The sequence below is a fragment of the Haematobia irritans genome, chromosome 1 (assembly GCF_050003625.1).
Source record: "Haematobia irritans isolate KBUSLIRL chromosome 1, ASM5000362v1, whole genome shotgun sequence".
Taxonomy (NCBI): Eukaryota; Metazoa; Arthropoda; class Insecta; order Diptera; family Muscidae; genus Haematobia; species Haematobia irritans.
The window spans coordinates 162,158,884-162,447,241 of record NC_134397.1 but is presented as its reverse complement, the minus strand read 5'-3'; the positions used below and the strand labels follow the sequence as shown (position 1 = coordinate 162,447,241).

Below are 288,358 nucleotides of genomic sequence, written 5' to 3'. Positions count from 1 at the left end.
CAGTTAAATATGATTTAGACTTGCATTTCGACCTCATGCGCCATCGATAAATAAACCCAAACACTCTTTGCAATTTGGGAAAATTATTACAATATTTGCAGGAAGAAACCAGATCAGTTATAGTGTTCCCCACATTACCAACTATCAGACTGAATTCTCCTTTACGTTCCTCCAATTCCTCAATATTACCGTATATCTCTTTTCGAAGCCTTGGCCAATTATCCTCGGGGTCTAATAAAAATTTGGGTCCATTCAACCAGAGTTGAGACGACCCTAGCTCAGACGGATACATCCCACGGGATACAATATCGGCAGGATTCTGTTTCCCGTCTACCTTATACCAATTAGTGACTCGAGATAAACCATGAATTTTAGCGGTTCGATTCGCTATAAAAGTTGACCATCTGGAAGGATGAGAAGCTAGCCATTGAAGGACTAGTGTTGAATCGGTCCAATAATAGGTGTCAGCAACATCTAACTGTATACTTTCCATTACCCGATTCATTACTCTGGCCAATAACAAAGCTCCCTCTAGCTCCAACCGGGGTAGTGATACGGATTTAAGAGGAGCGACACGAGATTTTGCCGTAAGTAACTGCACATGAGCATTTCCATCCCTATCGATGATGCGGGTATATATGACCGCTCCATATGCCCTCATGGAGGCATCCGAGAAGCCATGTAGTTCCAAGGAAACAAAATCATGTTCTGTCCAGAAAGTTCTGGGAAATTTCAGATCTCTCAATAACACAAGTTCATGTCTAAATTTTGCCCACTGAGTCGCCAGCTCCTGGGGCAAAGACTCATCCCAACTCAACTTCAATAGCCATAGTTGTTGTAAGAAGATCTTACCTAAAACTACCACAGGGTTAATTAGACCCAGAGGATCAAAAAGACGTGCAACCTCAGATAGAACTGTTCGCTTTGTACATTTTGTCCCCTTCAAATCGACATATGAAAAACCGAAAACGTCATCTCTGGAATCCCACAAAATACCCAGGGTCTTAGCACAATCTTCGGTTTTTATCGAGAGCGTATCTCGGGTTGAGTTAAATTCCGAACAATTCGATCTCCATTTATGCAGTTCGAATTCACCATAATTGAGTATTTTCAACACTTCCAATTTCAGGCGACGCAACTCATCTTTGGAATTAGCCCCAGCTAACATATCATCCATATAAAAGTTATTATGAATAGCTCTACTTCCGAGCTCATACGTTTCGGAATACATGTCGGCCAAATATTTCATGCATCGGACGGATAGAAATGGAGCACAACTAGTACCATAAGTAACGGTCTTTAATTTCAAAACTCTAACAGTTTCCGCCTTGTTAGAACGCCATAATATGCACTGGTAGAGACAATCGTCGTCATGAACTCGAATTTGTCTGAACATTTTTGCAATATCTGCCGTTAAGGCATATCTATAAGAACGAAAACGTAGTAAGATATCAAACAAGTCAGGTTGCAAACGAGAACCAACGAGCAGCTGATCATTCAGCGAGAAACCGTTATCCGTCTTACAAGAGGCATCAAATACAACGCGTAATTTAGTAGTTGTACTATCAAGCCGAATAACAGGATGATGTGGCATAAAATACCTCACAGACCCTATATCGCAATTTACATTTATAACTTCCAAATGACCCATTGACTTATATTCCTCAATGAATTTAATATATTCATCTTGTAGAACAGGGTTGCCATACAGTTTTCGTTCCAAATTTAGAAACCTTTTCAGGGCGATATTGTAGGAACTACCGAGTGTGCAATGTTCACTCCGAAAAGGCAACCGAACAATGAACCGACCACTATCCGAGCGTGTGACAGTAGCAGTAAAAATATTTTCACATCTCTGTTCGTCGGGTGTTAGTGAATGTTCGGTGCCCAGGGCAACATCTTCACATTTCCAAAATCGTTCTACTAAATCCTTAAGCTTGCATTCATTGTCATATTTCGAATTGGAAGCCACAATCAACGAGTTCATTGATTGGCCACTGCACTCCCCAACAACTATCCAGCCCAATAAAGACTTTTGAAGGAGCGGAAGATTTTCAGCCAATCTAATCTGGCCTACAGACAATAACTTGAAAAACAGTCCAATTCCTACTAATATTTCTATTTTACGATTTTTATTGAAAAAGGGATCGGCAAGTTTGATGTTCCTTGGTAAATTCCATGAACTGATATCAACTAAACTATTTCCAGAGTAATTCGTTATTTCTGGAATTACGTGCATTTCCAAATTACAAGTGAACTCTGAAGTCCTAGATTTTATTTGCGTAGAGACCTTTTTACTGATTTCACTGCTCAAATTTCCTATACCACTTATTTTGGCAAACGACTCAATGCATGGTAGTCCTAATCGATCTGCAAGGCCCGCAGTTATAAAATTCAATTGGCTCCCAGAATCTAAAACGCATCTGGTTTCATGAAAACCTCCAGAAGCGTCTTTGACCAAAACCAAAGCGGTGGCCAAAAAGTTCGCAGTAGACACTTGTAACATGGAACTGTATAAAGCTGCATTATTACTACCTTTGCCAACCTCTCCCCTATTATCGACCGGAGTTCTAGGAACTGATACCTTGGAATTTTCTCTGTGCAGCATAGTGTGATGCGGCTTTGAACACTTTTCGCATTTTTCAGCCTTGCAATCACGAACTGGGTGCCTATGGCATAGGCACAAAATACACAGAGAATATTTTTTGGCTTCAAAATATTTCTGACTCGGTGATAGGTTCAGAAATATGGGACATTGCATAATTGAATGGCCTTTACTACAACTTGGACACATAGTATCAGAAACACTCATTGAGGCAGTCAAAACCTTGGCTCTAACCTTTCGTCCATTCCGTCTGTCATCGTTACGCTTAAATGAATTCTCCACCACTCTTCCGGAATTTACCTCACTATTTTCCAAAGACAAACATCTAGACGTGAGGAATGCCTCAAGACGGCCCCATGAAGGCAATTCCCCCACGTTCGTATATTCATGCCATTTCATTAGGGTATCTTCATCAAGTTTCAGTCGAGCTAAATAAAATATCATTACCTCCTTTAACTCCTCGACGGAGCCTAAGCTTTCTAGCGAGTGTAAATGAGAATTTATTACATCTATTAAACGACGGAGAGATTCAGAAGATGGCCGAGAGATACGTTCTAATTCAAACAATTCTTTAACATGAGATTGAAATATAACCGACTTATTTTCGAATCTCTTTTTTAGTAAATTCATGGCCCTGGAATAATTTGCTCCAGTAAGTTCTAAGAACTCAATCGTTCCTAATGGAACAGAACCCAGGCACGACCTAAGGTGGACGAATTTTGATAAATCATCTAAGTCGGTATCTGAATCGACTATCGAATTGAACGTGTTGAACCAATTGGTCCATTCAGTGTATTTTCCTGAAAATACCGGTAATTTAAGTTTAGGAAGATTTGACGATGGCTTGGTAACTGAACCCGACGAGTTTAGTGTTTGGTTAAATACCGATGACTCCTGAGTGCCTGAACTTTTTTGCTTTTGTGATATAGTCGATAAAATTTTAGATTTTATTTCGCAATACAGGTCTTCAAAGCGCTGTCGCTTATCGAACTCACTTTCGTCACCCGTTTCCTGTTCAATTGATGCCTGGATATTACATAATTGAGTAAAGACGGATTCTATCAACCCTAGGCGTGTCTCTAGTTCCGACACTGTCATAGACGCATTATTTTTAAAAACATAAGTTCCGTTGCGACTTAAAGAATTAAATAAACTATCTCGCGATTTAGAAAGTTCTTTTGAACTTTTGACCATTTTTAACAATTATATTATGCGAATTCGATACAAATGTAAATTTCCTTTTTCGGCTATAGATCGGAGCACTTGACAGCTATTACACAACTCTAGACTCTTTTGCCGACGGCAATTACTCACTGCATATAATGGTTATGAAACGGCAGTCAGCAGCAACAACCTCAATGGTTCGATTAATATGATGATGGGCAACAACGAGCAGAGTGGCTAATATTATAGCGAGTTTTTTCCGGATCGAATTTATTTTTTTTTTTTTTAATTAATTATTGATTATTAGGTTTAAACGTAATAGTCCCTGCTCGGGCGCCAATGTTTACGCTGAGAATCTTTTTTCCCAACGGAGCTTGTACACTTCAGCCTTTTTCTAAAAACTCGATTTCTTTATAAAAAGAAGTTAAAGACTTGAGTTGGTATATACTGAGCTGTTCAATGTAAGACTGACTTTATTTCAATTTCTTCGCTATCAAATAAGTTACATTCATTTCATTTTACTTTATGATGTGTACCGTTTCTTTTTATGATGGTAAGCAATCCTTTGTATATTCAATTCTTTGTATATTCAAACCATGTCAATCCAAAAACAAATGTTCAATGCAGTAATGCGCGCAAAAAACCAGTATTTTATTCGCATTTCTTTTCGTCTATTGGTTTTGCTCTCATTAGTTCATATATCCCTAGTTATTATTGCGTTTGCATTTGCTTTTGATCGTTGATAACTTTATGTTTTTAATGAGAATAAATGTATGCAAAGACAGTGTAGACAATTCATTTAAATACAGAGAATTCAATAGTTACAATAATGAAAAATTAATAAAAAGGCCGCAACAGGTCCACCGTTTTAAAAAATGAATACTTAAGCTTTATTGATGGATCTTCCAAACAAGTGAGCACCGACACACTTATTGGAGTGGACATACGAGGATCCTAAAAATGTTATGGAACACATTGTTCAAGCCAAAAGAACCAAAATGGCTTTATTTTTATACCCACCACCATAGAATGGTGACGGGGGTATAATAAGTTTGTCATTCCGTTTGTAACACATCGAAATATCGATTTCCGACTATATAAAATATATATATATATATATATATATATATATATATATATATATATATATATATATATATATATATATATATATATATATATATATATATATATATATATATATATATATATATATATATATATATATATATATATATATATATATATATATATATATATATATATATATATATATATATATATATATATATATTCTTGATCAGGGAGAAATTCTAAGACGATATAACGATGTCCGTCTGTCTGTCTGTTGTAATCACGCCACAGTCTTCAATAATGAGGCAATCGTGCTGAAATTTTGCACAAACTCGCACAAAACCGCAGTTTTTATTCAATTTACCTGAAATTGGAAATCTAGAGTTACTGTAGGACCACAAATACGGGTGCCAAAAATTGTGAGTATCGGTCCATTTTTTGGTATAGCCCTTGGGCTTATAGAAACCGCAGTTTTTATCCAATTTACCTGAAATTGGAAATCGAGAGGCACTTTAGAACCGTAAAGAGGTGTGCCAAAAATGGTGAGCATCGGTCCATGTTTTGGTATGGTCCCCATATAAACCGACCTTCCGATTTGGGGTCTTGGGCTTATAGAAACCGCAGTTTTTACCAAATTTACCTGAAATTGGAAATCGAGAGGCACGTTAGAACCGTAAAGAGGTGTGCCAAAATGGTGAGCATCGGTCCATGGTTTGGTATGGTCCCCATATAAACCGACCTCCCGATTCGGGGTCTTGGGCTTATAGAAACCGCAGTTTTTATCAAATTTACCTGAAATTGGAAATCGAGAGGTATTTTAGAACCGTAAAGAGGTGTGCGAAAAATGGTGAGCATCGGTCCATGTTTTGGAATGGTCCCCATATAAACCGACCTCCCGATTTGGGGTCTTGGGCTTATAGAAACCGTAGTTTTTATCCAATTTGCCTGAAATTGGAAATCGAGAGGCACATTAGAACCGTAAAGAGGTGTGCCAAAATGGTGAGCATCGGTCCATGGTTTGGTATGGTCCCCATATAAACCGACCTCCCGATTCGGGGTCTTGGGCTTATAGAAACCGCAGTTTTTATCAAATTTACCTGAAATTGGAAATCGAGAGGTACTTTAGAACCGTAAAGAGGTGTGCGAAAAATGGTGAGCATCGGTCCATGTTTTGGTATGGTCCCCATATAAACCGACCTTCCGATTTGGGGTCTTGGGCTTATAGAAACCGTAGTTTTTATCCAATTTACCTGAAATTGGTAATCGAGAGGTACTGTAGAACCGTAAAGAGGTGTGCCAAAAATGGTGAGCATCGGTCCATATTTTGGTATGGTCCCCATATAAACCGACATTCCGATTGGGGGTCTTGGGCTTATAGAAACCGTAGTTTTTATCCAATTTACCTGAAATTGGAAATTGAGAGGTACTTTAGAACCGTAAAGAGGTGCGCCAAAAATGGTGAGCATCGGTCCATGTTTTGGAATGGTCCCCATATAAACCGACCTCCCGATTTGGGGTCTTGGGCTTATAGAAACCGTAGTTTTTATCCAATTTGCCTGAAATTGGAAATCGAGAGGTACTTTAGAACCGTAAAGAGATGTGCCAAAAATGGTGAGCATCGGTCCATGTTTTGGTATGGTCCCCATATAAACCGACCTCCCGATTTGGGGTCTTGGGCTTATAGAAACCGTAGTTTTTATCCAATTTGCCTGAAATTGAAAATCTAGAAGTACTTGAGGACCATCAAAAGGTGTGCCGAAACTGGTCCGTATCGTTCCATGTTTTGGTATAGCCCATATAGACCGATATCCCGATTCTAAACCTTAGGTTTATAGAATCTGTAGTTTATATACAATTTGCTGAAATTGGAAATTTATAGGTATTTTAGGACCATAAAGAGGTGTGCCACAAATGGTGAGTATCGGTCCATGTTTTGGTATAGCCCACATATAGACCGATATCCCGATTTTACTTCTTGGGCTTCAGAAGCCGAAGTTTTCATCCAATTTGCCTGAAATTGGAAATCGAGAGGCACTTTAGAACCGTAAAGAGGTGTGCCAAAAATGGTGAGCATCGGTCCATGTTTTGGTATGGTCCCCATATAAACCGACCTCCCGATTCGGGGTCTTGGGCTTATAGAAACCGCAGTTTTTATCCAATTTACCTGAAATTGGAAGTCGAGAGGCACTTTAGAACCGTAAAGAGGTGTGCCAAAAATAGTGAGCATCGGTCCATGTTTTGGTATGGTCCCCATATAAACCGACCTTCCGATTTGGGGTCTTGGGCTTATAGAAACCCTAGTTTTTATCCAATTTACCTGAAATTGGAAATCGAGAGGTACTTTAGAACCGTAAAGAGGTGTGCCAAAAATGGTGACCATCGGTCCATGTTTTGGTATGGTCCCCATATAAACCGACCTTCCGATTTGGGGTCTTGGGCTTATAGAAACCGTAGTTTTTATCCAATTTACCTGAAATTGGAAATCGAGAGACACTTTAGAACTGTAAAGAGGTGTGCCAAAAATGGTGAGCATCGGTCTATGTTTTGGTATGGTCCCCATATAAACCGACCTCCCGATTTGGGGTCTTGGGCTTATAGAAACCGTAGTTTTTATCCAATTTACCTGAAATTGGAAATCGAGAGGTACTTTAGAACCGTAAAGAGGTGCGCCAAAAATGGTGAGCATCGGTCCATGTTTTGGTATGGTCCCCATATAAACCGACCTCCCGATTTGGGGTCTTGGGCTTGTAGAAACCGTAGTTTTTATCCAATTTACCTGAAATTGGAAATCGAGAGGTACTGTAGAACCGTAAAGAGGTGTGCCAAAAATGGTGAGCATCGGTCCATGTTTTGGTATGGTCCCCATATAAACCGACCTCCCGATTTGGGGTCTTGGGCTTATAGAAACCGTAGTTTTTATCCAATTTGCCTGAAATTGAAAATCTAGAAGTACTTGAGGACCATCAAAAGGTGTGCCGAAACTGGTCCGTATCGTTCCATGTTTTGGTATAGCCCATATAGACCGATATCCCGATTCTACATCTTAGGTTTATAGAATCTGTAGTTTATATACAATTTGCTGAAATTGGAAATTTATAGGTATTTTAGGACCATAAAGAGGTGTGCCACAAATGGTGAGTATCGGTCCATGTTTTGGTATAGCCCCCATATAGACCGATCTCCCGATTTTACTTCTTGGGCTTCAGAAGCCGAAGTTTTCATCCAATTTGCCTGAAATTGGAAATCTAGGGGTATTTTCGGGCCATAAAGAGGTGTGCCGAAAACGGTGAGTTCGGTCCATATTTTAGTATAGCCCCAAAAAAAAAAACGATCTACCGATTTATCTCCTTGGGTTTCTAGAAACCGTAGTTTTTATCCGATTTGCCTGAAATTGTAAATATTCTGGCAATTTTAGGCTCACAAAAACGTGTATCGGATTAAGTTTTTATCGGTTCATTTGGTAATGCCTCCATATAGACCGATTTCACTTTTTGAGGGTATAGAAGTCGCACTGATCATGAAAATTGCTTGAGACGCAATGTAAAATTTCCAGATTTTACTTCTCGAGTGAAAATCTACAGATTTAAGAGATGTTAATGATTCCTCTAAAACTCAAACAAAAATGGTTCTTATAAATCCAGAATCTGATATAGTCCTCATAGGTGAAATCTTTAAATTTATCTTCGAGAAGTGTCCTCAAGCCCTCCTGAAATTTCAAAGGAAACCCTAATAATTGGGTCATGGTAGTGGGTATTTAAGATTCGTCCCAGCCGAACTTACTGCTGTATATACTTGTTTGTGTATATAAATCTTGTACAAAATTAAATGCTGTAACACGCAACTCATTCTAACATACCAACCTACATATCGCATTTAGGCAAACTATTGGATTATTAATGACCATCTCAGCGCAGCGAAATAATGTTCCATAAGCGTTAATCGTTTTAGAATAATTAATCACATTTCACACCACAAAATGCCCAATAAACGAAATTAATGTCTAAATGGTCATTAACGTTAAATCTCGTTCTACTTCTAGTGTCACTCAAAAAGTCGTTAAGTGAATTTTGATTTGCTTACCAATTCAATTACGTTAGAGATTTAAATCTACATATACACTGAAATAAATTAGAAACATGTGCTCTTTATTTGCCATCCAACACAGTATCGGCCTTAAATCATAACCGAACTATATAGTATCCAAATATATAATTTGTCTGAACTAAAAGGTCAATAAAATCCCAGCAAAAAAAGCGTCGCCAAAAAAGTAATGAAAATGTTCTTTTTGGATCCGGAAGTGGTGCAAAATTGACGCAGACGCGATGAATTTAACATGGGCTTGTCATAGGACGGAAGTCCTCCATTTCAACAGCCGTTGCACTAAATTTGCATCACTTCTTTAGGTGTTATCCGAATTCAATGTTTTGGATGTAAATTAAACAAGTAAGGAAGTCGGGGCTGCACCACTTTGTAGATCTAAATTTTCGATACCATATCACACCTGTCAAATGTGTTGGGGGGCTATATATAAAGGTTTGTTCCAACTACATACATATAAATATCACTCGATTTGGACAGAATTTGATAGACTTTTACAAAATAGACTCAAAATTTAAGTTGGCTAATGCACTAGGGTGGAACACAATTTTAGTAAAAAACAAGTAAGGAAAGTCTAAAGTCGGGCGGGGCCGACTATATTATACCCTGCACCACTTTATAGATCTAAATTTTCGATACCATATCACATCCGTCAAATGTGTTGGGTGCTATATTTAAAGGTTTGTCCCAAATACATACATTTAAATATCACTCGATTTGGACAGAATTTGATAGACTTTTACAAAATCTATAGTCTCAAAATTTAAGTTGGTTAATGCACTAGGGTGGAACACAATTTTAGTAAAAAAATATGGGAAACATTTAAATCTGAAGCAATTTTAAGGAAACTTCGCAAAAGTTTATTTATGATTTATCGCTCGATATATATGTATTAGAAGTTTAGGAAAATTAGAGTCATTTTTAAAACTTTTCGACTAAGCAGTGGCGATTTAACAAGGAAAATTTTGGTATTTTGACCATTTTTGTCGAAATCAGAAAAACATATATATGGGAGCTATATCTAAATCTGAACCGATTTCAATCAAATTTGGCACACATGACTATATTACTAATTGCACTCCTAGTGCAAAATTTCTACCTAATTGGGCCAAAACTCTGGCTTTTGGGGCCATATAAGTCCATATCGGGCGAAAAATATATATGGAAGCTATATCTAAATCTGAACCGATTTCAATCAAATTTGGCACACATGACTATACTACCAATTGTACTCCTAGTGCAAAATTTCAAGCTAATCGGGATAAAACTCTGGCTTCTGGGTCCATATAAGTGTATATCGGACGAAAGATATATATGGGAGCTATATCTAAATCTGAATCGATTTCAACCAAATTTGGCACGCATAGCTACAATGCTAAATCTACTCCCAAAATTTCAACCAAATTGGGCCAAAACTCTGGCTTTTAGGACCATATTAGTCCATATCGGGCGAAAGATATATATGTGAGCTATATCTAAATCTGAACCGATTTCAATAAAATTTTCCACACATGACTATACGACTAAGTGTTATGTTTGTCCAAAATTTTAAGCAAATCGGTATAAAACTCTGGCTGCTGGGTCCAATTTAGTGCAAATCAGGCGAAAGATATATATGGGAGCTATATCTAAATCTGAACCGATTTCTTCCAAAATCAATAGGGTTATATTCTGACCCAAATTAGGAACATGTGCCAAATTTGAAGGCGATTGGACTTAAATTGCGACCTAGACTGTGATCACAAAAATGTGTTCACAGACAGACGGACGGACAGACGGACATGGTTATATCGACTCAGGGACCCATCCTGAGCATTATTGCCAAAGACACCATGTGTCTATCTCGTCTCCTTCTGGATGTTACAAACATATGCACTAACTTATAATACCCTGTTCCACAGTGTGGCGCAGGGTATAAATATGGGAAACATTTAAATCTGAAGCAATTTTAAGGAAACTTAGCAAAAGTTTCTTTATGATTCATTGGTCGATAAATATGTTTTAGAAGTTTAGGAAAATTAGAGTCATTTTTCGACTAAGCAGTGGCGATTTTACAAGGAAAATTTTGGTATTTTGACCATTTTTGTCGAAATCAGAAAAACATATATATGGGAGCTATATCTAAATCTGAACCGATTTCAACCAAATTTGGTACGCATAGCTACAATGCTAAATCTACTCCCTCTGCAAAATTTCAACTAAATCGGAGCAAAAAATTGGCCTCTGTGGTTATATGAGTGCAAATCGGGCGAAAGCTATATATGGGAGCTATATCTAAATCTGAACCGATTTCATCCAAATTTGGAACGCATAGCTACAAAGCTAATTCTACTCCTTGTGCAAAATTTCAATTAAATAGGAGTAAAAGATTGGACACTGTGGTCATATGAGTGTAAATCGGTCGAACGATATATATGGGAGCTATACCTAAATCTGAACCGATTTCAATAAAATTTGGCACACTTGACTACACTACTAATTGTACTTCTAGTGCAAAAGTTCAACCAAATGGGGGTAAAACTCTGGCTTCTGGGACCGTATTAGTCCATATCGGGCGAAAGATATATATGGGAGCTATATCTAAATCTGGACCGATTTCAATCAAATTTGACTTGACTATAGTACTAATTGTTCTTCTTGTGCAAAATTTTAAGCAAATTAAGGTAAAACTCTGGCTGTTGGGGCCATATAAGTCCATATCGGGCGAAATATATATATGGGAGCTATATCTAAATCTGAACCGATTTCTTCCAAAATCTATTCTGAGCCAAAACACATACTTGTGCCAAATATGAAGTCGATTGGACTAAAACTGCGACCTAGACTTTGATCACATCAAACATGTTTCAAGAGCACCATGTTACTTTTTCATAGCAACCATGTAGCATTTTTATCGCAAAAATATTCTTTTCTCGTCAAATATAACATGCTTACCGAAATCAAATACATAATCTCCGAGAAAAGAACATGGTTTCGACAAACATGCTACATGTTTTCCGTGAAAAAGTAACATTGTGCTCTTGGAACATGGTTGGGGTGATCATATTCCTTCTCTGCGTGTACTAGAAGTAAAATCTGGAAATTTTACATTTAACATAGTTTCGATAAATTTGCATGACCAGTGCAATCAATCTAAAGGGTGATACGGTCAAAATTTGGTCAAGGGAAAACACGTGTAAATCGGTGAAATCGTTTATTTAAAAAATCAAATTAAATTTCTTTTTCAAGTTCAATTAGTATAAAATTCAGGAAAAATATTCAGTTAGGCTTTCGCTTTCCCAAATCCGAATTGCCGGGCCTCACGCTTGACACCTGCCATCAGATTTTGTACTTCGCCGCAGAAAGCCAGTTTGCCTTGAACTGCTGCTCGTCCTTAGCAGTTTTTTGGTCTCCTTTAGGTTCCGCTTGACAATAGCCCAGTATTTCTCAATCTGGCGTGTTGGGAGGGTTCTTGTCCTTGGGAACCACCTGCACGTTGTTGGCGGCGTACCACTCCATGGCCTTTTTACCGTAATGGCAAGATGCCAAATCCGGCCAAAACAGTACGGAACAACCGTGTTTCTTCAGGAAAGGCAGCAGACGTTTATTCAAACACTCTTTCACGTAAATTTTTTGGTTGACAGTCCCGGAAGCTATGAAAATGCTGCTTTTCAAGCCACAGGTACAGATGGCTTGCCAAACCAGATATTTCTTTGCGAACTTTGACAGTTTTAGGTGCTTGAAAATATCTGCTACCTTTCCCCTTCCTTTTGCCGTATAAAACTCCTGTCCCGGAAGCTGCTTGTAGTCGGCTTTGACATAGGTTTCGCCGTCCATTACCACGCAGTCAAACTTCGTCAGCATCGTCGTGTACAGCCTCCGGGACCGCGCTTTGGCCGTCGTATTTTGTTTATCATCGCGATTTGGAGTCACTACCTTCTTGTAAGTCGATAGTCCGGCTCGTTTTTTGGCTCGATGCACGGTTGTAGACGATACACCCAGCTTATTTGCGGCATCTCGGAGAGAGAGGTTAGGGTTTCGCTTGAAACTACCGGCAACTCTCTTTGTCGTCTCAGCGGCTTCCGGTTTTCGATTTCCCCCCGATCCAGACTTCCTGGCTGTCGATAAACGTTCCCCAAACACTTTAATTACATTTGTAACGGTTGATTTGGCAACTTTTAGCGATTTTGCCAGCTTTGCGTGCGAGTAGCTCGGATTTTCGCGATGCGCGAGCAAAATTTTGATACGCTGCTCTTCTTGCTTGGACGGCATTTTGACAACTGAAGAGTGAATTCCAAAACCAAAATAGGAGCAACATTCTACACACATACCTTCAAAATGAGGGGTGTTCAGGTTTTTTAAATGCAAAATTGAAAGAAATACCTCAAGTTTATATTGACCAAATTTTGACCGTATCACCCTTTAAGAGGAACAAAAGATTTACGCACATTTAAATGCAGGAAGGCTCTAACGATAACCACAGGCAAATATAAAGCAGTCACATTATCATTTTATCATTTTTTTCACCCCTCTTCTGTGAATGGCGGATAAATATTTTTAAATTCAAATAAAATTCATAATAAAATTTCATTATAAAATAACTTTTATAAATTTATAATTTCTTATAAAATTTTATAAAATTAAAAATTGTATAAAAATTAAAAATTTTGTAATATTAAATTGGTTAAATTTACTTTTCTTATTTATATTCGTAACAAAATTGGGAATTTTTAAAAATTTCCATCAATTTGTGGATTTTTAATGTTTAACGGGAACACTTGGCAACACTGAATATAAACATCTTCTGGCCTAACCTAACCTACACAATATGGTCATGGTATAAATATCTCTACGCAATTATATTTCTAGTGTCTTTAAACCCCTGCGTTCTGAGAACACAAATTTGCAAAAACTCATCTTCACATCTAATCGCACATCACCAAACCGCAATTTTGTTTATGCAACGAGCAAAGTTATGTCCACTTAACATGCAGATAACTTAACTGTTGACCACTAACCATTCCACCAAAATGACTTTGGAAAATATGGTAAATGATAATGACCACAATGGCTATATTGCTTCTCACTCACAAGCTATTAGACAACAGAATAGAAGCTAAAAAGTGCAAACTTCATAAACACCCATAGAACAAGAGTAGCAAAAAAACACATAAAATAGGAAGTTATGGCAAACTAGAGTTTTAGTTAATTTTGCAGCATCAAATTGCTGCATGTTGTGTCCTGGATAATATTTACGCTTAGATGCACTCTATGACATCCACTCAAAAGTCAGTCATTGTGGTGGTGGGCGATGTTCATCATCATAAATGTTTGAGAGAAAAGTTTGAAGCGGAAAGTTATATCCGATTTTTGTGAAAGCCAACAGCAAATCCCAATGAGGCAATGAAGTATAAAAAAAGCTTTAATACATTTGTAAGAGGATATTTGAAAATATTGACTATGTTGAATATTACAAGAGATAACTGAAGTGTTATCTATGCAAGCAGAAGAACATAAAATAAAAAGTGAATAAAAACTGATTACATTTCAATATTGGGCTAGATGCCTGTGATACAATTATATCATATTTAGCTTTACACCCAAAAAACTACACCAAAAAATTTAAAATTTATTTTAGAAAATTGTAACTAAAATATTTTTCTAATTCTTATATAAAACAAAAAAGTTAATACTTTTTGTCAGATTGAAAAAAAAATAATAATGTACTAAATTCTTTCCTGTTGCTTAAGAACATTTCATAGTTTGATATAAAAAATTGGAGTTAAAATATCTTTAGCGATATACGAAGTTCAGGACAGTTACAATTTAACTAAAATTTACTCATTTTAGAAAAAAAAGAAAAGCATAAACTAATATGTGCGAATTTCGAATTTAGTGCAATTTTGTACTTCACGTGTATACATTTTTTTTCTCATTTTTGGTTAATACAAAATAAAACAAGGAAAATGTTCTCACTTTAAGGAAAATTTAACAAAGCCAGACAAATTTTGATGAACTAAAGACACTTTTCTTCACTTATTTTTTTTTTTTATCAAAAATAAGTTTTTTTAGTTTTCAGCTTAAAATCACACAAAATGGTTGGATGGAAGGCCGTTTCGGAACTACCACATTCCTCATCAGCATTCTCTATTTGCAGCGAAACTATCTACCAATAATCAGAATTTATAATTTGTCAGTATTTGGATGGAATTTCCGACATTCAGGGTGTTGTCACGAATCAAGCTCCATTACCCTCCACGACGCATAGTTTAGCAGATATGAGTAACATAAGTTTTTCATATGAAAATTTCGACTTTTGTTTGGAATTTTTTCGAGTTGGTCAACTCCGTTCACGGTTGCCACAGTTATTAGAATTTTATCAAAAGAGGTTGATTTGTTTACTGTTTGGTAGATTTCGCAGAATTTTCTTCCTCAACTAAGAGGTACTTCACAAATTTTCTATAGAAATAAAAATTTTACTAAATGTTCTATAGAAATAACATTTTGACAAAAATTTTCTATAGAAATAACATTTTGACAAAATTTTCTATAGAAATAGAATTTTGACATAATTTTCTATAGAAAAAGAATTTTGACATAATTTTCTATAGAAATAAAATTTTCTATAAAATAAAATTTTGACAAAATTGTCTATAGAAATAAAATTTTGAGAAAATTGTCTATAAAATAAAATTTTGATAAAATTGTCTATAGAAATAAAATTTTGTCAAAATTTCCCATAGAAATAATATTTTTACAAAATTTTCTATCAAAATAAAATTTGGAAAACATTTTCTAAAGACAAATTTGGACAAAATTTTCTATGGAAATAAAATTTGGACAATATTTTCTATAGAAATAAAATTTTGACAAAATTTTCTATAGAAATAAAATTTTTACAAAATTTCCCATAGAAATAAAATTTTTACAAAATTTTCTATCGAAATAAAATTTGGACAAAATTTTCTATGGAAATAAAATTTGGAAAACATTTTCTATCGAAATAAAATTTGGAAAAAATTTTCTATAGAAATAAAATTTTGACAAACATTTTCTATAGAAATAAAATTTTGACAAAATTTTCTATAGAAACAAAATTTTGATCAAATTTTCTATAGAAATAAAATTTTGACAAACTTTTCTATAGAAATAAAATTTTAACAAAATTTTCTATAGAAATAAATTTTGACAAATTTTTCTATAAAATTACAATTATGACAAAATTTTCTATAGAAATAAAATTTTGACAAAATTTCCCATAGAAATAAATTTTTTACAAAATGTTCTATAAAAATAAAATTTGGAAAACATTTTCTAAAGACAAATTTGGACAAAATTTTCTATGGAAATAAAATTTGGACAACATTTTCTATAGAAATAAAATTTTGACAAAATTTTCTGTAGAAATAAAATTTTGACAAAATTTTCTATAGAAATACAATTTTGACAACATTTTCTATAAAAATAAAATTTTGACAAATTTTTCTATAGAAATAAAATTTTGACAAAATTTTCAATAGAAATAAAATTTTGACAAAATTTTCCATAGAAATAAAATTTTGAAAAAATTTTCTATAGAAACAAAATTTTGATCAAATTTTCTATAGAAATAAAATTTTGACAAAATTTTCTATAGAAATAAATTTTGACAACATTTTCTATAGAAATAAATTTTGTCAAAATTTTCTATAGAACTAAAATTTTGACAAAATTTTCTATAGAAATAAAATTTTGACAAAATTTTCTATAGAAATAAAATTTTAACAAAATTTTCTATAGAAATAAATTTTGTCAAAATTTTCTATAGAACTAAAATTTTGACAAAATTTTCTATAGAAATAAAATTTTGACAAAATTTTCTATAGAAATAAAATTTTGATAAAAATTGCCTATAGAAATAAAATTTTGACAAAATTGTCTATAGAAATAAAATTTTAACAAAATTTTCTATAGAAATAAAATTTTAACAAAATTTTCTATAGAAAAAAATTTTTACAAAATTTTCTATAGAACTAAAATGTCGACAAAATTTTCTATAGAAATAACATTTTGACAAAATTTCCCATAGAAATAAAATTTTGACAAAATTTCCCATAGAAATAAAATTTTGATAAAAATTGTCTATAGAAATAAAATTTTCGTTTTGTTTTGTTAGTCATTGTTTATTGTTCAATCATTTTGTTGTTTTTGATTTTAGCTTAAAACCATGCATTCTTTTCCTCTGTTGGTTAAACTACACTTGTAGTTTAGTCAATGCATGGTTTTAAGCTGAAATCAAAAACAACAAAATGAAATAAAATTTTGACAAAATTTTCTATAGAAATAAAATTTTGACAAAATTTTTTATAGAAATAAATTTTGACAAAATTGTCTATAGAAAGTAGAGGTGTGTACGTGAGTAATATTTTGCCCACGCTTACGCATACTCACGACGGAAAAATCTTATTCACGCACACTCACTCACGATATTTTTTGGTAGGACTCACGCTCACGAAAAGAAAATTTATACTCACGCACGAAAATCTTTTAAATGCCGTGACTCACGAAAAATATCGTGACTCACGAATAATTTTATGAGTGATTTACCTACAGAACCTGATTGAAAACATGAGTATGGTTAAAATCGAGTGCGTTATAAAACTCTTACCACCTACACACAAAAAAATTTTTTCTGATTCAATCACGAAATTAATTGATCCAATTAATTTTTAATTGAAATGTCTTCACAGAAATGATAGTATCAATTAAAAAATTAATTGAAGGTCAATTAAAAAGTTAATTGATCCAATTAAAAAATTAATTGATACTATTATTTTTGTGATTGATTTTTGCTTCAATTAAAAAATTTGTTGAATCAATTAAATTTTTAATTGAATATTTTTTAAAACTCAATTAAAATTTTAATTGGAAAATTTTTCGTGAAATTTTTTTCTGTGTAGTTTAGCCAATACATGGTTTTAAGCTGAAATCAAAAACAACAAAATGAAATAAAATTTTGACAAAATTTTCTATAGAAATAAAATTTCGACAAAATTGTCTATAGAAATAAAATTTTAACAAAATTTTCTATAGAAATAAATTTTGACAAAATTGTCTATAGAAAGTAGAGGTGTGTACGTGAGTAATAGTTTGCCCACACTCATGCACTCTCACGACGGAAAAATCTTATTCACGCACACTCACTCACGATACTTTTTGGTAGGACTCACGCTCACGAAAAGAAAATTTATACTCACGCACGAAAATCTTTTAAATGTCGTGACTCACGAAAAATATCGTGACTCACGAAAAACCTCGTGACACACGAATAATTTTATGAGTGATTTACCTAAAGAACCTGATTGAAAACATGAGTATGGTTAAAATCGAGTGCGTTATAAAACTCTTACCACCTACACACAAAAAAGTTTTTTTCTGATTCAATCACGAAATTAATTGATCCAATTAATTTTTAATTGAAATGTCTTCAATCACAGAAATGATAGTATCAATTAAAAAATTAATTGAAGGTCAATTAAAAAGTTAATTGATCCAATTAAAAAATTAATTGATACTATTATTTTTGTGATTGATTTTTGTTTCAATTAAAAAATTTGAGGAATGAGGAATGTGGTAATTCCGAAACGTGCGTCCATCCAACCATCTTGCAGTCTATAGGGCTTTGCCCAAATAAATTTGACAAACATTCTTTTCCTCTGTTGGTTAAGCTACTCTTGTAGTTTAGTCAATGTATGGTTTTAAGCTGAAATAAAAAAACGACAACAATGCTTAAAGAACAAAACCAACAATAACAAAACAAAACGAATCAATTATATTTTTAATTGAATATTTTTTAAAACTCAATTAAAATTTTAATTGGAAAATTTTTTTCTGTGTAGTTTAGCCAATACATGGATTTAAGCTGAAATCAAAAACAACAAAATGAGATAAAATTTTGACAAAATTTTCTATAGAAATAAAATTTCGACAAAATTGTCTATAGAAATAAAATTTTAACAAAATTTTCTATAGAAATAAATTTTGACAAAATTGTCTATAGAAAGTAGAGGTGTGTACGTGAGTAATAGTTTGCCCACACTCATGCATTCTCACGACGGAAAAATCTTATTCACGCACACTCACTCACGATACTTTTTGGTAGGACTCACGCTCACGAAAAGAAAATTTATACTCACGCACGAAAATCTTTTAAATGTCGTGACTCACGAAAAATATCGTGACTCACGGATAATTTTATGAGTGATTTACCTAAAGAACCTGATTGAAAACATGAGTATGGTTAAAATCGAGTGCGACGTGACGTGAGTCACGCACGACATTTGGTTGGTTAATCACGCTCACGCATACTCATGCCGTCAGAGTGACCCATGCGTGAGTCACGAAAATTTTCGTAAGTTACGACAATTTCGTGTCACGTGTACACCTCTAATAGAAAGAAATTGTTGCAAGATAAGATTTTGTTGTTTGCTAAAATTTTCTTCAAATATTGATAGATAATTTATGGCTGGAGTGGCAACCGTAACTCCGTTTTGCTCTACAACGCTTAATTTAGGAGTTATGGGCAAAATAAATTTTCTATATAAAATTTTCGATTTTGTAAGGCTTTCGATGGAATTCTCGATTTTTGGTGTAGTTACGAGTCTATCTTCTTTTCGATCAACAACGCTTAGTTTAGGAGATATAAGCAAAATAAGTTACCTCTTTTTTGCCCTCACAGAAAAAATTTCACGAACATTTTTCCAATTAAAATCTTAATAGAGTAAAAAAAAATATTCAATTAAAAATTTAATTGATTCAACAAATTTTTTAATTGAAATAAAAATCAATCACACAAATTAATAATATCAATTAAATATTTAATTGGATCAATTAATTTTTTAATTGATACTATCATTTCTGTGGGTGAAGACATTTCAATTAAAAAATTAATTGGATCAATTAATTTCGTGATTGAATCAGAAATTTTTTTTGTGAGCTACGATGCTTAGTTTAGGAGCAGCGTTGCCAATTTAGCTTTTTTCCCGCTAGATTTAGATTTTTTTGAAGACGTTTAGCGGAAAAAAATGCATTTAGCTTTTAGCCTTTTTTCTGGCTTTTTTTCATGATCCTTTTAGCTATTTTTGGCTTTTTTATTTTCGACATGTTCCTATTGAAATATTGATAAAACTTCGTTTTTATCTAAGCCTTGCTGCCAGAATAAGGTTTTCCACATATTTCAAAGCTCAATTGAAACATTAATAATTATTCCAGCCATTATGCGGGCATTTTGGCAGCAAATACACCTTGTTGTAAAGTTTTTTCCTCGTATTCATAAAAGTTATCGTAAACTTAAATCTAATATTACCATTCAGCATTTGACTCGTTTATCCTTTTTATGTTATTATAATATTCTAAAGTTATTATGATATTACTAAATAAAAATAGTAGATGTGAATTGCTTTTGTACACTGAAAAAATATTGTTGTGAGGCCAAAGATTTCATGTCCTTAAAATACGAACGCAAATTTTTTTCAACTTAAAAATGGGTATCTTTTCATGAAAGAAGGCTAGGGTCAATTCTAAAAAATTCTTAAAAACATATACATAGAATAATTTCTACTTAAAGTCGAGTCTGAATTTGGAAATTTAAGTTGTCGTTAGCACGTTTTTAAAGCACTGTGATAGCTCATGAAGAAAAAGCTGAAAAAACGAATAAATTCAAATTTGACTCGGAATCAATACCAAAATCATTAGTGTGCAAAATCTTTGGAACCGAACATAGAAATAATATAATAATAATAAATAAAATAATAATAATAAAGTTTTGATGTGGTATTATTTTTTTAATATAAAAAAATGCAATAAAAAAATTCGTAGTGATAGGATCAAAACAAATCTACTATTTATTAATGGAATGGATTTACAATTACGAAAATTGGACAACAATAGGTTTGTATGGGAAATTTTCGAATAAAAGTTATTCAGTATAAACTTGCAAGACAGTTAGAATGGGTTTTATTCTCTTGGGTAATATTAGGAGAAGTGTACACGTTCACGAATTTATCATTAATTCAGTTAAAACGAAATATATTGATATTTTCTAATGCAGTTCTATGTGACATTGTGCAATATATCGCACATTGGACTTGTTGATGATTAACCAGCTGATAATTGCAAGTTTACTGGGAAAAATGTTTTTACTAGGAAATATAAACGAAGGACTTCCAGTAAAAATTTGTGATAGTAATCAAAATGTATCGAGTACGCAAACATAGCTAATATGACTTAGATTTTCTTACAGAAATGGAAATAAAATGAATACAATTAAAATAATATGCATTTTAAGTGAAAAAAGCGTTTTAGTTTGTTAAATTTCAATCAAAAATGTGACTTTTGATACAAAAAATTTAGCTTTTTTTCTAGCTATTTTTTAACATTTTTTAGCTTTTTTTGGCTAGTTTTTTGGACAAATCTAGCGGTTTTTGGTGAAACAATTCTGGCAACGCTGTTTAGGAGATATAAGCAAAAAAGGTTTTTCATATGAAAATTTCCGCTTTTTGTGGGATGGTCACTATTTAAGCTTCGTTTCGGGCTAAAACTCTTAATTTGTGTAGATTTCAACAAAATAAGTCTTTCATATACACGTATACGGTTATTGTGTAACATAACGATAATAATTGCTTCACTGAAAAAAAGCATGTCCGGTTCCAAAGATTTCGTATTTACACTAATAAGTTTGTTATTGATTCCAAGCCAAAGAAGCAGGGAATTGAAGTAAAGATACCTTTGAGTCACAACTCTCTTTCAAATTTGAGGTTTGCGTACTTGAATCTAGGAAACAAATTTTAAAAATTTTGTTTATCATTTGCTCTCAAATTTCTTTGAAACGACAACTTAAACTTCTGCATTCGGACTCGACTTCCAGTAGCATTTAAATTTTGTATCAAGAAAACCAGCCAAGAAAACGATAATAAATTTAAAGTCGATCTCATTAATTTTAAAGAATTTTTCAGAATTATTATAGCCTAGTTGACCATAGTCGAACAAAATTTTCTTTCATGTAAAAGAAACTAGTTTTAAGTTGAAATTCGTCTTCTATGCAATATTCGCATTCATAATTTGGTCTCACCACAATATGTTTTCAGTGTTATTTTTGATTTAAAAACAATTTTACTCAATCTATGTGAAATATCTGACCGTCTTTAAAGACTTACTGAAGTTTACGGAAGCATCATTAGTATATGCAATGATGATTTTTCCCTTCGAACTATTGCATCCTATGACTGACTGATTGCTAATCTTCATACTTTTATTCTCCATCTCGTAGTAGTCTACTTGATGTAATTTTCCTCTACCTCATTCGAAAGTTTACTTTTTCAGTGATTTAAGAGTGAGAAGAAAAAACTCGAATCGTAAAGCCATTTCTCATTCATTTATTCATCCTTCCTTATAAATTGCATAAAATATGTAGAAAACTCCCTCTGTATTCGTTGAATTGTATATCCTTTTCGATGGCTAAGCAAGCATCATCACTACTCAAGTTATCGAGTATCCCGGGTTCAAGGGCTAAGGGGCAAGTCATCCAAAGATGGTAGGGAGAGGGGGTACGTAATATGGTCCCTGACAGCTGCAGGACATTACAAATATGTAATCACAACTTAAGATCTGGTTGTTGGGTTTCTCGTCATGCTTGGTCATCAGCCTCATCGTCGTCGTCATCGCCATCATCATCAACTTTGCCATTACTATTGCTCTGGGTACTGCTATGGTAATTGGATATTTCTGTGGTGCATTTTGTGGAAAAATACTCTAGAAGTGCTGGAATATTTTTTCACCAGTTCTTCATTTTCCTTTGCAGTTTTCATTTGACGAGAGTGCATTTTAAATTTTATTTAAATTAAGATTTCATTATTAAGGGGAAATCACAGAAGATTAAGGAGTAGACGGAAGTAAAAATCCTTTGAGGCTTTCGGTTTGTGGCAAAACACAACCAAGCATGAGAAACAAAAATGCTTTATAATGGTGACCGGAGTTATTTCCTCTGGCAAAGCGAAGTTAAATTAAATGTGAAAGAAATGTACAAAAACTTTTCTCATAGTAATTAAGTCCAATACGGGAGAAATTGAAAATAATAGAAATAATTGTTTTTAAGTTTCTCTTTTTGGAGTCTATCCGCTACTGTATAATGGGGGCTATATTCAGTTTTGAAACTTATGCAACAGCAGGCAAAATGGAAATGGATCACTTTAAACATATTTCAAGAGCAAAATGTTATTTTTAGAAGGAGAACTTGGGACATTTTTGTCGCCAAAATGGTTTTATCGCCAAAAATGTTCATGGTTGCCGAAATCAGATAAAAACAAATATATAAAGGGTGATACGGTCAAAATTTGGTCAATATAAATTTGACGTATTTCTTTCAATTTTGCATTTAAAAAACCTGAACATCCCTCATTTTGAAGGTGTGTGTGTGTAGAATGTTGTTCCTATTTTGATTTTGGAATTCACTCTTCAGTTGTCAAAATGCCGTCCAAGCAAGAAGAGCAGCGTATCAAAATTTTGCTCGCGCATTGCGAAAATCCGAGCTACTCGCACGCAAAGCTGGCAAAATCGCTAAAAGTTGCCAAATCAACCGTTACAAATGTAATTAAAGTGTTTGATGAACGTTTGATGAACGTTTGATGAACGACAGCCAGGAAGTCTGGATCGGGGGGAAATCGAAAACCGGAAGCCGCTGAGACGACAAAGAGAGTTGCCGGTAGTTTCAAGCGAAACCCTAACCTCTCTCTCCGAGATGCCGCAAATAAGCTGGGTGTATCGTCTACAACCGTGCATCGAGCCAAAAAACGAGCCGGACTATCGACTTACAAGAAGGTAGTGACTCCAAATCGCGATGATAAACAAAATACGACGGCCAAAGCGCGATCCCGGAGGCTGTACACGACGATGCTGACGAAGTTTGACTGCGTGGTAATGGACGACGAAACCTACGCCAAAGCCGACTACAAGCAGCTTCCGGAACGGCAAAAGGAAGGGGAAAGGTAGCAGATATTTTCAAGCACATAAAACTGTCAAAGTTCGCAAAGAAATATCTGGTTTGGCAAGCCATCTGTACCTGTGGCTTGAAAAGTAGCATTTTCATAGCTTCCGGGACTGTCAACCAAGAAATTTACGTGAAAGAGTGTTTGAATAAACGTCTGCTGTCTTTCCTGAAGAAACACGGTTGTTCCGTACTGTTTTGGCCGGATTTGGCATCTTGTCATTACGGTAAAAAGGCCATGGAGTGGTACGCCGCCAACAACGTGCAGGTGGTTCCCAAGGACAAGAACCCTCCCAACACACCAGAGCTCCGCCCAATTGAGAAATACTGGGCTATTGTCAAGCGGAACATAAGAAGACCAAAAAAAACTGCTAAGTTCAAGGCAAACTGGCTTTCTGCGGCGAAGAAGGTGGACAAGGTGGCTGTACAAAATCTGATGGCAGGTGTCAAGCGTGATGCTCGGCAATTCGGATTTGGAAAAGCGAAAGCCTAACTGAATATTTTTCATGAATTTTACACTAATTGAACTTGAAACAGAAATTTAATTTGATTTTTTAAATAAACGATTTCACCGATTTACACGCGTTTTCCCTTGACCAAATTTTGACCGCATCACTCTTTACGGCCGTAAGTTCGGCCAGGCCGAAGCTTATGTACCCTCCACCATGGATTGCGTAGAAACTTCTACTGAAGAATGTCATCCACAATCGAATTATTTGGGTTGCGGTAACACTTGCCGATGGTAAGGTATCTTAAAACTTCCTAACACCGTAATATATACCACATAGTCCATAGGTGGTATATATTAAACTAAAAAAGGCCGATTAAATACGTATATAAATAAAGTTTAAAGTTTCTATAGAAATAAAATTTTGACAAAATACAATTTTGACAACATTTTCTATAGAAGTAAAATTTGGAAAAAAATTTTCTATAGAAATAAAATTTGGAAAAAAAATTCTATGGAAATAAAATTTTGACAAAATTTTCTATAGAAATAAAATTTTGACATAATTTTCTATAGAAATAAAATGTTGACAAAATTTTCTATAGAAATAAAATTTTGACAAAATTTTCTACAGAAATAACATTTTGGCAATGTTTTCTATAAAAATAAAATTTTGGTAGATTATTTTTGGCTCGAGTGGCAACCATGAAATAAAATTTTAACAAAATTTTCTACAGAAATAACATTTTGACAATGTTTTCTATAAAAATAAAATTTTGGTAGATTATTTTTTGGCTCGAGTGGCAACCATGATTATGAACCGATATGGACCAATTTTTGTGTGATTGGGGATCGGCTATATATAACTATAGACCGATATGGACCAATTTTGGTATGGTTATTAGCGGCCTTATAGTAACACCACGTTGCAAATTTCAACCGGATCGGATGAATTTTGCTTCTCCAAGAGGCTCCGGAGATCAAATCTGGGGAACGGTTTATATGGGGGCTATATATAATTATGGACTGATATGGACCAATTCTTGTGTGTGTGTTAGAGACCACATTCTAACACCATGTTCCAAATTTCAACCGGATCGGATGAATTTTGCTCCTCCAAGAGGCTCCGGAGGACAAATCGGGGGATCGATTTATATGGGGGCAATATATAATTATGGACCGATATGGACCAATTTTTGTATGGTCATTAGAGAACATATACTACCACCACGTACCAAATTTCAACCGAATGGGATGGATTTTGCTCCTCTAAGAGGCTCCGGAGGTCAAATCTGGGTATCGGCTTATATAGGGGCTAGATATAATTATGGGCCGATGTGGACCAATTTTTGCATGGTCATTAGAGAACAAATACCAACACCAACTACCAAATTTCAGCCGAATCGAATGAAATTTGCTTCTCTTAGAGGCTCCGCAAGCCAAATCGGGGGATCGGTTTATATGGGGGCTATATATAATTATGGACAAATATATACCAATTTTTGCAAGGTTATTAGAGACCATATACTAACACCATGTACCAAATTTCAGCCGGATCGGATGAAATTTGCTTCGCTTAGAGCAATCGCAAACCAAATTTGGGGGTCCGTTTATATGGGGACTATACGTAAAAGTAGACCGATATGGACCAATTTTTGCATGATTGTTAGAGACCATATACTAACACCATGTACCAAATTTCAGCCGGATCGGATGATATTTGCTTCGCTTAGAGCAATCGCAAACCAAATTTGGGGGTCCGTTTATATGGGGGCTATACGTAAATGTAGACCGATATGGACCAATTTTTGCATGATTGTTAGAGACCATATACTAACACCATGTACCAAATTTCAGCCGGATCGGATGAAATTTGCTTCGCTTAGAGCAATCGCAAACCAAATTTGGGGGTCCGTTTATATGGGGGCTATACGTAAAAGTGGACCGATATGGACCAATTTTTGCATGGTTATTAGATACCATATGCTAAAACCATGTACTAAATTTCAGCCGGATCGGATGAAATTTGCTTCTCTTAGAGCAATCGCAAGCCAAATTTGGGGGTCCGTTTATATGGGGGCTATACGTAAAAGTGGACCTATATGGCCCATTTGCAATACCATCCGACCTACATCAACAACAACTACTTGTGCCAAGTTTCAAGTCGATAGCTTGTTTCGTTCGGAAGTTAGCGTGATTTCAACAGACGGACGGACGGACGGACTTGCTCAGATCGACTCAGAATTTCACCACGACCCAGAATATATATACTTTATGGGGTCTTAGAGCAATATTTCGATGTGTTACAAACGAAATGTTTGTAACACGGAAAGTTATATACCCCCATCCTATGGTGGAGGGTATAAAAATGAATATGTCACAATCGTACCACTAGAGAAATGCAGGACTGTCAATTCTGAGTGGTACGCAACCTTTTGTTTGGCAGTTGTCTTCTTCAGGAAAACCAACCGCCGGTTTCCGATCACTCGGATCAATCGAATGCATTTTTGAGCACTCAAAACATCTTTTCGATGGGCAATCCGCTGTATGGTTTTGACTTGGCGCCGTGTGACTTCTTTTTATTGTTTCTTACGTAGAATATAAAACGAGAGGATAATGTTTTTCGACACCTGAAGAAGAGGTTAATGGCTTCAGAATTCATGTTTTTAAAATAACTCTATCAGAATGGCATTGGCAAGTGCTTCGACAATTGGTTCAAACACAAGCAAAAGTGTATACAGTGAAACCTCTGAAAGGTGGACACCCACGGTCGCTTAAATTGTGTCCACATTTGGGAGGTGTCCAGTTATGAGAGGTTAATTTTGATATGTTAATATAGCAAACGTCCCCAGACAACTGTCCACATTTGGGAGGTGTCCGGTTTTCAGAGTGTCCAGGTTTGAGAGGTTTCACTGTAGATCCTATTGGAAAATATTTTGAAAAGCAATAAAGGGATTCTCTGATCCCGAAATATAAAAGACAATCCTCGTAACCAGGCTGTGAGCTATTGTTATAATAAGAATGCTATCCATGGCGAAGCACACAAGAGATTCGACCTGGTAGCGTTTTTGCTAACATTTCCGTTTTTGTTTTCCTTTAATTGTTATTAGAGCAAAACTTACTGCAATATAATAGCAGTCGGTGTGACTTCTATTATTTGAAAACTTTTTATATGGGGGTATGAATGAAATTTGTGGTGCATTCTGTATTCTTCTCCTTGGGACATGTATCTGTATGTCCGTGATCATATGCGTGCATGGAATCTAAAGATGAGTGAACACAAGAGCACACAGAAACACACACACACACACGCACTACTGCAGGCAGTGAATAAAAGTTGAATGTTGTGATCATGACCTAATCCACTTGCTACAATGAAATTACATGTCCACAATATTCTAAGGATATGGAAGTAAAATCTCCTCTTGCCATGGCATTCATCTTAGACAATGTTGCCTCAATGTGCAGAGGCATTGAATTGCTGAATTAATAGCACACATGGATTCAATCCATGTAGGATTTTGTATTTCCAACAACAATAAAGGCAGAGAGGGGAGAGGGTGGGTGTTTCCTTCTTATATTCTGTTGCACACTCGTTGGTGGTATGGTCATTGTTTTAATGAATGTAAGAATTTGCCTTCAATTTAGATTTCCATGGATTTTTATGTGTCTGTGACCTTAATCCAAAAAAAAGACAAAGCTAACAAAGCAGCTTTGAAATCGACACTGTAGGTCACGGGTGTACTGTACTGATATGACATGTAGGTTTTTATTTCCCAATGGTGACCTAGAGGAAAATTTTGATAACGAAATCTTGAGTTAATTAAATTGATCTCAGATAGAGTGCTTTTGGTTGAAGTTGACATGAGAGTCATGCCAGTTGCAAGCAAGATAGTGCGTGAACTAAATATGCAGAATTGCATGTTTTGAGATAGGACAGACAATGAGATGGATGGCAAGCGCTGACTTGCTTCTATATGATTAGTCGGAAAAAGATACACTATTAGCCGGTATAAGTGAGGTAAAATTATTACCTTTTTTATACCCTCCACCATAGAATGGGGGGTATATTAACTTTGTCATTCCGTTTCGAAATATTGCTCTAAGACCCCATAGAGTAGTATATATATTCTGGATCCTGGTGGAATTCTAAGTCGATCTAAGCATGTCAGTCCGTCCGTCTGTTGAAATCACGCTAACTTCCGAACGAAACAAGCTATCGACTTGAAACTTGGCATAAGTAGTTGTTATTGATGTAGGTCGGATGGTAGTGCAAATAGGCCATATCGGACTACTTTTACATATAGCCCCCATATAAACCGACCCCCAGATTTGACCTCTGGAGCCTCTTGGAGGAGCAAAAATTCTCCGGTTGAAATTTACGTGGTGTAAGTGTATGATCTCTAACAACCATGCAAAAATTGGTCCATATCGGTCCATAATTATATATAGCTCCCATAAAAACCGATCCCCAGATTTGACCTCCGAAGCCTATTGGGGGAGCAAAATTCATCAGATCCGGTTGAAACTTGGTTCGTGGTGTTAGTATATGGTCTCTAACAACCGTGCAAAAATTGGTACATATAAGTCCATAATTATATATAGCTCCCATATAAACAGATCCTCAGATTTGGCCTCCGGAGCCTCTTGGAGGAGCAAAATTCATCCGATCCGGTTGATACTTGGTACGTTGTGTTATATTGTCACTAACAACCATGCAAAAATTGGTCCATATCGGTCCTTAATTATATATAGCCCTCATATGAACCGGTCCCCAGATTTGGCCAACGGGGCCTCTTGAGGACCAAAATTCATCCGATCCGTTTGAAATTTGGCACGTCGAGTTCGTATATGGTCTCTAACAACCATGCAAAAATTGGTCCATATCGGTCCATAATTATATACTCGTATAGCCCTCATATAAACCGGTCCCCAGATTTGTCCTCCGAATATGGCTACCACTCGAACCAAAAATAATCTATCAAAATTTGGAGTAAATTCTGTTAAAAAAACTACCGAACAAAAAAAATTTGTACAGAAAATTTTTGTTAATTTTTTTTCTATAGAAAATTTTGTCAAATTTTTATTTCTGTAGAAAATTTCATTTGTATAGAAAATTTTGCCAAAATTTTATTTCTATAGGAAATTTTGCCAAACTTTTGTTTCTATAGAAAATATTGCCTAATTTTAATTACATTAGAAACTGTTGTCAACATTTTATTTTTATAGAAAATTTTGACAAAATTTTATTTCTGTAGAAAATTTTATTAAAATTTTGTTTGTTTGTAGAAATTGTGTCAAAATTTTATTTCTGTAGAAAATTTTGTTAAAATTTTATTTCGATATTAAATTTTGGCAAGCTTTTATTTCTATAGACAATTTTGCCAAACTTGTATTTGTATAGAAAATTTTGTCAAAATTTTATTTCCATAGAAAAATTTGCCAAAATTTTATTTCTATAGAAAATTTTGTCATTTTATTTCTATAGAAAATTTGTCTATATAACATTTTTAGAGAGATATATTCTGCCAAATCTACCAAAACACCAAGAATTCTTCCAATTTTCCAAACGTTAATAAATCTACCATATTGTTAATTTAAAAAAAAAAATTTCCTATTGAAATTTTTGTCAAATTTTTATTTCTGTAGAAATTTTTATTTCTATAGAAAATTTTGCCAAAATTTTATTTCCATAGAAAATTTTGCCAAAATTTTATTTATATAGAAAATTTTGCCAAAATTTTATTTATATAGAAAATTTTGCCAAAACTTTATTTCCATAGAAAATTTTGCCAAAATTTTATTTATATAGAAAATTTTGCCAAATTTTTTTTTTATTAGAAAATGTTGTCAACATTTTTTTTATAGAAAATTTTGCCAAATTTTTATTTCTATAGAAAAGTTTGCAAAATTTTATTTCTGTAGACAATTTTATTGAAATTTTATTTCTGTAGAAAATTTTGTCAAAATTTTATTTCTATAGAAAATTTTGTTAAAATTTTATTTCTATAGAAAATTTTGTTAAAATATTATCTCTATATAAAATTTTGCCAGGCTTTTATTTTCATAGAAAATTTCAATAGAAAATTTTGCCAATATTTTATTTCTATAGAAAATTTTGTCAAAATTTTATTTCTATATAACATTTTTAGATAGATATATTCTGCCAAATCTACCAAAACATCAAGAATTCTACCAATTTTCCAAACGTTGATAAATCTACCATTTTGTTAATTTTTTATCTATAGATATTTTTTGTCAAATTTTTATTTCTATAGAAAATTTTGCCAAAATTTTGTTTATATAGAAAATTTTGCCAAAATTTTATTTCATTAGAAAATGTTGTCAACATTTTATTTTTATAGAAAATTTTGCCAAATTTTTATTTCTATAGAAAAGTTTGCCAAAATTTTATTTCTGTCGAAAATTTTATTAAAATTTTATTTCTGTAGAAAATTGTGTAAAAATTTTATTTCTATAGAAAATTTTGTTAAAATTTTATTTCTATAGAAAATTTTGCCAAGCTTTTATTTCTATAAACAATTTTGCCCGACTTTTATTTCTATAGAAAATTTTATCAACATTTTTATTTCCATAGAAATTTTTTTTAAAATTTTATTTCCATAGAAAATTTTGCCAACATTTTATTTCTATAGAAAATTTTGTTAAAATTTTATTTCTATATAACATTTTCAGAGAGATATATTATGCCAAATCTACCAAAACATCAAGAGTTCTACCAATTTTCCAAACGTTAAAAAATCTACCATTTTTGGTAGAATTCTACCAACTGTGGTAACCGTGCCTACGAAACTTTTTGGAGGAGTAATATTCATCCGATTCTGTTGAAATTTGGTACATTGTGCTAGTATGGACCATGCCAGAATTGGTCCATATCGGACTATAGTTACATATAGCCCCCAGATAAATCAATCCCCAATCGCACAAAAATTTGTCTATATCGGTTCATAAGTATATAGCCCCCATATTTCAATTCTGGATCTCTAATTACCGCGCAAAAGTTTATATCGGTTCGTAATTATTTGAAGACTTTTCCTATATATACCGATCAAGAACTGAAGTATTAATCGGCATTTTTTTGTCTAATATATACCCCGTAATGACTAACATACAATTTAGAAGACGATGTGAAGAAGGTTTAAGATACCTCGGCAAATGTTACCGAAACCCAAGTAATTCGATTGTGGATAACAGTCTTTAATAGATGTTTCTACGCAATCCATGGTGGAAGGTACATAAGATTCAGCCTGGCCGAACTTACGGCCGTATATACTTGTTTTGTATTAAATTCCACTGTGATACCCAGTGTTGCCAGTATTGCCCTAAGATGAGGATATTTTTTCGTGGATGGGGATTATTTATAGACTCTTCTATATAAACCGATCAAGAACTTAATTGTCTTATATAGGTAATTAATCTGCCTCCATATGATTTGAGACAACACAAATTACTTGCGATTTCTACACAATCCTTATTTACTTGTTAATATTTATCAACTCTCACAATCTAAACCAGTTTGTCGGCATCATAAGAGAACGCTTTAGCACAATCGGCCACGAACGCGAACTTATAGAAGTTTGTGCATCAACAACGCCCAGTACTAAAGCAGGGTAAAAGAACCCTTTGTGATTGGTTAAAATATGAGTCCTTCTTAAAAATTTACCAGCATACTTTTTTTTAACGAAAAATGATTATATAATAAGATGAACATATATAATAAGATCCCACAAAACTGCTTCGATGTATATATACGTAAGAAAAAAAATTTATTATTAATTGCCTTTGGCTTGCTTACATTTAAAATTGAATGATGCATAGAGAAAGTTTCCTATCCAAGTACTTACACTCTATCCTTCCCCAGTTTATCTTGAAAATGTAAATTTGTATTTTTCCTTCTTCCTAGATCAAAGCGCAATTACCACAAGTGCACAATTTCTTAAAAAGTTTGAGAATAATTTGCCATGAGGAGATAAATAATATTGAGTTACAATGTATTTTTAAATACACAGTGAAGAATTTTATATTTGCATAGGAACCCCATGGGAAATTGGAGGAAATTGCCACTGACTCGCTCCATGACCGATGCTCCAATTCATCTCCATTTTCAAATTTTCGGAGCTATTACTCAATTCTATACTCGTTTGATATTAAAATTTTATTTGGACTACACAATTTCCTTTATGGCGACGTTAAATTTATTAGATATAATTGTGCATGTTGCCAATCACACATCTGAAACAGGTCCTGAAGAGCGGTTTAGGGGACTTGTCTAAGGACTGGACCTACTAAGCAGTTCCAGGACTGATAGTTTGGAATGAGTCCAAGTAAGTGTAAATTTACCTCGTCAATGACAAATCCTTGTCAAAGTGGATGCCCCCTTTCATACTTTGTGACCAGAACTGGAACATATTTTCCTTCAGTGTAGAGTAAAGTTTAAAAACTGCCATAGGAGATATTTCTTCTATAAAACTGTGCTGAAGAATTATCTACAACAACCCATGGGTTGCTAACTGAATGCGACCAGAAAGTTCAAGTTTGTTGAAATTGTCAATGTACGTGCTCTCACTATCAGTTTCCAGAACTCACATAATAGTGACAAATACGTGCAATTTGTTTTGCGAATGAGCATCACTAACAGCAGAAAAAATTGGTAAAATATCATCGTCATGAGACACTGCGGAATGTTGAAGTGACTTTTCACATTCACAAATCCCTCAGTAGACGACAGAAGTAAAATTTTGAGAGCCATAGATTTCGACCTAGTTTTAGCACCTGCCCAGAAGCCAATCCATGTCATAAATGTTAGGTGATGCGACAGGGACTATAACAAAAGAATCAAATATTTAAATTTTTGAAGAATAACATTTACATGGAACAGTTTGTCATAGCCTAATTCTATGACATTGATGATAATGGCAATACGTGATTTGTGGAATACTATTATGATACTTTAAAATTGTGGCATAAAATGAGGGATTTAATGTTAATATTCAGTGACTGTGAAGAGGATAATAGCATTGTCATTGAGTGACACATAAAATCAGGCAGCATTCTTTGAAAGAATATAAATTGTGGTATTAAAATGGACTGAACAGTGTAGGGAAACATAACGTATACTCTCCTTCAAAAGGCTCGGAAGCCAATTCCATGAGGTTTCCAAGAAGCTCCGGAAGCTTCTTGGGATTGGTTTATATTGGGGTTATATATAATTATGGAACGCTATGAAAAAAATTTGAAATGGTAGTTAGAGAGCGTATACTTACATCATTTCAACCAGATCGGATGAAATTTATGGAATAAAATGAGGAATTTAATGTTAATATTAAGTGACTGAAGTGATAATAGCATTATCATTGAGGGACACATCGGGCAGCATTCATTGAAGGTTAGGTTAGGTGGCAGCCCGATGTATCAGGCTCACTTAGACTATTCAGTCCATTGTGATACCACATTGGTGAACTTCTCTCTCTTATCACTGAGTGCTGTCCGATTTCATATTAAGCTCAATAGCCGAGTCCAAACGGCGTTCTACATTGCAGTGAAACCACTTATAGAAGCTCTGAAACCCACAGAAATGTCACCAGCATTACTGAGGTGGGATAATCCACCGCTGAAAAACTTTTTGGTTGGTCGGTCGAAGCAGGAATCGAACTTACGACCTTGTGTATGCAAGGCGGGTGGTGGTGGTGACTCCGTCATTGAAAGAATAGAAGTTATCCAATTGAATGGGCTGAACAGTAAGGAAACATAAAGTATGCGCTCCTTCAAGAGGCTTGGAAATGAAATCTGGGCATCGGTTTATAAGGGGGCTATATATAATTATGGATTGATGTCGAGGTTATTAGAGGGCATATACTAACATCACATACCAAATTTAAATCTGATCGGATGAAAATTGATCTTCTAAGAGGCTCCGAAAGTCAAATCTGGGGATTGGTTTTATTTTGGGGCTATATATAATTATAGACCGATATGAAAAAATTTTGGAATTTGGAAATACGACTCCGACCCCGAAAACATGGAAGGATACACACAGTACACTGGTAGAAAAAGTTTCGTTATATTAATGAAATGTGTCATTAAAATTGAGCCAATGAAACAAATTCATTGATATAACGAAATTTTTCGTTATTATAACGAATTTTCTATTAGTCAATGAAACGTTTCGTACTATTAACGAACATTTTCATTGCCTTAATGAAAATGTTTCGTTATATCAATGAAAAATTTTCGTTGGCTCAATTTTAATGAAATTTTCTTTGTGTGTATTCAGAATCTAGACACCAAATCGGAGGGCCGGTTTATTAGGGTCCTAAAATACCTCTAGATTTCCAATTTCAAGCAAATATGATAAAAACTACGGATTCTAGAAGCCAAGAAGTAAAATCGGGAGATCGGTCTATATGGGGGCTATATCAAAACATGGTCCGATACTCACCATTTTCGGCACACCTCTTTATGGATTTCTAGAAGCCAAGAAGTAAAATCGGGAGATCGGTCTCTATGGGGCTATAATAAAACATGGACCGATACTAACCATTTTTTGGCACACCTCTTTATGGCCCTAGAATACCTCTAGATTTCCAATTTCAGGCAAATTGGATAAAAACTACGGATTCTAGAAGCCCAAGAAGTAAAATCGGGAGATTGGTCTATGTGGGGGCTATATCAGAACAGGGTCCGATAATCAACATTTTCGGCATACCTCTTTATGGCCAAAGAATACCTCTAGATTTCCAATTTCAGGCAAATTGGATAAAAACTACTGATTCTAGAAGCCCAAGAAGTAAAACCGGGAGATCGGTCGATATGGGAGCCCGATAATCATAATTTTCGGCACACCTCTTTATGGTCCCAGAATACCTCTAGATTTTCAATTTCAAACTGGGAAAAAAATTATATAAGCCCAAGATCCCAAATTGGGTGATCAGTTTAAATGGGAGCTATATCAAAACCTAGACCGATATAGTCCATCTTCGAACTTGGCCTGCGTGCAGACAAAAGACGATTCTGTGCCAAATTTCAGGACGATATCTCCTTTATTGAAGACTGTAGCGTGATTACAACAGACAGACAGACGGCCAGACGGACATGCTTATATCGTCTTACAATTTCTCCCTGATCAAGAATATATATACTTTATATAGTCCGAAATCGATATTCCGATGTGTTACAAATGGAATGACAAGAAATGCATCTTCTACGCTAAGCAAAATTCGCATTCGTTTTTTAAGGACAAGAAATCTTTGTAATCAGTATTACTGTCACGGTTGCCACATTTTGTAAAATTCTAGCAAAAATTGTAGATTTTTTACTGTTCGGTAGATTGGTAGAATTCTTGATGTTTTGGTAGATTTTGCTGAATATTTCCCCCCCAACTAAGAGGTACTTCACAAATTGCCTATAGAAATAAAATGTTGACAAAATTATCTATAGATATAAAATGTTGACAACATTATCTATAGAAATAAAATGTTGAAAAAATTGTTTATAGAAATACAATTTTGACAAAATTTTTATAGAAATAAAATTTTGACAAAAATTTTTATAGAAATATTTTTCCGAAATTTTCTATAGAAATATTTTTTTCCGAAATTTTCTATAGAAATATTTTTTCCGAAATTTTCTATAGAAATATTTTTTCCGAAATCTTCTATAGAAATAAAATTTTGATAACATTTCTGTAGAAATAAATTTTGAATTTTTTGTAGAAACAAAATTTAAAAAAAAAAATTTATAAAAATTATGTTATACGCTTTGGTACTTCAGCTTGTGGCCAGATCGAGGAACTCTGCGACTAAGGTGGGGTGCGTCCAGAGTGACCTGGCGGTATGTCGGATTGGTTTAGCTGGGCAAGAGAAAAGATGACGTGTGTCGTGTGGCCCTTGGTTGCAAATTGGACATACGTCAGCTACGCTTCAGCTACAGTATCCTCATGAATCCTGTTCAAACCTGCCTGGTACGCTGCTTGATCTAGAGGTTCTCTTTTGTAGCGCTGGCTCTCGTGCTCTAGATTATGTATATCAACTCTTACGTTCCTGAGTGGTGGTTGAGCATCCATGAGATGGTGGTTTGTCTTCGCACAGGGATGATCTTTGTCTCCACATAAAGGTGATCTAGGGGTGTGCTGCGGAGACACCCAGTCGCAGTTCTAAGGGCAGCGTTCTGACAGGTTTGAATGTTATTCCACTGCGTACCACTAGTCTGCGGTGTCCACACTGGCGCTGCATAGTTTACCACTGACCGGTCAATTGCCTTATAGGTAGTTAACAAGGTTTCTTTGTCCGCACCCCAAGTACTGCCGGCAAGTGACTTGAGGACCTTGTTTCTACCACGGAGCTTATTACAAATTGCAGTGGCATGGGCAGACGACCTGAAAAGGCTGTCGAATGTGACCCCAAGAATCTTGGGGTAATTTGTGGTCGGAATTATTTCGCCATCGACACTAATATTCAACTGCCTGCGCACTTCTACCGTCCATGTAGTGAATAGTGTGGCTGAGGATTTGGTGGGGGATATCCTCAAGTTTCTCGCAGTAAAATAACTGCAAGATTAGCTAAGTAGACATTTAAACGATCGCAGATGTCATTAACATTGGGCCCAGATGCCCAGATTGTACAGTCATCCGCATATGATACAATCTCGACGCCGTCAGGTGGGCGTGGCATCGAGGACAGGTAGAGGTTAAACAGTGCCGGAGATATCACCCCACCCTGGGGAACTCCCTGTTTAACTCTACGGGGTTTTGAATTTTTGTCCCTGAATTCCACGTACGACTGGCGTCCACACATATAATTCAGCACCCAACGTTTCACTCCTGCCGGTAGGGACGTATTCTCGATGTCCCCAAATAATGTGGCATGGTTGACCGTATCGAATGCTTTCGATAGGTCAAGTGCCACGAGGACCGTCCTATGACACGGCCTGGGCTGATTAAGTCCCTTATTGATATGTGTCGAAATGGCATGTAAGGCTGTGTACCTTACGGAATCCATGTTGATGGTGGGCAGCTGGAAAATTCTCCACAAGGCTAGGGAGGAGTAGTGCCTCAAGTGTCTTGGCTACTGGCGAGAGAGGGGATATCGGATTACTCGAATTTTTGCCTGGTTTCAGTAGTGGAATCACCCTTCCCATCTTCCAGACATTGGGTATAATGAGTGATTCTAAGGACAAATTGAGGAGTCTGGTCAGGTACTCAACTCCCAGTATTCCCAGATGATTCAACATTAGCATTGAAATTCCGTCGGGGCCCAGCGCCTTAGATGGTTTCGCGGTGTTGATGACACTGGTAACTTCGGCTTCAGTAAATTGTGGTGTGTCGTCGGCTCGGAGACCACGTATGTGACGTGTGGCTCTCCTTTTCGCTCTATCACTTTCGGGATGCTCGACAAACTGTCGGTTGAAGTATTTGGCGCATCTCTTCGGATCAGTCACAGTCACGTCGCCAAAGGTGACTGAAATCCCATCATCCCTTGTAGCGGGGTTCGAGAGGACTCTAACTGTTGACCATTAAAAATTTTAATTAAATTTTGACTAAATTTCCTGTAAAATCAATATCTTTAAAAATTTGGATTTTTGTTTTAGGCCATGCTATCAAACTTTCTGGTGCAAAATAAAAATTGTTTAAAACTTCGATACATTTACAATTCAATGGCTGAAAAAAAAAATAAAACATTTCTTTTGAAAAAAAAAAACTTTTTTCGTAACAACCACAAAAATTTAATCAAACACTGCAAAATAATATTTTTTTATTTGGTAGTTTTTCGGTAAACTTTTCTTCAAATTTTTGGTAAATTATTTTTGGATCGAGTTGTAACCATGATTACCGTTTTTATCATTCTCCAATCTGGCAACACTCGAAACCGATATTTGTGTCCACCATTTAAATACCTACATAAAATTCCAATAAAATAACTTTTTCTACAAATCCTTGAAATGACTTATTTAAGACGTTTCATTTTCACATAGACTTTTGTCATTAAAACACATACAAATATCAATTCAGTATGGCACTCAGAGTACCTAACGGATACCTTAAATATCTAACTGCAAGTGTAGTTCTTTACTTTGTCTTCTTCAATAAATGCCATAAAATGTTGATAATCCTCATACCAGTCACTTATTTGAAATTAAATCCTGATGATAGCACCTGTGCAGTGTGAATCAGATGAAATCAAGCGTAAACTGAGACGATATCAAATGAACTCAATTGAAGAGTGGCGACATTTAGAACTGTTGTGTTGGCAATGTGACTTTCAATTGTTAACTTTTTTCCAATGGCGAAAAACGATACGTTCAACGAATTTTTAAATTTCCTTGAAATTGCAGTGAATACCACAAATTAAGTGATTGTTTTAAAGAAAATATCATATGGTTTTTGAGAACATTTAATATCTTTAGGTATACAAATATTGACCTAATGTGAACAACTATGCAATCTTAATTTTAGAAAATCGAAGATAAGAAATATTGTTGTTGGTGCGTAATGTTTATGAATACATATTTATACCCTCCACCATAGGATGGGGGTATATTAACTTTTTGACACAATTTTCAAGAATGACATGTTTTGTTTAATTTTATAAAATAATTGCATTTACAAGCAAACTGTAAACAACGTTTGCAAAACACCTGCATTTGCAAGCATATTGTCAACGACGTTCGCAAAAGTCTTATTTATGCAAGCTTGCTGCAATCTCAATTTACAATTTATGCTTGCTGGGTTTGTCTTTCATCCGATTCGGTTGAAATTTTCTATGTTGTGTAAGTATATAGCCGCTAACAAACACTAGCAAAAATTTATCCATATTACATATATATAGACTCCATTATATTGGCAGCGCAAGTAAAAAATGTGTTTTTATACCCTCCATCATAGGATGGGGGTATATTAACTTTGTCATTCCGTTTGTAACACATCGAAATATTGCTGTAAGACCCCATAAAGTATATATATTCTGGGTCGTGGTGAAATTCTGAGTCGATCTAAGCATGTCCGTCCGTCCGTCCGTCCGTCCGTCTGTTGAAATCACGCTAACTTCCGAACGAAACAAGCTATCGACTTGAAACTTGGCACAAGTAGTTGTTATCGATGTAGGTCGGATGGTATTGAAAATGGGCCATATCGGTCCACTTTTACGTATAGCCCCCATATAAAGGGACCCTCAGATTTGGCTTGTGGAGCCTCTAACAGAAGCCCCCATATAAACCGATCCCCAGATTTGGCTTGCGAAGTCTCCAAGATAAGCAAATTTCATCCAATCCGGTTGTAATTTGGAACAGGGTGTTAGTATATGATCTTTAACAACCGTGCCAGAATTGGTCCATATCGGTCCATAATTATATATAGCCCCATATAAAACGTTCTCCAGATTTGACCTCCGGAGCCTCTTGGAGGAGCAAAATTCATCCGATCCGGTTCAAATTAGGAACGTGGTGTTAGTATATGGTCGCTAACAACCATACCACAATTGGTCCAATCACACAAAAATTGGTCCATATCGGTTCATAATCATGGTTGCCACTAGAGCCAAAAATAATCTACCAAAATTTTATTTCTATTGAAAATTTTGTCAAAATTTTATTTCTAGAGAAAATTTTGTTAAAATTTTATTCGGTTCATTATAACATTTTCATCATTGTCAAAATTTTATTTCTATAGAAAATTTTGTCAAAATTTTATGTCTATAGAAAATTTTGTTCAAATTTTATTCGGTTCATAATCATGGTTGCCACTCGAGCCAAAAATAATCTACCAAGATTTTATTTCTATAGAAAATTTTGTTAAAATTTTATTTCTGTAGAAATTTTTGTCAAAATTTTCTTTCTATAGAAAATTTTGTCAAAATTTTTATTTCTATAGAAAATTTTGTGAAAGTTTTATTTCTATAGAAAATTTTGTTAAAATTTTATTTCTGTAGAAAATTTTGTCAAAATGTTATGTCTACTTTGATTTAATATATACCACGTATGGACTTACATACAATTTAGAAGATGATGTTAGGAGGTTTTAAGATAACTTGCCATCGGCAAGCGTTACCGCAACTTAAGTAATTCGATTCTGGATGGCAGTGTTTAGAAGAAGTGTCTACGCAATCCATGATGGAGGGTACATAAGCTTCGGCCTGGCCGAACTTACGGCCGTATATACTTGTTTTTTTTTTCAAATGTTAGCAATTTGTTTCGGAAAAATTGTCAATCGAAATATTGTCCATTGCTAAAAAAAAAACAAGTAAGTAAAGTCTAAAGTCGGGCAGGGCCGACTATATTATACCCTTCACCCCTATGTAGGCCAAAATTCGGGTTACCATCTCAACTACTTCACATTTGCTGGACGCTATATGCTCGGAGACAATTTCTTTACTTCTACAAAATCCCTAGAATTAAAATTTAAATCAGCTAACGCTATCCAGTTAATTGGAGGAAACTTCCATTGAAAATGTGTAACATTCTACCATATTTCCCCAACTCTGGTGTACGTATATATGGGAGCTATATATATAATCTAAACCGATTTTGACTAAATTTGACATGTATAGTGTCAAATGTATAGCGAAATTTCACGTAAATGGGAGTGTAACTTTGGCCCCCCTGGTCATATGAGTGCAAATCGGACGGAAGATATATGTGGGAGCCATATCTAAATCTGGACCGATTTCAACCAAATTTGGCACAATTACCGATACTACTAAACGTACTCTTTGTGCGAAATTTGAAGCAAATCACGGCAAAACCCTTGATTTTGAGGCCATATTAGTCGAAATCGGATGAAAGGTATATATGGGAGCTATATCTAAATCTGAACCGATTTCAACCAAATTTAGCACAATTAACAATACTATTAAACGTACTTCTTGTGCAAAATTTGAAGCAAATCAGGACAAAACTCTGGCTTTTGAGGCCATATAAGTGAAAATCGGACAAAAAATATATATGGGAGCTATATCTAAATCTGAACCGATTCCAGCGAAATTTAGTACACTTAATGATACTATTTAGTGTACTCCTTGTGCAAAATTTGAAGCGAATCAGGGCAAAACTCTGGCTTTTGAGACCATATAAGTTCAAATCGGACGAAAGATATATATGGGAGCTATATCTAAATCTGAACCGATTTGGCTGATGTTTTGCACATCTTACGAAAGCCCCAAAATATTTGGCCGACCGAAATTTTGAAAAAAATACGTTGATAAATACACTGAAAAAACAGTGAACCCACCAGGAAGAAAACTTTCCGTAATTTCAGAAAATTTTGAATATTTGTAGAAAATTTTAACTAAACAGTATTACAAACGTTGGCATCACGCCGATGTCATAAAAATAAGTAAATATTTTTCAACAAATTCAAGAAAATTTATTAGACATAACTAGGTTTTTTCACTTGTTAAAGAAAATTTTGTAGTTTGAAGGAAAAACTTGGAGTTCAAAATTGCAAGAATGTCTTTACCCAGCGAACAATTACTTCCGAATTCGGTCCGAATTCTGAAAGAACGTCTGCTAAATGATTCGAGTCTGATTCCGAATTCGACCCGAAATCGTTCGGAAAGCGTAATGAGCGGTTGACAAGAATTCGGACCGAAATGTCTGAGGGAAATCGGAAGATTGTCAAGACATTCCGAGAGAATTCGGTCCGAATTCGGATGGGCAATTCTGAGGGAAATCTGATAGTTTGACCGACATTATGCAGAGAAGTTCGGACAATTCTCGGACATTTTTCCGACATTTAGCAGAGCATCTCGGAACTTTCTCGGACACTTTTACCGACATTTTGCAGACAATTTCGGACATTATGTCCGATTTTGTTCGGAGAAATTCGGACGATTGTCGGACACTTTGTCCGACTTTCTACTGAGAAGCTCGGACTTTTGTCGGACAATTAAAAATATGATTCAAAGTTATTTAAAAAGATTTAAAACTAATATTTTATTTCAAAGTTATTTAAAAAGATTTTAAACTAAAATTATATTTCAAAGTTATTAAAAATCTATGTTATGCTAAGAGATCAATGTTTGTTTTGAAACGTATTACAATTCATTTTTATACCCTCCATCATAGGATGGGGGTATATTAACTTTGTCATTCCGTTTGTAACACATCGAAATATTGCTCTAAGACCCCATAAAGTATATATATTCTGGGTCGTGGTGAAATTCTGAGTCGATCTAAGCATGTCCGTCCGTCCGTCCGTCCGTCCGTCCGTCCGTCTGTTGAAATCACGCTAACTTCCGAACGAAACAAGTTATCGACTTGTAACTTGGCACAAGTAGTTGTTATCGATGTAGGTCGGATGGTATTGAAAATGGGCCATATCGGTCCACTTTTACGTATAGCCCCCATATAAAGGGACCCTCAGATTTGGCTTGTGGAGCCTCTAACAGAAGCATATTTCATCCGATCCGGCTGAAATTTGGTAAATGGTGTTGGTATATGGTCTCTAACAACCGTGCAAAAATTGGTCCACATCGGTTCATAATTATATATAGCCCCCATCATTGGCGGAGCTAGAAATTTTCTCTGGGGGGGGGCTATGCCCCCCCCAGACACCCTTCAAAATTTTGTCGAAATTTCCGAAGCGATAAATTACGCCTATTGATAAAACTATACATCCACAATTTTATTGCGGTGTTAAAGGCAATATGCAGCAAAATCAATCAAAAACAAAAAAAAAAAACTCAATCACAAAAATTAGTTGTATCAATTAATTTTTTAATTGGCTTTGATGATTGATACTATCATTTTTTTTATTGAATACATTTCAATTAAAAACAAGTAAGTAAAGTCTAAAGTCGGGCGGAACCGACTATATTATACCCTTCAACACTATGTAGACAAACATTTGTGTTACCATCTCAACTACTTAAAATTTGCTGGGAGCTATACAAGGTTTGCATTTCCAGATACAAATACTTTTAATGGAAACAATTTTTTGTACTTCTACAAAAACTCTAGAATTAAAATTTAAATCGGCTAACGCCCTGGGATGAAACACAATGTTAGTAAAAAATATGGGAAATATGAAGCGAGAGAAATTTTAATGCAATTGTACAAAAGAGATTTATGATTTTTCAGGCGATACATATGTATTCGAGATATAGGACAATTAGAGTAATATTTACAATTTTTGCTACTCAGCAGTGGCGATTTTACAAGGATATTGGTTAGATCTCGCCAAGATATGTGTAGGGCGACTTGGAGCCTTATTTAAAACTCATCCGTTCTGTGGAAATTTTGGCATTGCAGTGTGTAGGATATGGCTAAGATATGGGGAAATCATCACCGAATTTTGTGTAAACTGTGAGAATTTTGGCCATATTTGTATTCTCTGTGGAAACTATCCAGTCAATTGGAGGAAAATCCCATTGCAAATGGGTCTAAAATATGAAACAGTCGACCATATTTCCCCAACTCTGTTGTACGTATATATGGGAGCTATATACAACCTGAACCAATTTTGACTTAATTTGGCATGCATAGTTAGAATAATAATTCTGCTATCTATGCGAAATTTCACGTAAATGGGAGTATAACTTTGGGCCCCCTGGTCATATGAGTGCAAATCGGACGGGAGATATATATGGGAGCCATATCTAAATCTGAATCGATTTCAACCAAATTTGGCACAATTACCTATACTACTAAACGTACTCCTTGTGCGAAGTTTGAAGCAAATCACGGCAAAACCCTGGATTTTGAGGCCATATAAGTTCAAATCGGACGAAAGATATATATAGGAGCTATATCTAAATGTGAACCGATTTCAATCAAGTGTACCAAGCATTGGTAGAATGCCAATTCTACCCTCTGTGCAAAATTTCATGAAGATCGGTAGTAAACTTTGGGCTCTGTGGTCATATGAGTCTAAATCGGACGAAAGATATATATGGTAGCTATATCTAAATCTGAACCGATTTGGCTGATATTTTGCAAGATTTGCGAGATTCATTAAATATTTGGATGTACAGTATTTCAAGAAAATCGGTTGATAAACACGCTAACTATGACCACATCGTAGATAATTATATATGGCAGCTATATCTAAATCTGAACCGATTTTTTTCCAAAACCAATAGCAATTGTCTCTGTCTCAAGAAACGGCCCTATGCCAAATTTGAGGACGATCGGACTTAAATTGCGAGCTGTACTTTGTGCACAAAATAACATATACAGACAGACGGACGGACAGACAGACAGACGGACATCGCTAAATCGACTCAGATTTTAATTCTTACCCGATCGGTATACTAAAAGATGGGTTTATGACCACTATTTCTTGGCGTTATATACAAATGCACAAACTTATTATACCCTGTACCACAGTAGTGGTGAAGGGTATAATTAATTAGATCAATTAATTTCATGGTTGAAGACAAAAAATATTTTATTGTGTGTGGGAGCCGGTTCCACGACACCGCTATAAATAATCAAATAGCAACTTACCATTATTTAATATAACAAAAAATAAAAGCATTGCTTTAAGTATGTGTTTGAAAAATATTTTATTTAAAATGTGTGTTTTAAAACAGGACTAGAAATCATAAAGCAAAACATCACTTAACATATTCATCGTGTATAAAAAATACTAAGAATAAAAAATTAAATAAAAGGCAAAAAATAAATTGAATACTATAAAACGTCTATCTTCGATTAGTTTTTAAAAATTCTGTGAGAACAGAATACAACGAAGCAACTGTTGAGAGCAGCGGTGCCAACTCTGTGGATTTTTCGTGATTTTGACGATTTTAGATGGTAAATTGGGCATGTGACGATTCATGATTTTAATCAACGTAGTTATAAATTGACTATTTTTGAAAATGTGCGTCTCAAGTTTCCTTTTAGTGTTTTTATTACGTGTTTTTAGTTGTAATGTAAATATCAATACTAACAAGTATATACGGCCGTAAGTTCGGCCAGGCCGAATCTTATGTACCCTCCACCATGGATTGCGTAGAAACTTCTACTAAAGGCTGTCATCCACAATCGAATTACTTGGGTTGCGATAACACTTGCCGATGGCAAGGTATCGTAAAACTTTTTAACACTGTCTTCTAAATTGTAAGTTAGTCCATATTGTCCGTATATAATTCAGTTTGACAAAATTTTTAATAGAAATAAAATTTTGACAAAATTTTCTATAGAAATAAAAACTTGACAAAATTTTCTATAGAAATAAAAACTTGACAAAATTTTCTATGGAAGTAAAATGTTGACAAAATTTTCTATAGCAATAAAATTTTGACAAAATTTTCTATAGAAATAAAATGTTGACAAAATTTTCTATAGAAATAAAATGTTGACAAAATTTTCTATAGAAATAAAATTTTGATAGAAATAAACTTTTTACAAAACTTTCTATAGAAATGAAATTTTGACAAAACTTTCTATAGTAATAAAATTTGACAATTTTTACATGGCTGTTAGAGGCCATATACTAACGAAATGTACCAAATTTCAACCGCATCGGATGACTTTTGCTCCTCCAAGAGGCTCCGGAGGTCAAATCTGGGGATCGGTTTATATGGGAGCTATATATAATTATGGACCGATATGGACCAATTTTTGCATGCTTGTTAGAGACCGTATACTAACATCAGGTACCCAATTTCAAACGGATCGGATGAATTTTGCCCCTCCAAGAGGCTCCGGAGGTCAAATCTGGGGATCGGTTTATATGGGAGCTATATATAATTATGGACCGATATGGACCAGTTTTTGCATGGTTGTTAAAGACCATATACTAACACCACGTACCAAATTTCAATCGGGTAGGATGAAGTTTGCTCCTCCAAGAGGCTCCGGAGGTCAAATCTGGGGATCGGTTTATATGGGAGCTATATATATTTATGGACCGATATGGACCAATTTTTGCATGGTTGTTAGAGATCATATACTAACATCAGGTACCAAATTTCAACCGGATCGGATGAATTTTGCCCCTCCAAGAGGCTCCGGAGGTCAAATCTGGGGATCGGTTTATATGGGGGCTATATATAATTATGGACCGATATAGACCAATTTTTGCATGGTTGTTAGAGACCGTATACTTAGACCACGTACCAAATTTCAACCGGATCGGATGAATTTTGCTGCTCCGGAAGGCTCCGCAAGCCAAATTTGGGGATCGGTTTATATGGGGGCTATACGTAAACGTGGGCCGATATGGCCCATTTTCAATACCATCCGACCTACATCAATAACAACTACTTGTGCCAAGTTTCAAGTCGATAGCTAGTTTCGTTCGGAAGTTAGAGTGATTTCCACAGACGGACGGACAGCCGGACAGACGGACAGACGGACAGACGGACGGACGGACGGACGGACGGACATGCTTAGATCGACTCAGAATTTCACCACGACCCAGAATATATATACTTTATGGGGTCTTAGAGCAATATTTCGATGTGTTACAAACGGAATGACAAAGTTAATATACCCCCATCCTATGGTGGAGGGTATAAAAAATATGCTTAACATACTCTCTCTGCCACAATCTTAATTGGATTAAACTCATCGCAAAGCTTGAATTAAAATATAAAACAACTGTAGCTTTGATTATTCTGGGGGGGGCAAGAACTATTCTGGGGGGGGGGGGGGGGTGGGCATAGCCCGTGGCAGAATTGGTCCATATCGGTCCATAATTATATATAGCCCCCATATAAAACGTTCTCCAGATTTGACATCCGGAGCCTCTTGGAGGAGCAAAATTCATCCGATCCGATTCAAATTAGGAACGTGGTATATGGTCGCTAACAACCATACCAAAATTGGTCCAATCACACAAAAATTGGTCCATATCGGTTCATAATCATGGTTGCCACTAGAGCCAAAAATAATCTACCAAAATTTTATTTCTAGAAAAATTTTGTCAAAATTTTATTTCTAGAGAAAGTTTTGTTAAAATTTTATTCGGTTCATAATAAAATTTTCATCATTGTCAAAATTTTATTTCTATAGAAAATTTTGTCAAAATTTTATTTCTATAGAAGATTTTGTTCAAATTTTATTCGGTTCATAATCATGGTTGCCACTCGAGCCAAAAATAATCTACCAAGATTTTATTTCTATAGAAAATTTTGTCAAAAGTTTATTTCTATAGAAAATTTTGTTAAAATTTTATTTCTGTAGAAAATTTTGTCAAAATTTTATGTCTACTTTGTCAAACTGAATTATATACGTATTGGATCGATATTTTTGATTTAATATATACCACGTATGGACTTACATCAATTTAGAAGATGGTGTTAGGAGGATTTAAGATACCTTGCCATCGGAAAGCGTTGCCGCAACTTAAGTAATTCGATTCTGGATGGCAGTGTTTAGAGGAAGTTTCTACGCAATCCATGATGGAGGGTACATAAGCTTCGGCCTGGCCGAACTTACGGCCGTATATACTTGTTTAAAGTCAATTTAATACGCATAAATAGCGGTTAAATATAATGTAACCTAATATTGTTAAAAAATATATACATTATAGTTCGGCAATCCTTCTCTTATTTCTTTTATTCAGTCGATCTTTTGCTGCATTGAAAAAAAGCCTTCATATTTAATTCAATAGTAGAGTTTGACGTTTGAGGAATTCTTTCAAATGTGGCATCTTAAAAATAAATTTATAATCATTAAAATAATAATAATAACAATAGCGCTATTTTAAATACCTTTAAGCAACTTTATAAAATAGAAATCCTTGACAGGTATGTTGTTTTTCGTATTTGGCCAAGAAAATTTTGAAGCAATGTTGTCGTCTTTAAATATAAGTTTTTTATTTTTTTTAGAACACCGTTATGATATTGTTATTTACTATTTTAACACTTCACTTTGCCACTATTTTGTTTATCACTCACCGTTTTATTTGTACGATCTGTTCCGCGCGATATTACAATAGAAACTGACAATGGAATGCGAAAATAATAACAAAATGCAAAAACAAAAATTCCCTCCGAACTTTGGCAGAGGTTTTCGGTCAAATCTCGGTTGACAAAATTCCTTTCAGAGATTCTGCCGACTACGTCGGTTAGTTCTCGAACAAAACTTCAGAGATTGTGCAGACATCGTCTGAAAAAATATCAGAGAATGTGCAGACAAAGTCGGATAAACCTCGGAAGAAATAACAGATTTTCGGCTAAATATCTGATATAATACCAGAGATTTAGCAGACATTTTCGGACGTCCGACACGTCGGATATAATTGCTCGCTGGGTAGTGACATACGAAGCTCATGATGGACGCATTTTTGGTAAAATTTACAAATTTAAAGAAATTCTGAACTATTTTGTGGAAGACACACGCAAAGAAAAAAAACGTTTGGAAAACGTGTACCGAAAACGTTTTTCTTTTGTTAGAGTTTTTTGAATTTCTTCGAAAATTTTAAACTTTTATCACCAAAAAAAATTCGTTTGTTACAAAGTTTTTATTTTTTCAATAAAAAAAGTTAGTTTTGAAGCAACAACAGAGTCCATTTCGTTTATATCAAACACTGTTATTTTCTGACTTTTGGTCTTTAATAAAACACATTTTACAGTTCAAAATTTAATATAGTACAATGTAATGTTGAACATTTTTTCGGAATCTTCCGAACATATGTGGAATGTATGTAAAAAAAAAAAAAACTTTGGTCGAAGCAGGGATCGAACCCACGACCCTTGGCATGAGAGTCAGACGTAGCAACCACTGCTCCACGGTGCCAAACTAAATGTTTGTTTCTGTTAAATAAACTTTGTTTATTCGGTTCGTGGGCGCCGCAAGCTATGCTATATAAATATAACTTATATGGATATTTATCTATTGATGACCATAACAGGTACATAGCTCAGTGGTTAGTGTGTTGGCTTACTAAGTGCATGGTCCGCGGTTCGATTCTCCGTCCAGGCGAAAGGTAAAAAAATTTTAAAAAGTTATAATTTCGTATAATTTCTTCTACATTGTTGGTATTACATGAAAAGGTGTTAAGAACTAAAAAAACTCGTGGATGTGAGAAAGATGTGAAAAAAATGCAATTAGCAAGAAAAAAATTTTTTTAGTTAGTCTTTATGAAATTGTTGTTACATCCTGGAAAAGATTAAATGTTTATCACAAAAAGTATATACTTTTCTTCCAAATACACTTCCTTACAGCGAAAAGCAAATAAGAAACGAACTTTGTTTGTCTAAAATTTCGTTTGGGAGGAAAGAATTATTTTTTTGCGTGCACGAATTTAGTTTATCTTTATGCTTCATTTGAGTATATTTTTTTCCTCGGTTTTAGTTAATTTAACTAACGTAAACAAAAAATTATTAGAGTAAAGGGAACTTTCTTCAAACATAATAAATCCATGAACTAAAATAAAGTTAAATTGGCTTTAGTGAAATAGAGAGTTCACTTTTTTTTGAGTGTACGTCAATTATGACCAGATCGGTGATAAATATATATGGCAGCTATATCTAAATCTGAACCGATTTTTTCCAAAATCAATAGCGATTGTCTTTGAGCCAATGTAAAACTCTGTGCCAAATTTGAGGACGATCGGACTTAAACTGCGAGCTGTACTTTGCACACAAAATTACATATACAGACAGACAGACAGACGGACATCGCTAAATCGACTCAGAATTTAATTCTAACACGATCGGTATACTAAACGATGGGTCCCAGACTTTTCCTTCTTGGCGTTACATACAAATGCACAAACTTATTATACCCTGTACCACAATAGTGGTGAAGGGTATAAATATTACTTGGATCCAAAGAGTTTGACCTTCATTTAAGGATTTTTGTAATGATTCTGGGCCAAGGATGCGGCTTCCTTAATAAAAAATATTTTTTTAGCGACCTGACTTTAAATGTAGGATCAATAAAATTAAAATTTTAAAACAGTTCTCATTTACCGAATTTTCATTCTCTATTTGCGGTATATTAGTAAAGCTTTTCAACTACAAAAATCCAAATTATAACGGATACTACAGAGTACAAAATGCTTTCTTAATTAAAAAAAAAAAAAAAACAAAAACGAAAACTTTAAACCACAGATGTCTTAGACTATATTGAAGAGGCTTTTATCATAAATTGAAAGGTTCAATATTTCAATTAAATTAAGGACGATTTCTTTAAATCAACAATGTGTTTCTTTGCTGTAAGGAAAATTTTCTTTAGTTCAAAAACATACGGCTTTAACGGAGGGGCGCAAATTCACACAATTTGTGTCCTAAATGTAATAACAAATTTTAATTTTTAATTTTATTTTAATTAAAATTTCTTTATTTTAAATAAACGACCTGAATATTTTGTAAATTACGCATCCTAAAATTTAGGTTGCGTTATCTTTAATATCACGTAAATATTTTTCTTCAATGTATGTTATGATCACCAAAAATATGTTTCTTTTTACTATTAAATATTCGTTGAATTTATTTATTGCTGCCCATTATTTGTGGGTTTTCTAAATAACCTCTGGGAATACAATTTTATTTAGTACAACTTTTCGTGTTCATTTAAATAAAGGCTTGTAATTATTAAACTATTCAAATTGCCATTTAACTACACCCCCACAAATTACCACCAGATATATTAGTGTTTGGGTGGTTAGCATATTTACAACGAAAAACTTAAGAGAATTGCCTTGTTATGGAATATGGGCAAAATTGCATAATTTGTACTTGCTGCCAATTTATTTCCTTGATAACACTTCAATGAGCTGAGTACACAATTTACAATTTCCCCTTGAGGTTAATTGAGTTACATTTTCTTTATTATTATTAGTTGCTGTTTATGTGACACACACTCACATACACATACAAACAGTTTCGACCTCACAATAGCCCTGGGAAAATTAAAGCCTCCTACTACAAATTAAATATCACAATGTCCTGATTAGATTTAATGGAGAGCGTAAACAAGGCAATGAGACAACCCACAAACAAGCAAAACTGCCATGTTGTCGCAACACCACAAAGCAAAAGATAAGTGAATAAATAACAAGCAGGCACGAATTGGATGGGTAGACCGACTTAATTATACCCTTAGTTAAAAATAATTTTAATTGATTTAATTTAAATTAAGGTCCAATTATAAGACTTCTTTTTTATAGCTTTGTCTTTCTTAATTTTGTAACCCATCTTAAGAACACACTTCGCTAAAGTAGAGAAAGTTTAATTAAAAACAAGTACGGAAAGTCTAAAGTCGGGCGGGGCCGACTATATTATACCCTGCACAACTGTGTAGATCTAAGTTTTCGATACCATATCACATCCGTCAAATGTGTTGGGTGCTATATATAAACGTTTGTCCCAAATACATAGATTTAAATATCACTCAATTTGGACAGAATTTGATAGACTTCTACAACATCTATAGACTCAAAATTTAAGTTGGCTAATGCACCAGGGTGGAACACAATTTTAGTAAAAATTTATACCCTGTACACAGAAAAAAAAGTGTCTCGTAAATTTAAGAAGATTTTTAATTTATTACAAGAATTTTCCAGAATTTTAGTTCATTTTTCGTATCTTCAACGAAAATTAACTACTCGAAAGGAAATTTTACAAATTCTAAGTAGCAATCGTTTAGTTCATGGCCTACAAAATACGATGGAAATTTCCTTAAAAATTTTCTTAACTGGTAGTTAAAAATTCGTTTGCCATGCTATAAAACTACTTGTGAAATGTAAAGTACTTTCTAAATAATAAGTGCAATTTACTATAAGATTTTTTTGTATGAGAAAATATTTTTTTACGAAAACTGAACTTGAAAGTGGATAGCAATTTCTTACTGACAATTCCTATAGTTAATAATTGTTAGTAAAAAATTACCCAATGAAATATTTTTAGTTCACATGTAATTAAATTTATTGACATTTTCGTCAAAAATGGTAGATAACATTTCATGAAAATTTTGCAAATTTTAAGTTAAATGTTTCATCGTTCATAAACTGGTGTGCCTTTACGAATATTATTCTTAGAGTAAATTGTCCGCAGATGCAATGAACTAATGCATGGTACAGAGATTTTTATCGGCATAGTGGAATGTGATTAATGTAAAGATGATGTTACTTGAGTTTTGTTGTGTATACATGAGCGTGGGGTTGTTTTTATTTTTGTTTATTTAGTGGTTTGTGTGTGTGTTTGTTATTCGCGGATGGTTTATTTGGCTGGATGAGGTGTTGTTTTCAATAAAGGCACATGTGTTTTTGTTGTTGTAGGAATGTTTTGGTTTTGCTTGGTTTTGTTTGGCATGCTTCAGTTGTATAGTTGGCGTTGGCGTGGGCTGTTGCATATTTTAAGCAAGTATGCAACAAGGGAATATAAAGGCATGGAATATTTTGGATTTTTGAAACATATATTGGTGTTTGTTTATTTAACCTTTTAAATGAAAGTTATTAATATTTTATCGGTAGTTTATATTTATATATTTAGGAAAATATATTGAAATTGAAAGTGTATTGAAATTTTTATTATTCAATGTAAAAAAGTAATATTCAATTCCAGATGAATTTGGAAAATTTTTGTTATATAGTTTAGTTTAGCCATAAATTGGTAAGTATTTTTTTAATATGGCTTTCTTTTAAAAATAATATTTTTTATGTATATTATATTTGTTAATTAATTTTTTTGGATACCAGTTTAATGTTTTTCTTTGTTGTAAAAGCAATATTTAATTTCAGAGCAACTCCAGATGGATTCCAACAAATTTAAAAAATAGAGAATTGGTAAGTTTTCTTTTACAAATTGGCTTTCTTTCAACTAGAATATTAACATTTTTATCATCAAAATTACAGGTTTTTAATACCTTATTTTAGTATTTCTTTAATCAATTTTTTGAAACCAATGTAATATTTTTAATGTAAAAAACAAATATTTAATTTCAGAATAACCCCTTAAAAATTTTTAAAAAATTTTAGTACTCCTTTGCTTGTAATTTAATAGTGAATTGGTAAGGATTATTTGATTTTCTTTTAACCCTGGACAGTCATCCTTATTTTTTGTACATTAACGTCATCCTTCGTCATTTTGACTACGGCTCATTTCAAGACGCTATAATTTTCATCGTGAGCGAAACTTGAATTTTCTTATTCAATTTGGTTTTAATTAGTATAAAACAAAAAAAATCATAAAACGGTCGAATTAGTATAATTTAAATTTACCATTTCCCAATAGACTAAAATGCATTTTAAATCGAAAATGAAATTACGTGTCGTCATTTTGACGAATGATGACTGTCTAGGGTTAACCAGAATATTTGTTTTTTATCCATATTATTATTTTTTCCATTAGATTTTTTAGAAACCTATTTAATAATTGTATTTAATGTAAAAAATAAATATTTAATTTCAGAGTAACCCAAATAAATTTGGACAACTTTTTATATTTCCCCCAGCGTACAATTTAATAGAGAATTGGTAAGTTTTATATTAAAACTTTGGCTTTTTTCAACTAGAATATTTATTTTATTATATCCTTCACATCGATAACAACACAGTTTTATGAGTTTATATAGAATACTTCATTATTTCTCTAATTTTTTCAGGTACAAATTTTATGAGATACGTTTTCCAAAGAAAAGTTGAATTCCTTACACCATTTGATAAAATGCCCCCAAATATGGTAAGTTATAAGATAAAATGATGAATTAAAAAACTATATTTCATTACATGGTGCTAATTTTTAACAATTTTCATTATTGCTTCCATTTTTTCCAGCAAGATATGTGAAAAAATTACCTAAGATGAATAAAACAAGGATAAGTCAAAATGTCCAAACAGCGAGTTCAAATGAACTACTCTCCGTTCCACGAGGTCATCATTTTTATTCACAAAAAACATTGTATTAAGAACTTTCATCATAAGTTTTTATAATAAAGTACTTTTGCTTAAAGAAAGTTTAATTTTAATGTATGAAAATGTTCATAATAGTAAAACGGTTTGTTGTTCCTTTAATTATTTAATTTCTCTGTACTGTGGAATGAGTGATTTAAAAATAGTTTAGTCGTCGACATTTTAAAGAGACTGTTAACCAATTTTTATTATCGGGTTTCCCAAAAAATAAGCAAGGAAACCAAAATAATACTGACTTTTTAACTTGGTAGGGGTATATAAATATTATGGCGTTGTATAAATGAACTAAAATACAATGTTATAGATGAACTGAAATTTACGAGAATTATAAACTAGACAAGTTGAAAAAATCTTAAGGGCTAAATCAGGGTCAATATTACTACAGTTTAGTTCATTTTGCAATGGAAAAGGGTTCACTGTTTTTTCAGTGTACCACAGTAGTGGTGAAGGGTATAAATATGGGAAACATTTAAATCTGAAGCAATTTTAAGGAAACTTCGCAAAAGTTTATTTATGATTTATCGCTCGATATATATGTATTAGAAGTTTAGGAAAATTATAGTCATTTTTACAACTTTTCGACTAAGCAGTAGCGATTTTACAAGGAAAATGTTGGTATTTTGACCATTTTTGTCGAAATCAGAAAAACATATATATGGGAGCTATATCTAAATCTGAACGGATGTCAACCAAATTTGGCACGCATAGCTACAATGCTAATTCTACTCCCTGTGCAAAATTTCAACTAAATCGGAGTTAAAAGTTGGCCTCTGTGGTCATATGAGTGTAAGTCGGGCGAAAGCTATATATGGGAGATATATCAAAATCTGAACCGATTTCAACCAAATTTGGCACGCATAGCTACAATGCTAATTCTACTCCCTGTGCAAAATTTCAACTAAATCGGAGTTAAAAATTGGCCTATATATGGGAGCTATATCTAAATCTGAACCGATTTGGCTGATATTTTGCAAGTTTTTCGAGACTCATAAAATATTAGGATGTACGGAATTTGAGGAAGATCGGTTGATGTACAGGTCAATTATGACCAGATCGGTGAAAAATATATATGGCAGCTATATCTAAATCTGAACCGATTTTCCAAAATCAATAGGGATCGTCTTTGAGCCGAAACAGGACCCTATACCAAATTTTAGGACAATCGGACTAAAACTGCGAGCTGTACTTTGCACACAAAAATACACCAACAGACAGACAGACGGACAGACAGAAAGACAGACGGACATCGCTAAATCGACTCAGAATTCAATTCTAAGACGATCGGTATACTAAACGATGGGTCTCAGACTTTTCCTTCTTGGCGTTACATACAAATGCACAAACTTATTATACCCTGTACCACAGTAGTGTTGAAGGGTATAAAAAAGTTCGTAACCTTTCATTTATTTTTGTATACCCTCCACCATAGGATGGGGGGTATATTAACTTTGTCATTCCGTTTGTAATACATCGAAATATTGCTCTAAGACCCCATAAAGTATATATATTCTGGGTCGTAGTGAAATTCTGAGTCGATCTGAGTGTGTCCGTCCGTCCGTCTGTTAAAATCACGCTAACTTCCGAACGAAACAAGCTATCGACTTGAAACTTGGCACAAGTAGTTGTTATTGATGTCGGTCGATTGGTATTGCAAATGGGCCATATAGGTCCACTTTTACGTATAGCCCCCATATAAACGAACCCCCAAATTTGGCTTGCGAGGCTTCTAAGAGAAGCAAATTTCATCCGATCCGGCTGAAATTTGGTACATGGTGTTAGTATAGGGTATCTAACAACTATGCAAAAATTGGTTCACATCGGTCCATATTTATATATAGCCCCCATATAAACCGATCCCCCGATTTGGCTTGCAGAGCCCCTAAGGGAAACTAATTTCATTCGATCCGGCTGAAATTTGGTACATGATGTTAGTATATGGTCTCTAATGACCATGCAAAAATTGGTCCACATCGGACCATAATTATATATAGCCGCCATATAAACCGATCCCTAGATTTGATCTCCGGAGCCCCTTGGAAGAGCAAAATTCTTCCCATTCGGTTGAAATTTGGTACGTGATGTTAGTATATGGTATCCAACAACCATACAAGAATTGGTTCCTATCAGTCCATAAGTATATATAGCTCCAATATAAACCGATCCCCAGATTTGACCTCCGGTGCCTTTTGGAGAAGCAAAATTCATCCGATCTGGTTGAAATTTGGTACGTGGTGGTAGTATATGATATTTAACAACCATACCAAAAGTGGTCCATATCGGTCCATAATCATATATAGCCCCCATATAAACCGATCCCGAGATTTGGTTTTGGAGCCTCTTGGAGGAGCAAATTTCATCCAAGTGAGTTGAAATTTGGTACATTGTGCTAGTATATGGCCGTTAACAACCATGCCTAACTAGGTCCATATCGGTCTATAGTTATATATAGCCCTCACATAAATCTATCCCCCATCACACAAAAATTGGTCCATATCAAATTCATAATTGTATATAGCCCCCATATAAGCGACCCCCATATTTCAATTCTGGCTCTCTACGTACCGTGCAAAAAGTCCATATCGGTTCGTAATTATTTGTAGACTTAACTGTACATAACCTTTTTGTCTAATATATACCACGTATGGACTAACTCACAATTTAGAAAACGATGTTAAAAAGTTTTAAGATACCACAACCCAAGTAATTCGATTGTGGATGACATTCTTTCGTAGAAGTTTCTACGCAATCCATGGTGGAGGGTACATAAGATTCGGCCTGGCCGAACTTACGGCCGTATATTTTTCATTGAATTTAGGACACCATTGTTTGAAATTTGCGTCCCTCCGTTAAAGTCGTAAGTCTTTCCAAAAAAAAAACGCCCTAACATTGTCTTCGAAATTATACGTAGACTATATGAAGGCTAAACATGTTAGACAAAAAAGACTGACTAAATATATATATAGGACAATTTCTTTAATTATAAACCAACATGAACCAATTTTCGAACGATAATTATAGAGCCCAATTTCAAGCGCATTGGATAAAATTTGTTCCTCCATGAGGCTCTAGAAGTCGGTTTAAATGGGACCAACCGATATGGATCAATTTTTGCATGATTTTTAGAGGCGATAGATATACCAACAACACTTACTAAATTTCAACTGGATTAGATGAAGTTTGCTCCTCCAAGAGGTCGGTTTATGTGGGGCCTATGGGCGATAGGTAAAATGACACGATATGGCCGATTTGCAATCACGGTTGCCACCCGTGCCAAAAATAATCTACCAAAATTTGAAGAAAATTTTACAAAAACCCTACCAAATAAAAAAAAATCTGTATAAATTTCCCTTGGATAGTAAATGTGTACGATTTCAAGAATGTTACCATTTCTGCAAAAAACCACCATGGGACTTTGATACTTTGCCCTAGCACGAACATTAAAATACTGAAGTTAAAGAAAAATTTCTCAAAATGTTATTTCTATAGAAAAATTTATTTCTATAGAAAATTTTGCCAAAATTTTATTTTTATAGAAAATTTTGTCAAAATTTTATTTCATTATTGTTGTTTTTGATTTCAGCTTAAAACCATGCATTGACTAAACTACAAGAGTAGCTTAACCAACAGAGGAAAATTATGCGTATCAAATTTATTTGGGCAAAGTCCTATAGACTGTAAGATGGCTTTTAGCTGAAATCAGAAACGGTAATAATGATTGAAGAGTAAACCAATAATAACAAACAAATAAAAATATTTCTATAGAAAATGTTTTCAATATTTTAATTCTATAGAAAATTTTGAACCAATTTTCGAACGAAAATTATAGAGCCCAATTTCAAGCGCATTGGATGAAATTTGTTCCTCCATGAGGCTCTAGAAGTCGGTTTAAATGGAACCAACCGATATGGACCAATTTTTGCATGATTTTTAGAGGCGATATACCAACAATACTTACCAAATTTCAACTGGATTGGATGAAGTTTGCTCCTCCAAGAGGTCGGTTTATGTGGGGCCTATGGGCGATAGGTAAAATGGCACGATATGGCCGATTTGCAATCACGGTTGCCACCCGTGCCAAAAATAATCTACCAAAATTTGAAGGAAATTTTACCAAAACCCTACCAAATATAAAAAAATCTGTATGAATTTCCCTTGGATAGTAAATGTGTACGATTTCAAAAATGTTACCATTTCTGCAAAAAACCACCATGGGACTTTGATACTATGCCCTAGCACAAAAATTAAAATACTGAAGTTAAAGAAAAATTTCTCAAAATTTTATTTCTATAGAAAAATTTATTTCTATAGAAAATTTTGTCAAAATTTTATTTTTATAGAAAATGTTGTCAAAATTTTTTTTCATTATTGTCGTTTTTGATTTCAGCTTAAAACCATGCATTGACTAAACTACAAGATTAGCTTAACCAACAGAGGAAAAGTATGCGTATCAAATTTATTTGGGCCAAGTCCTATAGACTGTAAGATGGCTTTAAGCTGAAATCAGAAACGATAATATTGATTGAAGGGTAAACCAACAATAACAAACAAATAAAAATATTTCTATAGAAAATGTTGTCAATATTTTATTTCTATAGAAAATTTTGGCAAATTTTATTTCTATTGAAAATTTTGTCAAAATTTTATTTCTAATTTTTTTTTTCAAAATTTTATTTATAAAAAATTTTATTTCTATATAAAATTTTGTCAAAATTTTATTTCATCATTGTTGTTGTTTTTTTGATTTCAGCTTAAAACCATACATTGACTAAACTACAAGTGTACTGCGGGCGAAACAAGGAAAGAACACTTTAGCGACAGTATTATTTCGAGAAATAGAGCGGTGAATTGGCTTCCGTGTTCGAGTGATTTGACGCCACTCGATTATTCTTTGTGGGGATACGCGTTGTCATTGGTTTACGTGGATAAACCAGCAACGATTGACGCTCTTCATTCATCGCTGAAATACACTCTCAAATGCTTGATAAAGTGGTAAAAAATTGGACCCAAGAACGACCTTTGTGCAAGAAAATTGTATTTATATAGAAAAATTTGTCAAAATTTTATTTCTGAAACAAATTTTATTTCTATAGAAAATTTTGTCAAAATTTTATTTCTAAAATGTTGTCAAAATTTTATTTCTATAGTAAATTTTCCCAAAATTTTGTTTCTATAAAAAATTGTGTCAAAACCTTGTTTCTATAAAAAAAAATATCAAAATTTTAATTCCAATTTTTTTTTTCAAAATTTTATTCCTATAGAAAAAATTTTCAAATTTGTATTCTATATAAAATTTTGTCAAAATTTTATTTCTATAGAAAGTTTTGTCAAAATTTTATTTCTATAGAAGATTTTGTCAAAATTCTATTTCTAAAAAAAATGTTCTCAAAATTTTATTTCTATAGTAAATTTTCCCAAAATTTTGTTTCTATAAAAAAAATTATCAAAATTTTATTTCCAATTTTTTTTTCAACATTTTATTCCTATAGACAAATTTTTCAAAATTTTATTCTATAGAAAATTTTGTCAAAATTTTATTTCTATAGAAAATTTTTATTTCATTAAAAATTTGGAAGGACGACTCGTTACTGTGAATGGAAATCGATACAGAATCATGATGAATGAATTTTTGTTATCAAAACTTCAAGATATGGATGTAAACGAAATGTGGTTTCAATGGGATGGTGCCACTTGTCATACTGCGGGCGAAACAATGAACGACAATACATTTATACATTTCAACGACAATATTATTTCAAAAACTGGACCACGTTAGTATGATTTGATTATTTTCATAATTTGGCATGTGTTTTATTTAAATTTCAAATCAGCAAGCTCTTAGAAAAAGATCTTTTTTATTTTATATTAGTCGAATCTTTTTTGGCCAAAAACAAAATCGAGAAGTCGAATAAAATCGAATAGTCGACGATTTTGAAAAGAAAAGTTATGTGATTTTGATCTTTTTAGGCTTAAAATTTATAAAAACTTGACAAAAATTGCAAGAATTGGAGCTCGATTTTTTCAAGAACTTTAAAAGCTAAAAAAATCGACTTTCTCCAATGTCGCCCAATCGAATGTCGACTTTTGTAAATTTTTAAAATGTCACAAAAAAAATTATTTGTCTAAGTTTTGAAAATATCGACTTTTTACTTATCATTACAACCCTACATTACACATGCATATACAAATATCAGTTCAAACAAAAGTCAAACAATTGCAATAATTAAATACAATTATCACAAATTAAGAGAAAATCGATATCAGCTTAGCTGTATTTTCTTTCGGAGCAATGATTTTGTGCGGTTTTTGTGCTTTGTGTACTTTCAACAGTCTCTGTGGAATACTTGGTGACTACATACAAATGAATGGATGAAACCTTAGTTCAAAGAGATACCACAGAAATGGAATCAATACTAGAGCTGTGTAACTAATGCTCATTCATGTAGTATTAATTACAAAGTCCCAATACTCTTAGACACAAACACATACACACATGCACAAACCATATTTGCAGACACAATTGAAACATTGACAGGTGATTTGTCGCCCACTCAAAGAACCAATGTCCTTTGACTTTATGGCTATACGAAAGGCACAGTGTATGAGTGTGGGTGGGTAAGTGTGAAACAAAGAGAGTGCAATGTGGTGAGCATGGTGACGACAAATGCAACCACATCCCTGTACGATATCGTGTTCATGTGGTTGAAGAAGAAGGTGCGTTTAGTAACTACATCTCCTTAAGGATTTCGAGAAAGGCTAAAGAAGATTCCCTTATTGTTGAGATAGAACATATTTGCAAAATAAGAGGCAATTAAGGGAAGATACTCTACACAAGAGTCAGCGTGAAAACCTACAGAGATGTTAGTAAAATATAACTTGGACCAATCGCCAAGTTAAGCTAGGCCGTAACTTACTATTGTGGGCACAAAATAGTAAAACTTTAAAATTTAAATTTCGTCTAGTAATCCATTAGTCGTAATATTGATTGATACGAGTGATAGTTATATCTGTGGCTAGAGATGGTCTTTCGAAAACAATGACGCATTTGACATATGCTACATTTTGACGTATTTTCTGAAACGTCATAAAGGTCTTAAAGGTGGCAAAATTACTTAGTTTTTGCAAAAGCAGAAATAGTTGTGTAAAGAAATATAATACTCATTACACGATTGAGTGGTTGTAAGTCACTAATTTATTCTAAAAACAAGTAAGGAAAGTCTAAAGTCGGGCGGGGCCGACTATTTTATACCCTGCACCACTTTGTAGATCTAAATTTTCGATATCATATCACATCCGTCAAATGTGTTGGGGGCTATATATAAAGGTTTGTCCCAAATACATACATTTAAATATCACTCGATCTGGATAGAATTTGATAGACTTCTACAAAATCTATAGACTCAAAATTTAAGTCGGCTAATGCACTAGGATGGACCACAATGTTAGTAAAAAAAATATGGGAAACATTTAAATCTGAAGCAATTTTAAGGAAACTTCGCAAAAGTTTATTTATGATTTATCGCTCGATATATATGTATTAGAAGCTTAGGAAAATTAGAGTCATTTTTACAACTTTTCGACTAAGCAGTGACGATTTAACAATGAAAATGTTGGTATTTTGACTATTTTTGTCGAAATCAGAAAAACATATATATGGGAGCTATATCTAAATCTGAACAGATTTCAACCAAATTTGGCACGCATAGCTACAATGCTAATTCTACTCCCTGTGCAAAATTTCAACTAAATCGGAGCAACCAATTGGCCTCTGAGGTCATATGAGTGTAAATCGGTCGAAAGCTATATATGGGAGCTATATCTAAATCTGAACCGATTTCAACCAAATTTGGCACGCATAGCTACAATGCTAATTCTACTCCCTGTGCAAAATTTCTATTAAATCGGAGTAAAAGATTGGCTACTGTGGTCATATGAGTGTAAATCGGGCGAAAGCTATATATGGGAGCTATATCTAAATCTGAACCGATTTTAACCAAATTTGGCACACATTGCTACAATGCTAATTCTACTCCCTGTGTAAAATTTCAACTAAATCGGAGCAAAAAATTGGCCTCTGTTTGCAAATGAGTGTAAATCGGGCGAAAGCTATATATGGGAGCAATATCTAAATCTGAACCGATTTGGCTGATATTTTGCAAGTTTTTCGAGACTCATAAAATATTCGGATGTACGGAATTTGATGAAGATCGGTTGATATGCACGCCAATTATGACCAGATCGGTGAAAAATATATATGGCAGCTATATCTAAATCTGAACCGATTTTTTCCAAAATCAATAGGGATCGTCTTTGAGCCGAAACAGAACCCTATACCGAATTTTAGGACAATCGGACTAAAACTGCGAGCTGTACTTTGCACACAAAAATACACCAACGACAGACAGACAGACGGATATCGCTAAATCGACTCAGAATTTAATTCTATGACGATCGGTATACTAAACGATGGGTCTCAGACTTTTCCTTCTTGGCGTTACATACAAATGCACAAACTTATTATACCCTGTACCACAGTAGTGGTGAAGGGTATAAATATGGGAAACATTTAAAACTGAAGCAATTTTAAGGAAACTTCGCAAAAGTTTATTTATGATTTATCGCTCGATATATATGTATTAGAAGCTTAGGAAAATTAGAGTCATTTTTATAAATTTTCGACTAAGCAGTGTCTATTTAACAATGAAAATGTTGGTATTTTGACCATTTTTGTCGAAATCAGAAAAACATATATATGGGAGCTATATCTAAATCTGAACCGATTTCAGTCAAATTTGCCACACATGACTATATTACTAATTGTACTCCTAGTGCAAAATTTCAACCACATTGGGCCAAAACTCTGGCTTCTGGGGCCATATAAGTCTATATCGGGCGAAAAATATATATGGAAGCTATATCTAAATTTGAACCGATTTCAATCAAATTTGGCGCACATGACTATACTACCTATGTACTCCTTGTGCAAAATTTCAAGCTAATCGGGATAAAACTCTGGCTTCTGGGTCCATATAAATGCATATCGGGCGAAAGATATATATGGGAGCTATATCTAAATCAGAATCGATTTCAACCAAATTTGGCACTCATAGCTACAATGCTAAATCTACTCCCTGTGCAAAATTTCAACCAAATTTGGCCAAAACTCTGGCTTTTAGGACCATATTAGTTCATATCGGGCGAAAGATATATATGGGAGCTATATCTAAATCTGAACCGATTTCAGTCAAATTTGCCACACATGACTATATTACTAATTGTACTCCTAGTGCAAAATTTCAACCACATTGGGCCAAAACTCTGGCTTCTGGGGCCATATTAGTCCATATCGGGCGAAAAATATATATGGAAGCTATATCTGAATGTGAACCGATTTCAATCGAATTTGGCGCACATGACTATACTAACTATTCTACTCCTTGTGCAAAATTTCAAGCTAATCGGGACAAAACTCTGGCTTCCATATAAATGCATATCGGGCGAAAGATATATATGGGAGCGATATCTAAATCTGAACCGATTTCTTGCAAAATCAATAGGGTTCTATTCTGACCCAAATTAGGAACATGTGCCAAATTTGAAGGCGATTGGACTTAAATTGCGACCTAGACTTTGATCACAAAAATGTGTTCACAGACAGACGGACATGGTTATATCGACTCAGGGACCCACCCTGAGCATTATTGCCAAAGACACCATGTGTCTATCTCGTCTCCTTCTGGGTGTTACAAACATATGCACTAACTCAAGGCCGAATTCAGGGGGAGGGGGGGATGAGGGGGTTCAAACCCCCCCCCCCCCGAAATGAATGAATATTTTTATATAAATATATATTTTTAGCTGCATAGAAAAATCTTATCGAAGATGTTGAAGAAAAGCTGGAGGTTTTATTTTGAAAAACGCTTACCTATAAAACTTGCACAAATCATAGTATACGTCAAACGACGGTCGAAAAAAACAAATTGTTTTTGTTCTCGCACCACAAATTTCATTTTTGGAAAATGTCTTTCTGCTTTTTATTTGTGTTTGTTGTTCTTTTTGTGAACATGACTCGCTTTGTTTGGTTATAGAAACAACAACGAAGCAGCCAAACACACATGTGTAAATGAAATGGCGCAAAACCTGCGAAAAGAACCTGCCTAATTCAGCGATGGAAGCACTTGGAGAGTGCAATAAGGAGATATTTCCAAACGTGCATATTCTTTTAAAAATTTTGGTCACTTTGCCAGTTACTCAGGGGTGGAAAATACAATTTTTAAGAAAGTACAAAAAAGGTATTTTTTGAGCGGAAAGGTACTTTTTACTAAATTTCAACAAAAATTTCACTGGAAAATTATTGTCAAGAGACTAAATTTTAAAGAAAATAAAATTTTGACAAAATTTTCTATAGAAATAAAATTTTGCAAAAAAATCTGTGAAAAAAATGTTGCAAAATTTTTTCTATAGAAATAAAATTTTGCAAAAATTTCCTATAGAAATAAAATTAGTACAAAATTTTCAATTGAAATAAAATTTTGACAAAATTTTCTATAAAAATAAAATTTTGCAAAAATTCTATATAGAAATAAAACTTTGACAACATTTTCTACCGAAATAAAAAATCGATAATATAGAATCGCATTCTTTTTTCGACTAAAACATTCTTGAAGTTCAATAAAATCCTGTTTTTGACTATGTCTTTTACAAAATCGAGATTTTCTTCCCACATGAACATGTCTGTTTTGCCATATTGGTAAAAGACTATTAGCAAATAAGGTTGATAAAGACTTTCTCAAAATATTAAAATATTTTGTCAAAGCTATTGTACCATAAATCTGATATCGACTCAAAAATGTCTACACAAAAGGCACTAAATCATTCGCGGGGGTACTACGGTACTGACCGGGGTGAAAAAGTATTGAAAAAAGTACTATAGTACTGCATTTTCCATCCCTGCAGTTACTACGTACTCATCCGAACTTTCATTTTCAACAATGAAGACGTATCTTAGAAATTCGACTAGCGAGAGTACACTCAATGGATTGGCATTAATGTCGGTTCATCGCCGAATAAATGTGCCGACTGAAGAAGTAATTGATTTGTTTGCTGCCCAAAAAGCCCGTCGGCTCAATTTAATATTATAAAAATATTGTATACATAAATAAAATTTTCTACACATGAGATTATATGAATATTTTTGTTTAAGTTGAACCCCCCCCCCCCCCCCCCAATTTAAAATCCTGGCTACGGCCTTGCACTAACTTATAATACCCTGTTCCACAGTGTGGTGCAGGGTATAAATATTCAACCTTATACACTAAATCTTAAACTAGCTACAATCTAAATATTAAAAACAAGTAAGGAAAGTCTAAAGTCGGGCGGGGCCGACTATATTATACCCTTCACCCCTATGTAGGCCAAAATTTGTGTTACCATCTCAACTACTTCACATTTGCTGGAAGCTATATAAAGGAGACAATTTTTTACTTCTACAAAATCTCTAGAATTAAAATTTAAATCGGCAGTTAATTGGAGGAAACTTCCATTGAAAATGGGTCTAAAATGTGTAACAGTTTACCATATTTCCCCAACTCTGGTGTACGTATATATGGGAGCTATATATAATCTGAACCGATTTTGGCTAAATTTGACATGTATAGTTAGAATAATAATTCTGCTATCTATGCGAAATTTCACGTAAATGGGAGTATAACGTTGGCCCCCCTGGTCATATGAGTGCAAATCGGACGGAAGATATATATGGGAGCCATATCTAAATCTGAACCGATTTCAACCAAATTTGGCACAATTACCGATACTACTAAACGTACTCCTTTTGCGAAATTTGAAGCAAATCACGGCAAAACCCTGGATTTTGAAGCCATATGAGTTCAAATCGGATGAAAGATATATATGGGAGCTATATCTAAATCTGAATCGATTTTGACCATATTTGGCACATACATAAAAAGTACCGCTTGTGCAAAGTTTGAAGTAAACCAGGGCAAAACTCTGGCTTTTGAGACCATATAAGTCCAAATCGGGCGAAAGATACATATGTGAGCTATATCTAAATCTGAACCGATTTTAACAAAATTTGACACACTAAACGATACTATTAAACGTACCCCTTGTGCAAAATTTGAAGCAAATCACGGCAAAACTCTGGCGTTTGTGGCCATATAAGTTCAAATCGGACGAAAGATATATATGGGAGCTATATCTAAATTTGAACCGATTTCAATCAAATTTACCAAGCATTGGTAGAATGTCAATTCTACCCCCTGTGCAAAATTTTACGAAGATCGGTAGAAAACTTTGGGCTCTGTGGTCATATGAGTCTAAATCGGACGAAAGATATATATGGGAGCTATATCTAAATCTGAACCGATTTGGCTGATATTTTGCAAGATTTACGAGATTCATAACATATTTGGATGTACGGTATTTCAAGAAAATCGGCTGATAAACACGCTAACTATGACCAAATCGGGGATAAATATATATGGCAGCTATATGTAAATCTGAACCGATTTCAACCAAATTGGGCACAATTACCGATACTACTAAACGTACTCCTTGTGCGAAATTTGAAGCAAATCACGGCAAAAACCTGGATTTTGAGGCCATATAAGTTCAAATCGGATGAAAGATATATATGGGAGCTATATCTAAATCTGAATCGATTTTGACCATATTTGGCACATACAACACACAAAGAAAATTTCATTAAAACTCAGCCAACGAAAAATGTTCATTGATATAACGAATCATTTTCATTAATACAATGAAAATATTCGTTAATGGTACGAAACGTTACGTTAATTAATAGAAAATTCGTTATAATAACGAAATATTTCGTTATATTAACGAATTTATTTCGTTGGCTGACTTTTAACGACACATTTCGTTAATATAACGAAACTTTTTCTATTAGTGAATAGTATCGTTAAAAGTACCGCTTGTGCAAAGTTTGAAGTAAACCAGGGCAAAACTCTGGCTTTTGAGACCATATAAGTCCAAATCGGGCGAAAGATACATATGTGAGCTATATCTAAATCTGAACCGATTTTAACAAAATTTGACACACTTAACGATACTATTAAACGTACCCCTTGTGCAAAATTTGAAGCAAATCACGGCAAACCATGTAACGCCAAGAAATAGTGGTCATAGACCCATCTTTTAGTATACCTATCGGCTTAGAATTAAATTCTGAGTCGATTTAGCGATGTCCGTCTGTCTGTCTGTCTGTCCGTCCGTCTGTCTGTATATGTAATTTTGTGCACAAAGTACAGCTCGCAATTTAAGTCCGATCGTCCTCAAATTTGGCATAGGGCCGTTTCTTGGGGCAAAGACAATCGCTATTGGTTTTGGAAAAAATCGGTTCAGATTTAGATATAGCTGCCATATATATTTATCCCCGATTTGGTCATAGTTAGCGTGTTTATCAGCCGATTTTCTTGAAATACCGTACATCCAAATCTCGAAAATCTTGCAAAATATCAGGCAAATCGGTTCAGCTTTAGATATAGCTCCCATATATATCTTTCGTCCGATTTAGACTCATATGACCACAGAGCCCAAAGTTTTCTACCAGTCTTTGTAAAATTTTGCACAGGGGGTAGAATTGACATTCTACCAATGCTTGGTAAATTTGATTGAAATCGGTTCAAATTTAGATATAGCTCCCATATATATCTTTCGTCCGATTTGAACTTATATGGCCACAAAAGCCAGAGTTTTGCCGTGATTTGCTTCAAATTTTGCACAAGGGGTACGTTTAATAGTATCGTTTAGTGTGTCAAATTTTGTTAAAATCGGTTCAGATTTAGATATAGCTCACATATGTATCTTTCGCCCGATTTGGACTTATATGGTCTCAAAAGCCAGAGTTTTGCCCTGGTTTACTTCAAACTTTGCACAAGCGGTACTGTTAACGATACTATTGTATGTGCCAAATATGGTCAAAATCGATTCAGATTTAGATATAGCTCCCTATATATCTTTCGTCCGATTTGAACTTATATGACCTCAAAGTCAAGGGTTTTGCCGTGATTTGCTTCAAATTTCACACAAGGAGTACGTTTAGTAGTATCAGTAATTGTGCCAAATTTGGTTGAAATCGGTTCAGATTTAGATATGGCTCCCATATATATCTTCCGTCCGATTTGCACTCATATGACCAGGGGGGCCAAAGTAATACTCCCATTTACGTGAAATTTCGCATAGATAGCTGAATTATACCAAAATCAAATTGACATGTCAAATTTAGCCAAAATCGGTTCAGATTATATATAGCTCCCATATATACGTACACCAGAGTTGGGGAAATATGGTAAACTGTTACACATTTTAGACCCATTTTCAATGGAAGTTTCCTCCAATTAACTGGATAGCGTTAGCCGATTTAAATTTTAATTCTAGAGATTTTGTAGAAGTAAAAATATTGTCTCCTTTATATAGCTTCCAGCAAATGTGAAGTAGTTGAGATGGTAACATAAATTTTGGCCTACATAGGGGTGAAGGGTATAATATAGTCGGCCCCGCCCGACTTTAGACTTTCCTTACTTGTTTTTACTAACATTGTGTTCCACCCTAGTGCATTACCCGACTTTAATTTTTAGTCTATAGATTTTGTAGAAGTCTATCAAATTCTGTTCAGATCAAGTGATATTTAAACGTGTGTATTTGGGGCAAACCTTTATATATAGCCCCCAACACATTTGATGGATGTGATATGGTATCGAAAATTTAGATTTACAAAGGGTGCAGGGTATAATATAGTCGGCCCCGCCCGACTTAAGACTTTCCTTACTTGTTTTAAATTACCTAATATATATGCGAAAAGTTTTCTTATTTTATTTAGTAATTTATGAAATGGCCTTATAAACTTTGCCGCATACTGTTTTAAAAACAACCGTAATGCCACTTAACACTCTTCTAACATTGTCTACACTAGCAACTCTATCCTGGTAATTAGTAATGCTGTGTTATTACAAGTGAATAGGATGATGTCTACCTTTTGCAGATAAATATTGGCTTACAACTTTAGCTTCATGTTCAACTCGATGCGTTTATTGGAATTTTTCTCTTTGTCGGACATACTATACTCGACTGTAGTACTCGATGTACTACAATGCAATCATGGTCGAGGCTAATTTTGTCAAACATATATTTGGTTTCTGATTTCAATGGTCAAATGGTGGAGGACATTCATTCACAGATGTTACAAAACACATGAAAAATCAAATGATAAGCTTGAATTGTGATAAGTGCAAATAACTATATACAGAAATTAAGGAGACCAATTATATGATTTTCAAACCATATAAATGGGACAGTTGGTATACGAATTTTGTTCTCTATGTTCTTGACACATACAAAAGGTCATGGGTTCAATCCTAGTTTCGACCAAACACCAAAACGTTTTTGCAGCGGTGGATTATCCCCTTATGAAAAGGGAATCCCTCATTGAGCTAAGCATAGAATCGGTTAGCACTCATTGATAAAAGAGAAGTTCACCACATGTTGTATCACAAATGGACTGAAAAGTCTAAGAGAACCTAATCAGATAAGTAAAGTAAAAAGTCGGGCTGGGCCGACTGTATTATACTCTAAACCACCCCTATTATTTAGTAAACATAAGCATTTGTGGGGTACCATTGGTATAGGTTTTGGAGCTAAACCGCATTTCCATATTTAAGAACATTAAGGGGTACATGTTTATGGGAGTCTTGTCACAATCTGAGCAGAAACGTCTGACATTAGGAGCTATACTCGTAGTTTATTTTTGCACCTAAACACAAAAAAAAAATTCTGATTCAATCACGAAATTAATTGATCCAATTACTGTTTAATTGAAATGTCTTCAATCACGGAAATGGTAGTATCAATTGAAAACTTAATTGAAGGTCAATTAAAAAGCAAATTGTTACTATTAATTTTGTGATTTATTAAAAAATTATAAATTAAAAAATTTGTTGAATCAATTAAAGTTTTAATTGAATATTTTTTAAAACTCAATTAAAATTTAATTGGAAAAATTTAGATGAAATTTATTTGAAGTCGCTTCAAAAACGTTACAAGTGGAAAGCGCCACAATGTAATATAAAGAAGGGTGATTTAGTAGTAGTGATTGGTGAATGGCGGCTTGGTCGAATCGAAGAGACTCAACCCGGTTTAGATGGAAAAACTCGTGTTGTTCAAGTGCGTACTGCTATGGGTCTCATAAAACGGCCAGTTGTCAAGTTATGCTTACTACCGTACTTAAACGTAGCCGAATCAAATTAACATTAATTCAAAATCTCCAACTAATTGGAGAGTTATTTTCCATTTAACCGCACTTTACTTTTTATCCTTACAGATCAGCTAACTCCAACGAATCACGCAATTCAGAGATTTATCGCTGCATTTTGTGCAAGCGGTTTCACAGTATACGAACCTGTCCAAAATTTATAAGGATGAAGCCAATAGACAGATGCCGAACAGTGCGCCAACTTAAATATTGCGTAAATTGCTTAGCGAAGAGTCACACAGTTGCCAAATGCCACTCAAAAAATAAATGTCGTCAATGCCGTAATTACCACCATACCATGTTACATCCGAATGAGCACATGGTTTATGCTTCTGACAACCGTCAACAGCCACCAAATTCTCATACGCCTCTAGCACAACACAAAAAACGGACGCAACAAAATCGTGTAAAGACGGGTTCAAATCAACGAAAGGTCAACAAGAAATCCCCACAATCCAATACCAACTCTCCCCCACAATCATCTATCAATCAGTATCTTTTATCAGATGCAATTCGCTCATTAGCTTCAGTTCTTTGTGCCACAAACCAAACTGATCATTCTTAAGTCCGGCGCCATGTCTAAACAAGACTGTTTAGACTTAATTTAACTATAACCCATTTGTGAATTTACTATGTATAGAAATTAATCATTCTGAATTTTGAATTGTATTGAATTGTAACGGAAAAATATTATGGTTTAAGAATCACTTGAAATGTATGAAATTGTTCGATTTACACTAAAGATAGTAATATCGATAAATGTCAAAAGATAATTTCTGTTTTCAACTAGTTCTAAAAATTAGTTAAATCGAAAATCGATAGGTTTCCTGGCTGGTAGGAAACATTCAATAAAACACTTTTAATTTTCCCGCAGCCACGAATAGAACTACTTGGTGAGATCATTCTCGAATAAAGACTTAACTCAAAATTTAACCCACTTGTGTTTATGTCTCATTTCTCTTTCATGAATTATTTTTGGATTGGGCTATGATTTCCCATTGCTCGAGGAACCATTCCCAACCCAAAATAACAATACTATCTCGTCTAGCAACTTCAACCATCGAACCTTCTGTAAAGTTTTGGGATTCTGTCTTCTCTGCATATCCAATATCCACATACAGTCCACAATAAACACAACCTCTGGAGTCGTATACTCATTTAGCGCTATTGGTGTCAGTTGGTGCATTTGACATCCTCTCCTGAAGCCCCATTTTTGTTCAAAATTTTTTTCTGTGCACAGAGTTAGTATGCCACAAATATTGAGTCCAAGATGAAATCGCTCAATTAGTTGTGGCTAATAAATCCAAATTTGTAAAAATCGGCAATATTATTATGTAAGAGTTACATGTAAGTCTAAATACGATCATCTAGTGCAACAAAATTTGAAATTTGAGTAACATTGGTTAATAAATAAGAATATTATTGTCAAATTTGGGAAAATCTGGCGATGCATAAATATGGGAGCTATATCTAAATCCGAACAAATTTATATAATATTTTGCAGGTATTATTGATAACACAGAAGGTTACCTTGTGCAAAATTTGAGTACGATGAATTAATAAATAAGAAATTTTCACGACTTTTTTGGCGACGCTTTTTTTGCTGCACTGTTAGAAAAATATGTTTTTCATATGTTCAGATATAAACAAAATGTGTTTCGGGCACAATTTTTAAACACAATATATTTAAGTGCAAACATGTAATATTCCTAAACTAACACTAAATGTTTGGGACACATATGTTAATATGTTAGGATATATTATGTTTGGGGCATGAATGTTTCATAAAAATAATATGTGTGAATGTAAACATATATAAATTTACAAATTTCGAGTAAACATATATATGTTGTGATATTTTATTCAGAGAGCGACAGAGATGGTAACCGGGAGGGTTTACGAAAGATATCAACATAACACAGCGAGATAATCAAAAGAGAGCAATTTCTGTGAAACTGCTTGTATGTTGTTTCGGAAAACTGTTTTATAATAAGGCCAAAAATTTGATATGCTTAAGTCTAAATACTATTTAATTTGAATACTCATGTAAAGAGAATAGACATTCGGAAGCGGGCATTAAGTTCGAGTTTGAAGAAGTTTATTTTCTTTAAAATGAATTATTAAAGAAAAGTAAAAGGCAAAACAGGGCCATTTTAGAACAATAATACCAACTTAATACCGGCCTTAACATAAGGGTAAAAATGAAATTAAGTACAAAACACGAAAAGTTTTAAATGCATTTAAAATAGTGTTAAATGCTAGTAAAAAGCTGTTCACGCCTAGCTAAATTTATGTGTATATTATAAAATTATTTATGTATGTTTATACTCGACTCCACGTTCTTCTTTTGTTAGAGTTTTTGAATTCCTTTCAAAATTTCAAGCTTTTATACAAAAAACAGTTTTTTGTTACAAAATTGTTATTTTTTCAATAAAAAATAATATTTTATCTCAGTCCAGGCGAAAGGTAAAATTAAAAAAAAAAATATATAAAATTGAATAATTTCTTCAACATTATTTGTATTACAGAAAAAGGTGCCAAGAAATAAAAAAATCGTGGAAGTGAAAATTATGTGAGGGAATGAGCACAATCTTCTTTGGGGAAAATTCTTCCAAGCATATAATATTTTTGGGCTCAAAATGCTTCCAAACATATAATATGTTCGCATAAAACAAACATATTAATGTTTCGGCAGTATCCAATAATATATGTGCTTCCTGCAAAATATGTTTGGAACATATGTTAGAGAAGCCATTTTTTCTGAGGGTGTGGGTATAGCATACATGTTTTAGAAAATTACTTAGAAAATAAACTCCACCATATAATTTGGAAAAAGGGGACGAAAAAAATGATAATAACACAAGAAATGATCCGAAAATTGAAGGTCATAGTTGATCGAAATCCATGCCATGTATGTATAAACTTGCATGTGAGCTGAACATATCGCGAGATCGCATGTAACATATGTTGACAAATGAGCTGGGACTATGTTAAAGCCATTGAAGTTTCAGAGTGTGCAAGAATCATCGGTGCACAAAAAAGTTAGTCTGGAAAGAGCCAAAGAGTTGATTCATGTGCAAAAATGCTCCAAGTTACCGAATTTGGTTTTTTTTCCGATGAGAAGCTATTTCAATTTGAGCAATTTGTGAACAAATAATATGATCGGGTTACTTGCCATTTGAAAATGTACACCTTCGATTGACAAGAAATCAAGCACAGCCCATTGAAGTGCTGAACAGACAAACATTTCGGCCGTGGACCATGGGCATTCCAACAGGACTCAGTAACATCGCACTCAATACGCGTCAACCAAGAATGTCTTAAAAATCTCGATTAAATTCAACCGCACAGTGGCCACCAAAGTCTGCGGATCTCAAGGAGTCGATCATCTCAAGACAGCGCTTCGCCGCGAATGGGCCACTATGTTATACCGCATAACCATTTTCGACAAGAGTGTGATGGCTTTATTAGCCGTTTGAGGCCCATAACTTGGTAGTTAATTCTAAGCCAGTTTAGGTTTGAAAAATGATTCTGATTTTTCCGACATTTTTTTATTTTTGAGCAATAAAATTGAGTAAAAAGAAAAACTAGTATATACGGCCGTAAGTTCGGCCAGTCCGAATCTTATGTACCCACCATCATGGATTGCATAGAAAGACTGTCATCCACAATCACAAATACAGCCAAATTTCAACCGGAAGGAAGATCTGGGGATCGGTTTATATGGGGGCTATATAGGTTAGGTTAGGTTAGGTGGCAGCCCGATGTATCAGGCTCACTTAGACTATTCAGTCCATTGTGATACCACATTGGTGAACTTCTCTCTTATCACTGAGTGCTGCCCGATTCCATGTTATAGCCGAGTCCGAACGGCGTTCCACATTGCAGTGAAACCACTTAGAGAAGTCTTGAAACCCTCAGAAATGTCACCAGCATTACTGAGGAGGGATAATCCACCGCTGAAAAACTTTTTGGTGTTTGGTCGAAGCAGGAATCGAACCCACGACCTTGTGTATGCAAGGCGGGCATGCTAACCATTGCACCACGGTGGCTATATATAATTATGGACCGATATGGGCCAATTTTTTCATGGTTAGCGGATGCGATACCAGCCTGAGACCAGCCTTTTAGATGTATACCAGTTATACCGGGTTGAAGTGAGCGTTAAGATACAAATGTCTCGATGGGGAGCCGTTATTATTTTTTGTTTGGTGTTCGGTCGAAGCAGGAATCGAACCCACGACCTTGTGTATGCAAGGCGGGCATGCTAACCATTGCACCAAGGTGGCTCCCGGGGACTATATATAATTATGGACCGATATGGGCCAATTTTTCCATGGTTAGCGGATGCGATAGACTGAGACCACGTACTAACTTTCAACTGGATCGGATGAAATTTGCATCTTCAGGAAACTCCGGAAATCAAATCTAGGGATCGGCTTATGTGGTGGCTATATAATAATGAAACGGTATGAACGAATTTTAACCAGTTCGAACAAAAATTTGCTCCTCCAAGGGGTTCTGCAAGCCAAATCTGGACGTCGGTTTATATGGAGGCTATACCTAAAAGTGGTGCGATATTGCCCATTTGTTATACTATCTAACTTACATCGATATCAACTACTTGTTCCAAGTTTCAATTGGCTGACTAGTTTCATTTGGATGTTACTGTGATTTCAATGAACGGATATCGGCTAGATCTACCCAGAATTTCACCAGGATCTAGAATATATATATACTTTGTGGGGTCTTAGACCAATATTTATATGTGTTACAAACAGAATGATAAAGTTAGTATACCTTCTATTTTATGCTGGAGAGTATAAAAATATAAGGCTTTAATTTGTTTCATTACATATTTGCTACCCTGTACATATTTGCCCAGGTATCCTTTAAAGGATGATAAAGAACATTATTCTTATAGCCGAATCCCTTTACAAGGACAAATAGTTCAGAAATGTTGGATTACTGAGGCAGCATGAAAACCATGTTCAATGGTTTGTCAAAGACCGGGGTTGAATCCAGAACCTTCTACATATACATCAAACATGCTAACAATTGTACAACGATCGCCAGCTACACATTCATTCCAAATGTTTCATATTGCCAAGGGAAAACGGAATACAGTACAATGTAACCATAAATTCTATTCACTATACACAGGAGGAACCTTCGGCTACCAATGTACACTGTGTATTTCCTTGTTAGCTATAAAGCTGTTACACATTCTCATTCCCATTCACATAAATTCATCCGGTATGCTGGGCATTGTGTGAAATATAAGAAAAATATTGCACTACACATGCATGCATATATTCGTGGTATTGCCAGGGAGAGAGAGAGAGAGAGACTGAACACCATTGTTAGACTTGAATAGGACTGAGGAAGGTCACGTATGAGCTGAACAAATTTTGGTTTAGATTAATGGTCCTTTATGCTTCGAACTTGTTATGGTCCGATACCAGAAGTGTAGGAGTACATTGATATCAGGAGAATTTGGTAGGATGCTTGAGATTCATGGCACAAACTATGCAGTCGCTGGTATATAGAATTTTTAACATATGATTTTAAAGTGGAATGATTAAATTTTAATATCGTAAATCACCATGTGCTCGTAGTATAATAACATTGATTTCTGTAGAAATGGGCCAAATTTGTTCTACATTCGGATTTGAAATTAGAGATCCAAAACAATTTTTTGGAAGCTTTTATTTATTAGACAGTTGTAACATAGGTGCAGGTTGACATTTCGGATTCGCTAAACGAATGGTCAACATCCGAAATATATCAAATCATATATCTATATTCCTATAATATATCAAATCATATATAGAAAATTAATTATTTAGAAATGCAAATGGAAACGGTACACAATAAGTCTGGATAATGTCATAGCCTTTTAGATGTCTACCAGTTATACCGGGATGAAGTGAGCGTTAAGATACAAATGTCTCGATAGGGAACATTTGTTGTGATCGAGCCGTTATTATATTTTGTTTGCTTGCTATGACATCTGTGAAAAATATTTAGTATACATCAATCAATCAAACAGACATCATATTTTTTCATGTCGAATTTTGTACCAGAAAGTGATGATTTGCGTAAAGCATTAATTTTTTGTTTTATTTGAAGAGAAGTGCAGCAGTGTCGCATCAAATGCTTGTCGAGGCATATGTTGATCATGGTCTATCAGAAGCAACATGGTTTCAACGGTTCAGAAAAAAAAAAATAATTTTGATGTGAGAAATGAAGAACGTGGAAGACTGTCAAAAAAGTTTGAAGATGTCGAATTACAAACGATGGCATCAAAAGGCAGCAATGCTAAATTTCATACAACAAACAATTTCTGACCATTTAAAAGCTATGGAAAGATCCAAAAGTGTGGAAAATGGATGCCACATAAATTGAATGAAAGGCAGACAGATGGAAAACCAAAAAAAAAAAACAACACTTGTGAAATTTTGCTTCAAAGACACGAAAGAAAATCGGGTTTGCATCGGATTGTTAGGTTAGGTTAGGTGGCTGCCCGATGTATCAGGCTCACTTTGACTATTCAGTCCATTGTGATACCACATTGGTGAACTTCTCTCTTATCACTGAGTGCTGCCCGATTCCATGTTAAGCTCAATGACAAGGGACCTTCTTTTTATAGCCGAGTCCGAACGGTGTTCCACATTGCAGTCAAACTACTTACAGAAGCTTTGAAACACTCAGAGATGTCATCAGCATTACTGAGGTCGGATAATCCATCGCTGAAAAACTTTTTGGTGCTCGGTCGAAGCAGGAATCGAACCCACGACCTTGTGTATGCATGGCGGGTATGCTAACCATTGCACCACGGTGGTCACTGATGATGAAAAATGGATTTATTTTAAGAATCCTAAATGGAAACAAGTATATACGGCCGTAAGTTCGGCCAGGCCGAATCTTATGTACCCTCCACCATGGATTGCGTAGAAACTTCTACTAAAGACGGTCATCCACAATTAAATTACTTGGGTTGCGGCCGATGGCAATGCATCTTAAACTTCTTAATATCATCTTCTAAATTGTAAGTTAGTACTTGCAGGATATATAGTAGACAAAAGAAAGGTCGATTAAATACGTATATATTCAGTTCTTGAAGGGAAGAAATAATTACGAATCTATATGAACTTTTGTGCTGTAATTATAGAGCCAGAATTGAAATATGGTTGTCGCTTTATATGGGGCTATATACAATTATGAACACCAAAAATGAAAGATTTTTTTACTAATTGGTGGATGGCTAGAATTCTTGTGTTTTGGAAGATTTTGCAAAATATTCCTCTTCAACTTTGAAATGCTTCATAAATTTTCTATGATTTTTTTGTGATTGGGGATCGGTTCATTTGGAGGCTATATATAATATAGATCGATACGGACCAATTTTGACATGGTTGTTATCGGCCATACATTAGCGAAATGTACCAAATTTCAACCGGATCGGATGAATTTTGCTCTTCCAAGAGGCTCCGGAGGTCAAATCTGGGGATCGGTTTATATGGGGGCTATATATAATTATGGACCAATATGGACCAATTCTGACATGGTTGTTAGAGACCATATAAATTTCATCCGGATCGGATGAAATTTGCTTCTCTTAGAGGCTCAGAAAGCGATCGGTTTATATGGCGGCTATATATAATTATGGACCGATGTGAACCAATTTTTGCATGGTTCTTATAGATTATATACCAACTCCATGTATGTTACCAAATTTCAGCCGGATCGGATGAAATTTGCTTCCCTTAGAGGCTCCGCAAGCCAAATCTGGGGATCGGTTTATATAGGGGCTATATATAACTATTGACCGATGTGAGCCAAATTTTGTATAGTTTTTAGAGACCATATACTAACACCATGTAACAAATTTCAGCCGGATCCGATGAAATTTGCTTCTCTTAGTGGCTCCGCAAGCAAAATCTGGGGATCGGTTTATATGGAGGCTATATATAATTATGGACCGATGTGGAACAATTTTTGCATGATTGATACAGACCATATACTAACACCATGTACCAAATTTCAGCCGGATCGGATGAAATTTGCCTCTCTTAGAGGGTCCGCAAGCCATATACTACGGCTATATACTAGCACAATGTACCAAATTTCAGCTGTCTCGGATGAAATTTGCTCCTCCAAGAGGCTCCAAAACCAAATCTCGGGATCGGTTTATATAGGGGCTATATATGATTATGGACTGATATGGACCACTTTTGGCATGATTGTTAAATATCATATACTACCACCACGTACCAAATTTCAACCAGATCGGATGAATTTTGCTTCTCCAAAAGGCACCGGAGGTCAAATTTGGGGATCGGTTTATATGGGGGCTATATATAATTATGAACTGATATGAACCAATTCCTGCATGGTTGTTGGATACCATATACTAACATCACGTACCAAATTTCAATCGAATCGGATGAATTTTGCTCTTCCAAGGGGCTCCGGAAATCAAATCTGGGGATCGGTTTATATGGGGGCTATATATAATTATGGACCGATTTCGACCAATTTTTGCATGGGTGTTTGAGGTCATATACTAACACCATGTACCAAATTTCAGCCGGATCGGATCAAATTTGCTTCTCTTAGAGGCTCCGCAAGCCAAATCTGGTGATCGGTTTATATGGGGGCTATATATAATAAGGACCGATGTGGACCAAATTTTGCATAGTTGTTAGAGACCATATACTAACACCATGTACCAAATTTCAGCTGGATCGGATGAAATTTTCTTCTCTTAGAGGCTCCGCAAGCCAAATCTGGAGATCGGTTTATATGGGTGCTATATATAATTATTGACCGATGTGGACCAATTTTTGCATGGTTGTTAAAGACCATATACTAACACCACGTACTAAGTTTCAACCGGATCGGATGAATTTTGCTCTTCGAAGAGGCTCCGGAGGTCAAATCTGGGGATCGGTTTATATGGGGGCTATATATTATTATGGACCGATATGGACCAATTCTGACATGGATGTTAGAGACCATATACCAACACCATGTTCCAAATTTCATCCGGATCGGATGAAATTTGCTTCTCTTAGAGGCTCAGAAAGCGATCGCTTTATATGGGGGCTATTATTATGGACCGATGTGAACCAATTTTTGCATGGTTGTTATGGACCATGTACTAACACCATGTACCAAATTTCAGTGGGATCGGATGAAATTTGCTTCTCTTAGAGGGTCCGCAAGCCAAATTTGGGGGTCCATTTATATGGAGGCTATACGTAAAAGTGAACCGATATGGCCCATTTGCAATACCATTCGACCTACATCAATAACAACTACTTGCGCCAAGTTTCAACTCGATAGCTTGTTTCGTTGGGAAGTTAGCGTGATTTCAACAGACGGACGGACGGACATGCTCAGTTCGACTCAGAATTTCACCACGACCCAGAATATATATACTTTATGGGGTCTTAGAGCAATATTTCGATGTGTTACAAACGGAATGACAAAGTTAATATACCCCCATCCTATGGTGGAAGGTATAAAAATTGTCCGATGAGGGATTCAAACCTGGATCCTCATTGCTCTTGTTTGGCCTTAAAAGATAGATCGTGCATGATTGCTTATAAATTCGTTACCATTTCGTTTTCATATCAAGAGCGCTGGTTTTTGTTTTGACAACGCATGGTGTCATTTTATCGTTGTCAGATTGACACCATCTGATCTCCGTTTGACACCACATGTGTGTTGATTCACTTTCATGAGCGGATCGTTTTCGAACGTGCACACCGTTTTTTCTATGATAGCATTGTTGATATATACCTCTAACCAGGGCTGTGGAGCCGGAGTCGGAGTCTGAAGATTTTGCTGGAGTCGGAGTCGTAAAAATTTTGCTCGACTCCGACTCCGGCTAAACCAAATTTTTTAAAACACTTCACATTTTTGTAACTAAACAAGTTTTTACGCAAATTAGTTTCCATTGCGTTATTCATTCGATCAATGTACAGCATGATTGTAAATGAAAATCAACTTCCAATTACGGCTATCTTATTACGTTTCCTAGAATGTTAGACTAGCAAATGGGCAGGATCGATCCATTTTAATGCCCATATCAATTTATTTGAAATATTTCGAACAATCGAAATTATTTTTTTTTATTTTATTTTAAGGCCATATACATATGTGGAATATTGTCAGAAAATTTTTTCAAAGTTGTTTTCTATAGAAAATTTTGTCAAAATGTTATTTCTATAAAAAGTTTTGTCAAAATATTATTTCTATAGAAAATTTTGTCAAAATTTTATTTCTATAAAAAATTTATTCAAAATTTTATTACTATAGAAATATTTTTTTCTATAGAAAATTTAGTCAAAATTTTATTTCTATAGAAAATTGAGTCAAAGTTTTGTTTCTATAGAATATTTTGCAAAATTTTGTTTGTTACACAATTTTTTTTTCAAAATTTTATTTCTATTGATAATTTTATTTCTATAAAAATTTAAGTCAAAATTTTATTTCTATAGAAAATTTTGCCAAAATTTTATAGCAATAGATTTTTTTATTAGAAAATTTGGTCAAAATTTTATTTCTATAGAAAATTTTGCCAAAATTTTATAGTAATAGATTTTTTTATTAGAAAATTTGGTCAAAATTTTATTTCTATAGGAAATTTAGTCAAAATTTTGTTTCTGTAGAATATTTTGCAGAATTTTATTTACTACACAAAATTTTTTTTTAAATTGTGTTTTTATTGATAATTTTTTCAAAATTTTATTTCTAGAAGAAAAAATTGTCAAATTTTATTTCTATAGCAAATTTTCTCAAAATTTTTTTTCTTACTGATGCTCACTGATACTCACTGCTATTAAAAATGTGTTCAAAATTTTATTACTATAGAAACTTTTTTTCTGTATAAAATTTAGTCAAAATTTTATTTCTATAGAAAATTTAGTCAAAATTTTATTTCTATAGAATATTTTGCAAAATTTTACTTCTATACAAAATTTTGTTTGCTACACAATTTTTGTTTTAAATTCTATTTCTATTGATAATTTTTTCAAACTTTAATTTCAATAAATAATTTCGTCAAATTTTATTTCTATAAAAATTTTATTCAAAATTTTATTTCTATAAAAATTTTATTCAAAATTTTATTTCTGTATATTTGGTCAAAATTTGATTTCTATAGAAAATTTTGCCAAAATTTTATTTCTATAGAAAATGTAGTCAAAATTTTGGTTCTGTAGAAAATTTTGCAAAATTTTATTTCTATATAAAATTTTGCAAAATTTTATTTACTAAACAAAATTTTTTCCAAAATTGTATGCTCACTGATACTCACTGCTAAGTCGAAAACTTGTAGAAATGACTCAAATTTTCAAATTTTTCAATGAATGAATCATAAATGCATTTTTGCGAAATTGTCTAAACAATTATAAATATTTCCCAAATATTGCCCGAGATTTTGTAGAAGTCTGATTTGAGATTTTATCAAAATGTAGATCTAAATACAAAGTTGTGCAGAGTATATTATAATCGGTCCGCCCGACTTTAGACTTTCCTTGCATTTTTATTTTTTGTTAAAATTGTGTTACGTCCCATAACGTTAGATTTAAATTTTAAGTACATAGATTTTGTAGAAGTATATACAATTTTGTCTAAATCGATTCAGATTCAAATTCATGCATATGGGAATGTAAACCTTTATATAACTCGCAACAAATTTAAAGGATTTGAGATAGTATCAATAATTTTGGTCCACAAATACATGGCATATACTGTTGGTATCTTCTCATATTATGATGGGTATTTATATCATTATTTTATTTATTAAACATCGCCCTAAATTTGAAATATAGAGTTCAATTGGCATCTAATGTGAAATTAAGACCTTTTTTTGCACACATAAATAAATACGATACTTTATATCGATCCACTTACGGTACCCCCACAATAGAACCACAAATTAGTGGTATTAAAACGAGATTTAGTTATATTACCCGGAGTCGGAGTCGAGCTGATGAAAAATGCTGGAGTCGGAGTCGAGCAAAATTGGCTCGACTCCACAGCCCTGCCTCTAAGCCAAACCTACAATAAAACAGAAAGTTCAAAACATCATAGTTTCCCTCAGCGAAATGGAGCCACGGTGGTGCAATGGTTTGCATGTTCGCCTTGCATATAAAGGGTCGTGGGTTGACTGGCTGAACCCGGCCTGCTTCGCTATGCCATGCAAACATATGTATCAATATGTATATTCAATTTGAGTAATCACTGTTTTTTTGTTTGAGGTAAAAGAAGAAGATAATGTCACCCATAGCCTTATTACACGTTGGGGAGCACTTATTTTTAAGAGAGGGTACACTGATGGAAGAGCTTCGAGTAGTGCGAGTGATATTTAATAAATTTTAATTAAATTGGTGAAGTTTAGTGTTTTCACTGTATTTAAACAAAGTCGGGCAAAGGAGAAGTCCCCCTCCCAGACCAAATATCGAACAATAAAGTAGCTCATGTTAGTCTAGATGCTTCGACGAGCTTATTTTGGGCCAACAAGAGAAAATTACTACTTTTACGAAAAAATGAAATGTTACCATGTTTCATGACAATGAACTTTGATATTCGGCGTTTGTCTGAAATGAAGAGCTAAAATTAAGATTTTAGAAGATGACGACAAAATATGGCTATAATTTAGAAGCACCAAATTGCGTAAATACAACGCAACCTGGGTACGGTATAAATACAAACTGAATTATCTTTATCATCCTAATTTCTCTGTATGGAACTTTGTTAAAAATAGATGTTATAGTAGAGTTATTGAAGTTGGTGGAGAATACTTTGAAAAATCTACCAATACGTTAAGTCTGTCATTTTTTTGTAGTCATACTTCAATTTCAGTATATATACAGAAAACTGTTAGAAAAATTCCAATACGGTCAATGAGGCAAATACCTTCAATTTGCGTCTACACAATTGTGTCATTGCATAAGAAACTTCATAATATAAAAACTTAATAAAAGAAGTTGAAAATCCATGAAAAAACTCAGTGTTATTGCTATCACTTCTTCATAGGGAGTACGCCATTTTATAGAAAATCACTATAGCAAAATTCGATTGTATAATGACGACTTCCTCATTTCCCCATATATGTATAAAACATATATTGCTGACAATTTTCTACCAAATTTAATATTTCTAGTGCAGTCATCATGCCAAAATATGCACGTTTCTTTTTTGCTGAACGTTTATTTTTTTGGGGGGATTTCCACCAAGTGGAATTATTTTGGTTCATTTTTGTTTCGTTGGTTCTTATGTTCCAGGCTTATGGGTATTTTTTCCACTATCCTTCACTTCCTGTTCAATCTATCTTCCATTATTCCATTTGCTTGGTCTATCTCAATGGCTGGAGCAACAAAAGCTCATGCAAGCAGTGTTATCACAAATGCTTGGTATCACTCACGTTAACAACGCGCAGAAGAACATCGTTTCGTTTCAGCCATGAGTGGAAAACTAATGGTATGTTTGGTTAACAGGGATATATAGAAGTCTGCAACTGTATGCATTAGCTTCCTCAAGAGTTATGGGATTTAAAGTGGAAATAGAAAGTGCTACCCATACAAGCAATTTTGTTTAAAGACGTTTGCATTTTGATCGTGGTAGTATAACGATTTGAAGTTATGGTTGTGCTTTTTAAGCTAAGACTTGAGGTACATTTATTTAATGTGGTATTACAATGAACTGAATGAGCATGAAATAACGAGCTTCAATAATAACCCAAGCTACCATTGAGAAATGGTAAGTTCTCCCAAGCCATTACTTTTAATATACAATCTAAACAGTCTTAATTATGCCCTACATTACTCTATGAAACGGGATATTCTAAATTAGTACATATTTTTGAAACAGAAGGAGATCAGATAGTCTATTTTGTCCTGTAAATCGACCGTCCTTTAAATCAAATTAGCGATGTCCGTCCACTGTCTCTGAACACATCTTAGCAAAATTTTCTGTAGACATGAAATTTGACAAAATATCGTATAGAAATGAAATTTTGAAAAAAAAAATCCTAAAGAAATTAAATTTTTCACAAAATTTCTATGTGAAAAGAAAATTTCTTATGATAAAATTTTCTATAAAAATTCAATTTTTACAGAAAACTCGCACAGAAATGAAATGTTGATAAAATTTCCTATAGATATTAAGTTTTGACCAAATTTCTTATAGAAATGAAATTTGGATAAAATTTCCAATAGAAATGAAGGTATCACAAAATTTCCTATAGAAATAAAATTTTTACAAAATTTCCTATAGAAATAAAATTTTTACAAAATTTCCAATAAAAATTAAATTTTGGCAAAATGTCATGTAGAAATGAAATTTTGCCAAAATTTCCTATAGAAATTAAATTTTGAAAAAAAAAAAATTCATAAAGAAATTAAATTGTTCACAAAATTTCTTATAGAAATGAAATTTCTACAAAGTTTCCTATAGAAATTAAATTTTGACAAAATTTCCTAAAGAAATTAAATTTTGATAAAATTTCCTATGAAAATGAAATTTTGACAAAATCTCCTATAGAAATGAAATTTTGACAATTTTTTTTTGTAGAAATAAAATTTTGACAAAATTGTCTATAAAAATGAAATTTTTCTCAAAATTTCGTTTAGAAATGAAATGTTGAAAAAATTCCTAAAGAAATTAAATTTTGATAAAATTTCCTATAAAAATGAAATTTTGACAAAATTTCTTAGAGAAATGAAATTTTGACACAATTTCTTACAGAAATGAAATTTTGATAAAATTTCGGATAGGAATAAAATTTTGACATAATTTCCTATAGTAATGAGATTTTGACAAAATATCCTATAAAATTGAAAAAGTCCTAAAGAAATTAAATTTTGACAAAATTTCCTATAGAAATGAAATTTTGACAAAATTTCCTATAGAAATTAACTTTTGACAAAATTTCCTATAGAATTTAAATTTTGACAAAATTTCCTATAGAAACGAAATTTTGACAAAATTTCTTATAGAAATGAAATTTTGACAAAATTTCCTTAAGAAATTCAATTTTAACAAAATTTCCTATAGAAATTTAATTTTGACAAAATTTCCTATACAAATTAAACTTTGATAAAATGTCCTATAGAAATGAAATTTTTAGAAAATTTCGTATAATAATGAAATTTTGACTAAATTTCGTATAGAAATGAAATTTTGACAAAATCTTCTATAGAAATAAAATTTTGACAAAATTTCCTGTAAAAATTAAATTTTGTCAAATTAAAAATTCAATTTTTACAGAAAACTCGCACAGAAATGAAATTTTGACAAAATTTCCAATAAAAATTAAATTTTGGCAAAATGTCATGTAGAAATGAAATTTTGACAAAATTTCCTTTAGAAATGAAATTTTGACAAAATTTCCTATAGAAATGAAATTTTGACAAAATTTCCTATAGAAATGAAATTTTGACAAAATCTTCTATAGAAATAAAATTTTGCCAAAATTTCCTATAAAAATGAAATTTTGTCAATTTTTTTATAGAAATAAAATTTTTACAAAATTGTCCATAAAAATGAAATTTTTCACAAAATTTCCAATAGAAATGAAATTTTGAAAAAAAAAATTCTAAAGAAATTAAATTTTTCACAAAATTTCCTATAGAAATGAAATTTCTACAAAGTTTCCTATAGAAATTAAATTTAGACAAAATTTCCTAAAGAAATTTCATTTTGATAAAATTTCCTATAAAAATGAAATTTTGACAAAATCTCCTATATTTAGAAATGAAATTTTGACACAATTTCCTATAAAAATGAAATGCTGGCAATTTTTTTTTTGTAGAAATAAAATTTTGACGAAATTGTCTATAAAAATGAAAATTTTCACAAAATTTCCTATAGAAATGAAATTTTGAAAAAAAAATCCTAAAGAAATTAAATTTTGATAAAATTTCCTATAAAAATGAAATTTTGACAAAATCTATATCTATATATATATATATAAAATTCAAATTATGTTTGTTTATTTGTTTGTTTGTTTGTTTGTTTATTTGTATGTTCCGGGTTGGCGCGAAAACGGCTGAACCGATTTACTTGAAACTTTCAGAGATCGTGGGGGGCACTCATGTGCTGAAAATAGGGTACCTAATTTTTTGACATATGGTCGCGGAGAGGAACCTCCCCTATGTCCGACTTTTTGAAAATTAGACCAAAGTTGACCGATTTGCTTGAAATTTTCATTGAAGATTGGGGTTGGCATCTAGACAAAGATCCGCTACTTTTTATTTCGATATTTGGTGGCGGAGGGGGGCCTCCCCTTTGTTCGACTTTTTTTTTAAGTACAGTGAAAAAACTAAAATTCTCTAAATTATCAGAGATTTACAGAGAACATGTGGTGAGGTTATGGAATTAATATGGGGTACCCGATGATTTCATATGTGGATGGGGAGGGGGACCTCCCCGTTGCCCTACTTTTTGAAACTTGGAACAAAATTATGCGATTTGCTTGAAATTTTCATTGAATGTTGGGGTTGGCATCTAGACAAAAATCCGCTACATTATTTTTCGATATTTGGTCGGGGAGGGGGACCACCCCTTTGCCCGATTTTTTTTTGTTTGAAAGTACAAACAAAACTAAACTCCTCCGACTGAAATTTTACGGAAAAAATGGGTTAATAAAAATAAAAGGGCATAGGGAGACATCCGCTTCTCTTAAGTACATACAGAGAAACAATTAAACTTTTACCGAGTTACTTGAAATTTACAGAGGACTGGGGAGAGGTTACGATATTAATAGTTGATACCAGATTTTGTGATATTTGGACGGAAGAGAGGCCGCCCCTTTAGGCTTATAATTTGCTTGACATTTTCTGGGACGTTTACAAAAGATACGCTACATCACTTTTCGATATTTAGTCGGGGAGGAGGTCCTCCTCCAAAACTGCAAAAAAAAAACAACAATTCTTAAGTTTTCTTGAAATTTACATAGGCAGTGGGGGAAGGTTATGAACGAAGAGGCAACCTTCCTTGCCCCACACTTGAAGGAAAGTTTCAAGAATTTTCAGGGAAGGTTAGGGGTGCTCTTCACTACGGTGTTTGTCGATATTTTATCGGGGAAAGTTACGTCCCTTTAAAACAATAGAGCAAAATTTAAACATCGCCGATCTACTTGAAATTTACAGGGAACGTGGGAGGAGGTGATTAAATTTATACATGATTTTTAAATTAGTATATGATTTTTCGATATCTGGTTGGGGAAGGGGAAAATTGAAATAAACTTTGTCGATTTACTTCGATAGAATTTATAGGGACCATTGAGTAGTTGCGAAATTAATATAGGGTACGTGGTAGTCCGATATCAGGTCGGAGTGGAGCGAATGTGGGGGGAGGGTTCCCTTTTGTCCGTTTTTTTTTTCTTAAATTGAAAGTAGAGGGTTGTCCGTAAATGGGAACTCGGTACATAATTTTATGATTTTTGCACAGGCTTCTGCCAGACTTCTTTTTAGTAAAGAACTTACATTTACATGAAATTGGCAGCCAACGTAGAGGGTGCATCATTTTCCAACATTTTAGCAAATGTTAATGTGGTAAAATTTGTTACTATTTTTGCTTTTTCCGATTTATTGGATGGGAAACAGTAATTCTTTGTATGTTATTATAATATAGAGCATAATTTTCAGATATGTTGAGGAGAAGGATACCTTTCCTTGACAAACCACACTTAAAATTCACAAGAAATATAGAAGAAGGTACACCCTCTCCCGCCGTATGTGCACCTATAAACGAAAAATCAAGTAGTCCGATTTGTTTAAAAGAATTCAAATCTTTTCGATTTTTTTTTCAGCACGAAGGATATAGTTGACTAAGTTAACGCAAAATATTCCTCCAAATATGCTTCGGAAGGCGCAGCGAAGCGGGCCGGGTTACGCTAGTTTCTTATAGAAATGAAATTTTGACAAAATTTCTTACAGAAATGAAATTTTGATAAAATTTCCGATAGGAATAAAATTTTGACGTAATTTCCTATAGTAATGAGATTTTGACAAAATTTCCTATAAAAATGAAAAAGTCCTAAAGAAATTAAATTATGACAAAATTTCCTATAGAAATAAAATTTTTGACAAAATTTCCTATAGAAATGAACTTTTGACAAAATTTCCTATAGAATTGAAATATCATATAGAAACGAAATTTTGACAAAATTTCTTATAGAAATGAGATTTTGACAAAATTTCCTTAAGAAATTAAATTTTAATAAAATTTCCTATAAAAATTAAATTTTGACAAAATGTCCTATACAAATTAAACTTTGATAAAATGTCCTATAGAAATGAAATTTTTAGAAAATTTCGTATAAAAATGAAATTTTGACTAAATTTCGTATAGAAATGAAATTTTGACAAAATTTCCTATACAAATGAAATTTTGACAAAATTTCCTATACAAATGAAACTTTGATAAAATGTCCTATAGAAATGAAATTTTGACAAAATTTCCTTTACAAATGAAACTTTAATAAAATGTCCTACAGAAATGAAATTTTTAGAAAATTTCGTATAAAAATGAAATTTTGACTAAATTTCGTATAGAAGTGGAATTTTGACAAAATTAGTAGTAATGAAATTTTGAGAAAATTTCTTATAGAAATGAAATTTTGACAAAATTTGCTATAGGAATGAAATTTTTATAAAATTTTCTATAGAAATGAAATTAGAAATTTTCTACAGAAATGAAATTTTGACAAAATTTACTATAGTAATGAAATTTTTATAAAATTTTCTATAGAAATGAAATTTTTAGAAAATTTCTTATAGAAATTAAATTTTGACAAAATTTGCTATAGGAATGAAATTTTTATAAAATTTTCTATAGAAATGAAACTTTGACAAAATTTCCTGTGGAAATGAAATTTTGACAAAAGTAGTAGTAATGAGATTTTGAGAAAATTTCTTATAGAAATGAAATTTTGACAAAATTTTCTATAGAAATGAAATTTTGACGAAATTCTATAGGAATTTTGGAAATTTGGAATGGAATTTTGACAAAATTTCCTATAGAAATGAAATTTTGACAAAATTTCTTATAGAAATGAAATTTTGAGACAACTTTCTATACAAAGTTTCATGTAGAAATAAAATTTGACAAAATTTCATATAGAAATGAAATTTGACCAAATTTCCTATAGAAATGAAATCTTAACAAAATTCTCTATAGAAATGAAATTTGACCAAATTTCCTGTAGAAATGAAATTTTGACAAAATTCCCTGTAGAAATGAAATGTTGACAAAATTCCCTATAGAAATGAAATATTGACAAAATTTCCTATAGAAATCAAAATTTGAGAAAATTTGCTATAGAAATGAAATTTTGAGATATTATTATTGTTAAAATTGTTATTGGTTTGATGTCAGCATAAAACTATACGTTAACTAAACTAACTTGACACACGTAGTGGTTATTGATGCAGGTCGGGTGTTATTGTTGGTATTGTCCAGATTTAACATCCGAAGCCTATAGATGGTCAAATTTTTTTCGCTCTAATTTACAATCACGCAGAGAAGGAATATGATCACCTCAAACATGTTTCAAGAACAAAATGTTATTTTTGTATGGTGACCATGTAACATGTTTGTCACTAAAATGTTATTTTATCGTCAAATATAAACTGCTTGCCGAAATCAGATACATGATTTCCGAGAAAATAACATGGTTGCGAAAACCATGTTACATGGTCACCTCCCAAAAATAACATTTTGCTCTTAAAACATGTTTGAGGTGATCATATTCCTTCTCTGGGTGATTGAGAAGCCAATATTAGGAAGTTTTAATTCGATTTTGGATGACAGTCTTTAGTATAACTTTCTATATAACTCATGATGGATAATATTTGGCCTGGTCGAACATTCGTTCATAAATACTTTTTTTCTATCAAATTTTTCTGATAAGTAAATATTTGTCCATGATTGATTGATTTTCTTATATTAAATTTATTTTGTTTTTCATTTGAGCTCATTATTCCATTTCGCTGTATTTTTCCTTAAAAATATAATTAGAATTATTACAGCAAGATGTTCATTAAAGATTCGTTTCTTGATTTTGACAAATAGCTTCCCAATAACTGCCTCATCAATAGAATGAATGGTCTCTGCTCAGTGACCATTTTTCATTTTCAATTTTTAATTAACAATAGCAAAAAATCGAGAAGGGTGGAAAGGTTGTTTTATTATTTCTGTTTATTTATGAAATGTGTTTATTTTCCTCGAAATCATCCTTTTTTTTTTTTTGCTATCGTTTAAAAATTTATTTATTCCTTCAACTATTTGGCCTTTAAGAGTACAGAAACATCAACGAAAAACCTGTTACAGCACAGAACAGAATTTTTTAATTAATATTGTACAGCAGATTCTGAGCTGTGATGATGTTGAGCGAGAAAGATGTAAAGGGGAGAAAGTGAAAAATACCAGGCGTTAAAAAAATGAAGTAAAAACTTTATTAAAAAATAAACTTTTGCCATAAATTTTGTTTGCTTAGGTAAACAAATAATAATAACACTGTTGAAGGATATTAATGGAGGAGCTTGGCATCAGGACATATAAAAGCAGGAAGGGAGAAATGAAATACAAGTCATGATCCGGTCAAGCGTTTACATCAGCAATAGGGATTATAGGAATGGTATTACCTAATAGGATTATGGTAAGATAGCAAATTTTTATAAATTAAAAATATCTATTTTGATGCCCAACATTATTTGTAGAATGGGTTGTTCGTTGTTTGTTTGGTGTAGACATTTATAAAAGAATCCAAATTAAGTTGGAGGTCCATCTGATCATATAAATATTTGTGCAAAATGTTTCTTACTTTTTTTATAAGGAATATTTATATTTCGCTGAAGGTTGAACTTGTAATGGTGTATCGATGAACCTAATTAATTTTTTGGTAATGAAGCTCCCAACAAGGACCAGTGTTTATCGATGGTATGGTGAATTCGTGTCGATTGGTCGAAAAAAGACTCCAAAGCCACGGTATCGGTGCATCGAAACACATCTATGACATCGTAACATGTGACAAATCGTTGGATTTATGCGTATGGGGCCGATAGTAAATAGCTAACGCCTGTTCGCATATATTTAATAGAAGATATTGTCAAATTTTTTTTTTTATAAAAACTTTAAACAAAATTTTATTTCTATCGAAAAATTTGTTAAAATTTTATTTCTATTGAAAAATTTGTCAAGATTTTATTTCTATAGAAAAAATTGTCAACATTTTATTTCTATAGAAAATTTTGTCAACATTTTATTTCTGTAGAAAATTTTGCTAAAATTTATATTTCTATAGAAAATTTTGTCAAAATTATAGTTTGATAGAAAATTTTGTATGTATTTCTATAGAAAAATTTGTCAAAATTTTATTTCTACAGAAAAATTTGTTAAAATTTTCTTTCTATAGAAAAATTTGTCAAAATTTTATATCTATAGAAAAATTTATCAAAATTTTATTTCCATAGAAAAATTTGGTAAAATTTTTTTTCTATAGAAAATTTTGTCAACATTTTATTTCTACAGAAAATTTTGTCAAAATTTTATTTCTATAGAAAATTTTGTTAAAATTTTATTTCTATAGAAGTTTTTGTCAAAATTTTATTTTTATATAAAATTCTATAAGAAATTCTATATAATTCTATAGAAATAGAAAAATTTGACACAATTTTATTTCTATACAAAAAATTGTCAAAATTTTATTTCTATGGAAAATTTTGTAAAATTTTATTTCTATAGAAAAATTTGTCAAAATTTTATTTCTATAGAAAAATTTGTCAAAATTTTATTTCTATAGAAAAAATTATCAAAATTTTATTTCCATAGAAAAATTTGGTAAAATTTTATTTCTATAGGAAATTTTGTCAAAATATTCTTTCTATAGGAATTTTTGTCAAAATTTTATTGTTGTGGAAAATTCTATATAATTCGATAGAAATAGAAAAATTTGTCAAATTTTTTTTTCTACAGAAGATTTTATCAAAAACTTTATTTCTACAGAAAATTTTGTCAAAGTTTTATTCTTCTCAAAAAGTTTTTCTAAAGAAAATTTTATCAAAATATTTATTCTATTGAAATTTTTGTAAAAAATTTCTTTTTATAGAAAATGTTGTCAAAATTGTATTTTGATAGAAAATTTTGTAAGTATTTCTATAGAAACATTTGTCAAAATTTTATCAAAAATTTTATTTCTATAGAAATAGAAAAATTTGCCAAATTTTTTTTCTATAGAAAATTTTATCAAAAATTTTATTTATATAGAAAAATTTGTCAAAATTTTATTTCTATAGAAAATTTTGTCACAATTTTATTTCCATAGAAAAATTTGTCAAAATTTTATTTCTATAGAAAAATTTGTCAAAATTTTATTTCTATAGAACATTTTGTCAAAATTTTATTTCTATAGAAAATTTTGTTAAACTTTTATTTTTAAAGAAAATGTTATCAAAATTTTATTTTTATAGAAAATTTTGTAAGTATTTCTATAGAAAAATTTGTCAAAATTTTATTGCTATAGAAAATTTTATCAAAATTTTATTTCGTTTTGTTTGTTATTGTTGGTTTCTCTTCAATCATTATTGTTGTTTTTGATCTCAGCTTAAAACTAGCTTATACGTGCAAATTTGTTTAGGCAGTAGCCGACTATCAAACCTTTTTTGGAAGGTTTAAGTGTAGTTCACTTTGGGTTGAGTGAATTACCCGAATTTATTCTGATAATTGGTTGATAGTTTTGCTGCAAGTAGAGGATGCTGATGAGGAATGTGGTAATTCCGAAACAGCTGGACATCCAACCCTCTTGTAGTCTATAGGGCTTTGCCCAAATAAATTTGACAAGCATACTTTTCCTCTGTTGGTTAAGCTACACTTGTAGTTTAGTCAATGCATGGTTTTAAGCTGAGATCAAAAACAACAATAATTATTGAAGAGAAACCAACAATAACAAACAGAACGAATGAAGATAGAGGAAACACGCTCAAAAACAAACCCAGCCAACTACATTCAAATCGATGATTTGAGTTTGGCAAAGGAAAAGAGATATGCTTGCAAATTTGTTTAGGCAGTAGCCGACTATCAAACCTTTTTTCGGAAGGTTTATGTTAAGTGTGGTTCATTGTAGGGTTTAATGAATTGCCTGAATTTATTCTTATAATTGGTTGATAGTTTTGCTGCAAGTAGAGGATGCTGGTGAGGAATGTGGTAATTTCGAAACGTGCGTCCATCCAATCATCTTGCAGTCTATAGGGCTTTGCCCAAATAAATTTGACAAACATTATTTTCCTCTGTTGGTTAAGTTACACTTGTAGTTTAATCAATGCATGGTTTTTTAATTCTATTGAATTTTTTGTAAAAATTTTATTTTTATAGAAAATGTTGTCAAAATTTTATTTTGATAGAAAATTTTTTAAGTATTTCTATTGAAAAATTTGTCAAAATTTTATTTCTATAGAACATTTTGTCAAAATATTATTTCTACAGAAAATTTAGTCAAAATATTATTTCTATAGAAATTTTTGTCAAAATATTATTTTTATAGAAATTGGTGTCAAAATTTTATTTTGATAGAAAATTTTATAAGTATTTCTATTAAACAAAAATTTATCGAAATTTTATGTCTATAGAAAATTTTGTCAAAATTTTATTTCTACAGAAAAATTTGTCAAATTTTTTTTTCTATAGAAAATTTTGTTAAAATTGTGTTTCTATAGAATATTTTGGCAACATTTTATTTTTATAGAAATTTTTGTCAACCTTTTATTTTTATAGAAATTGTTGCAAAATTTTTTTTATAGAATATTTTGTAAATATTTCTATAGAAAAATTTTTCAAAATTTAATTTCTATAGAAAATTTTATCAAAATTTTATTTCTATAGAAAATTTTGTTAACATTTTATGTCTATAGAAAATTTTATCAAAAATTTTATTTCAATAGAAAATTTTGTGAAAATTTTATTTTTATAGAAAATTTTGTAAGTTCGTCTTAGTTGCAGAGGAATATATTGCAAAATCTACCCAATCATCAAGAATTCTACCAATCTATCATATAGTAAAAAATCTACCTTTTTTGGTAGAATTCTCTCAACTGTGGCAACCGTCATATGGAGGCAGTATCAAAATTTGATCCGATTTTTTAATAGCGTTTATCCATGTACTACAAATCCGTAACATTAACAATAAATGAAATAAATGTGGAAAGAGTTCAGACCATTATATATCGTAGAGTTATAGTCAATGTCGAATGGTCAACTCTAAACAAATAACAGGCAGACTAGAAATGGAAAGGGATTCCTTCCTTAAATATAAAAAAAAGTTTTTACCAATCATCAAAATAAAAACTTTTGTTTTATGAAGACATATGTATTTGTAGTCTGTCTTATTATAAGACTGGAAACGTAGACCATGAAGTCTGTAGATATGAAAAACCTAGAAGTCTTCGAGATGTGGACATACCGACGTGTTCTTCAAACATATTATGTTTCACCTTAGGCATACACTGGTGGAAAAAACTGAGTCAATTGGTATAAATTTAATTGGGTCTTAGGTCAATATTTCTGATAGACATTTCTTGGCAGATCAAAGTTATTATACCTTGAACAATATGTGGTTTAGAGTATAAAAAATTAAAAACTTTAGCGCTTGAGTTTGTTGCGTTGAATATCAGCTTTGTATATGTTACCCGATTTGTGTATATACGTTATTTCTTATATTACATCATTAAAGGGTGCGGTGCACTAATTCATAAGGATTGGTTTAAGCTATCATATAGCTCTTTCTTATTTTGATATCATTCAAGGGAAATGTATCATGTTATCTTCTTAGCCGAGGCAATTTATGAACCTTTAAATAAAAAAAGCAAACACCAGCTTAAGTATTCTTAAAAAAAGTATAGATCTGGTCCACACAATCTCACTTTATATTTAAGTCTACTTTGATGTTCCCCAGGAAACTTTAGCCAAATGTTCGTCTTTCTCTAAAAAAGAAAATTCCCCTAAATAAATTTTTGGGAAAATAACTTTCTCACAGATATAATTTTCATTTTGTTTTTATGTAAGCCATGCCGGTTTTATGCTTTTCACCTTCCATAAAATGCTTAAAATATCTACTCAATGTGTTTTCGTTTTATTTGTGCTTTGTGCTTCTTGCTAAACTTAAGTTTTTCTCTTAAGTTGTACAGTGTTTTATGTTTTGACTCTTTGCCAAAAAAAAAAAAAAAAATGTCTAATATGTGTAGTGGTGATGTTGTCGTTTTCCGGCAACGGAAACGGAAAAGGATGAGGAGAACAAGTTGCTGGCATTCAGCGCCACAAGCCAAAATAAATTCTTGTGTTGAGTGAGTGTAGTAGTAGTAGTAGTTTGGGTTCTTTTAAAGTTAATGCTCATGTTGAGAAGCGAGCGATTGCTAACTGCACTCGGCACATCCGCAAGTACTTATTTGAATTTACTGTCAACGTTTTTTTGTTTGTTCTGTTCTGTTCCTGTTTTTGTCAAATCTCCATTTGTGCGAAAAGATATAAGGACTAAATTTTCAGGGCGTGCTCTTGATGTTTATGACATGTGGTGTGTTTCTTTTAATTTTATGTCAAGTGAGGCTGAATAAATTCAATTTTTATACTTTGCCATAAGACTTATGGAGGAAAGTGTAACATTTTTTTTTATTATTTTGGAAAACTTCAATAGTACAGCAAGAGAAATAGAGGGAGATGATGCATAACAATTCTTATTCCAATGATATACGAAGCCTGTTTTACATGTACAAAATGATTCAATTTTGTGTAGAGGATACATTATGGATACAGTAAACTGAATACATAAGGAGTTTCTAAATTAGTGATTATTATGAGCTGGGTCGACTACTGATTTCCTACACCAAATTTCGTGAAAACAAATATAAATGACATTGGACCCATATACCCTCTATTTAGCATTAGAAGAAAAATTTTAAACGACACGAATCGTAGGGATCTCTTTGTACCCTTCATCATAGGATGGGGGGTGTACTAACTTTGTCATGTAGTCATATCGAAATACATATTGGTCTCAGACCCCCCAAAGTATATAGTTTCTGGTTTTCGGTGAAATTCTGAGTCGATCTAGCGTTGTCCGTCCGTCTGATGAAATCACGCTAATATCCAAATGAAACAAGCTAATAGGTTGGCTGATAATTCCCCGGTCTAACAAAGAAAAACACATTTTTTTGACAAAATTCGTTTTTATTATTCAACATAGTTCCCTTCAAGAGCGATACAACGATTGTAACGACCTTCCAATTTTTTGATACCATTTTGGTAGTACTCCTTCGATTTTGCCTCAAAATAGGCCTCAGTTTCGGCGATCACCTCTTCATTGCAGCCAAATGTTTTCGAGCATCCTTTTGAGGTCTGAGAACAAGAAAAAATCACTGGGGCCAGATCTGGAGAATACGGCGGGTGGGGAAGCAATTCGAAGCCCAATTCATGAATTTTTGCCATCGTTCTTAATGACTTGTGGTACGGTGCGTTGTCTTGGTGGAACAACATATGGGGCCGTTTTGCCGCGATTTCTACCTTCAAACGCTCCAATAACGCCATATAATAGTCACTGTTGATGGTTTTTCCCTTCTCAAGATAATCGATAAAAATTATTCCATGCGCTTCCCAAAAAACAGAGGCCATTACTTTGCCAGCGGACTTTTGAGTCTTTCCACGCTTCGGAGACAGTTCACCGGTCGCTGTCCACTCAGCCGACTGCCGATTGGACTCAGGAGTGTAGTGATGAGGCCATGTTTCATCCATTGTCACATATCGACGGAACGTGTTAACAGCTGCAAACACCGCTCAGAATTATCAACACGTTGTTGTTTTTGGTCAAATGTGAGCTCGCGCGGCACCCATTTTACACAGAGCTTCCGCATATCCAAATATTGATGAATGATATGACCAACATGTTCCTTTGATATCTTTAAGGCCACTGCTATCTCGATCAACTTCATTTTACGGTAATTCAAAATCATTTTGTGGATTTTTGATGTTTTCGTCGGTAACCACCTCTTTCGGGCGTCCACTGCGTTCACCGTCCTCCGTGCTCATTTCACCACGCTTGAATTATTGTTGATTTCCCTGGGGCAGAGTCCGGAAACTCATTATCAAGCCGAATAATTTGAAGGTTGGTACTATATAAAAATCATATGCATTTAATACTAGCGACGCCATCTATGTGTCAGACCGGGGACTTATCAGCCAACCTGTTATCGAACTGAAGTTTGGTACGAGTAGTTATTATTGATGTACGTCGGATGGTATTGCAAATGGGTTATATCGGACTACTTTTAGTTATAGGTCCCACTTGAACCGACCTCCAGATTTGGATCGAGGACCTCATTGGAGGGGCAAATTTCCCAATGAAATTTTAGTATGCCATGTTAACATATGCCCTCCAACAATCATGCCAAAAGTGGTCTATGTCGGTCCAAAGTTACACATAGGTTAGGTTAGGTTAGGTGGCAGCCCGTTGGATCAGGCTCACTTAGACTATTCAGTCCATTGTGATACCACATTGGTGAACTTCTCTCTTATCACTGAGTGCTAGCCCGATTCCATGTTAAGCTCAATGACAAGGAACCTACTTTTTATAGCCGAGTCCGAACGGCGTTCCACATTGCAGTGAAACCACTTTGAAACCCTCAGAAATGTCACCAGCATTACTGAGGTGGGATAATCCACCGCTGAAAAACTTTTTGGTGTTCGGTCGAAGCAGGAATCGAACCCACGACCTTGTGTATGCAAGGCGGGCATACTAACCATTGCACCATGGTGGCTCCCAAAAGTTGTACATATATCGGCCCAATTTAAATCGATCCCCATATTTAGCTTCCGGAGCACTTTAGAGGATAAAAGTTCCTCCGATCCGGTTGACATTTGGTACGTGATGCCAATATGTGATTTCCAACAAACATGCAAAAATTGTTTCATACCGGTCAATAATTATATATAGCCCCCATATAAACCGATACCCAGATTTGGATTGTGGATCCTCTAAGTGGATTCATCCGATCTGGTTGAAATTTGGCACATGACGTTAGTCTATGGTCTCTAACAAGTATACGAAAATTGTTTCATATAGGACTATAATTATAAAGGGTGGTTAAATTGTAAGGGCCGATGTTGAATGTGAACCACACCTAAACGCCAAGTTTTTTTTCCGAATTTTATTTGACATTTCTCTATTTCAGACTTATTAAATTTGAACCATGGGCGTGGTCAATGGGCAGAATAGTTCCAAGAAATGGCAAAAGTGGATGATCAATTTTCGAAGAAAATCATCTTCAGTGATGAGGCACATTTTCACCTCAGTGGATTCGTCAATAAACAGAATTGCCGCATTTGGGCGAATGAGAATCCAAGAGTGATTGTCGAAAAACCAATGCACCCACAAAGAGTGACTGTTTGGTGTGGTTTATGGGCTGGCGGCATCATCGGGCCGTATTTTTTCCAAAATGAGGCCGGTCAGACAGTTACTGTGAATGGTGTTCGCTATCGTGAGATCATAACGATCTTTTTATGGCCCGAATTGGAAGATATGGATGTGGACGATATGTGGTTTCAGCAGGACGGTGCCACTTGCCACACAGCTAACGAAACAATGGCTCTTTTGCGCAACAAATTCAATGGCCGTGTTATCTCACGTAATGGCGATGTCAATTGGCCGCCAAGATCATGTGATTTGACACCGTTGGACTTTTTCTTTGGGGTTATTTGAAAGAAAAGGTGTCGTCGATAAGCCAGCAACAATTCAAAAGCTAAAGGATGAGATAATTCGGCACATTAACAGCATAGAACCCCATTATGCCTCGGCGTCATCGAAAATTTGGACCATCGGATGAAGATGTGCCACCGAGGTCGCGGCGCCCATTTGACCAATATTTTGTTCAATACATAATTGAGTAATACCAATATATCATAATAAAATAAAATTACAAAAATTTCCTAAATAGTTTGTGTTTTATTCAAAATCAACATCGGCCCTTGAAATTTTAACCACCCTTTATATAGCGCATATATAAACTGGAGGTGTGAACGTGATACGAAATTGTCGGGACTCACTCTTTAGAATAATTTCTTCGAAAGTGTGCGTGAGTAACGAATTTCGGAAAAATACGCTCATGAACAAGAACGCTTACGAGTTGAATTCATTTACAATTTTAGTAACACCTAGGATGTTAAGAGTTTAAATACACTCTCGATTTTTATCATGCTTATGTTTTCAGACTCTTGCTAAAGGAAAACAAGTAAGGAAAGTCTAAAGTCGGGCTGGGCCGCCAATATTATACCCTGCACCACTTTGTAGATCCACATTTTCGATAGTATTTCAAATCCAATGTGTTGGGTGCTATATATAAAGGTTTATGTTCCCATATACATATATTTAAATCTTACCGGATCTGGACAAAATTTGTCAGAGTTCTACAAAATGTATAGACTTTAAATTTAAGTCGGCTAATGCCCTGGGGTGCAACACAACGTTAGTAAAAAAAATATGAAAAACATTTAAATCTGAAGCAATTTTTAAGCAACTTCGCAAAAGTGTATTTATGATTTATAGGTCGATAGATATGTATAAGAATTGTAGGAAAGTTGGAGTTATTTTTGCAAGTTTTCGACTTAGCAGTGGCGATTTTATAAGGAAAATGTGGGTATTTTGGTGATTTTTGCACAAATCGGTAAAACATATATATGGCAGCTATATCTAAATCTGAACCGATTTTAATCAGATTTGACGTGCACAGTCACTATGCTTACTTTACTCCCCGTGCAAGATTTCACGTAAATCAGAGTACAACTTTGGTCTCTAAGCTCATATTAGTGTAAACCGGGCGAAAGATATATATGGGAGCTATATCTAAATCTGAACCGATTTGAATCAAATTTATTACACATGACTATAGTACCAATTGGTCTCCTTGTGCAAAATTTCAACCAAATGGTGGTAAAACTCTGGCTTCGGGGCCATATAAGTGCATATCAGACGTAAAATATATATGGGAGCTATATCTAAATCTGAACCGATTTCAATAAAATTTGACATACTTGACTACGGTTCTAATTGTTTTTCTTGAGCGAAATTTCAACCAAATTAAGGTAAAACTCTGGCTTCTGGGGCCATATAAGTGCGTATCGGGCGAAAGATATATATGGGAGTTATTTCTAAATCTGAACCAATTTCTTCCAAAATCAGGATGGTTCTATTCTGACCCAAAACAGAAACTTGTGCCAAATTTGAAGTCGATCGGACTAAAACTACGACCTTGACTTTGATCACAAAACTGTGTTCACAGACAGACGGACATTGCTCTGAGCAATATTGCCAAAGACACCATTTCTATTTCGTCTCCGTCTGGGTGTTGCAAACATATATACTAACATATAATACCCTGTTCCACAGTGTGGCGCAGGATATAATCTAAGTATGTTTGTTTCTTTGTTTATATGTTCCGGGTAAGCTCGGAAACGTCTGAACCGATCTACTTTATTTATTTACAGAGAATGTAGAGAGGTACTGTTGTGGTGAAAATAGGGTACCTCATTTTTTGAGATCTGCTCGAGGAGGGGGACCTCCCCATTCCGCGACTTTTTGAAAATTGGACCTGAGTTCCCCAATTTGCTTAAATTTTCAAAAAAATATAAGGGGTGGCCTCTAGACAAAGATCCGCTACTTTATTTTTCGATATTTGGTCAGGTAGGGGACCTGCCCTTTGTCCGACTTATTTTATAAGTACTGTTAAAAAACTAAACTTCTCCGATGTACTTAACATTTACAGAGGACGTGGGAGAGGCTATGGAATTAAAATGGGTACATTATATTCTGATATTAGGACGTGAAGCCCAATGACCTAAGTTCTCCTATAAACTTGAGCTCGAAAACGGATAATTCCATTTAGTTGAAAATTTCAGAGAACGTAGAGAGTGACCATGCCGTAAAAAATATGGTTCCCCATTTTTTGATATCTGTTTGGGGAGTGAGACCTCCCTCTTGCCGACTTTTTGAAAATTGAACTTAAGTTATTCGATTTGCTTGAAATTTTCAGGGCTGGGGTTGGCATCTAGACAAAGACCCGCTACATTAGTTTTCGATTTACAGGGAAGGTGGGGGCTATGAAGTTAATATGGGCCTGAGTTTTTCGATTTGCTTGAAATTTTCAGGAATGGTTAAGGTGAGCCACCGTGGTGCAATGGTTAGCATGCCCGCCTTGCATACACAAGGTCGTGGGTTCGATTCCTGCTTCGACCGAACACCAAAAAGTTTTTCAGCGGTGGATTATCTCACCTTAGTAATGCTGGTGACATTTCTGAGGGTTTCAAAGCTTCTCTACGTGGTTTCACTGCAATGTGGAACGCCGTTTGGACTCGGCTATAAAAAGGAGGTCCCTTGTCATAGAGCTTAGCATGGAATCGGGCAGCACTCAGTGATAAGTGAGAAGTTCACCAATGTGGTATCACAATGGACTGAATAGTCTAAGTGAGCCTGATACATCGGGCTGCCACCTAACCTAAGGTGACGTCTAGACAAATATCCTTTTCTTTTTTCAATACTTTTAAACTTAAAAAAAAGTTCCCCAAGTTCCCCAGTTTCGGAATTCTCTGAAAAAAAAATATTTGATCGGGGAAGGGGATGTCTTTTTTTTAAATAATAGAGCAAAATGCAAAATACTTTGTTTTACTTGAAATTTACAGGGAGCTTGGTGCTTGATTTTCCGATATCTGGTGGAGGATGTACACCTCCTCTTTGTCCCATTTTCTTGGAAAATTTAATGTCTTTTAGATTTTCTTAAAATGTGCTTGAAAGGTAGAGGATGGTCCTTTATGGAAACTAGATATAAAATTTTTCGATATTTGCCCTGGATTGGACGCTCCTTCCCATTTATTCCCAGCAAAAAACTTTGGAAGTTCTTCCAAAGGCACAACTTTAAAAGCACTTCCAGAAGATGTACTCCCAATGATGTTCTTTATTATAACTACACATGATGTTCCTTTCATTAAATTTTTTATAACATGCTTTTTTCATATTTTTAATGGGTAATTTTAATTTTTATACCCTCCATCATAGGATGGGGGTATATTAACTTTGTCATTCCGTTTGTAACATATCGAAATATTGCTCTAAGACCCCATAAAGTATATATATTCTGGGTCGTGGTGAAATTCTGAGTCGATCTAAGCATGTCCGTCCGTCCGTCCGTCCGTCCGTCCGTCTGTTGAAATCACGCTAACTTCCGAACGAAACAAGCTATCGACTTGAAACTTGGCACAAGTAGTTGTTATCGATGTAGGTCGGATGGTATTGAAAATGGGCTATATGGGTCCACTTTTACGTATAGCCCCCATATAAAGGGACCCTCAGATTTGGCTTGTGGAGCCACTAACAGAAGCATATTTCATCCGATCCGGCTGAAATTTAGTACATGGTGTTGGTATATGGTCCCTAACAACCATGCAAAAATTGGTCCATATCGGTCCATAATTATATATAGCCCCCATATAAACCGATCCCCAGATTTGGCTTGTGGAGCCTCTAAGAGAAGCATATTTAATCCGATCCGGCTGAAATTTGGTACATGGTGTTAGTATATAGTCTCTAACAATCATGCAAAAATTGGTCGACATCGGTCCATAATTATATATAGCCCCCATATAAACCGATCCCCAGATTTGGCTTGCGAAGCCTCAAAGAGAAGCAAATTTCATCCGATCCGGCTGAAATTAGGTACATGGTGTTGGTATATAGTCTCTAACAACCATGCAAAAATTGGTCCATATCGGTCCATAATTATATATAGCCCCCATATAAACCGATCCCCAGATTTGGCTTGTGGAGCCTCTAAGAGAAGCATATTTCATCCGATCCGGCTGAAATTTGGTACATGGTGTTGGTATATGGTCTCTAACAACCATGCAAAAATTGGTCCATATCGGTCCATAATTATATATAGCCCCCATATAAACCGATCCCCAGATTTGGCTTGTGGAGCCTCTAAGAGAAGCATATTTCATCCGATCCGGCTGAAATTTGGTACATGGTGTTGGTATATGGTCTCTAACAATCATGCAAAAATTGGTCCACATCGGTCCATTATTATATATAGCCCCCATATAAACCGATCTCCAGATTTGGCTTGCGAAGCCTCAAAGAGAAGCAAATTGCATCCGATCCGGCTGACATTTGGTACATGGTATTGGTATATGGTCTCTAGCAACCGTGCAAAAATTGGTCCATATCGGTCCATAATTATATATAGCCCCCATATAAAACGTTCTCCAGATTTAACCTCCGGAGCCTCTTGGACGAGCAAAATTCATCCGATATTGGTATATGGTCTCTAGCAACCGTGCAAAAATTGGTCCATATCGGTCCATAATTATATATAGCCCCCATATAAAACGTTCTCCAGATTTAACCTCCGGAGCCTCTTGGACGAGCAAAATTCATCCGATCCGGTTCAAATTAGGAACGTGGTGTTAGTATATGGTCGCTAACAACCATACAAAAATTGGTCCAATCACACAAAAATTGGTCCATATCGGTTCATAATCATGGTTGCCACTAGAGCCAAAAATAATCTACCAAAATTTTATTTCTATAGAAAATTTTGTCAAAATTTTATTTCTAGAGAAAATTTTGTTAAAATTTTATTCGGTTCATAATAAAATTTTCATCATTGTCAAAATTTTATTTCTATAGAAAATTTTGTTCAAATTTTATTCGGTTCATAATCATGGTTGTCACTCGAAATTTTGTCAACATTTTATTTCTAGAGAAAATTTTGTCAAAAGTTTATTTCTATAGAAAATTTTGTTAACATATTATTTCTGTAGACATTTTTGTCAAAATTTTCTTTCTATAGAAAATTTTGTGAAAATATTTATTTCTATAGAAAATTTTGTGAAAATTTTATTTCTATAGAAAATTTTGTTAAAATTTTATTTCTGTAGAAAATTTTGTCAAAATTTTATGTCTACTTTGTCAAACTGAATTATATACGTATTGGATCGATCTTTTTTGATTTAATATATACCACGTATGGACTTACATACAATTTAGAAGATGGTGTTAGGAGGTTTTAAGATACCTTGCCATCGGCAAGCATTACCGCAACTTAAGTAATTCGATTGTGGGTGGCAGTGTTTAGAAGAAGTTTCTACGCAATCCATGATGGAGGGTACATAAGCTTCGGCCTGGCCGAACTTACGGCCGTATATACTTGTTTTATTTCAAATTGGTTAAAAACAGTTTAAGAATTCATAAAATGATACAAATTATTTAAATTTTTGTCGAAAAAAATGCTAAATCCAATCTGAAAAATTGTGAATTTTTGAAAATATTTGAGGTCAAACGTTTCAAACAAGCTTTACAATCCATTAAAAATTATAAAAAAATATAAAAATAGTTTATTTGACAAAATATCAAAGAATTTTTGTAATTTACATCCAAAACATTGAATTCGGATCACACCTAAAGAAATGATGCAAATTCAGTGCACCGGCTGTTGAAATGGAGGACTTCTGTCCTATGACAAGCCCATGTTAAATTCATCGTTTCTGCGTCAATTTTGCACCACTTCCGGTTCCAAAAAGAACATTTTGGCGACGCTTTTTTGCTGGGTCGAATTGTCGGAACAATGTTATTTCGAATTTCCAAATTTACATGCTATCACATCACACACTAAAATTATTATTAATATTATTATTCTCAGAAATTTAAATAAACTATATGTGAAACGCCTCCATGAGTGAAATCTCTCTCAAAAATAAGCGTCAATTCTGCTGATCGACTAAAAATGCTATAGGTAACACCAATTCAAGAAAAATGAACCACATATGAAAGAAAAATGTTGTGTTCACCGGGAAACCATGTATCGTACGTGGGCTTTATTTTCTTCCTTAACCTAAAAAAGCCGTCATCATTGCATTCATGTGAATTTTGCAAATAACTACAAATCCTTTGGAATTCTTTTATTATCTTATCCTTCGAAATATTCTGTGGATGATATGGCTCTTCCCTACAAATGAGATATTTTTTACCAAATAATCTCTCAGTTTTAAAAAATCAGGAAGGCGCAGCGAAGCGGGCCGGGTTCGGCTAGTTACTAATAAAATTAATCGATATTTTTTTGTGAGTCACGACATTTACGTGCGTGAGTGTACGTGAGTACAACTTTTCTTTTCGTGAGTATGTGTGAGCGTGAGTCGTACTAAACAATATCGTGCGTGAGTAAGTTGTTTCCGTCGTAAGTATCTAACAAATTACTCACGTGCACACCTCTACTATAAACCGATCCCCAGATTTAGCTTGAGGATCCTCTAGGTTGAGTATATTTCATTCGATCTACACGCAGAGAAGAAACATGATTGCCACAATCATATTCGAAGAGCAAAATAATATGATAGCAGCTATTTTTGCGGCAACCATGTAACATTTTAACCTGCAACCATGTTGGCTCAGTGAACATGGTTCTAAGAAAAATACAATTGTCCTCATCTAAAATGTTATTATATTGATAAAAAGAATTTTGTTTCCATTAAAAGACAATGGTCACGATCTAAAATGTTATGTTATTCGTCAAAAATGTTTTTCTTCTAGTTAATAGAACATGGTCACAACCTAAAATGTTTTGATTTTTATGAAAAAACTTTTTTCGTCGTCGAAAAAAGGACGCCACTTGAGAAAAGAAAACACAAAATCAACTTTATTTATTTGTTTTTATTTATTTATAAACTAATTCATTGTTTATTTGTGTTTATAATGTCGTGCAAGCAAACTTCACATATTTTAAAAAACCTAATTCAAAGAGCACTAACTATCAGCGATCAACAATTCCAACAAAAAAACAAGAAAAAACTACACGATATCTTGAAATACAACAATTTTCCCCCGAACATCATAAAAAAGTTAATAGCGAATTACAAGCCTTCATCAGAACAGACGGACGATAATAAAGATCCAAAATCATACAAATCGTTGACATACATACCAACGATCTCAGAAAGGATATCAAAGTCCGATATTTTCGATACAAATAAATACAACTTGGCTCATAAATCCAACAACACACTAAAAAATCTTTTTACCAATACCAAAGACAACATCCCCTTATCGGAAACCCCAAACGTCATTTATGAGATTCCGTGCGATGGAAAATCAAAAGAGAAGTGTCAGATGATATATATAGGAACTACCAAAAACAAATTAAAGACAAGATTATCAGGACATAAATCCGACATAAAAATACGGAATAACAACAGTAAGCTACAAAAAACTGCGCTAGCGACACACTGTGCAGCAACAAACCACCAACCAAACTTTGATAGAGTTCGGGTTTTGCAACGAGAGAGCAACACGAGCAAAAGATACACCTTAGAAATGTTACACATCAACAACGTACCAACAACGAGGAGAATAAATTACAAAACGGACACGGACAACATCGCTCACATATACAGACAAATGATATGCAGAAGCGATGGGAAAAAGAACAACACGCAGGTTGCATAGCAGCATCCACACTCAGTGCAATATTAAAAACAGACGAGAGCAGTGATGTTTCGCTGTCTCTAACAAAAATATGTGTTGTGTTTAGTTGTTGTAACTGATGTAAGTGAAGGATAGTTGTATCTACCCATTTGTTATGTTCGCCTAGTAGAATGTGTCATATTGAGATGTTTATCATTTATGTTAGAAATGTACTAAATGTTAGAATAAGATTGTAGCAATTAGTATATACTACTAATGTAACTTATTATAATAAATTTATTATAGATCAATACTTCCTGAAGAAGCAATTCAAGAAAATTGCGAAATATTGAAGAAAATATAAATAAAAAACATATAGATCTCAAGCTCGAAAAAACATAGAATTTTCATTTTTACACACTCTAATTTGGTTCAATTTCAACAATAAGTAATCATTCCATATTTACTTCGTGCCCATCAAATGTACAAACGCAGACATCATGTAACTGCAAATAAAAATAAATTATACCATATATCAAAATGCAGAACAAAAATCAGGTATATTTTTTTCAATTACACTTTCCTTTTTGGTATTCACATAAAACCACGTGCCATTTCTGAATAAATAAATTAACACAAAACACAATAATTCCGTATTCTCCGTCCATTCCAAGAAACAATCAACACACGACTGACGCGCAAAATGAAAATCGTATGTACCTGCTCAATGTTTTTATAAAATTCTTGTCGCTGCAAAAAAATTAAAAAATTAAATGGTCACGAAAACAATGTACATGGTCTTTATGGCCATGTAATGGTTGTAGACATGTCTATACGTAAACTATAAAAATATTTTTTTCTCTGCAAAAAAGTAAAAAAATTGAATGGTCAGATACATGATTTTCCTGACCATATAATGGTCTCAAATTCTATCATTTAAATAATAGAACATGTTTGCGGCATTTGAGAACCATTTAAATGCTTATTGCCAACATATATTTTTCTCCGCTCGAAAATTATTTTTACAAAGACAAAATACATGGTTTTCGCGACAATTACATACTCTAAATAAGCATTAAATGGATGCGGTAACCATGTCCAAACATGTTTTTTCTGTGCGTGTAGTACATGGCGTTAGTCTATGCCCTCTAACGTTTTGTGTTCAGTGTCTTTTTGGCTGAGTTAGCACCAAACCCAGGTCCAACCCTGGTCGAACCGAAAAAAGTTTTTCAAATTGTAAAAATTTTTAATTAGAATATAAGAGTGTAATAAAAATTTAGATAAAAATAAAAAATGAAATTGGTGAAGTTTTTCGTTTTCTTTCTTTTTTCAAATTAACGTCCAAGGCACAATTTCTACAGCTATGCAAAGGATCCGAAAGCAAGGTACTTCCGAGTTATGACAACCTATCAGAAAAGAGCTTCCAAAAAAGTAGTTTGGATCCTCAATTTTTGATCCGGAAGTACTGCAAAATTGGATCATCTCAAATGAATTTTTCATGGGATTGTTGTAGGACGGAATTGGATCCTTTGCATTGCTTTTGTATTGACCTTTTATAAGTATTTATACCCTTCACCACTACTGTGGTACAGGGTATAATAAGTTTGTGCGTTTGTATGTAACGCCAAGAAGGAGTAATCATAGACCAACCTTTTAGTATACGGATCGGCTTAGAATTAAATTCTGAGTCGATTTAGCGATGTCCGTCTGTCTGTCTGTCTTTTGATGTATTTTTGTGTGCAAAGTACTGCTCGCAGTTTTAGTCCGATTGTCCTAAAATTTGGTATAGGGTCCTGTTTCGGCTCAAAGACGATCCCTATTGATTTTGGTTCAGATTTAGATATATCTCCCATATATAGCTTTCGCCCGATTTACACTCATATGACCACAGAGGCCAATTTTTAACTCCGATTTTGTTGAAATTGTGCACAGGGAGTAGAATTAGCATTGTAGCTATGCGTGCCAAATTTGGTTGACATCGGTTCAGATTTAGATATAGCTCACATATATATGTTTTTCTGATTTCGACACATTCAAAAAAAAAGTGAACTCTCTATTTCACTAAAGCCAATTTAACTTTATTTTAGTTCATAGAATTATTATGTTTGGAGAACGATTTCTTTACTCTAATAAATTTTGTGTACGTTAGTTAAACTAACTAAACCCTAGGAAAAAAATATACTCAAATGAAGAATAAAGATTAACTAAATTTGTGTCTTCCACAAAATAGTTCAGAATTTCTTTAAATTTGTAAATTTTACCAAAAATGCGTCCATCATGAACTTCGTATGTCACTAAAGACATTCTTGCAATTTTGAACTCCAAGTTTTTTCTTCAAACTACAAAATTTTCTTTAACAAGTGAAAAAAACTTAGTTATGTCTAATAAATTTTCTTGTATTTGTCGAAAAATATTTACTTATTTTTATGACATCGGCGTGATGCCAACGTTTGTAATACTCTTTATTTAAAATTTTCTACAAATATTCAACATTTTCTAAAATTAACCGAAAGTTTTCTTCCTGATGGGTTCACTGTTTTTTCAGTGCAAAAATGGTCCAAATACCAACATTTTCCTTGTAAAATCGCAACTGCTTATCGAAAAGTTGCAAAAATGACTCTAATTTTCCTAAACTTCTAATACATATATGTCGAGCGATAAATCATAAATAAACTTTTGCAAAGTTTCCTTAAAATTGCTTCAGATTGCGTTCCACCCTAGTGCATTAGCCAACTTAAATTTTGAGTCTATAGATTTTGTAAAAGTCTATCAAATTCTGTCCAAATCGAGTGATATTTAAAATTTATATATAGCACCCAACACATTTGACGGATGTGATATGATATCGAAAATTTAGATCTACAAAGTGGTGCAGGGTATAATATAGTCGGCCCCGCCCGACGTTAGACTTTCCTTACTTGTTTTTCTTCCAATTTTATTTTCTTATTATCTAATTTTTATACCCTCCATCATAGGATGGGGGTATATTACCTTTGTCATTCCGTTTGTAACACATCGAAATATTGCTCTAAGACCCCATAAAGTATATATATTCTGGGTCGTGGTGAAATTCTGAGTCGATCTAAGCATGGGCCATATCGGTCCACTTTTACGTATAGCCCCCATATAAAGGGACCCTCAGATTTGGCTTGTGGAGCCTCTAACAGAAGCATATTTCATCCGATCCAGCTGAAATTTGGTACACGGTGTTGGTATATGGTCTCTAACAACCATGCAAAAATTGGTCCACATCGGTCCATAATTATATATAGCCCCCATATAAAGGGACCCTCAGATTTGGCTTGTGAAGCCTCTAACAGAAGCAAATTTCATCCGATCCGGCTGAAATTTGGTACATGGTGTTGGTATATGGTCTCTAACAACCATGCAAAAATTGGTCCATATCGGTCCATAATTATATATAGCCCCCATATAAACCGATCCCCAGATTTGGCTTGCGGAGCCCCTAAGAGAAGCATATTTCATCAGATCCGGCTGAAATTTGGTACATGGTGTTGGTATATGGTTTCTAACAATCACGCAAAAATTGGTCCACATCGGTCCATAATTATATATAACCGATCCCCAGATTTGGCTTGCGGAGCCTCAAAGAGAAGCAAATTTCATCCGATCCGGCTGAAATTTTGTATATGATGTTGGTATATGGTCTCTAACAACCATGCAAAAATTGGTCCACATCGGTTCATAATTATATATAGCCCCCATATAAACCGATCCCCAGATTTGGCTTGCGAAGTTTCCAAGAGAAGCAAATTTCATCCAAGCCGGAGCCTCTTGGAGGAGCAAAATTCATCCAATCGGTTCAAATTAGGAACGTGGTGTTAGTATATGGTCGCTAACAACCATACCAAAATTGGTCCAATTACACAAAAATTGGTCCATATCGGTTCTAAATCATGGTTGCCACTAGAGCCAAAAATAATCTACCAAAGTTTTATTTCTATAAAACATTTTGTCAAAATTTTATTTCTATAGAAAGTTTTGTCAAAATGTTATTTCTAGAGAAAATTTTGTTCAAATTTTATTCGGTTCATAATCATGGTTGCCACTAGAGCCACAAATAATCTACCAAGATTTTATTTCTATAGAAAATTTAATCAAAAGTTTATTTCTATAGAAAATTTTGTTAAAATGTTATTTCTGTAGAATTTTTTGTCAAAATTTTCTTTCTATAGAATATTTTGTCAAAATTTTTATTTCTATAGAAAATGTTGTGAAAATTTTATTTCTATAGAAAATTTTGTTAAAATTTTATTTCTGTAGAAAATTTTGTCAAAATTGTATGTCTACTTTGTCAAACTGAATTATATACGTATTGGATCGATCTTTTTTGATTTAATATATACCACGTATGGTTTTAAGATACCTTGCCATCGGCAAGCGTTACCGCAACTTAAGTAATTCGATTGTGGATGGCAGTGTTTAGAAGAAGTTTCTACGCAATCCATGATGGAGGGTACATAAGCTTCGGCCTGGCCGAACTTACGGCCGTATATACTTGTTACAAATTGACAAACTTCTTCACTTCCACCGGGGGTTGAACCTGTTGGCACCATAACAGAACGCCATTGAACACGATGCATCCAAAAATTTTTGTTATACGAACCTAAAATGACACCATGGCAGTACATTCTAACTACTTCCTGAGATGTTCTTTATTATTATGAATGAAAAACTAAAGAACTCTGGTTCAAATCTCACCAACGGCAGGAGTGCGCCTGAAATATCGAAGAAAAAACTCTTTGCTCCGGAATGAAATTTTAGACACTTTCCTTCAAGAACAAAAACAAAACGAATTTATTACAAGTTATGACTTGGATGTCTAAAATCAATTTTATTTGCTTTTAAAGAAAATTTTTTACATTGTAGGATGGCTCAGTTATCCTATCTTATGGAGAACTTCGAACGTACTATACATGATGTAGATTACCAAAGATCCATCCTGTCCCGCAACTGTTGGCGGCTTCAAATAACTAAAATCTGTAGGTTTGGTGTAGAGTACCATTTTCAAATCTTTGCCTATATTTCTCTTGATTTTATTTTTCCATTTCTCTTTGTATGATGGGCACGTATACACCATATAAATTTGTATATACCTTAAATAAGACTGAAATAGTGAATTTACGGGAAAACCTACCTTTGGAAAACCTAGTTTTCCATTTTCCGCTATACACAAGCGACTCTAAAATACGGACTAAGTTAAACAACGACTCACACATGTGAAAAAATGACTTTTGCAAATAACTGCTTAGATTAGAGTGGTTGGAAATTTTTTGGTTTACGCCATTGCAGATGCATCACTAATGGCATCACAGGTGTAAAAGCAAATATATGTGATACGAAAACAGTGCAAAAGGGGCAAATGTAAAAAGGCGAAAAAAGGTCACACGAAGAAAATAGTCAATGTTTTTATGGGATTAAAGAGGTAAAACACATTTTACAAAAAAAAAACCCACACACACACAAAAAACAAATATGTATTAAATTCTTGAGAATAATTTAAAAATTTTTAGCAGTTTTTATGAAACTGCTTACAATTTGTGGGATTTCTATACACATTAGTAAAATTCGGAAGAGATGCCGCATTGATTAGACGATAATTCATTTGTTTGCTCCTCTAAGTCTAAGTAAGCCGAATATGGGGCGTATTGAGCAACATTTTGATATATATCCCTCATATAGACCGATATCCAGATTTAACTTCTTTGGAAATTTTTTTCCCATTTGCCTGAAAATTAAAATTTATTTACGTCCGTAAATAGGTGTCGCAAATATGGAGTGTTTTGGTATGGCCTCATGTTTTAAGTCTCCCGATTTCCAGAGTATATGTCATCAAATCCACCTGATATTCTTTATATTTTCAAGTAACTTGACAAAGAGTTTTCAAAGGAAACAACTATATAATTTGATTCATGGTGTTGGTTAATTAAGATTCGGCATGGCCAAATTTTGTTTCTACTTAAAAAAAAAAGTTTCCTCTTCAAACCCCAGGAGTTTGAAGACGATTCCAACTACATAAAAATTACTAATGGGAAGGTTAGTTTACGAGTAGGTATAGTGGCAGCCCGGTATTTTCAGGATCGCTTAGACTATTCAGTCCATTGTGATACCACAGTGGCGAACTTCTTTCTTGTCACTGAGTGCTGCCCGAATCTATGTTTAGCTCAATGACAAGGGACCTACTTTTTATAGCCGAGTCCGAACGGCATTCCACATTGCGGTGAAACCACTTAGAGAAGCTTTGAAACACTCAGAAATGTCACCAGCATTACTAAGAGGGGATATCGCATAGCTAAAAGAGGGTGATATGTGGGGTATCTCATTTTATGATATCTGATCGGGAAGTGAAACCTCCCCCTTCATCGACTTTTTGAATATTGGAGCAAAGTTCTCCGATCTGCTTAAAATTCTCAGGAAGGATTGAGGCTGGCGTCTAGACAAATTTCAGCTCCATAGCATTTTGATATTTGGTCAAGCAGGGGGACCTCATCTTTGCCCAACTTTTTAAGGTACAGTGAAAAAACTAAACTTTTTCGAGTTATTGAAATTTACAAAGTACGTGGAGAGAAGTTGTAAAATTAATATGGAGTATCTGATTTTTTATTATTTGGACGGAGTGAAGAAACTCCTCCTTGCCCGACCTTTTGAAAGTTGGACAAATGTTATCCGATGTGCTTGAAATAATCATTGTTGGGGGTGGCGTCTAGACAAAGATCGGCTACAATAACTTTCTGTATTTAGGGAAGGGAAGGAAAGGGAATGGCCCTTGCCCGACATTTTGAAAGGGTTAGGGTTGTCTGTGGACAAGCGGTGAGTGAGACGTCCATTGTTGAAAACAATGCACCCAAATATAAACTTCTACGAATTCCTTCAGTTTACAGGGAACAAGGGAGAAGGTGAGGTTAGGTCGAAGAGTTAAATCTCCTCTTTGTACGAGTTTTGAAAATTTCTAGTTTTTAGATTTTCTTGAAACTTCTCTGATTTACTTGAAATTTACTGGAAACGATAGAGGGGGGCACTTCCTCTTTGTTCGTTTTGTTTTTTTGTTTTGAAAATTGAAAGTGTTGGGAATTTCTTGTAATGTGCCGAGTAGGTAGAGGGTGGTATACTAACGACGTTCTTAAGTTTTTTAGATATTTGCATAGAAGGAAAGCTTCTTGTGAGACTTTTTTAAGTAAAGACACAGTTTACAACCAACGGAATATACAACTCCTCCTTCCTGCCACCTAATAGAGAGGTTCCTCAAGGTTCAATTCTTGGCCCTCTTCTATACTCTATTTATTCCAATGATTTGCCTGATCAAGTGAAATTTTCTAATATTCAAATGTATGCTGATGACGTACAATTATATTCATCATGTCACCTGGATTCTATAGAAAACTGTGTGTCAAATATCAATCGAGATCTTTCAATAATTCAATATTGGGCTTTAAGCAACGGTTTACAGCTTAATCCAAACAAATCCAAAGCAATAATTATCCGTAATAAATCTGTTAAAGTTGGAACCAACATACATCTATTATTGGGAGTGTCACTCCTCGAAGTTGTTGACAAAGCAAAGAACCTTGAGGTTATATTCAACAAACATCTTAACTGGTCCGATCATATAACTGCCACTTGTGGAAAATGATATTCTGATTATATAATCTGATATTTTTTTATACCCTCCACTGTAGGATGGGCGCTATATTAATTTTGTCATTCCGTTTGTAACACATCGAAATATTGCTCTAAGACCCCATAAAGTATATATATTCTGGGTCGTGATGAAATTCTGAGTCGATCTAAGTATATCCGTCCGTCCGCCTGTTGAAATCACGCTAACTTCCGAACAAAACAAGCTATCGAGTTGAAAATTTGCACAAGTAGTTGTTATTAACGTAGGTCGGACGGTAATGCAAATGGGCCATATCGGTTCACTTTTACGTATAGCCCCCATATAAACGGACCCCCAGATTTGGCGGCTTCGCAGCTAACAGAAGCATATTTCATCCGATCTGGCTGAAATTTGGTACATGGTGTTGGTATATGGTATCTAACAACCATGCAAAAATTGGTCCACATCGGTTCATAATTATATATAGCCTCCACATAAACCGATCCCCAGATTTGGCTTGCGGAGCCTCGAAGAGAAGCAAATTTCATCCGATCCGGCTGAAATTTGGTACATGGTGTTAGTATATGGTCTTTACTAAACATGCAAAAATTGGTCCACATCGGTCCATAATTATATATAGCCCTAATATAAACCGATCCCCAGATTTGACCTCTGCAACCTCATGGATGAGAAAAATTCATCCGATTCAGTTGAAATTTGGTACGTGGTGTTAGTATATGGTCTCTGACAACCATGCAGGAATTGGTCCATATCGGTTCATAATTATATATAGCCCCCATATAAGCCGATCCTCATATTTGACCTCCGGAAAATTTCGCTAGTGTATGGCCGATAACAACCATGCCAAAATTGGTCCGTATCGATCTATATTATATATAGCCCCAAATAAACCGATCCCCAATCACAGAAATATCACGATTGACAGTCGAGCCAAAAATCATCTACCAAAATTTTATTGCCATAGAAAATTTGGTCAAAATTTTATATTTCTATAGAAAATTTTGTCAAAATTTTATTTCTATAGAAAATTTTGTCAACATTTTATGTCTTTAGAAAATATAAATTCTATACAAAATTTTGTCAAAAATTTATTTCTATAGAAAATTTTGTCAGAATTTTATTTCTGTAGAAAATTTTGTCAAAATTTTATTTCTATAGAAAATTTATGAAGCATATCATAGTTGGTGAGGATTTTTTTTGCAAAATCTTCCGGTCAAGAACTGAATAAATATATATTTAATCGACCTTTCTTTTGTCTACTATATATCCCGCATGGACTAACTTACAATTTAGAAGATGGTGTTAAGAAGTTTGAAGATGCCTTGCCATCGGCCGCAACCCAAGTAATTTAATAGTGGATGACCGTCTTTACTAGAAGTTTCTACGCAATCCATGGTGGAGGGTACATAAGATTCGGCCTGGCCGAACTTACGGCCATATACTCGTATCCTTGTTTTAATTTAATATGGTGAACCGTTTTCAAGTTATTCTAATATATGTAGTGGAAGTGCCTTAATTTTGAACATAACGGTATATCTCGAAAAATCGAGCTGATAGAAAAAAAAAACAAGTGCAGATTTGTGTTCAGCGGCCTCAAATTACTAAAAATTTGCTATAAATTTAAAATCAACACAAAAAAGTTAAATTTTGTTCCCCTGTGTTATACAACTAAGCCATCGACATAGTTCATCTGAGAAATACTTCCTGATTCATACTATCCGCCTCTGGAACCAATTCCCAAATCATAATCAAATGATAAGAAGCAATTATAGATTCAAGACAAATGTCATTAAATTATATAGCGAATCTTGATGGTATCCATTAACAGAGTTCACTATTTCTCAGGGAATACATATAAAAACTCATTTAAATAAATTATATATACATATTTTTATACCCTCCACCATAGGATTAACTTTTTCATTCCGTTTGTAACACATCGAAATATTGCTCTAAGGCCCCATATGGGTCGTGGTGAAATTCTGAGTCGATCTGAGCATGTCCGTCCGTCTGTTGAAATCACGCTAACTTCCGAACGACTTGAAACTTGGCACAAGTAGTGGTTATTGATGTAGGTCGGATGGTAATGCAAATGGGCCATATCGGTCCACTTTTGCGTATAGTCCCCATATAAACGGAACCCCAAATTTGGCTTGCGAATCCTCTAAGAGAAGCAAATTTCATCCGATCCGGCTGAAATTTGGTACATGGTGTTAGTCTATGGTCTCTAATAACCATACAAAAATTGGTCCACATCGGTCCATAATTATATATAGCCCCCATATAAACGGACTCCCAAATTTGGCTTGCGAATCCTCTAAGAGAAGCAAATTTCATCCGATCCGGCTGAAATTAGTACATGGTCTCTAACAACAATGCAAAAATTGGTCCACATCGGTCCATAATTATATATAGCCCCCATGTAAACCGATCCCCGAGATTTGGTTTTTGAGCCTCTTGGAGGAGCAAATTTCATCCGAGTCAGTTGAAATTTGGTATATTGTGCTAGTATATGGCCATTAACAACCATGCCTAACTAGGTCCATATCGGTCTATAGTTATATATAGCCCTCAGATAAATCGACCCCCAATCACACAAAAATTGGTCCATATCAAATTCATAATTGTATATAGCCCCCATATATGGGGGTCATATTTCAATTCTGGCTCTCTACGTATCGTGCAAAAAGTCCATATCGATTCGTAATTATTTGTTGAATTACGTATACATATATACCACGTATGGACTAACTCACAATTTAGAAAACGATGTTAAGAAGTTTTACGGTACCACAACCCAAGTCATTCGATTGTGGATGACAGTCTTTCGTAGAAGTTTCTACGTAATCCATGGTGGAGGGTACTTAAGATTAGGCCTGGCCGAACTTACGGCCGTATATACTTGTTTTTTTGTTTTTTATACCCACCACCATAGAATGGTGTCGGGGGTATAATAAGTTTGTCATTCCGTTTGTAACACATCGAAATATCGATTTCTGACTATGTAAAGTATATATATTCTTGATAATATATTCTGGGAGAAATTCTAAGACGAAATAAGCATGTCCGTCTGGCCGTCTGTCTGTCTGTTGTAATCACGCTACAGTCTTCAATAATGGAGCTATCGTCCTGAAATTTGGCACAGAATCGTCTTTTGTATGCACGCAGGCCAAGTTCTAAGATGGGCTATATCGGTCCAGGTTTTGATGTAGCTCCCATATAAACCGATCGCCCGATTTGGGGTCTTGGGCTTATAGAAACCGTAGTTTTTATCCGATTTGCTTAAAATTGAAAATCTAGAAGTATTCTAGGACCACAAAGATATGTGCCGAAAATGGTGAGTATCGGTCAATGTTTTTATATAGCCCCCATATAAACCGATCTCCCGATTTTATTTCTTGGGCTTCTAGAATCCGTAGTTTTTACCCAATGTGCCAGAAATTAGAAATCTAGAGGTATTCTAGGACCACAAAGAGGTGTGCCAAAAATGGGGTATATCGGTCCATGTTTTGGTATAGCCCCACATACACCGATCTCGCGATTTTACTTCTTGGGCTTATAGAAATCGTAGTTTTTATCAAACTTGCCTCAAATTGAAAATCTAGAGTTATTTAAGGACCATAAAAAGGTGTGCCGCAAATGATGAGTATCAATCCATGCTTTGATATAACCCCCATATACACCTATCTCCAGATTTGACTTTTTGGACTTATAGAAATCGTAGTTTTTACCCAATTTGCCTGAAGTTGGAAACCTAGAGGTATTTTAGGAGCATAAAAAGGTATGCCGAAAATAGCAAGTATCGGTCAATGTTTTGATATAGCTCCCATATAGACCGATCTCCAGATTTTATTTCTTGGGTATATAGAAACCGTAGCTTTTATCCAATTTGCCTGAAATTGGAAATCTAGAGGTATTGTAGGACCTTAAAGAGGCGCGCCAAAAATCGTGAGTATCGGTCAATGTTTTAGTATAGCCCGATCTCCCGATTTTACTTTTTTGCTTGTAGAAACCGTAGTTTTTATCCGATTTGCTTGAAATTGTAAATATACTGGAATTTAAACTTGAAAAAACATGTATCGAATTTAATTTTTATCGGTCCATTTGGAAAGGCCTCCATATAGACCGATTACACTTTTTGAGGGTATATAAGGCGCACCGATCACGAAAATTGCTTGAAACTGAATGTAAAATTTCATCTAAATAATGGGGGTGAAAATCTACAGGCGTTATGTCAAAATTTTCTTGCACACTTACAAGAGATGTTAATGATTCCTCTAAAACTCAAACAAAAATGGTTCTTAAAAATTCAGAATCTGATATAGTCTTCATAGGTAAAATCCTTAAATTTATCTTCGGGAAGTGTACTGGTTGAACTGCTCTGCTTGGAAGAATATCTCCCCCTGAAATTTCAATGGAAACTATAATATTTGATTCATGGTGATGGGTATTTAAAAATTTGGCCCGGCGGAACTTACTGCTGTTTATACTTGTTTGTTCTATGAGAGGGTATAATTTCGTGAGTTGTAGTTAAAAAGTACACCAGGTCACTGATTTTTTCTGGTTTTAACAACGCTTTGCTTGAATTATTTGATTCAATTAATTCAATTTTCGCACACCGTAGTTCATTCCTTTTGTAAACCAGTTAACTTTTTTTCTGGGAATGATCAATTTTTAGGAACTTTTAAATAATTATTTTCTCTTATTTATTTGAAAGGAAACATAGAGTGATTGTATGCAGTTGAAACAGTTTACTTCCCTTGGATTCCATACAGGACGAACAAAAGATGTACTTCTTTTGTTTCTTGTGTCAGTAAGGAGCTTCCCCTATGTTATCTCATTCCTTAAAAATGAGATCGTTTCATACAAATAGTCTCACATTTAAAAAAATCAGGAATGTACAGAAAATGTCGAGTTTGGTTAGTATTATAATAAAAGCTTTCACTTAAGGCTGTATCTGTAAGCCACATACGTGTAATGCCATGCCCTATTGGCATTGAAAAATTATCCAAATCTAATTCACTTTCTATGAAGAACTCTTAAATATGTTGCCTATTCTTGATTATTTCCTTCTCAAAAAAGAGTAAATAAATATAGTCGAAAAAGTTCGTTATGACTGAATTTTTATCCCCTGAAAACAAAAATCCTCAAACATGCATCTAACCTAAGTGACATCAGAACAGGGTAGCAAGCAAAATGTCAAAGTGCATAAGAGACCACTCGTAAGTATTTGTAGGATATCATTCTTCAGCTTTAGCTCTCCCACATTTCAGGATTGTTGGCATAGCTTCATGTGTGTGGACATGACCTTGCCTTTATGGGATTCTTTATTTATTTTCATACTCACATACAGAGCATGAGGCAATACTAAGAAATTTTTAGTATTTTCTCATGAACATAGACATCGTTTCAAGAGAAAGTTTTAAAACTTCAAAGTGGACAAAAAATGCTAAAGTGATAAATCAGTTGGCACTCATGTGTTATAGTTATGCGGTATAGTATAGTTATGCCTCTTTAATTACAGATTTGTAACTTTTTTCCTGTCACTTTCTTTCGTCCCATAGTTTTTACATTTCGTGCAACCTATTTGTCATCTTTTGCCACTACGAAATATTTTTTTATATCCCTTACGATTGCAGATATCATCATTGCTTTAACAAATAATCTAACTTATATGTTCTAGACAATTTTTGTAAGCTCTTTCAATTAGGGATACAAAGGCCTACAACCGAATTCTTGACTAAGCGACTTATAGCCACAAAAGTTGATAAGTCGAAGTCGACTATTTGTAATCTTCAAATTTTTTTTTTTTTAAATTTTTTTCAGTAAAGTCAGATCGACTTTGAATTGGAAGAAGAATTTAATGGAGCTTTTTTATGCTGAAAATTCATTAAAAAAGCTCTAAATTCACGACGTTAAACATCGAAAAAGTCGGAAGGTCGACTTTTGCAAATTTTGACAAATCGAATGGCAGTCATTGAATCTTTGATTCCCATTACTTTTTCAATTGGATAAATGTACCGCCTGAAATTAGGCAAATTAATCAATGGAACTTTTACATAACAAGTAAAACGAGTGACTCACATAAAACGGTCACTTTGAATGCACGAGTCCAAATTTGAAAAATATCGTATCATACTTCTATATAGAAATCCGATATAAATGCATTTTATAGAAAATTTTGCAAAAATGTTATTTCTCTTTACGTATTTTTCGCCTATAGCTCGAAATACAATTTTCGTAAAAATTTTCTACAGAAATATTGACAACATGCTTAAACAAATTTTTAGAAGTTTTTCTAAAAATTTTTTCTTGATAAAATATTCTAAGAAGAATTTTGGAAAAAATTTAGTATAGAAATAAAATTTTAACAAAAGTTTGTATAGAAATAAAATTTTGGGAAAATATCCTATAGAAGGGAAATTTTGGGAAAATTTCGTACAGAAATGAAATTTTAACAAAATTTCAAATAGATATGAAATCTTGACAAAATTTCGAATAGAAATGAAATTTTGACAAAATATCGTATTAAAATTAAATTTTGACACATAGCTTTCTATAGAAATAAAATTTTGACAAAATTTACTATAGAAATGACATGCTCCATCGTGTACTATCCTGAAAATTAAGAAATTTTTAAGTTTTTCATGTTGCTTGCCATAGAACTAACTACGCTATGAATGAGCCCTCCACTACTGTTCTAACAGAATGTAATAGAATAAGTTTGCAATACAATGTAAGGAATGTTCCCTAAGCGAAATAAATATAAACGGGCCGAATCTTAAATACCCACCACCATGAATCGAAAATAATAAAACTATGGTTTCTAGAAGCCCAAGAAGTAACCTCAGGAGAAATGGGGAGATCGGTATATATGGAGGCTATACCAAACCATGAACCAATAGGCCCCATTTTCGGCACCCCCATTTGTGGTCCTAAAATACCTCTACATTTCCAATTTCAGGCAATTTTGATAAAAACTACGGTTTCTAGAAGCCGGGGGTTATATCAAAACCTAGACCCATATAGCCCATCTTCGAACTTGATCTGCCTGCATACAAAAAACAAATCTGTGCCAAATTTCAGGACGATAGCGCAATTATTGAAAGCTGTAGCGGGATTACAACAGACAGTCGGGCATGGTTATATCTTCTTAGAATTCATCCATGATCAAGAATATATATACTTTATGTAGTCGGAAATAGACATCGATACCATTCTATGGTGGTGGGTATAACAATAGAATTTTCAGAAGAAAATGAAATGTTGACAATATTTCCGATAGAAATGAAATTTTGAAAAAAATTTCGTATAGAAATGAAATTTCGACAAAGTTTTCAATAGAAATTAAATTTTGAGAAAGTGTCCTATTGAAATGAAATTTTGAGAAAATTTCATATAGAAATGAAATTTTCACAAAATTTTACGTAGAATGAAATTTTTACAAAATTTCGGAAAAAATAAAATTTTGACAAAATTTTCTATAGAAATGAAATTTTGAGAACATTTTCTAAAGAAATGCAATTTTGAGAAATTTTCGTATACAAATTATATTTTGAGAAAATATCGCAACGAAATTAAATGTTGACCAAATTTCCTATAGAAATGCAATTTTAAAAAATAAAATTCCTATAGAAATGAAATTTGACAAAATTTCCTATAGAAATGAAATTTTGGCAAAATTTCCTACAGAATTGGAATTTTGGCAAAATTTCCTATAGAAATGATATTATGACAATATTTCTTATAGAAATTAAATGTTGACAAAATGTTCTATAGAAATTAAATTTTGACAAAATTTCCTATAGAAATGAAATTTTGTTGTCGTTTTTTATTTCAGCTTAAAACCATACATTGACTAAACTACAAGAGTAGCTTAACCAACAGAGGAAAAGAATGTTTGTCAAATTTATTTGGGCAAAGCCCTATAGACTGCAAAATGGTTGGATGGACGCACGTTTCGGAATTACCACATTCCTCATCAGCATCCTCTACTTGCAGCAAAACTATCAACCAATTTTTCCTCTGTTGGTTAAGCTACTCTTGTAGTTTAGTCAATGTATGGTTTTTAAGCTGAAATAAAAAAACGACAACAATGCTTAAAGAACAAAACCAACAATAACAAAACGAAATGAAATTTTGGCAAAATTTCCTACGTAAATGAAATTTTGGTAAAATTTCCTACGTAAATGAAATTTTGGTAAAATTTCCTACGTAAATGAAATTTTGGCAAAATTTCCTATAGAAATGAAATTTTGACAAAATTTCTATAGAAACGAAATTTTGACAAAATATTGTATGCAACTGAAATTTTGAAAATTTTTTATGTAGAAATGATTTTTTTGACAAAATTTTCTATAGAAACAAAATTTTGAATTTGATATTGTGATATTGTGACAAAATTTCCTATAGAAGTGAAATTGTGACAAAATTTCTTATAGAAATGATATTATGACAATATTTCCTATAGCAATTAAATGTTGACAAAATGTCCTATAGAAATTAAATTTTGACAAAATTTCCTATAGAAATGAAATTTTGGTAAAATTTCCTACGTAAATGAAATTTTGGCAAAATTTCCTATAAAAATGAAATTTTGACAAAATTTCTTATAGAAATAAAATTTTGACAAAATTTTCCATAGAAACGAAATTTTGACAAAATTTCTTACAGAAATGAAATTTTGAAAAAAATTCCTACAGAAATGAAATTTTGGCAGAATTTCTTATAGAAATGAAATTTTGACAAAATTTCTTATAGAAATAAAATTTTGACAAAATTTTCCATAGAAACGAAATTTTGACAAAATATTGTATGCAACTGAAATTTTGAAAAATTTTTACAAAGAAATGAAATTTGTGACAAAATTTTCTATAGAAACGAAATTTTGACAAAATTTTCTATGGAAACGAAATTTTCACAAAACTTTGTATGCAACTGAAATTTTCAAAAATTTTGTATAGAAATGAAATTTTGAAATTTTGAGAAAATTTTCTAAAAAATTAAATGTTGACAACATTTCCTATAGAAATGAAATTTTGACAAAATTTCCTATAGAAATGAAATTTTGACAAAATTTTGATAAAATTTCCTATATAGGTTAGGTTAGGTTAAAGTGGCAGCCCGATTAAATTTCAGGCTCACTTAGACTATTCAGTCCATTGTGATACCACATTTAACTAAAAGTACCTATTACATATGGGCACTTCTAGTTTTAACCACTGAACCTTCTCCATTATTTACTTTTGTGGAACCAACCAGATTGCTCCAAAAACATTAACAAACTGCTTAAGTTAACGTTTTCCAGGTCAGCCAGTAATCTAAAGCTATGTGCTCCTAAAATTCGCTTACGCCTTACACAAAAAGCAGGACACTCACACAAGAGGTGTTTAATTGATTCCTTTTCCTCCACGTCATGACAGCTTATACAATAGTCATTATACTTCGCACCTATAGCTTTTGCAAATTCGCCTATCAGGCAGCGACCCGTTATAGCAGATATTAGGAGTGCTATCTGACGCCTTGAGAACACTAGCATATCTAGTGTGCGGTTTAAGTTTAAATGGGGCCATATTTGCTTGGTATCGTTACAACCCTTGCAATTTTCCCATCGAATATTGGCCATCGTAACAGCCTTCTCACGCAGTAAGAGCTTGCAGGTGGCCAGAGGCATACCAACAGATTCTAGTTCCCCTGGAATATGTAAGGTAGTTCCTAGCCTTGCTAACACATCTGCTTCACAGTTCCCCGGTATGTTCCTATGACCAGGCACCCATATTAGGTGAATATTGTACTGCTCAGCCATCTCGTTGAGAGATTTGCGGCAGTCTATGGCCGTTTTTGAGTTAAGGAACACAGAGTCCAAGGATTTTATTGCAGGTTGACTGTCTGAGTATATATTAATGCCAATATTTGTTGGAACATTACTTCTCAGCCAATTCACCACCTCTCTTATTGCCAATATTTCAGCCTGAAAAACACTACAGTGATTAGGTAATCTTTTCGCTATTCGAATTTCCAGATCTTTAGAAAATACTCCGAACCCCACTTGTCCATTCAATTTGGAGCCATCAGTATAGAAATCTATATATCTTCTATTCCCCGGGGTCTGTGTACACCACGCCTCACTGTTGGGAATTAGAGTTTCAAACTTTTTGTCGAAAAGTGGTTTTGCCAGGGTGTAATCCACTACGTTAGGCACATCTGGCATTACTTTGAGGACCGAACTATGACCGTACATTTTTTCCGACCATAGCGATAGCTCGCGCAACCGCACAGCCGTTGTTGCAGCTGACTGTTTGGCCAAAATGTCTAAAGGCAATAGATGTAGCATGACATTAAGGGAGTCTGTTCCTGTCTTACTAAATGCGCCTGAGATACATAAGCTCGCCATACGCTGAACTTTATCTAAACAAGTCGGTTTCTGAAGTGCCGGCCACCAGACTACAACACCATATAGCATTATAGGTCTAACCACTGCCGTGTATAGCCAATGCACAATTTTTGGTCTTAGTCCCCACTTTTTCCCTATTGCCTTTTTGCACGAGTACAAAGCTACCGTGGCTTTTCTCGCCCTCTCTTCAATATTAAGCCTAAAATTCAGCTTCCTGTCCAAAATAACGCCAAGGTATTTTGCACACTCACCAAAGGAAATTTCAGTACCCCCTAAGGAAATGGGCCTAACCGTGGGAGTTTTGCGATCTTTGCAGTACATGACTATTTCTGTCTTTGCTGGATTTACACCAAGACCATTATCTTTCGCCCATTTCTCAGTCATCCGGAGAGCTCTCTGTATAATATCTCTGATTGTGGATGGGAATTTTCCCCTGACTGCTAGCGCCACATCATCTGCGTATGCCACTACTTTTATCCTTTCTTTTTCTAGAGAAAACAAAAGGTTGTTTATAGCAACATTCCAAAGAAGAGGTGATAGAACTCCTCCTTGGGGTGTGCCTCTGTTCACATACCTTTGTATGTTTGCTTGCCCTAGTGTGGCTGAAATACGTCTCTTCATTAGAAGTTCGTCTAACAGCCTAAGTATACCTGGATCAACATTCAGAGTTTTCAGTCCATTTAATATCGAGCTCGGATGGACATTATTGAACGCCCCTTCGATGTCGAGAAACGCCACGATTGTGTATTCTTTGACAGATAGTGAGCTTTCAATAAAGCTGACCAGTTCATGCAATGCGGTCTCAGTAGACCTGCCCTTCGAGTATGCATGCTGTCGTTTCGAGAGCAAACTTGAATCCACGCTAGTTCTAAGATACATGTCTATCATCCTCTCCAGGGTCTTAAGTAGGAATGAGGATAAGCTGATTGGTCGGAAATCCTTCGCACTCGAGTGAGAGGCTTTTCCTGCTTTAGGTATGAAGACAAGTTTTGTTTCCCTCCACTTTTCTGGAATATATGCTAAGTTTACACATTGTTTATATATCACCGTCAACCAGGGGATAATTCTTTCAGCCACTGCCTGTAACTCCGCCGGAGTAATTCCATCAGGTCCGGGGGATTTGAATGGTCCAAAGCTATTTAAAGCCCATTTTATTCTAGATTCCGACACAATTTCCTCGATAGGAAATGATCGCTGAGCCTCTGTTACACCGCCAGAACATGGTTCAACCGTCTGATTTCCAGGGAAGTGTGTGTCCAAAAGTACCTCCAACGTCTCCTCACTGGACGTTGTCCAATTTCCCTCCGATGTTTTAATGAAACCTGGAGCGGTGTTAGTGGATGCTAGTACCTTCCGTAGTCTGGAAGCCTCTGACGTATTTTCAATACTGCTACAGTAATCATCCCAAGAGTTTTGTTGAGACCTTCTCAGTTCTCGTTTATATTCTCTCAGATTCATCTTGTAAGTGTCCCAATCCTCCGGAGCTCTTGTGGACTTTGCTTTGTTAAAGAGCTTCCTGCAGGATTTCCTCATATTACTTAACTCCGTAGTCCACCATGGCGGCCGATTTTTTCCCCTTGGCTTTCCTCTAGGGCATGCAGCTTTCAGTGAAATGTTGAAGGCCTTAGTAATCCGCTCCACTGCGTGTTCGATATCTTGCACAGTGCTCATATTTGTCTCCGGCACTTCCGGTATCATCAAATTGAACGATTCCCTATACCTATTCCAATTAGCTTTCCTAACATTTGGCGGAAATATGGTCTTTGAAGTACGAACAGCCAATCTGAAACTGATGTAGCGATGATCTGAGAAGCTATGTTCCCTCAAAACTTGCCACTCAGATATCTTATCATTCAGTTCCGGAGAGGTCAACGTTACGTCCAAAACCTCTTGTCTGTTCCTGGTGACGAAGGTTGGTGCATCTCCCTTATTGCAAACTACAAGGTTAGTACGCAAAATAAACTCTATTAGCGACTCTCCCCTTGCATTAGTATCACTACTTCCCCAAATACTATGATGTGCATTTGCATCGCATCCCATAATGAGTTTTGTCCTTGTTTTTAGTGACTCCTCAACTAAGGTTTTAACGGCACAGGGTGGCATCTCCCTATCATGTCCCATGTAGACCGAAGATACCCAATATTTGCATGTGGATATCTCTAAACTGGCTACGACAGTGTCTGCATTGCTCAATGAAGGAAGCAGAAACAAGTTTAGTTCGTTTTTAGCAATTATACATGCTCGATTTATATCGTTACCGGTATTATGCAAAAGTTTGAAACCCGGAGTGCTTAATTCACAGATCTTGTTCTTATATATGTATGGTTCTTGAACAAGAACTATATCTATGTCTCCTTTCATCAGGAGAACTTTTAAGGCAGCACAAGCGGCCTTACAATGGTGAAAATTTATCTGGAGGAACCGTAGAACCATCCAAATTTTCAACCACCGTCACATCAGCCGCTTCAATTGAGTCATCAAGGGCTTCCTCTTCACAGATCTCGGTGACTCTCGCAACAATCCGCGGTTCAGCTTTGGTGAGGCTTGAGCCTGTAGAAACTTCCCGCATATGATTTTCGCCATAGTCTGCAGGTTTTGTGTCTCCTTCGGCTTCGCTAGGAGATTTTTTCACTGCTGACTCTACCGGAGGCTTGTCCGTTTCGGTATCCTTTGGCTGATCGCTTTTGTATACCTTCATATGGATATCATGAAAGCCATAACTTACGCGTCCTTGGGTCTGGGCTAGATGTGGCAGCGACTCTATGTTTAATATAAACACCGCATGTCGTCTTGGTCCATCCACCTCATCCAAACGACCAACCTTCCAATCGGCGGTTGGAAGATCTGGGTTACATTCTTTTAGTCTCTCTAGTATTGACTCAGGATCAGGAGGGTTTGCCGGTATCCATGCATGTGCTCTAGGTTTAGCCGGTATGTCTTTTTTATCGACCAACTCCAAAGCGGCTCCTTCCCAAACTTCACCAATTAGCATCAATGCAGCTTTAAAGCAATCCATAGACCTCTGGTCTGCAAAAGCTATTAACTTATATCGTCCTTGATACCATCCAGCATCTTGCCGTCGAGGACTTGGTCCGGGAAACTTTTTTCGCACCTCTGAGTAGACACCAGACATCGCGTTCTCAATTTCCCCCCATTTTTGCCTTGGAATCATACCGTCCAATGCTCCTTTATTAATAATAGCCATCACAAGAAATTTTGAACATTTTTTATATAGAAATGAAAATTTTGACAAAATTTTGTATGCAACTGAAATTTTTAAAAATTTTTGTATAGAAATGACATTTTTTTACAAAAATTTCTATAGAAATAAAATTTTGACAAAAATAAAAAAAAATCAGATAGAAATGAAATTTTGACAATATTTCCTATAGAAATGAAATTTTGAAATTTTGAGAAAATTTCCTAAAAAATGAAATTTTGACAAAACTTCCTATAGAAATGAATTTTGGAGAAAAAAAAAATTATAGAAATGACATTTTGACAATATTTTCTAAAAAATAACATTTTGGCAAAATTTCCTATAGAAATGAATTTATAACAAAATTTCACAAAACAAATGATATGATAACATAGTTTCCTAATGAAATGAAAATTTGACCAAATTTCCTATAGAAATGAAAATATGACAAAATTTCCTATAGATATGAAATTTTAAGAAAATTTCGTATAGAAATGATATTGTGAGAAATTTTCTATAGAAATGAAATTTTCACACAATTTCCTATAGAAAGGGTTGTGGGTTCGATCCCTGCTTCGACCGAACACCAAATATTTTGTTATTACATATATTCTCAAAATGCCCGGAAAATTCCGAAAAGATGTTCGACATTACATACCTCTATACTACATTTTTACTATGAAACTTCAAAATGTGTCTTATTAAAGACTTAAGGGCAGAAAAGAACATTGTTTGAAATAAACGAAATGGATTGTGCTCTTGGATAATTTGTTTTTTATTGCAAAAATAAAATATTTGTTACAAAAAAAATTTTGGTTAGGTGATAAAAATTTGAAATTTTCGAAAAAATTAAAAAGAAAAAAAAAACTCGGTATACACGCAATAGTATAAAGTATGTCAAACGTAAATTTAAAAGTGAATTGCTTCTTGAAGTAAATCATTAGTGAAAAGAAAACATTTTTGTTCTTCATTCAGAATAATTAATGTATATATTTATTCAATTAAAATCTTAACTGAATTTGAGAAAATGTTCAAGTAATTTTTAGCAATAGAAAGCTCAACCGCATTTTATTGAATCAATTAAAATTGTCAATGAAATCCATTGCATCATTGGCGTCGATTATTATTTTTTTATACCCTCCACCATAGGATGGGGGTATATTAACTTTGCCATTCCGTTTGTAACACATCGAAATATTGCTATAAGACCCCATAAAGTATATATATTCTGGGTCGTGGTGAAATTCTGAGTCGATCTAAGCATGTCCGTCCGTCCGTCTGTCCGGCTGTCCGTCTGTGGAAATCACGCTAACTTCCGAACGAAACAAGCTGTCGACTTGAAACTTGGCACAAGTAGTTGTTATTGATGTAGGTCGGATGGTATTGAAAATCGGCCATATCGGACCACGTTTACGTATAGCCCCCATATAAACCGATCCCCAAATTTGGTTTGGGGAGCCTCCCGGAGCAGCAAAATTCATCCGATCCGGTTGAAATTTGGTACCTGATGTTAGTATACGGCCTCTAACAACCCAGCAAAAATTGGTCCATATTGGTCCATAATTATATATAGCTCCCATATAAACCGATCCCCAGATTTGACCTCCGGAGCCTCTTGGAGGAGCAAAATTCATCCGATCCGGTTGAAATTTAGTACGTGGTCTTAGTATACGGTCTCTAACACCCATGCAAAAATTGGTCCATGTCGGTCCATAATTATATATAGCCCCCATATAAACCGATCCACAGATTTGACCTCCGGAGCCTCTTGGAGGGGAAAAATTCGTCCGATCCGGTTGAAATGTGGTACCTGATGTTAGTATATGGTCTCTAACAACCATGCAAAAATTGGTCCATATCGGTCCATAATTATATATAGCCCCCATATAAACCGATCCCCAGATTTGACCTCCGGAGCCTCTTGGAGGGGCAAAATTCATCCGATCCTGTTGAAATTTGGTACCTGATGTTAGTATACGGCCTCTAACAACCATGCAAAAATTGGTCCATATCGGTTCATAATTATATATAGCTCCCATATAAACCGACCCCCAGATTTGAACTCCGGAGCCTCTTGGAAGAGCAAAATTCATCCGATCCAATTGAAATTTAGTACGTGGTGTTAGTATATAGTCTCTAACAACCATGCAAAAATTGGTCCATATCGGTTCATAATTATATATAGCTCCCATATAAACCGATCCCCAGATTTGACCTCAGGAGCCTCTTGGAGGAGCGAAATTCATCCGATCCAGTTGAAATTTGGTACATGGTGTTAGTATATGGTATCTAACAACCATGCAAAAATTGGTCAATATCGGTCTTTAGTTATATATAGCCGATGACTTATTACACAAAAATTGGTCCATATCGCCAAAAATAATCTACCAAAACTTTATTTCCATAGAAAATTTTGTCAAATTTTATTACTATAGAAAGTTGTGTCAAAATTTCATTTCTATAGAAAGTTTTGTCAAACGTTTATTTCTATAGAAATGTTTGTCAAAATTTTATTTCCATAGAAAGTTTTGTCAAAATTTTATTTTTATAGAAAATTTTGAAAAAAATTTATTTCTGTAGAAAATTTTGTCAACATTTTTTTTCTATACAAAATTTTGTCAACATTTTACTTCCATAGAAAATTTTGTCAACATTTTATTTCTATAGAAAATTTTGTTAAGTTTTTATTTCTATAGAAAATTTTGTCAAAATTTTATTTCTATAGAAAATTTTGTCAAGTTTTCATTTCTATAGAAAATTTTGTCAAACTATATTATATACGTATTTAATCAGTCTTTTTTTGTTTAATATATACCCCGTATGGGCTAACTTACAATTTAGAAGACAGTGTTAAAAAGTTTTACGATACTTTGCCATCGGCAAGTGTTATCGCAACCCAAGTAATTCGATTGTGGATGACAGCCTTTAGCAGAAGTTCCTACGCAATCCATGGTGGAGGGTACATAAGATTTGGCCGGGGAACTTACGGCCGTATATACTTGTTTTTTTTTTTTAATTTTTTTTTTATTTTTTACCGGAGCGCAATTCTCAGATTTCCTGATTTTGCCCGATATTAATTTTCAACATTTTAAAAATTAAGAAAACCCTGTCTGCTACTGTGTTTTGCTGGTTCAGATATTTAATGTGCAACAGTATCGCATTGGAGTAAAATTAGTTTAATGAAACTAGTTAGTGTTAGTGAATTCAACCCATCTGTCATTTTCGACTAACAACATAAACCAACATCAAAATGTTGGCCGAGAAATGTTCTTGTATTATGTTTAAATTTTATCTTTTCTTCGAACCTAATTATTATTAATAAGTCATTATCTACGTTTTATCTACGAAATAGAATAATTTCTGTTTTGGCGGGATCTTTCGCTGTATGTGTTGTGTAGACTTTGGTTTGACAGAGTATAGGAGAGTTTGAGGGAATTTACGTGTGTGCGTCTGCGTTAGCTTTTATTTTTCGGTGACGATGAGAAAGCAAAATGACTTCAACATGAAAATATTATTGAAATGTTTTTGTTGTATACAAGGTGGTATAAAGGAAGGGGGATATTAATTTTAAAAATTGAAAATAACATATGACAACAACTTACCTATATTATGTTTATTAGTTGTCTTGTGGTTAATAATGATGTAAAATAATTTTTTATAATGAACATCAAAAAGAAAAGAAACAAAACAATATGCACAATAAACAATATGCAAGATAAACGAATTCACAAGAACACAAGAAACAAAACAAAAGACACAAGAACACACGAATGCACCGAACGCCATCGTAGCAATCGCCATTCGCAATGAAATTCAATTAAACCAACGCGTTCAAGAATTAAAATAAAACTAGGAAACCAAATTCATATTCTCTTGTTATATAGCCGTGAAGAAAAAGTCAATGTTGTGAGTAGCAATGGGAAGCGGATACAAATCTCTACAAAGTCAAGTATATGGAGACGGAAATTCTCTTTACCCTCATTTGTAGAAATTCTCTCTACCCACATTTGTAGAAATTCTCTCGCCAAGAGATTTAAAGAATTGAGCGCGAAGATGTTGGAAAAGTTAAATTAAGAGATCTTCTCCCGATTGCGTGTTCAGTGCAATGATTGTTGTTGTTATTTTTGCCTAATGAAAATTGTGTACATTTGCACGTACATGTATGTATATACGTATATACCTAAAACAATTAAGAGCGTAAATGTCAAATTAGAAGCAGAGTACGGTTAACAAAACCAATGTTAGTACACAGTGTTTGTTATACTAACAACAAAAAAATTATTTTATTACAAACATTTAATAAAAATATTTAAAAATAATAAAAAAACAATACTATACACATAATAACACACGAATTCACCCAATACCAACACACTATTCACCATGGAATTCAATTGAATGAAACTTAATCTATTCTTTTAAGAGTAAAAACCGAACTAGCAAGCAAATTCAATTCCATTGTTAGATAGCTATGTAGAAAAAGTCAATGTGTTTAGAAAATGTTTTAAATTTTTTTCTATAGAATATTTTTTAAAATGTTATATCTCTAGAAATTCTTGTTCTGTAGAAAATTTTTATTGTTATACCCACCACCATAGGATGGGGGGTATATTAACTTTGTCATTCCGTTTGTAACACATCGAAATATTGCTCTAAGACCCCATAAAGTATATATATTCTGGGTCGTGGTGAAATTCTGAGTCGATCTGAGCATGTCCGTCCGTCCGTCCGTCCGTCCGTCCGTCCGTCCGTCTGTTGAAATCACGCTAACTTGCGAACGAAACTAGCTATCGACTTGAAACTTGGCACAAGTAGTTGTTATTGATGTAGGTCGGATGGTATTGCAAATGGGCCATATCGGTCCACTTTTACGTATAGCCCCCATATAAACGGACCCCAAAATTTGGCTTGCGAGGCCTCTAAGAGAAGCAAATTTCATCCGATCCGGCTGAAATTTGGTACATGGTGTTAGTATATGGTCTCTAACAACCATGCAAAAATTGGTCCACATCGGTCCATAATTATATATAGCCCCCATATAAACCGATCCCCCGATTTGGCTTGCGAGGCCCCTAAGAGAAGCAAATTTCATCCGATCCGGCTGAAATTTGGTACATGGTGTTAGTATATGGTCTCTAACAACCATGCAAAAATTGGTCCACATCGGTCCATAATTATATATAGCCCCCATATAAACCGATCCCCCGATTTGGCTTGCGAGGCCCCTAAGAGAAGCAAATTTCATCCGATCCGGCTGAAATTTGGTACATGGTGTCAGTATATGGTCTCTAACAACCATGCAAAAATTGGTCCACATCGGTCCATAATTATATATAGCCCCCATATAAACCGATCCCCCGATTTGGCTTGCGAGACCTCTAAGAGAAGCAAATTTCATCCGATCCGGCTGAAATTTGGTACATGGTGTTAGTATATGGTCTCGAACAACCATGCAAAAATTGGTCCACATCGGTCCATAATTATATATAGCCCCCATATAAACCGATCCCCCGATTTGGCTTGCGAGGCCTCTAAGAGAAGCAAATTTCATCCGATATGGCTGAAATTTGGTACGTGATGTTAGTATATGGTCTCTAACAACCATGCAAAAATTGGTCCACATCGGCTCATAATTATATATAGCCCCCATATAAACCGATCACCAGATTTGACCTCCGGAACCTCTTGGAAGACCAAAATTCATCTGATTCAGTTGAAATTTGGTACGTGGTGTTAATATATGGCCTCAAACTCCCATGCAAAAATTGGTCGATATCGGTCCATAATTATATATAGGCCCCATATAAACCGATCCTCAGATTTGACCTCCAGAGCCCCTTGGAAGAGCAAAATACTTCCCATTCGGTTGAAATTTGGTACGTGATGTTAGTATATGGTATCCAACAACCATGCAGGAATAAGAAGTTTTAAGATACCACAACCCAAGTAATTCGATTGTGGATGACAGTCTTTCGTAGAAGTTTCTACGCAATCCATGGTGGTGGGTACATAAGATTCGGCCTGGCCGAACTTGCTGCCGTATATACTTGTTTTGATTTCATTTCATTAAAACCATGCGTTGACTGAACTACAACAGAGGAAACGTACGCATGTTTCGTTTCGGGACTGCCACATTCCCCATCAGCGTCCTCTGTTTGCAAGGAATCTTTCAACGAATTTTACTCGAAGCTCCTGACAAAAAATTATTTGTTTTGTTTTCTGAAGTAAATGTTGTCATAATTCTATTTCTATAGGAAATTTTGTCCAAATTTTATTTCTATCTAAAATATTCAAAACATTTATTTCAATGAACAATGTTATCAAATTTTTATTTCTTAGAATATTTTATTTCTACAGCAAAATTTTGCCAAAATTTAAATTCTTAGAAAATTTTCCAAAAATTTTATTTCATAGACAAATGTGGCCAAAATTTTATTTCTTAAAATATTTTTGTCAAGAAAAAATTTTTTGACAAAATTTTCTATAGAAATAAAATTTTGTCAAGATTTTCTATAGAAATAAAATTTTGACAAAATTTTCAATAGAAATAAAATTTTGACAAAATTTTCTATAGAAATAATTTTTTTTTTTCGTTTTGTTTGTTATTGTTGGTTTACTCTTCAATCATTATTGTTGTTTTTGATTTTAGCTTATTTGTTTAGCCATTAGTATTAATAAGTCACTATCTACGTTTTATCTACGAAATTAAGTTATCTGTATATTGAAGTAGTGAGAGTAATTTCTGTTTTGGTGGGATCTTTTGCTGTATGTGTTGTGTGAACTTTGGTTTGACAGAGTATACCCAGCAAAAAAAGCGTCGCCAAAAAAGTAATGAAAATGTTCTTTTTGGATCCGGAAGTGGTGCAAAATTGTCGCAGAAGCGATGAATTTAACATGGGCTTGTCATAAGACGGAAGTCCTCCATTTCAACAGCCGTTGCACTTAATTTGCAGCACTTCTTTAGGTGTGAGCCGAATTCAGTGCTTTGGGTGTAAGTTAAAAAATTCTGTGATATTTTGTCAAATAAATATTTTTTTATAATTTTTAATGGCTCCTAAGGCTTGTCGGACACGTTTCACCTCAAATATTTTAAAAAATTCACAATTTTTTCAGATTGGATTTAGCATTTTTGTCGACAAAATTTAAATTTAAATCGACAAAATTTAAAACCAAAAAAGTTAAAATTATTCATTAAAAGTATGAAAAACCAAAGTTATAAAAGATTTGAAATAAAAGAACTTCCTGTGTAGTTAAAATAAAGAACATCATTGGGAGTGCATCTTCTGGAAGTGCTTTTAAAGTTGTGCCTTTGGAAGAACTTCCAAATTTTTTTTGCTGGTATAGGAGAGAAAATATATATATTTACTCCTTATAAAGAGTTTGAGCGAGCTTACATGTGTGTCTGTATTAGTTTTTATTTTACGTAGACGATGAGTAAGCAAAATTACTGAAAGAGTACTGAAATGTTTTTGTTGTATACAAGGGGACATAAAGGAAGGGGGATAATAATATTAAACATTGAAAATAACATAATGAAAAGAACTTACCTACATTATGTTTATTAGTTTTCTTGTGGTTAATAATGATGTAAAATAATTTATAATGAACATTAAAAAAAGAGTTTTAAAACAATAGCAAGAAAAGAAACAAAACAATACGAACAAGATAAACGAATTCACAAGAAACAAAACATAAGACACAAGAACACACGAATTCACCGCACGACATCGTAGCGATCGCTATTTTCAATTCAATTAAACCGTCACGTTCAAAAGTTAAGACCACACTAGAAAAGCATATTCATATTCTATTATTATATAGCCATGAAGAAAAAGTCAATGTGTTGAGTAGCAATGAGAAGCGGATATAAATCTCTACAAAGCCAAATATACGGAGACGGAAATTCTCTCTACCCTCTTTTGTAGAAATTATCTCGCCGAGAGATTTACACAACCGAGAGTGAGATTCGGAAATTATCAATTAAGAGAGGTTCTCCCGACTGCGTGCTCAGTGCAATGATTGTTGTTGTTCCTATTTTTGCCTCATGAAATTTGTGCACATATGCACATACATGTATGTATGTTTATACCAAAAACAATTTAGAGAGTAAATGTAAATTAAAAGCAGAGTACGGTTAACAAAACGAATGTTACTACATATTGTAGGGATGATAAATAAATAAAAAAACTTTCCTACATAATGTTTATTGGTTATCTCGTCGTTAATGGTAAAAATAACTTTATTACAGACTTTGAATAAAAATACTTTTTGAAATCAATATTAATAAAAACAAGTAAGAAAAGTCTAAAGTCACCACAATGTAGACAAACATTTTTGTTACCATCTCAACTACTTCAAATTTGCTGGGAGCAATATAAAGGTTTGCATTTCCAGATACAAATACTTTTAATGGAGACAATTTTTTGTACTTTTACAAAAACTCTAGAATTAAAATTTAAATCGTGTAACGCCCTGGGATGAAATACAATGTTAGTAAAAACAAGTAAGGAAAGTCTAAAGTCGGGCGGGGCCGACTATATTATACCCTGCACCACTTTGTAGATCTAAATTTTCGATACCATATCACATCCGTCAAATGTGTTGGGTGCTATATATAAAGGTTTGTCCCAAATACATACATTTAAATATCACTCGATTTGGACAGAATTTGATAGACTTTTACAAAATCTATAGACTCAAAATTTAAGTTGGCTAATGCACTAGGGTGGAACACAATCTGAAGCAATTTTAAGGAAAGTTTGCAAAAGTTTATTTATGATTTATCGCTCGACATATATGTATTAGAAGTTTAGGAAAATTAGAGTCATTTTTACAAATTTTCGATAAGCAGTGGCGATTTTAAAAGGAAAATGTTGGTATTTTGACCATTTTTGCACTGAAAAAACAGTGAACCCACCAGGAAGAAAACTTTCGGTTAATTTTAGAAAATTTTGAATATTTGTAGAAAATTTTAAATAAACAGTATTACAAACGTTGGCATCACGCCGATGTCATAAAAATAAGTAAATATTTTTCCACAAATACAAGAAAATTTATTAGACATAACTAAGTTTTTTCACTTGTTAAAGAAAATGTAGAAAATGTAGTTTGAAGAAAAAACTTGGAGTTCAAAATTGCAAGAATGTCTTTAGTGACATACGAAGTTCATGATGGACGCATTTTTTGGTAAAATTTACAAATTTAAAGAAATTCTGAACTATTTTGTGGAAGACACAAATTTAGTTAATCTTTATGCTTCATTTGAGTATATTTTTTTCCTAGGGTTTAGTTAGTTTAACTAACGTGCACAAAAAATTAATAATTTATTTTAGTTCATAATAATTCTATGAACTAAAATAAAGTTAAATTGGCTTTAGTGAAATAGAGAGCTCACTTTTTTTGAGTGTGTCGAAATCAGAAAAACATATATATGTGAGCTATATCTAAATCTGAACCGATGTCAACCAAATTTGGCACGCATAGCATAGCTACAATGCTAATTCTACTCCCTGTGCAAAATTTCAACAAAATCGGAGTTAAAAATTGGCCTCTGTGGTCATATGAGTGTAAATCGGGCGAAAGCTATATATGGGAGATATATCTAAATCTGAATCGATTTGGCTGATATTTTGCAAGTTTTTCGAGACTCATAAAATATTTGGATGTACGGAATTTGAGGAAGATCGGTTGATATACACGCCAATTATGACCAGATCGGTGAAAAATATATATGGCAGCTGAACCGATTTTTTCCAAAATCAATAGGGATCGTCTTTGAGCCGAAACAGGACCCTATATCAAATTTTAGGACAATCGGACTAAAACTGCGAGCAGTACTTTGCACACAAAAATACATCAACAGACAGACGGACATCGCTAAATCGACTCAGAATTTAATTCTAAGCCGATCCGTATACTAAAAGGTTGGTCTATGATTACTCCTTCTTGGCGTTACATACAAATGCACAAACTTATTATACCCTGTACGACAGTAGTGGTGAAGGGTATAAAAATAACATAACAACAACAATCATTGCACTGAACACGCAATCGGCAGAACCTCTCTTAATTGAACTTTTCCAACATCTCGCTCTCGGTTCTGTAAATCTCTCGGCGAGAGAATTTCTACAACTGATGGTAAAGAGAATTTCCGTCTCCGTATACTTTATACTTGGCTTTGTAGAGATTTGTATCCGCTTCCCATTGCTATTCAACACATTGGCTTTTTCTTCGCTATATAACAATAGAATATGAATTTGCTTTTCTAGTTTTGTTTTAACACTTGAACGCGTCGGTTTAATTGAACTTCATTGCGATCGCTACGATGCCGTTGCGTGAATTCGTTTGTTCTTATGCCTACTGTTTTGTTTCTTGTGTTCTTGTGAATTCGTTTATCTTGTGCATATTGTTTTGTTTCTTTTCTTTTTAATATTCATTATAAAAAAATATTTTACATTATTATTAACCACAAATCAACTAACAAACATAATATAGGTAAGTTGTTGTCATATGTTATTTTCAATGTTTAATATTATTATCCCCCTTCCTTTTCACCACCTTGTATACAATAAAAACATTTCAATAATCTTTCATCTCGTCTTAAAATAATTTTGCTTACTCATCGTCAATGTAAAATAAAAACTAATACAGACACACACGTAAGCTCGCTCAAACTCTCTATAAAGAGTAAATATATATTTTTACTCTCCCATTCTCTGTCAAACCAAAATCTACACAACACATACAGCGAAAGATCCCGCCAAAACAGAAATTACTCTCGCTACTTCTATGTTCAGATAACTGCATTTCGTAGATAAAACGAAGATAACGACTTATTAATACCAATTAAGTTCGGAAAAAAGATAAACTTTAAACATAGAACAAGAACTTTTTGATGTTGGTTTATGTTTGTCGGGAATGACAGATGGCTTCAATATGGTTGATTGTTGATGTGTATACTCCGGCTTAGTTCAAATTATTTGGACTTTCCAAGGAAAATACATTGTGTATACTTCAATACGTAACGGACGGAATGAAAAATTTAGTATAACACCCATCCTACAAAATTAAATTAAATTCTGCACAACACAGTTGTCGTCAGGGTTAGGTAAGGTTAGGTTAGGTGGCAGCCCGATGTATCAGGCTCACTTAGACTATTCAGTCCATTGTGATACCACATTGGTGAACTTCTCTCTTATCACTGAGTGCTAGCCCGATTCCATGTTAAGCTCAATGACAAGGGACCTCCTTTTTATAGCCGCGTCCGAACGGCGTTCCACATTGCAGTGAAACCACTTAGAGAAGCTTTGAAACCCTCCGAAATGTCACCAGCATTACTGAGGTGGGATAATCCACCGCTGAAAAACTTTTTGGTGTTCGGTCGAAGCAGGAATCGAACCCACGACCTTGTGTATGCAAGGCGGGCATGCTAACCATTGCACCACGGTGGCTCCCATATTTAAAATGTTAAAAATTAATATACTCAAATGGGCAACAATTAGGAAATGTCAAAATACTGTAAAAAAATAAGAATTGCTGTGGTGCAATAGTTAGTATGATGGCCTTTCATAACATACACAGAACAAAATATTTTTTTGCCGTAAAATGCGAAATCAATAAAATATTGAATTGCAATTGTATTGTTATGGCCAGGGCTGTGGAGTCGAGCCAATTTTGCTCGACTCCGATTCCAGGATTTTTCATCAGCCTCGACTCCGACTGCGGAATCGACTCCGGGTAATATAACTAAATCTCATTTTAATACCACAAATTTGTAGTTCTATTGTGGGGGTACGTAAATGGATCGATATAAATTATCGTATTTATTTATGTGTGCACAAAAGATCTTAATTTCACATTTGATGCCAATTGAACACTACACTGAAAAATATTGTCGTGAGGTCAAAGATTTTATGTCTTTAAAATACGAATGCAAATTTTGCTTAGTATAGGAGACGCATTTCTCTAATATAAAGTTTTTTTTCCTTGTCCAAAAGTCGATTGTAGTATATGACTACTATCTTTATTTGTAATTTATTTTGTACAAAGATGTATATTGAAGGTGTTGCCATATTATACAACATCTCCCTCTTCAACACATAAGTACTTATCTTTAAGATTTAAAACATTTCAACAACCTTAATATATACAGATATTAAAAATTAATAATATTTAATTCATTTCGTGGTAATAAAAGTTAAACGCTGTTACTAATGAATTTAGTATCTTTTCCGTAGCCACCGAGAGTTTCTTCTATAAACAGCTCCATTGTCTAATTTAATCCAGTACGATCTTGGTGAATCATGAGTTTCCAATACAACACCCTTGACCCATCCCTTTCGTTTATGTTGGTACCAAATTTTTTCATTAGCTTTATATGGTTGATGTTGCTTGCATCCTTTGTCAAAGGCCTTTTTTTGATGTTCTTTGTTGTTTTCAATATTTTTGGAAAAACTTGGAACAACGCGAGGTTTATATAGACACTTTTTGGCTGGTACCAAAGTACGAGTTTTTCTGCTCATCAATAGTTCCGCTGGTGAGGCATCAATTTCTTTCAGTGGTGTGTTCCTGTAATAAAGTAATGCCATCCATAATTCTTCGTTGCTTTCTTTTGCCTTTTTTATTAAACCTTTTGCTATCCCCACATACCTTTCAGCAAATCCGTTCGATTGAGCATAGCCCGGGCTAGTGGTGGTAATCTTTATTCCATATTGTTTGCAGAAAGTCAAAAATTGAAATGAGTTGAATGGCATATTATCCGATATTATTTCAGTTGGTATTCCATGGTTGGAAAAACAAATTTTTAGTTTTTCGATGCACATGTGGGCAGTTTTAGATGATATTGGAATTATGTCTAAATATCGCGAATAGTAATCAGCAACTATCAAATATGACTTCACAGCAAAATCACAAATATCCATTCCAATTTTATTGAATGGTAGAAGTGGGACATCATGGGGTAGCAACGGTTCTTTAGAATTTGAACTGCGATATCTTTGGCATACATTACATTTTTGGACACATTTTTCTATAGCTTCATCGATTTTAGGCCAATAAACTAAATCTCGTGCTTTTTTCTTGGTTTTTTCCACACCTAAATGGGAAGCATGTAACTGCTGTAAGACGTCATGTTGGAGTGCTTTTGGAACCACGACTCTATCGTTCATAAAAATTATATTATCCTCTAAATATAAATCATTTCTTAAATTCCAATAAAATTTTATGTTTTCATTCAAGCTATTTTTGTTGTTCGGCCATCCATTTTTTAAGACGTTTTTCAATTCACGAAGTGAGTCATCGTTATCGATTTCTTGTTTAAAAGCATTTAAGCTGTCATTAGTTATGTTTATTGAGTGCACAAACTCGTTCAAGTCTTCTATTTCACAAGATTTAGCATCCTTATCATAATATCTTGACATATAGTCAGCTATGTATAAATACTTTCCAGGAACATGGGATACCTCTAAGTCATACTTTACAAGGCTTAGTTTCATTCTCTGCAAACGAGCAGAAGGAATTTTACAAAAATCTTTTTTCATTATAGCAACCAACGGTTTATGATCTGTTTTGAAATAAACCTTGCGGCCGTAAATGTAGTAATGGAATTTATTGCATGCACCCTCAAAAAAAATCGCTTCTTTAACATATGTTCCAAACTTATTTTGCAGGAAGCACATATATTATTGCATATTGCCGAAACATTAATATGTTTGTTTTATGTGAACATATTATATGTTTGGAAGCATTTTGAGCCAAAAATATTATATGCTTGGAAGAATTTTTCCCAAACACGATTGTGCTCATTCCCTAACATACTCGTAATTTTCACTTCCACGAAATTTTTTAGTTATTGGTACCTTTCTCTGTAATACAAATAATGTTGAAGAAATTATTCACTTTTATAAATTTTTTAAATTTTACCTTCCGCCTGCACGGAGAATCGAACCGAGGACCATACAGTTTGTAAGCCAACACACTATCCACTGGGCTACGTAGCTGTTATAGTCACCAGTAGATAATTATCGTTTTAAGTTACATTTATATAGCATAGTTTGCAGCGCCCACGAGCCCATGCAAACATAACATTATTTAACAGAAACATACATTTGTTTGCCACGTGGAGCAGTGGTTAGCATGTCTGCCTTGCATGCAAAGGGTCGTGGGTTCAATCCCTGCTCCGACCGAACATTTTTTTTTTTTTAATTTACACATTTATATTTATACTATATTAATGTTTTTAAATGAAACATCGAAATGTGCGTTATTAAAGATTTATAGTCAGTAACAGTGCTTGATATAAACGAAATTGAATGATTTTTGGATAAAATATTATTTTTTATTTCAAAAATAACAATCTTGTAATAAAAAACTGTTTTTGGACAAAACTTTAAAATTTGGAAGGAATTCAAAAACTAACAAAAGAAGAACGTGGAGTCGAGTATAAACATACATACATAATTTTATAATATAAACATACATTTATTTAGGAGTGAACAGTTTTTTACTAGCGCTCTAAAATTCCTTTTATTTTTCTTTAATAATTCATTTTAAAGAAAATAAACTTTTTAAATTGTTTTAGCTGTAAAACTCGAACTTAATGCCCGCTTTTATATTTGATGGTGTCCCTTAACTCCTCGTGGACTACTAAAGAGGAACTAAAGTTTGTTTTTTTACATTTTACTGTGTAATTTTTCACTATTTCCTCCTTATTTCATTTTACTGTCCCAACTCTAAAAAGTGTATAGTGCCCTTTCGCTATTTTTATGAAGACCCCTGATTTCTTTTAACGAACCAAGAAAAAAACTGTGCCCATAATGCCAAAATGATAAACAAAACACATGTCCACACATACATAAAATGCTGCTCTCAAGGCGAAAACATATGCAGTTTGTTTTTCAAATGTCTATTCTCTTGGTTCCGAATGTCTATTCTCTTTATTCAAATTAAATAATATTTAGACTTAAGCATATCAAATTTTTGGCCTTATCATAAAACAGTTTTCCGAAACAACATACAAGCGGTTTCACAGAAATTGTTCTCTTTTGACTCTTTTGCTGTGTTATATTGATATCTTTCGTCAACTCTCCCGGTTTCCATCTCTATTTCTCTCTATACTCTCTCTGTCGCTTTGAATAAAATATCACAACATATGTATGTTTAGTCGAAATTTGTAAATTTATATATGTTTGTATTCACACATATGATTTTTATGAAACATTCATGCCCCAAACATAATATATTCTAACATATTAACATAGATGTCCCAAACATTTAGTGTTAGTTTAGGAACATTACATGTTCGCACTTAAATATATTGTGGTTTAAAATCGTGCCCGAAACACATTTTGTTTATATCGGAACATATGAAAAACATATTTTTCTAACAGTGTGCAAACACTATAGCTAGCATTTCTTTTTCCACTTGAGCATAGTTTATTTCTGCATCACTTAAACTCCTAGATGCGAAAGCAATAGGTTGACCACACTGCATTAAACAGGATCCCAAACCAAATTTTGAAGCATCAGTCTCAACAGTTATTTCCTTACTTTCATCAAAAACGGCTAATGTTGGGGCATTTGTTATAAGCTTTTTGATCGTAGCTAAAGAAGCATCGTGGACAGAAAGCCAATTGAAAATCACATTTTTCTTTAATAATTCTCTAAGAGGTTGTGTTAGCTCAGACATGTTGGGAATATAGTCGCGTAGATAATTTGCCATACCCAGAAATTTCTGTAAATCAATTTTGTCCTTTGGCTTACTAATGGATAAGATTCCTTTAACCCTATCGGGATCGCAACGTATTCCATCTTTTGAAATTATTCTTCCCAAATACTTCACTTCTGTGATGCGAAATTGAATTTTATTTAAATTAAACTTTATATTTCTTTCTCTTGCGCGATTGACAACAAGTTGCAAAATTCTGTCATGATCTTCGACTGTGTTACCCGCAATCAAAATATCGTCAATAAATACCGTGACCCCAGGAATATCTTCGAAATTCCTTTCATTGTACTTTTGAAATACTTCCGGTCCTATCTTAATACCATAAGGAAGCCTTTTGAAACGATAGCAACCGAAAGGGGTATTAAAAGTGCAAAGTTCACTTGCTGATTTGCTTAGGCCAATTTGCCAAAATCCTTCTTTTAAATCAAGGCAAGAAAAATAACGCTTACCGCAAAGTTTGGCAGCAATAGTCTCAAAAGTGGGTATTGTATAGTTTTCCATTAAAATATCAGCGTTAAGATCCTGTGGATCTATACATAACCGTAGTTGACCCGACTTTTTTTCTACTATCACCAAATTCGATGCTCTTTCCACCGGTCCATCAACTCGTTCAATAACTTGTCGTTCCACCATTTTCTCCAACTCTTCTTTCACTCTCTTTGTGAGCGATAAAGGAATACGTCTGTCCGCTTTTACCACCGGTTTGGAATCACTCTTGATTCGTATTTCTAAATCGTGAACAAAACAGCCCAAACCTTCAAAAATGTCTTTGTTCATTTTAACAAAATTTTCTTCCGTGACCAAACAAACACGCCTAATCAGATTTAATTTTTGACATGCCTTAAGACCCAATAGAGGCTCATATTTTGTATTTACTACCGCAAATTTCAATACTGTTTTCATGTTCCTGCACATTACTTTACATACCACCGTACCCTTGTAGTTCAGATCAGAGCCACCATAGCTTTGAAGGGGAAGGTTTTCGTTCTGTAACTCAGCATTTTTCAAATATTTAAGATACCTGTATGGAAGCACACTTACATCAGCTCCAGTGTCTAATTTAAATTTTATAGGCAAGTCATCAACAATTATTGTTTCATACCATCGCTGTTTTTCTATTCTACCAATCATCACATTGTGTGAAACTATGTCATTTTGCTCTTCTTCTATTTCATTACATCCTCTCATATCAATATATTCTCCCTCTTCGCCGCATTCTGTGATTTCGCCGAGCCTATTACTAAAGGATACTGAGCTGAAGTGGTTTAATCTCCCACACTTGTTACACCTTTTGCCGTATGCTGGACAACGACGAATTTCATGTATACCGTTACAGTATTTGCATTTTGTGTTTTGATCATTATTCGCATGTGTGTGAGAGGGGTAAGATCCCCTTTTGTCCATATTTGATTTTCCTCTGGTATTCTTTGATCTGCCACTTTGTCGCTGAGAATTTTTGTTGTTCCATGGTAAATTTGATGTAACGGTTCCAATGGTTTCTTGATTGCTTTCACCTTTCTGCATTTCATTTGCATGTTGATCAACAATTTCTGCTGCGCGGGCAATTTCTATAGTTTGCTTTAGATCGAGCCCCTTATGCTCAAGAATTTTTTTTCGTAATTTATTGCTACTTACGCCCATCACTATGTTGTCTCTCATCATTCTATCAGGGTCTTTATAGCCACAATTTTTAACAAGTTTACGTAAATCCAGTAAATATGACTCGAATGGTTCTCCATCATTCTGCTTCCGCGAGTTAAATTTAAAAGCTTCATACACTTCGTTCTTTTTTGGCGTGCAATAATTCTCAACTGCCCGTATTACTGTTCCATATTCTTTCTTTTGACTTTCTTGCAAATCAAATGTATTAAATAATTCAATAGTATCTGGACCGCAAACATTTAAGAATATTGCTACTTTTTGGCTGTCTTTTCTCTCATCCAAATCAATAGCTATAGCAAAAATGTCAAAATTCTGCTTGAAAACTCTCCAGTTTTCAGCAAGATTACCATCAAGACGTAGAGGATCGGGTCTTCTCACATCATAATTGGTCAGACCACCTTCCTTATTCTGCGACATTTTTCCTCCAGATTTATCTTCTTCGCCTCCTGCCATTTTTGATCGAGTCATAACCATTTACTTGATCCGTTCTTTACCGACTGCGCCATGTAGTATTCTTCTTCAGTTCAGTATGACTACTGTCTTTATTTGTAATTCATTTTGTACAAAGATGTATATTGAAGGTGTTGCCATATTATACAACATCGATAATTATGTGATTTCACTTAAAAATGGGTATCGCAACATGAAAGAAAAAATGTTTGGGCTAAGGTCAACTTGACTTTAATAATTCAGAAAAATTCTTTTAATTTAATGAAATTGTCTTTAAATTTGTTGTCTTTTTGCATCTTGACTACAAAGCAAAAAATCGTTCAAATATAGGGCATGTTTTTCAACACTTTATTTTAAAGACATTTTTCATTTGAAACATATCATAATTTCTACTGAAAGTCGAGTTTTAATTTGGAAAATAAAGTTGTCGTTAACTCGTTTTTAAAGGACTTTGATAGCATATGAAGAAAAAAAAAAAAAGCTGAAAAAGCGAAAAATTAAAATTTGCTTCCTAGAAGCAAGTACACAAAACACAAATTTAAAAGAGAATTGTGTCTTAAAAGTATCCTTACTTATATTCTCCGCTTCTTTGGCTCGGAATCAATACCAAAATTTTTAAAGTAAAGACAAAACCTTTGGGGGCATGCTTTTTTTCAGTGTATATTTCAAAATTTAAGGCAATGTCGAACCTATGTTTAATAAATAAAATAATGATATAAATACCCATCACAATATGAGCTGATACCAAGAGTCTTCAGCGTATGTATTTATAGACAAGTAAAGAAAGTTCAAAGTCGAACGGCGTTCATTGTATTACACCTTTCAACACATTGTGGACCAAAATTATTGATACCATCTCAAATCCTTTAAATTCGTTGCGAGGTTTATATTCCCATATACATGAATTTGAATCAAAAAAAATTGTATACACTTATACAAAATGTACTTAACATTTAAATCTGACGTTATGGGACGAAACAAAAAAAACATATAAGGAAAGTCTGAAGTCAGGCGGGGCCGACTATAAAAAGCGTCGCGAAAAAAGTAGTGAAAATGTTCTTTTTGGATCCGGAAGTGGTGCCAAATTGACACAGAAGCGATGAATTTAACATGGGCTTGTCATAGGACGGATGTCCACCATTTCAACATCCGCTGCACTGAATTTGCATCACTGGTGTGAGGCGAATTCAGTGTTTTGGATGTGAATTAAGAAATTTTGTGATATTTATTTTGACAAATAAATAATTTTTAAAACTTCTATGATTTTAATGCATTATAACGCTTGTCTGGAACTTTTGTGATCAAATATTTTCAAAAATTCGAAAATTTTCTACAAAGGATTAGCATTTTTTCGGCTAAATTTAAATAATTTGTACCATTTTATTAATTCTTAATCTCTTTTTAACCTATTTGAAACACACAAAAAAATAATTACCCATTAAAAATATGAAAAAAGCGAGTTATAAAGAAAGTGACTCAAATGAACTTTATGTGCAGTTAAAATAAAGAACATCGTTGGGAGAGCATTTTTGGAAGTTCTTCTAAAGTTGTGCCTTGAGAAGAACTTCCAAATTTTTTTGCTGGGACCCTGTACAACTTTGTATTTAGATCTACATTTCGATAAAATCTCAAATCCTTCAAATTTGTTGAGTGTTTTATATAAAGGTTTATGTTCCCAAAAAATTTTCTATAGGAATAAAATTTTGAGAAATATTTCTTAGAAGGTTAGGTTAGGTTATGTGGCAGCCCGATGTATCACGCTCACTTAGACTATTCAGTCCATTGTGATACCACAGTGGTGAACTTCTCTCTTATCACTGAGTGCTGCCCGATTCCATGTTAAACTCAATGAAAATAAAAGAAATAAAATTTTGACAAAATTTTCTATTGAAATAAAATTTAGACCACAATGTCTATAGAAATAAAATTTTGACAAAATTTTTTTATAGAAATAAAATTTTGACTAAATTGTTTATAGAAATAAACTTTTTAACAAAATTTTCTACAAAAATAAATTTTTGCAAAATTTTCTATAGAAATAAAATTTTGACAAATTTTTCTACAGAAATAAAAATTTTACAAATTTTTCTATAGAAATAAAATTTTGACAAAATTTTCTATGGAAATAAAATTTTGACAAAATCTTCTATAGAAATAAAATGTTGACTAAATTTTTTATTGAAATAAAATTTTGACTAACTTTTTTTATTGAAATAAAATTTTGACAAAATTATCTATAGAAATAAAGTTTTGATAAAATAAAGTTTTGATAAACTTTATTTCTATTGACAATATTTTCTATATAAAGGTGGGTCTTAAGTTCGAGTTTAGCCGCTAAAAACGTCATTTTTTCACGATTACTTTTCTTTAATAATCCATTTTAAGAAATACAATCTTTGTGAAAATTTGCTTTGGGCTCTTCCCCATCAAGTTATAATAAAATTTGCAACAAATATGTATAATTTCATGCATTTTTCTTATTTATTTAGTTTTCACTTTCGCGATTTTAGCGGCTAAACTCGAACTTAATACTCACCTTAAATAAAAAATTTGACAAAATTTGTATAGAAATAAAATTTTGACAATATCTATATATATAAAATTCAAATTATGTTTGTTTATTTGTTTGTTTGTATGTTTATTTGTATGTTCCGGGTTGGCGCAAAAACGGCTGAACCGAGTTACTTGAAACTTTCAGAGATCGTGGGGGGCACTCATGTGCTGAAAATAGGGTACCTCATTTTTTGACATATGGTCGCGGAGAGGAACCTCCCCTTTGTCCGACTTTTTGAAAATTAGACCAAAGTTGACCGATTTGCACGAAGTTTTCAGGGATGGTAGGGGGTGATCCCTAGACAAAGATTCGCAATTTTTTTTTTCGAAATTTGATCGGGAGGGGGTACCTCCCCCTTAAGCGACTTTTTGAAAATACAGCTTGCTTGAAATCGGAAACGGCTGAACCGACTTATTTGAAATTTTAAGAGAGGGTAAAGGATGATCATGTGGTAGAAATAGGGTAAATCATTTTTATATTTCTGGCCCGGGGGGTGGGGGGTACCACCGCCTTGCTCGATTTTTTTAGAATTGGACTTACGTTTTCAGATTTGCTTGAACTCGCAAACGGTTGAACCGAAGGTAAAATATGATCATTTGGTAGAAAAAGGTACTCCCTTTTGTTATATCCGGTCGTGGAGAGGTACCTCCCCCTTGCCCGACTTTTTGTTAATTTGACTTACGTTCTTCGATTTGCTTAAAATTTTCAGTGAAAGTTAGGGGTGACTATGGAACAAAGATCCGCAACTTCATTTTCTGAAATTGGATCAGGGAAGGGACCCTTTACCGGAGGGGTACCTCCCCCTTGCCAATACTTTTTTGCTTGAAGTCGGAAACGGTCAAACAGATTTACTTGAACTTTTCAAGAATGTAAAGGGTGACCATGTGGTGAAAATAGGGTACCTCATTTGTTGGTATCTGGTCGGGGAGGGGTACCTCCCCCTTGCCCGATTTTTTTGAAAATCTATATATATAAAATTCAATCTATGTTTGTTTATTTGTTTGTTTGTTTGTATGTTCCGAGTCGGCTCCGAAACGGCTGAACCGATTTATTTGAAACTTTCAGAGATCGTAGGGGGCGTTCATGTGGTGAAAATAGGGTACCTCATTTTTTGACACCTGGTCGATATTTGGTGGCGGAGGGGGGCCTCCCCTTTGTTTGACTTTTTTTTAAGTACAGTGAAAAAAACTAAAATTCTCTAAATTATTTGAAATTTACAGAGAATATGTGGTGAGGTTATGGAATTAATATGGGGTACCTGATGATTTCATATGTTGATGGGGGGGGGACCTCCCCCTTGCCCTACTTTTTGAAACTTGGAACAAAATTATGCGATTTGCTTGAAATTTTCATTGAATGTTGGGGTTGGCATCTAGACAAAAATCCGCTACATTATTTATTTTTCGATATTTGGTCGGGGAGGGGGACCACCCCTTTGCACGATTTTCTTTTTGAAAGTACAAACAAAACTAAACTCCCCCGACTGAAATTTTACGGAAAAAATGGGTTATGAAATTTATATCAGGTTCCTGATTTTTTAATAAAAATAAAAGGGCATAGGGAGACATCCGCTTCTCTTAAGTACATACAGAGAAACAATTAAACTTTAACGAGTTACTTGAAATTTACAGAGGACTGGGGACAGGTTACGATATTAATAGCTGATACCTGATTTTGTGATATTTGGACGGAAGAGAGGCCGCCCCTTTAGGCTTATAATTTGCTTGACATTTTCTGGGACGTTTACAAAAGATACGCTACATCATTTTTCGATATTTAGTCGGGGAGGAGGTCCTCCTCTAAAACTGCAAAAAAAAACAACAATTCTTAAGTTTTCTTGAGATTTACATAGGCAGTGGGGGAAGGTTATGAACGAAGAGGCAACCTTTCTTGCCCCACACTTGAAGGAAAGTTTCAAGAATTTTCAGGGAAGTTTAGGGGTGCTATTCACTACGGTGTTTGTCGATATTGTATCGGGGAAAGTGACGTCCCTTTAAAACAATAGAGCAAAATTTAAACATCGCCGATCTACTTGAAATTTACAGGGACGTGGGAGGAGGTGATTAAATTTATACATGATTTTTAAATTAGTATATGATTTTTTCGATATCTGGTTGGGGAAGGGGAAAATTGAAATAAACTTTGTCGATTTACTTCGACAGAATTTATAGGGACCATTTAGTAGTTGCAAAATTAATATAGGGTACGTGATAGTCCGATATCGGAGTGGAGCGAAGGTGGGGAGATGGTTCCCTTTTGTTCGTTTTTTTTTTTTCTTAAATTGAAAGTAGAGGGTTGTCCGTAAATGGGAACTCGGTACATAATTTTATGATTTTTGCACAGGTTGAAATTTACATGAAATTGGCAGCCAACGTAGAGGTTGCATCATTTTCCAACATTTTAGCAAATGTTAATGTGGTAAAATTTTTTACTACTTTTGTTTTTTTTTTTCGATTTATTGGATGGGAAACAGTAATTCTTTGTGTGTTTAATGTAAAGGGTGATTCTTTTGAGGTTAGGATTTTCATGCATTAGTATTTGACAGATCACGTGGGATTTCAGACATGGTGTCAAAGAGAAAGATGCTCAGTATGCTTTGACATTTCATCATGAATAGACTTACTAACGAGCAACGCTTGCAAATCATTGAATTTTATTACCAAAATCAGTGGCAGAAAATCCGCTTTTTTATCGACAAATTTTGTTCAGCGATGAGGCTCATTTCTGGTTGAATGGCTACGTAAATAAGCAAAATTGCCGCATTTGGAGTGAAGAGCAACCAGAAGCCGTTCAAGAACTGCCCATGCATCCCGAAAAATGCACTGTTTGGTGTGGTTTGTACGCTGTGGAATCATTGGACCGTATTTTTTCAAAGATGCTGTTGGACGCAACGTTACGGTGAATGGCGATCGCTATCGTTCGATGCTAACAAACTTTTTGTTGCCAAAAATGGAAGAACTGAACTTGGTTGACATGTGGTTTCAACAAGATGGCGCTACATGCCACACAGCTCGCGATTCTATGGCCATTTTGAGGGAAAACTTCGGAGAACAATTCATCTCAAGAAATGGACCGGTAAGTTGGCCACCAAGATCATGCGATTTGACGCCTTTAGACTATTTTTTGTGGGGCTACGTCAAGTCTAAAGTCTACAGAAATAAGCCAGCAACTATTCCAGCTTTGGAAGACAACATTTCCGAAGAAATTCGGGCTATTCCGGCCGAAATGCTCGAAAAAGTTGCCCAAAATTGGACTTTCCGAATGGACCACCTAAGACGCAGCCGCGGTCAACATTTAAATGAAATTATCTTCAAAAAGTAAATGTCATGGACCAATCTAACGTTTCAAATAAAGAACCGATGAGATTTTGCAAATTTTATGCGTTTTTAAAAAAAAAAAGTTATCAAGCTCTTAACAAATCACCCTTTATAATATAGTGATTAATTTTCAGATATGTTGAGGAGAAGGATACCTTTCCTTGACAAGCCACACTTAAAATTCACAAGAAATATAGAAGATTGTCCAAATACTTGAATACAGAACATTATTTAAAAAATTTGGAGGAAAGGGTACACCCTCTCCCCGACATTTTTTAAGACGAACCGTTTTACATATGCATTCCCGCCGTATTTGTACCTATAAACGAAAAAGCAAGTAGTCCGATTTGTTTAAAAGAATTCAAATCTTTTCGAATTTGTTTTCAGCACGAAGGATATAGATGACTAATTAACGCAAAATGCTTCTCCAAATATGCTTCGGAAGGCGCAGCGAAGCGGGCCGGGTTACGCTAGTTTTCTATAGAAATGAAATGTTGACAAATTTTTCTATAATAAAATTTCGCAAAATTTTCTATAGTTTCCTTTGTTAACTTGTTTCCTTTGTTTACTTGTTTTTTTTTTTTGTATCCGCTTCCTTTTTGTTATGAGCTACCACAGCTCTCTCTCTTTCTCTCTCTCTCTCTCTCTCTCTCTCTGTACTATGTAAAAGAATTAACTTCTCTTTTTATTGGTTTTGGATAGATCAAGCTATCTAAGAGTAAATCATCGATTTGCATTTTCAGTTCGTGTTCTAAGCTTGGATAGTGCGGTTGGATTCATTGCGGCTCGGTTCGGTGTTTGTTGAAATTGCACAAGTATTTATTTTATAGAGACGGTTATACTGAAATTAATTTGGTGTTCCTTCCATTCGTGTTGCCAGTTCGAGCTTGAACTCGTATTGCCGTTTCGAGTTGTTGTGTGTTGTTTATTAAATCGTTTCGAGTAAAACTTCTATTGAATCAATTATATTCTGTTAAATGAGTATTGTGTTGCATTTATATGGTACAGTTTTGTGTATTTGATTGCTTATATTGGTTTATTTGCCATAAATAAAGACTGAAATGTATGTGGGTAAGTTTTGTTTTATTAATTTCATACATATATCCTTTTGTTTGGAGTTTTTGTATTATTTGTCTAAAATTCATACTAAAATATTCATGCAGTGTTTTCTAAGCTAACGGTTCTTCTTGTTGTTGGTAGCAAAATCAAAAACAAACTATAGACACACACAAGCAAATACAATCCAATTATTTTCTCTCTTTGTTTTTGTCGAAGTCTAAATACAAATATATCTCTCCAATAATTATTTGTTCGTAAATTCGTTAGATGGCGCTGTCATACAAATTTGTTCGAACACAGATACATCGAAATGGATCTTGTAGATTATTATCTACAGATAGATAATTTCGTTATTTGACGACAGAGGGCATATCTGACAGCTAGATGGTTAATATATAGCTTACTTAGCTGGCGACAGAGAAAAAGTGGGAGGAATTGTGTGTCTGTAGTTAGACCATGTCGGGTATTGCACGATTTATCGTAATTTTGAAAAATAGCAAAAATTGCACATTTGACCATTTTTGCTCGGAAATTCCTTAGTTTCCAAAAATAATGGATTATTTGCATAAAAACAAGAAAAACAATCAGTAGTTAAACAAATACTAAATTTAACTTATTTTTAAAGGAAAACAATATTTGTCTGTAGTTTAGATTTTTTTTTAATTTCTACAGTCTAATCAAATTTTCCGTATCCCAAATATGTCTCAAAAATGTAATACATACAGATAAGTTCAATGTAAAAACCAAAGCAGAAGAAAATTTTCGTGCAATTTTCATTTTTTTTAATTTATTACAAAATTTTCCCAGTCCAATGAAAATTTCTCTACAACGAATATAAAATTCAATGATCATACCCTTAATGCTAACTAAAGCAAAATAAACTTTTTCTTTTTTCTCACCAGCAATTTAGCTAAATCTGGGGAAAACTGCATTTACTTTAAGTTTTTGCAGTCCTTTTGGACAAGTGCACAAACATTTCTTCTAAAGCGCATCTTGGGATCATTCAATGATTTTTTCTACTTCCGATTCAGTCCTTGTGGACAAGTATTAGAAAGAACGCATTCAGGATATTTTAAGTGCAAATTTTGGACAATTAAATTTTGCAAAAAAAAAAAAAATAGAAAACTAGTAAAAAAAAAAAAATAAAAAATTAGAATATTAATAAAACAAGTGAGTAAAGTAGAAAGTCGGGCGGGGCCGACTATATCATACCCTAAACCATCCCTACTGAATTAGTAGACATTGTTTGTGGGGTATCAATGGTATAGGTTTGGGTGATAAACTGCATTTTCATATTTAAGAACATAAAGGGGTACATGTTTATGGGAGTCTTGTCACAAGCTGAGAAGAAATGTCCGATATTAGGAGCTATAGTTGATTTTGCACCTACAGAGATAGTATGCTACTAATATTGAGTCCATTATTAAAAAAAAGAGGGAATAATAAATCCAATTTTGTAAAAATCGGGCAATATTATTTTGTAAGAGCTACATGTAAGTCTAAATACGATCAGCTAGTACATCAAAATTTGAAATTTGAATAACATTGGTTAATAAATAAGAGTATTATGGCCAAATATGCAAAAATCGGGCGATACATATATATGGGAGCTATATCTAAATCTGAACCGATTTCGATGAAATTTTGCACATACAGTTAGTGCTGTAGAAGATTACATTTAGCGAAATTTGAGTACAATCGGTTGATAAATAAGAGTTTTACGGCCAAATTTGGGAAAATCGGGCGATACATATATATGGGAGCTATATCTAAATCTGAACCGATTTCGATACAATTTTGCAGACTTAAAGGGTAATGAAAAAGTTTACTATGTTCAAAATTTTTTGTAAAAAAGCGCAACGTGACTCCATTTGTTGAAATCGGGCGATACATATATATGGGAGCTATATCTAAATTTGATCCGATTTCTTCCAAATTCAATAGCGTTCGTTCTTGTGCCAAAAAACACCCTGTACCAAATTTCATCAAAATCGGCTAAAAATTGCGACCGGAATCCTGTGAACAACAAATACATGAACGGACGGACGGACACCAAGCGCTAGATCTGAGTCGGTCGGTATATATTTTATGGGGTCTAAAATCAATATTTCTGGTAGGCACATTTTTTTGGCAGATCAAACCAGGGATCCGGAGCGGAGCGTGGAGCGGAGCGGAGCAAGCCCTTTTTTTGCCGGAGCGGGAGCGGCATTTCTAAAATCCGGAGCGGAGCGGTTTCCAAATGAAAAACCGCTCCGCTCCGAATAAAATATTACTTGAATGAAATGTGTAACTTTGAAATTACACTGTGTAGGTAATTTCAAATGTAGCTAGTACTTAGCGTAGTGTGAGTAAACGTTTAAAATGTACGATATGTATTTTTGTACGTACGTACATTGGGGAAAACACAACCTGTTTTTTTAGTAATTGTTTTCAAAAACGGCAAATATCAAAATATATCTCTAGTGTGTGTTGTAAAAGTAACAACAGTACTTTCGATCAATTTCATCCCGTATTACTACAAAGATGTTTATAATGAACGTCAAATAAATGCAATTAAACGATCTTATTTATATTTAATTTTTTAGTTTTCTACACTGAAAAAAATATTGTCGTGAAGTCAAAGATTCCATGTCCTTAGAATAAGAATGCAAATTTTGCTTAACATGGAAGACGCATTTCTCTAAAATAAAGTTTTTTTTTCTTGTCCAAAAGGCAATAAACTTTTGAATGAAGTTGTAATGTCCTTATAATTAAGTGATTTTACTTAAAAATGTGTATCATAACATGAAAGATAAAATTTTTGAGGTAAGGTCAACGTGACTTTAATAATTAAGAAAAATTCTTTAAAATTAATAAAATTGTCTTTAAATTTGTTTCCTTTTTGCATCTTGCCTACAAAGCAAAAAATCGTTAAAAAATAAGACATGTTTTTCAACACTTTATTTCAAAGACGCTTTTTACTTGAAACATAGCATAAATTCTACTGGAAGTCGAGTCTTAATATGGAAAAAAATAACTCGTTAACTCGTTTTTAAAGGATTTTGATAACAACTGACGAAAAAAATCTAAAAAAAAATGAAAAATTAACATTTGCTTCCTAGAAGCAATTACATAACCCCCAAATTTAAAAGAGAATTACGTCTTAAAGTATCCTTAATTGTATTCTCCGCTTCTTTGGCTCGGAATTAATACCCAAACTGTTAAAGTAAAGACAAAATCTTTGGAACCGGGCATGCTTTTTTTCAGTGTAAGGACATTCATATTTGCTTTACTATTGTACTATATCATAGCATTCTCTTATTTCTGATATTAGTTCTCGAAAATTTAATTAAAATTATGGATAGTTTCAATTTTGGTTGAAAAATACATTTATTATACAATAAAGGGGAAAAAAGCGAAATTAGGTAACACTAGATCTGAGTAAGAATATTCGTAGGTATACCACGGACTGATGTCGATGGAGGTTGTTGCAAACATAAACATACACACACACACATTACAAATATAACAAAACCTCTTCTCTACGTCTGTTGCAAAACAAAAAAAAGAAACTTTCGGAGAGTAGTTACTTCTACTCTGTGTATAGACTTTCAATTCCAATCAGCGTTGCCGTTTTGGTCCGATCGGACCAAAATTGGTCCAAAAGATTTCTAATTTTTAAATTTGGTCCGATGGTCAGACCAAACAGAATTTGGTCCATTTTGGTCCATTTTCATAAATTTGGTTTCTATCACATATTAAATAGTAGATGGTGCACCGCAAAGAATATTGTCGGGAGGCCAAATATTTCACATGCTTAAAATACGAATACGAATTTTGCTTAGAATAGAAGACGTATTTCTCTGAAAAAAAGTTTTTCCTTGTCTAAGTGATTCGACATAAAAATGTGTATCCTAACATGAATGCAAATTTCGTTTTAATGAAGTCAAAATGGATTTAATATTTCTGAAAAAATCTTCAAAATTAATAAAATATTTCAACACATTGCTTTAAAGTCATTATACCCTAAACCACATAGTGGTTAGGGTATAATAAGTTTGATCTGCCAAAAAATGTGCCTACAAGAAATATTGATTTTAAACCCCATAAAATATATACCGATCGACTCAGAATCACCTCCTGGGTCGATCTAGCGCTTGGTGTCCGTCCGTCCATCCGTCCGTCTGTCCATGTATTTGTTGTTCACAGGATTTCGGTCGCAATTATTAACCGATTTTGATGAAATTTGGTACAGGGAGTTTTTTTGGGCACAAGGACGAACGTTATTGAATTTGGAAGAAATCGGATCAAATTTAGATATAGCTCCCATATATATGTATTGCCCGATTTCGACAAATGGGGTCACGTTGCACTTTTTTTACTAACCGATCGTCGTCAAATTTAGCACAAAATAATCTTCTGTATCACTATATCATAAATAAGTTTTTTACGGCCAAATTTGGGAAAATCGGGCGATACATATATATGGGAGCTATATCTAAATCTGAACCGATTTCGATGAAATTTTGCAGACTTAAAGGGTAATGAAAAAGTTTACTATGTGCAAAATTGTTTGTAAAAAAGCGCAACGTGACTCCAATTGTTGAAATCGGGCCATACATATATATGGGAGCTATATCTAAATTTGATCCGAATTCTTCCAAATTCAATAGCGTTCGTACTTGTGCCCAAAAAACACCCTGTACCAAATTTCATCCAAATCGATTAATAATTGCGACCGGAAGCCTGTGAACAACAAATACATGGACATACGGACGGACACCAAGCGCTAGATCGACTCAGGAGGTGATTCTGAGTCGATCGGTATATATATTTTATGGGGTCTAAAATCAATATTTCTGGTAGACACATTTTTTGACCGATCAAAGTTATTATACCCTGACCACTATGTGGTTTGGGGTATAAAAAATTAAAGAAATAAAGTTTTGAAAGTACAATGAAGAATTTCGTATTGATAGGATCAAAAAATTTTTATTAGCGGAATTTTAAAATGAAATAAAGCCTTTAATTATTTCAAATTTCAATCAAAAATGTGGCTTTGGTACAAAAAATATTTAGCGTTTTTTTCTGGCTAGTTTTTTTTTACAACCTTTTTAAACCCAGGGAGCCACCGTGATGCAATGGTTAGCATGCCCGTCTTGTATGTTATCACAACCCACAATTGACCACATATCTTGGTGAGACCTACTATCCTTTTAAAATGGCCACTATTAAGTAGCAAAAATTGTAAAATATCTCGAATACATTGTATCGTCTGATAAATCATAAATGCTATTTTTTACAATTGCTTTAAAATTGCTCTAGCTTTATATTTCCCATATTTATACCCTTCACCACTACTGTGGTACAGGGTACAATAAGTTTGTGTAACGCCAAGAAATAGTAGTCATAGACCCATCTTTTAGTATACCGATGGGCTTAGAATTAACGTCTGAGTCGATTTAGCGACCCAGCAAAAAAAGCGTCGCCAAACAATTAATTAAAATGTTCTTTTTGGATCCGGAAGTGATGCAGAATTGACGCAGAAGCGATGCATTTAACATGGGATTGTCATAGGACGGAAGTCCTCCATTTCAACAGCCGTTGCACTGAATTTGCATCACTTCTTTCCGTGTGATCCGAGTTCAGTGTTTTGAATGTAAATTAAAAAATTCTGTAATATTTTGTCAAATAAATAATTTTTATAATTTTTAATAATTTTAATGGATTCTAACGCTCGTTGGAAATGTTTGACCTCAAATATTTTCAAAAATTCACAATTTTTTACAGATTGAATTTAGCATTTTTTTCGACAAAATTTAAATGATTTGTACCATTTTATGAATTCTTACTTAAAATTACCCATTAAAAATATGAATAAACCAAGTTATAAAAAAATGAATTAAAAGAACTTCCTGGGCAGTTAAACTAAATAACATCATTGGGAGTGAATCTCCCAATGATGTTATTTGTCTGTATATGTCTGTCTGTATATGTAATTTTGTGTACAAAGTACAGCTCGCAGTTTAAGCCCAATCGTCTTCAAATTTGGCACAGAGTTTCACTTTGGCTTAAAGACAATCGCTATTGATTTTTAAAAAAATCGGTTCAGATTTAGATATAGCTGCCATATATATTTATCGCCGATCTGCTCATAATTGACGTATTTATCAATGTATATTCTTAAAATTTCTCACAGCCAAATTTTTTGGGACTCTCGCAAACTATCGGCCAAATCGGTTCCGATTTTGATATAGCTCCCATGTATATCTTTCGTCCGATTTGCACTTATATGGCCTTAAAAGCCAGAGGTTTGCCCTGATTTGCTTCAAATTTTGCACAAGGAGTACGTTTAATAGTATCCTAAAGTGTACTAAATTTTGTTAAAATCGGTTCAAATTTAGATATAGCTCCCATATATATCTTTCGTCCGATTTGCACTTCTATGACCCCAAAAGCCAGAGTTTTGCACTGAGAGTACGCTCAATAGTATCGTTGAGTTTGCCAAATTTGGTTGAAATCGGTTCAGATTTATATATAGCTGCTATATATATCTTTCGCCCGATTTACACTCATATGACCACGGAGGCCAAAATTATACTCCGATTTACGTGAAATTTTGCAGAGATAACAGAATTATTTTTCTAACGATGCATGCCAAATTTGATCAAAATCGGTTCAGATTTAGATATATATGTACGCCAGAGTTGGACCAATATGGTAGAATGTTTCATATTTTTTACTCCAATTGACTCTGTACTTTCCACAGAGAACGTATTTAATATAATATTAATGTGTGTCAATTTTTATCTAATTTGCAAAGATAACAGAATTATTTTTCTAACGATGCATGCCAAATTTTATCAAAATCGGTTCAGATTTAGATATATATGTACGCCAGAGTTGGACCAATATGGTAGAATGTTTCATATTTTTTACTCCAATTGACTCTGTACTTTCCACAGAGAACGTATTTAATATAATATTAAAGTGTGCCAATTTTTATCTAATTTGGTTCAGATTTACATAAAGCCTCCATATATTTGTTCTTCCGGTTTATGCAAACACAAAATTCTGTGATGATTTCCCCATATCTTAGTCATTCCCACACACCGTAATGCCAGACTTTCCACAAAACGGTTGAGATTTATATAAGGCTCTGACTTGTGTACAAGTCTTACGATTCGATATATCAAAGCCCATAATTGTAAAATCGCCACTGCCAAGTAGCAAAATTTGTAAAAATACCTCAAATTGTCCTATACCTGTAATACATAAGCATCGCCTGATAAATCATAAATGTACTTTTGCCCAATTGCACACAAATGGCATTAGCCGATTGAAATTGGAACTGTAGGGAATTTGTAGAATTGTAATATAGTCGGCCCCGCCCGACTTTAAACTTTACTTACTTGTTGTAGCTATTTTTGTGGGCTACATGTAGGTCATGCCCTAATAGAGTTTACGATGGAAAATCGTAATTCCTTCTACTCATGTCCCTCATAAAAATTCTTCTCATTCATCTTCAGAAATTCTACCGTTTTCATAGTAACGAAAACAAAATTGAACAAAATTAAACTAAATGTTTGAAATATTAAAACGGTGTTTCCGTTGGCATAACTAAAACAATGGTTTTCCTTGTGTATGATAGTATCATAGAAGTTTGTTTCTCTTGCATTTTAGTGTTGAAACGTCATTTTATATTTCGTTTTTTGTAAAGAGTTTTAGGAATCCCTTTATATTTGTGTAGGTATGCGTGTGTAAATTTTTGTGAAATCCATTTTTTTCCTTTTGGACTTCTCTAATACAATACAACGTAACCAAAGTAACCATCTCTCATGAATCCTTTAGTTAGGACCATTTGCTAGGGAGTCCAAAAGTGTAAAGGAAGAAAAAGGAGAGATAAAAACAAATGCAATGTGATGATTTTAACAATGACGCAATTTTAGTGGAAGCGCACGTAGGGAACATTGGTTCAAATGTTCGAAGTGAGTGAAATAAATTTCGTGGATTATTTTGTTTAGTTGTATGTTCCGGTTAAACTCGGGAATGGCTGATCCTAATTTTCCGAGAACGTAGAGGGTAATATTCTGGTGAAAATAGGGTACCTCAATTTTGATTATTTTTGGATCAAAGTTCCCCAATTTTCTTGAAATTACCAGGAAAACTCCAAGCAAACAAAGAGCTTCCAAAAAGTAGTTTGGATCCCCAATCTGCGATCCGGAAGTATTGCATACTTGGATCATCTCCAAAGAATTTTACATGGGCTTGTCATTGGATCCTTTGCATTGGTTGGAAATTGTGCACTGTTCATTTGAATGAAGAAATTTAAAAATCGAAAAAAAAAACATTTCAACCAATTTCACTTTTTATACCCTTCACCTCTACTGTGGTACAGGGTATAATAAGTTTGTACATTTGTATGTTACGCTAAGAAATAGTGGTCATAGACCCATCTTTTACCGATCGGCTTAGAATTAAATTCTGAGTCGATTTAGCGATGTCCGTCTGTCTGTCTGTCCGTCCGTCTGTCTGTATATGTAATTTTGTGCACAAAGTACAGCTCGCAATTTTGTCCGATCGTCCTCAAATTTGGCATAGGGCCGTTTCTTGGGACAGAGACAATCGCTATTGGATTTGGAAAAAATCGGTTCAGATTTAGATATAGCCGCCATATATATTTATCCCCGATTTGGTCATAATTGGCGTGTATATCAACCGATCTTCCTCAAATTCCGTACATCCGAAAATTTTATGAGTCTCAAAAAACTTGCAAAATATCAGCCAAATCGGTTCAGATTTAGATATAGCTCCCATATATACCTTTCGTCCGATTTAGACCCATATGACCACAGAGTTTACTACTGATCTTCGTGAAATTTTGCACAGAGGGTAGAATTGACATTCTACCAATGCTTGGTAAATTTGATTGAAATCGGTTCAAATTTAGATATAGCTCCCATATATATCTTTCGTCCGATTTGTATCTTTATGGCCACAAAAGCCAGAGTTTTGCCGTGATTTGCTTCAAATTTTGCACAAGGGTTACGTTTAATAGTATCGTAAAGTGTGTTAAATGTTGTTAAAATCGGTTCAGATTTAGATATAGCTTACATATATATCTTTCGCCCGATTTGGACTTATATGCTCTCAAAAGCCAGAGTTTTGCCCTGACTTACTTCAAATTTTGCACAAGCGGTACTTTTAACGATACTATTGTATGTGCCAAATATGGTCGAAATCGATTCAGATTTTGATATAGCTCCCATATATATCTTTCGTCCGATTTGAACTTATATGGACTCAAAATCCAGGGTTTTGCCGTGATTTGCTTCAAATTTTGCATAAGGAGTACGTTTAGTAGTATCGGTAATTGTGCCAAATTTGGTTGAAATCGGTTCAGATTTAGATATGGCTCCCATATATATCTTCCGTCCGATTTGCACTCATATGATCAGGGGGGCCAAAGTTATACTCCCATTTACGTGAAATTTCGCATAGATGGCAGAATTATTATTCTAACTATACATGCCAAATTTAGTCAAAATCGGTTCAGATTATATGTAGCTCCCATATATACGTACACCAGAGTTGGGGAAATATGGTAGACTGTTACACATTTCAGACCCAATTTCAATGGAAGTTTCCTCCAATTAACTGGATAGCGTTAGCCGATTTAAATTTTAATTCTATAGATTTTGTAGAAGTAAAAAGATTGTCTCCTTTATATAGCTTCCAGCAAATGTGAAGTAGTTGAGATGGTAACACAAATTTTGGCCTACATAGGGGTGAAGGGTATAATATAGTCGGCCCGCCCGACTTTAGACTTTACTTACTTGTTTTATCTATATTTTTTATTACACTGTTATTTTCATATTATCTAATTTTTACAATTTGAAACATTTTTTCGATTCGACCAGATGTTGAACCTGGGTTTGTTGGCACCATAACAGAAAGCCTTAGCACACTCAGCCACAAACGCCATTGAACACAAAACGTCGAAACGTGAATTCAAATACTTGTGATATTATCGTAATGCGACACCAAGGAATAACATACTAACTGCTTCTCGAGATGTTCTTTGTTTACGTTTTTATTATTTTTTTTTTTTACTTTTTTATTAATTTTATATTTTTTTACTTTTTTATTACTTTTTTGTGAAATTAAATTGTCCAAAACTTAAATTTGTACTTAAAATTGCCTAATTGCGTACTTTCTAATACTTGTCCAAAAGAACTGCATCGGAATTAGAAAAAAATCGTTGGGGGATACCAAGATGCGCTTTAGAAGAAATGTTTGTGGACTTGTCCAAAATGGCTGAATCGGAAGTTGAAAAAATCACTGTGGGATTCTGGGATGCGCTTTAAAAGAAATGTTTGCGGAACAACTTCCATTTTTTTACTCGGCTGTTGTTTTTAATATAGTGAAAAAACTAAACTTCTGCGATTTATCTGAAATTTACAGAGGACGCGGGGGGAGGTTATGAAATTAATATAGGGTACCAAAAAATATAGGGTATCAAAAAATATAGGGTATCAAAAATCGATATTTGTGCGACATTTTTACACTTGTAGAATAGTTCCCCGAAGTTCTTGTAGTTTTTATGGAGGGTTGGGGTGGTTCTATAAAAAGAATACCCTATATTTTTAGCGATCTTTGACCGGGGAGAGGACACACAGTGCTTCGATCCCATACAACGAATATTGCTGGTCAAAACTAAGACAAATGCGAAGTTTGGTCCTGATAGAACCACTCCTTCACGTACCACTCATACCTCCCATACAAAGGATCAGAAATATCTGATTGCATAAAATTGTGAGATAACACAAATAGCAAAATGTCCGTCATTTGGGAATGGTTTTAGATCACTCTTTGACATGTTCTATGGTTAGAACCGAGATATTTACAAAGTAGTAGTGTAACCCTGGTTGGAGCGGAATCCTCGAAAATTGGTCCCCACGTCTATTGGAAAAGTATATCAACTTTTTTTTTTCGAATTTTGACTCGTGTTGTTAAATAAATTTATTTTATACTAGCGTAACCCGGCCCGCTTTTCTGCGCCTACCGAAGCGTATTTGTAGGAACATTTTGCGTTAACTTAGTCAACCATATCCTTCGTGCTGAAAACAAATTCGAAATAATTTGAATTCTTTCAAACAAATCGGACTACTTGCTTTTTCGTTTATACACGCAAAAAACTAATTCTTTCCTCCCAAACGAAATTTTAGACAAACAAAGTTCGTTTCTCATTTGCTTTTCGCTGTATGGAAGTGTATTTGGAAGAAAAGTATATACTTTTTGTGATAAACGATTATTCTTTTCCAGGATGTAAAAACAATTTCTTAAAGACTAACTCAAAAAAAAAAAAAAAACATTGTTTTCTTGCTAATTGTATTTTCCCTCACATCTTTCTCACATCCACGAGGTTTTTAGTTCTTAACACCGTTTCCTGTAATACCAACAATGTAGAAGAAATTATACGATTTTATAAATTTTTATTTTTTTTTTTACCTTTCGCCTGGACGGAGAATCGAATCGCGGACCATGCACTTTGTAAGCCAACACACTAACCACTGAGCTATGTACCTGTTATGGTCATCAATAGATAATTATCCATATAAGTTATATTTATATAGCATAGCTTGCGGCGCCCACGAGCCGATTAAACAAACTTTATTTAACAGAAATAAATATTTAGTTTGGCACCGTGGAGCAGTGGTTGCTACGTCCGACTTGCATGCCAAGGGTCGTGGGTTCGATCCCTGCTTCTACCAAAATTTTTTGTTTTTTTTTTTACATATATTCCAGATATGTTCGGAAGATTCCGAAAAAAATTTCAACATTACATTGTACTATATTAAATTTTGAACTGTAAAATGTGTCTTATTAAAGACCTAAAATCAGAAAAGAACAGTGTTTGATATAAACGAAATGGACTGTGTTGTTGTTCCAAAAATAACTTTTTTTTTATTGAAAAAAAAAATTTTTGTAACAAACGAATTTTTTTGGTGATAAAAATTTAAAATTTTCGAAGCAATTCAAGAAACTCTAACAAAAGAAAAACGTTTTCGGTACACGTTTTCCAAACGTTTTTTTTCTTTGCGTGTAGGTACAAATACGGCGGATATGCATATGTAAAACATTTCGTTTTAAAAAATGTCGGGGAGAGGTGTACCCTTTCCTCCAAAATTTTTAAATAATGTTCTGTATTCAAATAGTTGGACAATCTTTTATATTCCTTGTGAATTTTAAGTGTGGTTTGTCAAGGAAAGGTATCCTTCTCCTCAACATATCTGAATATTAAGCACTATATTATAATAACATACAAAGTATTACTGTTTCCCATCCAATAAATCGAAAAAAGCAAAAGTAGTAAAAAAATTTTACCACATTAACATTTGCTAAAATAATGCACCCTCTACGTTGGCTGCAAATTCATGTAAATTTTAGTTCTTTACTAAAAAGAAGTCTGGCAGAAGCCTGTGCGAAAATCGTAAAATTATGTAGCGAGTTCTCATTTACGGACAACCCTCTTTCAATTTAAGAAAAAACAAGTATATACGGCCGTAAGTTCGGCCAGGCCGAAGCTTATGTACCCTCCATCATGGATTGCGTAGAAACTTCTTCTAAACACTGCCATCTACAATCGAATTACTTAAGTTGCGGTAACGCTTGCCGATGACAAGGTATCTTAAAACCTCCTAACACCATCTTCTAAATCAAAAAAGATCTATCCAATACGTATATAATTTAGTTTGACAAAGTAGACATAAAATTTTGACAAAATTTTCTACAGAAATAAAATTTTAACAAAATTTTCTATAGAAATAAAATTTTCACAAAATTTTCTATAGAAATAAACTTTTGACAAAATTGTCTATAGAAATAAAATCTTGGTAGATTATTTTTGGCTCGAGTGGCAACCATGATTATGAACCGAATAAAATTTGAACAAAATTTTCTATAGAAATAAAATTTTGACAATGATGACAATTTTATTATGAACCGAATAAAATTTTAACATAATTTTCTCTAGAAATAAAATTTTGACAAAATTTTCTATAGAAATAAAATTTTGACAAAATTTTCTATAGAAATAAAATTTTGGTAAACTATTTTTGGCTCTAGCGGCAACCATAATTATGAACCGATATGGACCAATTTTTGTGTGATTGGACCAATTTTGGTATGGTTATTAGCGACCATATACTAACACCACGTTCCTAATTTGAACCGGATCGGATGAATTTTGCTCCTCCAAGAGCCTCCGGAGGTCAAATCTGGAGAACGTTTTATATGGGGGCTATATATAATTATGGACCGATATGGACCAATTCTGGCACGGTTGTTAAAGATCATATACTAACACCATGTTCCAAATTACAACCGGATTGGATGAAATTTGCTTCTCTTGGAGACTTCGCAAGCCAAATCTGGGGATCGGTTTATATGGGGGCTATATATAATTATGAACCGATGTGGACCAATTTTTGCATGGTTGTTAGAGACCATATACCAATATTATGTACCAAATTTCAGGCGGATCGGATGAAATTTGCTTCTCTTTGAGGCTCCGCAAGCCAAATCTGGGGATCGGTTTATATGGGGGCTATATATAATTATGGACCGATGTGGACCAATTTTTGCATGATTGTTAGAGACCATATACCAACACCATGTACCAAATTTTAGCCGGATCGGATGAAATTTTCTTCTCTTTGAGGCTCCGCAAGCCAAATCTGGGGATCGGTTTATATGGGGGCTATATATAATTATGGACCGATGTGAACCAATTTTTGCATGGTTGTTGGAGACCATATATCAACACCATGTACCAAATTTCAGCCGGATCGGATAAAATTTGCTTCTCTTTGAAGCTCCGCAAGCCAAATCTGGGGATCGGTTTATATGGGGGCTATATATAATTATGGACCGATGTGAACCAATTTTTGAGTGGTTGTTAGAGACCATATACCAACACCATGTACCAAATTTGAGCCGGATCGGATGAAATTTGCTTCTCTTTGAGGCTCCGCAAGCCAAATCTGGGGATCGGTTTAGATGGGGGCTATATATAATTATGGACCGATGTGGACCAATTTTTGCATGGTTGTTAGAGACCATATACCAACACCATATACCAAATTTCAGCCGGATCGGATGAAATATGCTTCTGTTAGAGGTTCCACAAGCCAAATCTGAGGGTCCCTTTATATGGGGGCTCTACGTAAAAGTGGACCGATATGGCCCATTTTCAATACCATCCGACCTACATCGATAACAACTACTTGTGCCAAGTTTCAAGTCGATAGCTTGTTTCGTTCGGAAGTTAGCGTGATTTCAACAGACGGACGGACGGACGGACGGACGGACGGACGGACGGACATGCTTAGATCGACTCAGAATTTCACCACGACGCAGAATATATATACTTTATGGGGTCCTAGAGCAATATTTCGATGTGTTACAAACGGAATGACAAAGTTAATATACCCCCATCCTATGATGGAGGGTATAAAAACTTAAGAATTTTTTTTGCAGTTTTAGAGGAGGACCTCCTCCCCGACCAAATATCGAAAAGTGATGTAGCGTATGTTTTGTAAACGTCCCAGAAAATGTCAAGCAAATTATAAGCCTAAAGGGGCGGACTCTCTTCCGTCCAAATATCACAAAATCAGGTATCAACTATTAATATCGTAATCTCTCCCCACACTGAAAAAATATTGTCGTGAGGTCAAAGATTTTATGTCTTTAAAATACGAATGCAAAATTTGCTTAGCATAGAAGATGCATTTCTCTAATATAAAGTTTTTTTCCTTGTCCAAAAGTCGATAAACTTTTCAAAGAAGTCGTATTATCCTTATAATTAAGTAATTTGACTTAAAAATGGGTATCTCAACATGAAAGAAAAAATGTTTGTGCTAAGGTCAACTTGACTTTAATAATTCAGAAAAATTCTTTAAATTTAATAAAATTGTCTTTAAATTTGTTGTCTTTTTGCACAAAGCAAAAAATCGTTCAAAAATAGGACATGTTTTTCAACACTTTATTTTAAAGACGTTTTTTACTTGAAACATACCATAATTTCTACTGGAAGTCACGTCTGAATTTGGAAAAAAAGTTGTCGTTAACTTGTTTTTAAAGGGCTTTGATAGCATATAAAGAAAAAACCTGAAAAAGCGAAAAATTAAAATTTGTTTCCTAGATGCAAGTACACAAAACCCAAATTTAAAAGAGAATTGTGTCTTAAAAGTATCCTTACTTGTATTCTCCGCTTCTTTGGCTCAGAATCAATACCAAAATTTTTAAAGTAAAGACAAAATCTTTGGAACCGGGCATGCCTTTTTTTCAGTGCAGTCCTCTGTAAATTTCAAGTAACTCGGTAAATTTAAATTGTTTCTCTGTATGTATTTAACCCATTCGACCCCGAATTTTTATAGGTATCGCAAAATTTTTTTTTTTACTTTTAATCATGTTGATGTCATTTAAGAAGCATCTAGCCAAAATTTCGGGTCGCCACGCCCATTCGTTTAGGCGGTAGAGAATGTTGCCTGTGGGCAACTTTGGGCAATTGTGACTACAAACTATTTTGTTTTGTAATGATAGACGTATTTCGTTTTATTGGATTTTTGTTAAGTTTTTTGTTATCTTACAGTAAATATATACTTAGATGCGCGCGTGAGTGGAATTTCAATCACGCTCAAACATATTCACGAAGAAATATTTGTACTCACGCATGCCATGTGGGTAGGAATTCACGGTCACGAAATGAAAACTCATACTCGCACACGCTCACACATGAACAATGTTTATGTCTCACGCTTTCGCACGATTCACGACAATTTTCGTAATTCACGACAAATCTCGTAAGTCACGAATATTTTCGGAACACGACAATTTTCGTGGCCCTATAAAATTCTGGTAATTAACGAAATTTCTCGTGACTCACGCTATTGAAATCTTAAGCGTGATTAAATATGTAGAGGTGATTAAAATCGGTGAGCTTGAATTTAATCGTGAACGTGAATTTGTTCGTAATTGTGACTTTTTGTGTCTGTTTTACCGTGAGTGCGAATTTTATCGTGAATATTTTTTGTTAACGTGAATTTTATCTTGAGCGTAAGTTGGATCGTGAGCGTGGGTTGGATCGTGAAAGTAAATTTTTATCGGGAGCGTTATTTCGGAGAAAGTTTACTCACTCACAATCACGAACACAATTTGATTTTTACTCACGCTCACGCGCCACACATTTTTCTTTAATCCCGTTCACGCGCATTCACGAGGTTTCGTTTAAATTTCATTCACGAGATTTCGCTTAAATTTCATTCACAGCTTCGCGTGACTCACGAAAATGTTTTTTTTTTTGTTTTTAATCCATGTCAATTTAACTGGCGGTGTAAAAAACCAAAGTATTATAAAGCGTCAATATTCGTGCTAATCCACTAGTATGTTGCCAAGAAGTGGCTTCCTCCCTTTTTACGATTCCTTCCAAATTCCCCACTGCACTGCAGATATGTTTTCCACATCATCGCAGCATTTCTCGTCACTGGGACATCCCAATTGAAGTTCAAAATTTTTTCAAAATCATTGTTTTTCAAACCTTTTTTCTCCAGGTCTTATGTTCAAAAATATGTAATTTTACTACCACAATTGCCCAAAGTTGCCCACAGGCAACTTTTCAATTTTAAAAATTTCCCATCTGTTGTTTTTTTGCAATTCTAAGATTTGACTTCCAGAAATATTTTATTTGACATGTACTACAATAGATTTAATAAAAACTTTCAACATTTTAGTTGTAATTTTTGAAAAAAGTCACATGTATAAAAACCTCTTTTTAAATTCGCAAATATTTTTTTTTTGAGGTACGTGCGTATTAATGAAAAATTTTTTGCTAATTGACAACCAAATTAGCTGATTCTTCATTCAACTTGAAGAAAACACTCGTAGCTTTCGATACCGTTACAGTTTTATGCAGGGATCCGGAGCGGTCCATTTTTTTCGCTCCGCTCCGGAGAAAAAAAAACCGCTCCGCTCCGAGAAAAAAAATCGCTCCGCTCCACGCTCCGCTCCGCTCCGCTCCTCTTCGAGAAAATTATAGTACAAATATATTGGAGCTATATCTAAATTTGATCCGATTTCTTCCAAATTCAATAACGATCGTCCTTGTGTCCAAAAAACCTCCCTGTACCAAATTTCATCAAAATCGGTTAATAATTGCGACCGAAATCCTGTGAACAACAAATACATGGACAGACGGACGGATGGCCGGACGGACACCAAGCGCTAGGAGGTGATTCTGAGTCGATCGGTATATATATTTTATGGGGTCTAAAATCAATATTTCTTGTAGGCACATTTTTTGGCAGATCAAACTTATTATACCCTAACCACTATGTGGTTTAGGGTATAATGATTTAAAACAATGTGTTGAAATATTTTATTAATTTTGAAGATTTTTTCAGAAATATTAAATCCATTTTGACTTCATTAAAACGAAATTTGCATTCATGTTAGGATACACATTTTTATGTCGAATCACTTAGCTATAAGGACAAACAGACTTCATTGAAAAGTCTAGAGACTTTTAGACAAGGAACAACTTTTTTTCAGAGAAATACGTCTTCTATTCTAAGCAAAATTCGTATTCGTATTTTAAGCATGTGAAATATTTGGCCTCCCGACAATATTCTTTGTGGTGCACCATCTACTATTTAATATGTGATAGAAACCAAATTTATGAAAATGGACCAAAATGGACAAAATTTAAAAATTAGAAATCTTTTGGACCAATTTTGGTCCGATTGGACCAAAACGGCAACGCTGATTGGAATTGAAAGTCTATACACAGAGTAGAAGTAACTACTCTCCGAAAGTTTTTTTTTTGCAACAGACGTAGCGAAGAGGTAAATAAGAGAATGCTAGGATATAGTACAATAGTAAAGCAAATATGAATGTCCTTACACTGAAAAAAAGCATACTCGGTTCCAAAGATTTTGTCTTTACTTTAAAAAATTTGGTATTGATTCCGAGCCAAAGAAGAGGACAATACTTTAAAGACGTAATTCTCTTTTAAATTTGGGGTTATGTACTTGCTTCTAGGAAGCAAATGTTAATTTTTCATTTTTTTAGATTTTTTTCGTCAGTTGTTATCAAAATCCTTTAAAAACGAGTTAACGAGTTATTTTTTTTTCCATAAGACTCGACTTCCAGTAAAAAGCGTCTTTAAAATAAAGTGTTGAAAAACATGTCTTATTTTTTAACGATTTTTTGCTTTGTAGGCAAGATGCAAAAAGGAAACAAATTTAAAGACAATTTTATTAATTTTAAAGAATTTTTCTTACTTATTAAAGTCACGTTGACCTTACCCCAAAAATTTTATCTTTCATGTTATGATACATATTTTTAAGTAAAATCACTTAATTATAAGGACATTACAACTTCATTCAAAAGTTTATTGCCTTTTGGACACGAAAAAAACTTTATTTTAGGGAAATGCGTCTTTCATGTTAAGCAAAATTTGCATTCTTATTCTAAGGACATGGAATCTTTGACTTCACGACTATATTTTTTTCAGTGTAGAACACTAAAAAATTAAATATAAATAAGATCGTTTAATTACATTTATTTGACGTTCATTACAAACATCTTTGTAGTAATACGGGATGAAATTGATCGAAAGTACTGTTGTTACTTTTACAACACATACTAGAGATATATTTTGACATTTTCCGTTTTTGAAAACAATTACTAAAAAAACACGTTGTGTTTTCCCCAATGTACGTACGTACAAAAATACATATCGTACATTTTAAACGTTTACTCACACTACGCTAAGTACTAGCTAAATTTGAAATTACCTACACAGTGTAATTTCAAAGTTACACATTTCATTCAAGTAATATTTTATTCGGAGCGGAGCGGTTTTTCATTTGGAAACCGCTCCGCTCCGGATTTTAGAAATGCCGCTCCCGCTCCGGCAAAAAAAGGGCTTGCTCCGCTCCGCTCCACGCTCCGCTCCACGCTCCGCTCCGGATCCCTGGTTTTATGAACAAAAACAATAACAAAAACAACGCTGACAGTGAGTCTCAAAACACAAAAAGTTGCCCACAGGCAACTTTAGGGTCGAAAGGGTTAAGAGAAGCGGATGTCTCCCTATGCCCTTTTATTTTTATTAAAAAATCAGGAACCTGATATAAATTTCATAACCTCACCTATTTTTTCCGTAAAATTTCAGTCGGGGAGTTTAGTTTTGTTTTCACTGTACTTTAAAAATAAAGTCGGTCAAAGGGGTGGTTCTCCTCGCCGACCAAATATCGAAAAATAATGTAGCGGATTTTTGTCTAGATGCCAACCCCAACATTCAATGAAAATTTCAAGCAAATCGCATAATTTTGTTCCAAGTTTCAAAAAGTAGGGCAAGGGAGAGGTCCCCCTCTCCGTCCACATATGAAATCATCAGGTACCCCATATTAATTCCATAACCGCACCGCATGTTCTCTGTAAATCTCAGATAATTTAGAGAATTTTAGTTTTTTCACTGTACTTTAAAAAAGTCGAACAAAGGGGAGGTCCCCCTCCGCCACCAATTTTGGAAATATAAAGTAGCGGATCTTTGTCTAGATGCCAACCCCAACCTTCAATGAAAATTTCAAGCAAATCGGTCAACTTTGGTCCAATTTTCAAAAAGTCCGGCAAAGGGGAGGTCCCCCTCCGCGACCTGGTGTCAAAAAATGAGGTACCCTACTTTCACCACATGAACGCCCCCTACGATCTCTGAAAGTTTCAAGTAAATCGGTTCAACCGTTTCGGAGCCAACTCGGAACATACAAACAAACAATCAAACAAACAAATAAACAAACAAATAAACAAACAAATTGAATTTTATATATATAGATTTCCCTTTTATTCTAAAAGAAAACTCATTTTCAATTTAAAAGCTATTTTAGATATTTCATTGCATTCACGTGGAATAAAAAATAAAGTATGAGCACATGTTGTTTGCCAATATTCATTGTTTCCTCCAAGTGATGCGTGCAAAACACTAAGCCTTTTGAGAATGTCACTGAAGCACAATGCCTGGCAGGCTTTTATTCTCACCTCAGAACATTGCTTCTTGTGTCGGAAATACCAGAGCATTCGTACAACCTCCATTATATAATTAGAAAATTAAAGGAACAACACTTTTTTCATTGAAGCAACAAAGGCCATAAAAGACGCACCATCACCACTCTAACCACTACATGTAATATTGACAACAAAAACATCCAGAAATATATATCGACCCGAAAATCGGTTGGCAAACCTTTACCACTTGTTCCTCTGCACGTTCATTATTCACTCGAATTCTATAGAAAGACGAAAAAGAAGAAGGAGAAAAGAAAAAAGTTTTTCAACTAATGGGTTTCTGATGAAGCGCATTCGTGTCAATGATAAAGGCGAAAAAAGAGAGAGACGGAAATGGAGGAGGAACTCTGGCGAAATACAATGCCAAGGAAAGCAAGACAATGCCATAGCATTTAGGCGACTTTGTTAAGAAATTGGAAATGATTAACATTTTCTTATTTTCACTTTCGACGCGACGCATTGTTCTCTAAATCCATGATAATGGAAAAATATCTGAACATAGCAAGCTTAGGTTCAAAGAAGTCATGCGACTCTTGTAGATGCCAGTACATAAAGAGGTCGGAGAGGAAGAAAACATCTTTGCCAGAAGACATTTGGAGGATGAAGGAGAAAATCAACTTAAGGGAAATGATGAGTACTGCTTAGCACCCGGACCTACCTATGTTCTCGTCTATTCATTTGCTTTTCCTACTTTTCATTGGTGGTGAACTTTTATTTTTGGTTTTTACCCTTAAGTGGAGGATGTTTGGCTTGAATAGGAAATGGCAAACAATACCAACATGACGTTTGTCTGTCTCCTTCTGTCTGTCATTATCTCATCCATTTGGAAAGGATAATGAGTTAATAGTGATTTACAGTTAATGTCTTTCGTTTAAGTTTTGTTTTTTGTTTTCTGCTTGAATTTCGATGGAATCCCATGTTGATTTGTAATTGAGAAGTTAACAATGTAATGGACGTTTACGACATCTATTTCTCTATTTGACCAAGATGTTAGTAAATGGTATTGTCAGCAGTTTCTTTATTCTAATATTGAAATGTGTCTCTCAAGCTGACTTAATTAAGTGGTTATTAATTCAGTTAGAAAATATCTTCTAAGAAATTTAACTGTTTTGAGTGTTTACTGTAAAAAGAATTAAATATTAACTTAATATAGAAGATTATAGAACCTCAATTTTAGGATATGAATTTTAATGAAAAGAACGTTCTTAGTCTTTGCTGTTAATTTTTTTCCCTCAAACTTGGGACACCAGTCTAGGAAATTTGCCGTAAAAGTCGCATGAAGCAAGTAAAGTTTCCTTAAAATAAATAAAAATATTTCTTATTTAAGGTTAGGTTAAGTTAAAGTGGCAGCCCGATTAAGATTCAGGCTCACGTAGACTATTCGGTCCATTGTGATACCACATTAACTAAAAGTACCTATTACATATGGGCACTTCTAGTTTTAACCGCTGACCTTCTCGATTATTTTCTTCTGTTGAACCAAGATTGTTCCAAGCTCATACACTAGTCATTATACTTCGACAGCTCATACAATAGTCATTATACTTCGCACCAATAGTTTTTGCAAAATCGCCTATCAGGCAGCGATCCGTTATAGCAGATATCAGGAGTGATATCTGACGCCTTGAGAACACTAGCGTATCTAGTGTGCGGTTTAAGTTTAAATGGGGCCATATTTGCTACAACCCTTGCAATTTTCCCATCAAACATTTGCCATCATGACAGCCTTCTGACGCAGTAAGAGCTTGCAGGTAGCCAGAGGCATACCAACAGATTCTAGTTCCCCTGGAATATGTAAGGTAGTTCCTAGCCTTGCTAGCTCATCTGCTTCGTAGTTCCCCGGTATGTTCCTATGGCCAGGCACCCATATTAGGTGAATATTGTGCTGCTCAGCCATCTCATTGAGAGATTTGCGGCAGTCGATGGCCGTTTTCGAGTTGAGGAACACAGAGTCCAAGGATTTTATTGCAGGTTGACTGTCTGAGTATATATTAATGCCAATATTGTTTGGAGCATTACTTCTCAGCCAATTCACCACTTCTCTTATTGCTAATATTTCAGCCTGAAAAACACTACAGTGATCAGATAATCTTTTCGCTATTCGTAGTTCCAGATCTTTAGAATATACTCCGAAACCCACTTGGCCATCCAATTTGGAGCCATCAGTGTAGAAATCTATACATCTTTTATTCTCCGGGGTCCGTGTACACCACGCCTCAGTGTTGGGAAGTAGAGTCTCAAACTTTTTGTCGAAAAGTGGTCTCGCCAAAGTGTAATCCACTACGTTAGGCACATCTGGCATTATTTTGGGGACCGAACTATGGCCGTAACTTTTTTCCGACCACAGCGACAGCTCGCGCAACCGCACAGCCGTTGCTGCAGCTGACTGTTTGGCCACAATGTCTAAAGGCAATAGATGCAGTATGACATTAAGGGAATTTGTTCCTGTCTTGCTGAATGCACCTGAGATGCACAAGCACGCCATACGCTGAACTTTGTCTAAACTTGTTGGCTGGTGAAGTGCCGGCCACCAGACTACAACACCATATAGCATTATAGGTCTAACCACTGCCGTGTATAGCCAATGACCAATTTTTGGTTTTAGTCCCCACTTTTTCCCTATTACCTTTTTGCACGAGTATAAAGCTACCGTTGCTTTCCTCGCCCTTTCTTCAATATTAAGCTTAAAGTTCAGCTTCCTGTCCAAAATAACGCCAAGGTATTTTGCACACTCACTAAAGGGAATTTCAATACCCCCTAAGGAAATGGGCCTAACCGTGGGAGTTTTGCGATCTTTGCAGTACATGACTAGTTCTGTCTTTGCAGGATTTACCCCAAGTCCATTATCTTTCGCCCATTTCTCAGTCATCCGGAGGGCTCTCTGTATAATATCTCTAACTGTTGATGGGAATTTTCCCCTGACTGCTAGCGCCACATCATCTGCGTATGCCACCACTTGTATCCTTTCTTTTTCGAGGGAAACCAGAAGGTCGTTTATAGCAACATTCCAAAGAAGAGGTGATAGAAATCCTCCTTGAGGAGTGCCTCTGTTCACATACCTTTGTATGGACAAGCAAACCCAGTGTGGCTGAAATGCGTCTCTTCCTTAGAAGTGCGTCTAACAGCGTAAGTATACCTGGATCAACATTCAGAGTTGTCAGTCCATTTAATATCGAGCTCGGAAGGACGTTATTGAACGCCCCTGCGATGTCTAGAAACGTCACGATTGTGCATTCTTTGACAGATAGTGAGCTTTCAATAAAACTGACTAGTTCATGTAATGCGGTCTCAGTAGACCTGCCCTTCGAGTATGCATGTTGACGTTTCGAGAGCAAACTTGAAACGACGTTAGTTCTAAGATAAATATTGTTACGTTTTTATATTTAGGCGTTTTTAATTACCCAACAATTAAAACACAGTTCTTTTAAATAACGACAATCTACAATTTATTTACTATGACTTCACACTTTACAATTCGTTCACACTGAAGTTATTCGTTTGACGCTTTAATTAAGACTGACTCGTTAGCAGCATGCGAGCGCTTTTATATATGACGGTGTGGCAATACGAGAACATTCTGGTAGCACTACAATATTCTTAGACAATGCTAGAAGGATCTACGACCATTAAGTTGTTCGTCTGGTGGCTGCCAAACACATACACACTCACATAGATATATGCTCGCATTACTACAACAACAATGACAATAGACAATGAGATAAAATGAGAATGCAGAATAACAAAGCAAAGGGGTTGCTATTCTATGAGAGAGTAAGAACTAACATTTCAGTAAGCAAACAAAAGAACATAAAAGAAGTTCAGGAAAATACTAGAAAATGAGTAGATGATTCCAACAAGTGATAGCGAAATTTTATCGTTACAATTTGAAATTTAAATAAGCTTAAATCTATAATTATCAAATTCATAACACTGCCTCCCGCTTAAGCCTGTTCGTCCCGAACAGGCACAGAACCTGTTCCGTAAGGAGCCAATCGTTCCAGATGTACAACTTTCATCTTTGATCTAGGGCTGTCGTCCTTCTGAATCCGGTATACAACATCATTGATCTTCTTGATGACTTTGTATGGGCCTTCCCACTGGGTTTGCAGTTTGGGACACAGTCCTTTCTTTCGTTGCGGGTTAAATAGCAGAACCAATTCTTTTTCTTGGAAGCCCTCAGTATTTACAGCACGATCGTATCTCGCCTTCATTCTGTTGCTGACCATTTTTATTTTGTTGCGCACTGATTCGTGAACTTCTCCGAAAGTGTTTGGGATGTCGTTTCTGTTTTCTTCCATGGCGAGCTCATTAGGTTTAGCGCCGAATATCAGATCTCCAGGCAACTTCAACTCAGTTCCGAATAGAACATTGGCCGGTGTTCGAGAGGTGGAATCATGAATGGCAGATCTATACGACAGCAAAAACTTTGGTATATGCTCGTCCCAGTCCCTCTGGCCGTTGTCCACTACTTTTCGAAGATGTTCCTCCAGAGTGCGATTAAATCTTTCTACCATGCCATCGGATTGTGGATGTAATGGTGTAGTCCTCGTTTTCTTGATACCAAGGGATTCACACATCTCTTTGAATATGGCCGATTCAAAATTTCTTCCCTGGTCTGAGTGAATCTCGGACGGCACACCGTAGCGACATATCCAGTTTTTGTTGACCACATCCACAATCGTTTTTGCCTCTTGGTTTGGAATTGCATACACCTCCGGCCATTTGCTGAAGTAATCCATGACCACAAGGACATAACGGTTTCCAGAATCACTTACTGGGAAAGGGCCTGCCACGTCCATTGCTATTCTTTCAAACGGGGCTCCTGGTCTATACTCTTGCATAGGACCTCGACTTTTCCTTGTTGGACCTTTCGCCTTCATGCACTTCTCGCAATTGGCTACCCATTCAGCAATTGATTTCTGGCATCCAACCCAGTAGAATCGTTGCTTCACTTTCTCGGCTGTTTTGGTTATTCCCAGATGACCTCCACTGGGACCATTATGGAACTCCGCCAAAACGTCTCTTATTTTGGAATCTGGAACGATGATCAAATTTCGGCTGCTCTTGCCATCTTCGCTTTCCCATTTACGTTGTAGGGATCCATTGACTAGAACTAAACTATCCCATTGAGCCCAGTATGATTTCAAAAGTGGACTTTCGGCTGCGATGTCTTTCTTACTGGGCTTCTTGTTCTCTTCCTTTGCCGAAATAATTTTGTCCAAAATGGGATCTTTACGCTGTTCTGTTGGCCAGTCCACTCCAGATTCGATGTGTAACAGCCGAATATCAACAATCTCCTCCTTGTGTTCAGCTTTCGAGCAGTGCTTGCATTCTATACTGCAAGGTCGACGTGACAAGGCGTCAGCGTTACCGTGTTTTCCACCTTTTCTATGCTCGATACTGAAATCATAGCTTTGGAGCCTCTCGATCCAACGTGCCAGTTGAGCTTCCGGATTCTTGAATTGGAGCAACCATCGTAGAGCTGAGTGATCAGTCCTGAGCAAGAAGTGTTGTCCATACAAATATTTATGATAATGTTTTACGCCCTCTATGACGGCTAGCAGCTCTCGTCGCGTTACACAGTAGTTCTTTTCGGGCTTGGACAACGTTCGGCTGAAATATCCGATGACCTTCTCCTTGCCGTCTATCTGTTGGGATAGCACACCTCCAATACCATGCGCGCTAGCATCTGTATCCAAAACAAATTTTTCGCCCGGAATAGGATACGCTAGAACAGGAGCTGAACATAAAAGTTCTTTTAAATGTTGGAATGAATCCTCCTGTTCGTCGCTCCACTGGAACTTCTGACCTTTTTGCGTCAATTTATGGAGACTAGCGGCGATGCTGGCGAAGTTTGGGACGAATCGTCGGTAATATGTACATAACCCAAGGAAACTTCTTAATTCGTGGAGATTTCGTGGTCGTGGCCAATCTCTGACAGCTTGGATTTTGTCTCCATCGGTGGATATGCCCTCTGCAGTCACATGATGACCCAGGTATTTAACTTCCCGCTGGAAAAGGGAGCATTTCTTTGCGTTAAGGCGTAGACCAGCGGCTGACAATTGCTGGATAACGTCTTTCAAGTTCTTAAGGTGCTCGTCAAATGTTTTGCCCATCACTATGATGTCGTCCAAGTATATCAAGCACGACTTCCAGTGCAACCCCTTCAGTACACGCTCCATCAATCTTTCGAAGGTAGCCGGAGCGTTGCAGAGCCCGAACGGCATTACATTGAATTGCCAGAGACCGCCATTAACGCCAAAAGCCGTCTTTTCCTTGTCTTTCTCGGCGATCTCTACTTGCCAATATCCACTCTGCAAATCAAGCGTAGAAAACCATGTTGTTCCTGCTAGTGTGTCCAACGTGTCATCAATGCGTGGAAGCGGATAACTGTCCTTTTTGGTGACATCATTCAGTTTTCTATAGTCCACGCAGAATCGGGTACTTCCATCTTTCTTTTTGACCAGCACAACTGGGGAACACCAAGGAGTTGATGATGGCTCGATCACTCCACTCTCCGCCATTTCCTTTATGAGCTTTTGAACTTCGTCTCTTTTTGCCAGGGGAACACTTCGTGGTGCCTGTTTTATGGGCCTTTCTTCTGCGGTTTTAATTTCATGTTTCACTACAGATGTTCTTCCTTGATTTCCCTTTTCAGAAGCAAAAGCAGAGGCGTTTTTCCACAACAATTGCTTGGCTTTATTTCTCTCTGACGGCGATAGATGACGTGTCCAAGCCTCGAAATACCCTTCCAGATGTTTTCTCACTGCTCCATGTGTCTTTGATGAGTCGCCTTCCAAATTGACTATTGCCTCGGCTGGTGTACATTTTCCAATATCAGAAAATTTTACAATTTGCTCATGATTGTCAGACAAGTTCAAGACACGAACTGGTATTAGTCTCTCTTCGTTCGTTGTTACCAGGGCATTTGCTATCAAGATGTTGTTGCTTTTGTTTTCTGCTGGTTCAACAACCCACAATTGGCCGACTTCACAATCTCCATCCATAGAAACCCATATAATTGCTTCGGCATTCGGTGGTATAGACTCTGACTGGCTCGTTGTCAAACGTCTGACAGGTGTATTCTCGTCGTATCCCACGTTTACCGTTATTTCAGCATCGCACCATGTCATTACACGACGCTTCATATCCAAATTGAGACCAAAAGCAATCATGAAATCCGCTCCAATTATAACTTCGTCTACTATATCGGCCACAATGAAATCATAAGTAACGGATTTGTTAGCAATAGTTAATTTTACGGTGACCTTTCCATATACGGTTGCGGGTTCCCCTGTAGCCGTGCGTAGCTTGACTCCAATCAGTGGTGTAACTTTTCCTTTTACTAAATCAGATCTAATGATAGACTTTGATGCACCAGTATCCAACGTCAAAGTACGCTTGCCGCCATTAATAACACCCGCAATAGTTAAATTGTTATTTTTCTGTTGAACTATTGCTATGGAGATGGTGGGGCCATCGCCTGTGTGAGCCAGCTCTTGCCCCGCTGAACTAGCTCGATTTAGTTTAAAGGTGACTCACTTGACTGTGGGGTCACCTTCTTATGGCTATTGTTTAATGGAGATGGTGATGTGGACCTTGACCGTTTGCGTCGTGCTTTGCATTCTCGAGCTAGATGTCCCGGCTTATCACAGTTATAGCATTTGATCCGGGATTTATTTGCCTCTTGCTTCATTTCTTGCATTGCCTGCTTCATGGCCTCTTTCATCGACTCAATAACGGACTTTGGTTCGTCACACTCTGTCTCTACTTTACGTACCTTGTGAATTTGAGGCCGCGCTAGCAATCTTGCAGTCTCCTGTGCAAGTGCGAATGTAACTGTTTCAGCGAATGTAGCCTTTTGTGACGCATATGTTGCACATTTTATATCTGGGTCTCGAATTCCATTGACGAAGGTCTCAATCTTGATGCGGTCCACAAGAGGATGACTCTCACCTGGGTATGTCAAAAGCACCAACCGCTCAACCTCTGTTGCAAAGTCTTGTAGAGTCTCATTTGACTTCTGGACTCTTCCTCTTAATTCCATTCTGAAGATGTCTTGCTTATGTTCTCCGCCGTACTTACGTTGAAGTGCCGCTATTACTTCATTATAATTATTTCTAGAGGCAGCGGGAATGCTTTGTATCACATCAGCGGCGTTGCCCTTTAATGCCAATAGAAGTTCAATTGCTTTGTCATTGTCGTTCCATAAATTTCTAGAAGCAACCATTTCAAATTGGAATTTGAATACATCAAATGAAGTTGAGCCATCGAAAACAGGAGGTTTGGTTTTTGAGCCCTCGATGACGCGCACTGGTCCACCTTTAATTTCCAGCTCTGACATTTTTCTTTCAATGTGTAGAAACTTCTCATCATGAACCATAATTTTCTCATCCACAGAAATAATCTTCTTATCCAGCTCCCCAATTTGGCTTTCGATATGGTCCACACGTTTTCCCATGCCTTCAGCAATTTGTTGAAGATTCTCATGTAGAATTCTAGAATTTTCGTCCATCTTTTTTGAATTTTCGTCGAATTTTTCTTCCAATTTTCTAGAATTAGCTTCCATCATTTTTCTAGAATTCTCTTGCATTTTTAGAGAATTTTCTTCCATCATTTTGCTCAAAATATTGACCATCGATGTGTAATCAACAACATTAGAAGCTACAGATGGAGTTTCCAAGGCGCTGGCTACTACTGATTCGTCAAGATCTTCCTTATAATCGAACTCATGTGTTTCGATATCAATACTGCGCCGCTCGAACTCTTCCAGTAGTCGCTTTTGTAATTGAGCCTTGTTTCCTGTTGTCGGCAGCTCCAGTTTGCTCAATTCCTTTTTTAAGTCTTCCACACGAAGCTCATTAAACTTCATTGTAGATTTTTTTCCGTTATTTCACTTCCGACACCAATTGTTACGTTTTTTATATTTAGGCGTTTTTAATTACCCGACAATTAAAACACAGTTCTTTTAAATAACGACAATCTACAATTTATTTACTATGACTTCACACTTTACAATTCGTTCACACTGAAGTTATTCGTTTGACGCTTTAATTAAGACTGACTCGTTAGCAGCATGCGAGCGCTTTTATATATGACGGTGTGGCAATACGAGAACATTCTGGTAGCACTACAATATTCTTAGACAATGCTAGAAGGATCTACGACCATTAAGTTGTTCGTCTGGTGGCTGCCAAACACATACACACTCACATAGATATATGCTCGCATTACTACAACAACAATGACAATAGACAATGAGATAAAATGAGAATGCAGAATAACAAAGCAAAGGGGTTGCTATTCTATGAGAGAGTAAGAACTAACATTTCAGTAAGCAAACAAAAGAACATAAAAGAAGTTCAGGAAAATACTAGAAAATGAGTAGATGATTCCAACAAGTGATAGCGAAATTTTATCGTTACAATTTGAAATTTAAATAAGCTTAAATCTATAATTATCAAATTCGTAACAATATCTATCATCCTCTCCAGAGTCTTAAGTAGGAATGATGATAAGCTGATTGGTCGGAAATCCTTCGCATTCGAGTGAGAGGCTTTTCCCGCTTTAGGTATGAAAACGACTTTTGATTCCCTCCACATGTTCCTAAACTAACTCTAAATGTTTGGGACACATATGTTAGTATGTTAGAATATATTATGTTTGGGGCATGAATGTTTCATAAAAATAATATGTGTGAATGTAAACATATATACATTTACAAATTTCGAGTAAACATATATATGTTGTGATATTTTATTCAGAGAGCGACAGATAGAGAGAGAGAGTATAGAGATGGAAACCGGGAGGGTTGACGAAAGATATCAACATAACACAGCGAGAGAATCAAAAGAGAGCAACTTCTGTGAAACCGCTTGTATGTTGTTTCGGAAAACTGTTTTATGATAAGGCCAAAATTTGATATGCTTAAGTCTAAATATTATTTAATTTGAATATTAATATGAGTATTCGGAGTAAAGAGAATAGACATTTAAAAAAAAAACAGCATGTGCTTTCGCCTTGAGAGCAGCATTTTATATGTGTGTGGACATGTGTTTTGTTTATTATTTTGGCATTATGGACCCAATTTTTTTCTTGGTTCGTTAAAAGAAATCGGAACGTACGAGGAGTAAGTCAAAATATTCAGACAAAGGAAATTAAAAAGAAACGGTGGAAAATATACAAAAAATTACAAAGGGATCTTCTAGGGATCTATAGTACAAACCAATAATCGATTTTTCGACATTTCGATTATTGACTTTTAATCAAAAATCGATTTTCGATTATTTTTACCAATGAAAATTCGAATATTCGATTTTTCATAATCGATTTTCATATAAATAATGATTCTAAAAAATATACGATTTTATGAAATCTATTTGTCTTTTTGTGAGTATTATTAACAATAGTTGTTAATAAAAGCAAAAAATTAGTTCCAGTCAAACATGTTAATTTTTAAATTTGTTTAAAAATTAAAATGTTCAACATAAAATTTTTAACATGTGCCAATCATTAATTTTTATTTCCCCAAATAATTACACTATAAATTCAAGGAAATTGAAAACACAAAGGATTCATTTCCACCAATTTGATATTTTATTTAATAAAATCAGAATTTTTATTTTTCTAGTTCAAAATTTAAACTAAATTTTTGGTGATCAAAACTAAAAATTAGTTGAAAATCTAAAATCGATTTTGCGATTATTTTTAGCTTAATAATCGATTTCGACTTTTTTAGATTTTCATGCCAAAATTCGAATAATCGATTAATCGATTTTCGATTTATAGATCCCTAGGATCTTCATAAAAATAACGAAAGGGCACTATACTCTTTTTAGAGTTGGGACAGTAAAATGAAAAAAGGAGGAAACAGTGAAAAATTAAACAGTATTTTACTGTATAAAAACAAAGTTTAGTTCCCCTTTATAAAGGGTGATTCTTTTGAGGTTAGGATTTTCATGCATTAGTATTTGACAGATCACGTGGGATTTCAGACATGGTGTCAAAGAGAAAGATGCTCAGTATGCTTTGACATTTCATCATGAATAGACTTACGATCTGCCACAACGTCGAATTTTCAGTGAATGGGCCCTAGAAAAGTTGGCAGAAAATCCGCTTTTTTATCGACAAATTTTGTTCAGCGATGAGGCTCATTTCTGGTTGAATGGCTACGTAAATAAGCAAAATTGCCGCATTTGGAGTGAAGAGCAACCAGAAGCCGTTCAAGAACTGCCCATGCATCCCGAAAAATGCACTGTTTGGTGTGGTTTGTACGCTGGTGGAATCATTGGACCGTATTTTTTCAAAGATGCTGTTGGACGCAACGTTACGGTGAATGGCGATCGCTATCGTTCGATGCTAACAAACTTTTTGTTGCCAAAAATGGAAGAACTGAACTTGGTTGACATGTGGTTTCAACAAGATGGCGCTACATGCCACACAGCTCGCGATTCTATGGCCATTTTGAGGGAAAACTTCGGAGAACAATTCATCTCAAGAAATGGACCGGTAAGTTGGCCACCAAGATCATGCGATTTGACGCCTTTAGACTATTTTTTGTGGGGCTACGTCAAGTCTAAAGTCTACAGAAATAAGCCAGCAACTATTCCAGCTTTGGAAGACAACATTTCCGAAGAAATTCGGGCTATTCCGGCCGAAATGCTCGAAAAAGTTGCCCAAAATTGGACTTTCCGAATGGACCACCTAAGACGCAGCCGCGGTCAACATTTAAATGAAATTATCTTCAAAAAGTAAATGTCATGGACCAATCTAACGTTTCAAATAAAGAACCGATGAGATTTTGCAAATTTTATGCGTTTTTTTAAAAAAAAAAGTTATCAAGCTCTTAACAAATCACCCTTTATAAAAGCGGGTATTAGGTTCGAGTTTTGCAGCTACAACAATTGAGAAATTTTATTTTCTTTAAAATGAATTATTAAAGAAAAGTAAAAGGCAAAACAGGGTCATTTTAGAGCAATAATGCCAGCTTAATACCGGCCTCAAAGGTAAAAATGAAATTAATTACAAAACACGGTAAGTTTTAAATGCATTTAAAATTGTGTTAAATGCTAGTAAAAAAACTGTACACGCCTAAATAAATTTATGTGTATATTATAAAATTATTTATGTATGTTTATACTCGACTCCACGTGCTTCTTTTGTTAGAGTTTTTGAATTCCTTCAAACTTTTATACCAAAACAGTTTTTTATTACAAAATTGTTATTTTTTCAATTAAAAAAAATATATATATATTATCCAAACGCTCAGTCTATTTCGTTTATATCAAGCACTGTTTCTGACTGTAAATCTTTAATAATCCACATTTTGAAGTTTCATTATAAAAATTTAATATAGTAAAGGGTGATACGGTCAAAATTTGGTCAAGGGAAAACGCGTGTAAATCGGTGAAATCGTTTATTTGAAAAATCAAATTAAATTTATTTTTCAAGTTCAGTTAGGCTTTCGCTTTTCCAAATCCGAATTGCCGGGCCTCACGCTTGACACCTGCCATCAGATTTTGTACAGCCACCTTGTCCACTGAACTGATGCTCGTCCTTAGCAGTTTTTTTGGTCTTCTTTAGGTTCCGCTTGACAATAGCCCAGTATTTCTCAATTGGGCGGAGCTCTGGCGTGTTGGGAGGGTTCTTGTCCTTGGGAACCACCTGCACGTTGTTGGCGGCGTACCACTCCATGGCCTTTTTACCGTAATGGCAAGATGCCAAATCCGGCCAAAAAAGTACGGAACAACCGTGTTTCTTCAGGAAAGGCAGCAGACATTTATTCAAACACTCTTTCACGTAAATTTCTTGGTTGACAGTCCCGGAAGCTATGAAAATGCTGCTTTTCAAGCCACAGGTACAGATGGCTTGCCAAACCAGATATTTCTTTGCGAACTTTGACAGTCTTATGTGCTTGAAAATATCTGCTACCTTTCCCCTTCCTTTTGCCGTATAAAACTCCTGCCTCGGAAGCTGCTTGTACACTAAAAAAAATATTGTCGTGAGGTCAAAGATTTCATGTCTTTAAAATACGAATACAAATTTTGCATAGAAGACGCATTTCTCTAAAATAAAGTTATTTTCCTCGTCCAAAAGTCGATAAACTTTTCAATGAAGTCGTATTGTCCTTATAATAAAGTGATTTGACTTAAAAATTGGTATCTTAACATGAAATAAAATATTTATAGGCTAAGGTCAACTTGACTTTATTAATTCAGAAAAATTCTTTAAATTTAATGAAATTGTCTTTAAATTTGTTGTCTTTTTGCATCTTGACTACAAAGCAAAAAATCGTTCAAATATAGGACATGTTTTTCAAAACTTTATTTTAAAGAAGTTTTTTACTTCAAACATAGCATAATTTCTACTGGAAGTCGAGTCCTAATTTGGAAAATAAAGTTGCCGTTAACTCGTTTTTAAAGGACTTTGATAGCATATGAAGAAAAAAGCTGAGAAAGCGAAAAATTAAAATTTGCTTCCTAGAAGCAAGTACACAAAACCTAAATTTGAAAGAGAATTGTGTCTTAAAAGTATCCTTACTTGTATTCTCCGCTTCTTTGACTCGGAATCAATACCAAATTTTTTAAAGTAAAGACAAAATCTTTGGAACCGAGTATGCTTTTTTTTCAGTGTAGTCGACTTTGACGTAGGTTTCGTCGTCCATTACCACGCAGTCAAACTTCGTCGGCATCGTCGTGTACAGCCTCCGGGATCGCACTTTGGCCATCGTATTTTGTTTATCATCGCGATTTGGAGTCACTACCTTCTTGTAAGTCGATAGTCCGGCTCGTTTTTTGGCTCGATGCACGGTTGTAGACGATACACCCAGCTTATTTGCGGCATCTCGGAGAGAGAGGTTAGGGTTTCGCTTGAAACTACCGACAACTCTCTTTGTCGTCTCAGCGGCTTCCGGTTTTCGATTTCCCCCCGATCCAGACTTCCTGGCTGTCGACAAACGTTCCCCAAACACTTTAATTACATTTGTAACGGTTGATTTGGCAACTTTTAGCGATTTTGCCAGCTTTGCGTGCGAGTAGCTCGGATTTTCGCGATGCGCGAGCAAAATTTTGATACGCTGCTCTTCTTGCTTGGACGGCATTTTGACAACTGAAGAGTGAATTCCAAAATAAAACAAGTAAGGAAAGTCTAAAGTCGGGCGGGGCCGACTATATTATACCCTGCACCACTTTGTAGATCTAAATTTTCGATACCAAACCACATCCGTCAAATGTGTTGGGGGTATATATATATATATATATATATATATATATATATATATATATATATATATATATATATATATATATATATATATATATATATATATATATATATATATATATATATATATATATATATATATATATATATATATATATATATATATATATATATATATACATTTAAATATACAAATACATACATTTAAATATCACTCGATTTGGACAGATTTTGATAGACTTTTACAAAATCTATAGACTCAAAATTTAAGTTGGCTAATGCACTAGTGTGGAACACAATTTTAGTAAAAAACAAGTAAGGAAAGTCTAAAGTCGGGCGGGGCCGACTATATTATACCCTGCACCACTTTGTAAATCCACATTTTCGATACCATATCACATCCGTCGGATGTGTTGGGGGCTATATACAAAGGTTTGTTCCAAATACATACATTTAAATATCACTCGATCTGGACAGAATTTGATAGACTTCTACAAATTCTATAGACTCAAAATTTAAGTCGGCTAATGCACTAGGATGGAACACAATTTTAGTAGGGTGGAACACACTGTTCCACATTGTGGCGCAGGGTATAAATATTTAAATCTGAAGCAATTTTAAGGAAACTTCGCAAAAGTTTATTTATGATTTATCGCTCGATATATATGTGTTAGAAGTTTAGAAAAATTAAAGTCATTTTTACAACTTTTCAACTAAGCAGTGGCGATTTTACAAGGAAAACGTTGGTATTTTGACCATTTTTGTCGAAATCAGAAAAACATATATATGGGAGCTATATCTAAATCTGAGCCGATTTCAATAGCATTTGGCACACATGACAACACTACCAATTGTACTCCTTGTGCAAAATTTCAAGCTAGTCGGGATACAACTCTGGCTTCTGGGACCATATAAGTGCATATCGGGCGAAAGATATATATGGGAGCTATATCTAAATCTGAATCGATTTCAACCAAATTTGGCACGCATAGCTACAATACTAAATCTACTCCCTGTGCAAAATTTCTACCAAATTGGGCCAAAACTCTGGCTTTTAGGACCATATTAGTCCATATCGGGCGAAAGATATATATGGGAGCTATATCTAAATCTGAACCGATTTCAATCAAATTTTGCACGCTTGACTATACTACCAATTGTACTCCTAGTGCAAAATTTCAACCAAATTCGGCCAAAAATCTGGCTTCTGGGGCCATATAAGTCCACATCGGGCGAAATATATATATGGGAGCTATATCTAAATCTGAACCGATTTCTTCCAAAATCAATAGCGTTCTATTCTGACCCAAATTATGAACATGTGCCAAATTTGACGGCGATTGGACTTAAATTGCGACCTAGACTTTCATCACAAAAATGTGTTCACAGACAGACGGACGGACGGACGGACGGACAGACGGACATGGTTATTTCGACCCAGGGACCCAGCCTGAGCATTATTGCCAAAGACACCATGTGTCTATCTCGTCTCCTTCTGGGTGTTACAAACATATGCACTAACTTATAATACCCTGTTCCACAGTGTGGCGCAGGGTATAAATAGGAGCAACATTCTACACACACACACACACCTTCAAAATGAGGGGTGTTCAGGTTTTTAAAATGAAAAATTGAAAGAAATACGTCAAGCTTATATTGACCAAATTTTGACCGTATCACCCTTTATAAATATAAATGATTAAATTAAAAAAATAATTGGTGTTCGGTCGGAGCAGGGATTGAACCCACGATCCACGTGGCAAACAAATGTATGTTTTTGTTAAATAATGTTTTGTTTGCATCGGCTCGTGGGCGCTGCAGACTATGCTACATAAATATATAACGATAATTATCTATTGATGGCCATAACAGCTACGTAGCCCAGTGTATAGTGTGATGGCTTACAAACTGTATGGATAGTGTGATGGCTTACAAACTGTATGGGGTCGATTCTCAGTCTAGAAGAAAGGTAAAATTTAATCAATTTATAAAATTGAATAATTTCTTCAACATTATTTGTATTACAGAAAAAGGTGCCAAGAAATAAAAAAATTCGTGGAAATGAAAATTATGTGAGGGAATGAGCACAATCTTCTTTGGGAAAAATTCTTCCAAGCATATAATATTTTTGGGCTCAAAATGCTTCCAAACATACAATATGTTCACATAAAACAAACATATTAATGTTTCGGCAGTATCCAATAATATATATGCTTCCTGCAAAATATATTTGGAACTTATGTTAGAGAAGCGATTTTTTTTTATGGTGTATATATCCTAGACGTATATTTAGAGAGCTTCTTGCAAAATGTCTTTATTTTAAAGCAGTTACATTTTTTTGGCTCGGAATTAGCACGAAAGTCTGTGGATACAAGTATACTTTTTTCTCTGAGTGTACCCCATGGCCGTTAACTCTTCATAATTTTGAAGGATACATCGTGTAACACATTTCCCTTGTGTTGTTCAACAACTAACTTAATATAAACAAAACTCCAAAGTATTCATCTAAACGCTCCATGGGATAGTTTCTATGTAAACATATTTCACATACGCACACTAATCCCCATAACATAAACCTTAGAAGCTTGAAAATTTCATATTTTACATCTTAATATTTTATGTCATAAATCTTAATGTAATGGAATTTTTAAATGACTATTTTTCCCACTTGTTAAATGAATATCTTTAAAATTTTGTATAGCAGCTTCAGGGATTTATTTTGATGAATGCTCATAATGTTCACTATAATATTTTTAAAAATATGTGAAAAACCATGTGGTTGCTTTAGATATGAACTAAGATGCAGACATGAAATGAGAAAATAAAAGTTGATTACATTATGCTATACAGTATGGTATACTAGTAAAATAATATACAGTACATGAACAAGTAATCAAATGGAGATACAAGGAGGGACAAATGGTGTTTAAGTTGTTCAACTACGACAAATATGTGAACTTTAGTGGTACAGAATATCACACAGAAAAACTATCATCAAACTACAGAAGCATTTTGGCCTATTGCATTCAGAAAAAAAGTAATTCTTAATGGAATTCAAGTGTGACTGCTTTATATTTGGCTGCGAAACTACAAGATACAATTAGCTTAGAGCCATTGAACCTCCAAAAAGTTCAAGAGATCAACGAAGCACAAAAAGAGGTAGAGTCGGAAGAGCCAACACCCAGAGAAGGAATATGATCACCTCAAACATGTTTTAAGAGCAAAATGTTATTTTTGGGTGGTGACCATGTAACATGGTTTTCGCAACCATGTTATTTTCTCGGAAATCATGTATCTGATTTCGGCAAACAGGTTATATTTGTCGAGAAAATAACATTTTAGTGACAAACATGTTACATGGTCACCATACAAAAATAACATTTTGCTTTTGAAACATGTTTGAGGTGATCATATTCCTTCTCTGCGTGAAGGAATGCCTCACTTGCACGAAAGTGGCCAGTTACCGAGGAACAAGTTCTGATGAGCCCATCAGAACTTGTAGACAAAAACGAATCTATTTAGTCTGAAGCTGAATTGCTGGGGTATGGTACAAATGCTCTTGGTAAGCAGTTTTTAATCCCAACGACTGACCCATTTATTTGCAGGGAAATAAACGAGTCACCTCTCATATTGTAATTTTTCACCCAGAAAAAAGTGACCTCTTCTTTAAGTTAAAATGAACTTATTGTGAAGAAAATTGAACTTCGTATAGCGCCAAAGACATTTTTATTTGTTTGAACGATATGATTTTCGTAGAAATTAGGAAGAATGCATTCCATATATTAGTTAACATTTTCCTATATTTATGTACCACTATACTACAGAATGAAAAAATTTAACTGAATTGAATTCATACACTGTTAGAAAAATATGTTTTTCATATGTTTCGATATAAACAAAATGTGTTTCGGGCACAATTTTTAAGCACAATATATTTAAGTGCAAACATGTAATGTTCTCAAACTAACACTAAATGTTTGGAACACATATGTTAATATGTTAGAATATATTATGTTTGGGGCATGCATGTTTCATAAAAATTATATGTGTGAATGTAAACATATATAAATTTACAAATTTCGAGTAAACATATATATGTTGTGATATTTTATTCAGAGAGCGACAGAGAGAGAGAGAGAGTATAGAGAAAGAAATAGAGATAAAAACCGGGAGGGTCGACGAAAGATATCAAATTAACACAGCGAGAGAATCAAAAGAGAGCAATTTCTGTGAAACCGCTTATTTGTTGTTTCGGAAACTGCTTTATGATAAGGCCAAAAATTGTATATGCTTAAGTCTAAATATTATTTAATTTAAGCCTAATTATTATTTAATTTGTCTATATTATAAAATTATTTATGTATGTTTATACTCGGCCCCACGTTCTTCCTTTGTTAGAATTTTTGAATTCCTTCCAAAATTTCAAACTTTTATACCAAAACCAGTTTTTTATTACAAAATTGTTATTTTTGCAATAAAAAAATAATATCTTAGCCAAAAGCTCAGTCCATTTTGTTTATATCAAGCACTGTTTCTGACTGTAAATCTTTAATAACCTACATTTCGAAGTTTCATTATAAAAATTTAATATAGTATAAATATAAATGTGTAAATTAAAAAAAAATTGGTGTTTGGTCGGAGCAGGGATTGAACCCACGACCCTTTGCATGTACGGCAGACATGCTAACCACTGCTCCACGTTGCCAACACATGTATGCTTCTGTTAAATAATGTTATGTTTGCATGGGCTCGTGGGCGCTGCAAACTATGCTACTGGTGACTATAACAGCTACGTAGCTCAGTGGTAGTGTGTTGGCTTACAAACTGTATGGTCCTCGGTTCGATTCTCCGTCCAGGCGAAAGGTAAAATTTAAAAAAATTATAAAATTGAATAATTTCTTCAACATTATTTGTATTACAGAAAAAGGTGCCAAGAACTAAAAAATTTCGTGGAAGTGAAAATTATGTTAGGGAATGAGCACAATCTTCTTTGGGGAAAATTCTTCCAAGCATATAATATTTTTGGGCTCAAAATGCTTCCAAACATATTATATGTTCACATAAAACAAACATATTAATGTTTCGACAGTATCCAATAATATATGTGCTTCCTGCAAAATATGTTTGGAACATATGTTAGAGAGGCGATTTTTTTTGAGGGTGTATATGGAATGATTTTATTGAACTTTTTTAATTCATTTGGATAAATCTTACATATTTGTGGTAAACCTTTTACTTCAAAATTAGAACTGCTTATCTTCGTTTTTAAATAGAATTTTATTTATTTATATAGGCAATTTTTTCTTCAATAAAAGACATGTTTTATTAATATATTAAATATATTTATTTAGAATCAACAGCATTGACTGGCCTTGAAATATTAAAACACATTTTTTCTTCTTCTAGTACCTTTCACTTTGAAAAAGTTGCTGCCTAGCAATTTTGTCCACCTTTTACAATTTCAATACCTACAAATATAAACAAAAAATCCTAAACCAATTTTTTCACAAAAGGTTAGTGTCACTGAATAGTACCTGATAATCGAAGATTCCAAAATTAAGTCGAATGAAGGGGTTGTTATTCTGCTGGTGTTTTCTTTTTATACCCTTCACCACTACCGTGGTACAGGGTATAATAAGTTTGTACATTTGTATGTAACGCCAACAAATAGACCCATCTTTTAGTATACCGATCGGCTTAGAATTAAATTCTGAGTCGATTTAGCGATGTCCGTCTGTCTGTCTGTCCGTCCGTCTGTATATGTAATTTTGTGCACAAAGTACAGCTCGCAATTTAAGTCCGCTCGTCCTCAAATTTGGCATAGGGCCGTTTCTTGGGACAGAGACAATCGCTATCGGTTCAGATTTAGATATAGCTGCCATATATATTTTCCCCCGATGTGGTCATAGTTAGCGTGTTTATCTACCGAATTTCTTGAAATACCGTACATCCAAATATTTTATGAATCTCGAAAATCTTGCAAAATATCAGCCAAATCGGTTCAGATTTAGATATAGCTCCCATATATATCTTTCGTCCGATTTAGACTCATATGACCACAGAGGCCAAAGTTTACTACCGATCTTCGTGAAATTTTGCACAGAGCGTAGAATTGACATTCTATCAATGCTTGGTAAATGTGATTGAAATCGGTTCAAATTTAGATATGGCTCCCACATATATCTTTCATCCGATTTGAACTTATATGGCCACAAAAGCCAGAGTTTTCCGTGATTTGCTTCAAATTTTGCACAAGGGGTACATTTAATCGTATCGTTAAGTATGTAAAATTTTGTTAAAATCGGTTCAGATTTAGATATAGCTCACATATATATCTTTCGCCCGATTTGGACTTATATGGTCTCAAAAGCCAGAGTTTTGACCTGACTTACTTCAAATTTTGCAAAAGCGGTACACCCAAAAAAAAGTGACCACTTCTTTAAGTTAAAATGAACTCATTGTAAAGAAAGTTGAACTTCGTATAGCGCCAAAGACATTTTTATTTGTTTGAACGATGTGATTTTCGTAGAAATTAGGTATAATGCATTCCATATATTAGTTAACATTTTCCTATATTTATGTACCACTATACTACAGAATGAAAAAATTTAACTAATTTGAATTCATATATGGAATGATTTTATTGAAATTTTTTCATTCATTTGGACAAATCTTACATATTTGTGGTAAAACTTTTACTTCATAATTAGAACTGCTGTCCTTGAAATATTAGTTTATTATTCCACTATTTCCAATTTCCATGTGATATTATCAACTGTAAAACGCACTTTTTCATCTTCTTCTTGTACTTTTCACTTTTAATAAGTTGCTTCCTAACGATTTTGTCCTCCTTTTACAATTTCAATACCTACAAATATAAAAAATGATAAAACATTTTTGTTACAAAAGGTTAGCGTCACTGAATATTACCTGATATTTGAAGATTCCAAAATGAAGACAAATGAAAGGGTAATTATTCTGCTGGTGTTTTCTTCCTTTATACACCATCACGACATTGATAGATTTCTTTTCAAAAAACGAAAAATTTTCTCACTAATTTAAAATAAAAAATATTGTATATATTTTAATTGCTATTTATTATATTATTTTACCACGCGCAAACATATCGATTACACCCACGCGCAAACACATCGATTACGATGACAGGTATCGATTACAGGTAGACAATAGAAATATAGGAAAATTTCCTATATTCTAACAAGTTTTTTTCCTTACGTTTTGAAAGGATTGCAAACTTCTTAGTACGAATGAACTAAAATATTTTTCTAAGCCAAGTGTTGTTCGTATATATGAAAAGTTTCTATTATAAAGGAAGTCGCAATTATCATTTTATAAGAAGTTTTACTAATTTTGAGGAAACTTGGTTTTAGTTCGGTTTTTGTTTATTTTTACGAATGCTTTGTTATCGGTGAATAAAATTTCCTTGTTCAGTAGGAAATTCTTATACCCAGCGAAGAAAACAGTATGAGTAAAATTCGATGCCTTATTCTAGTTAATGAACTATTCCTAACTGCTTACAGTTTAGGATTTTTTTACTGAAACGAGTAAATTTTATTATTTCTCACAAAAATTTACCTTAATGGAAATAAAATGGATAAACTATGTTGATGAAAAATTTTTCCTTTAGTTTCGAAGGCACTTTTTTCTGGGTGTACTTTTAACGATACTATTGTATGTGCCAAATATGGTCAAAATCGATTCAGATTTAGATATAGCTCCCATATATATATTTCGTCCGATTTGAACTTATATGGCCCCAAAATCCAGGGTTTTGCCGTGATTTGCTTCAAATTTCGCACAAGGAGTACGTTTAGTAGTATAGGTAATTGTGGCAAATTTGATTGAAATCGGTTCAAATTTAGATATAGCTCCCATATATATCTTTCGTCCGATTTAACTTATATGGCCACAGAAGCCAGAGTTTTGCCGTGATTTGCTTCAAATTTTGAACAAAGGGGTACGTTTAATAGTATTGTTAAGTGTGTCAAATTTTGTTAAAATCGGTTCAGATTTAGATATAGCTCACATATATATCTTTCGCCCGATTTGGACTTATATGGTCTCAAAAGCCAGAGTTTTGCCCTGACTTACTTCAAATTTTGTAAAAGCGGTACTTTTAACGATACTATTGTATGTGCCAAATATGGTCAAAATCGATTCAGATTTAGATATAGCTCCCATATATATCTTTCGTCCGATTTGAACTTATATGACCTCAAAATCCAGGGGTTTGCCGTGATTTGCTTCAAATTTCGCACAAGGAGTACGTTTAGTAGTATCGGTAATTGTGCCAAATTTGGTTGAAATCGGTTCAGATTTAGATGTGGCTCCCATATATATCTTCCGTCCGATTTGCACTCATATGACCAGGGGGGCCAAAGTTATACTCCCATTTATGTGAAATTTCGCATAGATAGCAGAATTATTATTCTAACTATACATGTAAAATTTAGTCAAAATCGGTTCAGATTATATATAGCTCCCATATATACATACACCAGAGTTGGGGAAATATGGTAGACTGTTACACATTTTAGCCCCATTTTCAATGGAAGTTTCCTCCAATTAACTGGATAGCGTTAGCCGATTTAAATTTTAATTCTAGAGATTTTGTAGAAGTACAAAAATAGTCTCCTTTATATAGATTCCAGCAAATGTGAAGTAGTTGAGATGGTAACACAAATTTTGGCCTACATAGGGGTGAAGGGTATAATACAGTCGGCACCGCCCGACTTTAGACTTTACTTACTTGTTTTTTTTTTTATAAACCAATTTCCAACAAACGAAAATTGTTCTCACTAATTTAAAATAACAAATATTTTATATATTTTATTTGTTTTTTATTATATTAATTTACTATATTATTTTTAACAATCTCTCAGTATACCATAACAACGCGATTCCAAATAAAAAACAACACACGCGCAAACACATCGATTACATCGATGACAGGTATCGATTACAGGTATATAAAAGAAATGTAGGAAATTTTCCTATATTCTAATAAGTGTGCTTCCTTAAGTTTTGAAAGGATTGAATACTTCGTAGTAGGAATATAAATAAATAAAATAAATAAATAAATTTATCATTATATAAGAAACTTTACTAAATTTAAGGAAACTTTAGTTCGGTTTTTGTTTATTTTTACGAATGCTTTGTTATCAGTGAATAAAATTTTCTTGTTCAGTAGTAAATTCTTATACCCAGCGAAGAAAACAGTATTAGTAAAATTACATGTCTTATTCTAGTTAATGAACTATTCCTAACTGCTTTCAGTTTAGGATTTGTTTACTGAAACAAGTAAATTTTATTATATGACACAAAAATTTAACTGAATGGAAATAAAATGGCTAAACTAAATTGATGAACATTTTTTCCTTTAGTTTCGAAAACACTTTTTTTCTGGGTGTTCATTTCAATTTATCCGAATGATAATTTTTTATAATTGCATAAATTATTAAAACTAAATCGCTATATGATTTAATTGTAATTTTAATGTCAAAATGCTTAAAACCAATAATGTTGTTAATGTCACAAGGGATTATAATATCCTGTGCAAGCTGCTTACTTGCTAACCTCAACGATTTTCAAGCATATAGATAGCCATTTTCTCACTCCTTTGCCTGTTTTAAAAATATCCCATAAATAATGCGCTTCCCTCATGTGATTCTCTGGAGCATTTAATGTTGATTTAAGCATTTCGCGGATATCTCATGGGATTAAAAATGCTCTGATGCTATAAATTTCAAGCGTAGAGAATAGCATTCTCTTGCCTCATAAATTGCATGCATTACAAAAGCGTGCAATGGAACAAGTCAAAAGCCAAAATTTAATTGGAAGTGGGAATGGGAATAATCATGCGGAGGAAGTAATAAGCCTTGGATGCGTCGGGCCACGTGATGTGGGTTAGCATAGCAACCTACTGGCACCCAATTGTTGCAGCTCTGGCGAAGGTGGTGAGGTCGGCCCATTATATGGCAGGTACAAATTTTAGGATGCGTAATTTACAAAATATTAAGAACAAATTTCTTTAAAATAACGAAATATTAATTAAAATAAAATTTATAATTTTTTCTTTTACAATTTTTTCATTAAATTTAGGACTCAAATTTTGGAAATTTGCGTCCTTTCGTTAAAGTCGCATGTCTGTGAACTAAGGCAAATTTTCCTTAAAGTAAAGGAACACATTTTTGATTGTTTGAACGAAATCAAAGTTAAAATTTCTATAGAAAATGTTGTCAAAATTTTATTTCTATAGAAAAATTTCTCAACATTTTATTTCTATAGAAAATTTTGTCAAAATTTTATTTCTATAGAAAATTTTGTCAAAATTTTATTTCTATAGAAAATTTTGTCAAAATTTTATTTCTATAGAAAATTTTGTCAAAATTTTATTTCTATAGAAAATTTTGTCAAAATTGTATTTCTATAGACAATTTTGTCAAAATTTTATGTCTATAGAAAAATTTGTCAAAATTTTATTACTATAGAAAATTTTGTCAAATTTTTATTTCTATAGAAAATTTTGTCAAAATTTTATTTCTTTAGAAAATTTTGTTAAAATTTTCTTTCTATAGAAAATTTTGTGAAAATTTTCTTTCTAGAAAAAATTTTTGTGAAAATTTTATTTCTATAGAAAATTTTTTGAAAATTTTATTTCTATAGAAAATTTTTTGCAAATTTTACTTCTGTAGTAAATTTTATTTATGTAGAAAATTTTGTGCAAATTTTATTTCTATTGAAAATTTTGTGAAAACTTTATTTCTATAGAAAATTTTGTGAAATTTTTATTTCTATAGAAAATTTTGTGAAAATTTTATTTCTATAGAAAATTTTGTGAAAATTTTAGTTCTATAGAAAATTTTGTGAAAATTTTAGTTCTATAGAAAATTTTGTGAAAATTTTAGTTCTATAGAAAATTTTGTCAAAATTTTATTTATATAGAAAATTTAGTCAAAACTTTATTTATATAGAAAATTTTGTCTAAATTTTATTTCTATAGAAAATTTTGTCAAAATTTTATTTCTATAGAAAATTTTGTCAAAATGTTATTTCTATAGAAAATTTTGTCAAAATTTTATTTCTATAGAAAATTTTGTGAAAATTTTCTTTCTAGAGGAAATTTTATTTCTATAGAAATTTTTGTGAAAATTTTATTTCTATAGAAAATTTTTTGAAAATTTTATTTCTATAGAAAATTTTTTGAAAATTTTATTTCTGTAGAAAATTTTATTTCTATAGAAAATTTTGTGAAAATTTTATTTCTATAGAAAATTTTATTTCTGTAGATAATTTTGTGCAAATATTATTTCTATAGATAATTTTGTGCAAATTTTATTTCTATAGAAAATTTTGTGAAAATTTTATTTCTATAGAAAATTTTGTCAAAATTTTATTTCTATAGAAAATTTTGTGAATATTTTATTTCTATAGAATATTTTGTGAAAATTTTATTTGTATAGATAATTTTGTGCAAATTTTAATTCTATAGAAAATTTTGTGCAAATTTTATTTCTATAGAAAATTTTGTGAAAATTTTATTTCTATAGAAAATTTTGTGAAAATTTTATTTCTATAGAAAATTTTGTCAAAAATTTATTTCTATAGACAATTTTGTTAAAATTTTAGTTCTATAGAAAATGTTGTCAAAATTTTACTACTATAGAAAATTTTGTCAAAATTTTATTTTTATAGAAAATTTTTTGAAAATTTTATTTCTTTATATAAAAAATTTTGTCTAGATTTAATTTCGTTACTGTTGTTTTTTTTTTTTTTGATCTCAGCTTAAAGCCATGCATTGACTAAACTACAAGTGTAGCTTAACCAACAGAGGAAAAGTATGCTTGTCAAATTTATTTGGGCAAAGCCCTATAGACTGCAAGATGGTTGGATGTACAGCTGTTTCGGAATTACCACATTCCTCATCAGCATCCTCTACTTGCAGCAAAACTATCAACCAATTATCAGAATAAATTCTGGTAATTCACTCAACCCAAAGTGAACTACACTTGAACCTCCCGAAAAAGGGTTTGATAGTCGGCTACTGCCAGCATATTTGCCAGCATATCTCTTTTCCTTTGCCAAACTCAAATCATCGATTTTAGTTTGGCAGAAAATTTTCTTTCTAGAGAAAATTTTATTTCTATAGAAATTTTTGTGAAAATTTTATTTCTATAGAAAACGTTTTGAAAATGTTATTTCTGTAGAAACTTTTATTTCTATAAATAATTTTGTGCAAATTTTATTTCTTTAGAAAATTTTGTTAAAATTTTATTTCTATAGATAATTTTGTGCAAATTTTATATCTATAGAAAATTTTGTGAAAACTTTATTTTTTTAAACTTTAAAATTTTGTCAACATTTTATATTTTTAGAACATTTTGTAAGTATATTATAAGAGTAAGAGTATCATCGTTTGGTGTAATATTAATTCGGTTTTTCTGCGTCAGTGTTGTTCCGCGGGGACTCTACTGCACTTCCTGAGATGGATGCCATAAAGCGCTCATCTCTTCCGCAATCCGAAGAAGACGACTGACAAGTCCTCTACTCGAGAGTAGTTGCGGTGGTGAAATATTCTAAATTTAATTAGGAAAATGTCTAATAAAAAATTAATATTTGGGGTTATTCTTACATTCTTACATCGGCTCTACAACAAAATTTCAAGGTCTTTGTCTAATGGTTACGATTACAGATGATTAAACTTAAATGAAACGTTATAAAAATTTTACATTGGGTAACCCAAATTTTGTGTTTTAAAATTTTGAGTGACACACACATTCATAATCGATTAGTATTTTGTTCAGTGTTCAAAAAATTCATGTCGCTGTGGAAGATATTGAATATTGTGACTTGTTGCTTTATTAACTATCTACATGAAAACCAAATTTAAATAGTTCATCTTCATTTAAAATGCTCTCAATTGAAATATACATAAATATTATATTATTTTTTCTTTCGCTTCTGCAATTGGCCATTAAATCCTGTCCTCTGGGTTTATGACAGACTCATTAATTCGATGTAGCTTGCATCGATCTGGTTATCCGATTTGGGAAAAGCCACAGCGTCGGATGTTGGTAAATGAAGTAGTAAGTCATCATCATTTCGATGCCAGAGTTAAGCAGACAAATACAGCCAGATTTTGGATGAATGAAATCTCATTAAATAATTTACATAATGACACAGGCATAAATGATGTTTAAGTACTGAAGTCAATGTTGCAGCATGTACATGTGGTGAACGTATCATGTGAGTGATGGCTAATGACCTTTATGATATTCAAGGATATATCATGTTAATAAAATACAAATTCCTAGAATTTCAACTTGGATATTGAGAGGAGGAGATTATCGTACAGTCCAAGAGCGAGCCTACGACTTCACTTTGTATACCCTTCACCATAGGGAATTTGGTACGTTATTAGTATATGAGCTCATAATAATATATAAACCGATCACCAGATTTCGCTTACGTAGCCTCTTAGAGGAGCAAATTTTATTCGATTATGTTAAAATTTTGTACGTGATTTAGTTAAATTATTAATGCTCTAGGGAAACTTTGTCAAAATTTTATTGCTATAGAGGAAATTTTGTCAAAATTGTATGTCTATGGAACATTTGGGCAAAATTTTATTACTATAGAGAAATTTTGTCAAAATTTTATTTCTATAGCGATTTTTTGTCAAAATCTTATTTCTATAGAAAATTTGGCAAAATTTTATTTCTATAGAGAAATTTTGTTAAATTTTATTTCTATAGAGAAATTTTGTCAAAATTTTATTTCTATAAGGAAATTTTGTCAAAATTTTATTTCTATAGAGAAATTTTGTCAGAAGTTTATTTCTATAGAGAAATTTTACATATTTTTAATTTCTATTGAGAAATTTTGTCAAAATTTCATTCCTATGGAAAATGGTGTTAAAGTTTTATTTCTATTTTTTTGTTTTCATAATTCTATTTCTATAGAACATTTTATAAATTATTTTCAAAATTTTATTTTTGTACAAAATTTTGTCAACATTTTATTTCTATAGAGAAATTTTATCAACATTTTATTTCTATAGAGAAATCTTGTAAAAATTTTTTTTTTGACAAAATTGTATTTCTATAGAGAAATTTTGTTAAAATATAATTTCCATACAAAATTGTGTCAAAATTGTATTTCTATAGAAAATTTTGTCAAAATTTTATTTCTATAGAGAAATTTTGTCAAAGTTTTTTTTTCTATAGAGAGATTTACTTACATTATTTCTATAGAGAAATTTTGTTAAATTTTATATCTATAGATAAATTTTCTCAAAATTTAATTTCTATAAGGAAAATTTGTCAAAATTTTATTTTTATAAGGAAATTTTGTAAAAATTTTATTTCTATAGAGAAAAAAAAAAATATTATTTTGTCAACATTTTATTTCTATAGAACATTTTGTCAAAGTTTTATTTCTATAGAGAGATTTAGTTAAATTATTAATGCTCTAGGGAAACTTTGTCAAAATTTTATTGCTATAGAGGAAATTTTGTCAAAATTGTATGTCTATGGAACATTTGGGCAAAATTTTATTACTATAGAGAAATTTTGTCAAAATTTTATTTCTATAGCGATTTTTTGTCAAAATCTTATTTCTATAGAAAATTTGGCAAACATTTATTTCTATAGAGAAATTTTGTTAAATTTTATTTCTATAGAGAAATTTTGTCAAAATTTTATTTCTATAAGGACATTTTGTCAAAATTTTATTTCTATAGAGAAATCTTGTCAGAAGTTTATTTCTATAGAGAAATTTTTCATATTTTTAATTTCTATTTAGAAATTTTGTCAAAATTTTATTTCTATAGAAAATTTTGTCAAAAATTTTTTTATTGAAAATTTTGTCAAAATTTCATTTCTATAGAGAAATTGTTTCACAATTTTATTTCTATAGAGAAATTTTGTCAAAATTTCATTTCTATGGAAAATGGTGTTAATGTTTTATTTCTATAATTTTTTTTCAAAATTCTATGTCTATAGAAAATTTTGTAAATTATTTTCAAAATTTTATTTCTGTACAAAATGTTGTCAACATTTTATTTCTATAGAGAAATTTTGTCAACATTTTATTTCTATAGAGAAATGTTGTCAAAAATGTTTTTTGACAAAATTGTATTTCTATAGAGAAATTTTGACAAAATGTAATTTCCATACAAAATTTTATTTCTATAGAAAATTGTGTCAAAATTTTTATGTTTTATAAATAAATTTTGTCAAAATTTAATTTCTATACAAAATGTTGTCAAAATTTTATTTCTATAGAAAATTTTGCCAAAATTTTATTCCTATAGAAATTTTTTTCAAAATTTTATTCCTATAGAAAATTTTGTCAAAATTTTATTTCTATAGAGAAATGTCTATAAAAAAAATTTAAAATGTTATTTGTATTGAAATTCCACCAACTGTGGCAAACGTGGTTGCAATACATAACAGAAACCCTGTAGTGACAGGTTCTCAGTCCATTGTGATGCCATATTAACTACACATGTATATTATATAGAATATCCTTTTTTGCTTACTCTTGCTTCCACTACTTTGGTGAACAACCTCCACAGTTTCAAAAACTTCAGCAGTCGCTAATAGTTCCCTAGTCCGCCTACGCTGAATAGTACGGCCAATGCGTATCAAACTCCAGGTAAACATAAACCACTCATGAATATGTGAATATCATATCCGGAAGCTATCATATCGTTGGTGTTATTTGCGTTTGTAAAGTGTTCATATGTGTCTGATAGGTAAATAGCCCCTAGCTTAAAGTTGTACAATAAATGAAAATTCTTTTTGCTTATCCAACGAAATATTTTTTAATTTATTTTCATGGTTTTAATTCAGAGTAAATATTTAAAAAAACCGCAACGATTTTTGTTTTTCATAAACGTGGGTTTATGTGTTTTTCAATTTAAATTAACATATGAAGGCCCTTTGGCCATACCAGGGTATAGTAATAGTGGCATAACAAGAGTTTGGCAATTGCGTATTGGACGACATTGGGGAATATGTTAGCTTATTCTAAATTTTAATATGTAAGCTATACGAATTGGAAACATACTAACTTGAATTGTTTTTACAAATATATAAGATTTTGTTGGATTTTTTTCATCCAAAAAAAAAAATATATTAAACAAAAATTGGTTAATTTTAGACATTTTTAACTAAACTGTATTAAAAATGCCGATATCGCAAAAATAATTAAATATTTCTAGGAAAAGTTCAACAAAATTTATAAGATAATATCAAAATACGTGAATCTGACAGTAAAAGATATGCAAGAACTCCTTAAAAGTGTAGGGCCATGGGAACTGTATTTACAGGTACACAAATTCAATTATTCTTTTTCAACCCATGGCTATTATGTAATGTATTCCAGTGGGGGCCACCGCCTTGCATACACATGGTCGTGGCTTCAAGCCCAGTTTCGAACAAAAAATTTTTCAATAAATTTAGTCAACATTTTATTACTGTAGAATTTTTTTTGTTTTCAAAATTTTATTTATATTGAACATTTTTGCAAATATAGGAAATTTTTTTAAAATTCTATTTCTATAGAAAATTTTATTTCTTTAAAAAATTTTGACAAAATTTTATTTCTACAGAAAAATTTGTCAAAACTTCATTTCCATAGAAAATGTTATCAAACCTTTATCTCTACAGAAAATTGAAGTACCTCTTAGGTTAGGTTAGGTTAGGTGACAGCCCGCTGTATCAGGCTCACTTAGACTATTCAGTCCATTGTGATACCACATTGGTGAACTTCTCTCTTATCACTGAGTGCTGCCCGATTCCATGTTAAGCTCAATGACAAGGGACTTCCTTTTTATAGCCGAGTCCGAACGGCGTTCCACATTGCAGTGTAACCACTTAGAGAAGCTTTGAAACCCTCAGAAATGTCACCAGCTTTACTGAGGGGGGATAATCCACCGCTGAAAAACTTTTTGGTATTCGGTCGAAGCAGGAATCGAACCCACGATCTTGTGTATGCAAGGCGGGCATGCTAACCATTGCACCACGGTGGCTCCCTCTTAGTTGGAGAAGAATGTTTTCTATAGAAAATTTTCTCAAAATTATATTTCTACAGCAATTTTTGTTTTCAAAATTATATTTTTAAAGAAAATTTTCTCAAAATTTTATTTACACAGAAATTTTTCTCATAATTTTATTTATATAGAAACTTTTCTTAAAATTTTATTTCTATAAAAAATTTTGGTCAAAATTTTATTACTGTAGAAGATTGTTTCAAAATTTTATTTCTACAGAAAATTGAAGTACCCCTTAGTTAAGGAAGAATATTTTCTATAGAAAATTTTCTCAAAAGTTTTCTTCTATAGAAAATTTTCTCAAAATTATATTTCTTCAGCAATTTTTCTTCAAAATTTTATTTTTATAGAAAATTTTCTCAAGATTTTATTTACATCGAAAATTTTCTCAAAATTTTATTTATATACACACTTTTCTTAAAATGTTAATTCTATAGAAAATTTACTCAAAATTTTATTACTGTAGAAGATTTTTCAAAATTTTATTTATGTAGGAAATTCAGTCAACATTTTATTATTTTAATTTTTCAAAATTTTAATTGAATAGAACATTTTCTCAAAATTGTATTTCTATAGTAATTATTCTTCAAAATTGTATTTTTATAGACAATTTTTCAAAATTTTATTTATGTAGAAAATTTTACTTATATAGAAACTTTTCTTAAAATTTTATTTCTATAGAAAATTTTCTCAAAATTGTTTTTCAATAGCAATTTTTCTTCAAATTTTTATTTTTATAGAATATTTTCACAAAATTTGTTTTATTTGGAAGATTTTGTCAAAATTTTTATTTCTGTAGAAATTTTCCTCAAAATTTTAATTCTACTGAAAATTAAAGTACCTCTTAGTTGGAGAGGAATGTTTTGCAAAAGTTACCAAAACTTCAAGAATTCTATCAACCTCCTGAACAGTAAAAAAAAATCTACCATTTTTGCACTGAAAAAATATTTACATGATATTAAAGATTACGCAACCTAAATTTTAGAATGAGAAATTTACAAAAAATTAAGAACAAATTTGTTTAAAATAATGAAATTTTAACTAAAATAAAATTTATAATCTTTGCTTCAACATTTTTTTTCATTAAATTTAGGACACAAATTTTGTAAATTTGCGTCCCTCTGTTAAAGCCGCATGTCTTTGAACTAAGGCTAATTTTCCTTAAACTAAAGAAATACATATTTGATTTAAAGCCACATTGGTGAACTTCTCTCTTATCACTGAGTGCTGCCCGATTCCATGTTAAGCTCAATGACAAGAGACCTCCTTTTTATAGCCGACTCCGAACGGCGTTCCACATTGCAGTGAAACCACTTAGAGAAGCTTTGAAACCCTCAGATATGTCACCAGCATTACTGAGGTGGGATAATCCACTGCTGAAAAACTTTTTGGTGTTCGGTCGAAGCAGGAATCGAACCCACGACCTTGTGTATGCAAGGCGGGCATGCTAACCATTGCACCACTGTGGCTAAGACTTATTTTGAAGATTTAGTGTCTTTGGTTTAAAGTTTTTTTTGGAATTAATATAACATTTTTTGCTTTGAAGTATCCGTTATAATTTGGATTTTTAAACTGGCATTTGTTTGTACGTGAGTACCTTTATTAATAAACCGCGAAAAGTGAATGAAAATTTGATAAATGAGATATGTATCCTACTTTTAATTTTATTGGTCCTATCTTTAAAGCAATATAGGTCGCTAAAAATTTCTTTATTTTAAAGAAGCCTCATCTTTGGCTCGGAATCAATGCCAAAATCTTAAGGGAAGGTCAAAATCTTTCGATCCACGTAAACCTGTTTTTGAGTGTGGTAGAATTCCACCAACTGTGGCAACCGTGAGTTCCGAATATTTGCAAATTACTAAAGAGTTTATCACCAATGACTTCTTTAGTTTAGGTTAGGTTTGGTGGCAGTCCGATGCATCAGGCTCACTTAGACTATTCAGTCCATTGCGATACCACATTGGTGAACTTCTCTCTTATCACTGAGTGCTTCCCGATTCCATGTTAAGCTCAATGACAAGGGACCTCTTTTTATAGCCGAGTCCGAACGGCGTTCCACATTGCAGTGAAACCACTTAGAGAAGCTTTGAAACCCACAGAAATGTCACCAGCATTACTGAGGTGGGATAATCCACCCCTGAAAAACTTTTTGGTGTTCGGTCGAAGAAGGAATCGAACCTACGACGTTGTGTATGCAAGGCGGGCATGCTAACCATTGCACCACGGTGGCTCCCGACTTCTTTAGTTTAATCAGAACAGGGATATTTACCGAAAATCCTACATTATATATGACCCTCACACGTTTGGAAACGCTCTTTATTGTTCCATTCCCATAATCTAAATTGTAGTTTAACTCCCATAATGTAAATTGTATGAAAGTTGCCAAAACCACAAGGATTTTTTTTCATGTAAAATTCTTGCACAAAATGAATGCATGAAACTGAGAGGTGAACGCAATTGAAAACATTCGCTTGGACTGTGAACTACATTCATGTCATTCGAATATTTAATTACGCTGTGGGCTGAAGATGAACACACCCACTAGTGTACTATTTACACAGGATGTCCAATTATCACCAGAACAACAAACAACCACAAAACGTTAATTACTACGATGGCTATTGTCCACAAAGTGGTAGCATTTTTCGTTCGTGAACATATTTGTTTTTTGTAGTGCTATTACATACAAACAGAATACAGGATCTCAAAATCATTGATGGTAAATTTGTATTAACTCGTTCGTTCGTTATCTAATTAAAACAAGTAAGGAAAGTCTAAAGTCGGGCGGGGCCGACTACATTATACCCTGCACCACTTTATAGATCTAAATTTTCGATACCATATCACATCCGTCAAATGAGTTGGGGGCTATATATAAAGGTTTGTCCCAAATACATACATTTAAATATCACTCGATCTGGACAGAATTTGATAGACTTCTAAAAAATCTATAAACTCAAAATTTAAGTCGGCTAATGCACTAGGGTGGAACACAATGTTAGTAAAAAAATATGGGAAACATTTAAATCTGGAGCAATTTTAAGAAAACTTCGCAAAAGTTTATTTATGATTTATCGCTCGATATATATGCATTAGAAGTTTAGGAAAATTAGAGTCATTTTTACAACTTTTCGACTAAGCAGTGGCGATTTTACAAGGAAAATGTTGGTATTTTGACCATTTTTGTCGAAATCAGAAAAACGTATATTTGGGAGCTATATCTAAATCTGAACCTATTTCAACCAAATTTGGCACGCATAGCTACAATGCTAATTATACTCCCTGTGCAAAATTTCAACTAAATCGGAGCAAAAAAATTGGCCTCTGTGGTCATTTGAGTGTAAATCGGGCGAAAGCTATATATGGGAGCTATATCTAAATCTGAATCGATTTCAACCAAATTTGACACGCATAGCTACAATGCTAATTCTACTCCCTGTGCAAAATTTCAACTAAATCGGAGCAAAAAATTGGCCTCTGTGGGCAAATGAGTGTAAATCGGGCGAAAGCAATATATGGGAGCTTTATCTAAATCTGAACCGATTTGGCTGATATTTTGCAAGTTTTTCGAGACTCATAAAATATTCGGATGTACGGAATTTGAGGAAGATCGGTTGATATACACGCCAATTATGACCAGATCGGTGAAAAATATATATGGCAGCTATATCTAAATCTGAACCGATTTTTTCCAAAATCAATAGGGATCGTCTTTGAGCCGAAACAGGACCCTATACCAAATTTTAGGACAATCGGACTAAAACTGCGAGCTGTACTTTGCACACAAAAATACATCAACAGACAGACGGACATCGCTAAATCGACTCAGAATTTAATTCTATGACGATCGGTATACTAAACGATGGGTCTCAGACTTTTCCTTCTTGGCGTTACATACAAATGCACAAACTTATTATACCCTGTACCACAGTAGTGGTGAAGGGTATAAATATGGAAATCAATTCTATACACTCACAAGAGAAATATTCTAATCTTCTTCTTCTTCTTATATATAAAATTCAATCTATGTTTGTTTATTTGTTTGTTTGTTTGTTTGTTTGTATGTTCCGAGTTGGCTCCGAAACGGCTGAACCGATTTACTTGAAACTTTCAGAGATCGTAGGGTGCGTTCATGTGGTAAAAATAGGGTACCTCATTTTTTGACACCTGGTCTCGGAGGGGGACCTCCCCTTTGTCGGACTTTTTGAAAATTGGACCAAAGTTGACCGATTTGCTTGAAATTTTCATTGAAGATTGGGGTTGGCATCTAGACAAAGATCCGCTACTTTTTATTCCGATATTTGGCGGCGGAGAGGGGCCTCCCCTTTGTTCGACTTTTTTTAAAGTACAGTGAAAAAAACTAAAATTCTCTAAATTATCTGAGATTTACAGAGAACATGTGGTGAGGTTATGGAATTAATATGGGGTACCTGATGATTTCATATGTAGATGGGGAGGGGGACCTCCCCCTTGCCCTACTTTTTGAAAATTGGAACAAAATTATGCGATTTGCTTGAAATTTTCATTGTTGTCATCTAGACAAAAATCGGCTACATTATTTTTCGGTATTTGGTCGGGGAGGGGGACCTCCCCTTTGCCGATTTTTTTTTTTAAGTACAAACAAAACTAAACTCCCTCGACTGAAATTTTACGGAAAAAATGGGTTATGAAATTTATATCAGGTTCCTGATTTTTTAATAAAAATAAAAGGGCATAGGGAGACATCCGCTTTTCTTAAGTACATACAGAGAAACAATTAAACTTTACCGATTACTTGAGGACTGGGGAGAGATTACGATATTAATAGTTGATACCTGATTTGTGATATTTGGATGGAAGAGAGGCCGCCCCTTTAGGCTTATAATTTGCTTGACATTTTCTGGGACGTTTACAAAAGATACGCTACATCACTTTTCGATATTTGGTCGGGGAGGAGGTCCTCCTCTAGAACTGCAAAAAAAAATTTAAGTTTTCTTGAAATTTACAAAAGCAGTGGGGGCAGGTTATGAACGAAGAGACAACCTTCCTTGCTCCACACTTGAAGGAAAGTTTCAAGAATTTTCAGGGAAGGTTAGGGGTGCTATTCACTACGGTGTTTGTCGATATTGTACCGGGGAAAGTGACGTCCCTTTAAAACAATAGAGCAAAATTTAAACATCGCCGATCTAAATACTTGAAATTTACAGGGAACGTGGGAGGAGGTGATTAAATTTATACATGATTTTTAAATTAGTATATGATTTTTCGATATCTGGTTGGGGAAGGGGAAAATTGAAATAAACTTTGTCGATTTACTTCGATAGAATTTATAGGGACCATTGAGTAGTTGCGAAATTAATATAGGGTACGTGATAGTCCGATATCAGGTCGAAGTGGTGCGAAGGTGGGGAGAGGGTTCCCTTTTGTCCGTTTTTTTACCATTTTGGCAAATGGTAATGTGGTCAAATTTTTTACTACTTTTGCTTTTTCCGATTTATTGGATAATATAGTGCTTAATTTTCAGATATGTTGAAGAAAAGGACAAACCACACTTAAAATTCACAAGAAATATAGAAGATTGTCCAACTACTTGAATACAGAACATTATTAAAAAAATTTGGAGTAAAGGGTACACCCTTTCCCGCCGTATTTATACCTATAAACGAAAAATCAAGTAGTCCGATTTGTTTAAAAGAATTCAAGTCTTTTCGAATTTGTTTTCAGCACGAAGGATATAGTTGACTAAGTTAACGCAAAATGTTCCTCCAAATACGCTTCGGAAGGCGCAGCGAAGCGGGCCGGGTTACGCTAGTTGTGAATATATTGGAAGGCAAAATTAGATGGACTTTGTAAAATTTTGAAAATATCAACAAAATGTCGACTAATGATGGTAAATTTTGCAATATTGAATCCATTTTATACCATGAGAGATAAATGTCGGGAAGGCGTTTACTCGAAATGTCGATTTTATTCAGACTCCATATTATTATATTAGGTCAATATTTTTTCAGTATAACAAGAAATATTAATCGCATAAATATCTTTATTTTTTACGTTAGACAATTTTCATTTCCAATATTAAGAAATTTCCATTCCTTTACTATGGGCTAAAGGACATATTATTTAAAGTATTCATAAATGATGTAGTTTTCTAATATCATAGTTTCCATCATATAATGGTATAGGCTCAACGATAACTTTAACCTAGAAAATCCCCTAAAGAAATTGTGCCAAACCAAATGAAAGTAATAAAGTCTTTCGAGTCTTATTCATTACAGCAATAATTCAACATTGTTGACAGTAACATTGGAATGATTTATCATCGATGTTATAATTAATTTCATTTAATAGTAAATACGAGAATATATGAACATATCTCCCTATGAGGTAGAGATAAGTTTAGGTGCGCATGTACATAAATGGGTTAAAGTCCTATAGATGAATAGGAAATGCATTGATTCACTGAAATCAAATAAAAAGGTCAACTGTTTATTTACTTAGTTATTTAATTTTTTTGATTGTTTCTTATAAAACATAAATTAGCAATACGTTCATCGCCAAAGCGGCGATTTTTAAAAAAAGAAAAAAAAAATTGTTGTAAAAAATTCATAATGGTGTCATAATTGGTTCAAAAGTTATAAAGGTTTCAATTCATATTTTTGTACCCACCACCATCGAATGGTGACGGGGGTATAATACGTTTATCATTCAGTTTGTAACACATCGAAATATCGATTTCCGACTATATAAAGTATATGTAACAGGTTGGCTGATAAGTCTCCGGTCTAACAAAGAAAAACACATTTTTTGTCAAAATTCGTTTTTTTTATTCAACATAGTTCCCTTCAAGAGCGATACAACGATTATAACGACCTTCCAATTTTTTGATACCATTTTGGTAGTACTCCTTCGGTTTTGCCTCAAAATAGGCCTCAGTTTCGGCGATCACCTCTTCATTGCAGCCAAATTTTTTCCCTGCGAGTATTCTTTTGAGGTCTGAGAACAAGAAAAAGTCGCTGGGGGCCAGATCTGCTACGGTGGGTGGGGAAGCAAATCGAAGCCCAATTCATGAAGTTTTGCCATCGTTCTCAATTACTTGTGGCACGGTGCGCTGTCTTGGTGGAACAACACTTTTTTCTTCTTCGTATGGGACCGTTTTGCCGCGATTTCGACCTTCAAACGCTCCAATAACGCCATATAATAGTCACTGTTGATGGTTTTTCCCTTCTCAAGATAATCGATAAAAATTATTCCATGCGCATCACAAAAAACAGAGGCCATTACTTTGACAGCGGACTTTTGAGTCTTTCCACGCTTCGGAGACGGTTCACCGGTCGCTGTCCACTCAGCCGACTGTCGATTGGACTCAGGAGTGTAGTGATGGAGCCATGTTTCATCCATTGTCACATATCGACGGAAAAACTCGGGTGTTTTACGAGTTAACAGCTGCAAACACCGCTCAGAATCATCAACACGTTGTTGTTTTTGGTCAAATGTGATCTCGCGCGGCACCCATTTTGCACAGAGCTTCCGCATATCCAAATATTGATGAATGATATGACCAACACGTTCCTTTGATATCTTTAAGGCCTCTGCTATCTTGATCAACTTCATTTTACGGTCATTCAAAATCATTTTGTGATTTTTTTTGATGTTTTCGTCGGTAACCACCTCTTTCGGGCGTCCACTGCCTTCATTGTCCTCCGTGCTCATTTCACCACGGTTGGATTTTGCATACCAATCAATTATTGTTGATTTCCCTTGGGCAGAGTCCGGAAACTTATTATCAAGCCAAGTTTTTGCTTCCACCGTATTTTTTCCCTTCAGAACACAGTATTTTATCAAAACACGAAATTCCTTTTTTTCCATTTTTTTTCACAATAACAAAAGTTGCTTCACAAAAGACCCTCTATCTCACAAACTAATTGACTTACAGACATCAAATTTTGACACGAATCATTTGAAGGTTGGTACTAATAAAAATAATATGCATTTAATACTAACGACGCCATCTATGTGTCAGACTTATCAGCCAACCTGTTATTCTTGATCATGGAGAAATTCTAGGATGATATAACCATGTCCGTCTGTCTGTCTGTTGTAATCACGCTACCGTCTTCAATAATGAAGCAATCGTGCTGAAATTTTGCACAAACTCGTCTTTTGTCTGCAGGCAGGTCAAGTTCGCAGATGGGCTATATCGGTCCAGGTTTTGATATAGTCCCCATATAAACCGACCTCTCGATTTGGGGTCTTGGGCTTATAGAAATCGTAGTTTTTATCCAATTTGCCTGAAATTTGAAATCTAGAGGTATTTTATGACCATAAAGAGGTGTGCCAAAAATGGTGAGTGTCGGTCCATGTTTTGGTATAGCCCCCATATAGACCGATCTCCCGATCTTACTTCTTGGTCTTATAGAACGCGTAGTTTTTATCTAATTTGCCTGAAATTGGAAATCTAGAGGTATTTTCGGACCATAAAGAGGTGTCTCAAAAATTGTGAGTATCGGCCGATGTTTTGGTATAGCCCCCATATAGTCCGATCTCCCAATTTTACTTCTTGGTCTTATAGAACCCGTAGTTTTTATCTAATTTGCCTGAAATTGGAAATCTAGAGGTATTTTCGGACCATAAAGAGGTGTGCCAAAAATTGTGAGTATCGGCTGATGTTTTGGTATAGCCCCCATATAGACCGATCTCCCGATTTTACTTATTGGGCTTCTAGAATCCGTAGTTTTTATTCAATTCACCAGAAATTGGAAATCTATAAGTATTTTGGAACCATAAAGAGGTGTGCCGAAAATGGTGAGCATCGGTCCATGTTTTTGTATGGTCCCCATATAAACCGACCTCCCGATTTGGGGTCTTGGGCTTCTAGAATCCGAAGTTTTTATCCTATTTGCCTGAAATTGGAAATCTGGAAGTATTTTCGGACCATAAAGAAGTGTGCCGAAAACGGTGAGTATCGGTCCATATTATAGTATAGCCCCCATAAGAACGATTTCCCGATTTAACTCCTTGGGTTTCTAGAAACCGTAGTTTTTATCCGAGTTGCCTGAAATTGTAAATATTCTGGTATTTTAGGCTCACAAAAACGTGTATCGAATTACGTGTTTATCGGTCAATTTGGTAATGCCTCCATATAGACTGATTTCACTTCTTGAGGGTATAGAAGGCGCACCGATCATGAAAATTGCTTGAAACTCAATGTAAATTTTCCAGATTTTACTTCTCGGGTGAAAATATACAGATTTAAGATTTCAAATCAAGACGTTATTTTATAATTTTCTTGCACACTTACAAGAGATATTAATGATTCCTCTAAAACTCAAACAAAAATGGTTCTTATAAATCCAGAAACTGATATAGTCTTCATAGGTAAAATCTTTAAATTTATCTTCGGGAAGTGTACTGGTTGAACTGCTCTGCTTGATCTGTCCTCAAACCCTCTGAAATTTCAAAGGAAACCCTAATATTTGATTCATGGTGGTGGGTGTTTAAGATTCGGCCCGGCCAAACTTACTGCTGTATATACTTGTTTTATTCTCAAAAAATGGTATTTTTTAACAAAATTTTTACCATCAAATTTAGTAATTCTTGTTTTCTCAATTACATTGGAGGGAAGTCCTCTAAATTACCTTTCCAACGATATATTATAATCGTACCATTGCTTAGAAAAAAACACACACACACACCAAATATTGGAACTAAACTTCACTAACTCTGATGAAAAAGCGCATTTCTGTAAATGTACGTTTAGATGGGAGCTATACCTAAATCTGATCCGATTTCAACCAAATTCGGCACATTTTAAGATATTATTAAATGCACAAAATTTGAAGCAAATCCGAGTAAAATCCTGGCTTCTGTGCATTCTGACTTAAGTGCATATCGGACGTAAGATATGTAAGGGGGCTGTATCTAAATCTGAACCCATTTCAACCAAACTCAGTATACGTAGCAAAATATGTCAAAAATGATTTTGTGAGTATGGTTCAACGGTGATCAACGTCATTTTCATGAGTAAAATATGGTATCACATATTCTCCCAAATATTTTTATACCCTTCACCACTACTGTGGTACAGGGTATAATAAGTTTGTGCATTTGTATGTAACGCCAAGAAGGAGTAATCATAGACCAACCTTTTAGTATACGGATCGGCTTAGAATTAAATTCTGAGTCGATTTAGCGATGTCCGTCTGTCTGTCTGTCCGTCTGTCTGTCTGTCTGTTGATGTATTTTTGTGTGCAAAGTACAGCTCGCAGTTTTAGTCCGATTGTCCTAAAATTTGGTATAGGGTCCTGTTTCGGCTCAAAGACGATCCCTATTGATTTTGGAAAAAATCGGTTCAGATTTAGATATAGCTGCCATATATATTTTTCACCGATCTGGTCATAATTGACGTGTATATCAACCGATCTTCCTCAAATTCCGTACATCCGAATATTTTATGAGTCTCGAAAAACTTGCAAAATATCAGCAAAATCGGTTCAGATTTAGATATAGCTCCCATATATAGCTTTCGCCCGATTTACACTCATTTGCCCACAGAGGCCAATTTTTTGCTCCGATTTAGTTGAAATTTTGCATAGGGAGTAGAATTAGCATTGTAGCTATGCGTGCCAAATTTGGTTGAAATCGGTTCAGATTTAGATATAGCTCCCATATATATGTTTTTCTGATTTCGACAAAAATGGTCAAAGTACCAACATTTTCCTTGTAAAATCGCCACTGCTTAGTCGAAAAGTTGTAAAAATGACTCTAATTTTCCTAAACTTCTAATACATATATATCGAGCGATAAATCATAAATAAACTTTTTCGAAGTTTCCTTAAAATTGCTTCAGATTTAAACGTTTCCCATATTTTTTTACTAACATTGTGTGCCACCCTAGTGCATTATTTTTTACTAACATTGTGTTCCACCCTAGTGCATTAGCCGACTTACATTTTGAGTCTATAGATTTTGTAGAAGTCTATCAAATTCTTCCAGATCGAGTGATATTTAAATGTATGTATTTGGGACAAACCTTTATATATAGCACCCAACATATTTGACGGATGTGATATGGTATCGAAAATTTAGATCTACAAAGTGGTGCAGGGTATAATATAGTCGGCCCCGCCCGACTTTAGACTTTCCTTACTGGTTTTTTGTTCTTTTTGTTTTTATTACTTTTACTCGTGATGCTTTTTTTCTCTTGTTATACTCTTAATTATTCTAGAGTGTAAAAAAGAAAATCTAAATAATAGCCGAAGGAATTTGAAGGTCATTCCGAGTAATTGATCCAGCCACCTTAATACACTTCCGACATTTCTACACTTAAACCTTTAATGGAATGCATATCACCGAGCGTTTGGTCTAATTTCCTTTTGGTTACCGCATAACCGGTCCAATACCTAAATCATACGAATGTGTTTGCTAATCCAACTAATGACCATTTATATATGTGTGTGTGTGCACATCCTGCATCAAGAATCCGGATTTAGTACATCGGTGTCGTAACACACATAATGGGAGAGAGAGAGAATGGGAAATGAGAGAAGTTGTATGTGTGTGTGTGCTTTGGATTGTTGCGTGGCTAAGTGAATATTATGAAGACCACTTAATAAGCATTTGCAGCAAATAATTATCGGCATCATTAAATATTCACGTTTACTAATAGCCTCTAATGCATTTTTCTAATTAAGACCAGCCATAATGGTCAGACAGATAGGCAGAACGACTGAATGGTGGAATCTGTGTGAATATATGTGTGTGTGTGTGTTTATGTTTGTGTCTAGTTAGCTCCGGAAGTTATACTAATACACATTCACCAAAGTTATGGTTAGTATAAACCAGGTGCTTTTCCAGACTGAAAGAGAGTGAGAGAGAGGCTATATTAAGGCTTTCATTACCATCCGTATGCCAACCAAATTAACCACAAAAGTATAAGCCGCATCAGCTGCAACAACAACAATAGTAATGTTGCTCTAAAAGCCTAGGTTGTGGTAATTGTTTACGTTCACAGGCCATAAACTTGTCCAAAAGCAAAATGCCCACTTTAAAGATTCCTTGGATTTTGCATTTGGGTATATGCATGGCTATGTTGTATATGGCCACATTGCCATTGGGAGCCATTGTGAGCCCCTGAAGCAATTAAATTTTATTATGTACTAAAATACAATATTTTTTTACATCATTATAATCTTCCATTATTTCCGGTTTTCTCTGTGGGAGCACATTGTCGTAGATTGTTCGCAAGTTTCATATCAGGGTATGATGGGCGGCCTTTTCTTGTCGAAAAAGGATCAGAAGAAGAAAATACAGTTTTTAGTATTTTCCTTTTCATCATATATGATTTTCATCGACCAGTAGACATATTAAATAGGTTATGGCTTCTGTAATACCATACGACTTTTTAGGGACCCTATAGTGAAAAGAAAAAATCACTTAAAAACAAAACATCGGTTTGATGGGTAACCGCCATATAGCTCTGACATGGCATCGAATGCCTTCTATATATATACCCGCACGTAAAAATACAATGCGAGATCATTTTGATGGGTTCAAAATTCATGTTTTGGCGATAACTCATTCAAAGTAGCAAAAGTGTTCGACAATTGGGTCAAACGCATGCAAAAGAGTATACACAGAAAAAAAGTGTCTTGTAAATTTAAGGACCATTTTAACTTTCACATAGTTCAACAAATTTACTGTAATATAGTTCATTTTTCGTAACCACTACGAAAATTAACTTTGTTAAAGGAAAACTTATAAAAATTCAGTAAATGTTTTTTAGTTCACTAACTACGAAATGGGAAGGATTTTTCCTTAAATAAATTTCCAACACAGTAGTTAATGCATCGTTGATTCTATTATAAAAATACATGGGCAATATAAAAATCTTACTACGAAATGTGGACAATTTACTAAGAAAAAATTTTGTATGGAAAAAAATTTTTGTAGTAAAAATTAACTTAACGACATTACCGATTTGTACGATGGCTACCTACAGATTATTTCCCTTTTTATTATATGTTGGAGTGTTTTTACTCACATTGAAAATTTTAGATAAAGTAGAATAAAAAGTAGTTAATATAATCCTTGACGGGTGTATATAATTTTTTATAGATTCCTCATAGATTTGGTATATATTTTACCTTAACTTATAGATAGAATTCCAACTAATCAATAAACGTGATACTGGAAAATGTGAGTGCATCATGTGAGGGAGTTTTTAGAGACATTTTGTGTATATCTCGTATGATTGTTTGTGTTTGTTATTGCGTCATTTATGCTGTTGTTGGTTGTTTTGATTCTAGAGACGATGGAATATTTTGTGGGGAGAGTTGTTTTCTTGCAATAGCGAGATCAGAAAGGGATCGTGTGTGTGTGTGGAGTTGTTTTTCTTTACGGCAGGTATGTATCCTTTATGACTATTTGTGTCTTTGAGTTTTATTGCTGCATTCAGTTCTGTTGATGCATTTATAAAGTGCACACGTGGATTTAATTTTGCAAAATTGTACGTGCGGTATTGGTGTTTATTAATGAAAATACATTTATTCGAAACATTTTAGAAACTGAGAAGTGAATGATGTGATGTTAGAGTAATCAAAAACGCTTTTTATTGATAAAAAACAAATAAAAGATTAAGGAACTGTATATTTCTGTTAATAGTTTAAAATTAGTGCGGAGTTTTAATTGATTTACATAAAAAATATACAACATGAGTGGTAATAGGATGATCTATATTTATTCTACATCTAGATCACAGGTTGGAGCTGCAACCATTTTTTTGAATCTATATTTTTTATGTTACAGCAATTCCTACAGGTGAGTACTAATTTCGAGTTTAGCCGCTAAAATTAAAAATACGTCTTCGATACAAATTTAAATATAACTTGATGGAGAATATGCCAAACCAAGTTTTTTATAAAGATTATATTTTTTTTATAATGGATTATTAAAGAAAAATTGCGATTTTAGCCTCTAAACTCGAACTTAATATTCACTTTAAATACTAAATGCTATACTGACAAGTGTCTAATTTTATAATATTTTTTATTTCAAATATATTCTGAGAATAATTTCAAAAACGTCCCATTAGTCCATGGATATGATTCCAATAATGTACCTACTGGATGGATTTTTCAATGTGGTAAGTTTTTCTATAAACGGTATTTTGTCCGTTTTTAATAAAACCAAAATTTCAATTTATTAAAAATAATTATTTTCACTTGCAGGTAGACAGGTTTTGTAATGGTAATTTTTTTGAATATTCTTACTGTTTAATGCTAATTAAGCTGATATCCTTATTGGTTCTAGGAAATACTCTTGAAAACCATAAGTTAAAAATCAATATGAACGATAGAATTTGATAATATTTTTCTTATATGATGTATAACTTTGCAATTTCAGATCCGCCCAACAAAAGTTAGTCAAAATCGATGAAATTGGACAATTCAATTGTATATAGCAACTTATGCCACATATATCTTTCGTATGGATAGAAAACATGGAAATTTAAATTATTTAGTTTAGTCCTAATAACATAGAATATTACTCTTTTGAAGAAGCAATTACTAACTACCGACAAGTAACTGCATACAACGTACTAATAAAAATATTTCCTTTACTGTATATCATAACCCCTAATTTTGTGTAATATAATAATAATTTTTTGAAATAAAATACTGGTGGTTAAGAAAATGGACTTGTTTTGTACGAAAAATTTCTTAGTTGTATACAGGTTTGTTGTACCTTTGATTCCTCCATTTCTCTACTTTTTTGAAAATTATACCGACAAATAGTTTATTTCAAACCACTTTCTTAATACAGGTTTCCCAAAAAATTGTTCATTTTTCCGGATAGCAGGAATATTTTGAATAAGTTTAACTATATTCTTTCCACAGCATAGTAATAAAGAACTAAAATACGATGCAATACATGAACTAATTTATAAGAAAATCATGAACTTATCTAGATGAAAAAAATCTTTGGCGCCAAATCATGGTCATTCTTACTATGGGTTAGTTCATTTTTCATAAAAAATAGTAAACTTTTTTTCGGTGTAGATCTTAATGGGGAATATTTTGAAGAACAATAACTGATTAATATTTGGTTTTGTAGGTTATGGCTTCTGTAATACCATACGACTTTTTAGGGACCCTATTGTGAAAAGAAGAAAAAAAAATCACTTAAAAACAAAACATCGATTTGATGGGTAACCGCCATATAGCCCGCACGTAAAATACAATGAGAGATCATTTTGATGGGTTCAAAATTCATGTTTTGGCGATAACTCATTCAAAGTAGCAAAAGTGCTTCGACAATTATGTCAAAAGCATGCAAAAGAGTATAGATCTTAATGGAGAATATTTTGAAGAACAATAAATGATTAATATTTGGTTTTGTTCTCTAATCCCGAAATATAAAAGGCAACCCTTCCATATTCCGTAGATTTCGTTTACAGTATGTGTCATTAGCCCACAGCATAGGTGATTATTAAGACAATTTCATTGTGAATTTATCAAAGAGCTTAATGATAAATATAGTTCTAAGTGTACAATTCTCGCTAGTGTTAAGAATATTCGCATTTAAACGAAAAATAAAACCCACACGCAGAGAAGAGCAAAATATATATATGATATAATATATGATAGGAGCTATTTTTGCGGCGACCATGTAACATTTTACCTGCAACCATGTTGGCTCAGTGAACATGGTTCTAAGAAAAATGTAATTGTCCTCATCTAAAATGTTATTATATTGATAAAAAGAATTTTGTCACAATTTAAAATGTTATGGTATTCATTAAAAATGTTTTTCTCCTAGTTAAAAGAACATGGTCACAACCTAAAATGTTTTGATCCTTATGAAAAAACTTTTTTCATCGTCGAAAAAAGGACGCCACTTGAGAAAAGAAAACATAAAATTAACTTTAACAGGTTTGCTGATAAGTCCCCGGTCTGACACAAAGATGGCGTCGCTAGTATTAAATGCATATTATTTTTATATAGTACCAACCTTCAAATGATTCGTGTCAAAATTTGACGTCTGTAAGTCAATTAGTTTGTGAGATAGAGCGTCTTTTGTGAAGCAACTTTTGTTATTGTGAAAAAAATGGAAAAAAGGAATTTCGTGTTTTGATAAAATCTTTTTTTCTGAAGGGGAAAAAATACGGTGGAAGCAAAAACTTGGCTTGATAATGAGTTTCCGGACTCTGCCCCAGGGAAATAAACAATAATTGGTTGGTATGCAAAATTCAAGCGTGGTGAAATGAGCACGGAGGATGGTGAACGCAGTGGACGCCCGAAAGAGGTGGATACCGACGAAAACATCAAAAAAATCCACAAAATGATTTTGAATGACCGTAAAATGAAGTTGATGGAGATAACAGAGGCCTTAAAGATATCAAAGGAACATGTTGGTCATATCATTCATCAATATTTGGGTATGCGGAAGCTCTGTGCAAAATGGGTGCCGCGCGAGCTCACATTTGACCAAAAACAACAACGGTCAGCGGTGTTTGCAGCTGCTAACTCGTAATACACCCGAGTTTTTCCGTCGATATGTGACAATGGATGAAACATGGCTCCATCATTACACTCCTGAGTCCAATCGACAGTCGGCTGAGTGGACAGCGACCGGTGAAGCGTCTCCGAAGCGTGGAAAGACTCAAAAGTCCGCTGGCAAAGTTATGGCCTCTGTTTTTTTTGGGATGGAATAATTTTTATCGATTATCTTGAGAAGGGAAAAACCATCAACAGTGACTATTATATGGTGTTATTGGAGCGTTTGAAGGTCGAAATCGCGGCAAAACGGCCCCATATGAAGAAGAACTTACGGCCGTAAGTTCGGCCAGGCCGAATCTTATGTACCCTCCACCATGGATTGCGTAGAAACTTCTACTGAAGACTGTCATCCACAATCGAATTACTTGGGTTGCAATAACACTTGCCGATGGCAAGGTATCTTAAAACTTCCTAACACCGTAATATATACTACATAGTCCATACGAGGTATATATTAAACTAAACAAGTATATACGGCCGTAAGTTCGGCCAGGCCGAAGCTTATGTACCCTCCACCATGGATTGCGTAGAAACTTCTACTGAAGACTGTCATCCACAATCGAATTACTTGGGTTGCAGTAAAACTTGCCGATGGCAAGATATCTTAAAACTTCCTAACACCGTAATGTATACCATAGTCCATACGAGGTAAATATTAAACTAAAAAAGGCGGATATATTTAAGTTTAAAGTTTCTATAGAAATAAAATTTTGACAAAATAAAATGTTGACAATATTTTCTATAGAAGTAAAATTTGGAAAAAATTTTCTGTAGAAATAAAATTTGGATAAAATTTTCTATAGAAATAAAATTCTGACAAAATTTTCTATAGAAATAAAATTTTGACAAAATGTTCTATAGAAATAAAATTTTGACAAAATTTTCTATAGAAATAACATTTTGACAATGTTTTCTATAAAAATAAAATTTTGGTAGATTATTTTTAACTCGAGTGGCAACCATGATTATGAACCGATAAGGACCAATTTTTGTGTGATTGGGGATCGCCTATATGTAACTATAGACCGAAAATCTGGGGATCGATTTATATGGGGCTATATATAATTATGGACCGATATGGATCAATGCTTGCATGGTTGTTAGAGAGCATATACTAACACCACGTACCCAATTTCAACCAGATCGGTTGAATTTTGCTCCTCTAAGAGGCTCCGGAGGTCAAATCTGGGGATCGGTTTATATGGGGGCTATATATAATTATGGGCCGATGTGGACCAACTTTTTCATGGTCACTAGAGAACATATATCAACACCATGTACCAAATTTCAGCCATATCGGATGAAATTTGCTTCTCTTAGAGGCCTCGCAAGCCAAATCGGGGGATCGGTTTATATGGGGGCTATATATAATTATGAACCGATGTGGACTAATTTTTGCATGGTTATTAGAGACCATATACTAACACCATGTACCAAATTTCAGCCGGATCGGATGAAATTTGGTTCTCTTAGAGGCTCCGCAAGCAAAATCGGGGGATCGGTTTATATGGGGGCTATACGTAAAAGTGGACCGATATGGACCAATTTGTGCATGGTTGTTGGAGACCATATACTAACACCATGTACCAAATTTCAGCCGGATCGGATGAAATTTGCTTCTCTTAGAGCAATCGCAAGCCAAATTTGGGGGTCCGTTTATATGGGGGCTATACGTAAAAGTTGACCGATATGGACCATTTTCAACACCGTCCGACCTACATCAATAACAACTACTTGTGCCAAGTTTCAAGTCGATAGCTTGTTACGTTCGGAAGTTAGCGTGATTTCAACAGACGGACGGACGGACATGCTCAGATCGACTCAGAATTTCACCACGACCCAGAATATATATACTTTATGGGGTCTTAGAGCAATATTTCGATGTGTTGCAAACGGAATGACAAAGTTAATATACCCCCATTCTATGGAGGAGGGTATAAAAAATGTTGTTCCACCAAGACAACGCACTGCGCCACAAGTCATTGATAACGATGATCGCCGAAACTGAGGCCTATTTTGAGGCAAAACCGAAGGAGTACTACCAAAATGTTATCAAAAAATTGGAAGGCCGTCATAATCTTTCTATCGTTCTTGAAGGGAACAATGTTTGATAATAAAAACGAATTTTGACAAAACAAGTATATAAAGCAGTAAATTCGGCCGGGCCGAATTTTGAATACCCACCACCATGAATTAAATATGATAGTTTACTTTGAAAACTCTTCTTCGTAGTGGGTAACTTGATAATATATAGAATTGATAATATATAGAAGCCCGAAGACAAACTTTAAAGATTCTACCTATGACGACCAGATAAGATTCTAGATTTATGAGAACCGATTTTGTTTGAGTTTTAGAGAAATTATAAACATATCGTGTATATTATTAAATTACGCCTTGATTTTAAATCTTAAATCTGTAGATTTTTTTCCGCCATTATTTAAATAAATACTTTGAGTAAAATCTGGAAATTTTACTTTCAATTTGAAGCAATTTTTATGATCAGAGCGCCTGCTATTTTGGAGAATTTTTGAGTTGAATAAACGAAAATACTTTATAAGAAAAAGAAATTTCGTTTGTTTAAAATTTCATTATAGATTACTAATTTCCAGCAAATCGGATAAAAACTACGGATTCTAGAAGCCCAAGAAATAAAGCCGGGAGATCGGTGTATATGGGGGCTATACCAAAACACGCACATATTTTTGATCTTAAAATACCTCCAGAATTTCAAACAAATCGGCCAGAAAACATAGTCTCTAGACGCCCAAGAAGTAAAAATCGAGAGATCAGTCTATATTGGGGTTATACCAAAAAAATGGACCGATATACTTCAGTTTCGGTACACTTATTTGTGCTCTAAAAATACCTCTACATTTCGAATTTCAGGCAAATCGGGTAATAAATACAGTTTATAGAAGCTCAAGAATTTCAGGCAAAGCGGATTGTAAATATACACACAAAAAAATAACTGCAAATAAATATTAACAACTTTATTTGTATGTAAAATCTGCTGATGCTCAACAAATTTTTCTATTGAATATGAGGCTTTTGTTGTTGAAATGTGTTTGTAGATGCTTGACAGAGCAAATAATAGAAATATTCTGAATTTTCAACAAATTGTTTTGTTGCGAAAATAGTTGACTGCTATCAATATGATAACAAAAACAAAAATACAAGACTGGTTACGCGCACATCGCTGAGAACATGTACGAAAGCTAAAAGAAGTATGCGAAGAATACCGTTAGAACAAAATGAGTATGAGCACATGCACGTGTATGATAGCAAGCAAAGAGCTCATTCATCAGAGAATATAGAAAGGCATTTATAAATGTCTGTGAAAAATTTATATTTTTCAATTTGGTAGTTTCTTAAATGTGTTTGTTGTATGAGATAATTAATAAAACCATTAATATCGGGATTAGAGTTATTACAGTTCTAATTAACTAGAATATATATCACTGGGCAAAAAGTTGTCAAAATGCTTGCTAGACCTGGACTACTCAAATACATACATTTACAAAACTGAGTATAGGATTTTCGACACAAAAATGTTACATGTTCCCCGTCCAAAAATAGGATTTTGGTCATATTCCTTCTCTGTGTGTACTTAACAAAATATCTCCAAAATTGTTCCGGCAATTTTGCAATTTTGGTGCAATAATTCTGTCAATTTCAATTTAATTTTTTGTCCATACACCAATAAATTTGTTACAGGTCATTGATAGACTCCAACAAATCACATACAAATTTTTTCGTTCAAATTCAAAAATATTTGGTGAGGATTAAACGTAACGATCAACAACAAATATTTTGTATTGTTGGAAGCTCAACAAATTACTTACATATTATGTTATTGAGAACACAAATTATTTGTTGCCTTCTGATGGTAACGATTGCTAACAACTTTTTTGTAATAATGGTTATTAAAAGTACAAATTAGTTTGTTGCAGGAAAATTAACAAATTTTGTTATTGGTTTTCCAACAAAAGTTATTGGTTCTTAAATTTATTTTTATCTGTGTAGTTTCTAGAAGCCCAAGAAGCAAAATCGGGAGGTCGGTGTATATGGGGGCTATACCAAAAAATGGACCGATGGGCACCATTTTCGGAACACCTTTTTATGGTCCCAAAAGAACTCTAGATTTTCAATTTCAGGAAAATGCGATAGAAACTATAGTTTCTAGAAGCCCAAGAAGCAAAATCGGGAGATCAGTCTCTATGGGGCCTATATCAAAACATGGACCGATGAGCACCATTTTCGGCACACCTTTTTATGGTCCCCAAATATCTCTATATTTCCAATTTCAGGCAAATTGGATAAAAACTACGGTTTTCATAGGCCCAAGACTCCAAATCGGGAGGTTGGTTTATATGGGGGCTATATCAAAACATGGACCGATATGGACCATTTTCGACTCACCGCTTTATGGCTCCAAAATACCTCTAGATTTTCAATTTCATACAAATCGGATAGAAAATACTGTTTCTAAACGCGCAAGAAGCAAAATCGGGAGATCGGTCTATATGGGGGCTATACCAAAACATGGACCGATACGGACCATTTTTGACACACCTCTTTATAGTCCCACATTACCTCTAGATTTCCAATTTCAGGCAAATCGGATGGTAAATATAGTTTCTAGACGCCCAAGAAGCAAAATCGGGAGATCGGTCTATATGGGGGCTATACCAAAACATGGACCGATACGGACCATTTTCGACACACCTCTTTATGGCTCCAAAATACCTCTGGATTTCCAATTTCAGGCAAATCTGATAAAAACTACGGTTTTTATAGGTCAAAGACCCCAAATCGGGAGGTCGGTTTATATGGGCACTATATCAAAACTTGGACCGATATAGCCCATCTTCGAACTTGACCTGCCTGCAAACAAAAAACTAATCTGTGCCAAATTTGGGGACGATAGCGCCATTATTGAAGGCTGTAGCGTGATTACAACAGACAGACAGACAGACAGACAGACAGACAGACAGACAGACGGACAGACGGACATCCTTATATCGTCTTAGAATTTCTCCCTGATCAAGAATATATATATACTTTATATAGTCGGAAATCGATATTTCGATGTGTTACAAACGGAATGACAAACTTATTATACCCCCGTCACCATTTTATGGTGGTGGGTATAAAAATGTGTTTTTCTTTGTTAGACCGGGGACTTATCAGCCAACCTGTTATTTGTTTGTTTTTATTTATTTATAAACTAATTCATTGTTTATTTGTATTTATATTGCCGTTCAAGCAAACATCATATTTTTTTACACACTCTATTTTATTTCAATTTCAACAATAAGTAATTATTCCATATTTACATCGTGCCCATCGAATGTTCAAACGCAGACATCATGTAACTGCAAATATAAATAAATGATCCATATAGCAAAATGCAGAACAAACAAGTATATACAGCACTAAGTTCGGCCGGGCCGAATCTTAAATACCCACCACCATGAACCAAATATTAGGATTTCCTTTGAAATTTCAGGAGGGCTTGAGGACTTGAGGATATTCCCGAAGATAAATTTAAAGATTTCAGATTCTGCATTTATAAGAACCATTTTTGTTTGAGTTTTAAAGGAATCATTAACATCTCTTGTAAGTGTGCAAGAAAATTATAAAATAAAGTCTTGATTTGAAATCTTAAATCTGTAGAAGTAAAATCTGGAAATTTTACAGTGAGTTTCAAGCAATTTTCATGATCAGTGCGCCTTCTACACCCTCAAGAAGTGAAGTCGGTCTATATGGAGGCATTACCATATGGATCGATAAAAACTTAATCCGATACACGGTTTTGTGAGCCTAAAATACCAGAATATTTACAATTTCAAGCAAATCAGATAAAAACTACGGTTTCTAGACACCCAAGGAGTTAAATCGGGAGATCGTTCTTATGGGGGCTATACTAAAATATGGACCGATACTCACCGTTTTCGGCACACCTCTTTATGACCCGAAAATACCTCTAGATTTCCAATTTCAGGCAAATAGGATAAAAACTTCGGATTCTAGAAGCCCAAGAAGTAAAATTGGGAAATCGGTCTATATGGAGGCTATACCAAAACATGGACCGATACTCACCATTTTCGGCACACCTCTTTATGGTCCTAAAATACCTCTAGATTTCCAATTTCAGACAAATTGGATAAAAACTACGGTTTCTATAAGCCCAAGACCCCAAATCGGGAGGTCGTTTTATATGGGGAACATACCAAAACATGGACCGATGCTCACAATTTTTGGCACACGTATTTGTGGTCATACAATACCTCTAGATCTCCAATTTCAGGTAAATTGAATAAAAACTGCGGTTTCTATAATCCCAAGAAGTAAAATCGGGAGATCGGTCTATATGGGGGCTATACCAAAATATGGATCGATACTCACAATTTTTGGCACACGTATTTGTGGTCCTACAATACCTCTAGATTTCCAATTTCAGGTAAATTGAATAAAAACTTCGGTTTCTATAAGCCCAAGAAGTAAAATCGGGAGATCGGTCTATATGGTGGCTATACCAAAACATGGACCGATAATCACCATTTTTGGCACACCTCTTTATGGTCATAAAATACCTCTAGGTTTCAAATTTCAGGCAAATTGGATAAAAACTACGATTTCTATAAGCCCAAGACCCCAAATCGGGAGGTCGGTTTATATGGGGACTATATCAAAACCTGGACCGATATAGCCCATCTTCGAACTTGACCTGCCTGCAGACAAAAGACGAGTTTGTGCAAAATTTCAGTACGATTGCTTCATTATTGAAGACTGTAGCGTGATTACAACAGACAGACAGACGGACAGACGGACATGCTTATATCGTCTTAGAATTTCTCCCTGATCAAGAATATATATACATTATATAGTCGGAAATCGATATTTCGATGTGTTACAAACGGAATGACAAACGTATTATACCCCCGTCACCATTCTATGGTGGTGGGTATAAAAACAAGTAAATTTTTTCAATTCCGTTCCACTTCTGAATAAATAAATTAACACAAAACACAGTAAATCCGTATTCTCCGTCCATTTCAAGAAACAATTAACACACGACTGACGCGCAAAATGAAAATCGTGCGTACCTACTCAATGTTTTTATACCCACCACCATAGAATGGTGACGGGGTATAATAAGTTTGTCATTCCGTTTGTAACGCATCGAAATATCGATTTCCGACTATATAAAGTATATATATTCTTGATCAGGGAGAAATTCTAAGACGATATAAGCATGTCCGTCTGTCCGTCTGTCTGTCTGTCTGGCTGTCTGTTGTAATCACGCTACAGCATTCAATAATGGAGCTATCGTCCTGAAATTTGGCACAGAATCGTCTTTTGTCTGCGCGCAGGTCAAGTTCGAAGATGGGCTATATCGGGCCATGTTTTGGTATAGCCCCCATATAAACCGACCTCCCGATTTGGGGTCTTTCGCTTATAGAAACCATAGTTTTCATCCAATTTGCGCGAAATTGAAAATCTAGAGATATTTTGGGACCTTGAAGAGGTGTGCCAAAAATGGTGAGTGTCGGTCCATGTTTTGGTATAGCCCCCATATAAACCGACCTCCCGATTTGGGGTCTTTCGCTTATAGAAACCGTAGTTTTCATCCAATTTGCGCGAAATTGAAAATCTAGAGGTATTTTGGAACCTTGAAGAGGTGTGCCAAAAATGGTGAGTGTCGGTCCATGGTTTGGTATAGCCCCCATATAAACCGACCTCCCAATTTGGGGTCTTTCGCTTATAGAAACCGTAGTTTTCATCCAATTTGCGCGAAATTGAAAATCTAGAGGTATTTTATGACCATAAAGAGGTGTGCCAAAAATGGTGAGTGTCGGTCCATGTTTTGGTATAGCCCCCATATAGACCGATCTCCCGATTTTACTTCTTGGGCTTATAGAAACCGCAGTTTTTATTCAATTTATCTGAAATTGGAAATCTAGAGGTATTGTAGGACCACAAATACGTGTGCCAAAAATTGTGAGTATCCGTCCATATTTTGGTATAGCCCCCATATAGAGCGATCTCCCGATTTGGGGTCTTGGGCTTATAGAAACCGTAGTTTTTATCCAATTTGTCTGAAATTGGAAATCTAGAGGTATTTTAGGACCATAAAGAGGTGTGCCGAGAATGGTGAGTATCGGTCCATATTTTGGTGTAGCCCCCAAATAGTATCAATTACTATTTTTTAAATTAAATTGACTAAACCAGACTAAACAAAATAATAAAGGAGCTTTAGTTATTCAACTAAATCAAAAGTTCAACCACAGATTTATTTTATAAATACCAGATTAAAAACATTGCCATCGGCAACTGCTACCACAACCAAAGTAATTCGATTGTGCATGAAAATCTTTAGCGGAACTTTCTGCTGTGTATATACTTGTTTAATTTTTAGAAAAATGTAAAATCGTAAATAGGTTTTCAAATTCTGGGGGGGCTAAAATTTTTCTGGGGGGGTCTAAGCCCCCTCCCCAGAGGCCTTCCTACGCTTATGGTCCCCACATAAAACGACCTCCCGATTTGGGGTCTTGGGTTTATAGAAACCGTAGTTTTTATCCAATTTGTCTGAAATTGGAAATCTAGAGGTATTTTGGGACCATAAAGAGGTGTGCCGAAAATGGTGAGTATCGGTCCATATTTTTGTATAGCCCCCATATAGACCGATTTCCCGATTTTACTTCTTGGGCTTCTAGAATCCGAAGTTTTTATCCTATTTGCCTGAAATTGGAAATCTATAGGTGTTTTTGGGTCATAAAGAGGTGTGCCGAAAGCGGTGAGTATCGATCCATATTTTAGTATAGCCCCCATCAGAACGATCTCCCGATTAAACTCCTTGGGTTTCTAGAAACCGTAGTTTTTATCTAATTTGCCAGAAATTGTAAATACTGATCATGAAAATTGTTTGAAACTCAATGTAAAATTTCCAGATTTTACTTCTACAGATTTAAGATTTCAAATCAAGACGTTATTTTATATTTTTCTTGCACACTTACAAGAGATGTTAATGATTCCTCTAAAACTCAAGCAAAAATGGTTCTTATAAATCCAGAATCTGATATAGTCCTCATAGGTGAAATCTTTAAATTTATCTTCGGGAAGTGTCCTCAAGTCATCTAGCCCTCCTGAAATTTCAAAGGAAACCCTAATATCTGGTTCATGGTGGTGGGTATTTAAGATTCGGCCCGGCCGAACTTACTGCTGTATATACTTGTTATAAAATTCTTTTCGCTGCAAAAAAGTTAAAAAATTAAATGGTCACGAAAAAATGTAAAAGGTTTTTATGGCCATGTAATGGTTCTAGACATGTCTATACTTAACCTATAAAAATACTTTTTTCCCTGTAAAAAAGTAAAAAAATTGAATGGTCAGGTACATGATTTTCCCGATCATTTAATGGTCTCAAATTCTATCATTTAAATGATAGACATGTTTGTGGTATTTGAGAACCATTCAAATGCTTATTGCCACCATACATTTTTCTCCGCTCGAAAACTATTTTTACAAAGACAAAATACATGGTTTTCGCGGCAATTACATGCTCTAGATAAGCATTAAATGGATGCGGCAACCATGCCCAAACATGGTTTTTCTGTGCGTACATACGTTTATCCTTCTGATAACCACTTATTCTGATTGATGATGCCTAATGACCTGGCTGATCAGCAGTCATTTTTTCGTCACGGTATTCATGTGTTGCCTGAAATTAGTGTCTAGTGACGAACAATCATTCGACAGATCAAAATGTTTTTTTTTTTGGAATTATTAAAAATCCTCATTTTTAATTTTTGCTCCCAATAATTATAATTTATTTCTTGTTTCCTACTAGATATAAATCCCCATATACCTATCGTATGATGCCAACCTTCTTTTATTGCTGTAAGGAGTTGTTGCTTTGCTCTTATTTGATATTATGAAAATACTTTTATTACTGTTGAGGGTGCACACAAAAAAATTTTGTTTGCGCCAGCGAAGGATTACATTAGGGTCAAATAATTACAAAAAGCTAAAGAGGTTTTATGACAAAGTGATGAGGGGCGATTGATGGGAGAGATTTTTTGGCTGTCTGTGTGGGTTTGTCCAATTATTAATGTCGGTTTTATGAACCAAAACAAATTCTTTAATGTCTGGTTTGATTATAGCATATTAAACAAAAGCCATGAAAATTAAATTTTCCATTGAATAAATTTAATAAAAACGAGACGATGTAATTAGTCGTTAATGATTGTCATTAATTTTTGGGGGCATTTATTTCAATAGGGTTGAATAGAAAAACATTTTTTTTTGTAAATTGAAATTGCCATTTAATTTTAACAATTTCTTATCAATATTCCCTCCTCCAAAATATTGTCCCACCCGCATGAATGTGATCGCCTGAAACATATTTCAAAAGATTGTCATTTCATTTGTTACACATTTCAATTAATTATACCCTGCGCCACGCTGTGGAACAGGGTATTATAAGTTAGTGCACATGTTTGTAACACCCAGAAGGAGACGAGATAGACACATTGTGTCTTTGGCAATAATGCTCAGGGTGGGTCCCTGAGTCGATATAACCATGTCCGTCTGTCCGTCCGTCCGTCTGTTTGTGAACATATTTTTGTGATCAAAGTCTAGGTCGCAATTGAAGTCCAATCGCCTTCAAATTTGGCACATGTTCCTAATTTGGGTCAGAATAGAACCCTATTGATTTTGGAAGAAATCGGTTCAGATGTAGATATAGCTCCCATATATACCTTTCGCCCGATATGCAATAATATGGACCCAGCAGCCAGAGTTTTATCCCGATTTGCTTGAAATTTTGTACAAACATAACACTTACTCGTAGAGTCAAGTGTGCAAAATTTGATTGAAATCGGTTCAGATTTAGATATAGCTCCCATATATGTCTGTCGCCCGATATGGACTTATATGGCCCAGAACCAGATTTTTGGCCGAATTTGTTTGAAATTTTGCACTAGGAGTACAATTAGTAGTATAGTCAAGTGTGCAAAATTTGATTGAAATCGGTTCAGATTTAGATATAGCTCCCATATATATTGTAACGACAGGTTTTCCCCACAAGGCTGAGGTATAGCTCACGGGGCCGGGTTCGTCACAGAAATTTGTTTATTTCAGGGACATAGAGAACACAAGAGGTGATTTCGGTTTTACGCTGAGTGTTTATTGACAGTTAGTTAAGTTGCCTAGGCGGTAAACTATGTCTTGGTCTAACTATAGATTTGATTAATAGCTATCAGTTCACGGTGGCGTATGACTCCTCGGCTTGGCCCGGCGGCGGTGAAATGAGCTGGGTCGGCGGTATAGGAAACCACGCCAGCTGCGGTGCAGGTCACGACGAGGCAGGCGATGCGAGTAGGATTGGTAGGGCGTCGGGTCACGGTGACGGGGTCGGATGAGCTGTCACGTCGTGTCTAAGTGAACGGGAAGATTCACGGTATCCTGTGGGGTCGTGTCTTGTCTAAGTGACGTGATACCAGTGGCTGCGGTGACTCGCGGTATCCTGTCACTGTTGGGTCGTGTCTTGTCTAGGGGAGCGTGATACCAGTGGCTGCGGTGACTCGCGGTATCCTGCTCCTGTTGGGTCGTGTCTAAGTGAACGTGATACCAGTGGCTGTGAGGACTCGCGGTATCCTGTCACGGTTGAGTCGTGTCTAAGTGAACGTGATACCAGTGGCTGCGAAGACTCGCGGTATCCTGTCACTGTTGAGTCGTGTCTAAGTGAACGTGATACCAGTGGCTGTGAGGACTCGCGGTATCCTGTCACTGTTGAGTCGTGTCTAAGCGAACGTGATACCAGTGGCTGTGAAGACTCGCGGTATCCTGTCACTGTTGAGTCGTGTCTAAGCGAACGTGATACCAGTGGCTGTGAAGACTCGCGGTATCCTGTCACTATGGAGTCGTGTCTAAGTGAACGTGATACCAGTGGCTGCACAGACTCGCGGTATCCTGTCACTATGGAGTCGTGTCGTGTCCAAGTGTATTGTTACTCGTGGCGGTGAAGACGCACAGTAACTCAGTCCTTGTCGTGTCTTGTCCAAGTGTATTGTTACTCGTGGCGGTGAAGACGCACTGTAACTCAGTCCTTGTCGTGTCTTGTCTTGCTGGTGTTTCAATCCGTGTCGTGTCTTGCTGATGTCCAAGTGGCGTACGTCTTAACTCACTTGAAATGTTCTAATGTTATGTTCTACTTCAACTCACCTTCTCGCCTGGTCGCTCGTTCACTCAAAACTGATCTCCTTGTTTGACCTACTTTGCCCCTTTTATAGTGTCCCTACGCATCGCTGCTGACGTCTACTTCACTACACAGCATCATTTCTGTTGCAATAACAAAACCCTTTTTACACCCACCAGCATTGACCTATGCTCATGTTTACGTATACTGGCTGCCTACTGTATAACCATATGTGCGGTTGTTGGTTCGTTGCTAGCTTGTCCCTTTGTCGATCGATGCATTGTCCCTATGTATGTTTGGTTGTTCGCTGTTGAGTATGTTGATGCGTTGATCATAGGCAATGGTTATGTATGTTTGGTTGTTCGTTGTTAGGTATGTTGATGCGTTGATCATAGGCAATGCTTATGTATGTTTGGTTGTTCGCTGTTGAGTATGTTGATGCGTTGATCATAGGCAATGGTTATGTATGTTTGGTTGTTCGTTGTTAGGTATGTTGATGCGTTGATCATAGCTAATGCTTATGGGTTTGGTTGAAGGTTCATTGCCCTTACTTGTTTACAACTCAGGTGCGTGGCAGGTAACGGTGTATGGTGGACAATATTGTAAACAAGTATGAGGGTAGGTAATGAAGAGAAGGTAATGTAGATAACCAGCAACGAGGGAAGGTAATACAGAAGGGTATTACATGGCTATTGACAACTCATGTATTAAAGTAAAACCAATTCATGTCGAGATCAAAATCCATATATTAAATTCAAAAAAATAATAAATAATTCAATTCAAGAAAAGGAAAAGTTCAACAAATAAAATTCAATAACAAATAAAAATTCAAACAACAATAACAAAACACAGACAGCTCAGTGGGGAGGAAAACGAGCGTTAGCGACTTTCGTCGTCACACTGCCTCCCCTCCCACTGGCCTCGAGATCCTCCGCAGGGTCTGATAAATGCCTTACCCTGGCGGTTTATCAAGATGCGCAGGTAGCGATTTCCCACTAGAACTACCCGCTTGTATTGTTTGCCGGGAACCCGTAATCGTACGCCAGCACGCAGGTATGGCTGTAGCCCTCTCTTAATTTCCTCCGACAACGGCTCATAGCTCTCGAACGGCACCGGAGCTAGCTCTACCTCTTCCTTAGAAGGTACGACGACAGCACTGGCCATACGTCTAGGGACGGTCTCCTCTGTCTCTCGTGTGGCAACCAGGCGTGGGTTCTCCCTGGTCCGAGGTACCTCCTCGTCCGTATCGGACTGGTCGACCAGCGTAGACGCCTTAAAACCGGACCAGTTCCGCGGCGGCGTCGATATGTGGTCAGCGTCATGGCATGGCGAAACGATTGGTGACGGCGTAGCAGGCATTGAGCTTGGTCGCCTAATTGGTGGGCAGGACGTCGCTCTGGTGGCCTCGGGCTCACTATCAGAGGAAAGCACAATGACCTCTACGGGTTGTTCCTCTGAGGGTGGACGCGCTGCGGGTGGCTTTGTCGTGACAGGACCCTTTATCCTCCGGAGCAGTACCTGGCAACGGCGGATCCTGCTCTCCACTTCTTTCTCCTGCCAACGGTGCTTATAGAAAGCCTTTGTCCTCATGACCTTCCCGTTGGCCATCCCCAGGTCCCTGGAGCCTCTTCTGGTTTTGTTGTCCACGCCGCTGTTTCTCTTGCCACCGCTTGCTGTTCTCATCTTGAACCTGTGAGTAGATACAACTTTGTCATTAGTATGTATAACATTGATTTTCCTTTCCTCCGAGTGAACGAAAGGTTTCAAGTCTCCCAAGTGAGCATTTCGACGATCACCCCGGGTCGGTCCGCGTAAGTTTGCGATTACTGGTGACGGGACGCTGCGTACATCGTACGGCTCTCCGACTTTAATTTTCTGGCATGATTGGCAACTTCGCACAAACTTCTTGACATCGCGCAGAATGCCGGGCCAATAGTAACGTGCACAAACCCGCGCTGTGGTCTTACGCACACCCATATGACCTGCAGCTGATTCCGGGTGATTCTCCTCCAATACGCTTGTACGCAACTGGCTTGGAACGCAGAGTTTCCATGGCGTGTTACTTCCGTCTCCGTAACTTCGTCGTATATGCCGGAAAAGTTTGTTACCAATTATCGCGTAGTCCGGATATTTTAACGGCTCGCGTCCCACCTTCGTCATCATCCTAGCCGTCCATGCGCATTTCTCGGGAGCTTCCTTGAGTGCCCGATGTCTCAGATCAACTTCGGCCCCCCTTGTCCCAAATGGGCACGACGTTCCTGCGCAATTCAGCACAGCTCCCGCTGCCACCAGGAAATCCAAACCCAGTATAACATCTTCGGTTGTCTCAGGCATCACCAGGAATCTTGCCGTAATTTGCTTATCACCAAGTTGCACTTGAGCTTCGATTGCCTGCCGAATTTGTCGTTGCGATCCATCGGCCAAGGTCACGTTCGTGAGGTACGGGTGTGCCGGGTTGTCCTCCGCAATTTGTCTCGCTAACACCTCGCTCAGAAAGCAACCAGTTGCTCCAGTGTCAATCGTTGCTGCTAACTGGCGGCTGCCAATCTGAATTCGGGCGACGAGTCGGTTAGCTTCCAGATATAACGCGGGTTCTACTGACGAGGGGTATCGTTGGCTGGTGAACCCGGTGCCCCTCGACTCACACGGGCTCGGTTCTCGTTTCCCGGCCGGCGGCGACAGCAATGGATCGTTCTTATGCCATGTTTGCCGCAGTCCCAACAGAACATAACTGGCTCGTTCCGGCATTCGGCTGCATAATGCCCATCTCTTGCGCAGCGTCTGCATACGGTCCTGGGGTCCATCCGAGGCGGCCTATGCGGTTCCCGTTTGGGTGTGACCGCCTGGTACTCGCCTGGCTCGATCCGCCGGTGTTGTTCTCGGCTAGGCCCGGCCACGACGGGTAAGCTTTCTAGATCCTCCGCCATCTCCAGCAATTCGCGCAGCGTCATAAAGTCTCGTCGTCTTATATACCAAAGATACTCTGGCAGGGCATTCCGGAAAATGCGCTCTATCTTTTGCTCCTCGCTGTACTGTGTGTGACGCATCATGTTTTGCAAGCAAAGGGCGTAATTCTTGAACGACTCCTTTGGCTTCTGTTTGCGCTTCCGAATTTCATCCTCCAGCTGTTCGAAGTATCTCGCCGGCAGGAAAAATCGCAGAAAATCTTCTTTGAATAGGACCCACGTGGTCCACCGGGTCGGTGTATTGCGGTACCACACCAAGGCTCTCCCACGTAGCACTTCTGGCATCATTTTAGGTAACATGTCCAGGTCGAGGGCATACATGTCCACCAACTCCTCGAGCCTTTCCATAAATTCCAGTGGGTCGTTTCCCCCGTCGTAATGGACACCCCATTTTCGCACCTGCTCCGCTACAGCCCTAATATCAAGTATACTCTCGCCTGGCCGCTCCCCGCTGCGTACCTGTTGAAATTGGTCATGATGGCTGCGCTCTTGCAACCTGGCCGCTCCTGGCGAGACATGGCCCGCAGAACTTCCCGATGCGCTGACTCCCGGCAGGCTTAGAGTCCTGCCTGAGGGTATAGACTTGGCTTCTGTATTTGTTGATGACGAGTCATGCTTTTCTTGCAGCTGTAGTAGTCGTTCCAAAGTTTGGGGCTCATGTTCCTCTCCCAGCAGTTGTCCAAACCGCCTTCTCAATTCATCCACATTTCCGCTAGTTTCCCGCTTGAATTCGGTCAAATAGCTGATGAGATCCTCCTTGCGTAGGCTGTAGGCCCACGAAGCTCGCAACGGCACACTCATTTTGAAATTTCACTCACTTTCACTAGTCTGCAGACGATTGCTTTCTTTCGTTGTGTCTCTAGGTCCCTGCTCGGGCGCCACTGTAACGACAGGTTTTCCCCACAAGGCTGAGGTATAGCTCACGGGGCCGGGTTCGTCACAGAAATTTGTTTATTTCAGGGACATAGAGAACACAAGAGGTGATTTCGGTTTTACGCTGAGTGTTTATTGACAGTTAGTTAAGTTGCCTAGGCGGTAAACAATGTCTTGGTCTAACTATAGATTTGATTAATAGCTATCAGTTCACGGTGGCGTATGACTCCTCGGCTTGGCCCGGCGGCGGTGAAATGAGCTGGGTCGGCGGTATAGGAAACCACGCCAGCTGCGGTGCAGGTCACGACGAGGCAGGCGATGCGAGTAGGATTGGTAGGGCGTCGGGTCACGGTGACGGGGTCGGATGAGCTGTCACGTCGTGTCTAAGTGAACGGGAAGATTCACGGTATCCTGTGGGGTCGTGTCTTGTCTAAGTGACGTGATACCAGTGGCTGCGGTGACTCGCGGTATCCTGTCACTGTTGGGTCGTGTCTTGTCTAGGGGAGCGTGATACCAGTGGCTGCGGTGACTCGCGGTATCCTGCTCCTGTTGGGTCGTGTCTAAGTGAACGTGATACCAGTGGCTGTGAGGACTCGCGGTATCCTGTCACGGTTGAGTCGTGTCTAAGTGAACGTGATACCAGTGGCTGCGAAGACTCGCGGTATCCTGTCACTGTTGAGTCGTGTCTAAGTGAACGTGATACCAGTGGCTGTGAGGACTCGCGGTATCCTGTCACTGTTGAGTCGTGTCTAAGCGAACGTGATACCAGTGGCTGTGAAGACTCGCGGTATCCTGTCACTGTTGAGTCGTGTCTAAGCGAACGTGATACCAGTGGCTGTGAAGACTCGCGGTATCCTGTCACTATGGAGTCGTGTCTAAGTGAACGTGATACCAGTGGCTGCACAGACTCGCGGTATCCTGTCACTATGGAGTCGTGTCGTGTCCAAGTGTATTGTTACTCGTGGCGGTGAAGACGCACAGTAACTCAGTCCTTGTCGTGTCTTGTCCAAGTGTATTGTTACTCGTGGCGGTGAAGACGCACTGTAACTCAGTCCTTGTCGTGTCTTGTCTTGCTGGTGTTTCAATCCGTGTCGTGTCTTGCTGATGTCCAAGTGGCGTACGTCTTAACTCACTTGAAATGTTCTAATGTTATGTTCTACTTCAACTCACCTTCTCGCCTGGTCGCTCGTTCACTCAAAACTGATCTCCTTGTTTGACCTACTTTGCCCCTTTTATAGTGTCCCTACGCATCGCTGCTGACGTCTACTTCACTACACAGCATCATTTCTGTTGCAATAACAAAACCCTTTTTACACCCACCAGCATTGACCTATGCTCATGTTTACGTATACTGGCTGCCTACTGTATAACCATATGTGCGGTTGTTGGTTCGTTGCTAGCTTGTCCCTTTGTCGATCGATGCATTGTCCCTATGTATGTTTGGTTGTTCGCTGTTGAGTATGTTGATGCGTTGATCATAGGCAATGGTTATGTATGTTTGGTTGTTCGTTGTTAGGTATGTTGATGCGTTGATCATAGCTAATGCTTATGGGTTTGGTTGAAGGTTCATTGCCCTTACTTGTTTACAACTCAGGTGCGTGGCAGGTAACGGTGTATGGTGGACAATATTGTAAACAAGTATGAGGGTAGGTAATGAAGAGAAGGTAATGTAGATAACCAGCAACGAGGGAAGGTAATACAGAAGGGTATTACATGGCTATTGACAACTCATGTATTAAAGTAAAACCAATTCATGTCGAGATCAAAATCCATATATTAAATTCAAAAAAATAATAAATAATTCAATTCAAGAAAAGGAAAAGTTCAACAAATAAAATTCAATAACAAATAAAAATTCAAACAACAATAACAAAACACAGACAGCTCAGTGGGGAGGAAAACGAGCGTTAGCGACTTTCGTCGTCACAATATCTTTCGCCCGATATGGAGTAATATGGTCCTAAAAGCCAGAGTTTTGGCCAAATTTGGTTGAAATTTTGCACAGGGAGTAGATTTAGCATTGTAGCTATGCGTGCCAAATTTTATTGAAATCGGTTCAGATTTAGATATAGCTCCCATATATAGCTTTCGCCCGATTTACACTCGTATGACCACAGAGGCCAATTTTTAACTCCGATTTAGTTGAAATTTTGCACAGAGAGTAGAATTAGCATTGTAGCTATGCGTGCCAAAATCGGTTTGGTTGAAATCGGTTCAGATGTAGATATAGCTCCCATATATATGTTTTTCTCATTTCGACAAAAATGGTCAAAATACCAACATTTTCCTTCTAAAATCGCCACTGCTTAGTCGAAAAGTTGTAAACCTGACTCTAATACATATATATCGAACGATAAATCATAAATAAACTTTTGCGAAGTTCTTTTACTAACATTGTGTTCTACCCTAGTCCATTAGCCGACTTAAATTTTGAGTCTATACATTTTCTAGAAGTCTATCATTATGTCCAAATCGAGTGATATTTAAATATATGTATTTGGAACAAACCTTTATATATAGCCCCCAATACATTTGACGGATATGATATGGTATGGAAAATTTAGATCTACAAAGTGGTGCAGGGTATAATCTAGTCGGCCCCGCCCGACTTTAGACTTTCCTTACTTGTTTTTTAATTGATGTTGATTGCAAAACACAATTAATTTTTTAATTAAAAAGGTAACTATTTGCAATTACATTTGTGAATTGACTTAGTGTTTTTAATTTGATTAACAATTAGGTTAGGTTAGGTGGTAGCCCGATGTATCAGGCTCACTTAGACTATTCAGTCCATTGTGATACCACATTGGTGAACTTCTCTCTTATCACTGAGTGCTGCCCGATTCCATGTTAAGCCCAATTACAATGGGTCCTCCTTTTTATAACCGAGTACGGCGTTTCACATTGCAGTGCAACCACTTGGAGAAACTTTGAAACACTCAGAAATGTCACCAGCATTACTGAGATGGGATAATCCACCGCTGAAAAACTTTTTGGTGTTCGGTCGAAGCAGGAATCGAACACACTATGCAAGGCGGGCATGCTAAGCATTGCACCACGGTGGCTCCCAGAGGCCTTTCCCAATATATACCAGAAGATGAAGCACCTTATAGTTGTCTGTCAATAAATGTAAATTTATATTGTTTACTTAAAAAATTCTGTTCACAAGGAATTTCCGGAACTTCCGCTGTGCAAATATCAAATCAAGTATCAAATTAAGTACACAGAAAAAAATTCCATTTGTTAACTAATCCTAGTTTAGTTAAATTATTATTCTTTTTTTCCACAGTCCAATGAAATCTTCTTTTTTAAAGTATGTCTCAAACATTTTATGAACTAATCGTGGGTATCAAAATCAATGACCGTACAAATAAGTTTAATATGAACTAAAGCTAAAGAATTTTTCTTGCGATAGTAAAAATAGTAAGAATGAACTACACCATGGTTAAAGTGGTCATGATTTGGCGCTGATTATTTTCTTCTTTACGTTTAATTAATTTTTTCTTCTTTGAGAGGATGTTATTTCATGAACTTCAGTTAGAAAGTACAACCGGGCATTAAATTTTCCTGATTTTAACATTGCGGGTCGCTGCCTGATAGGCGAATTTGCAAAAACTATAGGTGCGAAGTATAATGACTATTGTATAAGCTGTCATGACGTGGAGGAAAAGGAATCAATTAAACACCTCTTGTGTGAGTGTCCTGCTTTTTGTGTAAGGCGTAAGCGAATTTTAGGAGCATATAGCTTTAGATTACTGGCTGACCTGGAAAACGTTAACTTAAGCAGTTTGTTAATGTTTTTGGAGCAATCTGGTTGGTTCCACAAAAGTAAATAATAGAGAAGGTTCAGTGGTTAAGACTAGAAGTGCCCATATGTAATAGGTACTTTTAGTTAAATGTGGTATCACAATGGACTGAATAGTCTAAGTGAGCCTGAAATTTAATCGGGCTGCCACTTTAACCTAACCTTAACCTAACCTAACATTGCTTTGTGGAAATCTCAAAATGTGGAGTACAATTTATTTAAATTTTCGCACGAGTTAGTTTATTCATTCTATAAAATAGTTTACTTTTTTTCGGTGTACTTAGTTCCCATTCAGGGCCTACCTTTCCTGCACATTTCAAGAAAACCAGAAAACTTTAAACTCGCTCGGTATCGTTCTCAATATATTTAAGGTTAGGTTAGGTTATCGAGGATGAGACCAGCCCGTAACTGAAGGGCTGGTCTCCCACTTTGACCATGTTGATCCATTGTGTTTACTCATTGTTGTTCTTCTTCGTCCTCCTCAATCATTTGAGTTTGCTGGCGAGTTCCAGAGAAAGTTTTCCTAGGTTTTCCATCCCGAGGCCTTAATGAAGGCAAGTATATCCTTCATATTGCAGTTCCGTACGTCCGTTATATCCTGAAAAAAGAGCCCAGTATCTTGTTTCTTCTAAAGGATAATGCTGGACAATGGGATAGAAAATGGTAGGAGTCTTCTGTTGCCTCTGGGTCCAGACACCATCTGCAAATATCATCATTCCTTAAGCCAATCCTTACCATGTGTTGTTCAAGTGTGTTGTGTCCTGTTATGATGCCTATCAGTGCTCTTAGATCATCTCTGCGGGTCGCCATCAGGAAATCAGAGTTCTTGTGGCTCTTTTCGTCCCAAATCAACTTGGTTTCCTCGCAGGTCGCAGATGAAGCCCAGCGTTCCTTCCATAGATCCTCATATCTTTTATTGATCCTGTAAGTATATAAGGATAGCGGGGGGAAGACATGTGTAACGATGTCGTTCGTCCCACATGCGCCTTCTTTAGCCAACACATCCGCCACCTCATTTCCCCTTATTCCATAATGTCCAGGTACCCAGCACAGAGTATGTTCGGGTTTCTTAAGGCCTTTATTGCTGCTTGGCTGTCGATGAAGAAGCTGATATTGCTCCTGAATATCGGTCTCATCAACAGTAGTTTTCCAGCCTTCGCAATGGCGAACACCTCTGCCCGAAAGATGCCGTATCCGTCATCCATCTTGTATGAATCGCTGATACCCAGCTCTTCGCAGTAAAGGGTGATACGGTCAAAATTTGGTCAAGGGAAAACGCGTGTAAATCGGTGAAATCGTTTATTTAAAAATCAAATTAAATTTCTTTTTTAACTTCAATTAGTATAAAATTCAGGAAAAATATTCAGTTAGGCTTTCGCTTTTCCAAATCCGAATTGCCGGGCCTCACGCTTGATACCTGCCATCAGATTTTGTACAGCCACCTTGTCCACCTTCTTCGCCGCAGAAAGCCAGTTTGCCTTGAACTGCTGCTCGTCCTTAGCAGTTTTTTGGTCTTCTTTAGGTTCCGCTTGACAATAGCCCAGTATTTCTCAATTGGGCGGAGCTCTGGCGTGTTGGGAGGGTTCTTGTCCTTGGGAACCACCTGCACGTTGTTGGCGGCGTACCACTCCATGGCCTTTTTACCGTAATGGCAAGATGCCAAATCCGGCCAAAACAGTACGGAACAACCGTGTTTCTTCAGGAAAGGCAGCAGACGTTTATTCAAACACTCTTTCACGTAAATTTCTTGGTTGACAGTCCCGGAAGCTATGAAAATGCTGCTTTTCAAGCCACAGGTACAGATGGCTTGCCAAACCAGATATTTATTTGCGAACTTTGACAGTTTTTCCTTTTGCCGTATAAAACTCCTGTCCCGGAAGCTGCTTGTAGTCGGCTACAAGCAGTCAAACTTCGTCAGCATCGTCGTGTACAGTAGATAGGGTCACGAAAAAAAGTTGATGCGGTCACCCCCAGTTTTGTAGCATATTCGAAGACAATTTCAGAACACCAAAACTTTTTTTCCGTGCACCCTACGACCCCCCGAAATACAATTTATTGTGCTGTGTCGTCATTTGAAGTCCGATCGAAAAAAACGCATATCGTTGTTCGTGGTTGATCAGGGACTATTTTCGTGCATTGGTCATTTTTGACTACGACGTCAAATTTGATTTTTATTTTTTTTATTTCCCTTCGTATACCCCTACGATGCCCATTTCTTATACCCATTATAAAGATCTTAACAAAATATGAAACTTTTGCCAGCTCGTTTTTTGGCTCGATGCACGGTTGTAGACCAGGGATGGGCAGAGAGGATTTGTGTTTGTGTGCGTTTTCAATTGATCGCTCTCTTTATGCACTTCGAGAAATGATACTTAATAATTATATTAAGTTAGTTTTTTTTGAGATTTTTATGAAAGACTTTAAAGACTTATTTCTGTCATTGATACAGAATTTTAATGTAATTAACTTTTTAACGAAACGAAACATTATTTGGTCCAAAGATATGGTCCAAAGAGGCACTGTAGTAAAAAATTACCATATAAAATCGTAAAATATTAAGTGTTGTTTGTTTATTGTGTATTTTCCTTTGATTCAAAATAGTAAAAGAAATAATATTTTTAGGTTTTCAAATACGCACAATAGAAAAAATTCAATAATTATTAAAAAAATATTTTTTTATTACATCCGGTTATTATTTAATTGAAAGTTATGAATTCTGGAAACAAAAAATTATATTGCAAGTACTCATTTATTTCGAATTTCATGTAATCGCTGAACAACATGCGACAACACAACCAGCTCGATCGGTTGCTCAAGCGAGACTGAAATGTGTTTTCAAAATACAAATTCATTTCGTCGTGTGTAAAAAACCTGTTTTGAGACTTAACTGAGCGAGAGAATATTTGGGTGAGCAAGAGCAAAACGCCGTGTAGTCTCTTTGCCCATCGCTGTTGTAGACGATACACCCAGCTTATTTTTGCGGCATCTCGGAGAGAGAGGTTAGGGTTTCGCTTGAAACTACCGGCAACTCTCTTTGTCGTCTCAGCGGCTTCCGGTTTTCGATTTCCCCCCGATCCAGACTTCCTGGCTGTCGACAAACGTTCCCCAAACACTTTAATTACATTTGTAACGGTTGATTTGGCAACTTTTAGCGATTTTGCCAGCTGTGCGTGCGAGTAGCGATGCGCGTGCAAATTAGATCGTTGGCAAAAGGCAACTATCTAAAACTTTTTCTCGGAAGGTTCAAGAGTAATTTACTTGGGTTTATTGAATTACCCAAAATTATTCTGCTAGTTGGTTTATTATTTGCTAATAAATTTGACAAACATACTTTCCTTCTGTTGGAGAATAATCCAACAATAACAAACAGAACTTTATTCCTATATAAAATTTTTTCAAAATTTTATTTCTATAGAAAATTTTATCAAAGTTTAATTTTTATTGAAAATTTGGTCAATTTTATTTCTATAGAAAATTTTGTCAAAATTTTATTTCTACAGAAAATTTTGTCAAAATTTTACTTCTATAGAACATTTTGTCGAAAATTGTATTTTTATATAAAATTTAAGTAACTCTTAGTTGGGGAGGAATATTTACCAGAACGTCAAGAATTCTACCAATCTACCAAACGGTAAAAAATCTACTAGTTTTGGTAGAATTCTACTAACTGTGGCAACCGTGGGTGCTTTCTCTCCCTGACCAAATATTAAAAAAGCAGGTACGCCATATTAATTTCATAACCTCCCCCACTTTTAAGTAAATTGGGGAAGTTGCGGAAGAATTTTCGAAAGGTCTGGAAAGGAGGAGATCCTCCTCACCGACCACATGTAAAACAATGAATTACCATTTTCATCCCTACACCGTTCTCTGAAAATTTCAAGTAAATCGGTTCAGCCGTTTCTGAGCTTATCCGTAACAAAAAAAAAAAAAACACAAGTATATATGGCCGTAAGTTCGGCCAGGCCGAATCTTATGTACCCTCCACCATGGGTTGCGTAGAAACTTCTACGAAAGACTGTCATGCACAAGCGATTTACTTGGGTTGAGGTATCTTAAATCGTTTTCTAAATTGTGAGTTAGTCCATACGTGGTATATATTAGACAAAAAAGGTATGTGTAGGTAAGTCTACAAATAATTACGAATCGATATGGACTTTTGCACGGTACGTAGGGAACCAGAATTGAAATATGGGGGTCGCTTATATGGGGGCTATATATGCTTATGTACTGATATGGACCACTTTTGGCATGGTTGTTAAATATCATATACTACCACCACGTACCAAATTTCAACCATATCGGATGAATTTTGCTTCTCCAAAAGGCACCAGAGGTCAAATCTAGTGATTGGTTTATATGGGGGTTATATATAATTATGGACTGATATGAACCAATTCCTACATGGTTTTTGGATACCATATACTAACATCACGTACCAAATTTCAACCGAATCGGATGAATTTTGCTCTTCTGGAGGTGAAATCTGGGGATCGGTTTATATGGGGGCTATATATAATTATGGACCGATTTCGACCAATTTTTGCCTGGTCATTAGAGACCATATACTAACACTATGTACCAAATTTCAGCCGGATCGGATGCAATTTGCTTCTCTTAGAGGCTCCGCAAGTCAAATCGGGAGATCGGTTTATATGGGGGCTATATATAATTATTGACCGATGTGGACCAATTTTTGCATAGTTGTTAGAGACCATATACCAACTTTCAGCCGGATCGGACGAAATTTTCTTCCGCAAGCCAAATCTGGGGATCGGTTTATATGGGGGCTATATATAATTATGGACCGATGTGGACTAATTTTTGCATAGTTATTAAAGACCATATACTAACACCATGTACCAAATTTCAGCCGGATCGGATGAAATTTGCTTCTCTTAGAGGGTCTGCAAGCCAAATTTGGTGGTCCGTTTATATGGGGGCGGATGAAATTTGCTTCTCTTAGAGGCTCCGAAAGCCAAATCGGGGGATCGGTTTGTATGGGGGCTATATATAATTATGGACCGATGCGGACCAATTTTTGCGTGGTTGTTAGAGACCATATACTACCACCATGTACCAAATTTCAGCCGGATCGGATGAAATTTGCTTCTCTTAGAGGGTCTGCAAGCCAAATTTGGTGGTCCGTTTATATGGGGGCCATACGTAAAAGTGGACCGGTATGGCCCATCCGGCCTACATCAATAGCAAATACTTATGCCAAGTTTCAAGTCGATAGCTTGTATCGTTCGGAAGTTAGCCTGATTTCAATATACGGACGGACGGACATGCTCAGATCGACTCAGAATTTCACCACGACCCAGAATATATACACTTTATGGGGTCTTAGAGCAATATCTCGATGTGTTACAAACGGAATGACAAAGTTAATATACCCCCATCATATGATGGAGGGTAGAAAAACATAACTCGAATTGTACGAGAACGTTTTCAGAGAAAATTAATGTATACGTCCATTGTGCTGTGTATTTAAAATTCGGACCGATCCAACTTTTGACCTTATAGACTTTTTTACTTGATTACCATTTGTATTGGTTTATGCATATAAATATAACGATTTAATTTTTTTCCGAGTATTTTGGGACATTGCTTGTACATATTTTCTTCTCTCTAGCATGGTGTGAGGATGGACCAGCTAATCTCGAATGGACCAGCATATACAAATTAAACTAAAAAGCAACATGCAATGCCATACTACGTAGTTTAATTAGTTATTTTTCAAGTCCAAAAAATCTCGACCATTGTTCAAGAAGAAACGCAAAAGAAGTTCCATAAAAAAAAGACACAAATGCCAGTGGAATGGCAAATGCCACCAAAATTGCTTACTTTTTGTTGACATTTTCTGCAAAATGTGAAAAAAAAAAAAACAAAAGAAAACTATGGAATAGAAACTTGAACAAATGAAAGTATGCCAAAAAGAGCTCTCTTATCCGATGCCATCATATGCTCAGTTATGCCAAACAAAAAACCAAGCAAGCATTTCATGTGTAAGTATTTTAAAATTCAGCAACTTTTAGGGATTTGCTCATCCGTTCATTCTTGATGGTTAGAAGGATAAAACTTTTAGGTCTTGAAACTCTATGACAAAGGAATATTTTTCTCTTTAGTAAGGCTGTTGTCACTTGCACTTGAAAAGTTTCCAAGTGGACAATGGCAAAATAAACACACTTGAGAGTCACAAGCAGATGCGTGATGGTCAATCAAATTGAAACACAAACAACAGCATTTTAAGCTTTATAAAGAAAAAATCACAATGGAAAATTTGTCTTTGGGCAAAAAAGAAAAAAAAATGTTTGTCAGCTGCACGGGATAAACGAAATAGCCAAAGGAATTAAACGCCAGTCACGAACACAGCTGTAGATTTGTTAATGGCTTTGAACAAATTTTAAATTTGTGACATGCCATAATTCGATCAATTTCATCATATGGGTTTCATATCAAATAAGCTTTGTCATATTTTGATGACACTTACCCCCCAAAACATTAATGACTTTTCATAAATGTTCGATAAGTGTGTCATGGAATGGAAACATGGATTATGTAAGAATTGCATATGAAGACCAATTGACATAAATTCATAAAATTAGATAGTCGAAAAAGTCTTGTTTTGATTTTAAAGTTCAACTCAATTTTTAATTTTAATAGTAAAATTTACATAAACAAAAAACATTTTGAAAATGGCTATGGCAAACGATGTTCATTTAAACTTTTATCACAAAAAAAAAAGATATTAAAAAATTGTTTAGTTTTTCTGTTAATAAAAACTTTTTGGTAATAAAGGGAGTATCCGAGGTTTAAAAATAAAGACGTTTGTTTTCGTTAAACGAAGTTCCTTTAAATGCGCTTGTGTGGGCATTACACATTGGTCTATAAATATAAATAGGCTTAGCTGTATCCGTTGCTTGTATGCCGGTATAAACAAAATTTGATACATCGCTTTATGGATATGTCAATTTCAGTTAAATAAGATAAAAATGGAATCGGGAGTTCGGCCTATATGGGGGCTATACTGAAATAGGCTCCGATATTAACCGAATTCAATACAGATATTTGTATTTCATGCAAACCGGATGAAAATTGCGATGTGTGATATGCTCAATGAATTGGGATTGCACTCAAAACAAGTTTACTTGGATCCAAAAGGTTTGACTTTCCCTTAAGAATTTTTGTATGGTTTCCGAGCCAAAGCCACTGTTTCTTTAATATAAAGACATTTTTCAGGGATCTATCTACTTTAAATCTAATCCCTATGCAATTAAATTATGATGCAGATCGCATTTATCAAATTTGCATTATTTTGCCAGTTTAAAAATCCATATTATAACAGACACTTCAAGGTGAAAAAGGTTTTCTTATTTAAAGAAAAACTTAAATCCAATGATGCAAAATCCTCAAACTAAGTCTTAGCCTATATTTTAAACGGTTTTTATCTTAAATCTAAAGATTCAATATATAAGTTAATTTAAAGCTGATTTCTGCAATCAAAAATGCTTCAAAAAATTTTCCTTAGGTCATAGACATACAACTTTAATGGGGGATGCAAATTTCAAAGATTCGTGTCCTAAATTTAATGAAAACAATTTTTGAAGCCAAAACTATCATTCTTTTAATTAATATTTCATTAGTGTTGGGTCCATAACAAATCATGGAGCGATACACACCATATTCGGCACCCCGAAATGAATCATAAATCATCTCTAACTTGCCAATTTCAGGCAAATCGGCAAATTGCGGTATCTACAAACCCAAAAAGCCAAATCCGGCAATAGATTTATATATTGGGTATATATAGCCCATCCTCGAGCTTGTTCTGCTTGCAGGAATAAAAATAATTTGGGGGCAAATTTAAGGACTACATCGCCTTTACCGAGGAATGTAGCGTGATTATAACAGACAGACAGACGGACTTTGTCTTAGTGTGATCAAGAAAATTTTCATATACGCACACAAAATAATATTATAATTTTTGAGCTAACAATAAATTGTTGTTACAGAAAATTTTTAAGTTCAACAAAATTTTTGTTGATATAACAAAGTGTTTGTTGATATAACAAAATTAGTTGCTAAAGTGACTAAAATCGTAATTGTATTTACAAATTACGTTGTTAGCACAAATTTAAACATAATTTTAATTGTATTGACAATCATCTAGACAAGGATGCGCAAATTTATTTTTCGATATTTGGTCGTGGAGTCGGATCTCCTCTTTGCCCAACTTTTTTTTACAGTACAGTGAAAAAATTTTAACTTATCCGATTTACTTGAAATTTACAGAGGACGTGGTGGAGATTATGAAGTTAATATGGGGTACCTAATTTTTTAATATTTGAACGGAGAAGGGGACTTCCCCTTGCTCTCCATTTTGGAAATTGGACCTAAGTTCTTCGATTTGCTTTAAATTTTCAGAGAAGAAGGAAGTGATTCTTCGATATCTGTTCGAGGATTTACACCTCCTCCTTGCCCCATTTTTTTTTTTTTGAAAATTTAAAGTTTTATGATTTTCTTGAAATGTGCTGGGATGGTAGATGGTGGTCACTTTATTGGAAGTAAGTACCTAATGTATTGATATTTGCCCGGGAGGGGACGGTCCTTCTTGCCAGACTTTTTCAAGTAAAAACCTTATATCTTCCATTTATTGAGAGACAACATAGAGGGTGCATCTCCCCCGTGCCCGACATTTTAAAACATGTTGTTATGATTATTTTTTTAGAACTTTTAAATATTTACTTTCCTCATTTATTTGACAGGAAACCTAGAGTGCTTTTATGCAGTTGAAGTTGGGTACTCCCTATGGGTTCTAAACACAATAGGAAGAACAAGTATATACGGCCGTAATTTCGGCCAGGCCGAAGCTTATGTACCCCCACCATGGATTGCGTAGTAACTTCTTCTAAACACTGTCATCCACAATCGAATTACTTACGTTGCGGTATCGCGGTATTGCGGTATATTAAAACCTCCTAACATCGTCTTCTAAATTACAAGGTAGTCCATACGTAGTATATATTAAACTAAAAAAGGCCGATTAAATACGTAAATAATTAAGTTTAAAGTTTCTATAGAAATAAAATTTTGACAAAATTTTCTATAGATATAAAATTTTTACAAATTTTTCTATAGAAATAACATTTTGACAAAATTTTCGATAGTATTAACATTTTGACAATGTTTTCCATAAAAATAAAATTTAGGTAGATTATTTTTGGCTCGAGTGGCAACCATGAATATGAACCGATATGGACCAATTTTTGTGTGATTGGGGATCGGCTATATATAACTATAGACCGATATGGACCAATTTTGGTATGGATATTAGCGGCCTTATACTAACACCACGTTGCAAATTTCAACCGGATCGGATGAATTTTGCTCCTCCAAGAGGCTCCGGAGATCAAATCTGGGGAACAGTTTATATGGGGGCTATATAAAATTAAGGACCGATATGGACCAATTCTTGCGTGTTTGTTAGAGACCACATTCCAACACCATGTTCCAAATTTCAACCGGATCGGATGAATTTTGCTCCTCCAAGAGGCTCCGGAGGACAAATCTGGGAATCGATTTATATGGGGGCTATATATAATTATGGACCGATATGGACCAATTTTTGCATGGTCATTAGAGAACATATACCAACACCGTGTACCAAATTTCAGCCGGATCGGATGAAATTTTCGTTTCTTAGAGGCTCCGCAAGCCAAATCGGGGGATCGGTTTATATGGGGGCTATATGTAATTATAAACCGATAAGGACCAATTTTTGCATGGTTGTTAGAGACCATATACTAACACCATGTACCAAATTTCAACCGGATCGGATGAAATTTGCTTCTCTTAGAGCGATCGCAAGCCAAATTTGGGGGTCCGTTTATATGGGGGCTATACGTAAAAGTGGACCGATATGGACCAATTTTTGCATGGTTGTTAGAGACCATATACTTACACCATGTACCAAATTTCAGCCGGATCGGATGAAATTTGCTTCTCTTAAAGCAATCGCAAGCCAAATTTGGGGGTCCGTTTATATGGGGGCTATACGTGAAAGTGGACCGATATGGCCCATTTGCAATACCATCCGACCTACATCAATAGCAACTACTTGTGCAAAGTTTCAAGTCGATAGCTTGTTTCGGTCGGAAGTTAGCGTGATTTCAACAGACGGACGGACATGCTCAGATCCACTCAGAATTCACCACGACCCAGAATATATATATACTTTATGGGGTCGTAGAGTAATATTTCGATGTGTTACAAACGGAATGACAAAGTTAATATACCCCCATCCTATGGTGGAGGGCATAAAAAGGTGTACTCCATTTTTTGTTTCAGTAAGGGGAATTACCAGCCCCTACTCTTTAAAAGATTTCTTCGGTTTATTTTTTTGGTTCGATAACTTGACGGGGGGTCCCTGTTAACAATTCTACATTTCTTTTACTGTTACACCCAGAGAAGGAATATGATCACCTCAAACATGTTTCAAGAGCACCATGTTATTTTTTCACAGCGACCATGTAGCATTTTTGTCGCAAAAATATTCTTTTCTCGTCAAACATAACATTCTTTACGAAATCAGATACATAATTTCCGAGAAAAGAACATGGTTTCGACAAACATGCTACATGCTTTCCGTGAAAAAGCAACATTTTGCTCTTAGAACAGGTTGTGGTGATCATATTCCTTCTCTGCATGTAGAGTCTAGCAATTTTCATTGAAAGTCCAGCAATAGAAATATGGGTTAGGAATTTTGGAACAATATTATATCGAATTTCCAAATTTGTATTTTATCAAATTTCATTAAAATGTTTATAAACATTACTATTCGGAGAAATTTAATTGCACAATACGTGAAACTCTTCCATGAGTGAAATGTCTTAAAACTAAGTGCCAATTCTGCTGAACGACTAATAATGCAATTGGTAACACAAATTCAACAGAACAGCTAAAAAATGTTGTGTTCACCTCGAACCATGCATCTTGCGAGGGTTATATCTTCTTCTATAACCTATAAAATGCAATTCCAATGAACAATTCCACCAATAAACTGAACTCTACATTCATGTAAATTTTGAAAATAACTTCAAATCCTTTGGAATTTGTGGACATCAATTATTTCGAAATATTCTGTGAAAGATATGGTTGTTCCTTAAACATCGGATTTTTTAACAAATAGTCTCTCAGTTTTAAAAAATCAGAAGGGCGCGAAGTGGTTCGTGTTCGGGTATCGGAAATCGACATTTCAATGTGTTACAAATGAAATGGGAAAATAATCAACCGCATCGCCATTCTATTATGGTGGATACGTTTTTCTAAAACAAACCTTTGTACCACGAAAAGAAAATTCCGACAAGTGTGTTTTGGCTCTTGAAGTCAATTTTACTCCATCACGATACTCTTGTATTGGCCGAAACAAGTGGTAGTCCAATGGTGCGAGAAAAGCATTATATGGTTGATGGAATAAACGTCTTAGCCAAGTTCTCCCAGTGCTTGGTAAAAAATGCGAGAACTTACCAGACAGCATTTGTTTCGATCAGATCTGGTCGTTTGTTTTTTGCTTGTGTCAATTTCATCAGTTTTTGTACAGTGTAGAAAAAATCGTTCGACCAGCCTGGAGCAGCTCATGATTCCCATGATTCCCATTCAAATCTACCGAAATACCCAGCATAACCTACAGACAATTCAAGTGCTGACCAAATATCGAACAAGTAAGGAAAGTCTAAAGTCGTGCGGGGCCGACTATATTATACCCTGCACCACTTTGTAGATCTAAATTTTCGATACCATATCACATCTGTCAAATGTGTTGGGGGCTATATATAAAGGTTTGTCCCAAATACATACATTTAAATATCACTCGATCTGGACAGAATTTGATAGACTTTTACAAAATCTATAGACTCAAAATTTAAGTTGGCTAATACACTAGGGTGGAACCCAATTTTAGTAAAAAAAAATATGGGAAACATTTAAATCTGAAGCAATTTTAAGGAAACTTCGCAAAAGTTTATTTATGATTTATCGCTCGATATATATGTATTAGAAGTTTAGGAAAATTAGAGTAATTTTTACAACTTTTCGACTATTTTGACCATTTTTGTCGAAATCAGAAAAACATATATATGGGAGCTATATCTAAATCTGAACCGATTTCAACCAAATTTGGCACGCATAGCAACATTGCTAATTCTACTCCCTGTGCAAAATTTCAACTAAATCGGAGTTTTAAATTGGGCTCTGTGGTCATATGAGTGTAAATCGGCCGAAAGCTATATATTGGAGCTATATCTAAATCTTAACCGATTTCAACCAAATTTGGCACGCATAGCTACAATGCTAATTCTACTCCCTGTGCAAAATTTCGACTAAATCGGAGCAAAAAATTGGCCTCTGTGGTCATATGAGTGTAAATCGGCCGAAAGCTATATATGGGAGATATATCTAAATCTGAACCGATTTCAATAAAATTTGGCACACTTGACTACACTACTAATTGTACTGCTAGTGCAAAATTTTAACCAAATTGGGGTAAACTCTGGCTTCTGGGACCGTATTAGTCCATATCGGGCGAAAGATATATATGGGAGCTGTATCTCAATCTGAACCGATTTCAATAAAATTTGGCACACTTGACTATAGCACTAATTGTTCTTCTTGTGCAAAATTTTAAGTGAATTAGGCTTCTGGGGCCATATAAGTCCATATCGGGCGAAATATATATATGGGAGCTATATCTAAATCTGGACCGATTTCTTCCAAAATCAAAACACATACTTGCGCCAAATTTGAAGTCGATTTGACTAAAACTGCGACCTAGACATTGATTACAAAAATGTGTTCACGGACAGACGGACATGGCTATATCGACTCAGGAGCCCACCCTGAGCATTTTTGCCAAAGACACCATGTGTCTATCTCGTCTCCTTCTGGGTGTTGCAAACATATGCACTAACTTATAATACCCTGTTCCACAGTGTGGCGCAGGGTATAAATAAACCGGGGAACTGCGAAGCAGATGAGTTAGCAAGGCTAGGAACTACCTTACATATTCCAGGGGAACTAGAATCTGTTGGTATGTCTTTGGCTACCTGCAAGCTCTTACTGCGTGAGAAGGCTGTCATGATGGCAAATGTTCGATGAGAGAATTGCAAGGGTTGTAATGACACCAAACAAATATGGCCCCATTTACGTCAGATATCACTTCTGATATCTGCTATAACGGGTCGCTGCCTGATAGGCGCATTTGCAAAAACTATTGGTGCGAAGTAATCAATTAAACACCTCTTGTGTGTGAGTCCTGCATTTTGTGTAAGGCGTAAGCGAATTTTAGGGGCATATAGCTTTAGATTACTGGCGGACCTGGAAAACGTTAACTTAAGCAGTCTGTAACTGTTTTTGAAACAATCTGGTTGGGTGAACAAAAGAAAATAATAGTGAAGGTTCAGTGGTTAAAACTAGAAGTGCCCATATGTAATAGGTACATTTAGTTAAATGTGGTATCACTATGGACTGAACAGTCTAAGTGAGCTTGAAACTTAATCGGACTGACACTTTAATCTAACCTAACCAAATATAGTTCTTTTTGTAGCCAACCATTTTTAAATAGTTCAGAGTCGTTGCTTCTAATGCCACGGCTCTGGTCAATATTTTCCGTAATTCCGTAATTGGTCGTAAACTTAAAAAAATTTATTTTATAAGAAAAAAAAAAATAATAATAAAATTTATTTAATTCTTTCATTATGTTAACACAGTTTTTAACAGATGTATCCTGTTTTCTCCGAATTTGTTTATTTTTTTTTGTTAAAAGAAGATTAAAATGTCACTGTAGCACTAGAAAAAGCCGATTCATTTGTCTTTTTCAACTACCAACATATCATTTGCCCAATATGGTAGCACACTTATTGCGTGTATCAACTTAATCTAATCGACAACATCAACTTATAAATCAATAGTTGGGAATTCTATATGAATGGATAAATTTTTAAATATTTTTCAAAACTATTTATTTACATTTATTTCATCTAATTCTATACTATTTGTAAAAATCACATTGTATGTCCAAAGTCCATTGTCATTAGTGGAAATTGTATCCTCTGTGGTTAGCGCTACTAAAATGTTACCACATGCAAACATGGTGGTCGAAAGTTACAGCTGTTCACTCTTGGAGTGGGTGATGTTTCATTTTTCAAAAACAAAACAATGAAGAAACTTTTTATATTTGCTACATATATTTGTCAATTATAAGTTTGTTTCTGTACAACTAACCTTTCCTCTCCCGTTTTAGTGCTAAAAAGAAAACCTCAATGTGCACCGAAAAATTTGTAAAAACTGTTCCAACATATAGCAGACCAATACATTCGATTTATCATTCGGTTTGTAAGGCACGAAATATTTGTTTGTAAATCTTTATATCTTGCGGCACTCTGTGAAGGAGGATTGAATAATTATAGGTTATAGGATGGAATAGGCACAGAATGTCCTTGGAAGTAATGCCCAGTACTGCCTCTCAGACAACTTAGCGATCTGTTCGTCTGTCTGCGCATACATTTTTGTAGTTAGTAAATCTATCGACTTATCGTGCAAAGCAGCAGGTACTCCTCCCGACTCAAACGTCGAAAATAAAAAATTATTTCAATTGTATAACAAACACAGATGCTTCATGTGAATTTCAAATGAATTCTAATATACTTAAGAAAAATGTTTAAAAGTCGTCCGTTCTCCATCAATTTTAAGGGTAGTTGGTTAGGAGAGGTACCCATTTCCACAACACCACAAATAATTAAGTATCCTATTTCATTGGAGAAAGTAAGAACTCCTTCGTGCGGGCGTAACCTTGTTTTCTTTTCCGGCTGAAATTTGGAACATGATGTTGGTATATGGTCTCTAACAATCATGCAAAAATTGGTCCACATCGGTCCATAATTATATATAGCCCATATAAACCGGTCCCCAGATTTGACCTCCGGAGCCTCTTGGAGGAGCAAAATTCATCCGATACGGTTCAAATGTGGAGCGTGGTGTTAGTATATGGTCTCTAACATCCATGCAAAAATTGGTCCACATCGGTTCACAATTATATATAGCCCCCATATAAACCGATCCCCAGATTTGGCTTGCGGAGCCTCTAAGTGAAGCATATTTCATCCGATCCGGTTGAAATTTGGAACATGGTGTTAGCATATGGTCTCTAACAACCGTGCCAGAATTGGTCCATATCGGTCCATAATTATATATAGCTCCCATATAAACCGTTCTCCAGAGCCACTCCGTTCTCCATCAATTTTAAGGGTAGTTGGTTAGGAGAGGTACCCATTTCCACAACACCACAAATAATTAAGTATCCTATTTCATTGGAGAAAGTAAGAACTCCTTCGTGCGGGCGTAACCTTGTTTTCTTTTCCGGCTGAAATTTGGAACATGATGTTGGTATATGGTCTCTAACAATCATGCAAAAATTGGTCCACATCGGTCCATAATTATATATAGCCCATATAAACCGGTCCCCAGATTTGACCTCCGGAGCCTCTTGGAGGAGCAAAATTCATCCGATACGGTTCAAATGTGGAACGTGGTGTTAGTATATGGTCTCTAACATCCATGCAAAAATTGGTCCACATCGGTTCACAATTATATATAGCCCCCATATAAACCGATCCCCAGATTTGGCTTGCGGAGCCTCTAAGTGAAGCATATTTCATCCGATCCGGTTGAAATTTGGAACATGGTGTTAGCATATGGTCTCTAACAACCGTGCCAGAATTGGTCCATATCGGTCCATAATTATATATAGCCCCCATATAAACCGTTCTCCAGATTTGACCTCCGGAGCCTCTTGGAGGATCAAAATTCATCCGATCCGGTTCAAATTTGGAACGTGGTGTTAGTATATGGCCGCTAACAACCATACCAAAATTGGTCCATATCGGTCTATAGTTATATATAGCCGATCTCCAATCACACAAAAATTGGTCCATATCGGTTCATAATCATGGTTGCCACTCGAACCAAAAATAATCCAAAATTTTATTTCTATAGAAAATTTTTTCAAAATTTTATTTCTATAGAGAATGTTGTCAAAATTTTATTTCTATAGAAAAGTTTGTTAAAATTTTATTTATATAGAAAAGTTTGTTAAAATTTTATTTCTATAGAAAATTTTGTCAACATTTTATTTCTATAGAAATTTATTTTTATAGAAAATTTGGTCAAAATTTTATTTCTATAGAAAATTTTGTGAAAATTTTATTTCTATAGTAAATTTTGTTGAAATTTTATTTCTATAGGAAATTTTGTCAAACTGCATTATATACGTATTTGATCGATCATTTTTGATTTAATATATACCACGTATGGACCTCATACAATTTAGAAGACGGTGTTAGGAGGTTTTAATATACCTTGCCATCGGCAAGCGATGCCGCAACTTACGTAATTCGATCGTGGATGGCAGTGTTTAGAAGAAGTTTCTACGCAATCCATGATGGAGGGTACATAAGCTTCGGCCTGACCGAACTTACGGCCGTAAATACTTGTTGTTTTATACTTTTTTCGATTTTCTTTGCTTGTTTCTCATAGAGCACCAATTGAGGGTACATTATAAGCTTTTATCGTTTTGTAACATATGGGGATTTTGGGGAATTTTGATACGAATTTTGGAAACGATATATTCAGCAATATTCCTTAAAACAATTTTTCCTGCAAACCTTAATAAAAATCATATTGACATCATAATTAGTTCAAAAGTTATATACGTTTCAATTCATATTTTTTATTAAAATTGGATTTAAAAAAATGCTCCTTGCCCCAAAAACATTAAATTTTCGAAATTTTTATTAGTCCCCATTACACAGGAAAAAATTTCTCTGAAATACCTTTCCAACGATGTATAATATTTAGACAGTTGTTTATTAAAATGCGCCAAAAATTAATCACTTAATCTCACTAACTCGGGTGAAAGAGAGCATTTCTGCAATGCTCTGGACTGATTTCGAATCACATTTGGCACACTTAATGGAGCTATCAAATATACTCCTTGTGCCAAATTTGATGCAAATCGGAGTAAAATCCTGGCTTATGGGGCCATATCGGGCGTAAGATATATATTGGTGCTCTATCGAGATCTGAACCGATTTCAACGAAATTCGGTGTGCGTGGCTAGAATATTAATTCTACTACTTGTGAAAAATTTCAAGTAAATCGGAGTATCTCAGGGTGAAAATTTGGTCTCCGGTGGTCATATGAGTCTAACTCGGGCTGAAGTTTTATATGGGAGCTATATCGAAATCTGAACCAATGTTCACCGAATTTAACACACTTGACTATATCGCTTGTTGTACGCCTTGTGCAAAATTTGAAGTAAATCAACGTGAAACTGTGGCTTCTGGAGCCATATAAAATACTGACAAAGGGCGATGTTAGCTCATTTGTATGGTCCCAGGGGCCACACACAAAGTAAAAATTATGTTGATGTTGTTGTTGTAGCCCTTTGGAGTTGGTATTCCCGAGTTTCTCGTGAAATAGGCATACTCCAAATGGGGTTTGCAGTCCTTGGACAGGGATTGACAACCTTGTCCGCTCCGGGCCGTAGACCCAACTGCAACGGGGCGGATATGTTGATATTTCTATCAATCAAAAGTTGAAGAATTATTTCCCGAAAAAAAGCGATTTGGAACCATTGTTCGCCGATGGTCGCTTCCGACCAGTGATGCCAGTATTTTTCTGGCTCTTGTCCCAAATTTTGATGTTTTCTCCCCAAAAATCTCCAATTTAAATTCCTCACAAAAATCCTCAATATAAAAGTTAAAAATATAAAAAAGGCTCTGCTGTAGAAAATCAGTAATAATATAAAATAAGATCAAGATTTCGAATCACAACACCAAGAGACTGGTGATCGTCTTCCAAATGCTGGAGATATGAAAATGGGAGTTCGGTCACCTTCTATTTATACGCGAAAATTTACTGTTAAATATTCAAGTAGTAAAATTGGGTGGTAGACACGTTGCCACAGTTGGTAGAATTGTACCAGAAATTGTAGATTTTTTTGTAGATGGGTAGAATTTTTGATTGAGAAATATAATTTTGACAAAATTTTCTATAGAAATACAATTTTGTCCAAATTTTCTATAAAAATAAAAATTTGGCAAAATTTTCTAAAGAAATAAAAATTTGACAAAATTTTCTATAGAAATAAAAATTTGACAAAATTTTCTATAGAAATAAAATTTTTACAGAATTTTCTATAGAAATAAACTTTTGATAAAATTTTTTATAGAAATAAAATTTTGACAAAATTTTCTATAGAAATAAAATTTTGACAAATTTTTCTATAGAATTAGATTTTTGACAAATTTTCTATAGACATAAAATATTGGCAAAATTGTCTATAGAAATAGCATTTTGACAAAATTTTCTATAGAAATACAATTTTGTCCAAATTTTCTATAAAAATAAAAATTTGGCAAAATTTTCTAAAGAAATAAAAATTTGACAACATTTTCTATAGAAATAAAAATTTGACAAAATTTTCTATAGAAATAAAATTTTTACAGAATTTTCTATAGAAATAAACTTTTGATAAAATTTTCTATAGAAATAAAATTTTGACAAAATTTTCTATAGAAATAAAATTTTGACAAATTTTTCTATAGAATTAGATTTTTGACAAATTTTCTATAGACATAAAATATTGGCAAAATTGTCTATAGAAATAGCATTTTGCCAAAATTTCCTAAAATAGCATTTTGCCAAAATTTCCCATAAATTTGGGGATTTTTCGATTCCTCGAAAAATCCCCAAATTTATGGAAATTCCCCACCAAATCCCAAGTCCCCAACATAGAAATTTCGTCCCAATTCACGAAAAAATATCCCCAATTTGGGGAAGAATCCCCAATACTGGCAACACTGCTTCCGACTCATATTCATCGACTGCACATAGACAAAAATAATTTTTGGATTCAATGACGAAATTAAGTGATCCAATTAATTTTTAATTGAAATTTCTTCAATCACAGAAATTATAGAATCAATCACCAAAGTCAATTAAAAAATTAATTAATATTATTCATTTTTATGATCGATTTTTGTTTTAATTTGTTGAATCAATTAGATTTTTAATTAAATATTTTAGAATATTCAATTAAAATTTAAATGGGAAATATTATTGTGAATTTGTTTTCTGTGTAGGATCAAAATAAATGCCGAATATTACCTAGAAAATGTCTTGAAAACAGTATTGAAACCCGTATCCATTGCAGATCATGGGCATTCTAACATGAGTCAGCACCATCGCAATCAGCACGCATCAACTAAAAATGACTTTAAAAAGTTTCTCCCTTCATTTCTACCGCACATTCGATACCAAATTCTTTGGACTACGATCAGTTGGATTTTTGCACCTGGAGAATATGGATGAGTAAGGATGATACTAAAAACAAACAAATTGTCGGTCATCCCAACATGGCGCTCCGGCAGAAAAGCGTTCAAAGGTTGTGAAGGCCACAATTCATACTTTTTCAGCTGTAATACACCGCTACTCAGTAATGCTGGTGACATTTCTGAGTGTTTCACCGCAACGTGAAACGTCCTTCTCTTTAGCTAACAAGGAACAGGGCAGCCCTCATTGATACGAAAAAAGTTCACCACTTGTGGTATCATGATAGACTAAATAAATAATCTAACACTTGAAATATGTTTGAGGTGATCATATTCAGATTGCATTTCTAGTGAATATGTTAAGGTGCGAACATAATTGATTTTTTATACCCTCCACCATAGGATGGGGGGTATATTAACTTTGTCATTCCGTTCGTAACACATCGAAATATTGATCTAAGACCCCATAAAGTATATATATTCTGGGTCGTGGTGAAATTCTGAATCGATCTGAGCATGTCCGTCCGTCCGTCCGTCCGTCTGTTGAAATCACGCTAACTTCCGAACGAAACAAGCTATCGACTTGAAACTTGGCACAAGTAGTTGTTATTGATGTAGGTCGGATGGTATTGCAAATGCGCCATATCGGTCCACTTTTACGTATAGCCCCCATATAAACGGACCCCCAAATTTGGCTTGCGAGGCTTCTAAGAGAAGCAAATTTCATCCGATCCGGCTGAAATTTGGTACATGATGTAAGTATATGGTCTCTATCAACCATGTAAAAATTGGTCCACATCGGTCCATAATTATATATAGCCCCCATATAAACCGATTCCCCGATTTGGTTTGCAGAGCCTCTAAGAGAAACAAATTTCATCCGATCCGGGTGAAATTTGGTACATGGTGTCAGCATATGGTCTCCAATGACCATGCAAAAATTGGTCCATATCGGTCCATAATTATATATAGCCCCCACATAAACCGATCCCCCGATTTGGCTTGCGGAGCCTCTAAGAGAAGCAAATTTCATCCGATCCGGCTGAAATTTGGTACATGGTGTTAGTATGTGGTCTCTAACAACCATGCAAAAATTGGTCCACATCGGTCCATAATTATATATAGCCCCCATATAAACCGATCCCCCCGATTTGGCTTGCGGGGCCTCTAAGAGAAGCAAATTTCATCCGATCCGGCTGAAATTTGGTACATGGTGTCAGCAAATATTGGTCCATATCGGTCCATAATTATATATAGCCCCCATATAAACCAATCACCAGATTTGACCTCCGGAGCCTCTTGGAAGACCAAAATGCATCTGATTCAGTTGAAATTTGGTACGTGATGTTAATATATGTCCTCAAACACCCATGCAAAAATTGGTCGATATCGGTCCATAATTATATATAGGCCCCATATAAACCGATCCCCAGATTTGACCTCCGGAGCACCTTGGAAGAGCAAAATTCTTCCCATTCGGTTGAAATTTGGTACGTGATGTTAGTATATGGTATCCAACAATCATGCAGGAATTGGTTCCTATCAGATCATAATTATATATAGCTCCCATATAAACCGATCGCCAGATTTGACCCCCGGTGCCTTTTGGAGAAGCAAAATTTATCCGATCTGGTTGAAATTTGGTACGTGGTGGTAGTATATGATATTTAACAACCATGCCAAAAGTGGTCCATATCAGTCCATAATCATTTATAGCCCCCATATAAACCGATCCCGAGATTTGGTTTTGGAGCCTCTTGGAGGAGCACAAATTTCGACTTGACTGAACCTAACTGCCTGCCCGGGCATGTTTATATGCACATTTGTGTTATTGCACTTTAATGTGAGTGTGTAAAAACGTCAGTAGAAGCGGTTTATGGACCCTTGAAAATGATCCAACTATGACCATCCTTTCATCATACTCTCTATCAGTATCAGTTTCAAGCTTTTGTGGCTACATTATGATTACACTGCTTTACCCGTGAGTCAATACTAGGAAAGAAGTTTATGCGGGTGGTGGCTCTGATGCAGGTTCACGCCTTTTCTCATTCATTTGTGCTGTTTGCATAAAAATCACTTGTATTCAGTAACAATTCTAGGCAACGGCTTATTTTCTGGCTCCATGCCAAATTTACAAGTTCTATGCTGAATTTGTTTAGTTTGAAGTGGTGGCGTGCGGTTTAGCTTTGTTTGGAAATTTGCGTGCAAATTTTGTGTGGTGAGATGCCTTCAATGGTTCATTGGTTCATGTGTCGATATCAGGGATGGAAAATGTAGTTTTTGAGTACTTGGAAGAATTTCGAATTATGAAATCTTCTATGGCAATATGTTATTTTCCCAATTTATTATAGGATGAGAGTCTAGTACTGATATCACATAGATTCCGCTCATCCATAAATCACATCAACTGTGAACTTTAGTCGTTGAGATCATAAAATGAATAAAAAAGTTTTGCCGAAATATTTTCAGGCCGAATCTTGGGTACCCTACAACTGATTATTTAAATAAGTAAGGAAAGTCTAAGGTCGGGCGAGGCTGGCTATATTATACCCTTCACTACTATGCTTACCAACATTTTTGATACCATCTTAATTTTTTCAAATTTTTGGGAGCTATATAAAGGCTTATAGTCCCATATACAAATACTTTATAAAATGTCTAGACTCAAAATTTAAATCGGTCAATGACTGGAACAGAGCACAATGTTAGTAAAAACAAGTAAGAAAAGTCTAAAGTCGGGCGGGGCCGACTATATTATACCCTGCACCACTTTGTAAATCCACATTTTCGATACTATATCAAATCCGTCAAATGTGTTGGGTGCTATATATAAAGGTTTTTATCCCAAATACATACATTTAAATCTGACTCGATCTGAACAACTTTATAATCTATTGACTTAAAATTTAAGTCGGCTAATGCCCTGTGATGGTATACTATGTTAGTAAAAAAAAAAAAATATAGGAAACATTTTAATCTAAACCAATTTTGAGGCAACTTCGCAAAAGTGTATTTATGATTTATCGGTCGATAGATATGTATTAGAAATAAAGGAAAATTTGAGTCACTTTTACAAGTTTTCAACTTAGCAGTGGCGATTTTATAAGGAAAATGTGGGTATTTTGGCCATTTTTGCCCAAATCGGAAAAACATATATATGGGAGCTATATCTAAATCTGAACCGATTTCAACCAAATTTGGCACGCATAGCTACAATGCTAATTCTACTCCCTGTGCAAAATTTCAACTAAATCGGAGCAAAAAGTTGGCCTCTGTGGTCATATGAGTGTAAATCGGCCGAAAGCTATATATGGGAGTTATATCTAAATCTGAACCGATTTCAATAAAATTTGGCACACTTGACTACACTACTAATTGTACTCCTAATGCAAATTTTCAATCAAATTGGGGTAAAACCCTGGCTTCTGGGACCGTATTAGTCCATATCGGGCGAAAGATAACATAGCTCCCATACATAGTTTTCGCCCGATTTACACTCATATGGCCCCAGAGTACAATTGCCACTCGGGCCGAAAATAATCTACCAAGTTTGGAGAAATTTTGACCAAAAAACTACCACACAAGAAAATCTTATTTTGTTAAAATTCTATTTCTATAGAAAATTTTGTAAAAAATTTATTTCTATAGAAAATTTTTTAAAAAATTTATTTCTATAGAACATTTTGACAAAATTTTATTTCTATAGAAAATTTTGACAAAATTTTATTTCTATAGAAAATTTTGACAAAATTTTATTTCTATAGAAAATTTCGTCAAAATTTTATTTCTATAGAAATTTTTTACAAATGTTGGTGGCTGACAGAATTATTCCCTGGTTGTCGGCGATATATATAGGATGTATCAACTTAGCATATATTCCACGACAGTGGAGAGAATCAAAAGTCGTTTTCATACCTAAAGTGGGAAAAGCCTCTCACTCGAATGCGAAGGATTTCCGACCAATCAGCTTATCATCATTCCTACTTAAGACTCTGGAGAGGATGATAGATATTTATCTTAGAACTAGCGTCGATTCAAGTTTGCTCTCGAAGCGACAACATGCATACTCGAAGGGCAGGTCTACTGAGACCGCATTACATGAACTAGTCAGCTTTATTGAAAGCTCACTATCTGTCAAAGAATACACAATCGTGGCGTTTCTAGACATCGAAGGGGCGTTCAATAACGTCCATCCGAGCTCGATATTAAATGGACTGACAGCTCTGAATGTTGATCCATGTATACTTAGGCTGTTAGACGAACTTCTAATGAAGAGACGTATTTCAGCCACACTAGGACAAGCAAACATACAAAGGTATGTGAACAGAGGCACTCCTCAAGGAGGAGTTCTATCACCTCTTCTTTGGAATGTTGCAATTAAACGATCCTATTTATATTTAATTTTTTAGTTTTCTACACTGAAAAAAATATTGTCGTGAAGTCAAAGATTCCATGGCCTTAGAATAAGAATGCAAATTTTGCTTAACATGGAAGACGCATTTCTCTAAAATATTTTTTTTTTCTTGTCCAAAAGGCAATAAACTTTTGAATGAAGTTGTAATGTCCTTATAATTAAGTGATTTTACTTAAAAATGTGTATCATAACATGAAAGTTAAAATTTTTGAGGTAAGGTCAACGTGACTTTAATAATTAAGAAAAATTCTTTAAAATTAATAAAATTGTCTTTAAATTTGTTTCCTTTTTGCATCTTGCCTACAAAGCAAAAAATCGTTAAAAAATAAGACATGTTTTTCAACACTTTATTTTAAAGACGCTTTTTACTTGAAACATAGCATAATTTCTACTGGAAGTCGAGTCTTAATATGAAAAAAAATAACTCGTTAACTCTTTTTAATGGATTTTGATAACAACTGACGAAAAAATCTAAAAAAATGAAAAATTAACATTTGCTTCCTAGAAGCAAGTACATAACCCCCAAATTTAAAAGAGAATTACGTCTTTAAAGTATCCTTACTTGTATTCTCCGCTTCTTTGGCTCGGAATTAATACCCAAACTGTTAAAGTAAAGACAAAATCTTTGGAACCGGGCATGCTTTTTTTCAGCGTAAGGACATTCATATTTGCTTTACTATTGTACTATATCCTAGCATTCTCTTATTTCTGATATTAGTCGAAAATTTAATTAAAATTATGGATAGTTTCAATTTTGGTTGAAAAATGTGCGCATATACATTTATTATACAATAAAGGGGAAAAAAGCGAAATTAGGTAACACTAGATCTGAGTAAGAATATTCGTAGGTATACCACGACTGATGTCGATCAGGGATGGAAAATACAATTTTTAAGAAAGTACGAAAAAGGTATTTTTTGAGCGGAAAGGTACTTTTTACTAAATTTCAACAAAAATTTCACTGGAAAATTATTGTCAAGAGACTAAATTTTAAAGAAAATAAAATTTTGACAAAAGTTTCTATATAAATAAAATTTTGCAAAAATTTTCTATAAAAATAAAATTTTGCAAAACAAATCTGTAGAAAAAAAATGTTACTATAGAAATAAAATTTGTACAAAATTTTCAATTGAAATAAAATTTTGCAAAAATTCTATATAGAAATAAAATTTTGACAACATTTTCTACCGAAATAAAAAATCGATTATATAGAATCGCATTCTTTTTTCGACTAAAACATTCTTGAAGTTCAATAAAATCCTGTTTTTGACTATGTCTTTTACAAAATCGAGATTTTCTTAACACATGAACATGTCTGTTTTGCCATATTTGTAAAAGACTATTAGCAAATAAGGTTGATAAAGACTTTCTCAAAATATTAAAATATTTTGTCAAAGCTATTGTACCATAAATCTCAAAAATGTCTACACAAAAGGTACTAAATCATTCGGTGAGGGTACTACGGTACTGACCGGGGTGGAAAAGTATTGAAAAAAGTACTATAGTACTGCATTTTCCATCCCTGATGTCGATGGAGGTTGTTGTAAACATAAACATACACACACACACACATTACAAATATAACAAAACCTCTTCTCTACGTCTGTTGCAAAAAAAAAAAACTTTCGGAGAGTAGTTACTTCTACTCTGTGTATAGACTTTCAATTCCAATCAGCGTTGCCGTTTTGGTCCGATCGGACCAAAATTGGTCCAAAAGATTTCTAATTTTTAAATTTGGTCCGATGGTCAGACCAAACAGAATTTGGTCCATTTTGGTCCATTTTCATAAATTTGGTTTCTAGCACATATTAAATAGTAGATGGTGCACCGCAAAGAATATTGTCGGGAGGCCAAATATTTCACCTGCTTAAAATACGAATTTTGCTTAGAACAGAAGACGTATATCTCTGAAAAAAAGTTTTTTCTTGTCTAAAAGTCTCTAAACTTTTCAATGAAGTCTGTTTATCCTTATACCTAAGTGATTCGACATAAAAATGTATATCCTAACATGAATGCAAATTTCGTTTTAATGAAGTCAAAATGGATTTAATATTTCTGAAAAAATTTTCAAAATTAATAAAATGTTTCAACACATTGTTTTAAAGTCATTATACCCTAAACCACATAGTGGTTAGGGTATAATAAGTTTGATCTGCCAAAAAATGTGCCTACAAGAAATATTGATTTTAGACCCCATAAAATATATACCGATCGACTCAGAATCACCTCCTGAGTCGATCTAGCGCTTGGTGTCCGTCCGTCCGTCCGTCCATCCGTCCGTCTGTCCATGTATTTGTTGTTCACAGGATTTCGGTCGCAATTATTAACCGATTTTGATGAAATTTGGTACAGGGAGTTTTTTTGGGCACAAGGACGAACGTTATTGAATTTGGAAGAAATCGGATCAAATTTAGATATAGCTCCCATATATATGTATTGCCCGATTTCGACAAATGGGGTCACGTTGCACTTTTTTTACTAACCGATCGTCGTCAAATTTAGCACAAAATAATCTTCTGTATCACCCTTTAAGTCTGAAAATTTCATCGAAATCGGTTCAGATTTAGATATAGGTCCCATATATATGTATCGCCCGATTTTGCCAAATTAGGTCATAAAACCCTTATTTATCAACCGATCTTACTCAAAGTTGGCGAAATGTGATCTTCTATAGCACTAACTATATGTGCAAAAAATCATCGAAATCGGTTCAGATTTAGCTATAGCTCCCATATATGTACCGCCCGATTTTTCTAAATAAAATAAAACTCAATTGAACAAATAATACAATGTTTGTACTATAATTTTCTCGAAGAGGAGCGGAGCGGAGCGATTTTTTTTTCTCGGAGCGGAGCGTGGAGCGGAGCGGTTTTTTTTTTTCTCCGGAGCGGGAGCGGAGCGGAGCGAAAAAAATGGACCGCTCCGGATCCCTGCTATTGTATGAGCTGTCATGATGCGGAGGAAAAGGAATCAATAAAACACCTCTTGTGTGAGTGTCCTGCATTTTGTGTAAGGCGTAAGCAAATTTTAGGGGCATATAGCTTCAGATTACTGGCGGACCTGGAAAACGTTAACTTAAGCAGTCTGCTAATGTTTTTGGAACAATCTGGTTGGTTCAACAGAAGAAAATAATCGAGAAGGTTCAACGGTTAAAACTAGAAGTGCCCATATGTAATAGGTACTTTTAGTTAATGTGGTATCACAATGGACTGAATAGTCTAAGTGAGCCTGAATCTTAATCGGGCTACCACTTTAACCTAACCTAACCTAACCTTCTATAGAAAATTTTATTTCTAAAGGAAAATTCGTCAATATTTTATTTCTATAGAATATGCCGTCAAAATTTATTTTTATAGCAAATTTTGTCAAAATTTTATGTCTATTTATGAATTGAAAAATCTACCAAAATATTAAAAATTCTACCAATCTACCTATTGGTAGAATTCTACCAACTGTAGCAAGCGTGCCCCAGAGGCCAAAGTTTTACAATGAGTTACGAGAAATTTTGGGCAGGAAGTAGAACTGATATTATAAATATGCACACCCAATTCGGTTGAAATCGAAGCATATTTATATATAGCTCTCATATATATCTTTCTCCGACTTACACTCATATGACCACCGTAGGTCAAAATTGTACTCCCATTGACTTGAAATTGTGCAAAGGGAATGGAATTAGCATTTTTACTATGTATGCCAAATTTGGTTGAAATTGGTTCAGAGTTAGATATAGCTGTCATATATATTTTTCGTTCGATATGCACTTATATGGCCACAGAGGCCAAAATTTCACCTTAAAGTTTTGCGCAGAGAGTACAATTAACATTATTGGTGTACATGTCAAATTTGTTCAAAATCGGTTAAGATTTAGAAGTAACTCCCATATATACCCGATTTAGACTCATGTGACCTCGGAGGCCAAAGTTTCAATACAAAAATTTTGAAATTTTGCACAGAGAGTACAGTTAAAATGTTAGCAATGTAAAATCGACACTATCCCGAAAATTCGCAAAAATGATTCAAATGTTCCTGTATTCTCATTTGTATGTATCGACCGATAAATCATAAATGCAGATTTGCGTAATTTTATACAATGGCTTCAGATTTAAATATTTCCAGTATTTATACCCTACGCCACACTGTGGAACAGGGTATTATAAGTTAGTGCATATGTTTGCAACACCCAGAAGGAAACGAGATAGACACATGGTGTTTTTGGCAAAAATGCTCTGGGTGGGCTCCTGAGTCGATATAGCCATGTCCGTCTATTCGTGAACACATTTTTGTAATCAAAGTCTAGGTCGCAGTTTTAGTCCAATCGCCTTCATTTGGCACAAGTATGTGTTTTGGCTCAGAATAGAACCCTATTTATTTTGGAAAAAATCGGTTCAGATTTAGATATAGCTTCCATATATATTTCGCCCGATATGGACATATATGGTCCCAGAAGCCAGTGTTTTACCCTAATTTGCTTAAAATTTTGCACAAGAAGAACAATTAGTACTATAGTCAAGTGTGCCAAATTTTATTGAAATCGGTTCAGATTTAGATATAGCTCCCATATATAACAGGTTGGCTGATAAGTCCCCGGTGTAACAAAGAAAAACACATATTTTTGTCAAAATTCATTTTTATTATTCAACATAGTTCCCTTCAAGATAGTGTTGGAAAAGTAACGAGTATTTGATTACAAGTACTCGTTTCTGACTAATTTTTTGAGTACTCGTTACTAGTAAAAGAGTACTCAATATCTTCAATGCCAGTTTGTTTCTTCTGGCGGTAAGTTGGCGGTTTGAAATTAATATTCTTGACTTCTTGGAAAATATTAATTGAAGTTTTCGAAAATCGTTTTATCAGTTAAAATAACCCGAAAAGGATATATGGCTTCACCTTTGAAGAAAGTGAAAAATCTATCTAATTTCTTAAAAACGTTTGCATTTGAAAAAATTTGCATTGGGTGTAGGTGGGAGCTATAATTTAAAGCATCACATGGATCACGTCTCATGCGAATAGTATGAATAATAATGTCGTTGACTTCAGCTGGTTCAATCCAATTGTTTTCAGAGAAGGTACCCAAGCTTATTAAAAACCCTTGGAAAATTTCAATATTGGGTCTCACGATAAAAATGATCGCTAAATATTTTCATCCACTGTCAATGGTGGAAAATGGTGGATTTAAAAAGTTTACAAATTGCAAGCATCAGTAATACACAATGCCATTTAGATATACCCTGACGAAAAAATACCAAATAGTGAATACGAAATTGGCTCTAAAAATTTGAATGATTGGTGAAAATCTTTTTCTAACGAGACCCATATATCTACAACACCACATTTTATAACGCTAGAATAAAACTGGGTAATGTAATTTGCTTTTCTATACTGTTTTTAAATTAAAAAAGAGGAAGATATTATTAAAAAGTACCCACAATGTCTTTTTTTAATTTTTTTTATAAAAGTAACGAGAAGTAACGAGTACTCAATTCAAAAGTAACGAGTAGTAACGAGTAGTCAAAAGTAATCAAAATTTACAACACTACTTCAAGAGCGATACAACGATTATAATGACCTTCCAATTTGTTGATACCATTTTGGTAGTACTCCTTCGGTTTTGCCTCAAAATAACAGGTTGGCTGATAAGTCCCCGGTCTGACACATAGGTGAGTCGCTAGTATTAAATGCATATTATTTTTATAGAGTACCAACCTTCAAATAATTCGTGTCAAAACTTCACGTCTGTAAGTCAATTAGTTTGTGAGATAGAGCGTCTTTTGTGAAGCAACTTTTGTTAAAAATTGTAAGGTCGTTATAATCGTTGTATCGCTCTTGAAGGGAATTATGTTGAAATGAATTATGTTGAAAACGAATTTTGCCAAAAAAAATGTGTTTTTCTTTGTTAGACTGTGGACTTATCAGCCAACCTGTTATGCTACGCAAAATTCGCATTAGTATTTTAAACCTTTCACTATCGAAATAATTCTAATGTTAAAAACTTAAATTTTTCATCTGTTTTTACTTGTACTAGAACAAAAACTGTAACTTTGAGGACCTACCTACATTATATCAAGAGCTATATTGCTAATTGTTGTGAATGTTTGATAGTTGAATTGTGACCAATTGTGAGAAAAAAAAAAAAAAAAATATCAGCTATAGTTTATGTATAAAAGTCCATTTACTAGAGACATAGAGTAGAAAATGGTCTCAAAATTTCGTATTTTTCGTTTATATGAAAAATATTTATAGCTTATTTAGATTAAAGTCTCTCTCTAGTTTAACATAACACCGAGAAATAAATCGAAACAAAGTGGGGAAATAAAGTTTGGTGTCGTTTCCGAATGTCCTCCTAAGTGGACATCGGTAGTCAAAGGGTTAAGGCCACGAAATCTTTGGCCTCACATCAATATTTTTCAGTATAGTATTTATGGCTAGGTTAGGTTAGGTTAGGTTAGGTGGCAACCCGATATTTCAGGCTCACTTGGACTATTCAGTCAATTGTGATACCACATTGGCGAACTTCTCCAAGTTAAGCTCAATGACAAGGGACCTCCTTTTTATAGCCGAGTCCGAACGGCGTTCCACATTGCAGTGAAACCACTTAGAGAAGCTTTGAAACCCTCAGAAATGTCACCAGCATTATGTTACTGAGGTGGGATAATCCACCGCTGAAAAACTTTTTGCTGTTCGGTCGAAGCAGGAATCGAACCCACGAACTTGTGTATGTAAGGCGGGTATGCTAACCATTGCACCACGGTAGCTCCCATTTATGGCTATATGTCTCCTGCATATTATCGTCAAGGATATTTGAAAATTACAAGTTTCACCAAATTGTCAGTTCATTCCAAATTAATATAGCTATGCGTTTCCCATCCCTGGCCAAATTCAAGCTGGAATACCAGCAATTTCATCTCTAGTAGCTGATTGAATTAAAGCCAGTGTGTGTGTGTATTAAATTTACATGAATCATTGGCTCGAGATATGGATTTGAATTTAATGACATTTGCAAAATGGATTTAATTTCAAAAAATCTCGTTAGCATTGCAAAATTGTGAGCAAATATTTGTCAATTTAAAGAGAAATTCAATTTCATAGGCTAAAGATATTGACATCTTAAAATATTTTATACTCTACCCACTATATACGCCTATCGTAATTTGAATGAATGGACTTCTGTGGACTTGTCATTTACAGACAATGTCAGATAAAAATCTGTCATTTGCCAAAATTTATCCCAAACAAACATCAATTTGAAAATGATGGCGAGGCCATCTTCTGATGTAAGTGGCTTTATTGTCCATACTTAATGAAGGGAATATGCCTCAAAAAGTAAACAATTTATTCTCATTATTATGTTTGTGTTTTTTCTCGTTGGATTTACACTAAATCCTTGAAGAGAGCAGACTCTTTCATTGCGATGGTGGCTAATAAATAATCCTATATCTTGGGTTAAGTGCAATCTTTCGTTTAGAAATCCTTTGTCATAATAAATGTCATATAATCGGTGAGATTGCTGCCACTTAGCTTATGCCTACATTTCATTCTTATTTAGTCTTTGTTTGTTTAGTAATAATTGGCTTTTGCATTAAATCAAACTATGATGTATTAAAGATTTTTTAATATGAAAATATTTATATAAAAGATTAAATTCATCTAGCCTTTGTTCCTAAAGTTGACAAGAGGATTTCGATATGACTTGGTCTTACATGGAGCTGAATGAGAGTTAGCCTTAAGATTAGTTATTCCAGAATTATTTATATTAAAATTTTAAAATAATTAAATTTTTTTATTTAAATAAATCAGTCTGTAGATGAAGCAGTATTTTTATTATTGATCACAAACTTCATATTCGTGTTTTTTTAAGTCTATGAGAAATACAGTATATTTTGTATACTGCTATAAAAAGCCTACAACAAATATTATTGATTTAAGCAAATTGTGTTCACAATACACCTCTGAGGTGGACATCTGGATTTGCTTTGTAAGTAGGTGATGGATACAAAATGTATGGATTATTTTTCGCATTTTTTCATTTGAGTTACAATAACTCTTATTTTTTTGTGGTCAATTTAATGTTCACCACAAACACACATAATGGATATTCCAGTTAACCATTGACAGTTTGGTTTTCCATATGGACAGCACATATGAACACAGATATAAAAACAAGTATATACAGCACTAAGTTCGGCCGGGCCGAATCTTAAATACCCACCACCATGAACCAAATATTAGGGTTTCCTTTGAAATTTCAGGAGGGCTTGAGGACTTGAGGGCACTTCCCGAAGATAAATTTAAAGATTTCACCTATGAGGACTATATCAGATTCTGGATTTATAAGAACCATTTTTGTTTGAGTTTTAGAGGAATCATTAACATCTCTTGTAGGTGTGCAAGAAAATTGTAAAATAACGTCTTGATTTGAAATCTTAAATCTGTAGAAGTAAAATCTGGAAATTTTACATTGAGTTTCAAGCAATTTTCATGATCAGTGCGCTTTCTACACCCTCAAGAAGTGAAGTCAGTCTATATGGAGGCATTACCAAACGGACCGATAAAAACTTAATCCGATACACGTTTTTGTGAGTCTAAAATACCAGAATATTTACAATTTCAGGCAAATCAGATAAAAACTACGGTTTCTAGAAACCCAAGGAGTTAAATCGGGAGATCGTTCTTATGGGGGCTATACTAAAATATGTACCGATACTCACCGTTTTCGGCACACCTCTTTATGACCCGAAAATACCTCTAGATTTCCAATTTCAGACAAATTGGATAAAAACTACGGTTTCTATAAGCCCAAGACCCCAAATCGGGAGGTCGTTTTATATGGGGACCATACCAAAACATGGACCGATACTCACAATTTTTGGCACACGTATTTGTGGTCCTACAATACCTCTAGATTTCCAATTTCAGGTATATTGAATAAAAACTGCGGTTTCTATAAGCCCAAGAAGTAAAATCGGGAGATCGGTCCATATGGGGGCTATACCAAAATATGGACCGATACTCACAATTTTTGGCACACGTATTTGTGGTCCTACAATACCTCTAGATTTCCAATTTCAGGTAAATTGAATAAAAACTGCGGTTTCTGTAAGCCCAAGAAGTAAAATCGGGAGATCGGTCTATATGGGGGCTATACCAAAACATGGACCGATACTCACCATTTTTGGCACACCTCTTTATGGTCATAAAATACCTCTAGATTTCAAATTTCAGGCAAATTGGATAAAAACTACGATTTCTATAAGCCCTAGACCCCAAATCGGGAGGTCGGTTTATATGGGGACTATATCAAAACCTGGACCGATATAGCCCATCTTCGAACTTGACCTGCCTGCAGACAAAAGACGAGTTTGTGCAAAATTTCAGCACGATTGCTTCATTATTGAAGACTGTAGCGTGATTACAACAGACAGACAGACAGACAGACAGACAGACAGACAGACGGACATCGTTATATCGTCTTAGAATTTCTCCCTGATCAAGAATATATATACTTTATATAGTCGGAAATCGATATTTCGATGTGTTACAAACGGAATGACAAACTTATTATACCCCCATCACCATTCTATGGTGGTGGGTATAAAAATATTGAAATCATGATTGAATACACAGAAAAAACTATTACCAACATTTTTTCAATTATAATTTTTATTGCTTAAAATGTAATATATAGACGTATTTTAGACCCAAATGGATCCATAACTCCTTTATAGACAAATCTCCTGATTTAACCTGTGACATCCACAATTTATTTTGAGCACATAAAGGACACTAAATACACTGAAAAAAAAATATTGTCATGAGGTCAAAGATTTCATGTCCTTAAAATACGAATGCAAATTTTGCTTAGTATAGAAGACGCATTTCTCTAATAAAAACATTTTTTCCTTGTCCAAAAGTCGATAAGCTTTTCCATAGAGTCGTATTGTCCTTATAATTAAGTGATTTGACTTGAAAATGGGTATCATAACATGAACGAAAAAATTTTTGGGATAAGGCCAACTTGACTTTAATAATTCAGAAAATTTCTTTAAAATTAATGAAATTGTTTTTAATTTTGTTTTCTTTTTGCATCTTGGCTACAAAGCAAAAAATCGTTCAAAAATAGGATATGGGTTTCAACACTTTATATTAAAGACGTTTTTTACTTGCAACATAGCATAATTTCTACTGGAATTCGAGTCTGAAATTGGAAAATAAAGTTGTCGTCACCTCGTTATTAAATGTCTTTGATAGCATATGAAGAAAAAAAGCAGAAAAAACGAAAATTAAAATTTGCTTCCTAGAAGCAAGTACGCAAAACTCAAATTTAAACAAGTAAGGAAAGTCTAAAGTCGGGCGGGGCCGACTATATTATACCCTGCACCACTTTGTAGATCTAAATTTTCGATACCATATCACATCCGTCAAATGTGTTGGGTGCTATATATAAAGGTTTGTCCCAAATACATACATTTAAATATCACTTGATTTGGACTTTTACAAAATCTATAGACTCAACATTTAAGTTGGCTAATGCACTAGGGTGGAACACAATTTTAGCAAAAAAATATGGGAAACATTTAAATCTGAAGCAATTTTAAGGAAACTTCGCAAAAGTTTATTTATGATTTATCGCTCGATATATATGTATTAGAAGTTTAGGAAAATTAGAGTCATTTTTACAACTTCCATATCGGGCGAAAAATATATATGGAAGCTATATCTAAATCTGAACAGATTTCAATCAAATTTGGCACACATGACTATACTACCAATTGTACTCCTTGTGCAAAATTTCAAGCTAATCGGGATAAAACTCTGGCTTCTGGGTCCATATAAGTACATTTCGGGCGAAAGATATATATGGGAGCTATATCTAAATCTGAATCGATATCAACCAAACGCCTAGCTACAATGCTAAATGTACTCCCTGTGCAAAATTTCAACCAAATTGGGCCAAAACTCTGGCTTTTAGGACTATATTAGTCCATATCGGGCGAAAGATATATATGGGAGCTATATCTAAATCTGAACCGATTTCAATCAAATTTTGCACACTTTACTATACTACTAAATGTACTCCTAGTGCAAAATTTGAATCAAATTCGGCCAAAAATCTGGCTTCTGGGGCCATATAAGTCCATATCGGGCGAAAGATATATATGAGAGCTATATCTAAATATGAACCAATTTCAATCAAATTGTACACTTGACTATACGATTAAGTGTTATGTTTGTACAAAATTTCAAGCAAATCGGTATAAAACTCTGGCTGCTGGGTCCATATTAGTGCATATCGGGCGTAAGATATATATGGGAGCTATATCTAAACCTAAACCGATTTCTTCCAAAATCAATAGGGTTCTATTCTGACCCAAATTAGGAACATGCGCCAAATTTGAAGGCGATTGGACTTAAATTGCGACCTAGACTTTGATCACAAAAATTTGTTCACAGACAGACGGACGGACGGATAGACGGACATGGCTATATCGACTCAGGATCCCGCTCAGGGTGGGATTTTTGCCAAAGACACCATGTGTCTATCTCGTCTCCTTCTGGGTGTTGCAAATATATGCATTAACTTATAATATCCTGTTCCACAGTGTGGCGCAGGGTATAAAGAGAATTGTGTCTTAAAAATATCCTTACTTGTATTCTCCGCTTCTTTGGCTCGGAATCAATACCAAAATTGTTAAAATAAAGACAAAATCTTTGGAACCGGGCATGCTTTTTTTCAGTGTATCATTAATACTTGGGTTTTTATTATGATATAGTCCCTGGACTGATTAAAATTATCCATTTCGATTGGTATTTAGATCTTTAATAATATGTGAGGTGATTGTAAAGAAATAAAAATAATTTCTTACACGATTGAGTGGTTCTAAAAGTCACTAATTTATTGAACAAAATATTCAACCTTATATACTAAATCTTAAACTAGCTACAATGTAAATATTCTTAAAAGGTAAATATAAACAAATACTTATATAACACTATCTTGTATTTGTTACCCCTGCATATGTAATGCGTTTTCATTTTTATTTTAATTGCCTGCCATAAACCTTATCTATCCTAAATACACATGTCGCAGATAGTGCATGTTTAGAAATCTAAACACATTCACATGAAATTATACCAAATAACCATATCATATTCCCCTTAACCTAATCAGAATATATAATTTTTAAAGACTAATTATATTTAAATGCTTATAGCGTAGCACGTCAAACATGTGACCGGTCTGGCTCTTTCGGGGCTTTCTTCTTCCATTGCTGGGTGCAGTTTGCGTTGTGCCCATCATTAGCGAACTGTTCCTTGGAGATAACCGCACCAATACCGCCCTTCGTTGCACTCCGCTGGTGAGTGATGGTATTCCTTTCTTCGATCTATTTTTAAAAGCTTCTTCACCATGCTTTCGGCCGTGAATTGTGGATGACTGCTTCCTTCGCCTTTTTACTGGATACTCCTTACGCTCATGCCTTGGACATGTTGCTCTTTCAGCAACAACAGCTCCTCCCTCTACTTCCCAAGCCCCCACGTTATCAGATGCCAAATCTTCTTCCTGTAAAGATACAACAGAAATATTAAGAAATTCTCCCAGAATCTCAGCTGCTCCGACGCCTTTTTGTGGATCCTCCACGTTTTCTTCTGTTGGAGCAGGCTCTACAGCATCGGCTGCTTTTTCGGCTTTCGTAGCAGTACCATCAGTTGTGGTGGAAGTAGTACCACTAACTTCTGTGTTTGTATACGTTTGATTTTCATGTGATGACTCTTTGGATATATATCCATAGACCGAAATAAATAAAAATGAAAAAAATATCCCTAAAAACCCACATAGTAAGATTGACATCAGGGCTTCTTCCAATCGAGTATGACTCATCTGATCTCTTCCTATAGAGCCAAATAGTATCAGGGTTCCTTCCAATGGAGCCTAATTCCGGCATCACTGTCGTTTCTGTTGGAATTTCTTGTGGAGTGGCAGCAGTATCATTAATCGTACTTTGTGTAGGATGTTCCTCTGGCGACTCTTTGGATCTATTCTTATAGACCCAAATGATAGGTTCAGTGTCAGAGCTCCTTTCATGCCTTATTGTAGCTATCGTTCTAGCCTCTAATGCGCTTAGTCTTCTATGGATTTTTGCACTAAGATAGTCATATAGTGCCTCTAAGCCGATCGAAAGTGTCAATCACTTCTTCGGAATCCAAATCGAAATCCCTCAAACTTTCCGCAAGCTTTGCCAATTTCTCGAATTGCCTTTCCAAACCATATTGTTGTCTTTCAACAAGTCTCTGGAATAATGGCCCAATTCATATTTAAGCACAGACATTCTGTCTTCCAGTAGCTCCACTTGCCACTGGAATCTCATCACCAATCTTTTTTCCATACTCGGTTCCATTATTAGATGCTTCGTAGCAATCTAATCCAATAAGTTGTTATTCTTTACCCCTTAGTAAAGAACAGTTGAACTTTAAGATTTACCTGCACACAGACCGGGGTTCCCAAATGAACGCAAGTGTGCAGGATTTCCAATCTAGGGAGTGAATTCCCTTTCTGCAACCCTTGCCGATTTTGCCTCCGATCCGTTCGAAGGCTTGTTATATTCTTACCGTTCGAGTCTCTTACCAAGGGTGGGGGAAAACTCGATCCGGCTCGAAGGACCAAATTGTAAAGAAATAATACTTTACGCGTTGAGTAGTTGTAAGCCACTCAAACCTTCAATATTTGTTTGTTCTTTACCTCTTCGTAAAGAACATTTAAAATTGCCTGCACACAGAACGTAGTTCCCAAATGAACACAAGTGTGCACGATTTTACCGTTTGAGTTTCTTACCGCGGGTGGGGGAAACTCAATCCGGTTCGAAGGAACAAAATGTAAAGAAATAAAAATAACTTCTTACACGATTGAGTGGTTGTAAGTCTCTAGTTTATTGAACAAAATATTCAACCTTATATACTAAATCTTAAACTAGCTACAATCTAAATATTCTTAAAAAGTAAAGATAAACAAATACTTATATAACACTATCTTGTATTTGTTACCCCTTAGATTAGATTATATGCCCGCGCATGCGTGGCACATTAGTGCGTTATCAGCCACCGCTGCATATGTAATGCGTTTTCATTATACCCTGCGCCACACTATGGAACAGGGTATTATAAATTAGTGCATATGTTTGCAACACCCAGAAGGAGACGAGATAGACACATGGTGTCTTTGGCAATAATGATCAGGGTGGGTCCCTGACTCAATTTAACATGTCCGTCTGTCCGTGAACACATCTTTGTAATCAAAGTCTAGGTCGCAGTTTTAGTCCAATCGACTTCAAATTTGCAACAAGTATGTGTTTTGGCTCAGAATAGAACCCTATTGATTTTGGAAGAAATCGGTTCAGATTTAGATATAGCTCCCATATATATATTTCGCCCGATATGGACTTATATGGTCCCAGAAGCCAGAGTTTTACCCTAATTTGCTTAAAATTTTGCACAAGAAGAACAATTAGTACTATAGTCAAGTGCCAAATTTTATTGAAATCGGTTCTGATTTTGATATAGCTCCCATATATATCTTTCGCCCGATATGGACTAATACGGTTCCAGAAGCCAGAGTTTTACCATAATTTGGTTGAAATTTTGCACTAAGAGTGCAATTAGTAGTGTAGTCAAGTGTGCCAAATTTTATTGAAATCGGTTCAGATTTAGATATAGCTCCCATATATATCGTTCGCCCGATTTACACTCATATGACCACAGTGGCCAATCTTTTACTCCGATTTAATTGAAATTTTGCACAGGGAGTAGAATTAGCATTGTAGCTATGCGTGCCAAATTTGGTTGAAGTCGGTTCAGATTTAGATATATCGCTCCCGTATATATCGTTCGCCCGATTTACACTCATATGACCACAGAGGCCAATTTTTTGTCAAATTTGGTTGAAATCGGTTCAGATTTCGATATAGCTCCCATATATAGCTTTTGCCCGATTTACACTCCTATGACCACAGAGGCCAATTTTTTTGCTACGATTTAATTGAAGTTTTGCTCTGGGAGTAGAATTAGCATTGTAGCTATGCGTGCCAAATTTGGTTGAAATCGGTTCAGATTTAGATATGGCTCCCATATATATGTTTTTCTGATTTCGACAAAAATCGTCAAAATACCAACATTTTCCTTGTAAAATCGCCACTGCTTAGTCGAAAAGTTGTAAAAATGACTCTAATTTTCCTAAACTTCTAATACATATATATCGAGCGATAAATCATAAATAAACTTTTGCGAAGTTTCCTTAAAATTGCTTCAGATTTAAATGTTTCCCATATTTTTATACCCTCCACCATAGGATGGGGGTATATTAACTTTGTCATTCCGTTTGTAACACATCGAAATATTGCTCTAAGACCCCATAAAGTATATATATTCTGGGTCGCGGTGAAATTCTGAGTCGATCTAAGCATGTCCGTCCGTCCGTCCGTCTGTCCGGCTGTCCGTCCGTCTGTGGAAATCACGCTAACTTCCGAACGAAACTAGCTATCGACTTGAAACTTGGCACAAGTAGTTGTTATTGATGTAGGTCGGATGGTATTGAAAATGGGCCATATCGGCCCACGTTTACGTATAGCCCCTATATAAACCGATCCCCAAATTTGGCTTGCGGAGCCTTCCGGAGCAGCAAAATTCATCCGATCCGGTTGAAATTTGGTACGTGGTCTAAGTATACGGTCTCTAACAACCACGCAAAAATTGGTCCATATCGGTCCATAATTATATATAGCCCCCATATAAACCGATCCCCAGATTTGACCTCCGGAGCCTCTTGGAGGGGCAAAATTCATCCGATCCGGTTGAAATTTGGTACCTGATGTTAGTATACGGTCTCTAACAACCATGCAAAAATTGGTCCATATCGGTCCATAAATATATATAGCTCCCATATAAACCGATCCCCAGATTTGACCTCCGGAGCCTTTTGGAGGAGCAAACTTCATCCTACCCTATTGAAATTTGGTACGTGGTCTAAGTATACGGTCTCTAACAACCATGCAAAAATTGGTCCATATCGGTCCATAATTATATATAGCCCCCATATAAACCGATCCCCAGATTTGACCTCCGGAGCCTCTTGGAGGGGCAAAATTCATCCGATCCGGTTGAAATTTGGTACCTGATGTTAGTATACGGTCTCTAACAACCATGCAAAAATTGGTCCATATCGGTTCATAAATATATATAGCTCCCATATAAACCGATCCCCAGATTTGACCTCCGGAGCCTTTTGGAGGAGCAAACTTCATCCTACCCTATTGAAATTTGGTACGTGGTGTTAGTATATGGTCTCTAACAACCATGCAAAAACTGGTCCATATCGGTCCATAATTATATATAGCTCCCATATAAACCGATCCCCAGATTTGACCTCCGGAGCCTCTTGGAGGGGCAAAATTCATCCGATGCGGTTGAAATTTGGTACATTTCGTTAGTATATGGCCTCTAACAGCCATGTAAAAATTGTCAAATTTTATTACTATAGAAAGTTTTGTCAAAATTTCATTTCTATAGAAAGTTTTGTAAAAAGTTTATTTCTATAGCAATGTTTGCCAACATTTTATTTCCATAGAAAATTTTGTCAAAATTTTATTTCTATAGAAAATTTTGTAAAAAGTTTATTTCTGTAGAAAATTTTGTCAACATTTTATTTCTATAGAAATGACTCTAATTTTCCTAAACTTCTAATACATATATATCGAGCGATAAATCATAAATAAACTTTTGCGAAGTTTCCTTAAAATTGCTTCAGATTTAAATGTTTCCCATATTTTTATACCCTCCACCATAGGATGGGGGTTTATTAACTTTGTCATTCCGTTTGTAACACATCGAAATATTGCTCTAAGACCCCATAAAGTATATATATTCTGGGTCGCGGTGAAATTCTGAGTCGATCTAAGCATGTCCGTCCGTCCGTCCGTCTGTCCGTCTGTCCGGCTGTCCGTCCGTCTGTGGAAATCACGCTAACTTCCGAACGAAACTAGCTATCGACTTGAAACTTGGCACAAGTAGTTGTTATTGATGTAGGTCGGATGGTATTGAAAATGGGCCATATCGGCCCACGTTTGAAATTGGGTACCTGATGTTAGTATACGGTCTCTAACAAGCATGCAAAAATTGGTCCATATCGGTCCATAATTATATATAGCTCCCATATAAACCGATCCCCAGATTTGAACTCTGGAGCCTCTTGGATGAGCAAAATTCATCCGATCCAATTGAAATTTAGTACGTGGTGTTAGTATATGGTCTCTAACAACCATGCAAAAATTGGTCCATATCGGTCCATAATTATATATAGCTCCCATATGAACCGATCCCCAGATTTGACCTCCGGAGCCTCTTGGAGGGGCAAAATTCATCCGATGCGGTTGAAATTTGGTACATTTCGTTAGTATATGGCCTCTAACAGCCATGTAAAAATTGTCAAATTTTATTACTATAGAAAGTTTTGTCAAAATTTCATTTCTATAGAAAGTTTTGTAAAAAGTTTATTTGTATAGCAATGTTTGCCAACATTTTATTTCCATAGAAAATTTTGTCAAAATTTTATTTCTATAGAAAATTTTGTAAAAAGTTTATTTCTGTAGAAAATTTTGTCAACATTTTATTTCTATAGAACATTTTGTCAACATTTTATTTCTATAGAAAATTTTGTCAACATTTTATTTCTATAGAAAATTTTGTCAAAATTTTATTGCTATAGAAAATTTTGTCAACATTTTACTTCCATAGAAAATTTTGTCAAGTTTTTATTTCTATAGAAAATTTTGTCAAAATTTTATTTCTATAGAAAATTTTTCAAACTGAATTATATACGTATTTAATCGGCCTTTTTTTTTGTTTAATATATACCCCTTATGGACTAACTTACAATTTAGAAGACAGTGTTAAAAAGTTTTACGATACCTTGCCATCGGCAAGTGTTATCGCAACCCAAGTAATTCGATTGTGGATGACAGCCTTTAGTAGAAGTTCCTACGCAATCCATGGTGGAGGGTACATAAGATTCGGCCTGGCCGAACTTACGGCCGTATATACTTGTTTGCATTAGCCCATATTTTTTGCATTAGCCGACTTAAATTTTGAGTCTGTAGATTTTGTAGAAGTCTATCAAATTCTGTCCAGATCGAGTGATATTTAAATGTATGTATTTGGGACATACATTGACGGATGTGAAATGGTATCGAAAAGATCTACAAAGTGGTGAAGGGTATAATATAGTTGGCCCCTCCCGATTTTAGACTATCCTTACTTGTTTTTATTTTAATTGCCTGCCAGAAAACTTATCTATCCTAAATACACATATCGCAGATAGTGCATGTTTAGAAATCTTAACAGTGATATTTTCATTCGTTTTTCTTGAACGCTTAGACAGAAATTTAAGACTCCCTCTAGAAATTAAGCAAGTTCCAAATGTAGATTCGGAAACGTACTAATTGACCCTTATTAGTATCTTATTAGTGGGTTATGTTCCATCAAATTTTCCTGAAATTCCAATATCAAATTTATGGTCTCAAATGTCAATAAGTCCCTACACTCAAAAACAAAGATTTACTTGGAAACAACGATATTGACTTTCATTTAAGAATTTTGGTATTGGTATCCGAGCCAATTAAAAATAAAAACATTTCTAGAGACCTATCTAACATTAAATCTAAGATCAATAATATTAAAATTAGGATACAGGTCTCATTTATTGAATTTTCATTCTTTTTTGCGGAATATTAAAAAAGAAACAAATTCCACTTTAAAAATCTTCAATATATCAGGTTGGCTGATAAGTCCCCGATCTAACAAAGAAAAACACATTTTTTTTTGCCAAAATTCGTTTTTATTATTCAACATAAAGGGTGATTCTTTTGAGGTTAGGATTTTCATGCATTAGTATTTGACAGATGACGTGGGATTTCAGACATGGTGTCAAAGAGAAAGATGCTCAGTATGCTTTGACATTTCATCATGAATAGACTTACGATCTGCCACAACGTCGAATTTTCAGTGAATGGGCCCTAGAAAAGTTGGCAGAAAATCCGCTTTTTTATCGACAAATTTTGTTCAGCGATGAGGCTCATTTCTGGTTGAATGGCTACGTAAATAAGCAAAATTGCCGCATTTGGAGTGAAGAGCAACCAGAAGCCGTTCAAGAACTGCCCATGCATCCCGAAAAATGCACTGTTTGGTGTGGTTTGTACGCTGGTGGAATCATTGGACCGTATTTTTTCAAAGATGCTGTTGGACGCAACGTTACGGTGAATGGCGATCGCTATCGTTCGATGCTAACAAACTTTTTGTTGCCAAAAATGGAAGAACTGAACTTGGTTGACATGTGGTTTCAACAAGATGGCGCTACATGCCACACAGCTCGCGATTCTATGGCCATTTTGAGGGAAAACTTCGGAGAACAATTCATCTCAAGAAATGGACCGGTAAGTTGGCCACCAAGATCATGCGATTTGACGCCTTTAGACTATTTTTTGTGGGGCTACGTCAAGTCTAAAGTCTACAGAAATAAGCCAGCAACTATTCCAGCTTTGGAAGACAACATTTCCGAAGAAATTCGGGCTATACCGGCCGAAATGCTCGAAAAAGTTGCCCAAAATTGGACTTTCCGAATGGACCACCTAAGACGCAGCCGCGGTCAACATTTAAATGAAATTATCTTCAAAAAGTAAATGTCATGGACCAATCTAACGTTTCAAATAAAGAACCGATGAGATTTTGCAAATTTTATGCGTTTTTTTTTTTTTTTAAAAAGTTATCAAGCTCTTAACAAATCACCCTTTAGTTCCCTTCAAGAGCGATACAACGATTATAACGACCTTCAAATTTGTTGATACCATTTTGGTAGTACTCCTTCGGTTTTGCCTCAAAAAAGGCCTCAGTTTCGGCGATCACCTCTTCATTGCAGCCCAATTTTTTCCCTGCGAGGATCCTTTTGAAGTCTGAGAACAAGAAAAAGTCGCTGGGGGCCAGATCTGGAGATTACGGTGGGTGGGGAAGCAATTCGAAGCCCAATTGATGAATTTTTGCCATCGTTCTCAATGACTTGTGGCACGGTGCGTTGTCTTGGTGGAACAACACTTTTTTCTTCTTCACATGGGTCCGTTTTGCCGCGATTTCGACCTTCAAACGCTCCAATAACGCCATATAATAGTCACTGTTGATGGTTTTTCCCTTCTCAAGATAATCGATAAAAATTATTCCATGCGCCGACTGTCAATTGGACTCAGGAGTGTAGTGTTGGAGCCATGTTTCATCCATTGTCACATATCGACGGAAAAACTGGGTGTTTTACGAGTTAACAGCTGCAAACACCGCTCAGAATCATCAACACGTTGTTGTTTTTGGTCAAATGTGAGCTCGCGCGGCACCCATTTTGTACAGATCTTCCGCATATCAAAATATTGAATGATATGACCAACACGTTCCTTTGATTTCTTTAAGGCCTCTGCTATCTCGATCAACTTAATTTTACCTTCATTCAAAATCAGTTTGTGGATTTTTTGATGTTTTCGTCGGTAACCACCTCTTTCGGGCGTCCACTGCGTTCACCGTCCTCCGTGCTAATTTCACCACGCTTGAATTTTGCATACCAATCAATTATTGTTGATTTCCCTGGGGCAGAGTCCGGAAACTCATTATTGTTTTTGCTTCCACCGTATTTTTTCCCCTTCAGAAAACAGTATTTTTTCAAAACACGAAATTCCTTTTTTTCCATTTTTTTCACAATAACAAAAGTTGCTTCACAAAAGACGCTCTATCTCACAAATTAATTTATTTACAGACGTCAAATTTTGACACGAATCATTTGGAGGTTGGTACTATATAAAAATAATATGCATTTAATACTAGCGACGCCATTTATGTGTCAGACCGGGGACTTATCAGCCAACCTGTTAACCGATAATTCAAAGTAAAACGAGGTTTTTTATTCCAAAAAAAAAAAAAAAAAAAACTTCGCACCAAAGATGTAAATCCTTAAAATAAGTCTTAGCCTATATTTGAAGCGTTTTTATCTCTAATTCGAAGATTCAATATATCACTTGATTTAAAACGATTTCTTTAATTAAAAATGTCTGTCTTTATGTTAAAGAAAATTTGCATAACTTCACAGACCAACTTTAGCAGAGGGTTGCAAATATCCAAAATTTGGGTTCTTCAATCCTTACAGACTAGCAATGAATAAGTGTGCTTTTTGCTTGCTGGGTATTACCTCAGAAAACAAACAGATTTTAATCTATAGTATTCCAGAGATTCCAAATGAATTAATCAGCACCTAACTTGATACGAGGGCAAAGGTTCAGTAAATGGTAAAGATATGTTACTAAAGCAAACGTAAAGAATTCTCTCTGTAATTTCTCAATTCGTTCGCAATGTACTTTATATATAGGGTTCCACTCAATGGCCTGCCTACACTAAAAAAAAGTGAACTCTATATTTCACTAGAGCCAATTTAACTATATTTTACTTCATGGAATTATTATGGTTGGATAATATAATATATAATAATTTTTTGAGTACGTTAGTTAAATGAACTAAAACAAATATATACAGCAGTAAGTTCGGCCGGGCCGAATCTTAAATACCCACCACCATGAACCAAATATTAGGGTTTCCTTTGAAATTTCAGGAGGGCTTGAGGACTTGAGGACACTTCCCGAAGATAAATTTAAAAATTTCACCTATGAGGACTATATCAGATCATGGATTTATAAGAACCATTTTTGTTTGAGTTTAGTTTGAGTTTTAGAGGAATCATTAACATCTCTTGTAAGTGTGCAAGAAAATTATAAAATAACGTCTTGATTTTAAATCTTAAATCTGTAGAAGTAAAATCTGGAAATTTTACATTGAGTTTCAAGCACTTTTCATGATCAGTGCGCCTTCTACACCCTCAAGAAGTGAAGTCGGTCTATATGGGGACATTACCAAATGGACTGATAAAAACTTAATCCGATACACGTTTTTGTGAGCCTAAAATACCAGAATATTTACAATTTCAGGCAAATCAGATAAAAACTACGGTTTCTAGAAACCCAAGGAGTTAAATCGGGAGATAGTTCTTATGGGGGCTATACTAAAATATGGACCGATACTCACCGTTTTCCGCGCACCTCTTTATGACCCGAAAATACCCCTAGATTTCCAATTTCGGGCAAATAGGATAAAAACTTCGGATTCTAGAAGCCCAAGAAGTAAAATCGGTCTATATGAGGGCTATACCAAAATATGGGCCAATACTCATCATTTTCGGCACACCTCTTTATGGTCCTAAAATACCTCTAGATTTCCAATTTCAGACAAAGTGGATAAAAACTACGGTTTCTATAAGCCCAAGACCCCAAATCGGGAGGTCGCTTTATATGGGGACCATACCAAAACATGGAACGATACTCACAATTTTTGGCACACTTATTTGTGGTCCGACTATACCTCTAGATTTCCAATTTCAGATAAATTGAATAAAAACTGCGGTTTCTATAAGCCCAAGAAGTAAAATCGGGAGATCGGCCTATATGGGGGCTATACCAAAATATGGACCGATACTCACAATTTTTGGCACACGTATTTGTGGTCCTACAATACCTCTAGATTTCCAATTTCAGTTAAATTGAATAGAAACTGCGGTTTCTATAAGCCCAAGAAGTGAAATCGGGAGATCGGTCTATATGGGGGCTATACCAAAACATGGACCGATACTCACCATTTTTTGCACACCTCTATATGGTCATAAAATACCTCTAGATTTCAAATTTCAGGCAAATTGGATAAAAACTTCGGTTTCATAAGCCCAAGACCCCAAATCGGGAGGTCGGTTTATATGGGGACTATATCAAAACCTGGACCGATATAGCCCATCTTCGAACTTGACCTGCCTGCAGACAAAAGACGAGTTTTGTGCAAAAATTCAGCACGATTGCTTCATTATTGAAGACAGTAGCATGATTACAACAGACAGACAGACAGAAGGACAGACGGACATCGTTATATCGTCTTAGAATTTCTCCCTGATCAAGAATATATATACTTTATATAGTCGGAAATCGATATTTCGATGTGTTACAAACGGAATGACAAACTTATTATACCCCCGTCACCATTCTATGGTGGTGTGTATAAAAAACGGGGAAAAAATTATATTATTTTATTTCTTTAAATTTTTAAAATTTACTAAATTTACACTAAAGACATTCTTGCAGTATTGAACTCCAATTTTTTCCTTCAAACTACAAAATTATCTTTAACAAGCGAAAATACTTAATTATATCTAATAAATTTTCTTGAATTAGTCGAAAAATATTTACTTGTTTTTGTGATATCGGCGTGATGTCAGCGTTTGTAATACCCCACCCAGCAAAAAAAGTTGGAAGTTCTTCCAAAGGCACAACTTTAAAAGTACTTCCAGAAGATGCACTTCCATTGATGTTCTTTATTTTAACTACCCAGGAAGTTCTTTTAATTCAATTTTTTATAACTTGATTTGTTCATACTTTTACCGGGTAATTTTAACTTTTTTTGTTTCAAATAGGTTAAAAACAGAGTAAGAATTCATAAAATGGTACAAATCATTTAAATTTTGTCGAAAAAAATGCTAAATTCATTCTGAAAAAATTGTGAATTTTTGAAAATATTTTAGGTCAAACGTTTCCAACAAGCGTTAGAATCCATTAAAAATTATAAAAAATTAAAAAAATTATTTATTTGACAAAATATAACAGAATTTTTTA

General features: G+C 34.7%; 1 protein-coding gene and 1 long non-coding RNA gene across 2 annotated transcripts in view; both read right to left on the bottom strand.

Moving 5' to 3' along the window:
• LOC142232945 (uncharacterized) overlaps positions 1-3,703 on the bottom strand; it is a 5,067-nt gene extending 1,364 nt beyond the window's left edge. Inside the window, exon 1 of the mRNA XM_075303674.1 lies at positions 1-3,703. This exon is cut by the window's left edge and continues 1,364 nt beyond it. Coding sequence (XP_075159789.1) covers positions 1-3,703 — 3,703 coding nt within the window.
• A 190,366-nt stretch (positions 3,704-194,069) lies between these two features.
• LOC142242879 (uncharacterized) lies at positions 194,070-194,342 on the bottom strand. Its single transcript, XR_012724228.1, has 2 exons — positions 194,252-194,342; positions 194,070-194,189 (listed from the first exon to the last, which is right to left on the bottom strand). It is a non-coding gene; the product is annotated as an uncharacterized LOC142242879 (long non-coding RNA).
• Positions 194,343-288,358: the final 94,016 nt, after the last annotated feature.